The sequence below is a fragment of the Stenella coeruleoalba genome (genome assembly GCF_951394435.1).
Source record: "Stenella coeruleoalba genome assembly, chromosome: 10".
Classification (NCBI taxonomy): Eukaryota; Metazoa; Chordata; class Mammalia; order Artiodactyla; family Delphinidae; genus Stenella; species Stenella coeruleoalba.
Window position 1 is genome coordinate 33,511,205 of NC_137156.1, and position 217,393 is coordinate 33,728,597.

A 217,393-nucleotide genomic window follows, 5' to 3' on the forward strand; every position below is an offset into this window, starting at 1 on the left:
AATAAGATATCCACATCCTTTGCAGTCACATCCTACTAGTGCTGATGTTGGGTTTTGACATGTGACTTGCTTTGGCTGATAAAATGTTAATAGACCGACGCTTTTAAATGTGCTGGCATGATCTGGCGGGACTTCTTGTGCTCCTGCTACTGCATGGGAGCATGCTCTGGGGGCAGAGTAGACCCAAACCAGACCTACCACCTGGTGCCAAGCCCGCCTGAACTCAGCTAAGTCCAGCCAAGATCAGCCAAACCTCACCAACTTGCAGATCTGTGAGAAAAATAAATTGTTGTTGTGAGATTTGGGGTTTTTATGCCGCAGCACCACCCCCATAGTTGACATAAGCTAACATACCCAAACACATATCAAATATAATAAACAAAATTTTGTAAAACAATACTTACCCATGAGGTATACAATGTACTCAGATAGTTTTTTATTGTTTCATATTTTTAAAATGATGGTTACAACCCACAATTTGAAAAGCACTGCTCTAGAGATATTGTTCTTATGGGTTTTTCTTGTTTTTGTTTTTGTTTTTTTACACTCCAACACACCTGAGGGATGTACCACACTGTATATCTACAACAGTGGCTCACTTACCATTTAACCTTAGGGAAACTACCTGACCTCCCTGAGCCTTGGTTTCCTAATCTGTGAAATGGGAACAATAATATCTGGCTAACAGAGTGGTCACAGAAGTTCAATAAGATAATGCATGCTAAGTGCTTAGCAAAGTGACTGGTACAGAGCAAGTATTTAATAAAAGCTGTTCTTTTCATTACTGAGAAATTTGGTGAGGAAAAGAAGGAACTAGGGCAATTCCAGAGGTCAGGACTTATCTCTTTAGGATGGGGAACCATGCTGAAGTTACGATACGGTAGAGTGTAACTGATGACACAAGGTCTAGGTAATGAAGAGGCAGGAATCAAACCAGCTGAGGGCTGAAAGCCCTGGAGCAGTGAGGCATTAAGCGCATCTCTGCTCAGCCTTATCTCCTCCATCACCTTCCTAGAGTCTTAAAAGGGATTCAGAGACCTGAATCTGTCACTAACTCCTTCTCCAATCCCACTCTAACTAGTTCCCTCCTCACACTTCTACGCTCAATACCTGAGTGTGAGTACCAGGCCAGCCAGCAGAGAATAATTAGTTGGCATCAAAGAGCAACACAGGGTCACATGAACAAGAGGTGGCTTCACCTCCTCTGAGCCCACATTCTCAACTTCCCCAGGAGGAAACTCCCTGTCAGTCCAGTGGTTAGGACTCCATGTTTTCACTGCTGTGGCCCGGATTCAATCCCTGGTTGGGGAACTAAGACCCCGCAAGCCACGCAGTGTGGCCAAAAAAAAAAAAAAGTATTCAACTGCTCCACAAACCAGAGAGAAGGACCAGTGTCTGCCAGTTATCCCTGCCCAAGCACCCCCCAAGACTCCGGGAAGGCACATGGCTCCTTCCGATAAGCGAGGGAAGAAGGCACATCATTTATGGGCAAAAAGTAGGGAATGAGCATCAGAAGCAGGTTGTAAAAAAGGCTTCTTTATTGAGAGCAGCGAGTGTAAAAAAAAAACCAAAACAAACAAACAAACAACAACAACAACAATAAAGGTGTGAGGCAGGGGTGGCCCACTGTCCCATCTCCTCCAGGACCCACCCCTACGTCCCATGCCCTCCCACCCCACACTGCAATTACATACAAAAGCCGCCCACGGTGCATACAAAAAGGGCGGGTTATATAGTGTCAAAAGCTCCTGAAAACTCCTTCATCTGCCAGGCACTTAGGATGAGAAAAGGAGAGAAGGGTGGGTAGGAGGCGCAGGTCTGGGTCAGCGTGCACATGTCCATGGCGGGGGTGGGGGTGGGGGGGGACTCGCTGGCTGGGTCCTCCATGATCCTAGTGCAGACCCCACAGTGGTCCCCAGAGGCCAGAACAATCCAGGACTTGAGTATATTAAGGAAATCCCCTTGAAGCCAGCTCACCTCCAGCCTAGCCCTCCCCCGATGAAGTTGGCAGGTGAGTGGCAGAACTGGACCTGGTGGAAGGGAGGAGACCCAGGCCAGAAATTGGGTTTACCTGAGGCACCCACACTGCCCCTGATGGGGGAAGGGGTGGTAGAGAAAGCTGCCCAGCCCAAAGCCCCAGTCACCCAGTCTGGGTCCAAATCAGCCTCCCCAAGGGCTGAGAGTGAGGAAGAGGAAGAAAGCCCAGGCCCTGCCTGACCTCAGCAGTGCCTGTGGTGCCCGGGCGGGGCCCCTAGGGCCCGAGAGGACCAGGATCTTGCCCATCATGCTGTGGGCACCCCTCAGGAGGTCCTCCCCTGCCCACGCCATCCTGAGGCACAGCCTGCCTGGGCTCCCTCCTCACGGCTTGTTATCCGCGGGGTTGTCTCCCAGGGTGTTGGCGATCTCGCTGAAGGAGGGCCGGTCCTTGGGGCTGAGGGCCCAGCAGCGCTGCATCAGCCGGTAGAGTTTGGAAGGGCAGCCCTCAGGCTGCGGGAGTCTGGCCTTCCCAGCCTGCAAGTCTGCAGAAAGACGGTGGGAAGAGGGTTAGTCAAAATATTTAACCACCTGTCCAATACTCTGTGGAGCCTGCAGTTCCCACAGGCAGCCACGTGAGGGAGACTCTGAGGGACGCTGGCCAGTGTGGATGAGCAAGGATTCAGGGAGTTTATAGAAAGCATCTTGCAAGCAAAGGGGAGGACTCCCCTGATCCCAGCTCTCTCTGGCTGGCGGGGGCAGGGTCCAAGCAGCACAAGAAGCAGCCAATACACAGGGGCTGAAGTGGGGTCAATAGGCAGGCACCAGAGTAGCTGGAGTGAACACTGGGGACAAGGGCTATTTACCAACCAGTATGAAGGTATTTCGGTAATCTAACAAGTGGAGTGGCCATATCCACGTACGTGCTGATACCAGCCCTGAGAGAGGAGGGCGGGGGCTGAACTGGCCCCGGGACCCTGAGCAAGCTCTCCACCTAGAGAACATCTGGAACTGTCTCTCGGAAACAGAGCTGCCTACCTGCCAGCACTTCGTCGTCTGCCTGCCCTCCGTGGGGCATTTCCCCGTGAGTGAACACTTCCCACATCAGCACACCGAAGGCCCAGACATCAGACTTGGTGGAGAAGTCGCCCTCCAGGATGGCCTCAGGGGACATCCAGCGCAGCGGCACCCAGGCCTGGCGGAAGTGGTAGTACTCACTGTGGGACAAGAGGACACACAGGCATGGGGGTAGGGGGGTGAGGGGCACAGCCTGGGATCCCCACCTCATCCCAGGTCTGGGTCTCATACCCAAGCTACAGCCCAGATTTTCTGTATCAAGGCATTCAGGGAAATTGGAAACGTTTTTGCTTAGCAAGGGGTGGGGTGGGGGGGTTGTATACTGGATGAAACCTGGAGGCATCCACATGGGGTCTGACGGTTAAAAAATTCCCTTAAGAATCAGACTTCGCCTAATGTCAATATTTAAAAGCTAATAATCGTACATACTTTCTATATTAGTTTAAAAGTGTGAAAAATCAACACGTTAAATGGAAAGAAATCTTAAAGAGCTTTAGTAGTGATAACCCAATCATGACTAAAGCAACGGTCAGACAAACCAGGGTGAGTCAAAACTGGGATGACTCGAGGGGAAGCTCCCGGAGGCACCAGGTAATGCATATTCCAGCGCGATCTCTGGCTACGGGTGCTGAGCTTTAAGTCTTAGCCTTAAAAATAACTACTGAGTTCAGGAAGTTACAGAGAGAACCATATGAATAGTTAAATTCTATAGAAAACCACATAAAGTGTGACTAGTTACTTTTGAAAAAGGTTTATAATTGTTTTATCACTAGAGAAAATGTGTAAGATGAGGGAGCTGTGGTCCACTGGCTGGGATGCCTTTGGACTAAGCCCTTTCCCACCCCCCCACCAGCTGTGTCTGCCCTCTGCCCCTCGCCCACTCCACCTGTGCCCCCTACCTGTTGTACACGTCCTTGCTGAGCCCCAGGGCCGACACCTTCACCTGTCTCTGAGCGCTGACCAGGCAGTTTCGAGCGGCCAGGTCCTTGTGCACAAAGCGGTTGTTGGACAGGTGCTCCATTCCCAGGGCCACTTGGGTACACAGAGCCACCTGGAACGAGAAAGGGGGCTGTGAGAGCACATCAGGACTGGGGTACTGGCGGACCGCCCTTGACACAGCTCTTGGTGGGGTCTCAGCACCATTAATGTGATGCTGAAGGAAGCCCCAAAACAAAGGCACAACAGCCTGTTCCCTTCTCTGTAAAATGGGAATAACAGGACCTGCGCCTCCTGGGTTGTTGGAGAACTGAATTGAATGAAATAAAGTTTTCGGCCCCACGCCCATGCACAGCAGGTGCTAGATTGAGTGAGTGGCAGGTGGGGTGGGGAGACCACATAGTGACCATCTGCTGAGTGAAAAATAACTGGGCAGTAAGTATAGCTCACATCTTTATGGGCTGCTCCTTTTTTTTTTTACTTCAAAGCTACATATTTTCTACTAGTTGCATTTCATAAAAAACAAAATAAACAATCATATATATCTATATATAAAATATATGTGTGAGCGAAGGTAGATAGAGACACACACACACACACACACACACACACACACACACAGGTTGCCTCTGAGAAGGGTAGCTGGAGGCCAGAGAGAAAAGGTAGGGAAACTTTTGGTTTACATTTTGGTGTGAACTACATATAGAAAAGTTCATAAAATATGTCTACTTTCACGAATAACTATAACGCCCACACCCAGGTAACAGTCACCAAGTTAAAAAAAGAAACCAATGATAGGCCCCCAGAAGCTCCTCACTGGCTCCTTCCCCATCACAAATTCTCCTCTCTCCTCAAGAGGTAATCACTATCCTGACTTGTATGAAAATAATGTCTTGTCTGTTCTTTACAGTTTTACCGCTGATGCGTATGTTCCTAAACAAACAATACAATTCCATTTTGCCTGTTTTAGAGCCAGATAAGGCTGCAATCATACAAATACGTATATTCCTTTGTGCCTTGATTCTGTCACTTAACATTGCAAGGTTCATCCTTTTTTTGGGATATCATTGTACTGAGTTCTTTCTCATCATAAACACATCATAATTTATTCCTTCTAATGTCAGTGGAAATTTGTTTCCCCCCACCCCCTGCCAGATTTTCACTATTAAGAACAGTGCTGGGCAACTACTGAGCCCACGTGCCACAACTACTGAAGCGCCTAGAGCCCGTGCTCCACAACAAGAGAACCCACCACAATGAGAAACCCACGCACCGCAACGAAGAGTAGCCCCCGCTCACCACAACCAGAGAAAAGCCCGCGTGCAGCAACGAAGACCCAACGCAGCCAAAAATAAAATTAAAAAAAAAAAAAAAGAACAGTACTGGGTACTTCCCTGGTGGCACAGTGGTTAGACTCCGAGCTCCCAATGCAGGGGGCCCAGGTTCGATCCCTGGTCAGGGAACTAGATCCTACATGCATGCCACAACTAAGGAGCCCACGTGCCACAACTAAGGAGCTGGCAAGCCTCAACTAAGGAGCTGGCAAGCCTCAACTAAGGAGCCCACCAGCCACAATTAAGGAGCCCACCGGCCACAACTAAGACCCGGCACAACTAAATAAATAAATAAATAAGTAAATAAGAGCATGACCTCTCTCTTCCTCCCTCCCTTCCTCCCTCCCTCCCTCTTTAAAAAAAAAAACAGTGCTGTTATGAATGTTCTTATGAGTGTATATATGCATGAGTTTCTCTAAGATACCTTGTGGGGGGTCATGGACTGTGAGTAGCTCTAGCATTACAAAACAATGCAATACTATTTTCCAAAGTTTAAGACAGTTGGGGAGATTTTTCACTGACACCTTTTAAAAGTTTTTGAGCCATGTGAATGTATTACATATAATACATTATATAACATATTAAGTGTAATTATAATTAAGAAATATTAACATTTAAAAAATATACACCAATGCACTGAACGAATATCAACTGAGCATCTACTATACACCACATACAATTGGGTGCTGATGGAATATGACAGGGATGGCAAGACTGGGCTCCTGGTGAGAGGGCAGTCTAGAAGGGAGGTAAGAATTGTACCTGCAGAAGGGTGTCACCAATTGGGGGAAGGTGAGCCATGCCAAACAGAGGTAAAATCGGAGCACCAGGAGAGTGCCTGTAAAGACCAATGGTCCCTATGCCTCTGTCACCTTATCCAATCCTTGGGAGCAACACCAAGGGACACAGGACATGTAGCATTTCCTTGTGTATAAAAACAAGGCAAACAGAAATGCAAAGAGGTCCGCGTGGAAGGTTATTTAACAAGTTACTGGCCAGCTGTGTATTTCTTCCAGCACACAGACTCACTTTCAGGATCCATAAGGGAGAAGCCACCCACCACATACTAAATCACGGAGAGACAAACGTGGCTAAGGACCAGTATCATGGGTGACCAAGAAAATACTAATCAAGACCTGACAAGGTATCATTTGCCACACATCTGATTGCAAAAGGTCAGAAGTCGGCCTCTAACCTCCAATGGTTCAGAAAAATGCATAATAATAATAATATACAGACACAGAGAACAATAAAGCAAATGGGGCAAAACGTAAACAACTGAATCTGGCTAAAGGGTTTGTAGGAGCTCCTTGAACCATTCTTACAGTCTTTTAAGTTTGAAATATCAAAGTGAAACAAACATACACACATACATACACAAGTCAATAAAAAGATTAAAAAAATAACAATAAGTAAGTAAAAGCAGCCTATGTGTGGACCAATGACAGTATGTCACCGATTAACCAAGATTACGGTTTATCTGATTCTATGTCCCTGAAGTTCAAAAAGGAACAAAGGTGAATGTGAGTGGTAGAAGGGCTGCTCCCACATTACCCAGGGCAAGGAGGAGACCAAGCAGTCAGAGAGAAGGGGGTGGGAACACTTGTTGTGCACCTACTGTGTGCCCGGGCCCTGAGCCAAGCTAGCCGCTCCCCTTCTTGCTCTCTGTGAGGTGGGCTCCTCCTCAGCTTTGCCCACAGTCCCAGCCGAATGCCAAAGCCTGGCTCTTTCCTCAACACTGCAGCCGCCTTTCCTCGGTCACCTCACTGTGGATGGGGGCACAGGAAGGGCTGTCTGCCATCAGTGACCCCAGGGGTGGGGTGCTGGCTGTGGACTGGCCCTTCGGCATCCCTGGCTGGCTCCAAGCAGCTTCACCGGCCTGGCTCCCAGGGTCACGGAAAGGCCAGGAGAGGAGCTGAGTCCAAACACTGGGAGAGGGGTCACTCCAAAAACAGATCTTCTCAGTCTGTGTGCTCTGACCAGTGAGATCCCTGCAGGCCCCACTGCCTCCACTGGAGAGTTGCTAATTGTGGTCACAACCTACTAGTATGGCATAAAACCCATTTAGTGAATCTTAACCAGCATTTTTTTTTTAAAGGAATAGAAAATATCAGAGTGTATCACACGTGGTAAGGATAACTATCATTCATGGAACTTTTTTCATTTTTTAAATATACACGTCTGGGACTTCCCTGGTGGCGCAGTGGTTAAGAATCCACCTGCTAATGCAGGGGACAACGGCTCAAGCCCTGCTCCGGGAAGATCCCACATGCCGAGGAGCAACTAAGTCCGTGTGCCACAACTACTGAGCCTGCGCTCTAGAGCCCGCGAGCCACAACTACTGAGCCCACGTGCCACAACTACTGGAGCCCGTGCGCCTAGAGCCTGTGCTCTGCAACTAGAGAAGCCACCGCAATGAGAAGCCCGTGCACCGCAATGAAGAACAGCCACCACTCGTCACAACTAGAGAAAAGCCCGCACGCAGCAACAAAGACCCAACGCAACCAAAAATAAATAAATTAATTTTAAAAAAGTGATACTTTAGAATATTTAAAATAAATAAATAAATATGCACGTCTGTGTTGCATTGTGATGTAAAATGTGCTCTCTTTTCTTTTTCTTTTTTTTGCTACTGTGGGTCTCAGTCAAAAAAAGTTTAAAAACAATGGTCTACACCTGCGCTGTCCAAAACAGTAGCCCCCTAGACCCGTGTGGCTATTTCAGTTAATTAAAACTTAATAAAATAAAAAACTCAGCTCCTCCGTCTCTCTAGCCACATGCTAAGTGCTCAGTAGCCACGTGGGGCTGGTGACCACTGCACTGGACAGCACAGGTATGGAATGTTTCCACCACCTATTCTATTCAGTTCTATTAGGCAGCACTGATCCCAACCACAACCAGTCTGGACCCATTACATATCCAACATATCGACTGACACTGCATATGCAGACGGGCTGAACGCGGGCCACTACCAAGAGTTAGGGGAAATCTCATCTTTTTGGTGCATTTTCTTTATCAAAAGTGAAGCCACGGGCTTCCCTGGTGGCGCAGTGGTTGGGAGTCCGCCTGCCGATGCAGGGGACGTGGGTTCGTGCCCCAGTCTGGGAAGATCCCACGTGCCGCGGAGCGGCTGGGCCCGTGAGCCATGGCCGCTGAGCCTGCGCGTCCGGAGCCTGTGCTCCACAACGGGCGAGGCCACAACAGTGAGAGGTCCGCCTACCGCAAAAAAAAAAAAAAACGAAACACCAGGGCATTGTCCAGCCTTGCCCCGTTGTCCGTAAGGGGCAGACAAAGGATTTTGTAACAAGCCCTCATCAGACTTGGCTTTCCCCTCAGCCTGCCCTCTCTGCTCTGGCTCACAAGCTAAACAATCTGCTGCTAGTCATGGGAACAGAAGACAGAGGTCTTGGCCCAGTGACTAACTTGCTATCTTTCCAGAGAAGCAGTGCTTCTGGAAATACTGGCTAAGCGAGGACAGTAAAAGGGAATTCTGTTAACCCAAGCCAGTTAAGTGTTTCCTTACTGCTGGGCAAGCCGCCATCAGATGGCCACGGGATTAATTTTCAAATGCTGTTATAAACACCTGCAGTTTGGTAAAGACCAGATCCACCCCTCCTTTCCAACTTTAACACCCTGGGGGCTCGCCCAAGTTCTGGCTAAGCCACCGTGATGCTTCCCTGCTCTTCCCAAACAGGCTGCTGCTTCCTATCCGGCATCTGACTGCTTAAAGCAAAGCGTTGTCCACCAGGTGTGCTAAGCGGCCCCTGCTCCTGGTCCCATCATTAGCTTGCAGGTGATCCATGGAGAAATCACAGGTTACAGTGCTCCAACTTCAACATCTCCATTATCTTATCAGCTACTCTAACAAGCATCACCTACAATTATGCCACCACCCAGGGCCTGTGTCTTTGATTGCTATCACGATCCCACAGCTACCCTGGAATCCTCCTGAGGCTCCTCCCCGTCCAGGCACAGCACCCTCATTCCAGCTCTAGCTGGCCAGGGAGCACCCTGCTTACCACTCCACCTCCCTTTAAAAACTGAACGTTGGGCTTCCCTGGTGGCGCAGTGGTTGAGAGACCGCCTGCCAATACAGGGGACAAGGGTTTGTGCCCCAGTCCGGGAAGATCCCACATGCCGCGGAGTGGCTGGGCCCATGAGCCATGGCCGCTGAGCCTGCGCGTCCGGAGCCTGTGCTCCGCAACGGGAGAGGCCACGCCAGTGAGAGGCCCGCGTACCGCAAAAAAAAAAAAAAAAAAAAAAAAAAAAAACCTGAACGTTTTCTCCTTCTATTCCCCCAGAACCCTAGGAATATAAAGTGGCACAGCAGCTCACTAAATTATTAGCGCCAGAAAGCATCTACAAATTTTAATATAGCTTTCCTAAGAATTTTCATTTTCATGGAATCCCCCAAAAGAAGTGTTTTTCAAACTACTGATCGAGACCCATATGGGTCTGAAAACCAATTTAGTGGGTTAAAAAAAAAAAAGGATAGGATAGGAAATATTAAGTGCATCAAATACAGGGTTGTGAAAGATTAATTTTAGTTGTGTGTGTGTGTATGTGTGTGTTTGCTGGGCCATGATGTAAAATGCATTTTTTAAAATAAATTTATTTATTATTTTTGGCTGCGTTGGAGTCTTCGTTGCTGTGTGCGGGCTTTCTCTAGTTGCGGCGAGCAGGGGCCACTCTTTGTTGCGGTGTGCGGGCTTCTCATTGTGGTGGCTTCTCTGGTTGCGGAGCACAGGCTCTAGGCACAAGGGCTTTAGTAGTTGTGGCTTGCGGGCTCTAGAGCACAGGCTCGGTAGTTGTGGTATACGGGCTTAGTTGCTCTGTGGCATGTAGGATCTTCCTGGACCAGGGCACAAACCCATGTCCCCTGCATTGGCAGGAGGATTCTTAACCACTGCGACACCAGGGAAGCCCTAAAATGCATTTCTTACAGGGGACTTTAACCAAAACCATTACAAAGCCACTATGCTACTCCTGGGCTCCTTAAACCTTAATGAGCTTAAGAATCAGCTGGAGAGCTTGTTTAAAAAATACGGATCCGGGCTGCCCTGGTGGCGCAGTGGTTGAGAGTCTGCCTGCCGATACAGGGGACACGGGTTCGTGCCCCGGTCCGGGAAGAGCCCACATGCCGTGGAGCGGCTGGGCCCGTGAGCCATGGCCGCTGAGCCTGCGCATCTGGAGCCTCTGCTCCCCAATGGGAGAGGCCACAACAGTAAGAGGCCCGCATACCGCAAAAAAAAAAAAAAAAAAAAATGCAGATCCTCAGACCCCACTCTCACAGATTCCGCAAGTCTGAGGTACGGTCCATAAACCTCCAATTTTTTTTTAAAGCAATGCCCTTCCCCCACCATCCAATGCAGAATATTGTCCTTGGAGAGTATGAAACCCAACTTACTGCATTTTCCCCATCAAGTTCAAGACACTTGGGCAAAAAAGTGTGGAGAGATCTTCAGCAACAGTGGTGACGGCTCTCAGCCAAAGAGAGTCCCTCGGATCACGTGATGGAAATAACTTCCCGTCACCTGCCTACGCCCCTGTCCCAGCCAAAGCAACATACCTAAACTCCTCTTCTTCCCACCATTCACCTACTTCTTGTCCTTGAGACTTGAACTCGAATGCCTTTCTCTACCAGGAGACCTTCTTTGTTAACCACACTCTCTGTCCACCTAAAGGACGTGGATGTCTTCAACGTCTCTTATTTTATGTCTCTCACTTGCTTTCTGTGTCTTACCTGAAGTCTGTAAGGCACGCGCCATACTCACTTACCCAAGCTCTCCCACTAGATCCTAAGTGCCCCAAGGACAGGCACAGTCTCAATTTGGATCCCCAAGGGCCCATCATGCCAGATTCACTGGCTCCACGCGTGCCCTGATTTGTGAGCTCTGGGGTCCTGACATCCCACCCAGCTGGAGAAGCACGTCCTGTCCTGTGGCTTTCCACATACAGCCATAGCAGACAATCGTGTGGATTCTCGGAGATGGAGGCAGGGGCACCATGTCAGGAGGCCAGTTCACACGCGGAGGATGAAGCAACACGCTCAGGGCCACGCCCAGCCCCGAAGGCCCCTAGACGCCCAGGCTGCCTGCTGCTCCTCCAGCTCAGCGTCCAAGGCAGGCGACAGAAGTCCTGCTCCAGCGGCCAAGGTGAAGGGCAGCTCTTCTCTCCGAAAGCAACATGGCCACACAAAGGCACTCACAGGCTCCATGACTGGGACAAGTCACCTAATCTCTCTAAACCTTGGCGTCTTCACCCACAACTCGGACAGCGACATGTATCGCAGAGGATCACCGTGATCGCTGAGGTAAGTACTTACACGGGGCCTGGCCCACAGGATGCCTTCAACCAGTGCACTGCTGTTAGGTAACCGCCCCAGGTCCTGGCCCACCTTGGGGGCCTCGACCCGCCCCCGTCCTCACCTTCTGCTTCGTGCTGAGGGGCTGCGACTTCAACTTTTCATCCTTGCTCTTGGAAATCCTCAGGAACTGTTTGAGGTCTCCCTGAGGAAAAGCCAAGCGTCCCTGTCAAGTCAGAGTCCAGCCGGTATCTCCAAAGCATCCAACCCAGCAGGTGCTCACAAGGTACCCGCCCCCGGGGGGATGGTGGGTGGGTGGGGGGGTTGAGGAGCTCTGACCTGAACGCCCAATCCCCAGCCCAGACCCCTCCCATGGGGAGTGTCCAGTGGGAATTAAAAACTATAGGAAGTGCCTCCTAGAAGCTCTCACGTCGGAAAGGGAGGAGGACGGTCATTGCGGCCCTCAGGGGAGGCCCCAGATGGGCAGGTGAGGAAGCCCCTGCCCTGAGGGAGCCAGGAGAGGAAAACCCCACAGCCCCCAACCCTCCGTCCTCACGGGGTCTTCACGGACCCCAGACAGGAAGGCTGTGTCCTCCAGACATAACGAAGAGGGGACACCAGCGGCAAAAACATGCACAAAGTGCTCACGAGCACTCGCTAACAGAAAGACGAGGGTCACTCTGCCCCCTTCCTGCCCCGAGCTGGGGAGTTTGACAAGCAGCAGCTCGAAGACCAAGGGGATTAGGCCTAGATGGGCGAGGGAATGAAGGGTGAGGGGTGGAGCTGGGCATGCCAAGCAGGGTGGAAAGAGAAGGCTAGTGGCTGGGTTAACACTGTCCCTCAAGTGGTGCGGGCTGCAGGGAAAGAAGGAAAGCCAGTTTCTGAGCAGCGGGCAGAGGGAGAAGCCGGAAGAACCTGGGTCTCACCCCCAGACCTGGGGCTGGCAGACGGGGTGCGGGTCAACGAAAGGTGGGTGTCGGAGAGCTGGGGGGACAGGAGGCTGAGCATCTCAAGGTGGTGACAGCAGGTTCCCACGGTGCCCCCCACCCCCCAGGTCAGAGCACTGCCCAGCCCGAGACAAGCAGGGCCCCGGCCAGCAGCATACCAGGTCCACATACTCCAGCACCATGTAGTGGGGCTCGGCCTCCCGGCACAGTCCCAGCAGCCTCACCACGTTGGCGTGGTTCAGCTTCCCAAACATCTCGAACTCCCTCCGGAAGTCCAGCTGCTGCTGCTCGTCCCGGCTCTGCAGGCTCTTCACAAGCACCAGGGTCTCTGGCACCCCCTCTTCCAAGCCCTGCGCCTTTGCCAGGAACACCTCCCCAAACTCGCTCTTCCCTGCGGGCACACGTCTGAGTCGGCCAGCAGCCTTCCCCCGAGCAGAGAAAGCCCCTGACTTGGGAGGCACCTGGCCTGTGTCACACAGCAGGGAGTCTCTCTGCTCCACCCACCTGGACCGGGCGGTGGCCCCAGCTGTGTGGGTGACCCTGAGCAAACCACTTCCCCTTCTGCCCTGGGCCTGGCAGTTGCTAACAGTGAAATAAAGGGGTCAGATTAATGGTACTTTCTAGAGGGTGGTCTGTATGAGAATTTTAGGTCATTCACCATAAATAGATCTTAGTTCTACATTCTAATCTATGCTCAGAAAACATTTAACTAGCACAGATCCGTAACTTTCAGAGTCATTCCTAAAACAAAGCTAACTTTAGTTGATTTCCTTTTAAAGGTGAGGGAGAGTCAATCTAAATAAAACATCAAGTGAATAATACACAGGAATGACAAAATCTGTGGAGGTGGGGTGTGGACAACAGGTGGGGGACACACTGGACCGGGCCTCTCCAAAGCTCCCTCCATTTCTGATGTTCTGGGCCTCAGGGACTCCAGAGCCACCAGCCCTGGCGCAGCCCCAAGACAGACCAGAGCCTGTAGTTAAGCAGGGGTGATGATGGCCAAGGCAACACACCCAGTGTGGTGATGGGCTGCAGGCTGGCCCGAGGGAAGTGCATCTTGTCACTTGTGCTGTGGCGTTTGTTGGTGGCCGCGGAGCTGGAGCCCAAGCTGGTCAAGGCCACTTCCTCTTGGATCTCTGCTGAGGGCTGTCCGTTCTGCAGAGGGCCACCTGGGAAGAAGGGGCAGGGAGGGTGTCAGGATAAGACCTGACACTCTGGCCACCATGGCGGGGACTGCAGTTCTTTTCCACAATCTCCCACTTCCACCAAAGGGGTCCAATCCTGGGGTCCCACACAAAATCCACACACAATCCAACCGATGAACTGATGGGGCTGGGGCGAGGGAGACAGGCATCCCTTAGGGTATGGCCACTTATTGACACAGCCGATTACAACTTTTGAAATGGAAAAAACTGCACAAGTCTTATCTGAGTCAATGGTCCCTGGACAGCATGGTGACATAAGGGTTTTTGCTTTCATAGGGTCTCCTGCAGGCACAAAGGGAAAATCACAACAAGGGAAACCCAGGCCCTGCTCCTGAACTCCTAAACTGAGAGGGGAGACCCAGCAATGTCCCCAGGGGGCTCCCAGTCGGAGGAGAGAATGGCAGGAGGAGGGAAACAGGCAGACAGATCGCCCCTGGGGAATCTCAAAGACTAATGGGGGGAGACAAGGTGTGCAAAGAAACATGAACACACATACTTAAATTATGTCTGTGGTTTCGAACTGCAGGGAGAAGGCAGGGAAACGTAGGAGGCTGGCCCAAGAGGCTCCAACGAGCAAGATGTAAGCCAGGTTGCGCAGAAGTCAAGGCCCAGGGAATCGGCCAACTCCAGGCTTCCAGCTGGGATTGGGGCAGGGGGGCGGCGGGGGAAGGGGAGGGGGGCGGTGCAGAGCGGCTCTGCTCTGGCTCCAGCAGTTCCCTCCAGCGCCACAGCGCTGTCCTCCGTGGCCACGGGAGGGCGCTCAGCACCTGCGCACAGCACCGCCTCCCTCTTCCTGGGCCTCCCTCCTCCAGGGCCCCTCACCGTTGAGGCACTCCATCTCTGGCTCCTCGCCCTCCGGCTGCTTCTGAAGCCGCTTGGCCTTGCAGCGCTTCTTGCAGTAGAACATGAGGCCCAGCACGGCAATGATGTAGGCCACGGCGGCGCCCACCGACAGCCCAATAGTCTGGATCATCTTGTAAGGTGGAGGGCTGCCCAGGCCCTCCGACTCCTCCAGCACCGGCTTGTCTGAGAGACATACAGATAGGTGTGAGCAGGGGCCGCTGAAGCAAGCCCAGCCCTACTTCTCTACTGGCTGCTCCCTACTGCACACATAAGACAACCTCCCAGACACTTGGCCTGACCAAGCCAGAGCGACCCAGGGAGGGTTACCACCAGCAATGGCATCAACAAGGGCCAGGTCCTCAGGGCCCCACCAAGGCCAGAGGGAGCTCTGCAGGAGTTGAGGCCAGTGATTCCCAAGCTGGCTCTGCATCTGGACACGAGGCCGGGGACACATCTAAGAGGCACATCTGTCGGCCCCACCACAAACCCACACTGTTTGCTAACAAGCTTCCTTAATGACTTAACATCATGAGTCAGGCTCTGAAGAGCTGCATCTGGGAACTTTTGGTTTAGAATCCCAGTCATCGCCCAGCACAGAGTGGTTCTTCAAGAAAAGTATTGGTAGGGACTTCCCTGGCAGTCCAGTGGTTAGGGCTCTGCACTTCCACTGCAGGGGGCATGGGTTCAATCCCTGGTCAGGGAACTAAGACCTTTCATGTGCGGCATGGCCAAAAAAAAAAAAAAAAAAAAAAAATTAAAAAAAGAGAAACGTATTTGCAGAAGGGATCTTCTAGTCTAGGGGCTTTCAGTGGCCTCGGGTCCCATGGAGAAAGAGGTGCCTGGAGGGAGAGAGGCCCAAGGGGGAGGCCATGCAGGATTCCCCAACTCTCACACACACCCAGTGGCTTCAACCAAGGAGGCTGTCACTTCACCTTACTCATTTAAAGTTCCACATAAAACTTCGTCTAGAAAACCAGTTCTGCTGCTAAACCAAAAAAAGTTTGAAACCTCTCATTTAAACCACGCCCACCTTACAGACAGAGAAAAAAGCCCCTGGGGAGGAAATAACACCTGCAAGGGCACAGAGGTGGTTAACAAGAGAGGCCAGACCCAAACCCCAAGTCCCTGACCCTAGTCAGGGTGTTTCACCTGACACACCATCCTCTCTGGGCCTCCAGGGTAAAGGAAACTTGTGCTGCTGCTTCCTGGCCTGATCCCCTCCCTGCCCACCCAGGGACCTGTAGGGAGACCTGGGAAGAAGCATTTTAGGACAAGGGCACCATCCCCTGACTTCCCCGGAACAGGCACACACCCACTAGCTGTGGAATGTTTAAGGGAGAGCCCAGGTCCAGGCAAGGAACCTGAGACTGATGGTGAGGTGGCCTGGTGGAGGGGACACAGCTGAATGCCCGCGCCCACCGCAAAAATGGTTTCGTGCCTTCTGTGTACAGGGGCCGATGAGCACAAGGATGAGAAAGAAGTGAGGTGCCCCCACTTCCTGTGCAGGACACCCCTCCGGGTCCCATACCCACGACATAAAGGGGGGCCTCCGTGTGCTTGATGTTGCAGCTGTTGCCCGCGATGCAGGTGTAGCGGCCCGAGTCCTCGGGGGCAACATCGTGGATCACCAGGGAGCCGTTCTGGAAGATGTGCATCCTGCCAGGAGAGAAGTCACAGCGTTGCCCACCAGGCCAGCTCCAGGGAGACTGGGCTGCAGGAGAGGCAGGGTGGGTGTGGGAAGGAGACAGCCTACCTGGGTCCCAGCTTGGTGGGGTCCAGGATACGGTCTTTGCCCTTCCACTGAATGAGTGGCTTGGGGTCCCCCTGGGCCTCGCACCGCAGCAGGGCCGTGTGGCCCTGGTACACGGTCGTGCGCTCCGGCTCCACCTTGAAGGTGATGAACACTGGATGGGAAGAGCCCGGTGAGGGGCAGGGAGCACTGAGCAAAGGGGCTGGCGGGGTGCAGGCAGCTGCCCCACAGGGCCCGCCAGCCCCAGCCCCAGCCCCCTGCACGGTCGCACCTGCCACGGTGAGCTGGACGTGGGCACGGATCTGGCCCTGCAGCCCATTGGAGGCGATGCAAGTGTAGTTGCCGGCATCATTGCGGGTCACCCTGGCGAAGTGCAAGGTCCCAGCGTTGTCCGTCACCCACTCTGGAAGGCTGCTCCCATCTACAGGGGCAACATTGGGGAATGATGGGATGGACCAGAGTCCCATGAGTGGCCAGCAAAGCCCTCAGTCACTCGCCTCTACTGAAAAACACGGCATCGCTCCTGGCTATTCACAGACAAGATCCAAACGCCTGAGCCAGGCATTGGGAGTCCCTATTACTTACTCCTTTTCTAATTTTTCAGTCTCACGTCCTTCTACTGCCCTGTATAACGTTCCACTTCCACCAAACCGGACTTCTGGTTGGGCTTGGAATGTGCCTTGCTCTCACCCTCACTGCCTGTCACTCTCCACTCCTAGAACCCATTCCTGCTCTTTGCCATCGTCCCACCCATTCTGAGTTCCACCCCCCACAGACAGCTCCCCCAGACACCTGAGCAGAGACAGCCCACTTGCTGCTCAGAATCTACAACCCCCCTCTCTCTCACTGTTAATGGGAATGTAAAAACCTTTTAAAAAACAATTTGGCCATTCGCATCAAGGGTTGTAATAATGTGCATACCCTTTTATACATAATTATTCCATTTCTGGGAATCTTTCCCAAACGAAATAAACCCAAGTCCAGAAAAAACTCTGCCTCAAGATGTTTATTGCAGCAATAAAAAGACAGAGAGAGAGAGAGAGAGAGAAAGAGGCAGAGAAAGGGAGGGAGGAAGGGAGGGTGGTTAACAACCCAAATGTCCAACATTTAGGGGATATTTAAGTAAATTACAGTGAATCCAATCATTGGAATATTATTGCAATCATCAAAACCAATGTTTATGTACAAAACCACGGGGAAATGCTTGATAATGTTAAGTAAAAAAAGATAAAATTACATACAGTTATCTGCATCTTCTATTTCTATAGTAAGCATGACTCAACTCATGGAAGTATAATAAGTGAAAATTATATGTACAGTAAAACTGCTATGTAAAAACAAAAAGATGTACACACAAAAAGGTACACACCCAGAGATGACTGATGGTGGGATTATGCATTATTTTCTGCCAAAATTTTCTAAAGGATTACTTTTACATTGGAAAGGATGACTATTTTGAAAAGAGGGAAAGGACTTTACGGCCCTGTCTGGACCAATCCAATCATTTGTTGCCTTGAGTCGTCTTATATGTTGTTTAATGCTGTAACCTGACCTCTTTTGTGTCTGGCTTTTTTTTTTCTAACTGGACCATAAATCGGCCCCTACATTTCTTGTCTATCCCAAAGTTTTGGGCACTCAGCTCGTCCTCAGACAGGCATACATCTGACCAGTGGACTGCCTGCTGCCCCCACCCCATGCTCACACAGTACCCACCTGCCCGGACCCACTTAATAGTGGGCTTCTCTCGGCCTGTGGCTGAGCAGGGAACCGTGGCCTCCTTGTCAAACTCCATGCACTGCTGCGGCCGGGGCGGTGGTGTGAACTTGAGCTTTTCTGTTTCAGTAGCAGAAAAGGGGAGGAATTGAGGCGGCAGGCCTGAAGATTCTGGACGCTGCTGCTCCCTCCCTGGTCCTCTCCTGCCCAGGAGGCCAGGCGCCAGCTCACCCAGCACTTGGACGCGGGCCTGGGCCTCGATGCTGCCAGCGGGGGTGCTGCTCACGCAGCGGTACCACGTCCCGTCGTACACCTCCACGCTGTTGATGCGCAAGGTCCCGTTCTTGAAGACCTCGAACCGCGAGTCCTGCAGCACAGAAGATGTGCCTGAGAGCAGGTCTCGGCCTACCCCCCACCATCATCTCCCTGGGGGACAGCCTCGGGGTGGGGGGAAGCGAGCCTTGGAGGTGAGCACAGAGGACTCCGTGTCCCCGCCCCACCCCCCCAGCAGTAATCCCCGTTCTCACCTCCGAGATGAGCATCTGGTTTCTGTACCAGGAGACTGTGGGTTTGGGTGTGGCCTGGGTCAGGCAATGCAAGTAGCCTGGCTTGCCCTCCTCCAGCTGGCTGTCTTGGGGCTTCTCCAGCCATGTGGGCACAGCTTAGAGGGACAGGGAGGAAACAGAAGGTTGACCAACCCATCTACAAAACCAACAGATCCAATCCCAAGAAATTCTAATACCCTCCCCCCCAACCCCGGCCCTGAGTTTAGAAACCCTTGTCTGCTCCGGCAATAACTGCAGCCATGACCCCTTAGTGAAGGCCCATGTGCCGGTACCTTTTGAACATTATCCTAGCTAATGATCACAATATACCCCCCAGGTATTTATTTTTATACCCATTTTATAGGTAAGACAACAGAGGTTCAAAGAAGTAATGGTGATTTATTAATCCATGATAGAGAGAGGATTGAAAACTCTGGTCTGCATGACTCCAAAATCCTTGCTTTCTTTATTACACCATAACGTTCCGAGGCTCGGTCCCTGAATCTCTGTTCCGTTTTAGCCATGCTCATCCCCTGAATGATCTCATCCAGTCCACGGCCTTCAGTACCATCCAAGTGGATGAGTCCCAAATACACAGCCTGGCTCCTGGCCTCCCCCCAATGAACTTCAGACCTGCAAATCCTACCAGCGTTTCCAACTGGATATCTAATAGGCACTTCAGGCTTTATACGTGCAAAAGAGAATGCTCAATTTCTCCCCAAACCTGCTCATCACAGTTTTCTCTATCTCAGTAAATAGCACCACTACCCAGCCAACTGTATAAGCCAAAAACTTAGTTGACTTCTCTCTCTACGGCTCCCCCCGCCATCACATTCATTCTATACAAACCTCATCTACCTCAGCTCTAAAATGTATCCTAACTTTCACCACCTCCCACCTCCACCGCTACCACCTCTGTTCAAGCCCCTTAAACACCTCCCCTAGACGATTACAGTCATCTATTAACTGGTTTCCTGTTTAGACTCTTGCCCCTAACAGTCTAGTCTTCTCAGAATAGCCAGAGTCACCTTTTGAAAATGTCACTCTCACACTCAGTCCCTGCAAGGACTTCTCATCCTCTGACTTGGTGGGGCAGACTTTGCAAAGGTGGCTTTAAACAGTCCTCCCATCTCTTGCTTCTCTTTGTAATGTGGCGTTGCCACTTTCCCATCAAGAGGCAGGGTCTATTTCTCTACTGCCTGGAATCTGGGTGGCCTGAGACTTGCCCGGTCCAATAGAATATAGTGGACAATGTCTAAGCTAATGCCTTGAGAAGGCTTGCAGCATCCAGTTTTGCACTCTTGGAACCCAGCCTCCACGTGAGAAGCCTGAGCTAGTCTGTTGGAGTGGCTGTGTGGAAGGGAACCAAGGCACCCTGGTCGATATCCTCCCTCAACTGCCAGACTGAGCGAGGCACCTGAGGGAGGACATCAGGGAACAGCCAGCCACCAGCTGACGTACCAGCTGCCGCCAACAGCACATGGAGCTGAACCATACCCACAGAATCAATCATGAGCAAATCGGTGGCTATTGTTTCATGTTTTGGACTGGTTTGTTACACAGCAGTAGCTAACTGGTACACTTGTATTACAAACCAAAGTCCTTACCATGTTCTTACAAAGCTTCATATGATCTAATCTCTGCCTCTCAGACAACCTCAACCACACTCACCATCACTTATTCAACACAAGCCACACAGGCTACTGCTGTCCCTTCAATTTACAAGCCCAGTTCTTGCTCAGGGCCCGTCCACGTGGTTCCCTCTTTAATTTAAGCATCAGCTCAAATACCACCTTCTAAAGAAGCCTTCTCTAAACTCCCCCTGGCCCTCATGCCATCTCTCTGTCACTTACCCTATTTGATTTTTCTTCATGGCTCTGCTGCCACCTAAAATCATATATTTGTTCATTCAATTGTTTTCCTTGCTTGCTTTGTTGCTATTAGACTACGAGCTCCACAAGGGGAAGGATTTTTGTCTGCTTTGTTCATTGCTGCATTCCCAGTACTGGGAGCAGTGCCCAGCACAAAGAAGGCACTCGATAAAGCTGTTGATGGAATGCAGGGATGGAGTCCTTCCTCCTCCGAACTGTACCCACTACCCCTTCGCACCAGTCCAGCCCTGCGTGCGTCACGCACTCTCTCTAATTCCACAGGTCTTCTCAGGGAGCAGTGCAGGCACAGGGCACTGTTGGTGCCTGTCAAAAGGCTGATCAAAGCCAGCACTCCCACCTCCAGCACGCATATGCCTCACTTGGAGCATATGCTGAACACTCTTTGTCTGGGCCCACCCCCAGAGAGGCCGGGGGCAGGAGATGTGGAGTGTGGTCCCAGATTCTGTATTTTTAAAAGCATCCCCGGGACTTCCCTGGTGGCGCAGTGCTTAAGAATCCGCCTGCCAATGCAGGGGACATGGGTTCGATCCTGGTCCAGGAAGATGCCACATGCCGCGGAACAACTAAGCCCATGAGCCACAACTACTGAGCCCACGTGCCACACTACTGAAGCCCGCATGCCTAGAGCCCGTGCTCTGCAACAAGAGAAGTCACCACAATGAGAAGCCTGCACACCACAATGAAGAGTAGCCCCTGCTCACTGCAACTAGAGAAAGCCCGCAAACAGTAACGAAGTAACAAAGATCCAACGCAGCCAAAAATAATTAAAAATAAATAAATAAATAAAATGCAAAATTAAAAAATAATAAAAAAATAAAAGCGTCCCCAATGAAACAGGTGAACAACAGACCCCGACTGGAGAAAGGCTGATCGTGGCTGCTTGCATTTGTCTGCACGTCGCTGTGGAAGTGTCCTGAGCGCATGTTACCTGGATGCTGCAGCTTCCCACCCAAACCAGGTACCTGAGCACGAAAGTGCATGTCTCCTAGGTTTTAATATCTTAATGGGAATAATACCATCACAACTTCCAAGTGTACAAAGCTCTTTTCATGTTTGAAATCTTTTTGAATTTTTGCAATTTACCTACTTGGAAAGATGTAGAGGTAAATGGAAGAAGCAGGTTGCAAAATGGTATGTGTGTGTGTATGAATTTGTCTCGGATATCCTTTTAAATTATCATAAACGTTTGACACAGGCATGGTATAAATAAATAAATCTCTATGCCTGTAGCAAGGGTATATAGGTCTTTATCATTTATTTCACAAGTCATATGTTCACTGTAGAAATTTGGAAAGTATAACAACAAATAAAATAATTACTACCTATAACTCTGACACATCACCTTCCCCAAAAAGAAAAGGAAAGATCTTTTTTATCTACTTCACTGATCTTTCTGGCCATCTAGTAGGGAAGGTAGTGAGTTATTAAGCCCTATTTTATGGATGAGGAAACTGACGCCTGGCAAGGCAGGTGACTTTCTACCCGTGGTCATTCCATGCACTGGGGACGGAGTGGGACCTGGGTCTCAAGACTCCCACTCTGTTGCTTTGTCCTCTGCAGCCAGAGGACCACTTTTCTGGCACCACAACCTCTGTGCCTGACTCGCCACTGTCCACTCCAATATCACCTCCCAACGGCTGACTGGTTCCCAAGCCGGCAGGGCTCAGAGCTGAGGCAGGGCCTCAGGTGAGCACCAGGGAAGCCTCTATCCATCACACCCAGAGCCCAAGACCTCCTGGGACCTGGGCTCCCCTCCTCGCCTCGCCCTTCAGGGCAAAGGTGCTCACTGGCCACGGTGATGTTGACATCCTGTCTCCGCCAACCAGCCAGGTTGGCTGCATGGCAGGTATAGACACCAGCATCGCTCTCGGCAGTGCTGGCAAATACCAGCTCATGGCCCTGCTGGTAGACTCTGCCGTGGGCAGGCAGACGGGCTCCCGCGTGCTCCCACCACACACTGGGCTCCGGCAGACCCTGGGGGGGCGGGCAGGCCACACGCTCCTCGCTGCCAGCCGTGAACACCCGTGGCTCAAATGGTGGCATATCTTCAATCTCTGCAGGGATGGGAGCAGACAGCCTGGTTACTGTGGGGCCCAGGGTACCTGACGTTCTCCCGCAGCAAGCCTTGCCCTTTCCAGCACGAGCCCTCCCCGTGACCTTCAGCATTTCCTCTTCCAAGCCCAGCATCCTCTTCCTCCCTCTGCCCTCCAAGCTGCTCTGAGTGGAAACAGGAGCCTAAATCTCTACGTGCCCACAACGTTGAAGGCGGCTCCCACCTCGGCACCCCAGACCCAGGGACCCACCTGCCAGGTGGAGAGTGGCCTCCAGGATGACAGGAGGGCCCCTCTGGCCCTGGCCTACGCAGCGGTAGACCCCTGCATTGCGCGGCCGGACCTGGGTCAGCAGCAGGGACCCGTTGGCAAACACCGTGGCTCTGCGGACGTGCGGGGGGCTGTGGAGGGGAGAGAGTGCTCTTTGAAAGGAGTGGCCCACAGGCCTTCTTCTGGAGGGCGGCCAGTGGAACCCCATCCTGCACAGGTCAGATATGCAGGAAGGAATCAACCAGGAACAGGGCAGAGAGAAGGAAGCCAACACGCCACTCTGGTGTGTGCGTGTGTGCCTGTGTGTGCACGTGTGTGCGTGCGCTTGTCCGCGTGTATGTGGAGGTGTGTATTCTAATTACAAGAGACGCAGCTTTGGGGCAGCCAGGCGAGCAGCAGTGCAAGTGGGAGGCAGCAAGCAATCAATGTGGAGACAGTGTCAAGATACGCCTGCTGGTAAAGCAGCAACTCCAGCACCAGAAGTCCCTCAGACGCACCAGACGGACTACTGATGATGTCCTCAGGGCTGCAGCCAGGCGGGATCCCAGCCCACAGCCTAGGGAGCCACACCTCCAAAGGACCATGGCCACACCTGACACCACACAGGTGGTGTGGTCTCTGCTCTCATAGGGCCTGGATGAGGACAGAAGTCCCTATAGAGGGCCTGACACCTCCCGGCACCTTCTAGTAATGTCTGCTTCTTCCAAAAAATGTGCGTGTGCGTGCATGTGTGTGAGTAAGGTATCCTTGCCCTGCAGGACCTTCCTGTGCAGACTGTGATCCCCCAGGTCCCCTGTGTCCCTCCACCCTTGGGTCTCTACCCCCCATCCCAGAGGACCCATGTGGGCAGAAGGGGAGGAGAGAAAGTAGCAGAGCCATCGCTGGCTCACACAGTGTGTCTGCGGGAACTGGAAAAAGATGCCCTTCCTGGAGACCCTTCCCTTTGTTGGAATCATTTTGTAACAGGAAGACATTCTACTGCCATCTGCTGGAAAGTCAAAGTAATACACGTATAGATCTATGATGTCTGCGATAAGAACTTCATTCCCTTTTAGAGAACCATACACAACTTCTATCACCATACTGGAAAGCTGCTGCCAGATGCCTTACCGGCTGCGGTTAGTGATGGGAGTCTCATCCTCAAAGACCCACTGCAGGCTCGGGGGCGGGTGGGCTGAGAACTGACAGTGGAACATGGCCTCCTCATTCCTTGCCACTACCACGTCCTGGGGGGCCAGTACCACCCTGGCAAAGCTCTCATCTGGGGTGAGGGAGGCACAGACACATGAGCAGGCAAGGTGGGGAGGCCCCTCCCCCATCCCCAACTCACCTTCTCCATCCCTGCCCCAGGCTCACCAGCAATGCTCAAGGTGAAGTTCTGACTGCTGCAGGCCTGGCCAAAGGCATTGTGGGCACAGCAGGAGTAGATGCCACTGTGCTCAGGGCCGGCTGGCCGGAGGGTCAGGTTCTTCTCCTTACTGCTGACCGTGTGGTTGCTCTGACCATCAGACAGGGCGCTCCCATCTTGGAACCACTGATAGGTGGGCCTGAGGGGCCGAGGGGGTCAGTAGCAGGGGGGCAGGGGGGTCTCAGGTGGCCGGCAGGGAGGGCCAGAATCAGAGGGTCAGGGCTAGACCCCTCAGTTTACAAATGGGGAAACTGAGGCCTGGAGAGGGACCGTGACTTGCACAGAGGCACACAATTCAGGGGCAGAATCTGGCTGAGATTCTAGATTTCACAGCTCCCAGAATCCAGGATCACTCCACAGCACAAGGCTGCCCCTTCTCTGGTGACCAGGGCCCAGTGTGGAGCAGCATGGGGCAGGGGCGGTGGCAGAGTCCACAGTTTGGGGAGACAGCTCTTGACATCAGTCCAGAATAACCCTTTCCCTCCCCACCCTCAGTGTCTCCTTACCGAGGGTGCCCGTCAATGTGACAACGCAACATGACCTGGGTCTGTGGCTGGATCTCGGCTTCCGAGGCTGGATGCTTCAGGACCACGGGACCGGACTCAATCCCTGGAGCAGAGGCCATGGTTGCAGAGTGAGGGGCGGGGCAGAGCAAGGGTGAGAGAGCAGAGGAGGAGGACAAGCAGGAAACGATGGAACCTGGAGGCTCTGGAGCCGAGGGACACTGGGGCACACTGCCTCACTGCTCCTGCCATTTGCAAAAGTATCTGGCAGATCAATGGGTTCAAGACTTGAAGGGGAAAAAAAATAAGTTCTAGAAAAATTAAAACTTTTTAACTTCCTCTTATCCACACAAGCAGAGAGCTGACCCCAACTGCATTCTCCCTGCCCCATTCAACTGGAAATGGGAGAAGCTGAGGCAAAGGAGGAGTCCCGCAGGGCTCGGGAGTTGAGGGTCTAGAGGGAGGGGGCGGGCACAGCTCCCGGCTCTCACATTTGATGTTGAAGGAGGCGTTGGCACTGCGGGCCTCCTCTCCGGTGGCATCATCCCGCGCCACGCACTGGAAGGCTCCCGAGTCCTGCAGCCGGTCCACAGCTGCGAAGCTCAGGCTGCTGCCCTGGGCGAAGCGCCGTTCGGTGTCCTGGACTGGGGCCCCATCCAGCAGCCAGTACACGTGCACTGGGCCTGGGGCCTCGACCTCACAGCGGAGCAGCGCCCGGCGCCCCTGCAGCGCATCCTGGGAGGATGGCTCCTTGATGAAGACAATGGTTGCCTGGGCACCTGCAGATGGGGAACACAGGAGAGGCAGGGTCAGGGGGAGCTGCAGCCACTGTTCTAACACAGGTCACCCACTGTCCTGTGCACAGGAGACGTCCAGTAAGTGCAAGTGAGAAGGATCATTAGACCACAATTGCCAAGTGTCCACTGAGGAACGTTTACACTGTGCTGGGTGCTCCGCAGGATACAAAGATGCGGTACCCTCCAGGACGCTAGTCTGGAGGCGGACCCAGGATAAGGCAAAGCTCGTGCCAAATGAATGCTGTGGGCAGTCGGTGCCTCTAGAACACCGAAGAGGGAGGGAGCCCCAAGGGCTAGGGGAAGGAGGGGATTAATGCCACATGGGACACTCCCTAGAGGAAGAGGGCCTTGGAGCTACGGGACCAGATCACAGGAAATGCCAGACCAAGGAGCGGGGAACATCAGCAAGCAACCCTCCCACCATCTTCAGAATGCAGGACACTGAGCAAAGTTAAATCATGATCCAAAGAGCTTCTTGGAAGGATTACTGGCACTCACATACCCGCTGAGGGTCCAGCATCAGAGCTGGCCACAGGTCAGGGAGGCGGCTCTGAATCGCATCCACAGACCACTCTGCAGCCCAGCATTCCCCAGGGGCGTCTTTGGGAGAACCCATCCCATCACAGGAGAAGCCAATATTCTCTTGAACTGGCATTATTCCCAAAGACATGCCAGGGCCACCCCCACGTCCTTCTCTCCATCCTTAAGGATCCGTCTGTGGCCAAGGCTGGCTCTTCTGTGCTAGGTGAGAGGTGAGCTAAGTGGTCCCAGGTTTTCACCTGAATCCACTCCTCCTCCTGCATGGCTACAGTTCAGCTCTGGCAGGGGTCAGGGGGGCACCCTCGGAGGAAGGGGCCCTGCAATCAAAGGTGGAACTGTAGCCAAACAAAGGGGAGAGTGAAGAGCCTGTGCAGAGTGGCAGATGGGCTGGGGAGGCGGAGGGCAGGGCCACGCAGGTGGCATAGTAACCAAGCCAGGAATAATACACCGGGCTTTGTTCCTGGTCCGTGTGGGCGCCCTGCAGAGGCCCAGAGCTGCAGAGCCCGGGACACCAGCCGCCTGGGGAGTTTGGCAGGTGGGGGGGGGGGGGGCGGTGATGGCACAGAGGAGGATGTGTTACCCCTCCAGGAAGAAGGAACAGGCCACCTGGGGCTGCTACGTGAAGAAGCAGGCTCTGCCTCTGGCCAAACTGGTCCCAGTAAGGGCCGGAAGGAAGAGGCTAATGGGGTTCTGCCCATCCCATCCCAAACCACTGGAGACTGATCTTGGCCCAAAGAGCACCCTTCCCAGTCCCTGGGCAGAGCCGGGGGAGGGGGGTGTTGGTTCTTTAGGGCACAAGAACCTGTCTCCTCATAAAGTCAGTTTCAAGACAAGTTCAGGATCCCCCAGGGCTGGGGCCAGAGGAGGGGCTGACCCGATGTTGGTCTGCTTCCCAGCGTTCCAGAGGGGCCGGCCCGCAAGACACACAGAGCTGAAAGGGGCTGGGAGCTCCCGCATTACTTCTCATTGGGTTCCTGCTGGCTCTCTGGATGGGACAATTCTCCACCACGCTGGGCTACCCCACCCACTGTGCAAGTTAGCAAATCTGCACCCAGTCACCCTAACAGCCCAAACAACCCCGCTCAGTTCCAATATCTGCACAGGAGTGCGGTCCTGCCCCCGCTGAGCAACATGGTACAACCCTGTGTAGTACGGATGGGTGGGTCAACTGAGGTCCAGAGAGATCAAACAGCTAATTGGTGGCAGAGCCAGGACCATGATCCAAGGAGGCCAACTCCATACCCCACGCTCTTCCCAGCCCCGTCCAGGAACTCAAAACCAATCCTGGAAGTATCTGATCTCAGAATGGGTCTCACTCCCCGCAGCCAGGTAGAAAGCTAGACACACCTCCTGCAGACAACGCCAGGCTCACAGAGGCACTCAGCGAACACTAGCTGAACTGGGGTGACCTCAGAGGAAGCGTGGGGCAAGAGCTGGCGGACACAGGGGCATCCGAAACACTTCCCGACCCCCACTCCTGACACAGATGGGCAGCCTCGCACCGAGGCCTCAGCAGGCCTCTGCAAACGTGACTCACCCAAATCTTGGGGCCCTCGACCCAGAACTAAAGATGCTCATCAAAGACCAGAGAGAGATCATCTGCCTCAAAGTGTAGGTGACTCCCCACTTCCCAGCTCAGCTTCTCCAGACACAGTGGGGGCCAGGAGTCTCGTCCATACACAGGAGCGTTAGTTAAGCGTTTGCAGTCAGGTCCGACTCGATCCTGACCATCACACTCGGTCTGCCTGACCTTGGGTAAGGAACACAGACCGTGCCCCAGCTTCCTCTGCCTCTCCCATGAGGCCGTCGTGACTCAAAAACGCAGTAACACGTGTGAAGTGTCTTGGATGAGCTCACTCGGCGGGCGGCTACCGTGATCCTTACCACTGTCACCCATCCTGCCCAAGGACTCGAGTTTTAGGGATATTGGGAAGCTCCCCCCAGGCAAGGCCCAGCACCATCTCAGACCCCAGATGGGAAAGGGATAATCAGGTGGGGGGTAGGATGGAGGGAAAGGGGCTGTGGGGTTGCAGGAACCACAGACCACTTGCCACAGAAACCTGAGCTGGGAGAAGAGATGGCATGACTCAGAGGGACCCCAGCTCAGCCTCCAGCATCCCGTCCTGTCCCGGGGCTGGAGCTGCAGGAGCTGTGGTGAGACGCTGCATTCCCAGACTGCCACTCAGAGCCCCCGCCGCACCCCCAAGACAGGGCCTGGGAAACATCAAAGCCGGCCCCGCGGGGCCCTCTGTCCTGACGTCAGCTCACAGCAGGTCCTGGTTAGTGCTTGGCTGGGGCAGACTTTAGATGTAACAAAAGGCAGGGAGGGCAGCCACCAGGCCTCCTCTAAGACCCCTGGCCACCAGGCTTCTCACGCAGGAGCCTGGCCCAGTGCTGTGGCACCCACGTTTACTGCGCCCAGTCTGGCCATCTGCACGGTCTGCAGGAGAGGCTGGTCTGTTGTTTTGTTTGAGGGGAAACGGGCAGGCCGAGGAGCCCCTGGCAGATATGCCAGACTCCAGACAGGGAGGGGCTGGGAAGCGAGGGACTCTTCAGAAGCTTCGGCTGAATGACAGAGAAGGAGGAAGGCTCTGGGGATCGAGGTGGTACCTGCCTCGAGGTGGCACAGTCCCCAGCACATCCCTGTCCCTGCACCACCTGACTTGAGGATGCCCCCAGGGCTGTGGTCCAGGGAAGGCCCGCTCTGGAAGCACACCGGTCCTGGGCTTCCCAAAGCCTCCCCCCTTTCAGAGTCCGGTCCTCCGTGCATGACACCTTCTGCACCCTCACGGAACACCTGGCCCACGTGCTCCTCAAGGAAGCCGCTCAGCATAGCAGCAGTCAGTGGCCCTGCCGCTCCCTAGCAATGCCACCTCCGCTGGCCTCTCCCTTGACATGAAATGAGGACCCCAAGCCTACCACTCAGGGGCTGTGTGAGGCTAAGTGGGTTCATAAACGCAAAGCCCGAAGCACAGAGAGGGCATGGTGGGCTCAGGAAGCACTGGCACCGTGACCGGCAGGCAGAGTCATCTGCCCACATCAGGCACGACCCCAACAGAGCTGGCGCTGCGAATACCCAATAAGGACATTTTCCAAGCCATTTCCTTGGCTCCTCGACAGCCATCTACATGCAGACACTCACTCTGCCTGCGCCCTGGCCCCAGCCCCCTGAGAAAGGCCTGTGTGGGCAGCAGCCCAACTCCCGTCCCCCACTCACCAGCAAGCGGCTGGTCTGGTGCCCACCTTCCTTGATGCTCTCTGGGCTCCAGGCCCAGTCGACTCACGTGTATATACGTGTGCATCTGCGCACACACATGTGTAAACATGATTTTGTGGAGAGCAGAGAGCAGCAGGAAGTTTTTCTGCTCTGATAATTTCAGCTACTTCGGTCCAAGTAACCATCTGGGCCACTCAACTACCTGTCTCCCAGAGACCAGTCCTCTTGGTCTTGGCAAGACAACCCCTGAATCTGTACAGGTCCCAGAACCTGCCAAACCTGACCAGTTGATTCCATCTACCTTCTCTCCCTCCTACTAAAGAAATTCCATCCTTCAGACAGCTGCCTTGGCACCAGGCAGAGGTACCAAGATGACCCTGGGTGGCCCGGGCATGGGCATTCTGCACGGATGTGTGTAATCACGAGTGACTGTGACCTTTCTCACGCACGAGGCCAACGAGCCACAGGCAGGAAGCTGACTCCTCCATCCCCGAGACTCAGTCCTTGGTTCCAGGGCCCACGTCCCTATGGGGACATCCTGCCTCCCGGATGACCTCGAGAGCACAGGCCAAGACAGCTCCTATTGGGCATATGGTCCCCTGAGGGAGAGGTTTGCCAACTTCCTGTGTCCCATGTGGGGTGACAGCATCAGGACACAGGCCAGGAGAGACAGCCCTCAACCCAAGAGGCACAAATGCTCTGTTCCAGGAAAGAGAGCAGCCCCAGGCCTCCTCACCCACACGAGGATGGCCCTGTTCACAGGTCCCCTCCATGTGGAAACTCTAAGGACACCAAATGAGAGGCCCCAGGGGTACCAGGGTCCCTGCCCCACCTCTCCTCCCCAAGGGGCCAATGCACCACTGGACTTTGGCCTTCAGGGTCTAACTGGTGCACTTTCAGCTGCTCTGGGACACTCCAGGGGTCCACGGCTCATAGGCGTGCATCATTTTTTTGAGGGACAAATCTCAGTCTCTGTAAGAACAAGTCGTTTGCATGAACAGCAAGCCCTCCCCAGTGCACCTGGGCCGGCAGGAACACAAAATGCTGCAGTGGGGTTTGTGAATCTGGGGATCTGGAATGTCCCCCTCCACCGCCACCAGTCCACCACCAATATACCACAGGTGGGTTTAGCACCAACAACCCTGTATGATGATAAGCCCCAGAAAATCAGGGTTCAGAGGGTCGCTGAAAATCCACCACCGCTGACTCAGAGACCCAGAGGCAGAGCACAAAGTTCTAGCTGCCCCCCCACCTCGGCCCCCTCTCCCGAGTGTCTACAGAAGGCCCCAGGTTCGCCGACAGCAGCCCCGCAGCCCTCCACAAGCCATCACAGCCCTCGCTTGGAGACATGCGGGAGGGAGCAGAGCCAGGGACCGGGCTGAGTTTTCCTGTCCTGGGATTTAACTGTAAATATCTGGAGAGGCTCCCACGTCCGGATTAGAGAAACAGAACAAAATCACCAGGGATTAGCACAGAAACAACCTAGCGGGCCAGCTCTTCTACCTTAGATGAAAACCACAGCTCAGCCTTGCCCTGCCCACTCCTGGGAGGCCCTGGAGGGGGAAGATCAACCTCTGACGGCAGAAGCGGGTCCTCGTGTCCAGTATCACGCGGCATCCGAGCCCAGAGGGGCAGGTACACCGGCTGGGAGATGTGCTTTAAGAAGCTCCTCAGCCAGCAGCCACACCACCTGATCCTCGAACCAGCCTGTCTTCTGCTGGGGCTCAGAGGGCCACACCTAGGACACATCTCTCGCCCTTAGTAACCCTCAGATGGCTGCAATGTCTCCAAGGAAGCGGCAATAAATTAAAAGCTCAGCCAGAGTGACGTGGTGTGATCAGGCAGAAGGAACATGGGGTAGAGAGACCTGGGTTCTAGTCTCGATACAATCCCTCACAAGTAGGGTGACCCTGACAACCACCACCCGCCACCAGGTAGTTTTATGATCTGTAAAATTAGAGAACTGAAAGGATGTGACTGGACAGTCACCAAGACCTAGTCCTGGATTCGCTGGCACTGAGCCTGAAACGCAGTTACAGAAACAAAGGGCTCACTCCCCAGAGTCCCCTTCCTGCCCCCCAGCCTCCAGCTGCACAGCCGGCCCCTAAAGCCCACACACCACATGTAGGGCCAGCCCCGGGAGGGATTAAAAGTGATGCTATAAATGGCAGGTGTGCAGTTAGAGGCAGCTGGGAGTCGCAAACTGGGACCCAGCATCACTGCTGATGAGCTACTCCCATTCCTGCGGCTCAGCTTGCATCCTGCCTCCCCAGGAGATCCCGCCTCTGCCTCGGCCACACACTTGCACTGCCAGCTCACTGCCCGTGACACCCCTGATACGCCCGCCTGTGCTGTGACCAAGAGCCATATCTTCCAAGCTAGACTGCAAGCTCAAGGTGAGCTTGAATGGGCACCTTCTATGCCCATTCTCGGCTCCAAGGAGAGAGAGAGACAGCAGCCAGCTGTCTCCTGAAGACGCCAGTGAGCGGCCTGCAGAAATAATCTACGTTGCGGGAAGGCAACGGGGCTGCTGGACCACGAGACTGGGAAATGATCCAGGAGCTCAGGCCCAGGAAGACTTTTGGGATGCTCAGATGGTGTGCTCAAAGAGTCCGCCCTCATCATCCAAAGATGGAAAGGGACTCGCTGCAGGTTCCACAGCCATTCATTAGGTGGGCCCAGACCCAGGCCCCAACCAGGTCTTCCTCCCAGGTGCAGTGGGGAGGGGCCCAGGGACACCACAGCAAGAACAGTGCCAGGGTGAGCTTCCCACGGTCCTTCTTGTGCAAGCAGAGGGCAAACTAAATGACAGTCTGGGGACTGGTTGGACCTGACTTCATCTATTCATTTTCAAGACAGGCTCAGAAAACTCTGGGAGACTCTGTTTTCTGAGCTCTTTCTACTCATCTCTGAGGCACACGCCCTAAACTCCCTATGCAGGGAGAACATGATTCCCTGCCCTTTAGGTGGAGTGGCCTCAACTGCACTCAATGAGGGAAAATCCTCCCTGGCTCCTAAAGACAGTAAAACATCCCTTCGGCCTGTTCTGTCCAATATGGCAGCCACTAGCCACATGGAGCTATTCAAATGTAACTTAATCAAAATGAAACAAAACTGAAAACTCATTGCTTCTGTTCCACTAGCCATATTTTTAGTGCTCGGGAGCTGCACGTGGCTAGTGGCCACCGTACTGAACAGCGCCGATGCAGAACAGTTCTGTCCCCACAAAAAGTCCCATCAGTCAGCGCTGCCTTAGCTACTCTGACCGTCTGCTTCTTGCCGGCCCTTATTACATGGACGCATTACTTCTCATCCAAAGAACCCTCCACACGGACCAGCCTCATTTCACAGAGGAGGAAACTGGGGTCAAGGCCATCCCAGTAATGGCAGGGTCGGGAACTGCCCCTGGATCTGTCTGGCTCCCACGTCTGTGTTCTTTCCACGCTGCCACGCTAGCTGCTCTTCATTTCTTTCACTTTACTCCCTTTTATCCAGGTCCCCCCAACAACCATTCTGTCCTGTTTCAGGTAGGTCCTCTCTTTGTATGTGCTCTGGTCAAATGTGATGTTGTTTCGTGCGCAGCTATTCTTAACCCATATAAATGATCTTGCATTATCTCTCATTCTGCCTCTCACTTTATTCCATTCGGCACTATGTTTTGAAGCGCCTTCCCTGGGGCCATCACCTACATCCTGCTGTTTTTCCCAGTAGAAGAACATACTGTTGGGTCTGGAGAAGCAAGAAGCAAATGAAATTTTTGAAAACAAGTTAAGTGGCTGAACATAGCTGCCCAAAGTTTGAAAATCAGTCTTTGAGCCTTCACCCTCCTCTCTGCCCGGGCCTCCAGCACTGCACCTAGCCTCACGCCGTGCCCCGGCACGCATACGGGTATCAGCAGAGCCTGGGGAAACACGCATGCAGGCGCACCCCCCCAGCTTCTCCTGTGCCCCTTCCTCCTCCCACCAAACCCCAAAAGTGACTAAAGAGGTTGGTCCTCAGCTGGTTCCAAAGGGATAAGAGAAAGAGGCAGTCTCATACTTTTATATTTAGAAGTGCTCTGCAAACCACTTCCTGGAGCAGACAAGAGTGGGGAATGTGAGGACATCGCTTTGCTATGTGTGATGTGGAAAGCACGAGCCACCCAGGGCCTGCAGCAATGGGCTGCGTGTACCACACACCCGATGACATGCGGCGATGCCGAACACATGTGCAGGAGATGAACGTGGCCCTCGGCAGCCTGGCCATCCCCTCGGGGCCAGGGCACAAGGCAGGGCCCAGGAGTCGGAGCCGGACACAGTCCTCCAAGTGCCCCTCTCCCAGCCTTCCTTTCTTTCCTTCTCCACCTGTCTGACCAACAGCTGCTTCTGGAAACCAACCCTTCTCTCCAGGGAAAGGGTTGCTCCAGGCTTTAAGCCTCAATCTGAAACACAAAGAGAAGAATCCCGACTGAAGGAGGCGGTTTGGAAGAGCCAGTGTCTTCAAGAAGCAAGGGTGCCCTCCTCGCCTCTAGGCTGCTGGGGGGGGGGTGGGGGGCAGGATTTTGCACAGTGTCCACTGCCTTCTTCTGAAGGTAGACCTGCTGCTGCCATCAAAGGCCCTCCCCTCAGCCACCTCTGCTACCACGTGTGGCTGGAAAAATGTCGGAGGGGGAAGCTATCTGGAGGTGGGGATCGACTACTGTGGCCGTGGTCACTGCTCCGACATCACTCAGATGTAACTGATGCTTGCCCAGTTGGGGGAGGGCGTGGTCAGGGGACAGAGGGGGGAGGGGAAGGCAGGCCAGCTGCTTAATTAGAGTCAAAGCATCAGACTCCTTATAAACTTCACTTTACAGCTTAAAATATAAACTCTCTAGTAAGACAAAATCAATTTTATTCTTTTATTTCTTAACTGCATCACTGATGATTTGCTCCTTTATTGTTTAAAAGAACATAACCAAAAAAGAGTCGTTTTTGAAAAATCAGCTGTTCTGAAAAAGCATTCTGGCTAAAGATGGCAAAATATGTATTTCAATCTCCAAATCAGTAACAACAGATGAAAAAAATACAATCTGATGAATAACAGACAGAAACAATTCCTTGTAAGTTATTTTTAAAAGCACCAAAAACTTGCAACACATTACCAGATGCTTAAAGCCTAGGGATAACTGACTTTTGGGGGCCGGGGGGCGGGGTGGTGTTATAAAACATAAAGCACACACAAATAGCTAAAGAAAAAAACAGCCCCTAGGAGTGGCTGATGCAATAACTGAATAGCCAAAAAAATGACAAAGACCTAAAGTTTATTTTATGCCTACTCTGTCGATCTTGAAGTCAGGGTCTGGAAGGTACCAAGATCTGGCTTCACTTAAGTCTGGAACCGGCTGCCCCTCCATCCCAGGAGGTGCCTCTTACAGGCCTCTAAAGTCACGCAGAGAGAGAGAGAGAGAGAGAGAAGCAGACACTGATGGAGAAAGACAGAGGGAGACAGGAAGATGAGAAAAAGGGGGCTGGAGGGAGATTGATGGTGTGGGCGGGGGAAGGGAGGGAGGAGCAGAGGAAGGGAGGGAGGGGGGAGGAACGGGGACAGAGAGACACAGAGAGACCCAGATCAACAGAGAGACGGACAAACTGAGAGACAGAGAGTAACATACAGTCCTAGAGAGACCCAGAGAAAGGGACAAAAAAAACAAAGGCCCAGAGCACACACATGTGCACACACACACGTAAGCACACAAAAGGCTCCCCATGCCTGTAGAGCAGCCCCCAGCCCCACATTGACCTCAGCCTCCCCCCCACCCCCGGCCAAGTAAACCCCCCACAGGGCTTTCCCTGCATCTCTAGTAGGGAGGGTCCTCCCCACTCCCTCCTGCCACCCAACCCAGTGGCCACAGGGACTCCAAACTCAAGAGAGTTTGGCAGCCACGGGGCTGCCCAGTGTAACACTAGACACGGAAGGTTACAGCAAACCTGTAGCTGGGAGACCGGGGGAGTGAGAGGAGTCAGGAGGGACTCTAGATACACCCGATTCAGACCACTCCTAGTGGAGAGCCTCAAATTAGAGGCTCCTGGTAAATAATTCACCAGGAAAAATACAGCACCTTCCCTGCGCTCATCCATTATTCACCAAGATAAATGTACCATATTGTTACACTTCCTGACATCTAAAAATGGTCTGAGCCATTAGGCCAGGAGCAAGAAGACAGCAGGGCACTTTCTACCCAACTCTTCCAGAACCCCTGACCCAGCAGTCCTGGCGCTCTTGGAACACACTCTGTTGCTCCTCACACAAAGGCAAAGACGTCAACTTCCAGAAACGGCCACAGCCTGGGCTCAGACCATGAGATCCCGAGAGCAGGCCCGCCTCCACAGCCCTCAGGAGCCCAGCAAAGTCCTAAGTAAGACGCCCCCTGTTCACCAGACCCCGGAGGGGTCAGCCCTCTCAAAGGGAAAAGGCAACCACTGTCTGTACCTGTCTAAGAGCAATTCTGTTCCTAGGAGGTTCAAAGAGTTTGACTCTGATGCCAAACGAGTGTCACCTACAGAAAGACCTGCATCTGACTTGCACAGACGGCTCTGAGCAAATCACTCTCTCCTTCAGGCCTCAGTTTCCCCATCTGTAAAGCCAGCTGCTCCTTATCCTGCAGGGACGAAATGCCCCCTGGGAAGTCTGAAGAGCTGCACCACTTTAAGGCCCTGGCTCACCGTGTACAGGCAGGACCGAGGTGCGACAAGAGCTCAGAGTCTGGAGTCAGACTGTCTGCACTTCAATTCTCCTCTCCCACTTACCGAGCATATGACCTTGGGCAAGCTGTTTATCCTCTCGGTGTCTCCGTTTCTGTAGCTATAAAATGGTGCTAATAACAGTATCTACCTCCTAGGCTTGCGAAAAGTAAATTCACATGTTAACCAATGTAGCGTGTTTGGAACAGTGCCTGGCACGTATTAAGTATCATATGAGTTTGGGCTCTTAGCCATTCTTGCTCGTCATTATTATGTTCAAGATTTTTTTTTTTTAATCTTTTAAGGGCCTCCGTCCCATGACAACCACCTCTCACCCAGTGCAGGCCTTGGTCGGCACCCCTCTCACGCAGACCGTCTGCAGCTGCCGGCTGCCCTGTTTGACTCGCCACCCACTCGATCTCTGCCATGTGGGTGTATAGGTTCTGAACAGACCCTGGGGTCCAAAACTTTGTCCCGCAGCTGCCCCATGGAGCCTTGGAGCTGGCGGGTCACTTCAGCGGGTCTCCACAGGGAAACAGCTGACTGCTGGGACCTCTGCGCTCTCTGGCCCACTGCCCCGGGAACCTCCAGGCAGTGCCCAGATTAGCAGTTGCTCATCGTTTCAGTCACTCCCCCACCTTCACTATGAAGAAGAGTCAGAGCGAGTCTGTCTGGGTGAAAATATGGATCCAGACCATGTTGGAAGGAGGCAGGACTCTGGCCTCAAGGGACCCAACGGTAGTTAGGTGAGGACAGCACAGTGAATGTTTGTGTGCCAACTAATGCCTGGAGATAACTCTTAGGGTTCAGCTTTCTGATCCCGGAAGTCCCCAATGAGAGAGGACTGGAAAATGCTTTATAAAGGAAAATATCTGACTACATAAAATAGAAGTTGTAATCAACTCTCAATGGCAAATGACCGATTAGGAAAATGGTTTCTAGCAATCGACAGAAAAGGGGCTGCTGGCCTTGATACACAGTTACAAATCAATCATAATAACTACTAAAATTCTAATAGTAACATGGTCAAAACAGCATGTCTTCTCAAAACAAATATAAATGATTAATAAAGATAAGAAAACATTCCGATGCACCAGTAACCTAATGAATGCAAATTGGAACATAAATGCAAATGAGAAATGCAAATCATTCTGCCCTATCAAATGAATGCCAAGTTTTTAAAATAACACTCAACACTGGTTGAGTATATGGAGAAAATGGTCCTCATGCCTTGAAGATGGGAGTGTAAATGATAATAATGTCCTTCTGGAACGTGGTTTGGTAATATTGTACCAGTATCCTAAAAAATACATGCCCTCTTCCTTGGAGAAGTACCTGATTCCAGGTCTGGGCAGGAAATGCGCCAAATGAACCTGGAACATCTTATCATACGAGGAAATGAGCAAAGACAAGCAGGGCCGCATCAAAAGGCTCAGGGCCAGCTTGAAGAGGCTCCCGCGAGGCCAAGAAGGGACCTTTTAAGCTTCATAAGGGTAAGAACTACATGGCCTTAACACACTGGTAAGTTTAAAATCTGTGAGTTCATAATGATATTTTTAAAACAAGAGCCCAGGGCTTCCCTGGTGGTGCAGTAGTTGAGAGTCCACCTGCCGATGCAGGGGACACGGGTTCGTGCCCCAGTCCGGGAAGATCCTACATGCCACGGAGCGGCTGGGCCCATGAGCCATGGCCGCTGAGCCTGCGCGTCCAGAGCCTGTGCTCCGCAATGGGAGAGGCCACAATGGTGAGAGGCCCGCGTACCGCCAAAAAACAAGAGCCCAGAGGGGAGGGATAAATTGGGAGACTGGTATTGACATATACACACTACTATATATAAAATAGATAACTAATGAGAACCTACTGTATAGCACAGAGAAGTCTACTCAGTACTGTGTAATAGCCTACATGGGCAAAGAATCTAAGAAAAGAGTGGATATATGTATAACTGATTCACTTTGCTGTACTCCTAAAACTAACACAACATTGTAAATCAACTATACTCCAATAAAAATTTTTTAAAAAGACACCGGTAATGCCAAATCATAAGATTTTAAAAATTAAAAAAGTTTTTAAAATTAAAAAAAAAGAGCCCAAAGTCCTCCATTGGTCACCTTTGAAGGATGCTAGAAAACCAACTCATTATTTTATTTTATTTTATTTTTTGGTAAGAGACGTAAGCGTTTATTTCCTTGTTTCACAAATAAAGCCGGCTGAGTTGGCTGCTTTTTGGCGACTAGTCAAAGAGACCAAATCCCATATACTCGTCCGACTCCTCCGACTCTTCCTTTGCTTCAACCTTGGCTGGGGCTGCAGCAGCAGCAGCAGGAGCAACAGTGGTGGCAGCAGCCACAAATGCAGACGGATCAGCCAAGAAGGCCTTGACCTTTTCAGCAAGTGGGAAGGTGTAATCAGTCTCCACAGACAAAGCCAGGACCCACCTGTACCCACTGATGATAGAAGGGGGTACAGATGCAACAGCTGGGTAACCAATCTGCAGACATACACTGGCAACATTGCGGACACCCTCCAGGAAGCGAGAATGCAGAGTTTCCTCTGTGATGTCGAGCCCTTCAAGGTTACAGATGCTGCCATTGTCAAACACCTGCTGGATGACCGGCCCAAAGGAGAAGGGGGAGATGTTCAGCAACGGGGCTTCACTGGCTCCCAATGTGTCTCCAATCTTAATCAGCTGCACATCACTCAGGATTTCGATGGTGCCCCTGGAGATTTTAGTGTATTGCCTAAAGCCTGGAAGAAGGAGGTCTTCTCAGGGCCCAGACCAGTGTTCTGGACCAGCACAGTGACTTTGCAGGGCGGCAGGCGGCACGTCATTGGCCAGCAGCATGTCCCTGATCTCAGTGAGGTCCTCCTTGGTGAACACAAAGCCCACGTTCCCCTGGATGTGAGACAACGGTTTCTCCAAAGCTGGGTTGTTTCCCAGATGCCCTCGCATCACCTTGTCCATCATCGTGTTCTTGCCCATCAGCAGCACAGCCTTCCTGCGGAGGGACACGCGGATCTGCTGCATCTGCCTGGAGCCCACATTGTCTGCTCCCACAGTGAAGCATTTCGGATAATCATTCAGAAGTTGGATGATCTTAAGGAAGTAGTTGGACTTCCAGGTTGCCCTGTCTTCCCTGGGCATCACGGCGGTGCGTCAGGGATTGCCACGCAGGGTTTAAAGACGATGTCACTCACTCGAGGACACCTGGCAAGAGGCTCATTATTTTAAAAACTGGTCAAGAAGCATTTACTCTCCCTTTCATGAACAGCTATACCTCAGGGTAACCAAACAGTTAATAAGGGGCGGTTTATCTTTATAGAAGTCTCCAGCTGATAAACAGAATATCACCATTTTATAGTCCCTAATGAAATACTGGATCTAGCAAAGATTATTGACGGCTGCTAATTCCAGAGAGACAACCAGATGTTATGTGCCTACTGAGAAAGTATATCTGGAAAAAAAAAAATCAAATCTGACCCTGACGAAGCCTCCAGATCTATGTTTCATTATTAAAAAGAAGCTCTCTATGGGACTTCCCTGGTGGCGCAGTGGTTAAGAATCTGCCTGCTAATGCAGGGGACAAGGGTTCAAGCCCTGCTCCGGGAAGATCCCACATGTCACGGAGCAACTAAGCCCGTGCACCACAACTACCGAGCCTGCGCTCTAGAGTCCGTGAGCCACAACTACTGAGCCCGTGTGTCACAACTACTGAAGCCCGCGCGGCTAGAGCCCACGCTCCGCAACAAGGGACGCCACCGCAATGAGAAGCCCACGCACCACGACGAAGAGTAGCCCCCGCTCGCCCCAACTGGAGAAAGCCCACACACAGCAACGAAGACCCAAAGTAGCCAAAAATAAATAAATAAATTTATTTTAAAAAAAGAAGCTCTCTAGAAAGAATTTGGAAAACAAGGGCTGAAATAGTTAACTGTGAATGCACATTCTTCTGTTGCTCCCACAAACGGTTAAGACCTAATATTGTTGTTGTTAATGTTTCGTGCGCTTCCACCATCTTCTCCACCAGATTCTCAGCTCCCTGAGGTCAGGGGCTGGACGTCCACTCTTCCATCCCCTCCACTGTGGACGCCTTGCCCATTGGAGGAGCTTGGGAAATACCAGCTGATCTGTGGTGGGTTCACTGGCCCCTGCATGATGTGAATCCAAACAGAGTTGAGCCCAATATGGGATCCTGGTCGGCAATTACATTAATTATCATTATTAATTCAACAAACATTTATTTAATGCCTACCATGTGCCAAGTACTCTGCAAGACACTGGGGATGGAGAGAGAAAAATACAATTACTGCCTTTAAGTATCTCTGTTTAGTGGGGGAGTCAGACAAGTAAACATATAATTACAACAGCGAAGGCTTACTGACCGCTTATTACGTGCCAGCCACTATTGCGAGAGCTTTAACCCCATTGTTAATGCTTAAAACCACCCAGTGAGGTCGGTACTACGACCCCCGTTATGCAGATGAGGAAACTGAGGCACAGAAAGGTGAAGCCACTTGCTCAAGGTAACATAGCTGGTAAGTGACAAATGCAGGATTCAAATCTCCGGTCATCTGGCTCCAAAGGAAAACCTATCATAATCACTAGGCTTTACCACATTATCACACAGCATGATGGGTGGGTGCACGATGGGTGGGTGCACAAGGCAGGCTTTTAACTCAGAGTGAGGGTATAAGGGGGCAGAGAAGCATCCTGGAAGAAGGCTCTTCAAAACAAGATTTTAAGAAGGAACGGGGCTTGGGGACTTCCCTGGCGGTCCAGTGGTTAAGATTCTGCAATTACAATGCAGGGGGCATGGGTTCAATCCCTTGCCAAGGAACTAATATCCCACATGCCACACAGAGTGGCCAAAAAATAAAAAAATTAAAAACACAAAAAAAGAAGGAACAGGGCTTGGCAAATAGAACAAGAAGCACAAAAACAAAACACGAACTCAGGGTAATTCCAGATGCTCAGAGTTTAAGGGATGATGAGGGGGAACACAGCAAAAGGCCACTAGGACACTGGTTTGTGAGGGGTAGAGAAGGCAAAGGAGGTGAAATCCAAGTTTACCCTGCTTAGGCTGTCCCCAGACAAAAAAAAATCACCAATACAGTGAGTCCCCGTTTCCAAGGAGGTGGCTGTTAGGTTAGAAGATGGACTGAAGAAGCTCTTTGTCACGGTACATTCACAGAAGGCAAGATCATGGGATAACGTCATACCTGGTCTATTAGTTTCCTAGGGCTGCTGTAACAAATGACCACAGCTGGGTGGCTTAAAAAAACAGAAGCTTATTCTCTCACAGTTCTGGAGGCCAGAGGTGCCAAATCAAGGTGTCGGCAGGGCTGGTTCCCTCTGGAGGCTCTAGGAAGAGTCTGTTCCATGCCCCTCTCCCAGCTTCTGGAGGTTGCAGGCAATCCCTGGCGCTCCTTGGCTTGTGGCTGCATCACTCCAAGCTCTGCCTCCGTCATCATGTGACCTTCTTCCCTCTGTGCGCGTCTGTGTCTCTTCTCTTCTTGTAAGGACATCACCAGTCACATAGGATTAGAGCCCACCTTAATGACATCTCTTTACTTGATTACATCTACAAAGGCCCTATTTCCAAATAAAGTCATGGTCACAGGTCACAGGGCTTAGGACTTGAACATACCCTTTTAGGAGACACCATTCAACCTATGAACACCTGCTCTTCTGCAAACTGCTTTTTTTGCCCTACAGCTAGCCACAGGTATTTTTCCGTGTCTGTTCACATGGTTCTGGCCCATTCATTTCAACCACCGTATGTTATTTCACTGTATCGGTGACCCAAAATCTATTTGTCTAACACCCTAATCATGGACATTCAGATGGTTTTCAATTTTTTGCCATTACAAACAATGCCCCAGCTGAATCTCTCTGTACAGGCACCTATGCACATTGGTAATGGGAATGTTTCTTGTAGTATGACTTCCTAGAAACAGGACTCCCCCTGGACCAAAGAGAACACAATTTCAGGGCTTTGATAAATGACAAATTGCTCTTTAAAAAGGCTGTACCAATTTATGCTTCCTTACCAACACTGATACTTATTAATCTTTGCCAATTTGAGAGACGTAAAATAATACTTCGTTTTATTCTGCAACTCATTTAAGACATTTAGTCTGTTCTTAACAACATAAAGCCATCTTTTGTATGTTCACTGGTTAGCTGAATTTTCTATTCAACTTCCTTGTCTACTTTTTTCCTTGTTTATTTTTACTGTTATCTTTTTCTTATTAATTTATAATCAATAAGATCACTAATATAAGGCCTTTTCTGCATTTCATGTTACACTTTTCCCCCCGAGAATGGTCATTAAGTTACTGAATGCCTACTAAGTGCCAGGCATTGTTCTAAGTGTTGGGAATACAGCAGTGAACAGGGCAGTGAGGCTTCCTGTTCTCAAATGTTACTTAACTACTCAGAAGAAAATGTGTTTGCATATAATTTGGGCTTGGAAATAGATAGGAAGTGAATTTTCACCCTTGGGTGCAAAGCTGCCTTGGAATTCATTTAAATACTGTCCTGTTTTGCTTCGAGAGCCTTTTAGGGGGAAATCTACTCTGTTCTCCAGGTGTTCTGGAAGCACCCACAAAGGAGCAGTGTGGTTAGTGAAGGTGGAAGCAGGAACAGCTGACAGCTGTGCCCTTTCCTTGAAAGAGCCACACCCCAGGCACCCACACCTCCTAGAAGTCCAGGGCCTTCAACAGTTAAGCCCTGGTGAGCTCAGAGAGCAAAGGAAGTTTTAAGGAGGAATAACTCTTCCCCATTTCAGTGGAGGGGGTACCACTGGCGTCTCACTCCACCTCCTCCCAGAAGTTCCAGGGAGGCGTGATGTCTCCCCGAGTATGTTTGGCTCTGATCCTTCCTCTCCTGCCCACTTGGGGGAGGGGGAATATACCCCCTGCAGACACACACACACACACACCCTAATTCAGGGATGAATCAGACAAGCTTATCCTGTTCAGATTACAGCCTTGTTCCTCAACCTAGCCTTTATCTGTAATAAAGGTGATACATTAATTTCCATCTGTCTGATTCCTGTCTGTCTTTCTTTCCTCCCTACATCCACTGGTTTAAAATTCAGAGGAAAGAAGTGTGTTATTTACTGACTCCTTCAACATACAGTTTCCATTCTATTGCTGTACGCCTGCGTATTTTATGGGTTTTCTTATTGTTGTTGATTTTGTGAATGGGATAAACGTTTCCATTGTATTTTCGAAAAGGTTACTTGCTGATAACTAGTGAAACTTCTGGGTTTTGTGTAGTTTTGTATTTGGCCAAGTGACTCAACTCTCTTACTGATTCTAATGGTTTTCAGTGGATACTTGGGTTTCACATGTAAAAATAATGGCACCACCTGCAAAGAGCATTAACTTTGACTTTCGTTTTCTTACAGTATTATCTCAGCTACAATTTCCAGAATAATGTTCAACAGTAGAGACTTTATTATTTTAATGTAGTGACTTCTTTAAAGAGAATAGCATTAAAATTTCATTTTTTAAAATTTATTTATTATTTTTTGGCTGCGTTGGGTCTTTGCTGCTGCACGCGGGCTTTCCCTAGTTGCGGCGAGCGGGGGCTACTCTTCGTTTCGGTGCGCGGGCTTCTCATCGCCGTGACTTCTCTCGTTTCGGAGTACAGGCTCTAGGCGCATGGGCGTCAGTAGTTGCGGCACGCGGGATCAGTAGTTGTGGCTTGCGGGCTCTTGAGCGCAGGCTCAACAGCTGTGGCGCACGGGCTTAGTCGCTCCGCCGCATGTGGGATCTTCCCGGACCAGGGCTCAAACCCGTGTCCCCTGCATTGGCAGGCGGATTCTTAACCACTGTGCCATCAGGGAAGTCCCTATAATTTCATTTTAAAATACGTTAGCTGTTGTTTAAGATTAAAAAAGAAACAGGAATGGATGTTAATTTGTATCTAATGTCATTGTCACATCTACTGAGATAACTGTGTGACTCCTCTGACTTCTTATTTTGATGAATTACATTAAAATAAACCATCCATGCCATTTTTGGAGTAAATCCTAATTATTTATGGTACATTATCTTTAACGTAGTATTTGCCAATATTTTCTTTAGACTTTCATACCAATATTTCTAAGTAGTGTATTCTCCTCTTCCGCACTGTCAGTCAGCATTTGGGATCAAGGTCATATCAACTTTGTGACATGCACGGGGTGGCCATCCATCTGTTCCTTGGCTCTGTGACTGCCTATACAGCACTACAAGGCTCAATTTTCTACATTTTTCAAAATTTCCCCTCAAGGCCCTCTGATACAACAGTTTGGTGGGGGGTGTTTTGTTTATTTTCTCACTATCTTTCAATTGCTTTTAATAGTTACTGGTCTAGTTAGTCATCCTAATGGCTCATTACATTTCAATAATTTATACTCTCCTAGCATCGACTTCTCAGCACAGCATTGAACATGGTAACCCTTTGTAACTTAAAAAATCTTCTCCATGGCAATTACCACAACTGTAATTATTAGTACACTTTTTCATAAGCCCTCCCCACTAAATGGTAAGTTCTATCTCATTCCCTGCTCTAAGTCCCCAGAATCTACCAGGTACCTAGTATGTTGAAATTGGCCTCAAGAAATTGTTGTGAGGCCAGGATGAGGTTAAAGCTTCTTTTTCCTTTCTTGCTTTGCTTATTGACCATGTCTCTCCTTTTCTTGACTGCATTGGCCAAAGTTTTGTTTCTTTTGTTTTTTCTGAAGCAATGGAACTTACCAATTCTATATTTTTTCATTTCAAATTTATTAATTTCCAAGCTGTACTCAGAAGAAAATTAACAACCTTAAAATTCTTTCCTAAATAATAAGTGAAATAAATTAAGCTATTGGTCTAAAGTTAAAAAAAAGAATAAAATGAACTCTGTCTGTATTTTAGGTTTGTCTCATGTAAAGAACATGAAACTTTTCTAACTCAACCTTAATTTTGTCTTACCTCTGTGGGAGACATATTCCACTGAAGTTTATCATACTAACTGCTATATTTACCTCTGCTTTTATCTGGTTTATGTTTTAATACTACAATTCTTCCTTTGTTATATGTATTGTGTTTTATTTGCCTCTTAGGATTTGCTTTTTAATTCTACTTGTATATCCTTTGTTTATTCCTTTTTAAAATCTTGAATCTATTTCTCTAATTATCACATTTTTTTCATCGTTTTCATCTCACTGTACATTTTCCTCTGGAATCTGAGAGCTCCTCAACTGCATGACATTGATTAGATTAACTGCAGTGCTGATTCAGCTCCTTAAAGTGAATACTGGAAACTGAATTCTGCTATTGCATTTTTTGTCTCCTCATACTCCTTCATTATCTCGGCCAGTCCTCTTATTACTTCTTCATCCTTCTCGGTCAGCTTCCTTTTTATCTCAGTCTGTTGAGACTCACCGGATGTTTTTATCTTAGGTTTCATGAAGTGCATGACTTCTTGACATTTTTGAGAGGGAAAAAAAGATGCTGCCTTCGAAAACTCACTTCTTTTTTCCAGCAGTATTCCAAGGGAGAAATGGCAAAGCCACAGACAATAGGATAAAAGGGGAGGGAATAGATACGAGAGCAATTAAAGGGATGGTAATAACTGGAGAAGTGGAAAACACAAATCTACAGCCAGCAATGCTCAAGGGCTCCCAAGTCTATGTCAATAAGGAGTGACAACACATGTCAATATGTGTGTCCCTGAAGCCTGCCTCCCACAAACAAAGGCCACGCTGCAACACCCCTGCACAAACGTTCCTTCATTAGACCCTCACCATAGCTCTATGAGGTGGATATTATCATTGTCATCCTGCAGATTAAGAAATGGAATTCAGGGACTTCCCTGGTGGCACAGTGGCTAAGACTCCACGCTCCCAATGCAGGTGCCCTGGGTTCGATCCCTGGTCAGGGAACTAGATCCCACATGCATGCCACAACTAAGGAGCCTGCCTGCTGCAACTAAGACCCGGTGCAACCAAATAAATAAATAAATATTTTTTAAAAAAAGAAAAGAAGAGAAATGGAATTCAGAAGTTACAGTGCTTCCAGGACTCAAATTCTGGCCTTGGGAATCCAAGAACAACTTGAACAACCACTGAGCATCTGGGAAAACAAAGGTCAGGAACTGGACCCACCCTACTAAGCTCATCATCAAGTTGGGAGCAACAAAAAGACCACAGCTGCTAGAATGGAAAAGAAAATGGAGCAGGTAATTCAGAGCTCCATGGTGTAGAAGAGAGAACATATATGGTCCCAGAGATCAGGGGAAGAGATCTTGGTGGGCACTGGGCTACCATCCTCCCAAGTTACCTGGAACAACCCTGGCTTATGCAGGTTGTCTTCGCATAATTATTAACAATGCCCCAGGTTGGATGATAAATTCTCCAGTCACCCCAGCAATGTCTCACATCTGAACCATGCTTACTAGTTTTCACACTTTAACCCGTGCAATTTTCACAGGCCCACTGTACAGCAGGGATTCAGAAATTTGATGAAAGCTATAAACACCCTCCCCAGAAAAATAACATAAATACAGAATGCTGTACCCAGTTGTGATATATTCCTATTCTTTGACAGAGCAGCTCCACTTCTGGGAATTTACCCTTCAGGTACACAAGCACAAGGGTACAGATAGATACAAGGATATTTGTGGTGGCACTGTTTACAAGAGCAAACCCTCAGAGACAGCCTGAAGTCCATCAGTAGGGAACAGGGGGTGGGTGGGGTGAATGGAGACAGCACTTGCTTTCGGCTAAGCTTCCCCTTAAAATACGTAGGAGCCTTCCTGCCCCCGCTTGTGCCCCCAACTCAGCAAGGTCCCAGGGGAGGAAGAGACACGAGCAAACTCGCAGGAGGAGGCTAAATAATGAATTGTAAGTGTATGTTTTCTTTGGCCAGGGCAGTCTGGCCAAGCTCTGGGGGCTTCTGGGCAGACATTTTTCATATTTTAGCAGCTGGCCTATGCCCAAGGCAGTCAGAAGTTAAGTAAGCTCTGAATGAGCTACGCCCATCCACTCCTCGGCCCCAAGAATTCTTAATGAGGCTCTAAGGCAGCAGCCTCCACTATCACTCACCCTTTGCTACTTTTTTTTTTTTTTTTTTTTTGGTGGTACGCGGGCCTCTCACTGTTGTGGCCTCTCCCGTTGTGGAGCACAGGCTCCGGACGCGCAGGCTCAGCGGCCATGGCTCACGGGCCCAGCCGCTCCGCGGCATGTGGGATCTTCCCGGACCGGGGCACGAACCTGCGTCCCCTGCATCGGCAGGCAGACTCTCAACCACTACGCCACCAGGAAAGCCCACCCTTCGCTACTTTTAATGAATGCAAATGATTCAGCAACAAAACACTTAGCCTGCAGTGAAATCCATCTCTGTGCGCCTGGTTTCTCCAGCTTATAGCCCAGCTCAGGTGGGGCCCTACCGGGAGGGCAGCCCAGCACAGCCCGGGGTGCCCAGGCTAGCCCAGGCAGACCCCTGCACACCAGGACAGTGGGAGCAGGATGCAGGAAGCGCACAGCGGGAGGGAAGACACCCCCCCCCACCGCCCCGCCTCCACCTACCACCCCAACTACCAGATGCAGACCCTCACAACTCCACCTCTTTACGACTCTGGCTCCAGGGCAGAGGAAAGTGTGAGCAGAAAAACAAAAGGTATTTCTTTGATCTAATGAAAGAGGCTGGTCCCAGGCACCTCAAAGGCCTGTCCAGTCACCACACTTCCTGCATTCAAGGGCACTTCACCCCACATGCCCACCCCCTCCTCCTCTTCACCTGATGTCAGGTACCAGAGGAACCTGAAAAGCTCCCTTGGACTGGCGCCCTCCTCCACCAACCTCATGGAAGCAACAAAAACAGAGACAGTGTCAATAACCCATACACCGCGTTTTCTGCCGAGTTCTCTTTTGGCAGCAAAAACTGAAAACAATTTGTCAGGAGTCTGAGAGCAACGTTTAACTAATGTACTTCCAACCTGGGGCTCAGGGGGATTTGTTGCCCCATCAGCCTCATCAACACCTCTCCCCAAGGCTGAGGCAGCGGCCTGGCCCAGAACGGGCGGCTGTTAACGCAGCTGCCACAGCCGTCACCCTCAAGGCCAGCAGCTGGCAGGAGCCCCAGAGAGGTCCAGACAAGTCCTCTCAAGGCTTCTCAAACTGGACAACTAGTTACACTTAGGACAATGGAGGGCCCCCCGGGTAGTGCTCTGGGTGCTTGAGATACAAAAAGGGCTTCAAAGAATTTGTTGACCTGGTTTAAAAAGAACCCCTGCCTCCCAGGACAGACGCTGGGAAGATCAGCTTCCCCAGAAGTTTCAGAGTTTTGTCAAAATACATTTTTATATCATCAAAAATGCCCTGAAAAGAGCACTGGAATTTTCTTAACCTCAATGCTCTTCTTCCTGATTGTTCAAGGCACATCATCTGCAACACTTTATTCTCCTTCAAAACATTCCCAAAGGAAGTAAAGAAGAGCACTGACTCCATGGAGGGGCTGAGTCTCTAGACCCTGGGACTTCTGCGTTCTTGCCCTCCAGGCGAGCCCTTCATCAGCCCCTTTCCTAGCTGGGCACACCTACCAAGGGTGAAAGTTTTGGGCAACCACACAGAAAGAATGCATTCTGAAACTCCTGTAAGGTGAGGTGCCTAAAACACATATCTACACAGCAATCTACTAAAAAAGAAAAGCAGCTTTGCTCTCGATATCCACTAACATACAAAAGGGACATATTTTTGTCTTTTCATGTGCCATCCAAACCCCAACCTGACAGCCAATCCATCCCACCATCAGATGAAGCAAAACTCAAGCAAAGGAAGAACTCCCCAGCCTTTGGGCCACTTGTGTCCTGAGGGGGAACGGCACCACCCAGCCAATGCTCGGGTAGCACCAAGCAGAATGATTAGCACCAGCTGTCTCCACAAAGCTTCTATCAACCCCATGCAACTGTGCGGCTGTGAGCGGAAGCCCATGCTACCACCCCCTGTGCGTCTCCCGCATGCCCCCCTCAGGTCTTCATCCTCTGAGCACCTGGCATTTACTGTGTCCCCCCCCCTTTGGTGCTTCTCTGTGTCCTTGCCTTGTTCATTACCCTCTTCTGGTTCTGTCTCAGTTTGCCTACCAGACAATCCATTCCTGGAGTGAGTCTCCAGTCTCCCCCACGGAATAGCTCAGCCTTTTTATGTCTTTTTTTTTTTTTTTTTTTTGGCCGCATGGCTTGTGGGATCTTAGTTCCCTGACCAGGGATCAAACCCTGGCGCCAGCAGTAAAAGCGGCAAGTCCTAACCACTGGACCGCCAGGGAATTCCCCGCTCAGCCTTTTTAATTTTTTTTAATATTTCATTTATTTGGCTGTGCTGGGTCTTAGCTGCAGCATGCGGGATTTTTTTTTTTTTTTTTTTTTTTAGTTGCAGCATGCATGCGGGATCTATTCCTCGACCAGGGATGGAACCCGGGCCCCCTGCACTGGGAGCATGGAGTCTTACCCACTGGACCACCAGGGAAGTCCCCCAACTTAGCCTTTTTAAATGGAGACTCTAGGGGAATTCCCCGCCCAGGCCCAGGTTCAATCCCTGGTTGGGGAAACGGGATCTCCTATGCCAGGTGGTGTGGCTAAATAAATAAATAAATAACTAGAGACTCTACCATAAGAGAGGTATTTTCTTTCCACAAGAGACTGTTTGCCCTCTTAGGGACAGCTACCTCATCTTCTGGGTATAGCTTGCTTTTTAAGGATTTAGAAGTTCCCCGACCTCCCCTCCCACATTACCTAGCATGAGGCCTTCTGTCTTAAACATCCTTTGTTATTTATGTGCCAGACTAAAAGGAAGACAGCTTCAATTGGAAGTTACTAATAGGCAGGAAGCAAAAACAGGTCTGTAATGAAATCACATTCTAACTACCTTCTATCAAGTATTCACAATAGGACAGACAAGTCCTTTGCATACACTGAATTTCAAAGATGTCACTGATTTTAAGATGCACCATTATTTATGTTCCAGCAAAAGGAAATGGTACCAGTTAAACTAAGACACATTACATAATTATCTCACAACCAAAGAAGTGAAACTGGGGAGGGGGAGAGAGAGCATCTTAGAGTTCGTGAAATACAGTACTAGCTCATTTAATTCTCACAAGACCTCTAAAGGGATGGGTATTACCACCACCATCTTACAAAAGAAGAAACTGAGGCTCAGAGAGGCGAAGTGAACTAAGGTCTCTCGGGGAGCAAGCTGCAAAGCCAGAACTCAGTTCCTGAACAGATTTCTGAATTTCCGGGGTCGGGGCGGGGGGCATGGGGGTTGGCGCGGGGCAGCCAGGCCTCAGACAGACCAGCCTTGGTTAAGCTGCCCCGCCCCTTCAAGGGCAAACAACACTTGCTTGCCGATTCCTGAAATTAGGGTCTTTTTGCAATTGCACCTTCACAGATCCTACCTCCAAAAACAACAAAAGGAAAACAGGTTTTCCTAGCTCCTTCCTCACAAAACTGGCTGGAAATGAAGGGGGGAAGCTCTCAGCCAACTTGTTATACATAAAGCACATTTAATGAGCCTTTCAAGCTCTGGGAGTGGGAGAAGGAAGGGTTCATTGGAAATCTGATACTTTGGCAGCCAAGTGAGAGGGGCAAGGCCCTGAGCATCAACCCTGGGGATTAAACACCATCCCAAACCCCTTTGTCTGCCAGAAGGAGATACTTCCTGGGGGGCAGGAGGCAGCAATGCTTTTTATGGCAAAGCCCACCTAACAACAACCCTCCACCGGAGACCTGGCTGGGGCCTCTGTACAACCCACCTAACCATAAACCCTCTGTCCTCTCCCAAACTTGCTGGGGTTCCTCTTCCCACAAATACCTGTGACCGTCATAAACGCCCTTAAACAGCCCCCGTTTACTGCCCAGCCTGCCTGCTGCTAAATGAGGGCATTTGTTTCAAATTTGCAAATACCAAGAGCGCTGGAAACCTAAGTCCACTCCTAAAATGAAATGTTCTGCATTCCTCTGGGCCGAAGCTCCGCGCTTCAAAAGCTGCAAGAGGCCCTGGCTGTTTACTCACTGGTGGGGCTATTGGGAGAGGCATTTCCCTGCTCCCTGAGGAGGCTGCTTTGATCCCGGCCGGGTGGGAAGGGGACCGAGGGAGGTGCCACCCAAGCCCAGGCCCGGCTGGGCCCAGGCTCTCCTGCCCCCTTTCTGGGTCGCCAGTGGCAACTTTGGGGGGCCTGGGGAAGTGAGTCTCATGGGGAGGCTCAAGTGGAGACTCACCGGAGACAGAGCAGGCCAGCTCAGCGGACCTCTCGGACCATCTTCAAAAGGCCCTCGAAACAAAGGCAAAGAGAGTAAGGGAAGGCACGGAGGCTGAGAAGCAGCTGACGCCACCCCAACCTCTTACACAGAAATAAAGAGGCAAACTCCCCACCCATCCCCCTTGCAGCACCAAGCAACTCAGGACACTGCATTGGGCTGGGTGCCAAGTGGGTGTTTACTAAATAAAAGCCTTTTGTTTTAAGGAGGGTTTTTTTTTTGGTGGGGGGGGGTAAAGAAAAGACAGAGATCCTCCTCCAGGCCCCCAGGGCTGTTCCAAGGCACAGCATTCCCCCCTCCCCTCCAAGCTCCTCCTGCAAGAGGCCCGAACCCCTACCGTAGAGGAGGAGCCCAGATCACAGGCTACAAAACTGCTGGCAAGTTGGGCATTTTTTAAATTGGTCAGTTTAACAATTGGTTTAATCTGCTAAATTAACCAAACAGAATGATTTGCTCTTTGTAGCTGCAGCTCCAAGACCAACAGCATTTCCTTTCCCCGCCCCCCGCAAGACTGTAAGACAACCGTTTTCTTTGTCTGTGATTTGTTTTGTTATTCAGGTGGCTGGAAGTGAACTTGGGATCACAAATGCCATCCTAGCACACCACCTCTCAATGGAACTGCCAGCCTGAAGGAGCCTACTCTTTCTTCTCCCAGCTGGGAAACAGCTCATCTTTGTGGGTTTTTTTAATAGAGGAGCTACAAAAGAATCAGAACACTGAAGTGTCGCTTTGCACCCTCCATGATAGAGCGTAAGTTCCCGTGTTGCAACCTGAGAACTTCAGAAGCGGAAGAACAAACAGCGGGATTGCCAAGCACGGTCAACGGCTGAGCCAAAGGGAGATACACCTGGCACCAAAGAACCTACGTCTCTCAGGATGTCGAGGTCATTGTTCAACCTCTTCCGAAACCTCTTGAGAATTAAGACTCGCCTCCAAAGTCAGAAATGGAAGGAAACCTACATCCATCAAGCCCCTACTATGTGCCAGGGCACGGGCACATCTCTCTATACAAAAGACGTTAGAGGCAGTAAACTGAGAGCAGAGATGATTCTGTTACCACCTACGTAGTCTCCAGCGCAGCATAACCCAGTATGCAACTCTCAGCAGGCACATCAGTCTGGAATGTGGCAGCACACCTGCAAGCCCGGGCCTGTAACTGCCCATGACCTTCCAGAAGCACCAGGCGGAAGAGACTCAGGACTTGTGGGTTCATGAGAAAAGCTCAAATCTTGGGGATGCAGGCATAGAGTTCTGGACTTCTAGATTACATATAGTCTGATCATAACACTAAAAACTTTAAGACGTATACACACCTCTGAATGGGCCATCGAAAACTTTAACCTGACTGTTGTAACCAAAAAGGCGGGGGTGGGGGGGGAGAAAGATGAGCAATCCTGAATGCTGTGTCCCAAAAGATCTCTCCAGGTTTAAGTTATGGACACACTCCCTCTGACTCTAGCAGGGTTGCCTCTAAGCCCACCCAGAGAGTCATCTCGGCTGCAAAATCCACTCCCCGATATTTACCTGGTTCCAAGGCGTATGTGCAACATTTCATAGCCTCTAGTGATGACATACATACAAGGACATATGAGAGCACGGAAACAGCTCTATTACTTACCATCTCTGCAGTCCTGAGCGGACCGTATTTTGTGCCTCAGCTTCTTTACCTCTCAAATGCCTCCCACCCCCACTCCTCCGGAAACAAACAAACAAACAAAACCCAACCACCCTCATCCTGCCTCTGGGGCTTGATAGGATGGAAAGTCAGTGCGAGTGAAAGCATTCTGTAAACTGCAAAGCTGAGTACAGCTGTCGGTTATCACGGACGAGGCTCTCCCAAAGCACACCCAACCCCTCTTCCCAACTCCAAGCCTCCCTCCAGTTGTCCTCCCTTCTGTGCAAAAGAAGAAAAGGGGTTCCCCACCCGGACACTGGTTCCTCAAATACTGAGACTGAAACGAACCAGGTAAAGATTGCTGCATTCCCATACTCAGATAAAAACTCTCGTGTTTTTTTTTTCTGGTAAGAACTCCCTCCCCAAACTCTCCAAACCTTTCATTCCCTTTGGCACCCAGGGAATGACACCCTAATTCCAGCTGATCGAGTCCAGACGCATCTGTGCCCATGCACTAGACACTCCAGGATAAAACGCAGTCCTCAGACGCAAATGCTCTCCCAGCACTGAGAGCGAGGAGGACAACCTTACAAGGTGTGGCAGAAGCACAGCTGGGGGTTGTGGATGGTAAGGCTGCGCTTGGCCTCAACGGTCACCACAGGCAAGGTCCTCCAAGGGCTTCTCAAGTTGAGGCCCGAGAGGTAGGTGGGATTTGCCCAAGGTCACACAAGCAGTCTGGGGCAAATGTGGAAGCAGGGTCCACATCTCCCAAGTCCCAACCCGGTGCTCCTCACAATGTCTCCTCAGGCTAAGAGGGAGGAACACCCGTAGGGTACCCAGAACTAAAGTCCAGCAAGACCTAGGACCCATCCTTTCCACTGAAGTGACACCACTTCTACTGCAGGAATTCCTCTGAATCAGGAATGCCCACACACTTTACCTGGGGCTGTGGGAGGCCCCGGGGTCCCAAGAGAGAGAGGACACAGGAGAGAGGTAAGCATGAAGCTCCTTAATGAAATGGGAAATAAACTGTGAGCAGCATTTCTTCCCTGAAGACAGCCAGTCTTCTACATCAGTGATCACATCAGGCTAGATGCCTGAATCTGCAAGGCAGCAAATCCTCTGGCGGGGAAAAGAGCCCAGAAACAGGCCAAGACCTCAGCAGCCACAGACATATACTATGGAATGGGTACAGCACTGGGGGCCCAGACTCCCAGGCTTCTCCTAGCGTATGTTATGAGCAGTAGTGCCCCACGCCCCCACCACAGGAGACAGGAGAACAGTAGTGAAAAGGGCTCCTATGAAACATATTATTAGAATAGAGGTCGCCAAAATCATCTTGGCCTACCAACTGGGAAGCAAAGAGCAACTAGTTGCAAGGCTCTCATTCCAATGGCACAGCCACGTACGACCGTACAGGTTGTGCACTGCTCAAATGCCCGGCCAAGGGAGTAATACTGAAATACTGCCTGTGCTCCACTAGCCAAAGCCCTGTGTCCTGGTGCAGGGCTGCAGTCACTTGGAGGAAGGGTGCCTATTTCTAATTTGCACAAAGGCACCTTATGAGCTAGCTGCTAGGACATCCCAGAAGTCCCAAGAGCAGACAAGCATTCTCCTCGTTGCCCCACCACCACCACCACCACCACCACCACCAATCCAAGAAGGGGACAAAAGAGTCAGTGTCTCCTGGAGGAGAAGCGGTGCATGCCAGCGCCCACTCTGGCCACCTTAACCCCCTCATAGGGAGACCACACCGCACCTCGGGAACCTCCCCATGGTTCTCATAGGAGGAGTTCCTGCAAGTTATACAGAGTAACTGACGGGGGAGACCCCACAGCCATCCTGTGATGATAAACACCCTCCCTTGGGTATTATAAAAGTCCGCCTCGGCTGCAAGAAGCACACTTTCCTACTCACTCCCTGGAAGAACCTCAGCAGGCCGAGGGAGGTGGCCCTGAACCAGCATTCATCACCCTGGGGAGAATCTGCCACCGGGATAGAGGGAGGAAGAGTTCCTACCAGGAAACGCGAAGTGGCTGTGCCCACATTTCCGAGCTGCTGTTGGAATACTGAGACCCGTTTAGAAAATCTGTGCTTTCGAATGAGAAAACCTTTTCTAAAGCTATCGGTCAAGAGTGACCAGGTTGAGCCCTCGCAAACCATTCTAGACAGACGGGAGTGGAACGAAAGGCTGACACCTTAAAGGGAGACGGAAGGTCAGGACCGTCTCTGGGAAGAGACAGCAGGGCTGGCCAGAGGGGCTGCTTCCCCGGGTCAACCACCTTCACAGCTGTGACTGCTACACCCTAACTTCCCGGAGGCGGGCAAGGCAGGGGTCAGCATCATTTGCATTTTGCAGAGGAGAAAACTGAGGCTCGGAAAGGTTAACTAAACAGTTCAGGGTCGTGTGACCAGCAGCAGTGAGCCAATAGGTGTCACTTCTCTTCCTTTATCGTGTGTGGTATCAGCAGAGAGCCACCCAAGTTTTCAGAGTCTTGATCCAATGCCTTTCCGTCATTCTGATCAGTCACCACAGACTACAGCTACTAGCAAAGTGAATCCTTTCTCCTCTCTGAAGCCCTCCCACTGCCCCCAGTTGCTCCTGCATCGTGGACTCACCTTCCTACACATTCTGGAATGTTATTCCATCTATTTAGCACCTTACCAAGTGTTGCCTCCCATTATATTTCATCTGATTCTCATCATTTTGTCTCCTTCCTGCCTCCTGCGCCACCTGAAACAGCTTCACCCAAAGAAGACACCCAAAAGCTTTGAATTGAGCCCATCCTCAACCCCTCTCAGCATCAATACCTCTTTCTCATCACCACACCGCCACTTTAGACAAATTCTCCTTATGACTACACAGTGGTTCTCAAACTTGAGAGTAGATAGGAATCTGCTGGGAAGCTCTTTTAAAATGCAGTTTCCTTTTGAGACTTGAACTATGTGAGAGGACTGGCTATTCAAACAATACAATGTAATCTAACAAATGGGAAAATAAACTACACGTTCTGGCTCCTCCCCCGACGACTCTGATGGGCAGACCTGCAGTTAAGGTTCAGGCGACTCAAATTTTAACCAGTACCTCTGGCTACCTGCCCTCCCACTATATTCCCCAATGGTCTCTGGACCACGTATCTGAGAAACACAAACCCGCGTCTTCTTAATGTGCGACTCACAAACCCTACCCCAAAGACTCAGGACCCAGTTATCAGAAGTTACATACACACCAGAGCCAGCCAGTTCATGTCCTGCACATCAGGGTCTAAGTTTCTGGCAGGGAACGTAGGATCTGCAGGACAGCCGGTAGATTGCATTCCACTCACCTGTGCGTTCGCTCAGTTAATGCACCCAGGGACACAAGAGCTCCGGGACCCCAAACCAAGCTGCGAGAGGGGGAAGGCGCCCGCATAGGTCAGCCCTTCCAGCACAGCTTCCTCCCTGCCCCACTGCCGCTGTGTAGCATTACTGGGAGGGAAGTGGCCTGAACTCAGAGAAGAAAAGAGGATGGAAAAAGTGACAGACTACAGAGGGCTTCCTCAAACCACTGATTAGCTGTAGCAGCTCCTGCGCCAGCTCCACCAAAGCGCCAGGGGGCTCGGCGGGGCTGAACGTGCACTGAGCAGTGAACGCCGAGAACCCCAAGGCGGGACTCTACCTCAGCCACACGGCAGAACCCCCATACCCTCGGGACAAAGGACCAGACAGCTGCGGGGTGGGGGGCAGCGCAGGACTCAAGGAGAGAGGCAGGCTGGCAGCCCAGAGCCCGCGCCAGCAACCGTGGTCCCACCACGTGGCTCTGCCGGGCAACAGAGCAGAGAGGCATGTACTGAGGTTAGGGAGAGCCGAGGGAGGCTAAGGGATGCAGGCCAAGGATACCCAGCCGGGTTTAATGACCCTTTCCTCCATCAGGAACACACCAAAGACTGAATCCCTGGTCCCACACTGCTCTTGGCTCAAATATTAGAGTCTGAACTGGCCACCCTCCCTCCCAGATGAGTCTCACAGAAGCTCTACTGGCTTAAAAACACACAACTCACCCAAACCCGCCCCACTCCAAAATATGAAATCCTCCAAAACTTTAACAACTACAACTGTTGCAGCCCAGTGGAGACATTGCCTCCCTTTATGAACCAAACGTATTCCTGAAAAGTCGTCCACAGACCAAACTTCTTCCTAACAAATCCAATTTCTCCACTGGCTCTCTTTATAAATTGAGACACAAGCTCCTCTAGGAAAAGCTCCCAGAGGAACAGAGCTCCACCCTTAGTGTTGCAAATCCTCTGGAGTCACACCTTTAATGGACAAGTTTCCTGACAAAATCCAATTCAAATTCAACCCAAAGTGAGGTCATTTTTAAGTGTATAATATCACACCGGAGAGTTCACATGAACTAAAGGTTATTTAAGCTAAGTCTTCAAATACTGTGCAAGAGCTAGGGCTCCTGATTCGTACTGTTGCAACGGGAAAGCTCTGTACCTCGAGTTTCTATATAAGGAAGGATGCTTAGAGCAGGACTTCTGGAACCTTGGGTGCAGTCACCTGGGGAGCTTGTTAAAATGCAGTCTGGAACTCCGATTCATGCTCTCAGGGAATGCTGATGATGCTGGTCTTTGGCCCTTGGTTTTTTTTTTAATAATTTTATTTATTTATTTTATATTTATTTTTGGCTGCGTTGGGTCTTCATTGCTGCGCGGGCTTTTCTCTCGTTGCAGTGAGCGGGGGCTACTCTTCGTTGCGGTGCACGGGCTTCTCATTGCAGTGGCTTCTCTTGTTGCCGAGCACGGGCTCTAAGCACGCGGGTTCAGTAGTTGTGGCTGCGGGCTCTAGAGCACAGGCTCAGTAGTTGTGGCGCACGGGCTTAGTTGCTCCGCGGCATGTGGGATCTTCCCGGAGCAGGGCTCAAACTTGTGTCCCCTGCATTGGCAGGCGGATTCTTAACCACTGCGCCACCAGGGAAGTCCCTGGCCCTCGTTCTGAGTGGCAAAGTTGTAGATAATCTAGGCCCCTATATAGCTCATGGTGGTTAAGCTGTGGCCTTTCCAGGCAGGTCAGCTCCATATGCAGAGGTGGATGCCCATGCCTAGCACTCTTAGAGAAAGCCAGAAGCCCTGCCACATCAAAACTCAGAAAACCGCCGCAGAGGACAGACAGCCCAGAGACAGGGAAGGAAGATCTGGTCCCTTGACTGGGTCACAGTAGAACAGGCACAAGGAGAGGGGACAGGCAACCCCAACCCAGAGAAGTGGGAAAGGGCACAAAAGACCCCCCCACTGCCTAGCAGGCAAAGGGGCTGTTTACCTTTGCCATTGGTCACTCTGCCCTGTACCCAAATGCTTCATTCACTTTTTAATAAACCTAGATAAGGATCTACTATAAATAAGATACCACCATAATAAATTCTACAGTAAGTTAAATCCCTTTAGCAAGTTAAAATCCAAGTGGGGCAAAAATATGGAAGATGGCCTAAGAGTCCAGAGGTTCTCCAGGCATCCACCTTCTGGTAGGAGAGATGGGACAGCTTCAGGAAGGAAGTGGAGGTGGGGCTGGGCAAAAGAGATGGGGAAGGCGGCATATACCAGGAGACCGGCCAGAGAGAAAAGAAAGGTCTGCGAAACCCCGTATGTTTTAGGGGATGGGAAAGAGACTAGTTGGGCTGGAATGGAGGGTTCCAGTGAGTGGAACATGTTTATTGTTGGGGGTGACTGTCAAGCTGGAAAGGTATGCTGGCAGACACCACCAGAGAGGGAAGAACAAGAAAGGGGCCCTTTATATACTTCATTACATTTGATCCTGAGCACAACTCCAGGAAGTAAGTCCCTTTACAGAGGAGGCAAACTGTGAGGTGAAGAAATCTGCCAGGGCCTGTCAAAGAACCTCGAGTTGCTGTTTTGGCAAACACTTCGTCCCGATGGCCTGGGCTCTCTCCACCACTCAGCCCTGCTCTGAACGCCAGGAGTCTGACTAGATCCTTTGGCAAGGGATGAGCAGAAATTACTGTAGCCCTCCCGCCATACTTCCCAACATCTGAGAAAGCCCATCACTGATAAAAGGGCTGAATTACAGGCTGCGGAAGCCATCTCAGGACGTGACAATTCCATTTCCCCAAAGAAACAAGATCCTGGAGGAAAGAACCCAGTGTCGGGGGTGGGAAGAGGGATGGGTGGTGACCCCAACCAACCACTCCAGCGGCGAGGCGAAGAATCCCAGGTTTCAAACGTCAAGCCCTCTCCGCCTCCTCCACCATGTTTATCACAACGGGGACCTCAAAGTTCGGAAAGTTCCTCAGCCGTTTACAGCATAATTACCCAAACTTCAAAATGGCCTAATCCACAAACCTAGCCGGCCTAGGTCCCCTACTCCTGCCTCATTAGCAGCGGGGTCTCACTACAAATCCAGCTAATTACACAATGAGATGGAAAAATCTACCGTTTTCTATTGAAAAATCATAGCCCGCTGAAGTCATGCCATCCAGGGGCGGGTTGAGCCCCCGGATTTCACCAGAAGACAGACAGCAAGCGCCTCAGCCTCGATTGAAACTGTTTACAGCGCATGGGCAGGTTCCACACTAAGACACATCTGATGGGACTGATTTAAGGCTCTCATTAAAATGTTCCTTTGTTGAGCACAAGACATCTCCCCACCCCCAGAGGAGATTCCAGACCTCCAGTCCCCAGCCCTCAGCCTGCCCTAACTCCCCCCACCAGAACCCACCCCTTCGCTAAACGCCAGTCACCGGATTAACATCGCTTAACATCAGAGTCGTCTTCTCACGGAAGGAATTTAGGAATTTAGCATTTGTTGAACAAGAGCCCCGTCTCCACCAGAATCTTCCCCAGAACTCTAAACATCAGCAGCGAGGGCAGCCATATCTGGCACCCCACACACCAAAACCCAAACAGCCTGCAGACCTAGGAAGCCTGTGAGCTGGCCCATATGGCTGGGCCCCCTATGCTGGCTGTGCAAAAAACTTCCATACTTCCTCCCGGAGCAGATGTGGGTTCTGCCGTGAGCATTACCACCCCACACATCAGAAGGAACACGGGGCAGCTCCAGAAACACCTCCTCCGAATCCCAGGAACTTGTTCTTACCTCTGGGTCCTGGGTTACAATTACCTCCCCTTTTACAACTAGGGGTGTGGGAGATGTTCCATTCCATCAGCACCAAACCCCTCAACAGCTGGCAGGCCAGGGAGATGTCAGAAAAGGCATTTCTCTACCCCCACCCTCCCCATGGCCACTCTTCAAAAGAGGAGGAAAGTGATAAGCTTGGACCAGGTCTCTTGGGCAGAGTTGCCCCAGAGAGGGCTGCTGCCAGGATCATCACCAAAGATCGTGGGTTTTGGAAGGGGACACGGGGTGCGAGGGGCATACTTCCAGTCCAGAGTGTTTGGGGTGTGCGGGTAGCTTGGGGCTTTCCTCTAAAGCACTTCAACACCTCGGTGGTGACTCGCAGGTGTGACCAAGCCAGGAAATAAAGCGAGGGGAGGGTTCGGGTCCAGTCTGCCCTAGAGATAGGGGCCACACCCTCATCAAAATGCTGAGGCCCTCCAAGAAGACGGAATGAACTCTTTTTGCCTTTCTGCCCGTAGAAAGAGAGATTTTCTTTCCTTGCTGGGGAGAGAGAGGATGGAAATCCAGGAAGGAGCAGAACCAACCCCGTCCGCACCTTTGCAGGCCGGCCATGCCCGATTTTGGCAGCGGCCTTCACACATGAGTCACCGAGACAGCCTGGGACTCTCAGCTCCCAGATCCGACCCTGGGAGGGAGTGGGCTCAGGGCTGGGGCCGGGAGCTGGAGGAGATGGGACGGACCCTCACTCTTCTTTCCCTTCTTCCGCCCTCACCAGCACGGCCGTCTGGGTCCCAGCCTGGCCCAGGAACTTGGAGGAGGGAAGCCGGGAGCGTCGGGCCGGCATAGGTAACAAAGCTCCGCGCTCCGCGCGCCGGTCGGTCCCGCATCCGGCCACAGGCCGGCCTCCCTCACCTAGGCTGAGCCTGCCGGGGGGACTCCATCTCCCCCACCCTCAGCCACCGCGCTGCACCCCCTAAGTGGGGGGGCGGCGCCGTTTCTCCCCCGCAAAGAAACGCCCCACTGGAGCCCGGGAGCCGGCAACTCCCGGCAGTTCCCGAGCAAACTCTCGGCTCGGGCAGGGAAAACTCCGGGGAGGCTGGAAACGCGTCCTCGCGGGCGCGGGGACGAGAGGGGCCCGGCCGAGTAAGCGGGGGCTTCGCCATCTCCCGGCCGCCGGGACCTCGTCCCCCGCCCAGCGAGCCCCTGCCCTACGCCCGTGTGTCTCCCCTGCTCCAGTTGTCCAAGCCCACCTCCACGGCGCCCCCTTTGGCCCTAGGGGCTCCCGCGCTCCCCCAGCTCGCCGGGACTCACCGCCCAGCAGCGGCAGCAGCAGGACACTGAGCAGAGGCAGCCGGCGAGGGCTGCTCGGGGTTCCGCGCGCGGCTCCCATCCCGGCGGGCCCGGGAAAGGGGGCGGGCGGGCGCACGGCGGGCTAGCGGTCAGCGCTCCCCGGCGGGCCCAGGAGGCCGAGCGCACCGGAGCGCGGGTACCGCTGCAGCAGCCGCAACCAGAGTCAGAGCCCGAGGCGTCCCGAGCTGGAGCCGCGCGCGCCCGGTACCTCCGTCCGAGCCGTCGCGCGCCGCCGCCGTCGCCGCCGCCGCCGCCGCCAAGCCCCGCCCCGCGACGCCCCCTCGACGCCCCCCTCCCCGCCGTTGTGGGGAGGAGCTCCTACTTGGGGGAGGGGTCTGGAGACGGATGGGGGACAGAGAGAAGGAGGCCCCGGGGGAGTGTGGGGACCTGAGAGAGATAGGGGAGCGGATGCTGTGCCTACCACCTAGTGTGCAGGGACTCAGGGGACCTAAAGTGACTTTTGTGATTCCGTGGCTCCTGGGGAAGATCGTGGTTTCTGGGCTTTCCTGAGGGCTGTGACCAACAGTTCCCCCAAATTCTCCGGGTGGGAGGTGAAAGGGTGGGTTCTGGCTCACTTCTCAGCAACCTGAAATCCGGAGGGAGATCCAGAACAGAAGGGTGTCCTTGGTGTCCCCAAGCAAGGTAAACTGGAGATACTGTGGCGCCCCAGGAGAGAAGTAGCCTGGAGAAGAGGAGGACCAGTGCATGGCTAGGGTCTGGTTTGGCTCTGGACCAATCTGAACCCAAAGGTAGAGAGAGACTGGGCTCTCTGAACACCAGGCTGAAGGCTGTTAAACTGACAGATTCATCCCAAGTCCATCTCCAGGCAGTCTGGGCTGTGTCAGGGCATGGCCAAGTCTCCAGCTGTGGGGAGGCCCAGTACAGCCCTTGTTCCAGGCGCCCCCCACCCCCAGCGCCACCACCCCCACATTCTTTCTTTGTTGTGAAAGCAGCAAGGGGTGTAGGAGGCGGGTCAGGAGGAGTCAAGCTTTGGAAGATGGGCCCCAGCTGCTGCTGGGCCTCCAGGATATGCCGAGAGGGTATGGATAGTAAGTGCCTCATCCCCCTCTGGCTCCAGAGGGCCCCCCAGGCCTGCTTAGACCTCCCTTCCCCCAAGCAGCTGGGAGGAGGAGGGGCCACCACAGAGGGCCTCACAGGCCAGGAGCAGTGGCGCCAGGACTCCAGGGTCCTGCCACATGGCCGCCACATGTCCCTGACAACGCAGTCCACAGCACCTTCTCCTTGGGTTGTGGGCCTCCCCCCATCCCCCAGACGCCTGCCTGCAGGCCCTGCTGGAGAGGATACAAACAGGGGAAGGAAGAGAGGAGAGATCCAAGAAGCAACATTCCTCCTATTGCCCCATCCATCACTGCCCCTCACCCTTCTGTGAGGGGCCCCAACACCACCCTTGCTTCCTACCCTCTTCAGTTAGGACTCAAGTGGCTGAATGGTTACCTGATTCTTTTATTTAGGTAAAGTGAAATACACGGACCTGAAGTGAGGCAGCAGAGGGAACAAGAGAGGCCAGGGCAAGGCAGGTTGGCTGGCCAGCCCCAAACCCTCTGACAGAAAAGCCAGCTGCAGGCTGCATCTCTGAGGTGCAGACCCGCTCCTTACCCACTCTGGGGCCCCTAGTAGCAGAGCTAGCTACTCTAGAGTACCACAGGGTGGGGAGAGGATGTCCTGAGGGTCCTTCCTGAGGGGGATTCCTGAGGAGGGAGCTGAGACCCTAAGGGCAGCAGCAATCTTCTGGTTAACTGCTCCCCCTTCACTGTCCCACCTTGGGGCTGGAAGAGCCAGGAGCAATAGGGAATGCTGTGAGGACTGTGTGGGGGACCCAGCAGACCTGGGGGGGTGGGATGAATGTCAGCTGCTTGAAGAGAGGTCCATACTGCTGGCACTGAGGCCTCGGGAGACCTGAAATAGACAATAGCATGCCATCAGCCCAGGGACCTCAGCCTCCCAAAGACTGTCCCCTGGAGTCTTATCCATCTCACGGCTGCAGTCTCTCTCTGGACCTAGGATGGAGCCCGTAACCTCAACCCCAAGCTCTGGGCTTTGTTTAGTCTTTGCTACGATTTCCCAGAAGGCCACAATCTGGTGGAGAAAATACCTGGAAGAACCACATGAATATTGGCATATACTTTGAATGTGTTGATACAGGTGGTCGTTTCCCATTAAAATGTCATTGCTACTTCTTTAACAGAGACTCATTTCTTTTTATATAACTTGTACAGTCTTTATACGATCTCTACAATATCATGATGTAAAAGTGCTTCGGGGTAACCTTATAGAGACTAATTCTCATCAATACATCCTTTGCATAATTTCTCACTGACGTCGCTAATGAGATAAAGCAGAGAACTCTTCTCCAAAAAAAAAAAAAAAAAAAAAGTCATTGCTGTTTTCTCAAATGGAGATGAGTTAATGCTTTTTTTTTCTTTTTCCCTTCTCATCTACTGCTGAGTCCCCAAGGTGAGGAGTATGGTGGCTATAGGAGGAGACCAATTAGTATCCCCAAATCATTCCTGAATTATTCATAATTCCAAAGTACCCATTTAGAGAACATTCATTCCTGTTCCCCTCCTGATTAATTTATCTGCTACTATCTCTGGCCCGAAACTGTCCCTTGGCGGTCACCACCCCCAACAAGCTGCTTGATTCCTGTCTGCCCACCTCCAATTCCCTGGCAAAGCCTTCATCCCAGATGATTCTCGACTCTCCCCTCTCCCCACTGGGCTTATCCTTTCTTTCTCACCCACCAACACACTCACGAGCACTGCTCTCACCTGGAGGGGTGCTGCACTTGGTTGGTTCAGATAGTTCAAGGAGGCTGCCCGCTTCATGTTGCCGCTACAATGGAAAAGAAAGAATCGAGGCCTCTTCTCTTCCCATGGGTGGCCCTAACGCTTGGGACTCTTGGGCACCACCATACACACTCAGATCATTGCCTCCCCACCATCTGACCCCCCGCCCCCGCACACATACACGCACTCTCTTGTCTTCATCAGTCACCAGCATCTTCTCAGGTACTGTTGTCCCCGCACTGGGGCACCCATTTTTCCCACACTCTCTCTCCACAGCCACCCCAGTGACCTCCTCCATGTTTCTCTCCAAGATTCTTCTCCTCCAGAGGTGAGGGGCCAAGCGGAGTTGGAGGCCAGGGCTCACCTGCCCACTCTGCCATATCTCAGTCTCAGTGTGTACCTGGAGGGCCGGGGCTCGGTCCCCTGGAGCTTCCTCACCAGGAGTTCGCTGCTTCTACGAAGCACATCTCGGATCTTGCCCAGAGAGCCGCTCCTCTGCAGGGCCCCACTGCCATCCTGCCAGAGAGGGATGGGGAACAGAAGCTAAAGGGATCCCAGGCAGACTGGCCTCTGAGTCCACTCCTGCCATTTATTCTGCACACCTCCCCCTCCCCCCAAAAGCCCAGCGACTGAAAACAAGAGCCTGGTCAACAGCTGGCTTGCAGAGAGACCCCTGAGAGGGATGGGCTAACTGAACTGGGACGGGGACAACATCCCCTCCGACACGCACATCCTACACGCATCCTACAGGCTCAGAGCCTCTCACCACCACCAGCAGGAGAGGCAGGAGAGATCAAGGGGCGACGATCAGACTTACCCCTGACCACTCCACAGCCACTGAGGCATCTTCACCTCCCTCGAATTTCACACTGCCACCAAGGCCCTCCTGGGAGGTCCTTCCACTGTCACCCTCCCCAAGCAGCTCAGCCACCTTGGTCTGGCTGATAGGGTCAGTGCCCTGGAAGGAAAAGGAAGGAGCTGGGACTTCCCACTTCTGAACTCCTCAGGATGGGGCTTCCAAACTTTTTCTCACCATCAGCCGCAACAAAGAATACATTTTTCTTTGAGACTTCCCAGTACACACATACTGGAAAGGAGACACTCACCTTTTCTATTTGCAATGCGTTCCTACATAAAGATACATCCATCTTTAGCCGAGGCCCACACTGAACTGATTTCAGGACCCACTGAGTCAAGACCCTCAACTTGAGAAACTCTGATTCAGGGCTCCCCTCAATCACAACCCTCTCACCCACACTGCCCGTGCCCCGCCTCAGAAGATTCTTCACATTATCAAAAGGCAGGGCTTTCCATAATAGTCCCATTTAGTGGGACTATTGAAATAGTCCCATTTAGTGGGACTATTGAAACTATAGTGAAATGAACCTTGGAGTCCTGACCACAAAGGGCAGGTAGGGGGTAAGAACACACTTAAAAAACAACCACGGTCACAAAAGAGTCTCACCTGCCTGTCCTGTCTTCCTCCTCAGCCTCTCCTCTTACCCTTCAGAGAGTCACAAGCAGCCTCAGTGGTCCTCCATCCTGTTCCCAGGGCCCTACCTTGCAGACCTCCTTCCCCTCTTGGTCTCTGACCTGTTTCCGGGAACGCAGGGCACATTCCTCCAGGGTCTCAGCTGCCTCCAGCTTTCCCTGGCGCCTGTACAGAGCTCCGAGGTTTCTCAGGGTCGTGTTTACTGTGGGGCTGTGACAGGGGAGACCAGGGAAGGAAAAGAAGATGGACTCAGAAAACAAGCAGGAGAGAGAGGGAGCAGAGCTAAGGCCGAGGGAAGGTCCAAGGGAAGAAGGGGAAGGTCCAGGAAGCCGGAAGCCAGGCTTGGATGGAGGGCATCGGAGGCCAAGCCGGCTGCTCACCCGCAGCTCACCTGCTCACTTTGCAGGCCTTGTACCAGCCTCCATACTCGGCGTAGGGCGTACTGCCCTCACGGTGCCGGCTCTGCAGGAGGACAGAGGGGGAGGTGAAGCCAGAGATGAGAGTACCGAGACGCTTGGGTACAAGCTGGCACAGGGCCGGGGTGCAAGCTGGGCTGGGGAAGGCACCATGCACCTGGGGCTGGTGCTTGGATGGGAAATGAGGAGCTGGGCTGGGTCAGGAGTAAGTCAGAGGCCCTGGTAGCCTCGGGCTCCCCAGGCTGGGCCCCCCACTCACTTTGCTCATTTCCTCCCGCTCCTCTGCATGCATCCAGATGGGCTTGTGGTCGTCTGGGGGTGATACATGGGATGGGATGGCACGGTTAGAGAACGGAGCTGGACAGTACGGGGGAGCCAGGACCCAGAGGCCGACAGGGCTGGACTAAAGGGGTCTGGTTCCCCCTTGGGAACCACTGTGGTCAACCCCCCAACCTTTGGTCTGCATTTCCTTTCCTCCCTGCAGCTCCCTGCCCAGGCCCTCACCACTCACCATCCACAGACCCAAACTCCTGCACATGGGCACGGGTCAGGATCTCTTTGTAGAGTGTCTCAGCCTCAGCATACTTCCCTTGTTTCAGGTAACAGGAAGCCTGGGGGCAGGAAGGCAAAAACACAGGAGCAAGAGGTAGAGATAAGGTCTCGGCCAGGCCTGGGATTTCCACTTCTTGGTCTCTTTATGACTTTCCCCAGAGATCCACCTCACACCTCTTTGTCTAGCTGCAGGGTCCAGGGTGTTCCCACTCCACTCCACTCCCAAGAGGCTACGGAACTTCTGCCTTCCCATGGGAAGGAAGCAGACCCCTCAGCCCCAAAGGCAGCCCCAGAGCTGGGCACAAAGGCGATGAGGTCAGTGTACCAGACTGTGATGCTCCCCCTTCCCTCCTCCCACCACCTTTGCCCTCACCAGGTTGTTCTTGGTCCGGGCTACATTAGGGTTGTCCGGCCCCAGCTGCCCCTCGTAGATGGCCAGTGCCCGCCGGTAATAGCGCTCCACAGCCTCATACTTGCCCTGGTTTTGGCACAACAGGGCCAGGTTGTTCAGCTGCTTTGCCACATCTGGGTGGTTGGTGCCCAGGACCTGGAGGAGTACAAAGGACAGACAGCTGGCTGTGACTATGTGTGTGCTTGTGTGTGTGTGCGTGTGCATGTGTGTGTGTGTGCATGTTCCCATGCAGGGAGCAGGGGGAAGGGAATGATGGAACAGGGAATAAGGCAGAGATGGGGGGTGAGACGAAAAGAAGTGAGGGGCAAGGGTAGATCAGAAGAGAGATGGTGGACGAGGGGTCACCGCAACAGGGAAGAACAGGCAGAGGGCACAGGCACCTTTTCTCGAATCTCCAGGGCCCGCTGGCACAGCGGCTCCGCCTCCTTGTATTTGCCCCTCTTGCCATAGAGCACAGCCAGATTGTTGAGTGTGGCAGCCACCTAGGAAGACAGGCCTGCCCCCATCAGAAACTGGATGCAAAGGACCTTGAACAGCAGGGCCCCACACTGCACAACGCCCAGACAAGTGGACTCTGCCACCCGAACCAGAGGCGGCGGAGGGGAAAGTACTGACCCCCGTGGCTCTGAGGTTCTCCATGGGGGTGGTATCACCCTCTAAATAGACTTTTAGACATTTCTGGAGGCAGGGTATTTTTGGTTGCCATAAATATTGGGGGCCTTTGGGGAGGCAAGGATGCTACAGATGTACTGCCTGTGTGGGACAGCTCAGGCAACTTTTGAATGTCCTGCCAGGCTTTCAAACACTGAATATAAGCTTTGAAGCTTGGTGGGATATCAAGACAGGAGTTATGTTTTCTGAGATACATCATCCCTGCCTATCATGCGTCATAACACAGGGAATTCTTTTTCCACAGTCAGCTCATTTTCAAAAATATCTTATTTCTCATTGTCTCCACTTTGACAAATCTAGCATTTGTCTTGGCATGCTATCCCTACTTAAGGTTATTTCTCTCTCTCTCTTATCACAGACAAAGAAATCTGGTCCATTATTACTTATTCTAACACTGGATTTTAATCTTGCATGCGCCAATTCTTCTGCTCTGTCATTTTTCTAATATGTACTTTTATGTAGAATGACTTACTGGTTTTACTTCTTCTAAATCTAAAGTTATTCAGTCATTATATATCAGACTACTATATTATGTCTTCTAGCATTGTTGTACTCAACACAACTGTTATTGTTTTGCATTTTCATCTTACTGTAATGTATTATACATATTATTTTATTATAAACTACCTTCCTTGTTTCTTTTTTATATTAATAGGGTATCATTCAACTTTTGAGGAAATTATACGGGTAGGTTGGTTACATTATCTACGAGTTAAGTTTTAAGAAAATATTCATTATAAGGAGTCATTGGGTCTCAGAGTTGAGACCACTGGGATCAGCAGACAGTGCCTAGGAGAAATGAGTCTTCATGCCTCCCTCCTGAGAAGCCCCAGGGAGTGGGCTGAGGGAAGCAGATGAACAAGCTGAGAGAGCACAGGGGAAGGAGGGCAAGGAATACTGACAGCAGGGTGGTCCCGGCCCAAGGTGCTCTCCCGGATGCTGAGGGCATCATTCAGCAGGAGGGCAGCTTCCTTATACTTATTCTGGTCCCTGTAAGAGGACAAAAGTGGCAAGGGGTTAGCCCGAACTGTGGCCCTAAGCCATCTCCTTACTTCCTTCCCTTTGGGACAATTGAGGTACATTTAGGGATTGGGGCCCCCCCCATGAGGAGACAGGAAGCCTGGTGGGAGCAGTGAGAGGGGTTCACTGACGCACACTGAGAGTTGCCATGCCCAGAGAAGGCCATAAGGCATAAGATGCAAGAGACAGAAACAGAGAAGGAGACCCTCCCCAGAGGAGAGATGAGAGAAGCAAAAAACCTGAGGGATGAGCATTCTCTGAGGTCAAGGGCTCAGGTATGAAAGAATAAGAGTCTGGTATAGAAGAAAGCCCCCAGGTGGGAGGGAGAAGAGGTTCCCTGTGGAGAGGAGGAATGAGAGCCAAAGGCGGATCAAGGCGGGAACGTGGAGGCAGGTTCGTGCGAGGAGGACCCCGTACTCACCGATACACCAGAGCCAGGATGTTGAGCATAGTGGCCACGTCGGGGTGGCCGCGGCCGGACGTGCGCTCCAGGTCCTCCAGTGCCTGCTTGCAGAGTGGCACAGCTACCTCATAGCGACCCTGGGCTGCATACTGGATCACCAAGTTGTGCAGTGTCCGCAACCTTGCCGGGATCTCATAGCCACTGTGCTGGGCACCCGGGCCACGGGCCACTACACCGTCGCAGAAAAAGACAGGAGACTTCCTCAGATGACGCTGCCTCTCCCTTTGCTGTCTGCCCTCCCCACCCCACTCCAAGACTTGTTCCGTGCCTGTGCCTACCCCCCACCAGGCTCCCTGCATAGACCTGCCTCAGCTGCTACTCTTTTGACCATTCCCTTGCCCCGTGCCCATCACAATCCCATTTGTTCACCCATTCATTCAACAAACTACTCAATAAGCATGAGGCATGGGCTGCCAGGGATACAAAGTTAAGAAAGACCTGGTCGTTTCCCTTGAGGAGCTCATACTCTTCCCCTCCAGGGTCACTCTTCCACTTGACTGTGAGCTCCTTACTGGCAAGACCTGTGTCATGCTCATCTTCGTCTCCCTGGTGCCCAGCACAGTGCCTGACACAGCCTACGTGCTTAATACATGTTGATGAATAAGGGGGAAGCTGAGGAAATCAAAGTACTAGTCCCTGGCCCATCTCCAGAGGAAGTGGAAAGCCTATTCCTGGATGGTGAGCATCCTGTGTTCAGGGTAGGCCACAGCTGCGACCAGCCTCCTGACGCCCCTCCTTCACCCTCCAACTCACAGCCATTGCTGGGGTCCTCTTCCTCCTCATTGGGGAAGAGGTCATCCAGGGAATCCTTGGAGGCATCACCTTCCTTCTCCTCCTGGAAGGGAGGAAGCAGCATGTCTGGGCCAAGATAGCCTCAGCAGCCTCTTCACGCCCCCTCTAAACCATGAAATCATTGACAGGTGGGGCCTAGTCCCTTGTTCATGTCCCTGCCCCTGGGAAGGCCAGCATCTGTCCCGCCAAGCTTAGGCCTCTCTTGTTCATAAAAAATGAGAGATGGGGACTTCCCTGGCGGTCCAGTGTTTAAGACGCCGTGCTTCCACTGCAGGGGGCACGGGTACGATCCCTGGTCCAGGAACTAAGATGCCGCATGCCGCACGGCACAGCCCAAAAAACAAAAAATAACAACGAAACAAAAACAAGAGATGCTTCGGCCAAAATGTCATGACTTTCCCTTCCTTCACATCCAGAGAGCTTCCTTCCTTCCTAAGCACCCTCACCCTCCACCTCTCTCCCCCTCAACTCTTGTAATTATAGTCCCGTGTTGATCCCTGTGTGTTTACACTGATTACATGTCTGTCCTGTCTCTCCTGAGGGCAGGAGTGTGTCCTATCTTATTGACACGTACCCAAAGTGTCTAGCTCAGCCTGACACCCTTATCTGCCACCACTAACTCTGTATGTAGTGCCCAATCCTCACTGAATAACCTTTCACACCAGGCAAAAATGCTTCACCCCACCAGGCACTGCAGCCTTGTACAAACACTTGCAACTCTCCTGCCCAGATTCACCAGTGTGTCCCATACAAATCATCCCACTTTCCCTGGGTCAGACCACCTTTCCAGCCCTGGCGCCTTATCTATGAATCTATCTCACACACACACACAGACACACAGACACACACATACACAGACACACACACACAGGTCTAGAAAACTCCTCCCTCTCCCTCATAGACGACCAACATCCATCCCAATTCCTAAACCAAATAAATAAAATAAAATTTAAAAAATCCAACCTAAATCTTGCCCATCCCTGTTCCCCGCCTCTTCTGTGAATCTTTCAGACCATTCCAGCCCCCAGGAACCTACCTCCTTGGGACCCTCCCACACTGACTGAACCACTCCTCCAGCACTGGGCACTTCCTGTTTGTGTTGTCACATACGTGTTCTCACACGTAAGCCTTGTTCCTACAGCTACACTATAAGCTCAAGAAGGCAGAAACTCTCTTTTGTAGTTCCTTACATCTACCTGCCACACATCTTCTTGCATTGCCTAAGGCACAGAGATATACAAATGCCTGTTGAGTGAGGGTTAAATTCCACACATTTTGAGAGCAAATTTTAGGACTTGCTCAACTGGGCTGTGCTTTCCCTAATTGCAGAGCTCAGGATTCTGAACTGGAATTGTCCAAATGCCTATCTGTCCCCCTCAAAAAAACCTATTACTGTCAGAGCAGGAACCCTGCCTTGTTTACTTTGCATCCCCAACAGAGTGCACTGCGCCTGACATATAGTAGTCATTTGATCAAATGTTGACTGAATGAGTGACTCTTGTTTCTCCCTTGCTGTCATCTGGAGTTGGTGTCAGGACCTGAATTCTGCCAGGTGGGGGCAGGCTGGGCAGGGCTGCTGGCCCTTATGGATGATGGAGCAATTGCCCACGTTTGTGGTGACTCCCAGCTGTCCGCCCCCCAGCCAGCCTCGCCTGCACGTGCTCACCGCGGTGTGCCCATCCTCGTCATACTGACGCAGCTGTCCCAGGAACTCTAGGTGCTTCTTTTCCTCCTCCAGCTGAGCCACGGCCTGTTCGCTGCGCTGCAGCCGCTGCTGGGTGCCCGCCAGCTCGTCCCGGAGCCACTGGTTCTCCTGGCACAGCCGCCGGACCTGAGCCCGCAGCTTCTGTTTCTCCGACTCCACTGTGCTCAGGTGGTTGGCCAAAGCCAGCATCACCTAGGTGGGCAATCCTGTGAGCGCCGGGCTCTGGATAGGAGTGTTGAGGGATAGGCGGGAGAGAAGCCGGCAAGACTGGCAGGGGCCAGGAGGAAGGGGTGGGTAGTGATGACTCTACCTTCAAAACATACCCTGAATCCAGTTTCTCACCACCTCCAGAGCTACCGCCCTGGGCCAAGCCACCATCAAGTCCCACCTGGATTATGAGAATTGCCTCCTCACTGGCCTCCCTGTTTCTGCCCTTGTTCCCCTAGAGTCTGGTCTCAACCCTGCAGCCAAATGATCCTTTTAAAATGTTAAACCACATCACTTCTCCACTCAAAACATTCCAATAGCTTCCGTCTCACTCAAAGTGGAAGCCAAGTCCTTACAATGGCCTACAGTTCTACAGGATCTGTCCCCTGCCTCCACCACCTCTCCAACTTCATTTTCTATTTTGCTTGCCCTCGTTCACTGTCCTGCAGCCACATTGGCCTCTCAGTGAACTCATCGGGAAGGCTCCAGGTCGGGGCCTTTGCACTTGCTGTCCACTCTGTTTAGGATGCTCTTCCCCCATTTACTGTATGACTCATTCTCTCATCTTCAAATCTTTGCTCAAATGGTGCCTTTTCAATGAGACTTTTATTGACCACCCTATCTCAAACTGTATCCTCTCCCCATACGCCCCAGTCCCCTTCCTTGCTTTATTTTTATCCTTTTACTCTTAACAGTTATCATTGTGGCATACTGAATCACTTATTTATTCATGTATTGTCTGCCTCCCCCAGCTACAATGTAAGCTCCAAGATGGCAAAGGTTTATGGCTGTTCTTGTTCAGTGATGTGTCTCTAGTGTCCAGGAGAGTAGTGCCTAGCACATGGTAGAAGCTTAATACATATTTACTGGGTGAATGAACGCAAGCAATTACTAGGACAAGGGGATCCCGAGTGACCTCAAAGCCCTAATCAGACAACTGCTCCTCCATCTACCCTGGGCCACGTGGCACCACCTCCACCCCCTCACCTGGGCCTCACTCAGCCCCAGCTCGATGTTTTCCATGGAACGGCGCAGCTGCCGGGCCTTCTCATGCACCAGCCCTTCTTCATGGCCACCCTGCTGCAGACACTCGATGGTTTGGGAGAGGCTTTGCAGCACAGCCTGGTGTTCACTGTGGAGGGCCTCCAGCCCTTGGCTCACCAGACGAGTGCTCCCCAGGATCTCCTCCTGGCTGAGCCGGTGCCCTGCAGGCTCATCCCGCTGTCCCAATACCAGGCCCGACATCCTGGCTGGGGGACCTTGCCTGGGCTACAGAGAAACAACAGAGCTCAGGCGGGGTAAAGATTGGAAAGAGTGGCTGAGCGCCTTGGGTGGGAGGGATCCAAATGAAGGGATGAGAACCAGTAGGGGGGGACCCTGTGGTTTAATTGGAGAGGGAGAGTGACCAGTGGGGAGGCAGTCTGTGATGACACTAGACACAAACTAAGGTCGTGGGAAAGAGAGAGGGAGACAAATTGACTTGAACGAAAAACTGTAGAAAGAACAAAGGTGCTGAGAAGTAGCAGAGGGATTTAGAACTAAGGAACACAATAGAAGAGGAGCTGGAGAGAGAGCTTGGGTTAGGAAAAGGAATCAAGAGAGGAGAGACAGCACTATAGGGAACACAGAGGGTGTCTGAGAGAGCTGCAAAGGGAATGGAGTTAAAGCAGACCAGAGGTATGCAGAAAATAGTGCAGAGTTTTCAAAAAAGGGGAAGGAATAGTTTTCAAAGTTAAACCAAGAAAGAGAGGGAGAAGAAAAGGAGAGGAGCCTTCATCACAAGACCCAGATGAGAGGGGCCTAGAGGCTCAAAGTCTTCAGGTTGCATCACCCACGGGGCTAAGCCCAGCATCTCCAAACCTGGTCAGCTCTGCCTCTTTCCCCACTAGCCTGAAACCCCAGGTCTCAGGCAGTCTTCCTACTTCCTCAAAAGGGCCTTGTTTCTCATCTTTGAAGTTTTCTTACCTGTATATAGCCCTTGGTTGTGGTGTTCAGGCAGGAGCTCAGAGGAAACTCTGTTCAAACAGCCAGGAACTCAGAAGGATCTGCCCTGCCCAAAGTCCAGAAGCCCAGAGTTCCCACCCCTTCTCTCACCACTTCACAGCCACCCAGAGGACCTGGCATGGAGCCCCACCCAGGACAAACGCCCTCCCTCCCCTGCCTACAGGTCTTCAAAGACTACCAATGTCCCTCCTCCTTCCCCAAGCCAACCTCCCATCCCAAGCCTGGGGAGCTATTTTCTCCCAAGAAGGGAGTGAGATTTGATCTGAGACCTGCGGCAAGGGGCGTGTCTGGGAAAGGGTGAGGAGGAAGACCTGGTCACTCCTAGCCCAGTCATTTCTATGGTTTTGTGTCTATCATGATCACATACTAACAGGCTCTGAGAGGAGTCACCTTAGGGTACCTCCCAGACGCCCGATGATGCAGGGAAGAACGGCAAGTCTGCTGAGCGGCTGCGGGATCACAGGGAAACGCGGCGCTGGGAGCTGGTCTCCCGGGCCTGGGAATGCGGTGGAGAAGTGTCCCAGGCTGTCGACCTGCCCTGAGGCCCAGGGTGGGGATAGAGTGAGATGGGCAGAGGTGACGGGAGGTGGTGCGGATGGACGGCCGAGGTCCGCGTCACGGACGAGGACACGGGACTGTCAATCCCGAGGTCACTGAGTCAGTCTGTAGCGCAGGGGGCGGGGCAGGCCGTCTGTCCCTCTGTCTAGACGCCGAGGGGCGGGAAGAATCGCGGGGGGGGGGCGGAGTTTTTAAGGCTGACTGGAGTTGTGTAAGTTCGGTCGGAGGGCTTATTTGTTCATTTGTCTGGGAGTGCAGGAAAGAGGTAGCGGGACGTCAACTCTCAGCCCCAGAGGTACCCTCAAAGACTCACCCGCAGTCCGTCGGTCTGGCTGCCGCTCTTGCCGGTACTGCGCCTTTAAATCCATCATGGCTGCCGCTCGAGGCAATTGTTTTGACGGCTCCAAGGGGCGGGGCCTGTTCCACAGTCACGCGACCTAAGAGCCACCCGGGGATTGGCTCTACCGCGAGCAGGGAGCGTAAGAGGTGTGTGTCCAGCTTTGTCTCGGGTTCTCTGACTGCCTCTTTTTACGTCATTAAGGAGCGACAGAACGGGCACCTGTTAGAGTCATCCAGTAGCACCAGACGGCCTGGCTACAGGTAATGGTGGCGTGCTGAGCCCAGCCGAGCCTGGCCCAACTCATGGCCCTGCGGGCACTGACCCGCGCTCTTGGCTCTCTGAGCCTGACGCCCCGGATTGCCGCCGTCCCCGGCCCAAGCCTGCTCCTGGCCACCCAGGTAATCCACCTTACCCGGGAATGTGGCTGTTTCCGTTCGGGCAGCCGGAGAGGGGGCTCCAGGAGAAGCGAGGTGGGGGATGCGAGTCTGGTTAGGAGTCACGCCGGCCTGTGACCTTGGATAAGTCACTCTCAACCTCAGCTTTCTCCTCTGTAAGTGTTGCTATCTCACAGGGTCCCTGGATTCCTCAGACAAGATACTGGAGGTGAAAGTGCTTTACAGACAAATGTACAGGTTTCAATAATAATTAACATTTATTGTCTCTCATAAGCCAAGCATAAGTAATAGACGTTTTAAATAAATGAATTCCTTTCAATCACTTTACAAATTAGTTATTATATTCCCATTTTACATATGAGAAAACATAAGTAGTCGAAGGTCATACACCAACCATTGGAGCTAGGTAATCTGGCTTCAAAGCCTAGGCTCCTTAACCATTATTATAACCATTAAGGATGAGTTACTACTGAGATTAGAGAATTCAGGGCAAGATACCAAGAATAGGAGCCTAACATGAAGATATCTCAAGGTTCCTAGCGGGCGACTGGTGAGTTACAGAAAAGAGAAGTTAAGTCTTACCTCCCCGGACCTTTCAGACTTATGGTAGAGTTTGGCAGATGCATACTTAAAATTCAAAACCAAACCAGCCTGGGAATTCAGCAGGGAACAAGACATAAATGATCTCTCCCCTCCATTCATATCTGAAAAACTCTCAGAAACATGCAGCAAAATGGGCAGAAGGTATTGATGCCAATGGTGGTACATGGGTGTATGGAAGTTACCAGCCCTGGAGAAGGGAGTTGTTTAGGGAAGGAAAAGTTTCTTAGAGAAGAAGAGTTTTGAGCCAAATTTGGAAGAAGATGCACCAAGGGGAGAACATTCCATTGAAGAAATACTTGAGAGGTGAGAGGATCAGATGAAGAGAGGTAATCAACACACATACACCTAGATGAACATTCCGAACTGGTATTTGTGCAAGCTGTGATGGGTGGAGTTTTTGGATAGCTGGTCTGGGACTTCCAGGAGGAAGGAGGCTACAAGCTAAACTTTGTGCCCTCTCCCTTGGTTCTCTGAAGCTTTTCCTTCAATTAGCTTTCAAGTGAAAGAGATTTCTGTTTATCTCTAGGTGACAAACAATGTCCTCCTTCCGCTGCCCTCTCCCTCGATGTTGCTTCCCTGCCGCCCAGTCCTTACCTCTGTGGCCCTTAGTGCTAAGTTTGTGTCCTGGAAGAGTCGTACCAAGTATACCGTTATGCCAGTGAAGATGAGGAAGTCTGGGGGCCGAAACCACACAGGTGGGAGCAAGGACACGAAGATTTCAGCAGTAAAGGGCAAAAACATGGCAGGATCCTAGGCCTGTATTTTGATACAGGCAGAGGAATGTAATTAAAAAGCATTTATTGGACTCCTTCTGCATGTAGTATGTGTGTAAGAGTGAGAGAGTAGAATACAAAGCAATAAACAAGTGGTCTGTGCTTCTAAAGATAATGTAGGTAGTTGAAGAAAACTGGACATACTCAGGAAGTTATATGACATTTCTCTTCACACCCTTCAAAAATTGACAATAGTTGAAATTGAACACGAGTTACATGGCTCTCAGTAAACTTACTGAATTCAGTAATTTGTAGAGATTTTATCTGGATGTTTTATACAATTTCAATATCATAATTATGTTTTTACCAAGCTCCATGTAGGTGTTCACCCTGACCCCATTGTGCTGTGCAAATTTTTATCATTTTCTGCTTGTGTCATAATGTTGGGGAGCGCTGCTCTCTGCCTAGGATGGGTCTGTTCCCAATGCTGGGAACTGACTCGTCTGACTGGGGTCATGTCCCTGCACTGTCCTGACCACAGGCCGAATCCAAGTGCACGGTATTGGTGGGGGCCACAAGCAACGTTATCGAATGATTGACTTTCTGCGGTTCCGGCCTGAGCAGCAATCCAAGCCAGGACCCTTTGAGGAGAAGGTCATCACTGTCCGCTATGATCCCTGTAGGCAAGTTTGGGATGTGAGGTGGTGGTATGGCTGAATGACTGCTCTGTGGCTTTTCAGGAGATGTGAGGCTGCCTAGATGGTCTGCTTACCTGTGCCTCACTCTGAACAGGTCATCAGACATAGCTCTGGTTGCTGGGGGCAACCGGAAACGCTGGATCATTGCCACAGAAAACATGCAAGCTGGAGATACAATCCTGAACTCTGACCACATAGGCCGAATGGCAGGTGAGAGATGGCTGCCAGATGTGTGTGGCCTGGGAGGCTGCAAGGGTTCTGGTGCTGATGAAATTCTGTCTTTTAGTTGCTGCTCGGGAAGGGGATGCACACCCTCTTGGGGCCTTGCCAGTGGGGACCCTCATCAACAATGTGGAGAGTGAGCCAGGCCGGGGGGCCCAGTATATCCGAGCCGCAGGTATGAAGAAAGGAGCTGCTTGGGATCTTACAGTTTGGAAGGCCAAGGGGTACCTGCGGTTGCAACTCTCTGAACCCATGGGCCCACATCTGGTCCAATGGCAGAGAAAAAGAAGGAAAAACAAGGCTGAAGAGGTGCTTGTGTTTTGACCTAAAACCTTACATGCATCCTGCTTCAGTGTTTCTCCTCCTCAGAGTGTGTGGGGTGTGGCCCCTTGGAAATCTGCCCCCCACCTCCTGCTCTGTGGAGGGTTGCAAAGCTGTTTCTCCCTTTCCCAGGGACCTGTGGTGTGCTGCTACGGAAGGTGAATGGGACAGCCATCATCCAGCTGCCCTCTAAGAGGCAGATGCAGGTGTGTGTGGGGTGCAGGTGGGAGGGATCAGCGAGGGAGGAATTTTTGGAATGTACCTAACCTGTCCAGGATAGCTCCCAGGTGTTTTATGTTGAGAACTGCCTCGAGCTGGGTCTGTCCTTTTCTGCCATGTGACTAGGCGTGCCTTGTCAGGCTGGCACCATGATAGAGTAGGGAACAGTGCCTTCTGTTTTCAACTACTGTAGGACTTGCACTCAGGTTCAATTATGTTGTGCTTTTCCCCTCTCCTCTCCTTTCTCTCCTTAAGTGTAAGAAGCCTCCCAAGAGTCCATGCCCTCAACAATGTCAGGCTCTTTGCCCCAAGGTGCATTCCCCTCCATCTGCTTTCTCTGTCAGGTGCTGGAAACGTGCATAGCAACAGTGGGCCGAGTATCCAACGTTGATCATAACAAACGGGTCATCGGCAAAGCTGGGCGGAACCGCTGGCTGGGAAAGAGGCCCAACAGTGGGCGATGGCACCGCAAGGGGGGCTGGGCTGGCCGAAAGATCCGGCCACTGCCCCCCATGAAGAGTTACGTGAAGCTGCCCTCAGCTGCTGCCCAAAGCTGATATCCCTGGACTCTAATAAAATGGCCCCCATTTTTATCTGTTTCTGGTTTTTGTGGGAGGGAGGAGGTACATACTGGATGGGGGGGGCCGCGGGGACAGAAGCAAACAACCGTTGGCGGAAGGAGAAAGGAAAGCAAAGTATGGGGCAAAAACGGGCCGTTCCCCTCTCATTTCCAGTGCCCCCGCCCCACCTTGCTCCGTGCCTTTATATGTAATGGAGGAGGGGGGAATAAATCACCTCCAAAGTCTTTCCCAATTCTGACTTTGGGAAGCGGGGAAGGCGCTTCCGGTGCCAGGAGGAGGGAGACGGAAAGGGCGGAGGAGGAGGTGCCGCGCGTCGCCGAGGTGGCACCGGCGGCTCCGCCCCGGCGCTCTCCCAGGGCCCCTAGCTTTCCGCTGGGCCTGGCGGAAATGAGCGGCGGCTCCGGGCGGGCGGGCGACGGGCCCCCAGAGCTAGGCGGGCGGCGCCGCTGGTTGGGGACACGCCCCGCCCTGCCAGGCCCCGGAGGCCGCAGACCTGCGCGGAGGCCGGGAGCTGACGGCGCCACGCCCCCAGGGCGTTCGATCCCGCGCGCCACGCCCCCTGCGGCCGCCTGGCCTGCGGAAACACGCCCCCTCCCGCCTCTACGCCTCGACCCCTTCGGGGGGCCCAGGCGGGGCCCAAATCTCCGCCAGCGCTGCCGCCATAGTCTGCGCCGCGTCCTTAGCTCGGCGAAGGACAGGCCTCACGCCGGGACCCCCATCGACTTCTGAGGTGGCCACAGCCCCGCCGCGGCCCCCCGCCCCGAGTCCGGGTTTTCCTCCGCCCACTTGCCCACCGGGCCTCGCGCCCCCGATTCCTCCGCGCCTCGGGATTCTTGTTTATCTGGCCTAGCCCCCTCCCCCGCACCTTGCCGCGCGCCCCTGGCTTCTCCTGTCTTCGACCCGGTCCTACAAGCCTCGCGCTCCTCACCCATCGGGTCTCCTGTGCACCCTGTTCGGGGCCTCACGTCGCCCCCACTGGCCTTGCTGCTTAAGCGCCTCCAATCTTGGGCGCCTCCAGCCTACCAGCAGCCCCTTCTCCCAGCCCGTCGCGCCCTGCACCCTCACTCCACCACCAGGTCTCTGGGTCTTTTGCCCCTGCAGACTCACTCTCCGATGCTTCAGTCACTGGAGCTAGCACCCCTTCCCATAGTCACTCGGGGTCTCGATCCCCAACTCCCCAAAACACACCCACCCCTCTGGGCTTCGCATACCCCCTTCTCAGGTCTGCTGGCGCCTGTCCCAGGGCCCTGGGATTCACTTTAATTCTAAGGCTGCCCTGCCTCCACTGTCCCCTTTCCTCTGCTCCAAACCAACTCGCTCCATGCTGCATGCAGGGCCTTGGAGCCTCCTTTTAGCCCCCAAATTTTGAGTTCTTTCAGAACAAACACCCCAGTGTTCCTCTGCGTAGGCCTGGCCCCACCCAGCATGCAGCAGGCAACTCCTGGGCCCTACTTTACCCCACCCAGCCCGACAGCTGTTGCCACATTTGCTGTCCCAACTTCTGGGTGTCCTTGATTTTCTGACCTCCCCTCTCACTCTAGCTTGCCTATTCTCTTTTCCTTGTGTTGCCAGGTGCCAGGATGGTGGGGGAACTCCGCTACAGGGAATTCAGGGTGCCCTTGGGGCCCGGCTTGCATGCCTATCCTGATGAGCTGATACGCCAGCGAGTGGGCCATGATGGGCATCCTGAGTACCAGATCCGCTGGCTCATCCTCCGGCGTGGGGATGACGGGGAAGGGGGTTCTAACCAAGTGGACTGCAAGGCTGAGCACATCCTGCTATGGATGTCCAATGACGAGATCTATGCCAACTGCCACAAGATGCTGGGCGAAGATGGCCAGGTCATCGGGCCCTCCCAGGAGACAGCAGGGGAGGCTGGAGCCCTGGACAAATCTGTGCTGGGGGAGATGGAAACCGATGTGAAGTCTCTGATTCAGAGGGCCCTTCGGCAGCTGGAGGAATGTGAGGGCACCATTCCTCCCGCCCCTCTGCTTCACACTGTCCATGTGCTCAGCGCCTACGCCAGCATTGAGCCCCTCACGGGCGTCTTCAAAGACCCAAGGGTCCTGGACTTGCTCATGCACATGCTCAGTAGTCCCGATTATCAAATTCGCTGGAGCGCAGGCCGGATGATACAAGCCCTGGCTTCCCATGATGCTGGTGAGGGGCAGTGTGGGGAGGAAAGGGGAGCAGGACAGGGACTGGGTCAGCTTAGCGTCTCACAGGTCCCTGTGACAGAAGCCTCTGATCTCATCAGTACGTAAATGATTCTGTTGCCCTTGTCTTAGGATTGGAAGAAAAGGAGGTGGGATGGTGAGTGTGGGCATCTCGGCAGAAAGGGGAGACTGAATCCTCAAGAACTTCCTATTAACTGTCTTTCTATGCAGAGGAAGAGTTCAGACTATTAGATTATTGCATATGAGACAGTAATAGGATAGGATAAGATAGTAAGTTTTGGCTTTTGAAGCAAATCAGCAAATCATGTCATTCTTAGTGTGTGGCAGCAGAAGGAGTGAGAGAGTAGAGCGTCTAAGAGAGATGCCTGGGAAGGGCAAGGTTAGGGAGCTGTTACTGATTGGGTTGTGGGTTACAGGGACCCGGACCCAGATCCTTCTGTCACTGAGCCAGCAGGAGGCCATTGAGAAACACCTGGATTTTGACAGCCGCTGTGCTCTGCTGGCACTGTTTGCACAGGCCACGCTCTCTGAACATCCCATGTCTTTCGAGGGCATTCAGCTGCCACAGGTATTCTGTGCGGAGTGTTGGGAGGTGGCTGTGGACAAAATCTAGGGATCAGGCCTTTGCACCTGTCCACAGAGGACAGTGTGGAAAGAGGCACTAAAGCTGGAGCAAGGGGGACATAGGCCAAAGATTGTGTCCTACAGGTCCCAGGAAGGCTGCTCTTCTCCCTGGTGAAGCGCTATTTGCACGTCACCTCCCTCCTGGATCAGTTGAATGACAGTGCTGTGGAACCAGGAGCCCAGAGCTCCACTCCCGAGGAGTTGAGTGGGGAGAGGGGTCGGCTGGAGCTGGAGTTCAGCATGGCCATGGGCACCCTGATCTCGGAGCTGGTACAGGCCATGCGCTGGGACTGGGCCTCGAGCAGACAGGGGCCCTCGGCACGGCCCTCCTGTTCCATCTTCCAGCCCCAGCTGGCAGATGCAGGCCCGGGGCACCCACCTGCCCAGGCCCTGCCCTCCCTTAGGAGGTCAAGGCGGTTTCGCCCTCGCTCTGAGTTCGCAAGTGGCAATACCTATGCCTTGTACGTGCGGGACGCGCTGCAGCCGGGCATGCGAGTGCGGATGCTGGACGATTACGAGGAGATCAGTGCTGGGGACGAGGGCGAGTTCCGGCAGAGCAACAGTGGCGTGCCCCCTGTGCAGGTGAGCAGAGCGTGGTGGCGGGCCACCATTGGGGGTCTGTCTTGGGTGGGGCATAGCTGGGGCTTCAAGCTGGGGCCTCTGGCGGGCCACTCAAAGCGAAAACCCTCAGTAAGCTGGGTATGGTAAAAGGGGGTCAGCAATTGAGAGGGGAGCCGTTTGGAGGGCTGAGAAAATCTGCCTTTAGGAGACTCTGAGGTCAGGAGGACTCACTCCCAGGAAGAAGACTGATACAGCAAGACCATCCCAAAGGTCAAGTTCAGGAAGACAGTGTGGTTAAGGCCAGGAGGAAGTGTGGGGCATAAGCCACCAAGGATAGGTGAGGGGAGAGAGCCTGTTCCCGTTTGGGGAAGGCATCCTTTGCGTGCGTGTACGTGTTCTCCATATACCACAGGTTTTGCTCTTTAGAGGTTTTTCCACACTTGGCCAGGTGGTCACCCTGAGGGCTGTGAGGGCTGTGTGTCCCCATCATCGGGCCACAGCCGGTCATTAGGTGAGCTCTCTTCCCCTTCCCTCTCTTTTTTCCCATATCCCCCAGGTGTTGTGGGAGTCAACAGGCCGCACCTATTGGGTACACTGGCACATGCTGGAGATTCTGGGCTTTGAAGAAGACATCGAAGACGTGGTTGAGGCTGATGAGTACCAGGGGGCAGCGGTCAGTGGAGCTGTGGGTGTAGGTGAGCCCAGAGGGGAAGCAGGGATCAACTCTATGCAGAGGAGCGGCGGTCTGGCTGGGCGGGCAGTGACGTCCCTGTGCCCCTCTCATTTCCACAGCCCTGCCCTCCTGGCGGTGGAAGCCCATGGCAGAGCTCTACGCCGTGCCCTGCGTGCTGCCTGAGGATGAGGACGCTGAGGAGAGTGAACACCTGAGCCAGGCCGAGTGGTGGGAGCTCCTCTTCTTCATCAAGAAGCTGGACGGACCCGACCATCAGGAGGTTCTCCAGATCCTCCAGGAGAACCTTGATGGGGAGGTAGAGCTGCCCAGAGACACACAGAGGTTGGAGGGCTGGACTGTGACAGAGCATTTGGAAGACTCGGGATGGGAAGTGGAGGGTGATAGCATAAGGGCTGCAGGGGAAGGGTCTAGGATGTTCGGAGATGTTGGCGAGCTGTTCGGGAGGCGCCCCCATGAGAGACTGGGGATGGAGAAGGTGTATGCAGAACTCCTTTCCCCTGGCAAGTGCCTCTGGAGCCTCTGCGCCGGCAGAGCCACCTGCAGTGAGAGCTTCTCCCCGATGACAGATTCTGGATGACGAGATCCTGGCCGAGCTGGCAGTGCCCATGGAGTTGGCCCAGGACCTGCTGCTGGCTCTGCCACAGCGACTCGATGACAGCGCTCTCAGGGACCTGCTCAACTGCCATGTCTACAGGAAATACGGGCTCGAGGCCCTGGCAGGGCAGCTGGCCTACCCATCCCTGCTGGAAGCCCAGGCCCAGCCTCAGGAATCAGCAGATGCAGCCAGAGTGGAAGGTGGGGTGCCAAACAGACAGCAGCTCTGCACACTGGCCTCTGGGAGGGCATTAGCCTGGGAGAGACGTCTGTGCTGGTTTTTGTGCAAATCCTGTCTGGAAGAGATGGCACTTTAGGAAGAATCTGAAATTTCGAGATAAGCAGTGCATGGAGAAGCAGACATTGTCCTCCCTCCAAAGTATGAAGGAGAGTGTCAAGTTAGAACATTGCAAGAAATTTGAAGCCTTGAAAGCCCTCACATTGAATTTTTTCTATTGTAGAGAAAAACAGATTATTGCATGCTTCCAGATATAGGGAAATGTTCTGCTATTTGCAGATAGGAAGCTCCTTTGCTATTTTGAGAATACAAAATCAAAAGTTTGTCATGAAGCTGTCTTAAAAGTACATTAAGAGGGCTTCCCTGGTGGCGCACTGGTTGAGAGTCCGCCTGCTGATGCAGGGGACACGGGTTCGTGCCCCGGTCCGGGAAGATCCCACATGCCGTGAAGTGGCTAGGCCCGTGAGCCATGGCCACTGAGCTTGCGCGTCCGGAGCCTGTGCTCCGCGACGGGAGAGGCCACAACAGTGAGAGGCCTGCGTACTGCAAAAAAAAAAAAAAAAAGTACATTAAGAGATGCTATGAGATCCCCAAAACCTGGTGTTTAGGGGGAAGAAATGTAAAATATTTTTGGGAGAAATGAGGAAACAAGAGTTGAGAGTTATGAATGTCTCTGCTTTTATGATCTTTCACGTCACTAACAATGGCCAACTCTTGTGACTTCTCCTTTCCTGTAGCAAAAGAAGCCCCGACTCAGTGCCCCAACACTCCCCTGCAGCATCTGGTGGAGGGTTACGGTCTGGCTGGGAAAATCTTCCTGGATCTGGAGCAAGCTCTCAGCTCAGAGGGGCCCCGGGAGAGCGAGGTCAAGCCACTCCTGCTGCAACTGCAGCGGCAGCCCCAGCCCTTCCTCGCGCTGATGCGGAGCCTTGACACTCCCGTGGCCAACAAGGCCCTGCACCTGGCCGTTCTGAGGTGAGGGGGTGGTGAGGGGCGCTGCTGGGCAGAGGGGTCTCTGAGGCAGGCTGCACATCTCTCTCCTACTGCCCCCTGCTCCCCAGAATCCTGATGCGGCTGGTGGACTTTCCCGAGGCATTGCTGCTCCCCTGGCATGAGGCCATGGACGCCTGCATGGCCTGCCTGCGGTCCCCAGACACTGACCGAGAGGTACCCCTGCCCTGCCCTGAGGAGATGCTGAGAGGGGGAGGATACCAGGCAGCTTCTGGCAAGGCAGACCCCCGGGCAGGGCTCGAGAGGGCACCATGGAGCCTTTGTGCTCTTGGTTTGGGTTTCATTTTTAAAATTGAATTGTAGTTTTAAAAATAGGTCGTACGTTCACACAGTTCACAAATCAAAACAATATAACAAGGTAGAAACAAAATTCTCACTCCCACCTGAGTCCCTGTCCTCCCAATGCCACCCACATGCCCCTTACAAATGGTAACCATTTGTGTTAATTTATGTATCTTTCCTGTATTTTATTTTGCAGATATAACCCAAATGGGGGATCTTATTTGCCATATTTTTTGTTACATAAAGGATGATATCTATATTACATTAAGAGCCTCAGTGGCTCCTGTTTGGCTGGGCCTGTGAAGGCAAGGGGGGTGAAGGAGGCAGAGGGGACCATCACATCCCAGAGTCCCCTGCCACAGAGCGCTCCTGAGCACAGAAGGCTTGGGAAGCGGTCAGAGAACTAGGGTCATGGAGGCAGCGGGTGTCTGCAGCACACACCTTTGGCGGCTACCCAGATTTTAGCTCTGTGGTGGGCTTACTGAGTGTCCACACATACATCTGGTCCCTCTCGGCCCCCTCTTTGCTGTCACGTGTCTGTGCTTGGGGGCTGAGCATCTCATAACACAGCCCCACAGCTGGTTCTTGTGACAGCTGGGCCTGAAAAGAAACAACCGGGGATGCCCCCTGCACCTATTGCCAGCGTAATCAGTAGTCAAGACCCCCAGGGTCCAGGGCACCTCTTGGCTTTTCCATTGCAGTTTGTTTGGTTCTCTAATTCCACCGAGCCCTCATGTCTCCTCATCCTTGTCTTTACTTCCTCACTCTGTGAACTGCAGTAGCCCTGGCACCCAGCACACAGTAGGTGTGTAGTCAGTACTACTGAAGACGCTTGTGGTCTGTCCCCTTTATCCACCTCCCCCTGCCTCCTTCCCAGGTGCTCCAGGAGCTGATCCTCTTCCTGCACCACCTGGCCTCGGTGAGCAGGGACTATGCCGTGGTGCTGAATCAGCTGGGAGCCCGAGATGCCATCTCCAAAGCCCTGGAAAAGCACCTGGGAAAGCTGGAGCTGGCTCAGGAGCTGCGAGACATGGTGTTCAAGTGTGAGAAGCATGCGCACCTGTACCGGAAACTCACCACCAACATCCTGGGAGGCTGTATCCAGGTCAGGAGGGAGGGCAGGGGGAAGCCTTTGGGTTCACAGCTGGGTAAGAGTATGACACCCAAGCAGTGGCAGGGGAAGGGGCTGTGTTCCTGAAGTTGGAAGGCAGGTGAATCTAGTGAACCTGGGGGCGTTTGTTCCTGGCCCCGCTTTCCCAGCTGCTCCTGGTCTGCCAGTGTTACGGAGTTAGTCCCGCTGCTGCTGGGGTTTTTCCTCCACGTGCGTTTCCATGTTCCTGCCCCCTCCCCGCACCCCTTCTCTCCGATGTCCGGGCTGCAGATGGTGCTGGGCCAGATCGAAGACCACAGACGAACGCACCGCCCCATCAACATCCCCTTCTTTGACGTGTTCCTCAGATACCTGTGCCAGGGTTCGTGCCTGTCCCCCCGTCACCCCGCGTCCCCACACCTCCGTGTGTTTTCCCTCCACACCTGCCAGGGCTGTGACCGCCACCCCTTCCCGCCTGCCCGCAGGCTCCAGCGTGGAGGTGAAGGAGGACAAGTGCTGGGAGAAGGTGGAGGTGTCCTCCAACCCGCACCGGGCCAGCAAGCTGACGGACCGCAACCCCAAGACCTACTGGGAGTCCAGCGGCAGCACCGGCTCCCACTACATCACCCTACACATGCAACAGGGCGTCCTCGTCAGGTAACGTGCTCCACGCCTGTGCCTAGACACACACCCACGCTGTCCTGTGACTTCCCTGCCGTTTGTCTTGGGGAAGCACCCACACCCCCCTGAAGGTGACCAGAGTCCCCTCGGCTGTGTCTGTGAGAACACGACTGGATCCGGTTCCGATTGGTCCCTCTGCCCTGCTCCCAGGCAGCTGGCTCTGCTGGTGGCTGGCGAAGACTCAAGCTACATGCCGGCCAGGGTGGTGGTGTTCGGGGGCGACAGCGCCACCTCCCTTAACACGGAACTCAACTCGGTAGGGACCCCTGTGCCATTAGGCCACCCCTCAAGGGATCCACCCTCCTGCCCAGACCCCAAAATGCCTATATTCCTCCCTGCTTTGAGCCCCATAGTAGATGAAGTCCATCCCTGTGCCCATGTGGCAGCATCAGGCCCTGAGAAGTGAGGGTGGCATTAGGAGCCCTCGGTCAGGACCCCCCAGGGCTGGGGGAGGGAGGGACACAGCAGGCAACAGGAGCAGACTAGGGTTCTTTCAGCACTCCCATCCACACGTGTGACGGCGCTCTCTGCCTGCCACCCCCTTGCCACCAGGTGAACGTGATGCCCTCCGCCAGCCGGGTGGTCCTCCTGGAGAACCTGAACCGCTTCTGGCCTGTCATCCAGATCCGCATAAAGCGCTGCCAGCAGGTGGGGCCGCGGGAGGGGGGCAGCCGTGGGCAGGAGGCTCTGCGGCCTGTAACGGTTGCAGATCTTGGGCCACCTCTCCAGCCCCTCCTGAGGAGAGTATGGGGCCGGCGGAAATGGGCCTTTGCACATTGCAGGGCGGCATCGACACGCGCATTCGGGGATTAGAGGTCCTGGGCCCCAAGCCCACGTTCTGGCCGGTGTTCCGGGAGCAGCTGTGTCGCCACACACGCCTCTTCTACATGGTCAGGGCGCAGGCTTGGAGCCAGGACATCGCGGAGGACCGCAGGAGCCTCCTGCACCTGAGCTCTAGGTGTGTGTGAGTGCGTGTGTACCTGTGTGTGTGAGAGGGGTAGCTGGCGATCTTAGGCTGGTGGACTCTTAGGCCTAAGGAGTCACTTAGGCCTCCAGCCCCCAACACCTTCCTCCCCACTCTTCTCCCCAGACTCAACGGGGCTCTACGTCAGGAGCAGAATTTTGCCGATCGCTTCCTCCCAGACAGTGAAGCTGCCCGAGCACTGGGCAAGACCTGCTGGGAGGCCCTGGTCAGCCCCCTGGTGCAGAACATCACCTCCCCCGGTAACTGTCCCTGCCCCTGGCCCCTTTACTATCCCGTTGCTCGGCCCTGCTCATCAGCCCCTTCTTGCTCTGGCCTAGAGCCACCTGGGTTATGCTCTTGGCCCTATGGATACCTGCGTTCATTCAGTACCCCCAAGCCCCCTCTTCACAGCCCAGGGGCCGCCTCCTTTCCCGTGCCTCCCGGCTGCCAGCTGACACCACATGGTCAGGAGGGACCTCGCTACCTCCCTTGCCATATCGCTCTGTCCTGCTGCTCTTTCTTGGCACTGCTGTCCAGCCCAGCTTCCCCACTGCCCTGGAGACATGCCCTGCCTTGGCTTGTTTTTCCCCCGCCTCCAGATGAGGATGGTGTCAGCCCCCTGGGCTGGTTGCTGGACCAGTACCTGGAGTGTCGGGAGGCTGCCCACAACCCGCAGAGCCGCGCAGCAGCTTTCTCCTCACGAGTGCGCCGCCTCACCCACCTGCTGGTGCATGTGGAGCCCTGCGAGGCAGCCCCTCCAGTGGTGGCCGCTCCTCGGCCCAGTGAGTGCTGGGGGCTCAGGCGGGAGCTCGGTTGGGGGCCTTCCCTCCCCCAACTCACATACTACAGGTGTCTGTCCCTCCTCACCCCCCGCTCCCTGCATGCTCAAGCTGTTCATCTTCTGGTTTGTGTCACCCCCACCTGGGAGCATCATTTTGGGTGGCAGAATGTCAGGAAAGAACCCTAGGCTCACCCTCGAATAGGGACCCGGGGGCTGAGGGCTGCCACCTCCTTGCCTCTGCCCCTTCCCCTGTCTCCACAGAGGGCAGAAACAGAAGCCATGACTGGAGCTCCCTGGCCACCCGGGGGCTTCCTGGCAGCATCATGAGAAACCTGACCCGCTGCTGGCGGGCAGTGGTGGAGGAGCAGGTGGGCAGGAACGGTGGAGGGGGGGCGGGGAGGGAGGGTGGAACCGTGCCGTTGGTTTGTTGGGTTGCCCTACACTGCCGCCCCTTCCCACCCTCCAGGTCAGCAGTTTTCTGACCTCACACTGGCGGGATGATGACTTTGTGCCCCGCTACTGCGAACACTTCAGTAATCTGCAGAAGTCAAGCTCCGAGCTGTTTGGGCCACGGGCAGCCTTCTTGCTGGCGCTGCAGAATGGCTGTGCTGGTGCCCTGCTGAAGCTCCCTTTCCTCAGAGCTGCCCACGTAAGCCTCCCATCCGCCCCTCCCCTGGGGCCTCTCCCCCAAAACTCTCCCTTCCCCTTCTCAGAATGGCCCACCCTTCCATTCCCACGCAACAAGGAGCATGTACAATACTAATGTAGAACCATGTTATCAAAAACTCAAAAAAACAGGAATACCCTGGTGGTCCAGTGGTTAGGACTCTGCACTTTCACTGCTGTGGGCCCAGGTTCCATCCCTGGTCGGGGAACTAAGTTCCCATAAGCCATGCCCACAGCGCCCCCCTCCACCCCGCAAAAAAAAAAGGAAGGTAAAAGAAAGAAATGACCCGCTTTGTACCATCCTAATACATCTCGGCATACTTTCTTCTACTTGTGTGCTTGATTTCACATAGTTTATTCACAAGTAGCTAAAATGCTTTATCCTGTTTTCTTTTGACCCTTACATGAAAAGCCATTTTCAGTGTTGCTGCTTGTCTTCAAATTTTGGTATAAATTCCATCCAATAGATGTATCAATACTATAATTTACTCCACCATTCCTGTCATTCCACAAATATTTAATAGGCACTTACAATGTGTCAGGCACTGAGATAAGACCTGAAGATAGATGAAATCCCTTCCCTCAAAGTTTACAGTCTCCTAGAGAAGATGCACAGTTAAGCAGAGTGCCTTGGTAAGCAGAGAACAGCGAAGTGGGAGCCAGAAGCATGGCTGTAACAACGTGGTGTGACCATCTTTGTGCACATAACTTACAGGAATACCTCCTTTTATTGCTCTTCGCTTTATTGTGCTTTGCAAATAATGCATTTTTTGGCAAATTGAAGGTTTGTGGCAACCCTGTGTTGTCAGGTGATGGTCAGCATTTCTTAGCAATAAAGTATTGTTTAAGGTATGTACGCTGTTTTTTAGGCATAATGCTATTGCACACTTAATACACTATGGTATAATGTAAACATCCTTTTGTATGCGCTGGGAAACCAGAAAATTTGCGTGACTTGCTTTATTGCGGTGGCAAACCCGCCATATCTCTGAGGTGTGCTTGTGTCTCCTTGCATTGAGTTACTATTGTTAGTTTGATTTTAGACATGCTAAATGTGAAAAAAACAGTTTTCAGGGCTTCCCTGGTGGCACAGTGGTTGAGAATCTGCCTGCTAATGCAGGGGACACGGGTTCGAGCCCTGGTCTGGGAGGATCCCACATGCCGCAGAGCAACTAGGCCCGTGAGCCACAACTATTGAGCCTGCGCGTCTGGAGCCTGTGCTCCGCAACAAGAGAGGCCACGATAGTGAGAGGCCTGCGCACCGCGATGAAGAGTGGCCCCCACTTGCCACAACTAGAGAAAGCCCTCGCACAGAAACGAAGACCCAACACAGGAAAAATAAATAAATTAATTAATAAACTCCTACCCCCAACATCTTCTTTAAAAAACAAACAAAAAACAGTTTTCATCATTTTAGTATTGTTAATGTACGCAGTTGTTAATGATTTTATAAGAGTTTTATAAAATCGCTGACCAGTTGATGAACCTGCTGGCCATTCATATCTCCTTCCTCAGACCCTCCCCCTGTTCCCACTCACCTCCTCCGTTCTCTCCTTCATAGTTCTCCTGTGCTCTCCCCACTGCCCAGGTAAGCGAGCAGTTTGCGCGGCACATCGACCAGCGGATCCAGGGCAGCCGGATCGGTGGGGCCCGGGGGATGGAGATGCTGGCCCAACTGCAGCGATGCCTGGAAACGGTCCTGATCTTCTCTGGCCTGGAGATAGCCACCACTTTCGAGCATTACTACCAGTGAGTGTGGACCAAGGGAGTGGGAGGTGGGGGGACGCAGGATGACGGGCAGGGCCAGCCCTTGGGGCTGGGAGGCCGGGTTCCCGGCAGGCTGGAGTCCCGGAGCCGGGGGGCCATGCCGAGCCCCCACACTGAGGCTCGGCCTGGGCTGTGTGTGCTGCAGGCACTACATGGCGGACCGTCTCCTGAGCGTGGGCTCGAGCTGGCTGGAGGGGGCCGTGCTGGAGCAGATCGGCCCCTGCTTCCCCAACCGCCTCCCCCAGCAGATGTTGCGGAGCCTGAGCACCTCGGAGGAGCTGCAGCGCCAGTTCCACGTGTACCAGCTCCAGCGGCTTGATCAGGAACTCCTGAAGCTGGAGGACACAGAGAAGAAAATACAGGTGGGCGCTGGGGAAGGGAATTAGCAAGTGGGAGGGTGGGAGGCACAGAGAGAGGCAGGGGGCAGACCAGAGGAGCCGCTGGCTTTGGGGCGCCCTGTGTTCCGTCGTCTTCAGGTGAGCCACGAGGCCAGCGGCAGGGGGCACGAGAGAGGGACCGGAGAGGAAGCTGAGCTGGAAGCTGGGGCAGCATCGGCGGCCGGCGGGGCGGGAGAGGAGGCGGCGGAGGAGGAGGATGAGAACGAGGACCTTTACTATGAAGGGGCGATGCCAGAAGTGTCTGTGCTCGTCCTGTCACCACGCTGCTGGCCCACTGCCTCCATCTGCCACACGCTCAACCCCAGAACCTGCCTGCCTGCCTACCTGAGGGGCACCTTGAACCGATACTCCAACTTCTACAACAAGAGTGAGCAGTGGGCCAAGAGAACTGGGGGCTGGGACACCGGGAAAGAACCTGGGCTTGGGGGTGACCCCTGGGGCTGGCAGCCTTCACGGGGTAGATTTGAGGAAAAGGGCAGGAGCTTAGGTTCGGGGTGGGGCTACAGGCAGCAGATCCCCAGCCTGTTGTCTTTTCTGTCTTTAAAACGAGAGCCAGGACTCCCTTTGTGGGTGGTGGGGAGGATGGAGGCAGGAGGCACCTGAGACCACCAGAGAGTGGTGGGTGTCTCGTTCCTGGTCAGTCATCGTAACCTAAGCTCCCCAGTGGGGGCTGATCCTGGGCTGGGCAGCGACAAAGGAAAGGGGGTTAGACTTAGACCCTGCCCTCAGGGAGCTCCTACACTCCTGGGGGAGACGTTTCCAGTTTGATGAGAGCCCCAGTCCTTCCTCACTTCATGGTTTTGTCTCCCTTAAAAATTGGGGAACTCCTCGAAGGCACTGATCACAGCCTGCCTGGCACAGGGTGGGCTCCCCTTACTCAGGAGGCAGACACAGAGAGGGCTGAGCTCTGGAAGCTCAGACCAGGAACCACAGTGTCCAGAAACACTGGGCCCCAGACTCTGCAGAGATTAACGGGGACAAAGCTCCACCGATGGTGCGTCCTCACCAGCCCCCCTGACTCCCTCCTCCTCCCTGACACTCAGGTCAGAGCTACCCTGCCCTAGAGCAGGCCCCGCAGAGGCGACTGCAGTGGACATGGCTGGGCCGGGCTGAACTGCAGTTTGGGGACCAGACGCTGCATGTGTCCACCGTGCAGATGTGGCTGCTGCTGCATCTCAATGAGCTGAAGGTGGCCCAGCCCCTCACGCCTCCCTGCTCTCTCCCACCTGTCCTTCCTTTCTTTCCCTCCACCCTCTCTGCTCCACCTCCTGGGGAGGCCCTGACGCTTCCCTTCTCTTCCTAAGGCCGTCTCCGTGGAGAGTCTGCTGGCGCTCTCGGGGCTGTCTCCAGACATGCTGAATCAGGCAGTTGGGCCTCTTACCTCTTCAAGGGGCCCCCTGGACCTTCACGAGACAAAAGATGCCCCAGGAGGTCTGTACTTAGGGCCCCGGGGCCTCTGCCCTGAGCTGGGGCCAGCGTCCTCGAGGCCCCCCCCCCACCAAGTGACCAGCGCTTATTTCAGGGGTGCTCAAGATTCGAGATGGTAGCGAGGAACCCAGGCCTCGGAGGGGCAACGTGTGGCTCATCCCAGCTCAGACATACCTGAAAGCTGAGGACGAAGAGGGCCGGAACTTGGAGAAGAGACGGAACCTTCTCAACTGCCTCATTGTCCGAATCCTCAAGGCCCATGGGGACGAGGGCCTGCACGTTGACCAGCTTGTCTGCCGGGTAGGCGGGGGTGGGTGTTGGGTGAGGAGGCTTTGCCGGGGGCAGGGGGCAGTCCACAGGAGGAGATGGATCCACATTTGAAGTCCCTGGCTCACTGTAGAGCCTCTAGTGGGTGAGGAGTGGGGCTGGGGTGCCCCTCATGGCCTCGCTGTCCCAGGGCTGGGAGCTAGAGGTACGGTAAGCTGGGCGGCTGACGTATCGTTTCTCCTCCCCGCTCCATACCAGGTGCTGGAAGCTTGGCAGAAGGGCCCGTGTCCTCCCAGGGGCTTGGTTAGCAGCCTTGGCAGGGGGTCCACCTGCAGCAGTGCTGATGTCCTCTCCTGTGTCTTGCACCTCCTGGGCAAGGGCACAGTGAGACGCCAGGATGACCGGCCCCAGATGCTGTCCTACGCAGTCCCCGTGACTGTGATGGAGCCGCACACCGAGTCCCTGAACCCCGGCTCCTCGGGCCCAAACCCACCCCTCACCTTCCACACCCTGCAGATTCGCTCCCGGGGCGTGCCCTATGCCTCCTGCACAAGCACCCAGAGCTTCTCCACCTTCCGGTAGCCCTGGAGACGGGCTCAGGGTTATGTAGGGCGGCGCTTTCTACAGAATAAAATGCAGCAGTTTGATTACTTGGCCTGTGTGGTGACTGCGAGGGAGCTGACAGGGACAGGGGCTTTCCTGGCTGGAAGGGGAGAAGAGCCCTCCGCTCTGAGGCAGTCTCATGAGGAGAGACTCATGAGGAGTCTCTCTTCGGGTGAGGATGGCAGGCTGGGGAGGAGGGTAGAGGGAGCCGGGTGTGACTGAGCATCCCCCTCCTGGCCGGGGGATAAAGTGGACTCCGGGGATGGGTCTTCTCGGAGGGTATGTGGTCAGTAGTGCTTTCACCTTGGCAGGGTGGCGATTCAAGCCCACCTTGCCACGCGCTGGATGGCTTGCAACTTCGGCAGATCATCCAGCAGGGCTCCATTTCACTTGTTTGTGGAATTGGACAGTCACTATGGGACTCACGTGTGGGAGCCTTTGACATGGTGAAGGCTTTGCCACCAAGTCCCTCTTCTGGCCACCACGCTCAGCAGTGTGGTGCACGGCGCCGTCCCGAGGTAAGGCTGACAAGGGGACGGTGAGGTAAAGGACCCTTGTGGCCACTACAAGCACCCAGGACCCTAACGTGTTCCCCACGGACGCTCTAGGGTCTGGGTTAGAAGCTGACCTAGAAGGATCTGCAGCTCCCACGGGCTCCTCCTCTTTGCCCCTCTCTACTCCCCTGCCTCTGCCCGCCTCTGACTGTGCAGAGCTGCACCCCAGCTAGCTCCAGAGGCAGGCCTGTTGCTCTGTGCTGCCAATTGGCCCCCCAGCCCCACCCACACTGAGGCAGGGTAGGTCGGGCTAGGGGACCCAGTGCCAGGGGTGGAGCTCTGTGTCTGGGCAGGGCCCTTAGCGCAGGAGGGAAGGAGTGACCCAGGCGTCCTGAATCCATGACTAGGTGACTAGGAGAAAGCTACAGAAGAGTCAGGTGGTGGGAGAGGGCACATCGGCCGGAGGGAACTGGGTGCCACCCAGGACTGACATTTGGAATAAAATCTGTAAGGGAAAACACAGCCAGGGCTTGGGAGTCAGGATGCCCAGGATGAGGCAACAAAGCAAAGTGTGGACACAGAGGGCCCCTGCTTGCTTTGCAGTGTGGTGGCCCTGTGGTGCCACTGGTGGTTCTCACATCGGTGGTGGTTCTCACAGCAGAGCCGCCCTGTTGGTCCGTGCTATTCTGAGGCAGCAGACAGGCAGCAGCAGGCTGGGGCAGCAGTGGACACACTGGAGTTGCTGCACTTTGTCACTTGGTTGCTCCTCCACCTTTGTGCCAGAGATCATGGCCTGTCTCTCTTTCACTGGCCCAGGCCATGTCCTCCTTTTTGAGCCAGCTCTGTGGGGCCAGCGCCTTTTGCTTCTCTGGGTTCTCATGCTCTTTATGAGCCTATCCTTTCCCACAGAAACCCAGAGAGCCCCCGGGCTCTAGTAGCCAGGCCAGCATGCGGCACATGCGGGGACCAGGTGGGACTTTCTCCCACTGCCACCTCCTGTACTGCTGCTGTCCCACGGGCTCTGGTGTGGGCTGAGCTCCAGGCCACTAGTCTCATCCACGGCGTTTGCTCAACCCCTTGTTCGTCCCACTCAGTCACAAAGTCTCCCACAGGGTACCCACCTGCTCATCTGCAATGGACAAACCTCCAACAGTCCTTAAAGGAAGAGCCCACCAGCCATGATGCCAAAACCCTGCACATTCCTGTCCTCAGTCCTGCTCCTACATTGCCCACTGTCCTCCACACAGTCTAACCCCACTTTGACTCTGATCTGCCTGATCTGGTACCCAAATCCAGCCACCCAGGTGAGCAGTCCTGATTGCCCTTCTCTCACCTGCACCAGTAAAGATCTGAGCCTCCTTCCCTGCCCTCAGGGCTTTCCATCTCTACAGGGCAAACACTTCCTGGCTGACTCGGGATGAAAGTTTGCTTCCCTGATCCCCTTGTGAGACCATCCTCACAGCCTCAATTCCTTATATCCCTTTAGCTGGTTTGCACACCAAGGACCACATAATGATCCCATTTATGTGAAATGTCCCCAAATCGGCAAATCTAGAGACGGAATGTGGTTTAGTGGTTGCCTAGAGTTGGGGGGATTGGGAAGAACTGAGGAGTGACTGCTAGAAGGTACGGGGTTTCTTTTTGGGGTGTCACAAATGTTACAAAATTGTGGTGATGGTCACACAATTCTGTGAATATACTAAAAATCACTGAATTGTACACTTTAAATGGATACACTGTATGGTATGTGAATGATATCTCAACAAAGCTGTTAACAATAAAAACCAGAACCAACCAGACCAACCCACAGCTGCAGCTCAGGGCTCTCCATCTCCTCTGGCTCCTCGTTGAAGGGGAAAAGTAGCAGTTTGGAGGCTTGGGGACCAATACAGCCGTGTGGTGGACATACATTACGGTTTCTTGACTGCCCTTCACCTGAACCCCCTTCTTGTGCTTAGAAACTCCCTACCGCAAACCTAGGGAGAAGGTAGAGCCCACCTCCCACCATATGAAAGACCAGACACTTGGCTTTCCCAGCATCGCCTTTGCAGCCAGGTGACTCGATGCCTCTGCCAGGAATGCCTCAGTCTAGCGCAGAGCAGGGGGAAGTGGGGCACCTCTGGTGTCGGCACTGACATCTTCACGTCGCACTGGTTCCCGCACCGGTAGGGCTTACAGTGCTTTTAACTGCTCTGACTTTATCCCCCACTCCTTTTTTGGAGCTTCTCTCCAGCCTTCTTAGTGTTTCTGTGAGCCCAGTAGTTCAATAGTCTATTTCTGCTTTTATCAGCCAGAATCGGTCTTTTGGCTTTAAACTAGGATTGACACATGTGACACTGGGGACCCTGTAGCACTGGCTCCCTCACTCCCTCTGGGACAGGCGAACTATCCTGGTAGCCAGAGCCCTCATCTAACAATCACTGGGAGAAGCGCACTTTATGCATTTCTGTCATCCGAACTACATCTTTTCCCCCATCCCAGAAGCATCAAGCAGTAACAGATGTCTTAGCTTCTAATTCTACCTCTTCCTTTCCCTTACAGCTGCTTTTTATTTTTTAAATTATTATTTTTTTGGCTGCGCCACACAGCACACAGAATTTTAGTTCCCTGACCAGGGGGCCCCCTGCAGTGGAAGCTGGGTCCTAAACATTGGACTGGCAGGGAATTCCCTATAGCTGCTTTTTAGATGTTAATCTTTCTAATGTTCTGTAGTTTTTGTGATTTATCTAGGTCCCCAACCCCACCGTCTGTGATTAACTGGTGTTCCTGATTCTTAGGGTTTATAAATTATCAATTATAATTCTCATCCCCTTTAACATACTCTCTGCTTCTGGAACTCTGATTTGTCTCACATCTCCTCACTCTATCCTCCGTGTTGTTTAACCTCTTTTCCTCAGTTTCCATTTCTCTCTATCCCTGGGCTCCATCTGTGTAACTTCACATCTACTTCCAGTTCATTCTCCTTCTAGGTGTGTCTAATCTGCAGCTTAACCATAAAGTTTCTAACTTCAAATAATATATTTTTCATTAAAAAAATTTTTTTTATCAATCTGGTCCTTTTTGATATTTTTTTCATCAGTCATAGCTTTTCTTTAAATGTAAGTAAAATATTTTGTATTTTATACTTCTAACATCTCAGTCTTTGCTGGTCTGATTCTCTTGCCTGTTGTTCCTAATGACTCTTGCTTATGGGGTTTTTTTTTCCTTGTTTGCTTTGTTTTCACTGTAAGCTTAGATTCCTTGAAATTTTATCTGAAGGAATTCCTTGAGGCCTGGGTTTAAAGTACAATCCTCAAGAGAGGAATGCATTTGCTTCTGCCAGGTGCCTGAAGGCACTATCAACCTGAGATCACTTTAAACTGAATTGTCAGCTCCAGGATTTTCCAGTCCACACAGGCCATATGAATTCTCCACCCAAACAGTACTGAGAGCCAGCTGTGCTTACATATTATCATATTTTTGTCCCCACCTTCTACCTCCCCTGCATCCAAGACCAAAGCTAAGTAGATGAGTTGTGGGATTGGTTCCGTCTTTGAATGATCGTGTCATCTGTTCAGTTTAAATAGGAAGGGTCTCTGATCTGACTTCCCACTTTGTAGGAGCATTAGATTTATTGCCCACCCAACACGTGGCCCCTGAAATGGTAATTCTAGGTCACCCACAAAAGAAGCAGAATAAAAAGATGAGTGACACGAGTGTTTATGAACTGGCTCCTACATATAAAGTCCCAGTCCCGGGAGCCACTCACAGACTCTATGGCCTTCAACTGGCCTCAATGTCACTCACCAGTCCTTTTCCTTCTATACCAGAATCATTATTTTAAGGCAAGAATGGGAGGACTTGAGGACATGATGACCCAGATCCAAGCAGAAGAAGTGTGGAATGGCAGAAGGTTGAGCTGCTCTTCTTGTCCAGCCCTCAGGCAGTCCAAGAGCCTTCCAGTCATCTCTGAGCCAGTTGGGCTCCCAGGCAGCTGTCACCCTTGCCCTTGAATGGGAAAGAGTAGAAGGGGCCAAGCCCAAATGTGTCCCCACAGATGCATTTCTCACTGGGACAGTGGCAGAGCTGAGGACAGCTCCTTACTACTCTTTGCTCAAAGGGAGATGTCTTCTGTCCTTGCCTGCATTTCGGCGCCTCTTTCGACTCAAGAAGCTCTCTAGCTTCTTGCTTCGTTTCAGCTCCTTGAACTTCTCAGCTAGGACCAACTGGCGCTGCTCAGCTAGAGGACAAGGAGAAAGAAAGCCGGTAAGCAAAGGAGGAAGTTCGCTTCTTTCCCTTTCCCCAGGTCAGTAATTCTCAACCACTATGCAGTGATATGTGACTCATCTGGAGTTCACCGGTGTGTGTAAGCAAGCTGACTTCTATGAATCTGCTCCTTCTCAATTCAACCAACTACGAGCTCCTTCTCTGCGCCCTACCCACATATGTGGGGGTGGGACAGAGATAAAAACAATACTCCCTGCCCATGGTCATTAGGGATACAAGAATGGTTACAAACAACAACTCCCTACTATTTCTACTTTCCTCCAACTTACCATGGGATCCAGCCTTCATGCCTCCCTTAGGGAGCTCATGGACCCCTAACGCAGTATCCTGCCTCTATGGCCACCCAACCCCTGTTCCTGTAACTAGCCTGTCATAGCTGTGTACCACTCACATTTCTTCAGGAAGTATGGCCGATGGCCCTGCTGGGCCTGAGCCCGCCGCTCCTGCTTCAGAGCCAGGTGCAGCTCCTGCTGCCGCTTCCGTTCCTGCTGTGCCATTTCTTGCTGCTCCTGAGGAGCAAAGATGAGATCGGTGAGACAGGTGAATAGCGGGGACTGTGAATCACCTCCTGCCTTGACCTGCTCTCACCTTCCTCCCCCGTATTCTGACTTACTCACCATTTGCTGAAGCAGCTGCTGCAGTTTCTCACGCTCCTCCCCTGAACGGCGCTTCTTCAGCTGCTTTTTCACAAGCTCCACGTTGGAAAATGAGTATGACAGTTAGCATTCTGTAAATGTTAGGTGAAACTCTGTGCCAAGCATTATTCTAAGAGGTTCGCATATGTTGTTAACTCACATAAACACTACGAGATAGGAATTATCTGTGATAAGGAAACTGAAGCTAAAAGAGGTTAACTAACTTGTCAATGATCACACAGCTAGTAAATTGACACGCCCTGCTCCCCTCTGCCCGACTCTCTGACCTATGCTCTAGTCTCACCACTTGGAATCCCCACAGACCAATCTCACGTTACTCACATCTTTCTCTCTGGCTCGGATGTCATTTAGGAATTGATACGTTTTATCAAACACCTCAGGATTATATTCCCCTGACAGATCGTCAAAGCGGGGGTCCCGGGCTACCTTTGGAGCGAACAGAGAGAATATAAAAGAACTGTTCAGTCTCCTTTCACTGAGAAAGAGCTTACTGGCTCCTCCTCACCTTCTTACTGACGGGAACAACTTGACGCAAAAATGGCACCCGGACCTTGGCTGACATTTCCAGAGGCCTATGGAGAAATTAAACAGGTCAAGGGAACTCCAGTCTTGTCAAAGGCCTCCCACCTGCCACCCAAGAAAGCAGACACCTACTCAAGGTCCCAGCTATCCTCCAACTCCTGGGGCAGGCCTTGCTCCTCACCTGTGTTTATCTGCAACACATGCTTTTTGGACAGGTGGTCTGGAACTTTGCTTCTTAGTGCTGTTTCCAGTTACCAATTGTTTGTACGTCTTAGTGCCCACTTGGCTCTGCAATTCTAACAGCTCCTCAAATGACATGTGAGATGTGCCTGTGAAAGGTAGGTGGGGGTGGGAGGGAACCGCAACTCAGCTCAGCATCTGCCACTGCTGCAAAGGTGCCACCCCATCTTCATTCTTCATAGGTAACTGATCCTTTCCAACATCCCCTTCAGACCAACCACTGCAGGTCCTGGGCAGCACAGCTTATAACGGCGCTACACTGACACCTAACTCCCCATCGGTTCCAGGTACCTGGGGCCTCATGTTGCTAAAGAAGGTGTATATGTAAGGCTCTTTTAAATCACTCCTTCACAGGTTTCCCCATAAGGACCTCTGTCTCCCTTGCTCAGCTACCATCGCCATTATTCTGGTTCAGGATACGCTCAGCACCTCTCACCTCAATCAGTACTCTAGCCTCCTCACTGCTCTCCCAACCTCCAGTCTCACTCCTCTCAAAGCTATGCTCCCCACTTCAGCCTGGGAGAGGCATCTGAAAAGCAAAACCTGGGGAGGGGGTAAATTGGGAGATTGGGATTGACATATACACACTACTATTGATATATATAAAACAGACAACTAATAAGGACCTACTGTAGCACAGGGAACTCTACTCAATACTCTATAATGACCTATATGGGAAAAGAATCTAAAAAAGTGGATAGGACTTCCCTGGTGGCACAGTGGTTAAGAATCCGCCTGCCAATGCAGGGAACACGGGTTTGATCCTGGTCTGGGAAGATCCCACATGCTGCGGAGCAACTAAGTCCGTGTGCCATAACTACTGAAGCCCGCGCCTGGAGCCCATGCTCCGCGACAACAGAAGCCACCGCAATGAGAAGCCCGCGCACCACAACGAAGAGTAGCCCCCACTCACCGCAACTAGAGAAAAGCCCACGTACAGCAACGAAGACCCAACACAGCCAAAAATAATATAAAATAAAAAAATAAGAGTGGATATATGCATAACTGATTCACTTTGCTGTACACCTGAAACTAACACATTGTAAATCAACCATACTCCAATAAAAATTTTTTTAAAAAAGGAAACTGGCCTTCCCTGGTGGCACAGTGGTTGAGAGTCCGCCTGCCGATGCAGGGGACACGGGTTCGTGCCCCGGTCCGGGAGGATCCCACATGCCGCGGAGCGGCTGGGCCCGTGAGCCATGGCCGCTGAGCCTGCGCGTCCGGAGCCTGTGCTCTGCAATGGGAGAGGCCGCAGCAGTGAGAGGCCCGCGTACCGCAAAAAAAAAAAAAAAGGAAACTACTTCAGACCTGAAGTTTTCACTTTAAGTTCTTTAATAAAATAACTTTCTCTTTCCAAAAAAAAAAAGAAAAAGGCAAATCTGATCTTATCACTCCCACCTCATTTCCACATACATATCCTACACGTTATGTCACTCCAGAACTCAAAACTCCCCAATGGCTTCCATCTTGCTCAGAAGAAAAGCTCTAGGCTTTGTAATAGCCTGAAGACCCCATGTGACCTAGCCCGGGTTTTGGCTCTAATCTCATCTCCTACCATCTCCTCCTTCCTACTCCTCTCCAGTCAACTGGCCTCCAAGCAGTTCCTAAGCAGGAAGGTATGCTCCCACCTCAGTTCCTTTGCACCGGACTTTGCTTGGAACACTTCCTCCAGTTGTACTGCTTGCTCCCTCACCTCCTTCAAACGGTTTCTCAAATGTCACCTACCCAGTGAGGCCTTCTGTGATTACATAAAACTGTAACCCCTCCCCTGCGTTCTCTTCAAAGCTCTTATCACCTTTTTCAAAAAATTTACCCTTTAAAAATCTGCAATTCCGTGTTTTATTGTCTTTTATTAATTTGCTTGGTTTTTTTAACCCCTAAAAGGTAACCTTCATGAGGACAGTGTTCTGCTGCTTTATCTACTACTGTATCTCCAGCATCTAGAACTGTGCCTGCACACAACAGATGCTCAACAATGTTGGCAAAATTTGTTGAATCCTCACCTACTAAGCCTTCTCCAACAATCCATCCCCCTTCCTGACTCTGCTTTTGAACAGAACGTTTCCTCCCCTGCGAAAAACCCTCTTCGCCCTTTAAAAAACTGCTCAGGATGGTCTAATCCAGGAAGCATTCTCTCTCACTCCCCACTTTCCAGTGCGTTGGGGGGGAGCTCCCGGTGTTCGCATCTTTCAGAGAACTTAGTCTCACGGTCACGGCGTCTCCAGGCTCCGAGCCCGCCCCACACGCGGTGCCACTGGCCCCTCACCCCGCCTCCGCGGCTGCCCCTCGGCCCGGCGCCGTCCCCTCACCCTTCTGCAGGTCCCCGGGCCCCAGGCCCCCGCCGTCCCGAGACCCGCGAGGAGTTCCGGAGGCCGCCCATTCCCGGGAGTTTGCAGTCAGCATCCGCTCGCGCAGCGCGCCGAAGACTAATGGCGCTACTTCCGCTCCGGCGGCGGCCGCTCCGCCCCACTCCTTCCGGCATCTCCGGCAGGCCGAGTCCGCGAGGTTTGGTGACAATAGAGCAGATCCCGTCCAGCGCCGGGCGGGCCGCTGGTGGGCGGCCGGGGAGCCCTCTCTGGGCGGAAAAGGGCGCCCACCGTAAATAACGTTGCCCCCTCCCTTTTGTCGCTTGGCGCTGCACTCCGCGCCGAAGAGAAACTCCGGCCAGTCCGTGGCGGTATTTGGTTTCCTAATGCTCTTGGCTGAGAAGCCAGAACCTCAGCACCCTGGCCCCACTGCAAACTCCTGCCGTCCCTTGCCTATTCCACACAAAAGAGAGCACACGTTTGGAGACTTTCAATTCATTTTTATAAAATGTGAGCTGGCTGAGAGCGTCAGGGTACAGCAACAGCTCAAGGAACGGTAGGATTATCTGCTGGTCCTCCCCTCCCCAGGTCAGGGAGAAGGAGATTTCATGCCAACAACTGCAACTCCTCTCAGCTCCCAATCAATGCTCAGGGCTCAAGCAGCGGGAAGAGGTGGAAAGAGGGGTGGGGAGGGGAAGCTCCTGAGGCTGACACTGCTTGCTTCTCCCTCCTCCCCATTCCCTTCGCTTCCCAGCAGAGCATGGCTGACCTGGGGCAGAGCAGAGGCCCAGGAGCAGTTGGAGGGAGGTGAATGGGACAGAGCACCAAGGGGAAGGGGCCCTCGGCCCAAGGAGGAAGGGACCTAGCCCTCCCCCCTGCAGCTCCCCACTAAGTTCACAGCACAGAAAACACCTCTAGTCCAACAACTCCATGTGGAGGTATACCAAGTCCAGGGTCCAAAGGGGCAGGCGGGGGAGAGATGGGCAAGGGCAGTGAAGACACCAGCAGGCTCAGGAAGGGAGGCGGCAGAAACTTCCTCCTACCCATGGGAGGAGACAATGGGGCGACTGATATTGCTGTTGGTGGTCATGGCATTCAGCTCCCACCTGGAAGGCCAAAAATGACAGGCAGAAAGGACAGAAGGGGAAGCCTCCACCCCCAAGTCCAGAATTGCTCAAACAAAGCAATGAACACACCAGTGCCTTCAACTTCCTAAAGCTCAACCACCCACGGCCACCTCTTCCTTACAGCCCTATGAGGGTTAACAATCAGGTCTCCACCCACCACCAAATCCACTACCACCCACTAGTCCCCCTGCAAGCTCATGTGGACTTCCTGTTTATGTTTACATATTGATATTCTTGTGCCCAACACCTGGAGAAAAACGTTTGTGTATACATCTCAATAAACTTCCCAACCTACCTTTCCTCCTCTGCTGAGATCCAACCAGGATGCCCCTCCCCCCCACCAGGAATGTCGGTTTTTGCTCTCAACTCTCATCCTTTTAAGGCCCTGATTCAGCTCTCCTATCCTCCCTGAGGCCTTCCCCAGCCATCCCACCATATTAAAATTAAATTCCTCTCTTTTTGACAACTGTCATTCTACGAAGTACCTCCTTATGCCAAGGCTCTACTCTACTTGGTACTAGGCACTTGCACATGTGTTCATCTTGGGCCAGCCTGGGATCCATCTGTTCAGCCTTGTATACTCTATCACCAAATACTGAACACACAGACCCTCAGCAAGTAAGTATTAAGCTGAACTGAATCAAGGAGAGGAAAGTGTCGCAGAATGACCCAGAAGGGCACAATTATACACAAGATAACTTTCAGTGCTTGATTTAGACCTAAGAATGGAATTCATAAGGGAAGGAGCTAGGAAGGACCTCCCTTAATTCTGGAATTAATGTGATCCAGAGGCTCCTAAACTTGTTTTTTTCTCCACAGCTAGGTTCTAAGATTTAATCAAACTTTCTCAGCATATTAACAAAAATAACTGTATAAGCTCAGGAATTAGGAAGTGATGCCTGAGAGCTTGGTTTGAAAACTGGACATTTTTTCCATAAAACTTACCCAGCTGACAGTTTTATATTTCCTTCTAGCTCCCTCTCCACAAGTATACTACAGAACAAAATCTTCTCTCTCCTGCACACTGAGACCAAGCCAATCAGGTCACGCGCCTGTGCTGCCCACTCACCCTCAACCAGCCCCTCCTTTCCAACCATTCACTGTACCTGATGTCATGGGGCAAACAGGACTGGTCCAGGTTATACTGAATCACAGCCAGTTTGCACAGGGTCTTCAGACTAGGGCCTTTAAAGGAGGAGTGGGGGAGAGGGAGATGGTCAAAGCCGAGGAAAGGGTCCAGTCCTGGATATCACCACCCAAAGACAGGGACCCTGAGGGCAAATGCATTTAGGGAATAAGTGTACTTACTAAAGTCCAAAATGTGTAAGTCAGAATGATCTATGAGGTCAAATTCATCTCCCAGGCCTTCCTCAGGAGACGGACTGTAGGGATCAAAAGAGAGATGAAGGAAGGAGCGAAGACTACCCACGAGACCCTCTTGCTCAAATGTCTCCCATGTTAGTCACAGGCTTAGGCCCTTCCTGGAGCCCTCCCCTCTCTCCTCCTAACCTGGTACCCCCAAAGAGGACAATCTTGTCACCAACAATACAGCAGCACTGGCGCCGGCGGGGACATGGCCCCTTCCCCTTCGGTTCAATCTTTTTCCAGGTAAACGACACTAAGGAGAAGTTTAAATGGAGGTTCAACACCTGCTAGCCCAGATATCCTCTCCACTCCCGCCCCTCACCCACTCAGGATTATTCTTTTCTTTTCCACGCCCCCTCAATTGCTCCCTGTTCCTCCCTTAAAGGCAGTGCTCTTTACCAGGGTTAAACTTCCAGAGGTCATGGAAGTGCCGGTTCAGCCTTGCATTATAGCCACCAAAAATGTACAGCTCCCCATTGTAGCCAACTGGAAGGAGAGAGGAATGTCAAGAATGTAGGGGCAATGGGGGGACGGGGACTCGGCAGGGACCTAACAGACACTCACAGGCTGAGTGGCTCCGGCGCCCCTCAGGCAGCACTGGGGTGGGTGGACAGTCCAGCCAGGCCTCAGTCCTCGTGTCAAAGACACGGATGCGGTTGCAGTAAATCTCATTGTTGGAATGGAATGGCCCAAAACGGTCTGCACGGCCCCCAAAGACATACATGTGACTGCCCAGCATTGTGGCCGAGTGGAAGTCCCTCCAGCGTGCAGGGTTGCCCTGGGCAGGAGCAGAGATGGGAGGGGGAGGGGTCAGCTTTCACTGTTTGAGCTCCCTATGGTTCCTTAAATTGAGGGTGGGGATCTGGGAGAGAGCAAGAAGGGCCAACCTTTGTACAGATCAGGGTCCATGTCATGGTGCTGGTATCCAGCTTGTGAATGTCATTGGAAAAGCAGTCCGCCTGACAAGGAAGAGAAAGGAAGTGAAGGAAGGAATAAAAGAGAGGAGCAGGGGTCACTCTCCGACCCTCCGTCCCTCCCACCTCAGAACCTGCAAGCAAACCAAAGCTTCCCATTCCACTACTTTCAATTCCCCTTCCTCCTTCTCATTCCCACCCTAGGGAAACCTCTAGTTTCTTCCCAGACCTACCAGCTGCTCGTAGCCCCCGAAAATGTACATGGTCTTGCCCAGGACACAAGCCGAATGTCCATCCCGGGCCCCAGGAACTGTTCCTGCCACTCGGGGTGTGGACCATTTGTGAGTATCTGAAGGAGGGGAGAGGGTGGGCCCAGTAAGCAAGCTGGTGCTCCCTCCTCGACTCTGGGGCACCTTATTCCCAGCCCCCCTCAGCCCACACCTCCCCCAGCCCCGCGAGGCACCATTTGGCAGAACACAGCCTCCAGAGACTCATACTCACTGACGTCAAAGGCATAGAGCACATTGCAGGCCCCTTCGGTGTCATTCCGCCCACCCCAAAGGAAGACTGTGTCGTCGATGAGGACGGTGGAGTGTCCATACCGCATGTAGGGTACCACGGGAGCCTGCCCGCGGGTGGCGGGCCTCACTGGGGGCAGCTTTGTCCAACGCAAGGACACTGTGGGCACAGCTCTGCTCAGCCCTGGGAACCTCTCTTCAGGTCGTCCACATTTTCCCAAACCACATGTTAGTTTCCCCCACCCCCTCTGGCCGTGGGGGCCACCATCAAACCTCACTCAGCCACCCACTGTCCTCCCCGATGTGAGCACCCAGGGATGATCCCTGAGTTAGCTTACCTGCATTGAAAATGTGCACATCAATCTGACGCAGCGTCTCATAGTCTTCACCAGAGCAGTAACCCCCGAAGGAGTACACCCGGTGTCCGACAGCCACTGCAGCATGGTTCACCCTGCGGGGCCCGCCCTCCAGGTGCACCGTCCACCGTAACATCCCCTGGGCCACTGGTTACAGCAACATGCCCCCCCGGCACGGCCTGCTGCCTCTGCTACCTGCACACAAGTTAGGTCCAGGGGCTCCTCAGGCAAAGCCTTTGCCTGGTTCACCGAGACTCTGCCCAGGACTAGCCTTGCCTCTAAGTGTCACCCTGGTGGCCCTCCCACACCACCCCTCCACAGCTCAGGTGGCTGGCTCTGCTCCAGGGGAGCTGCTGAGGTCAGGAAGCTAGCCCTGGCCCTGTGTTCTCCAACAGCAAAGGGTGGGGCCACTCTGACCTGACTGCCAGCTCAGACTGCTGATCAAGGGCTCAACGTGGTCGTCCCCTACTCATGGCGGCTGCACCCTGTCACTGGCTTGGCCCAAGCTCCAAGCCCCCTTCAAAGGTCAGTGAGCTCTCTTGTCTTTCTGACTCTGCTCTGCTTACTGCCACCTCTCTAAGAATCTCTGTGCTCTTTGAGGTGGGGAGAGGGATCTCAAAATACTCAGAGCTATTAATAGCCCAGCCAACCCCAGACAGTCCACTGAAAGCTGGCATGAGTGCCTCCAAGCAGAAAAGCTTTTAGGCTTTTAGAGTGGAACAGTTCCTCTATCCAGGATGGGGTGGGACTGATCCCTGACAGGGACCTTCATGGATGATTAGCCCCTCATAGGGGGCTCTTGTCAAACAGAGCTGTTGTCATCGGGGTCACCCAGGGCCCCTCACAGGCAGGAGGAGTTCCTTTGACAGCTGTGCCTGGCATGCTGCCAAGAACTTAAGCCAGAAAGGTATGTGTGTGCTGGGGATTGAGGGGGTAGGGTTTTCTCCTCTTGCCACTTGCCCAACCTAGCCATTGTGGTAGAGAACGAGCTATTTCCAGCAGCTCTTCTCCCACTTGGGTCTCTGAAAGGGGACAGGGGTGGGGGTGTGCACTGGAAAGGGAAAGGAAAGCAAAATGCCCTTGGGCAGGACAAGAAAAAGACCCAGGGATGAGAGATCATGGTCTCTTAAAGACAACCCGCTAACCTAGTGATAATGGGTACATCTGAAGGCTCTGTCAGGCAAATCCTGCAGCTGGCACTGCCTGCTCTGGCAGGCACCTGCTGGGTTTGGGTAGATCATCTGCTCCCTGTTCAAGAAGCCCTGGCAGAAGGGAAAAAAAAAAAAAAAAAGAAGCCCTGGCAGAAGGAAGAGCCAGGCAGAATCTCAGGTAAAGAAAAAGCTCAAGTAAGGGAGGCCCCTCGCAAGAAAGACACACTGGTTTCAGCTGGCTTTTGCCAGCCCTCCTGCCCCTGCCCAGCCTCCCTCAACCCCCAACCCCATGCTTTAAATAGCCACTCTGCCAAACCTGAAATAGCCCCTCAGGAAACCACTCTCACTTCATTACTCCTGTCCTCAATCCAAAAGCTCTTGGATCTGGGCTTGTAAGGACAGATAGGAAGGAGGTTGAAGAGCTTAAGAACCGGAGTCCATCTTCCCTCATAGCTTCCACTCCCCACTTCAGCTATATCAAGGTAAAGCAAAGAATTCAGAGGACAAGAGAGAAGCAATTCTATCCAAAGGTGGAGAAAAAAACCTTAGCTTCTCCTCCAAAAAAAAAAAAACAACTCAAGCTCGTGAAGAACAAGCCCCCAGGGTCTCAGGGGCTCCTCTTATCCCTGGGTCTCTCCCATCCTCCATCACTGCCGCATCCTCAAGCTTCTTCAATTCCCTTCATGTACCTATCCCCCTTGCTATTCTCTTGCAATTTTCATTCCCCGTTTCTGGCCCTTTTTGATCTCCTGAGAGCTTTGCCGTTTTCTCCTTCTTCCTTCTCCCACAACTCCAAGCTCCACCCCGACAGCCCTCCATTTTCCCTCTTCCACTAAGGGGAAAAAAGCTAATATCCATTGACCCCTTTCCGCCAGAGATATTCCTCCCTGTATATGACGCTATCCCTTTCGTCTCTCAGTCATCCCAACCTCCCCTCACGCACAACTCCAGACACCCCCGCCCTTTTCTTCCATTATCCTCAGCTTCCCTGTTCTCCTCATAACCCGATCTTCTTTCCAGTTTCCTTTAGTGCCTCCTCCGGCTACCAGGCCTCTCCCACTGGTTTCCTCACCATCCTCCCGGAGCCCTTCTTTCCCCATTAACACTTTCCTTTCCCATCATCCCCCTAGCTCCCTCCCCACCCCCACCTCTTCACTCTCAGGCCCGTCCCCCACGACTCCAGCGCTAACCATGGGCATCCCCAGCCCCTATAGTTCTCCTTGTCCCTCAACCCAACCCGGACTACCTGCCAGGCCGGGCCGGGGCGGGGCCGCGGGTCCTCGCGCTGCCTGCAGCCTAGAACCCGTTGCACGCCAACCGACGACTCGATCCCCAACGAGATAAACACAACCAGGCTCTATGCTTCCGGCGGGCAGCTGTCTGCGAACATGCAGTCAGAGCTAAGTGCCCGAAGCCTACCGGGACTTGTAGTTCATGGGGTTCCGGAGGGACGTCAGGGGCTGAAGAGTGGGCAGGAGCCTGAGGAGATTCTGGGCATGTGCAGATACGTGTCAAAAATCGCGGGGTTGGGCTTCCCTGGTGGCGCAGTGGTTGAGAGTCCGCCTGCCGATGCGGGGCACACGGGTTCGTGCCCCGGTCTGGGAAGATCCCACATGCCGCGGAGCGGCTGGGACCGTGAGCCATGGCTGCTGGGCCTGCGCGTCCGGAGCCTGTGCTCCGCAACGGGAGAGGCCACAACAGTGAGAGGCCCGCGTACCGCAAAAAAAATTAAAAAAATTAAAATTAAAATTAAAATTAAAAAATTTTAAAAAATCGCGGGGTTTACTGGGTAATGTAGTCCTTGGTTGTCCGGGAAGAAGACGGTGGAGGCGGGGCAAGGGGCGGACTCTTCGTCCTCGCTCGCGTCAATCATGAGCGCGCGGCAGGGTTGGAGGACTAGGCACCCCGGCACGTCCTGCCGCGCCGGAAGTGAAGGTGCGAGTTTGGCAGCGGGCTCTGAGCGGGTAAGGCGCGCGGAAACGCCGGCGCCGAGAATCGGTGGGGCGGCTGGGGCCGCCGCAGGTGCGGCCGTTTGAAGGAAGCCTCTGGGACCCGAAGGGCGTTCGTCAGGCGGTACAGAGGGGAACCCCTTGGAGAGGAGAGAAGGGGGCGGGTACGCCTTGTCTAGGGGAGCTTATTTGGCGACCCGGAGTTCCTAAGTGGACTGGGGGGGAGGGGCGTCCTCGAAGGGATGTCTTTTGGGAGGTGGCATGGCCTCTGGCTGGGCTGTTAAGAATTGGCGGAGTAAGGCGGGTGGGCCTCCGTTGAAGATAAGTCGGCTTAAGAGGTGAAGGGCCCAGGAGAGGCTTGGATGGTGGGGAGGGGGGCAGGAAACTTGGGGCGTTTAAATGTTTCGTGACGTAGGAGACCACAAGGAGCTGGATGAGAGGCTGAAGGTGGACTTAATTTCATCTGATCACTATTCTCCTGCCGCCCTGTTCTTGCAGCCCCTGCCCGATGGCAGCAGTAGTTCTAGGGGGAGACACCATGGGTCCTGAACGTATCTTCCCCAATCAGACTGAGGAACTCGGGCCACACCAGGGCCCTACAGAAGGCACTGGGGATTGGAGCAGTGAGGAACCAGAGGAAGAGCAAGAGGAAACGGGGGCAGGACCAGCTGGCTACTCCTACCAGCCCCTGAATCAAGATCCTGAACAAGAGGAGGTGGAGCTGGCACCAGTGGGGGATGGAGAAGATGTAGTTGCTGATATCCAGGATCGGATCCAGGTATGGTGGAGGAGGCATTGTTCCTGAGCAGGTGAAGCTGGAGTCCTTGGACTGGCCCTGAACTGTCGTCTCTGGCTCTGCAGGCCCTGGGGCTTCATTTGCCAGACCCACCATTAGAAAGCGAGGATGAAGATGAGGAGGGAGCTATAGCATCGAGCAACCACAGCTCTATTCCTATGGACCCAGGTAAAAGAGCTCATTCTTTTATTCTGGAATAATAATGGAGGAAGGGAACTGGTTAGTGCCAGTAGAGGGAAGTCACAGGAACACCCTGTTCCTAAAACAAGTTTGTAATCTAAGGTTTTGCAGACTTCAGAATCCAGGTGAAATGCTATTCTTCTAGGCTGGGGGAGGATGGGCAGGCTTGCCTAGGAATAACAGGACAGATTCAGTGACCTCACTAGCCCAAAAGCTCTGGGTTAATTCAACGAACGGGGAGAGGAGCTGGTCTTACTGTTTCTACCCCCTAACTGGTCTGCCTGTGATTTCAGAACACGTGGAGCTGGTGAAAAGGACGATGGCTGGTGTAAGCCTACCTGCGCCAGGGGTTCCTGCCTGGGCTCGGGAGATATCAGATGCCCAGTGGGAAGATGTGGTACAGAAGGCCCTCCAAGCCCGGCAGGCTGCCCCTTCCTGGAAGTGATCACCCTGAGAGGTGCCTTATCTCCCTGCATTCCAGGCCAGAACCAGCACAGGACTGAACACATCCTGGTTGTAATGTCCATCTCCATCCTCCCCATCTCCCTTCCACGTCAAGGCAAATCAGACTTCTTCTCAGAGACCCACTTTATTCAGTTCTGTACATATGGGGACAACGGTCCAAGCCCAACCCACCTTAGCATGTATCACTCTGTGGGGAATAAAGCACCCTATGTACACAGCCAAAAGCTGCACTGCCTGTGCCCCTGGAACCCGGGTCCGGCCCCCCTCCCAGCCCCTCGCCCCTCCAAGGTTCCTGAAAGGGACAAGTGAGAGCCTGCCCAGCATCAGCACAAACAGGGAAATAAATAGGTGTTGGGGGGAGCCATGCTTAGGGCACTGCCCCCTGCTTCCTTCTTCCTAGCTTTGGGGACCAACAGCACAGGAAAGCAGTCAGCCCCAGGATGGTCCCTTCCGTGTCAGTGATCCCAGGGCTGCTGCTCACCAAAGAGGGGGTACAGGGTAGGGTGTTTGTTCATCCCCTTCTCTTGGTCCATCTGGGCCCTATATTCATCACCTACTGTCCAAAGCCTATGCTTTTCTCCTTTTGCTCTCCTATGTTGTCTTGATCAGGCAGGGGTAAGAGGAAGTAATGCAGCCCCATCAGCCTGCACACTGCTGGGGCTGGGGGCCTATTTGTGCTGTTGGGGGTTGGCTCCCCTCCAGCTAATTCACTCCAGGGGCCAATGGGGTTTGATATAACTTTGGTGAGAATCATCTCCTGCTGCTCCCTATATGCCTGCAGGGGAGGGAGACAAGGAGGAGACACCTGGAGTTCAACTGGGGCTGCAGGGGAGAGGAGAGGAGCACGTTATTCCCGTGTGTATTTCTCAGAGCAGCCGCAGGCAGCTGTGGGATAAGGAGCAGGAGGGGGCCAGGCATCCCCAAGTTGTGTGAGCGCTGAGCATTGCCGCACTCAGCCTGTCTGTACTAGCCGCGGGGAGGCATGAACACATTTCAGGGGAGAAGAGGGACCACTCTGCGGGTGTCCCCGCTTCAAGTGCCTCATCCCCCTCCCTAGAGCAGAGAGGCCCTGCCTTGCCCCAAGTCAGCCAGTGGGGAGCAGAAGGTGGAGGGCTGGGGCAGTGTCCCAGGGCTGAGTGGGCTGTGGCCCTGTGGTGGGAGGGTGAGGAGGTCAGAGCGCCTCCTGGCTGGCAGTTAGAAACTCTTCCGCCCGCTTGTGCGCCTCCAGTGCCTTGATGGTGTACACGTCCTGAGGCAGCTCTGACTTCCGCCGAAGCAGCACTTTCTCCTTCTTGATGTCCTTTAGCATCTGTGTGGGGATGTGCAGGAGGTGAGGAATGGTGACCAAGTCCCGAGAAATCCCACTGTTCCCTGCCCTGATTCCTTGGCTCTGCGGCTCTCGTCTCCTCTCCCTCCCCGGGCTGTCTTGTCTTTCTGCTCCCCGTGCCCTCCCACCTGCACGGCCTCTGTCTCCACCGTTCTCTTCAGAAGCTGGATGTCCTCTGCCGTGGGGGTCTCCGTCTCCATCGAGTACACAGGAGGCAGTGGTGGAGGCGCTCGGAACATGGGATACTGAGAGGAAAGGAGGCAGACAAGTGGCGAGAGCCACTTGGGAAGTATGGGGACCCTGTTTGCTTCCTGCCCCTCCTCAGACAAACCCTCCCCCAACCCAGGCTGGACCCCTCAGTTCAGGGCAAGGGCAGAAGCACCTCACCTGGGGGTTAAGGCGAGCCAGCTCCTCAATCCTTTGCCACATCTCTTCTCTCTCCTTCATTCGGAACCGGCCCCTGAGGGAACAAAGACAGGATTGGGGTGGGCTTGAGAGAGAAGCACAGGAGGCTGGTGTGGAAGAGGAACACCCCCAAGGAGAGAGAGACTCACTTCTGCTTCTCTGCCTTGTACTGTTGTGTACAGTCATCAAACAGCTTCTGATTCATCTCCATAAACAGCTTCAGGGCATTGTAGATCAGGCCATGGATTGTCCTGCCGCCAGGAAGAAAGACGACGTGTAAGAGGCCAGAGCCTGCCCTCAGTGCCCGGACCTCAGTTTGCTCTCTCCCACGAGGTGTCTGTGCTAAGAGCTTTCTCATGTACTACTCCCATCCCACCAGCCTCTGTACAGTGTAAGCTCATCGCTCTGGCCAAATCATGTGACTTGAGATTGGCAGTTCAGGCCCTTTACAAATATGAGTCTGCCTGCCCATCCTTCCTGCACCCCGTGCTCCAAGAGCTCCCTTTTCCCCACTACCTCCTACTCTTCTAGCCCACACGAATGGCCTCCCAGCACACAGCTTTAAACAGGAAAGCCTTTTAACAATACTGGGATTTAATACATACTAAGAGGATCACATCAGCTTCTCACAACATGGAATTACATCTCCAAAGCTGCAGAATATCTGACCTCAAGAAGAGATGCGACAGAGGCCACTGCTCTGCTGCTGGGCAGCACAGATCTCTCACGTGGGTATCTTTTCTCCCTGGTCAGTCCCTCAAGGCCCTATTAATATGCAGTGGGCACCAGCCCCGCTTGCTGAGGGACCAGATGAGACCACTGGCTCTTGAGTCCATCCACACCCTCCCACATCCCAAAACCAGATCCTCAGTGCCCAGTGCCACCCCAGTTCCCTACTTGTTCCAGTGGCTCTTGGAGTTCCTGTAGAGTGCAGGGAACATGATGGGAAGGACTCGGGCAGCATTGTCACTTATCAGGCTCATGATGTACTCATTGTTCCAGTAATAGAGGGCACGCTCTGCCACCTGGTGGGGACAGGCGAGACTCAGTGGGGACATGGCTCGCTATGCTGAAGACCCTCCTCAGTTTTCTGGGAGGCAGGGGCTGGGATGTTCTGGGTCTGGGTCTCACCTGGAAATGGGGGCTGGAGACACACTTGGCAAGCTGGCGGAAGAGTGGTTCCATCACTTTGCTGAACTCTGAAGGTTCAATGACATCCAGAATCTCCTCTAGCTCATTCAGGAACATCACCTCCTTGGGGCTGTGGGTCTTGGGCCAGAACTTGAGAAGGCCCACGATCACCTGCGAGAAGAGGAGGACACGGGAATAAAATTCTCACTCAACACCTGTCTGGGTCTCCAGGAAGCCACCCTGCCCTCTCCCCCCAACCCCGGTGGGCACAGCTTGGGTGGCCTCAGCTAAGTGCTCGTGTTTCTCCGGCTTGGATGCTTCCTAGGTGCACAAAGGTTTTACTTCTCCTTTAGAGAGGAAACCATGCCACCTGTCGGGTTACATCGCCCGTGAGTGCTTGCGGCACCGCTCGATAGCTGCTGCTGGCAAGTGCTGCTGACAGGGAGAGGTGGACCCTGGGGCCCAGCAGGGGAGTTACCGGCTCAGTGAGGCTGCTTTCCTTCTCCAGGAACTGTACCACGCAGTACGCCAGCTGCAGAAGGTTGAGACAGAAAGGAGGTGAGGTGCAGGGCTCAGAAGGTCACAGAGAGGTCGGTGACAGAAACCAGACCCCGGAACAGAAGGGGAGGCGTGGAGAGGAATTCTGCCCCCTGCTCCCTCTGCCACCCCATCACGGCTGGAATGCTTCCCCTTCCCTCTTTTCTCTGCAGCCAGGGCCGGGGATCAGCAGGAGGAAGGCCGCTCACCTGAGGGTGGTAGACACTCAGAGACTTGACCTTGTGAAGGGGAAGCAGGACACGGATGAGGAACATCTTGTGCTCTTCTTTCAGGGGCAAGGCAAAGCCATTGATGATGCTGGGAGTTAAGGGAGGGTTGTCAGGACCAAAGGGCCAGGTCCAAGCTCAATGCATCAATCCTCCCGACCTCTTCTAGGCATGTGTGCCCCCGCCCCACCTCTCACCTGCCCAGGATCTCCAGGAGCTCGGCAATCCCATTGTGATGCTCCGTCTCATAGATGAACCTGAGGGAAGAACAAAGACTCTCTTGATAACCCCTGGTGCCCCTCCAGCATTCTGTGGAGTCCCACCTACCACCCTTCTCCCACCCCATCTTAGTGAGGGGCTTGCTTTGCTCCTGAGCCCAGGCTCCTGGCCTCACCTGTAGAAGATGTGGTTGATCTGCCTACGGATATAAGCCCGGAGCCCCAAAAACTTGCCATAGATGCGATGCAAGATGGTCTTGAGGAAGTCCCGCTCTCGAGGGTCCTCACTGTCAAACAGGTCCAGGAGCTGGGAGCAAGCGGGAGGAGAGGCGGCAGTGAGGCAGGAGCTGGGGAAAGCCAGGGCTGGGGTGACTTGGGTCCTGGCCAGAGGAAGCCCTCTGAAGAGGGTGCGTGGAGACAAGTCTCTGGGAAGAGCGATTCTATTGCCCTGCTCTACCCCAGGTGATGTCTGGGAATACGTGCTGCATTCCCCATTGGGTGGGGCGGGGGGTAACAGTGTTGCTTTTTTGTTTCCTTCCATTATGCTGGAAGCTTCTTATGGACAGAGTAGGTTTGTTTAACCCCCATGGTCAATTTGCACCAGACACAGCTGAAACCCAATAGAGTACCTATATTCAGCAGAAGCAAAAAGAGCAGCTTGGACTGGAGTCAGGGGACGTGGGGCTAGAGTTCATGGACTGGAAGGAGGGGAAGGCAGGAACTTCAGGGACTCACAGCAAGGACAAACTTCTGGTCAATGTACTTCTTGGCTATGTTTGGCTGGAAATCGGGAGACTCAAGGAAACGTAAGAAAAACTCGTACACGAGCTGCGGGGGGAAAGGAGCATCACTTAGGGGCATTCCCCAAGGACTGGGAGAGCCCCCTTGCTGCAGGGCTCAGAGTGCCCCACTGCCCACAGCCAGGCCCCTGCCCTCTTTGCTCTGGTACCTGGAGATGCGGCCAGGCGGCCTCCAGGGTGGGCTCATCTTCCTCAGGGTCAAACTCGGCCCCGGTGGGATTTGAGGAAGGTGGCAGCGTCCGGAAGAGGTTCACTGAAAACTGAGGGGTAGGGAGGGCCCAGGTGAGAGCTCTCTGGGCAGGTCTGGGCTTTTCCGGGGCCCCCGTCCCTGCCCGCTTTCCCCTTTCCCTGTGCCTACCATAGTGACGGCCTCAGGGTAAATGGCCTCGGTGACAACATCGCGGCTGTGGGTGATGTACTCCACCATTTCGTTGAGCCCCGCCCGCTTCACCTCCTTGAATTTGAGGTCACTGAGTGGGTCTGACACAAAGTCAAAGAGGACGCAGCACTGGCGTAGCTTCTGGATAAACAGCTCCTCCCGCTCCTGGGTTGGTGAGTCTAGGGGCGGATGGGCCATGGTCAGGTCTCCTCTGTGGTCCTTCACTGCTATGCCCTGCTCACCTCGCAGGGCGTTCCCCGATCCCTTCCTGCCACCATCCTGCTCCCCTGACGCCCACCCCCAGCCCCAGCGCAACTCCCCCTCACATTCTCTAGAGCTTCCACCCTCCCCCAAACACCCCCAAACCTCCATTCTGCCAACACCCACTGTCCCCTAGGTCTGATGCCACAGCCCTCTTGACCTTTCCCAAGTACCTTTCAGGGCAGGAAGCTTCTGCAGCTCCCGGTTCTTGCTGAGGTTGAAGCGGGAGGAGCTTTGCCGTCGCTCCTTCTTGACAATCTGGGGCCCCCCTGAGTACTTGATTTTGCTGAGCTGTGTGGGGGGCGGCGTGCTGTTGCTAGGACGCTTGTTGGATGATGGCGGCTGCGGTGGTGGCTGCGGTGGCGGCTGCGGCTGGGGCTGGGCCTGGTCAAACGAGCGAGTCACTGGAGTGCACTCGCCAAGCTGCGCTTCCCACCCCAGGCCTGGCCCACCGCCCAGCCCCGGGTCCGTTTATGCCTCTATGGGCCTGGGCAGCAAGCAGCTGCCTCCCGCCCCGAAGGAGCCAAGACCAGGGTCAGACATAAGTGCGGGACGTGGCCCTGGAAGGGGGCGGTCTAGAAGGCGTGTCTCCCAAAGTGACGCCCGCTGCCTGTGCATCAAGAGCCTTCAAAACGCTCACTCCCGTTCCTGAACAGGCAAAGCTGATTGATGGACTGACAGTGACAGAAGTCAGACAAGTGGCTCTCCTGCCGGGGAGGGGGTGGCAGCGGTGTGGGTTGGGGAGATGCGGGTGGTGACCGAGAAGGGGCACGAGGACCTTTCTGACTAACGGAAACATTCCGTATCTTGAGTGAGTCTGGGAGGTGGTTCATAGCATAAACATATGTAAAAATGCATCGAGCAGTACAGCGAAGATTACTCTATTTTATCATTTACTGAACGTGTGATAGTCTTCAGTTAAAGAAACTCCTCCCCATATCTCAGCAGTTTAACTACTAGAAATATAGATTAAGCAAAATCCTAAATATAAAAAAGGCTTTGTGCAAAAACACTTTTTATGGTCTTATTTATAATGGCCAGTATATAAATACATGGAAATCATGGAGTTAAAATTATGTTTATGAAAACTATGTACTAAATGTAATGATACGTGATTCAGCTGTGAAAAATGTTTACACAGTCAGAGTAATTTACCCAAAACGGGTGATAAGTATTCTGAGAAGAGGGGAAAAGTCTGCATGGAGGTATAAGACACTCGGGCCTTAATTTTCCACGTTAGGAAGTCAAGAGATATCTAAAGCTCACAAAATAAAGGGAAAAAAAAAATCAGTAAAAGGATCTTGTTTGGAGGTATAAAAGTCAACCTGCAAGGAAAGAGTTAGGAGGTGAATGTGGTTGCCACGAAACAACAGGAGAAGAGGGGCCGGCGACAGGGGCTGCCCTGCTCATTACAAGCCTGAGAGTATTATCTGACCTTCTGAACAATGCACCTATCACCACGCTGATAAAAATTAAAAACAAAACAAAAAGAGTAAAACTATGGAATGAGAGAAAATTGCTTCCTATATGCTAAGTTAAATAAGGATAATACAAACCTGTATATCAAAATGAGCTCACCCATATTAAAACATGCACAGAACCCAAAATCCAGTTAAGAAAAAGAAAGAACAAGTGCATGTGTTCATGACTATCTCCTGTAATGACAGAATGAGACATGACTTTTTCCTATTTCCCTAAATTTTTTACAAGCTGACACTGCTTTTATAATGGAGAAATAGGGAATGCCCTGGCAGTCCAGTGGTTAGGACTCTATGCTTCCACTGCATGGGGCCTGGGTTCGATCCCTGGTCAGGGAACTAAGATCCTGCAAGCCACACAGCACGGCCAAAAAAAAAAAAAAAAAAAAAAGGCAATATAATGGGAGAAATACAGCTAATTTCCAAAAGTTACTTCTTTACTTCCTCCCAGACACGGGTGTCAGAGCCCCACGAAGCCCATTTTCAGAAGCATACAAACAGGTGTTTGCAGGGCTGTCCACTCATAGGTACTGTCCAGGTAACCCCCTGCTGGGAGAGGGGAGAGGCTGAGCCACAGGACAGCCCTTCCCCCCAACCAGAGAAGAGACTGCAACAGGACCAGAGGAGTGAGGTCACGTCCAGCCGGGTCCCTACACCACAGGAAAACTGCCCTCCTGTGCTCACACCTGCCATCCCCGCCTCCTCTCCAGCCCGCTCCGTAAACTCTTACTTCATAAAATAAGAATGGGAGAATATGAAACTCTCTGGGATAAGGGGCAAGGAGGAAGACAAATGTTATGCTTTGTACGCTCTTGAATTTTTTATAGAAACAATTACGTCAAGCTTGTGACCTATCTGGGGGTCAGAGGCAGGAGAGGAGCGCTGGATCCAGCCCAGGGCAGGCCTTGGGTCCAGTGTAGCTCATTACCGCTTTGGCCATCTGGCCTTCTCCTCCTCCTGAAATGAGCCCCAGACACCAATTTGACTAGGGGAATGCAAAGAAGTGGGACAAGAGCAGTCATCACACACCTCCCTTGCTATGACTACACTCAACCAGTGTGATTTTTCTGGTTAGACAGTGCAAGGCACCCTGAAGTCTGGGGTCTCTCTTCCTGTATACGGAGGATGGATCACACCTTGGTAGAGGACGAAGGAGAGGGGCAAAAGGCCAGGGGGCCAGAGCCTGGTGTGCATCAGACTCTCCCCATTTCCCTGTCGCAGGAACAACCCAATCCTTACCAGTGGAGCTCAGCAGTCAAGGGCACAGACTTGAGCCTGACTGCCTGGGTTTGACTACTGGCTCTGCCATTTATTAGCTGAGTGACCTCCAGGAGGCCATATAGCCTCTCTGTGCCTCATCTGTAAAGTGGGGGTGGCAATAGTGCTACCTCACAGGGTTGTACTAAGGATTTAAATGAACAGTATATGGCACACAGAAGTGTCTTATAAGCAGTATCTTCTACTATTGTTGTTGTTATTATTATTATTTCCCATCCCTGGATTTTAGAAATACAGCCTGGAAATTCCTGAAAGTAGCACACCTCAAATGTTCCTTAGAGTTCATTATCCTTCTTGTTTTAAAATGGGGGAACCCAGGGAATTCCCTGGCAGTCCAGTGGTTAGGACTCCGTGCTTTCACTGCTGTGGGCCTGGGTTCAATCCCTGGGTGGGGAACTAAGATCTCACAAGCCACATAGCGTGGCCAAAAACATAATAAAATAAAATGGGAGAACCCAAGAAGGCATTGCATCTTTCAAGACCCACCTTCTTCCAAAAAGCCTTCTCCAATCACTCCAGGACTTGCATGTCCACCCTCCACCCTCAACCTTCTGACACTGCTTATCTGTTCCATTGGCTCTGGGATCATCCCCAGTGACACCTCTTGATCACTTTGCTCATGTGTCATCTCCCCACTAGAAAGCAAGTCCCTTTAAAGCCAGGACCCTGGTTTGTGCCCCTCTGGGTCTCCTCAGCACTGGCACTGACACCTAACAGGCATTCAGTGAATGACTGGTTATTTGATTGATGGGGGGACAGGGCGGGCGGGGGACACCAAGCCCAGGCCCATCTCCATAGGTCCCTCCTGTCCTGACCGGGGACCTTCAGAACAAAGCCCTGCACAGTGGTGGGAGCAGAGTGGGAAGGAGAAACATCAGAGATACTAGGCTGAGGGGCTCAGTGGCAACTGAGGAACAAGACTCGGGAAAAATATGTCTCTCTCCATCCTCCCAGATAAGATGCAGAAACCCTGCATCTCCATGAATCTCGCACTTAGGGGACATCCAGAGAAAGGAGGCCTTCTTCCCAAAAAGGGAAAAGCAAGACCTCAATTTTCTCTGCTAACGAGCAGAGGGTTGGACTAGATCAGTAGTCCAAACACTCTCCAAGTAAGGTGTTTTTGTTTTTGTTTTTGTTTTTTGCAGTACGCGGGCTTCTCACCGTTGTGGCCTCTCCCGTTGTGGAGCACAGGCTCCGGACGCGCAGCGGCCATGGCTCACGGGCCCAGCCGCTCTGTGGCATGTGGGATCTTCCTGGACCGAGGCACGAACCCGTGTCCCCTGCACCGGCAGGCGGACTCTCAACCACTGCGCCACCAGGGAAGCCCCCAAGTAAGGTTTTAAGAAAACAGAGATTGCATGGCTGAAAATCATAGTTTAAAAAGCCACCCAATGAGTTGATGCCTAAGGTCCCTTCCCCTTCAGGATGGCATTATTGAAGGCTGGGGTGGCCGGAGAGCAGCTGAGCCGGCTTAGTCTGCCCCGCCCCCAGCCCACTGGGCCACCCTGGTTTTATAAGGACCATTGGCTCCCAGGCCCCAGATACACGGAGCAGCTGAGAGACAGCTGGGCCGGCCAGCAAAGCCCTGGAAACATACTTGTCAGAAGGGAGTATAGGTGTGTGCCAGCAACTCACTTCACGTTCAACCCTTTCTCCTAAAAGCTCTAGCTTCCAACTTCTCCTTTGTTGACCTGGGCTGGAGATGAGAGGCAGCTGCATCCCCAGGAGAACTTCTGCAGCCATCAGAGCATGGGTGGACACGGCCCAAAGGCAAGCTGGTGACCTGCCTGCTCCCACTTCTGAGACTCCACAGTGGCTGTCTCCTCTGCCTGAACAACCGTCTCCTCCCACTTCTAAACTTGCAACAGGATCCAAACGCCAAGAAGCCTTCCTAGATTCAGGCCTCCTGCAATCCAGTGGGGCTTTTTTTAAAAATATAAATTTATTTATTTATTTTTGGCTGCATTGGGTCTTAGCTGCTGCACGCAGGCTTTTCTCTAGTTGCGGTGAGTGGGGGCTGCTCTTCGTTGTGGCTCGTGGGCTCTAGAGCGCAAGCTCTGTAATTGTGGCGCACGGGCTTAGTTGCTCCGCCACATGTGGGATCTTCCCGGACCAGGGCTCGAACCCGTGTCCCCTGCACTGGCGGGCGGATTCTCAACCACTGCGCCACCAGGGAAGCCCCTCCAGTGGGGCTTTGAATTTATACACCACCCTCACACTCAGGAGACTGCAACTATACTTGCCCACTCTGAACCAATTCCATTCCAACCTGACCCTAACACAGACACCTGTAATCATTAAACCCATATATTTAAACATAAAGTAGGACATAGAAATATAAGTTAGGCACTATAGAAGGTACTGTAGCAGAAAGACGAAAGATAAAATTATCAGTGAAAAACGCAAAGATTAATGTTATAGCTTTTGCATAATGAATTAACTAGCTGAGTGAAGATCATTTTAGTTTCAAACCCTGAAAATCAGAGAGGCATTCTCTCCTATATTGACACCTAGAGCACTGTTGGGTTGGCCAAAGAGTTCGTTTGGGTTTTTCGTAACAGCTTACAAAAAAACCAAATGAACTTTTTGGCCAACCCCATACCCATTCTTTTTTTGTTGTTTGTTTGTTTGTTTGTTTTGTTTTTTTCAGTACACGGGTCTCTCACTGTTGTGGCCTCTCCCGTTGCGGAGCACAGGCTCCGGACGCGCTGGCTCAGCGGCCATGGCTCACGGGCCCAGCCGCTCTGCGGCATGTGGGATCTTCCCGGACCGGGGCACGAACCCGTGTCCCCTGCATCGGCAGGCGGACTCTCAACCACTGCGCCACCAGGGAAGCCCCCCATACCCATTCTTAATTCATTTATTCAATAAACATCATGCTACGCATTAGAGATTAAAAAGGGAATAAGACATGGCCCTTGCCCTCGAAGAGCTCAAAGTCCAGTGGGCAAGACACGAAAGCAGCCATTAGTACAGGGCAACGCAAAACCAGAGCGCCGCAAGAGATTCAGGAACTCAGAGGGCTGAGTGACAAACTCTGCCTGAAGAATCAGGGAAGCCCTCCCTGAAGAGGTGACTTTTGATTTGTCTCTTAAAGGATAAACACGGGTTTAGGCAAAGAATGAAAAGAGAGAGATAAAGCAGTCCAGGCCAATGGGATGACACCAATAAGAGCCCTGAGCCACAAAAGGCTTGTCGGGTTGGAAGATGGAAAGTCCAGAGGGGCTGGAAGAACAGGGCAGGGCCAGCCCAGGAGGCCTGAGGCTGCATATTTGAATTTGTGAGCAATGAGATGCCAAGAGGGGCTTTTAAGTAAAGGACTGATAGGACCAAAAATGTTTTTAGGGTAACAACTCTGGCTACAGTGATGTCAGGCTGAAGTGGGGGAGACCAGGATCGTTTCTTCCTCCCTCTGTCCCCGTTCCCAGAACTCAGGACAGGGCACAGCACACAGAAAAGTCCACAGCACTGAAATGCTTTTTCCAAAGACAGGCCAGGAAAGACCCTTGCCTTGTAGCAGAGTCTGACCTAATCTCTCAAGGCTCCTTTCCATTCTAAGACTCTTCTAGAATCTTAGAAACAGTCTATTAGGTCATTAAGAACACGGGAGGACTGGCCACAGACCTGCGCTGAATTCCAGCTCTGCTGTTTTACTGCTGAGTAAAAGCTACTTAACATCACTAAGCCTCAGTTTCCTCTGTAAAATGGGGCTGATGATGATAACAGATGACCTCAGGGACTGCTGTAGAGATTAAATGAGAAGATTATAAGATTAAATGCATGCGTACTTAGCACAGTGCCTGGGACAGACTGTACTGGGTTGAACAGTGTCCCCCCAAAATTCACATCAACCCAACATCTATGAATGTGATCGTATCTGGAAACAGGGTCTTTGCAGATGTAATCAAATTAAAATGAGGTCATACTGGATTAGGGTGGGCCCTAAATACAACATGACTGGTGTTCTTATAAGAAGAGGGAAATTTGGACACAGAGACAGAGGCACAGGGGAGAACGCTGAGCGAAGACGGAGGCAGAGATTGGAGAGGCAGAGATTGGAACGATGGTTCTACAAGCCAAGGAGCAGATCGCAGAAAGCCACCGAAGCTGGGAGAGAGGCGTGGAAGAGATTCTTCCCTAGAACCTCAGAGGAACATGGCCTGCTGACACCTTGATTTCAGACTTCTGACCTCCACAGCTATGAGAGAATAAATTTCTGGTATTTTAAGCCACCCAATTCATGGTAATTGCTTATGGCTGTCCTAGGAAACTAATACACAAGTAACTGCTCAATAAAATAAATGTTGGCTGCTATAAATTATTAAGATCAGTTGGAAAGACTGGCAAATGCTTGACACGGGGTAAGTTTGGCTGTAAGAACCCAAAATTCTTGACTAGAAAAAGGGCAAGGGAGGGATTTCCTTGGCGGTCCAGTGGTTAAGACTTTGCCTTCCAATGCAGGGGGTGCAAGTTCGATCCCTGGTCGGGAGCTAAGATCCCACATGCTTCGCAGCAAAAAAAAAAAACAGAACATAAAACAGAAGCAATATTGTAACAAATTCAATAAAGACTTTAAAAATGGTCCACATCAAAAAAAAAAAAAAAAGGAAAAGAAAGAAAAAGGGCAAGAGAAGGACTGTGACAAACAGCTTTTGATGACCTGGGCCTCACAGCCTGGCCCCCAACTATTCCATGTCCCACTGCCTGGGGCCACCTGGGTGCATTTCTGCAAAATCATGGAGAATTCCTGCAGCTGCCTCAGACAGGTGAGCCCTGAGCGGCATTTCATAAAACAGAGCCCAAGGTGAACACGACACTCTCCTCTTCCAGAGGGCGGTGGAGAAATCACAGCAGCTGGTCTCAGCTTATTTCTTAAGCTGCTTGAGCCTTCGTTTTCCTACCTATGAAAAGAGAGGTTCCTTCCAGGTCTAATTTGAAGTTGGTTTGTTTGCTCATCCATTCACTAATGCATTCAAATGCAGGTGCTTCCGGTGGGCCAGGCCCTTCGGTGTGAGCGAGAGCCTCTCAGGAGCTAAGTGTTAACACAGGAGACAACTGACACACAATGAATTCCCACGGAATTGTTTCATTACAGCTGTGGTTAAGCACTGCCATGGAGTGATGCTGGGTACCAGGGGCCCTGACCGCGTCCTGGGCATGGGGATGGGGGCAGGTGGCCAAGGAGGGCTACTTCCAGGAAATGACAGCCAATCTGTCTAGTAACTGAATGAGCAGGAGGGAGTCAGGCAGAAGGCAGGAGTGGCCCCCCAAGCTATTCCTTTCTGTGCCTTTAAATCCTGTTTCCAAGTCTCTTGCTTTGAGTATCAGTTGCCGGCTCCCGCCACCTTCCCTGTGGGTCCCACACATGTCATGGCTCCTGAAGGGGAGACTGAGCCCAGAGGGTGTGCCCTCCAGAAGCATCTCCTGGTGATCTCCTGTGAACCAAGGGCGTCAGCACACAGGTGTGGGGAAGAAGCAAGCGCCTTCCCTCAGAGTTCACAGCCTGGGGGAGAGAAACACATCCGGGAACCAACAGTGCCGGGACTGAGTGACAAGGACTGGCCTAGAGACATGTTCAGATGCCAGTGTATGTGCAGAGGAAGGAGGAATTTCTCTTCTGTGGTCCTCAACTCTCACGTCTGTAAGATGGAGAAAACCTACCCTGCTTCCTCCCATCACTCAAGTGAGGGTAAAATGATGGTCGCAGGTGTGAAAAGTGCTTGGCTCTCTTTGGAGGTGACAGGGACCAGAAGTATCCAGAAAAATCCAAATCCAGAGTTAACCCCAACCAAACACTTTTCAATCGATCTCCTCTCCATGACCTGCCCCCAATCCACAAGACCTGCTCAGAATTAGACAGCTCCATTTCCTGTTCACCTCCATCCCTCTGAACAGTTTAGCACAGGAGGGAGGAAGCGCAGAAAGCAAGGATCACCAGCTTCCGGGTAACACAGGCGCTCGCTCAGTGTGCTCCCAGGACCCTTCAGCATCCAAGCATCCCACTGAGCACACGCCCAAGCTTCCATGGACACACTCTGGACTTCCTTAAGTCCCTCCACCCCCGTGTGCTCTCTGCTTGCCATTTATTGCTTTACAGCCCTAGACTGCCAAGCTGCGCTGACCTCTGCTCATGCCTGTCCTTCAGCAGCTCCCGTCTGATCGGGACCAAGAGAGGTGCGCCCAGCCCTGCCCGACTCAAGGGCATCAGCCACTCCCCACCCCTGCCCCACCCAGAGCTACACTGAAGTCACCCCACTGAGCACCCATGTGCACCCGTGTACTTTTCCCTCCTCCCCAGGACTCAATGCCCCTAGCTTCTTGCCCTAAGAGAAAAGGAATTCTCAACACTTTAGTAGACAGAGAATTGACTTTCACAGAAATCCCTGCGGAATCGGAAAAACTGGAGGGCTTATTTGGTTCATAGCCGCCAAAGGGAAAGCCTGCCTGAGGGCAGCCTGGATGGGCTGTCCAGGCCCCTCCCTGGCTATGAAAGTATCCTTCCCTTCTGTCCCAATAATCTCCGGGCCCCTGAGATCCCCCACCCCACTGGCCATCAAGCAGGTGGAACTGGCGCCTGCACCGTAACTAGGGCTATGCCCACGTTCATTACCTCCTCAGCGCTCTCGCCGCCACCATCCTTGCTCGAGCTGCTGGGCTTCGCCGCGCCTTTGGCAAGCTTGGGGGGCTCCTGAAGGGAGAAGACGGAGGTAGAGTTAACAGATGCCAAGGAAGGGAGAGGCCTCATCCTCATCCCTCAGGTCTCTGTTGTAATTCTCCTCCGTCCAATTGAATCAATCAGTCAATCAGCACCACTGAGCACCTACCTTAAACCTGGGGCGGTGGGGTGGCAGGTTGGGGTACACAAAGGGAGATTCAGTCCCTCAAAGGCACCAACGAGTTCAGAATCTGGTTAGGAAGACAACTCTAACACACAATAATCCAGCATGACCATGCTCCTTCACCTCACAAGGCTGTTGTATGCGTTAGGGCCTCGGTCAAGTAAGAACCAGGGTGACGAGGCTCAAGGGAGAAGCAGCATGGAAGAAGCTGCTCAGACTGGCTTCTGGCTAAAGCGGGCAGAGAGGGCCTGAGGCTCTCATGCTGGAGGGAAGGGAGTCACCACTCTACCCTCGAGGCCATCTGGAAAGACCTGGAAGCCTTTTTAGGATATCACAAACAGCACCCAGACTAGAAACTGCTACTGGCATAATCAGTGGGGCCCAGGGATGCTAACAGGTATAGGAATCGTCCCAAGAACGCCTCGGTAGACAAGCACAAGGACAGGGATGGCGACAAGGCCCAGAATTGCTATAAAGAATGAGCACTAGTCCAAAGTCTCCCTTGGGAACCTAGCTGCTGGCTCAGAGCCCTGGCCTGCCCAGCATCTCTTCCTATGCTTTGGGCCAAAAAAAAGCAACTGCCCAGGGACAGGATGAGGAAAATGTGAAAAAGACTTGGGGATTTAGGTCTGACTGCAAGCTCAACACAAATCATCCATGTGCTGTGGCTGCCACGGCAGCTCATGTGACCTGCCATCCAGTTAACAGACCTGTGCAGAGTGCCTGGCACCAGGGGACGTGGAAGCGCCCCGTCCTTGGCACTGATGGGGCCATTCTGGAGGATCTGGTTCAGTCGAGAGCATCACACTTTGGGAGGGACAAAGACAAATGCTAGGTTTTCTTCGGGGAATATATAACCCATAGAGGGAGTAGATTCAAAAGCAGGTCCTGAGAGCCACAGCTGCAGGAACTGGGATAGTTAACAATGGAAGGGAGGAGTCATGGCGGGTGGGGGAGCAAGAGGGATCTTTACGAATAAATGAAGGGCTGCCATGTGGACTAAAGACGCAACTTGTTCTATGTGGATCCAGAGGCCCAAGAGCCACGGGCAGAAGTGGCAGGAAGACAGGCTGAGGCTCCAAAGAAGGAAGACTTTTCTCCTGGAGCAGCTGCACAGAAACCAGCTGCCTAGTGAGGCTGTAAGCTCCCCAACCCAAGAGCATTCAAGCAGAGGTGCATTCATGCCTCCTCCAAGGCATGATGCAAAAGGGTCCCGAGCCTTAAATGCAGATCGGATCGGAGGACCTTGGAAATCACTTCTAGCTCTGAGATTCTGCCACTTGATAGCACCTGAGCCCCTTCAGTGAGAAGTGTTAAATCCAGTGATTATACCCATGGGGGCAAAAGGATTTCAGGGAGAAGAGAGCTCTGCGTAGGCTGGAGCAGGGGGAAGGCTTCGTGGGGGTGGGGAGGCAGGAAGCCGTTCCCAGGTGTGGAGCAGCTCCAGGCAGTCATAGCAGTGGGAAGGAGCCCTGTGCTCTGGGTGGCTAGGCACTCTCCCAGGGCCCACTGACCAGGCGGGGCACACTCACCCCTTGCCGAGGGGCCAGCGAGTGGTGCAGAGTGTGGGGTGGAGAGGAAAAGGATGAGGGGGGGTGCAGGCAGGACGCAACACTGAGGTGACCGTCTGCACATACCCCAGACGTGGGCCTCTCGGACAAAGCTGGCCCATCTGCACCCACGTCTCACCTCTCTCCTTGATCGTGAGCTCCTTGTTCCTTTTTGTACCCCTCCACCCACCCTGCAGCACTCAGACATATCTCCCAGGCAATGTGCAGAAGAAAGATCCCGGCTGCCTGGGGGGTGATGTTGGGGGGTGGGCATGGGAACCAGGCCACCACCCTTGCTCCCTGGCTCCCGCAGAGCAGGTGAAATGCACACACTTCAGCCCAGCCCAGCTGTCCAGTGTTGCATGGCAATGTGGTTTAGAGCCAGCCCTGTGTTCCTGGCCCAGCTCTTACTGGCTATACAATCATGGGCAAGTTAACTAGCCTCGCTGAGCCTGTTTCCTCACCTATTAAGTGCTGACAATCAAAGTACCTAATTCCCTTTATTTTTTTTAAATTTTTAAATTTTAAATTTTTTTCTTTTTTGTCTGTGCCGCACAGCATGCAGGATCTTAGTTCCCCGACCAGGGATCGAACCTGTGCCCCCTGCAGTGGAAGCACGGGACGACTGGACCGCCAGGGAAGTACCCCTAATTCCCTTTAGCACAGTGTCTGGCACATGAAAAATGAAATGTTAATCAATGTTATTACTATTATTATGAACAAGAAGAGTGTGGGAGGGCGCAGAGGCACGCCACCATCCAGAACCTAAAAGAGAGAAGTCTTAGATCAGAACATGAGGGAAGAGGAAGGATGAAAATCTCCCCAAGGATTGACTCAGCACTCATCCATTGAGCACCTACTGTGTACAAGGAGATGCCAAACCAAAATGGAACTTAGTTATTATCTCAAGGGGGAAGAAAAGACTTGTCTACAATTAATTCCAGTCCAAGGGAACACAAAAGGGCCATAAGTGACCTACCGAGTACTCTGCAAATCCAGGGGAGGAGGGAGAGCTCACGCCCAACTAAGGGTTCAGGATGGGCTTCAGGGAGGAGGCCATGAGGTTAGGCCAGGCATGGGACCAGCAGAGATGAAGGAGAAAGGGGAGAGGTGATGGATGAGCAATACAGACCCTCCATCCCCACCTCCTCTCTGCCCCCACCCCTTTTAGGCAAACCCCAGTGACATCGTCAGGACTTGTCCACCACTGAAGGAGGCCAAATGCAACTAGAAATCAAAAGTGGAAAGTTAAACCTTAAAGGGGATCAGAGATGCCTGGCCCCATGCAAACCAATCCTTCTCATACTCTTTCCCAACCAAACACTTAACACCTGTGGTCCTAGCAAGTCTTAAGAATTTTTCTTCTTCTTCTCAGTCCTCTAGTAGATTAAGGCTTTCTGTGGATGGGACAGTATCTGTTCCATCAGACTAACAACTACAGATCAGTGAGGACCTCACCAGCTTCCCCTGAACTGCCTTGCTCTCCACACTCTTTGTAGGAGCCCTTCAGCCCCTGGTGTGGCTGACTTTTGTGTGCATCACCTACCGCTAAGCTGCCCAAACCACCTCAGCATGCCTGCTCCCCAAAGACACAGGGCCTGGGTGGGGCACCCAAACCTGCCCAGCTCAGCACCCAAGGAGGTTCAGTGCCTGCTATACCACCACCAACTCAACACTCAGAATCTCAGGCCCTGAGAGGTTATGGGGACAATCCAGAATCAGAGCTGCCTGGCAAATCTCCAACAGCCCCAGGATAGGGAGTTTAACTGATAAGGTCAGAGATGGCAGCCCAGCAACCCAGCCAATCAGAGGGCAAATGAAAGCAAGACACCTCTGGGGTCATAAAGTGGGTGAGCAGAACACCAGGCCAGAGCTAGCGCCCATCATGAAGGACCAGCCCCAGGAAAGAAGAAGCTGGGGGAGGCTGGAACTGGTATCCTAGCATCCTCTGTGTGAGTCTGTACCTCAAAGGAACCACACCTCTGAGTCAGACATCAGCAACAGCAGGAAACAGAGGGTAGGGAAAGACAGGGATGAAGAAGAGGAGAAGGCAGTTCGGAGGTAGAAGAGGAAGGCAAAAGAAGGCAGCATCAAGAAACAGTCTGTGTCAAGACAACAAGACAAAGGCAAGGGTGTCCAGGGGTGGCTGCCCTGTGGAGTAAGAAGGATAGCTAATCTGATAGTGAGGGCAGATTCCCAATTTGAGGACAGTGTGGCCCAGGAAAAGCAGAAACCCAGCACTGGTACAAAAAAGGAAAAATGCAAAGGTTATCTTCAATTAGGAATAAGGGGAGTAGCCTGTCCAGATTAGGAAAGGTGACTGGTTGAGGATGAACCTGGGACTGGGTTGATGCCTGTTAGAGGGGCTTTGGAACAGAGGAGGCCTTTAAGTCAGGAGACCTGATATTACAGCTGGGCCTCCAGCAGGCTGTGTGACCTTGGCCAAGTCCCTTTCCCTGTCCCCCTGTCGGGGCTTCAGTCTCCTCATCTGTATCACTAGGGATTGCACTGAATGCGCTCAGACACCCTGACGTTCCGAGGTTCCATCGGCAGAAGGAAGGGCTCAGTCCTGGTTTACAAGTTTGTGTGTGAAGGAAGAACTAGAGGGAGGGGCCTAGGCCAGATTCGGTGGAGGAGAGAGAAAGCAGAGCCGTTCTAGGTCAAGGAGCCTGGCAAGGAGGGAGAAGGGGCTGTAGGGGACGGTGGAGAAGGCAGGCCCAGGCCCAAGCCCAGGCGGGTGGGAAGCGGAGGGAAGAGAAGGGGCTGCGCGAGGTTGGAGAGGGGGCTTAGTTCTGGAGGGAGGTGCAATCTCAGATAAGCGGCTGTCCCAAACGGCAAACGGGTGGGGGATGGGGAGGTGATGGGGAGGGGATGGGGGCAGAAAAGGCAAGGGAGTAACCTGGGAGTGGGGCAGGATCTGGAGGGAGGAGGTTACCCTGGGCCGGGGGTCGGTGGAGGGAGGTGCATGTCGGGGGACTCTACCCCGGACAAGGGAGGGAGCTTTCTCAGCTGCGGCACAGGCTGGGGGTGCGACCAGCAGCCGGGGCGGAGGGCCGGCCCCGGGAGTCCTGCGGGGGCCGGACGGGAGGGTCAGTCCGGGGCTGTCCCGGGCCTGGCTCGGGCCCCTCCCAGAGCTCCGCACAGGCCCCGAGGCGGAGGCGCGGGGAAAAGGGCCACGCTTACCTTCTCCTTCTTCAGTTTATAGGGCATCTCGGCCCGTCCGGACCCGGTCCGGCTCTTGCGGCCCCGCTCCGGCTCCGGCTTTGCTCGGCCGCGCTCGGCCCGCTCGGCTTCTCTTCGCCACCGCCTGCGCGCTGCGCCCCGGGTCGAGCGGTGTCTGTGTCTCCAATTGGCCCGAACTCTTACAAACCTGCCTGACAACCAGGCACCGCCTTCTCCGATTGGTCATTGGAACCAAGCGGCTTCCTTTTTTTCTCATTGGAAAGGAAGAGTACAAACCGCCAGGGTTCGGCTCCCAGAATTGGCTGAAGTGGGAGGTCCCGCCCTAAAGGGGGTCGAGCTTAGCGTGAGAGGCGCGGGTCAGGGGATGCCCGGGCTTTGCACCCAGTGCTGCACTTCGGCATCTGGTGTGCCTCAGCTTCGGCCGTCCTTCGCGGCCCGTTCAATTCTAAAGTGGTTCTCACTCTTTCCCCACTGCGATTCCGCCCAGTCCGAATTGAAGGAAAGAAGCCCTAAAATGAAGGGTGCCTTTCTTCGTCAGGGTAACGTAACACTAATTGCCTACGCAAAATCGGTGGAGAGAGCTACCAGGAGCCCTCGAGGGCATCCTTTCCAAGACAAGGCTTGAGGAGGATCAAAGGGGAAGCCTGGCAGGCCGGAACCGGGGTGAAATGAGATGAGAATCTAGGGTTTGTTGCAACTTTGGGAAGAGGATCCCCGTTCCTACTGCATATGCTCTAGGGTTGGGGAACCGGCTAGACCTGAGCACTTGGGAACGCAGTGGAAATGCTACCTCATTGTTGAGTGTCTTGGAAATACATCCCTTACTCCCCACCCTGCCAAAGCCAGTGTCCTAATGCATAAGATCAGTTCCTGCCCTCAAGGAGTTAAGAGTCTGGTGAAGTTAACAGCCGTGTATAAATAGATGATTAAGAAACAATGTAGTAGGGCTTCCCTGGTGGCGCAGTGGTTAAGAATCCACCTGCCAATGCAGGGGACACGGGTTAGAGCTCTGGTCCAGGAAGATTTCACGTGCTGTGGAGCAGCTAAGCCCATGGGCCACAACTACTGAGGCTGCGCTCTAGAGCCCATGCTCTGCAGCAAGAGAAGCCACGGCAATGAGAAGCCCGCGCACTGCAACGAAGAGTAGCCCCCCTTCTCCGAAAGCCCGCCAGCAGCAACAAAGACCCAACGCAAACAAAAATAAATAAAATAAAGTTATTTTTAAAAAGATACAATGTACTAAATTACACAAACCTAGAAGTGGCTGGAGGAATATGTTTCAGAAAGTCAACTCCAGTAGCAGGTTGACTACTGGAGAAGGCTTAAGAATAAGCCTGTGGTTGCTCAGGATTTGTTGATTCACAGGATTGTGGGGAGGATGGTAAGGGAAAGGGAGGAGTTGAGGATGAATTCTGGAAGCCATCAGAGATGTAGGAGGTAAACTGGTGTCATAATGGCAAAGGAAGTATAAGAGGATTGGTCAATAGTGTCAGATCCCAGAGAAAGGTTGAGTAAGATCAAGATCAAACAGCATCTCAAGAGCCTGAAATTCTCAAGGGTCCTGAGGGAGAAGTTTCCACTAAGAGTGGATACAGAAGAGGTTCTCCGAGGAGTCTAAGATGTTTCAAATGGAAACAGGCCAACAGTCCCACTTCCCAAGAAGTGCGTCAGGAAGAAGCCACGTCTTTGGACAAAGGAGAATTCTCAGGACAACTTGGGTCCCATTCTGTTGGTACACCTAGCGCAGTGGGACCAACCAGTCTTCCTGAGGGAAAAGAAGCCTGGGGATGGGCACCCTATGAATATGGTATGCAAGAAGAGATTTCCTTATCCATCTCAGCTTACCCTTCACCAGAGGACACACATGGGAGAGACACCCTTTAAATGAAATATCTGTTCCAAAGGGTTTATGCAGCCTTCGGACCTGCAGGTTCACCAGCGAATCCACACAGGAGAGAAGCCATACTGCTGTGATCTCTGCCCCAAGAAGTTCACCCACGACTCCACGCTGGACGCTCACAAGAGGATCCACACCAAGGAGAAGCCTTTCCGATGTGAGCACTGTGACAAAGTCTTTAGCCACAGCGAGAACCTCAACATTCACTGACACACTCACTCTGTGTCCCGAGTGTCACAGTGCCTTCCGTCAGCTGGGGACTTTCAAATGCCACCAGAAAACACATTCCAAATGACTTTCCCAGGACCCCGCACGCAGGTCCAAGTCCCTTCTGCTCCAAGAAGGGAATTCAGGATGATTTGTCACCTCCGTGATACAAAGGATGGATGACATGTGAAGAACTTAGGAGGATACTGGAACCCAATGGGGTTCCATCCACGTGTATTAAAAGGATCTTTGAGGGCTTCCCTGGTGGCGCAGTGGTTGAGAGTCCACCTGCCGTTGCAGGGGACACGGGTTCGTGCCCCGGTCTGGGAAGATCCCACGTGCCGCGGAGCGGCTAGGCCCGTGAGCCATGGCCGCTGAGCCTGTGCGTCTGGAGCCTGTGCTCCGCAACGGGAGAGGCCACAACAGTGAGAGGCCCGCGTACCGCAAGAAAAAAAAAAAAAAGGATCTTTGAGTGATGACTTATCTTTCCCTTTGGATTTTGTTTTCTACTTTAGTATAGCCTATGTTTTTTAAAATAAGGTTTTGTTTGTGTTCTTCTTTCAACAATGCATGTCGTAGTGGTTTTAAATACTTCATCATGAAACTTAGGCTGCTGCTGATTGTCTTCCTTTTAGGCATGATTTCATTGTAAAATAGGATGCTCCTGGCATGGCAGCCAGATAAAATATAGGAAAACCAGTGAAATTTAAATTTCAAATAAACAAATGCATTTTTTGTCAAAAAAAACAAACGATCAAACAAACTCACCTATATTCTGCAGTTAAGAGGTTACAGATGATCTTTGCAGGAAAGTTCCAGAAGAATGGAAGGAACGTTATAGCAGGTTGAAGACCAAGAGGTATGGAAGTAAAGGCAACAAAATCTAGGCTCCTGGCTGTCTTACAGAAGTAATATTTGGCATTCAATGACAAATGACGATTTCAAGGTAATGCAGAGTGGAAGGCATGCCATCCATTATTTGCTGGGGGAAAAGCCTAGAAGGAAAGCACGTTTATTTGTGGATGGATATTTGTGTCTGTATGGATGCTGACCCAGGCAGGATACCAGATGTATTTACCCATTCCCGAGACCTCAAGGAGCACGATAGCCATGAGGCCTGGAGCTTGCCTGCTACTGTGTAAAGGAGGCATATCCTGTTTGGACTCACCCCACCATCCTCCCAGTCCTTGGTTCCTCTGAGAGGCGGGGGACAGAGCCACATAATAATTTAGAACTATCAAATGGGAACTTCCATCCTTGTGAATTCAGGTACCTAGTACATTCTTTTTTTTTTTTTTTTTTTTTTTGGCTGTGTTGGGTCTTCACTGCTGCACACAGGCGTTCTCTAGTTGCAGCGAGTGGGGGACTACCTTCATTGCGGTGCTCGGACTTCTCATTGCGGTGGCTTCTCTTGCTGCAGAGCAGGGGTTCTAGAGCGCAGTCTCAGGAGTTATGGTGCACTACTGAGCCTGCGCTCTAGAGCCTGTGAGCCACAACAAGTGAGCCCACGTGCCACAACTACTGAAACCCGCATGCCTAGAGCCCGTTCTCTGAAACAAGAGAAGCCACCACAATGAGAAGCCCGCACACCGCAACGAAGAGTAGCCTCCGCTCGCCACAGCTAAAGAAAGCCTGTGCACGGCAACGAAGACCCAACGCAGTCAAACATAAATAAATAAATTAATTAATTTAAAAACAATGGTCCACATCAAAAAAATACCTTATAACATGTAAATCTAATATTCACCTCTCAGATTTTCAGGAAAGTAGAATGTACAAAGTAGAAGACTGCCTCAAGATGAAGGAAAGGAGAAAGTTAGGCAGGGAATGCAAGGAAGAGAATGCAAGGTCCGGAAAGAGGAGATTACCACCAACCAATTCACTGATTCTTTTCTTTTTTCTTTTTTCTTTTTTTCTTTTTGGCCACACCACACGGCATGTGGGATCTTAGTTCCCCAACCAGGGATCAAACCTGTGCCCCCTGCAGTGGAAGCACGGAGTCCTAACCACTGGACCACCAGGGAATTCCCCAATCCATTGATTCTAAATGCAAGAATATTGTTAATAACTGAAAGTGCGGCAAGCCAGTGTCCAAGTGTTTTATACAGAGCAGTGGAGGTGGAGACAAGGATGAACTCTAAGTAACAGCACAGATGGGAAGCAAGCAAGCTGTTGGTTTGGTACTCGTGACTGAAACCTTGAACCTCTCTCTTCTGTCTGCTCTGCTGCCCACTCCTCTGTAGGGTGAAAGTTAGGAATGGATCTCCACTCTGCAAGAATTGGTGGGGGGAGAGCATCTGGTTTTGGAGAGATGAAAAAGTGAGGCTACTTTGTTGTTGCCTCAAGCTTGGTGGGAGTAGAACAAACAGGACAAAAAACACTGGAACGTGGGTTTTGTGTAGGATGTGTTGGAACAGGTGTGGCAGCACCAAACACTCCAGGGCTACATGAATCACATGTAGTAATTCAGCCAGCAGCCACTACATATCCCCATAAGCCCGTCTGAGCCAGTTTTATAATCCTATCACTCCCTCCTGCAACCTTCCCCACAACCCTCAAACCTCAGTGCCTACAGTTCCACAGAGTGGACTCCTTCCTAAACACTCCACCCACAGCTCCCAGCAGTGGGCCGAGTTTAGTGCAGAACATAATGACCGTTCATTGATCATTCAGTAAACTGTTAAGTACATGTTATGGGGAGGGTAGTTGACAGGACGTTACTCCCCAAGCAGGCGCGGAAGGTAAATCCCTGTAAACACTTCTCAAAGGGTGCTTGCGTAGACTACCCGACCACAGTGACTGTGTTACTGCCACCATGGCACCACCCGGATCGATACAAGGCTCAGCTCACCTTCCTGGAGCAAGCTCTTGCACCCGACGCCCCGCCCACTTCCTTCGCACCTCCCCTGACGGAAGCGGAAGCGGCGTGTGAGCCGCTTGGACGTCTGGCTCCCCGGCTCCCGAAGGCGGTTTCCTTTGCTGTGCTCTGTGCTTGTTGGTTTCCTGTCACCATGGCGCTGGCAGTCTTGCGGGTCCTGGAGCCCTTCCCGACGGAGACACCCCCGTTGGCGGTGCTGCTGCCACCTGGGGGCCCGTGGCCTGCGGCGGGGCTGGGCCTGGTGCTGGCGCTGCGGCCTGCCGGGGAGAGCCCGGCAGGGCCGGCGCTGCTAGTGGCCGCCCTGGAGGGACCGGGCGCGGGCACCGAAGAGCAGGGGCCGGGGCCTCCGCAGCTGCTGGTGAGCCGCGCGCTGTTGCGGCTCCTGGCCCTGGGCTCCGGGGCATGGGTGCGGGCGCGGCCGGTGCGGCGGCCCCCGGCGCTGGGCTGGGCGCTGCTCGGCACCTCGTCTGGGCCCGGGCTCGGACCGAGAGTCGGGCCGTTGCTGGTGAGGCGCGGAGAGACCCTGCCAGTACCCGGACCGCGGGTGCTGGAGACGCGGCCGGCGTTACAAGGGCTACTGGGCCCAGGGACGCGACTAGCTGTGACTGAGCTCCGTGGGCGGGCCAAACTGGGTCCGGAGACTGAGGACAGCAGCCGGCCCCCACCCCCGCCGGTGGTGTCCTCCTTCGCGGCCTCTGGCACAGTCCGGCGACTCCGGGGAGTTCTGGGAGGGACTGGAGATGCATTGGGGGTGAGCCGGAGCTGTCTCCGTAGCCTCAGCCTCTTCCAGGGTGAATGGGTGTGGGTGACCCGGGCTGGAGAGTCATCGAACACTTCCCAGCCACACTTGGCCACGGTGCAGGTCCTAGAGCCTCGCTGGGACCTCTGTGAAAGGCTGGGACCCAGCTCTGGGCAGCTGGGAGAGCCCCTCGCTGACGGACTGGCCCTCGTGCCTGCTACTCTGGCTTTTAATCTCGGCTGTGATCCCCTGGAGGTGGGAGAGCTTAAAATTCAGGTAGGATACCAGACTGAGGTCAGGAATGCTTCCTCGTCTTTATCCCCTCTTCTTTGTCTTAACTGATTTAGAAGATCAGAGCTGTAGAATTTAGGTCCCTTACTCCTTTAGATCTTGGACTTTTCACTTAATGCCTCTTAGCCTTGTTTACCCATTCTCTACAATTAAAAACATGGTGGTGGTGCATGGGAAGGGCTTTCACGATTTGGGTGAAAGGTGAAAATTACGGTCAAATTACCACTTGTATATATTAATCTACTAAATCTAATCAGTTGTTTGTTGAATTGCTGCAGTGTATCCAGTATTGTACTGGGTGGTATGGAGGATGATACCTCCAGCTTTTGCTCATGCTATCCTTGACTTCAAGTTCCTTCCTATTCTTTTAGCCTCCTCGGTTAAAATCCTACCATGCTTTCCTTGAAGGCCCATCTAAAGGTGGCACTGTCTTCTCAAAGCCTTATATAGTCTCACCACCACAAATTTAACATTACTTCTTCTTACTGTAGCATTTTGTATTGTACCTTTCAGAGAGCATTTATTTTATTGTGTTGTTATGCTCATGTCATCTGTCTAATGCTCAACTGTACATTGTAAATTCCTTGAAGGGAAGGGCTCTTGATTATCTTTAGGGCTTGGTGTTTAAGTTTAATATTTTATTAACTATATCCAGGAGGAGTTTTTGGTTTCTGCCTTTAAGAAGCTTACTTCAAGAAGGTAATTATTTTGGGGGTACAAATATAGTCTACCGTTTAATTAAGCACCTGGATGTGTGGTTTAGACCTGCGCTGTCCAGTGTGGAAGCCACTAGCCCCTTGGTGGCGCTTTAAATCAACTGAAAGTAATGCAGTAAAAAATTCAGTTCGTTAATTGCTTTAGGCATATGTTGAGTGTTCAACATCCACACGTTAATATAGCACATTTCTATCACTGTAGAAAGTTATATTAGGTAATGCTGGCATAGCCAGTTAGTGCTATGGGTTGTCAAAAAGAGATATAAGATACGCACGAATGGGAGTTAGGTGTGGATTTCCTTCTGAATGGAGGGAAAATACTGGATTACTGACTGGAGCTCATTCAGCTAACGCAGCCCTTTCAGCTTCATTGTGATCATATCCTTTAACTACAGCCTGAATTCAGAGTGTCCCCACTAATGTCCAATTAATATTCCCAGTGGCTGCCTGGTGTCACTCAAATGACTTGTGGGCATTAAATGTCTTTACTGTTTCACTGGCTCTGGGCCAGTATAAAGGTATTACGGAATGGTTATCTTTCCTGGTGAACTTTTTGGAGGGAGAGTCAGAAAAGTCAGAGTCAGAAATCTCTTCCTGGTGCCCATTAGAAGGAGAGGTTTCTGTTTTCTCAGGAAGATATAGGTATTCAGCTCTGCTACCTTAGGTCTCCTCTCCCACAAGCCTTATGGTTATGGAAAGGATAAAGGATGGAAGCAGAAATATTGATTGCTAAGGGATTGGGTAGAGCCTGACTCCTTGGGAGAACGTTATAAGGTGGTGGTTATTTCTCTAATAGAGATACTTGGAGGGCTCCAGCACCCCTGAAGACAAAGGAAGCTGCTCAGTGCTGCCTGGGCCTCCGTTTGCCAAAGAGTTACACATCGAAATTGTGTCCTCTCCTCACTACAGCACTAATGGAACTTATGACCATGTTCTTTACCGGCACTTTCAGACACCCAGGTTAGCTGCGTCCCCCTTTCAGGAGGATAGCATCTTACCCTCATCTTACCCTCCCATCCCATGCCTTAGATTCAGGTACCACAGAGCATCTGATTTTAAAAAGCCACAGTTTAAGGCAATATTGTGGCTAGAAGCCTCTTGCTGTGTCAGGCGGACAATAGAAGAGTAATCTGGACCAGGAGGTGAATCCAGCCATCCTAAACTGAGAAACCACTTTGATTTGGGAAGACCCCAAAGCAGCCGGGATCCTGCTTTGCCTCCCTCTGGTCTCTGATCCCCTTTCTAGCCTCTCTGCCATTTCCTGCAGCTCTTTCTAGGTCAGACTTGTTCTCTGTACAACTGCGTGGGATCTCTGGGTGGGCAGGAGGCCCCTAAGAAATAGTCTGCATGTTGGGGTTGGCTGTGCGGGCACGTGTCAGGCCCATGCTCTTGACTCCCATTGTGAGCTGACCAGGGCCACTGCTGTGTTACAGGGCAGTCCAGGAAGGGGATGTTCTGTGTGTGCCAACAGTCGGACAAGTAGAGATCCTGGAAGGAAGCCCAGAGAAACTGCCCAGGTACGCAGCTGCCTCCTTTCCCACAGCTGGGATTCTTAACCTGGGTGCAGGAGTCCTCAAGTTGAATGGAATAATTTTGTGCATAAGAACATTTTGTTGTTGTCACACATATTTCTGGACAGAAGGCACATACCTTCTTCAGGTTCTCAAATAGGCGTGTGACTGAAAAATTAAGAACCACAGCCTGCTAGCTTTTGGGGGTGTTTATCCTCAAATCGATTGGTGGTCCCAGACAAAGTAAAGCATTTAGAACAGTTTAATGGCCTAGACCAAGGTGAGATTCCTTGCTTTCCATTCTTAACCAGTGTTGTTTAGCCCACACCTCCCATACACTCAGCAGGAGGAGACCCAGGCCCTGATTTCTACCCTAATGGATGGAATGTGCACATGCTGCTTTCAATCCTGTCTCCCAAGGCAGGGGAGGGAGGGATTTCTGCTGTCCTTGGGATGCCTCCCCTCTTTCCTTATCCTCAAAAGAATGAGAAATAGAGCATAACTGAGCTAGGGACCCAAAACAAGGAGTCCAACCTTTCTCCTCCTCCTGTTGACTCTGACTACAGAAGTTGCATGTAAAATGGTGAGGCGAAGAATTCAGAGACCACTTGGCCTTATGTGAAGGGGGAAGAATGTGTAGCTCCACACCCCAGGACTGATTTCCTGTAGGGATTTACTAGAAGGAGAGGACAGCTGGTAGGTACACTAACCCAACCTTCCAGGAAATCTCATTGAGGTGGTGGGACCCGCCTGCAGGAACTTGGGCATAAGAGCCATAGTGCCCAAGGTTCCGGGCCGAGCCAGCCTGGGCCCTCTGCCAAGAGAGGGACGCCTTGTCTGGAGCGCCTGATTCGTCCTTGGTCGGTATTCAGAGCTGGGTTCTGGCCAGCACTCTGTCTCCCCAGTCTCAGGGCTATGGTACCCAGAGGAAGGGGCTGGTAGTGCCCCATGTAATCCCATTTGGCGCTGCAGGTTCAAATCTACAACTGGGGATTTGAGCTTTCCCAGTTCAAATCTACAACTGGGGCCTGGTGGAGAATGCCAGGCTGCTATCCGTCACTTCCTACTCTGTATCCCATCTTAAATATAGCAAATGTCTATGAGCTAGCTTTCTGTAGGAAAACTGCAGAATGCCCACCCTTTGTACTTTGAAAGGAAAACAGGCACTAGGCCCTCCTGAGGCAGACTGGGAAGCCCATCCTTTTCCTGGACCTCTGCCATTCCAGCCCCCTGGAGACCTGTCTCCCTCCTCTGGGTGCTGAGCACATGGTTCTTCCCCCCTGAGCAGGTCCTGGAAAGCAGGGTTGGGGTGGACAGGTGGGTCCAAGGACAGAGATGAGTGCTTTAGCCCCACTTCTTGGACTTGGTAAGGGAAGCCCTGCAGGGAGGCTTCTGTGATCCCTGGCAAGGAAGTCCAGTAAAGCCCCTTCAGACTCCCCAGCGTTCCGCTTTCCCACGCCAGGCCTATGGGTTCCAGCTCCACTGTTTCCCGTCTGGCTCTCGGGAACGCAACCCGGTGTTCCTCAGCAGTGTCCAGATATGTTCCAGAGGTCTGGCCCGTGTGCTCACTGAGGTGGTCCCTCCACTCTCCGTGGAAGGGGGTGGGCATGTCTCCCTCCCCCTCCCCGCCCCAGTGCTGTTCCTCCTTGGATTCCACTGCCTGCCATATGCACTCTGACTCAGGATGTTCAGCCTGACTGACTGTCTAGGTTATGGACCCACCCATCATTTATTTATTTATTTATTTCCATCATTTATTTATAATGAATAACAGTAGGACAGTTTTCCTTATGTTCTAGTTTTTACCACAGTCACTGCCTATGGTTACGTGAGTTTCATAATACTAACCTGGTGTGCTTCCCCCTCCACCTGAAAGCATTCCCACCCCCACCCTCCCATGCTGCCAGAGGGAGCAGTTCTGTGACTGTGAGACGCTGAGCAAAGGAATTTGCACCCTGATTGGACCTTAAAGAGGCCCAGGTTCTGTCATTGCTGTTCTGCCTGAGGATTAAAGATGGGAGTAGTTCATTTCTTTATCTGGAAAATTGGACTAGCGACTGCTATCTGCTACCCACCCCCTTAGTAGGCTGAGTAACCCTAACTCACTCTGACACTAGCCAGTGACTGCACAGCCCTGGTTACGGCCGGGAGCTTTCGAAAAATACAAATGTGTGAGTCCCACCCCACACCTATTGGAGCAGCAGGGTGAGGCTGGGACCTGTGCAGTCTTTATTTTTTTTCCAAAGGAAGGAAAATGTTAATTTTTAAATTGAGATATAATTCACATACCATAAAATTCATGCTTTTAAAGTGTACAATTCGGTGGCTTTTAGTATATTCTCAAGGTTGTGCCATCAGCGTCACTAATTCCAGAACATGTTCATCACCCCAGGAGAGCCCTCCCCGTTAGCAGTCACTCCCTGTTCCCTCCTCCCCTCAGCTCCTGGCAGCCACTAATCTACTGCATGGAGTCATACAGTATTTGAGAGATGTTGATTTTTTTTTTTTAAGTTTCACAGATAATTCTAATGTGCAGCCAAAATAGAGAATCATTAATCATTAAATGTCATTATGAAGGAATCTGCCTGCAATTAGATTTTGTGGATGCTTGAATAAGAGCCAAGGGACTCTTTCCTCTGAGGTTTTGGGTGGCCTTGGTGGGTACGTATTTGAGGGTGGGACTGTTCTGAAGCCAGTGAAAACAGTCAGATGGTCACTGCTTGGTGCAGGGGTGGCTTCTCCCATTGGAGTGGGTGGGCAGGCCATTTACCTGAAGAAACACACCCTCAGGTGATGTTGTCATGAGGGATGCAGAGGACAGGCACAGTTCCTGCACTCAAAATGCATGTGATCCAGTCAGGGAGATAAGAAAGACCATCTGCTTTCCTTTTCCTCCACGTCCCCCACTTCCTCCCCACCTCCGCCATGTCTAGGGACATGTATTTATGCTGCTCTTGAGTTTGTCCCTGCAGTGGACCTCTGACTGAGACAGCCACCTTGCCCTTGGGGAGGGGTGTGTGTGCTCTGGATCTGGGGTTCATTGGGCCTCTTTCCTGCAGGTGGCGGGAGATGTTCTTTAAAGTGAAGAAAACAGTTGGGGAAGCTCCGGATGGGCCAACCAGGGCCTACGTAGCTGACACCACCCACACCTCCTTGTACTTGGTGAGGCCCTAGTGGTGGGGGTAGACTTGGGGAAAGGAGCAGAAAGAACTTCTAGAGAACAGACTTGTGGTTGCCAAGGGGGAAGGAGGGTGGGGGAGGGATGGACTGGGAGTTTGGGATTAGTAGATGCAAACTATTATATATAGAATGAATAAACAACAAAGTCCTACTATATAGCATAGGGAACTATATTCAGTGTCCTGGGATAAACCATAATGGAAAAGAATATGAAAAATAATGTGTATGTTTATATAACTGAATCACTTTGCTGTACAGTAGAAATTAACACAACATTGTAAATTAACCATAAAATAAATTAAAAAAAAAAAACTTCTAGAAACTAAAGCTTCCTCCCACCTTTCACAGGTGGGTTCTACCCTGAGCCTTGTTCCAAGGCTCCCTTCAGGTGAATCCACTCCCTGGAGCAGCTTGTCTCCTCCAGGCCTGGAGGGCTTGGTGACTGAGCTCTGTGCTGCCCTGAAGCCTCGCCTCCAGCCAGGGTGAGTGAGGCCCCTGTGTGAGAAAAACCTGCTGAGAACGTCCCTGGAGGAGCGGCAGGCCAGACAAGTAGTTCCTAATGCCCTGTTCAGAGTGGAAGATTAGGTGGACCCCCCTCCAACTGTTAGGCCTACGCCACTAGCCCGTGTCCTTTCTGTAAGCAAATTCCCAGGCTCCTTTCCTGGGATAACCACGGTCCTCCAGGGTCAGCTATGGAGGAAGAATCTCCACTGGGGACAACTGTCTCTGAGACTGCCATTCCCCTTGGGGAGCCCACTAGCCATCCTGACCTTCACCATCCTGTACCTGAAAGACACAGGTCCTCATACCACTGGCCTAAGTGTAGCCACACACGCCTCCCTAATTCCGCCCAGTACAATCCAAACCAGACAGAATAGCCAAGACTTTCTTGATGACAAAAGAGAATTAGTCTCAGCTGCTGGATATGCTCCATGCCCCTGCCAGAGTACCAAGGTGGTGTGGGAAATACGGCCTCACCGTGTGGCGACAGCCCCGAGGGTTGGGGAGGGGGTTTGCTTCAAGGATGGTGTCTGCTTTCTGGATCCAAGGGGCCCTGTGTCACTGGGGACTCTCACATTTGGGCAGAATGGAGGAAACAAACGTCTCTTCTCTGGTTGCAGGGGTGCCCTGCTGACAGGAACAGGCAGTGTCCTTCTACGGGGCCCCCCGGGCAGTGGGAAGACCACTGCAGTCGCTGCCGCCTGCAGCTGCCTCGGGCTCCACTTACTGAAGGTGAGGGTCCCTGGAGAGTAGATCCCAACCACGTCTCCTCCCCAGCCCAGATTCTCCCTCTCCCCCTGGCTACAAGCCTGACCCTGCCACCTCAGCCTAGTGGGCCAGTGGGTCAGGCATAGTCCCATGATGCTGAGCTACTGAGAGATGCTTTCAAGAGGGAGGATGCTCCAAGGTTTTGGTGGACAGTCCAGGAAGTGAGGTTAGGGTAAAGAAGAGTTAGGGCTCGGCCAGTGTTACCTTCCTCCCCCATCCCTGCCCTCCAAAAAGAGATGGCCTGTACCTTCTAGTGACTCCTCCCTCCATTCTCCTGCCCCAGTCACCCCTGCCCCCTTGCTCACAGGCCCATCGGGACCCCCTCCCCAGGTGCCCTGTTCCAGCCTCTGTGCAGACAGTAGCGGGGCTGTGGAGACAAAACTGCAGGCCACTTTCTCCCGGGCTGGGCGCTGCCGGCCTGTGGTTCTGTTGCTGACAGCTGTGGACCTGCTGGGCCGGGACCGTGATGGGCTAGGCGAGGATGCCCGTGTGGTGGCCACACTGCGTCGCCTCCTCCTGGATGAAGACCCCCTCACCAGGTATCATCCAGCGCTGGGTCTGGAAGGGGGTAGGGTCCAGCCCTCTCTTCACCACCCCCTCAGTGGCTTCTTAGACGTCTGCTGCCCATCTGGCTGCTCTCCAGGCAGCCCTGAGCTGAGGGGCATGGGGGTACCCAGAGGGAGGAGGACGCAGTCCCTGGTATTTCTTGGGGGACACTAAAGCACAGCCTCTGCCCTCACTGAGCGCCCTGTGTAGGGGGATGCACCATCCAGGAAGCTTTGGGGCGCCCATCTCCCTGTCCCATCCCAGCCCTACCCTCCTCCCTGCCCTCCTGCACCAGCCTCAGGACGAGGCAGTGCTCAGGGACTGCCGGCCACCTTCTTGCCCTGAGTGCTGCCCACTCCCTGTCTGCAGCTGCCCTCCCCTGATGGTCGTGGCCACCACAAGCCGGGCCCAGGACCTGCCTGTGGATGTGCAGACAGCGTTTCCTCACGAGCTGGAGGTGCCTGTGCTGTCAGAGGGGCAGCGGCTCAGCATCCTGCGGGCCCTCACTGCCCACCTCCCACTGGGCCAAGAGGTGAACCTGGCGCAGCTGGCACGGCGGTGTGCAGTGAGTACCCAGGCAGGATACGGGCCGCCCTGCACTCTTTGCCGGGGGTACTCAGTCCTGCTGCCATGCAAGTGTACAAGTGAGGGTAGAAAACCCGAGGCATCAGTGATGGGCCTCTGCTGCAGCCAGGGGTCCAGCCCCGCATGGGTTCCTGCCTACTGTGACCTGCTCACGTGTCCTCTCCTGTGGTTCCCCAGGGCTTTGTGGTAGGGGATCTCTATGCCCTTTTGACCCACAGCAGCCGGGCAGCCTGCACCAGGATCAAGAACTCGGGGTAAAGAAATTGGGCACAGGAGGGGCAAGGCGGCAAGAGGCCGTATGGGTGGGTAGGGGCTGGTGAGGAAGGGAGGAGGGTGAGGGCCCTTATGGGGAGGAGACCTCAGGTTAGGTCCTCCAGAGGCCTCCCTGGATTTTCCTTTGCAGCTGGGCAGGTGGCTTGAGTGCGGAGGATGAGGGGGAGCTGTGTGCTGCTGGCTTTCCTCTCCTGGCTGAGGACTTTGGGCAGGCGCTGGAGCAGCTGCAGTCAGCTCACTCCCAGGCCGTCGGAGCCCCCAAGGTAGACACTCCAGGTCCTTGGAGGTGGGACCGGAGCTCCCTCCACCAGCAGGTGTCCAACTGTGCCCTTTCCATCTCCTAGATCCCCCTGGTGTCCTGGCACGATGTGGGTGGGCTGCAGGAGGTGAAGAAGGAGATTCTGGAGACTATTCAGCTCCCTCTAGAGCACCCTGAGCTGCTGAGCCTGGGCCTGAGGCGCTCCGGCCTTCTGCTCCACGGGCCCCCTGGCACGGGCAAGACCCTCCTGGCCAAGGCAGTAGCCACTGAGTGCAGCCTTACCTTCCTCAGGTGGCGAGGGGGCCTGGCAGGGAGGGTGGGTGGATTGGGGGCAGCGGCAGGGGGCAGGAGGTGTGTTGTGTGTTTTCTGCGTCTGAGGAGTCTCACCCTCTCCCATCCCCTCCCTCAGCGTGAAGGGGCCCGAGCTGATCAACATGTACGTGGGCCAAAGCGAGGAGAATGTACGGCATGGTGAGTGGGGGGTGGGGGCAGGGCTTCTGGCCCCCGAGCCGCCCCTACCCTCAGGCTGCTCTCGGTCACTGCTAGTCTTCCTCTCCCCAGGTCAGGTTCCTGCTGGGTGGGGCCTCTTACCTGAAGTGCTAGTGATGAGTTGTCAACATGGGTTTCCCTCCCCATCTCCTGACTTCAAACCCCCCTGGGCTTCCCTGTCCTGTGGGCCCTTCTCTCTCCTAAGTGTTTGCCAGGGCCAGGGCCGCAGCTCCATGCATCATCTTCTTTGATGAACTGGACTCCTTGGCCCCAAGCCGGGGGCGAAGTGGAGACTCTGGAGGTGTGATGGACAGGTGGGGGTCTGAGCCAGAATGGAATCTGGGGTCCAGGACAGAGGGATGTGAGACAGGCTGCACTAGTCTTTGGAGCCCAGAGAGTTCCTGCCCTACTGGTTCTGCGATAGTATAACAGAAGCTAAAAGGGGCCGTGGAATTGGGTGTGGGGCATTGAGGAGATGGGGGCCTGTGTGGAGGGGTGCACAGGGCACAACCGGGCAGGGGGCCCTGTGGAGACAGCCTGCAAGGCACACCGCAAGCATGGCAGAGGCTGGGGATGCACCAGGCACTCTCTCACCTTCACTTCCTCCCTCACAGGGTGGTGTCTCAGCTCCTGGCCGAGCTGGACGGGCTTCACAGCACTCAGGATGTGTTTGTGATTGGAGCCACCAACAGACCAGACCTCCTGGACCCTGCCCTTCTGAGGCCCGGCAGGTGTGCACCCCGTACCTTTCACCTCCGCCAGGCCCATTTGGGCCTGTCCCTTGACCCCCATCCGGTGCCTCTCCACCCTCATGCCAGGCACCCTGGCACTCACGCCCAGCTGTCTCCCTAAAGGTTTGACAAGTTGGTGTTTGTGGGAGTGAGCGAGGACCGCGCCTCCCAGCTGCGTGTTCTGAGCGCCATCACGCGCAAGTATGCCCTGTTAGAGGGAGACCCCCACAGGGCTTGGGCCTTGGGATGGTTAGGGGATAAGTGCAGAGTGCACAGTAAGCTGGTCAGGGATGCCTTCTGACAGAGTAGGGGGTGCCAGGTAAGTCTCTTTGTTTCCTGTATCCCCACAACAGATTCAGGCTCGAGCCCTCTGTGAGCCTGGTGGACGTGCTGGACCACTGCCCACCCCAGCTGACGGGCGCAGACCTCTACTCCCTGTGCTCCGATGCCATGACAGCTGCCCTCAAACGCAGGGTTCGGGACCTGGAGGAAGGTGAGCCACTCACCAGCCCCAGAGGTCAGCCAAGGACCTAATGGGCACCAGGCCTGGTTCTGGATTTCAGAGGAGGGACTGTTGACCCCTGGGGGACTCTGGGCAAGAAGGTGCCTACCAGGGTGCTCTCCTGCTTGGGCAGAGACCACAGCCTCCGTGCCCCAGCTGGCCTCACCTCCCCTTGTCACCCCCAGGCCTGGAGCCCGGGAGCTCGGCACTGCTGCTCACCACGGAGGACCTGCTGCAGGCTGCAGCCCGGCTACAGCCCTCGGTCAGTGAGCACGAGCTGCTCCGGTACAAGAGCATCCAGCGCAAGTTTGCTGCCTGCTAGGAGCCTCCTGCAGCCCGGGACCCTGCCCGCAGGGGCTAAAGGTATCTCCACAGAGACCTGAGAGAGCAAAGGCTCTTTCTCAGGCCAGTGCCACCGGCCCACCCGAACGCTGCCTACCTCCAGGCACTCCCTTGAGTGCCGAGTGGCATCAGGAGCCCCGAGAGAGCTCAGGAGGCATCCTCTTCCCACCTGTCCGCCCTCCAGGCCAGCTCCAAGACTAAGGCCCCTCTGCTCAGGAGGAAGGATCAGGTCCTGAGGGAGCCCCATCTGTGGCTGAAAATAAAGCATATGCCGCCCCCTGCTGGTGTCGTGGTCGAAAAGGTTGGCGTGGAGAAGCCGGTGGCGGAGTAAACTCAGGGGAGGGCAGGGTGGGCACCGCAGGAGCCTGATCCTTCTGATACAAACACAAGGTATACAGGACCTGAAAAAGGCATAAACTATATTGTTCAGCCTTCCATCTGCCTGAACCCAAATCCCTGTCCCCCAGCTGCAGTCTGCCCCTCCCCACACCCCCAAGATCTGCACTGGAGGGGGCTGGGCTTGGTGTGGGACTACTGGTCCCTCCTCCCCAGAGCCTGGCAGCGCCTGGGCAGAGGGCTGTGGGAGCTGAGGGCTTGTTCAGTCTGTCTTCTTGAGCACGTGGATGAAGTAGCAGGGGACGTAGGCCTGGCCCGTCTTGTAAGGCTTGAAGTCACCCAGGACGCTGTGCTGGCACTTGCCCCCGAAGGCTGTTTGAAGCAGCTCCGTAAAGGATGCCAAACAGTGAGGGTAGTAGGAGAGCCGGAACTTACTGCAACAGAGCCCCCGACCAACCATGAGGACTGGTGGTCTCAGCACCCTCACCCCGCCCCCCCCACCCCCCTGCCTTGCCAGGTGGGTACCTCAGGTCAGGAGAACCGCTCTGGCCAGTCCCTGGCACCTGCACCGTGTAATCCAGGGTCACCATGTGGGCCTTGTTGTTCACCGTCAGTACTGATGTTGTGATGTCCTTGGTCAGGTCACTCTGCAGGTGGTGGTTAGCTGCGTTAGCCTCTGCAACTACCAATGGGACCTGGACCCCAGTACCACACCTCCCTCTCTGGGCGGCTCCTCCCCCAGGGGCCCCACCTTATAGTAGATGTTCTTTCCTGGCGGTGCACAGCCTGTGCTGAGGATGTGGTCGTAGTTGCGATGATCGATGACCAGCACACCCCCTGACCTCACCATGCTCGCGATGTTCTTCAGGGCCAGCCGGTGCTCACTCTGGTCCCCTGAAGTCCGCCAGCCAGGGACAGAGAGGCTGCGTCTGCTCAGGGCCCCCAGCACCAGTCTCCCTCCCATCTTTCTCCTCCCCAGGGGCATGGAAAGGATATAGTTCAAAGCAGTGTCCATGCCCAAGGCCACATCCTCTCTCACCTTTGCAGTCTGGCAAGTGGGCAAAACTGTTTCCAAGGCAGATGACAGCATCGAAGCCACCCCGTGGTGGGTGGGGCACATCTTTGTCCAGAGTCATCCAGTTGGCTTCTTCAATGACTGAGGGCCGGGAAGGGGAAGAGGGATCAGGGTGGCACCATGGTACCAGCAGTACCCACCTCCACCAAGTGGAGTCCTGCCTCAGTTTCCCCTTTAAGGCACACACAGGGACTCCCCATCCAGTCAGGGGGAGGGGATCATTATGGACATGGAGGGTGAAGGGGAAGAGGGGCCCAGGGAGGAGGAAGCCATGGTTGGGAAGGAAGGCTCTGTGCTTACGGGTTTTTATTTGGGGGAAAGACAAGACACTATAAACATAATTAAAACTAGCCCCTCGTACTCAATACCTCATTCTGGTGCCTAAGCCTCCCTTTTCAGGGAAATGACAGTGGTTTTACTGTCTCCCTTGAGGAAAACAAAACACCCACCACAGGAGCTAAAGGAGCCCAGGGCAGAGAGAACTGTGTCCTTGGTGGCTGGGCTGAGGGCGCCTGGCTGGACCCACGTACCCCACTTGTCAAAGGCAGGCTCGTGCCGCCGGTTCCAGCGCTCTTTAAGCGCATACTTCAGCATCTTGTCACTGGCATCCACGCTTGTCACACTGAAGCCCTCTTCCACCAGCATGATGGAGTCCACCCTGGGCAGGACCAGGGATGACAGGCAGAGAGGGGCAGTCAGGGGGGCCTGGGAACGCAAGGAGGAGACCCTGTGCTGGACACTTCCGTCTCCTCTATATCCTGTCCCCAGCCTCTCTCCACTGACCTCAATTGAGCTGGCAAATCTGTTACTGAGAACCCGGTAGCAACTTTTCTTTTTTGTTTTAGCACCGAGTCAGGTATTCTACAAATGTGCATTAATCCTTATGGCAATCCAGTAAGGTAGATGGTGTCATCCCCATTTGAGAGATGGGGCAAACTGAGGCTCCTGGAAGTTAGGTAACTTGAGCACAGGAGGTAGTATAGCATGATTTTTTTTGTTTTTGCTTTTGGCTGCGCCACAAGGCTCGTGAGATCTCAGTTCCCCCAACAGGGGTTGAACCCCGGGCCCTCGGCAGTGAAAGTGCGAAATCCTAACCACTAGGCCACCAGGGAACTCCCAGCATGGTGGTTCAGAGCACAGGTCAGACCCTAAACAACCTGGGTCCGCATCTTCTCTCCACCTTTACCTCTCTGAGGCCAAATTTCTACAGCTGTAAATGGATATCACTTCTTACCTCATGGGGTTTTGTGAGGATTTTAAAAACTGATGTATCAAAAGCACCTGGCACAGTCCTTTGGCCGAGGCACATGTCGAACAAGTGTGAACGCTGCAGCGCTGGAGCCCGAACAGAGCTTCCGTCGGTGTGGCCCCAAAGCCTGGCCTTTGCGCCGCCCTCCTGAACCCGCCTTCCCCACCCGATGTGCTCACACCCTCGCTCTCACCCTGGGTCTCCTGGGCCCCGTCCTGCCATCGTCGGCCTCACCCTGCCTGTTCTGCCTGGGCAAACACTCATTCCTGGCCCTGGCGTCGCGCCCCCGCCCGGCTCAGGGTCGGCGGAGGAGGCTGCCCTGACGTGCCCGGCCATGGTCCTGCGATCAAGCTGCCCGGGCCGAGCCAACTCCGTCGCCCCAATGCCCCGGGTCCCCACTCACCCCGGTCCCCCACCACCCGCTCCCCGCTCCCCGCTTCCCGCTCCCGCTCACTCCGGTCCCCTGGCCCCTGCCCGGGCTCACCCAGTGCCACAGGCCACGTCGAGCACCCGCTGGCAGCCGTGCTGGCGCAGCAGCCCGAGCAGCCAGGCCTTGTACTCGTCGGTGCGGCTGCGGGTGTCCCCGATGTAGAGCTGCCACACGCGCGCCGCCTCTCCGTCCGCGTACTGGTCCGGGAGCCCTTCAGCCGCCACCCCTAGGGAGCGGGTCCGGTACACGCTGTCCACCATTCTGCGACGTCCCTTGCTCCGCTGCCACCGGCTCCGCATTTATAATACGGCCCCTGCCAAAGCTCCGGCTGCCCCACCTGCCCAATGGCAGGTGAGCACGGGGACACGCCCCTGCTGGGCTCCGGGCCCGGGGCCGCGGCTGCTCAGGCCGCGGGGAGGGCGCTGCCTGGCAATCCTGGACAAGCCCTTCTCGCCCGCCTGAAGATCCGGCCCTCTGGCCGATCCCTCGGCGGGAAGGGACCCTCCCAGACCCCTGCCCACTTAACCCAGGTCGCAGGAGGGCCCAGGAAGGGCCAGGAGAAAGGGGAGAAGTGAGAGTGCCCGCTCCACCCCCGCCCCAAGCTGGAAAGAAACTTTAAGTCCACAGAGATGGGCGCCCAGGGCTGGACCCTCCCTAGCAGGGAAAAAAAGGTATTCGAGTATCTAAAGAAGGACTGTCCAGGGACTTCCCTGGTGGCCCAGTGGTACAGAATCCCCCTTACAATTCAGGGGACGCGGGTTCGATCCCTGGTCAGGGAAATAAGATCCCACATGCTGCAGGGCAACTAAGCCCACCACTACTGAGCTCGCAGGCCTACTAGAGACCGCTTGCTGCAAACTACAGAGCCCACACGTTCTGGAATCCGCACGCCACAACTAGAGAAGAGAAAACCCGCACGCCACAACCAGAGAGAAGCCTGCACGCCACAATGAAAGACCCCGCATGCCTCAACAAAGATCCTGCGTGCTGCAACTAAGACCAGAAGCAGACAAAAAAATAAATAAAATAAATAAATCTTAAAAAAAAACCTGTCCAGCTGAAGGAGGGCCTGGTCAGCCAGGGAAGGAAGGAATGGGGAGTATCTGGGTAAATGGCCTGGCTTGGCCATTCAAGTCCCTGAGCAGTCCTGGCCCAAGGAATCATTCCACCCACCTGGGGGCAGGTGTTCCTCTGTCCTGTAGGTGAGGCATCAAGCTTTTTTTTGAGCTGCCTAAGGTGAAGTCTGGTTCCAATTCCTCTCCAACCAAGCGCCCTTCTAAAGACCAACTGCTTTTCATGGAGGTGCCCACAGAGTGTGAAGTCCAGGGTCAGGGCTGGGAGTGTTTGGTGCTCTTGCTATCATATTGCTCACTGTCACTTCATAAATTGGTCGTTTTGTTTGGTTACTGTACATCCATCCTTCCTCCCCAAAGCAGAAGGTCTCTTCCTGGGACAAGACCCTGGACTGAGGTGGATTCAGGAAAATGATGCCACCCAGGGAAGCCCAAGACAGCAAGAACAGCCTTCCCCACCTGTCTTTGTTCTTCTGGCTTCAGAAAAAGCGGAGGTATGGAATTTAGAACAAAGGAGCCTCCCCATCCCCTCCCCCTTTTACCATCTATAGGATCCGGGAGCTGGAGGAACCCCAAAGATATGTAATCATTCTTACCTTTCTATTTTTAACACACAGACGACCTCAAATGGGCCTGCCCATGCCCAAGCAGTGGAGTCTGTGCTCACACTGACCCTACAGACAGGTCTTTGGCTACAGGCTTAGAAAGACACTGTGCTAGGGAGTCTATAATATGATTTTTTTTAATAATATGAATGCTGGTGGTAAATTTAGCTTTTTAAAAAAATATATAGGTTGTGAATAGCTTCTAAACGTGCTTTTCATTTCAAAGACAAGATTTTTGTCCTGAAGTTAGTAATTATTTGATTTCTTTCTCATCCAGAGGCATTGAAATAAAAAGTCGAGATCACAGTTCACATGGAATTGCATGGGCCTTTTTTCTTTTTTTTTTTTGTTTTTGCTTTTAACTATCAAAAGCATATTTTCTTCTCTTGACCATAAACTACTTGGCCTTAAGCATTTCTTGGCTACACTGAGAGGATGTGCTGCAACCTGTTTACTCACTCCCCAAGCTCTGAACATTTAAAATGCTCCCACAGTTTTTCAAAAGAGTGAACATGTGGATGGTTATGATGAAATTATTTTCCAAATGAAATTTTTCTATTAATTGATGCTGTCACCCAAAACAAATGTTTGTTTCAACCTTCTCTACATGAAGATATTATTCATTGGTATTTCATTGGGTAGAAAATTGTATTTAATTGTTGTAATCGTCTTTAATTACCACCAAAATGTACCAAGTAATGGCAGTCCTTCATTGCTAAATTGTTTGTCCATGTCTTCTACCCACTGAAATATATCAAAACCGCCTTTTGTTTTACTTGGTTACTCTATGTGAATTTTAGATAACCCAAACCCAAATTTAGATAACCCTGGGCCATGGAAGACAAGGTCACAGAATATAAATCAATTTACAGTTTGACTTAGCTGAAAATAAGGTGCTATTTTTAATATGCAATGCTTATTATTTGCAACTGGCTGAAAAGACTAAATTCTTCATCCCCAAATGTATAATATGTTTGCAAAGAGATTTTAGGTTGGGAACATGGCTGCAACTGGACAAACTCCAAGGCTATACCTATTTGAGGACACATGAAAATCTTAGAATTGTGAATTATGTATACACAGTAACTACAAATGGAAGACATTCTGGCTGGTTTTGTTTTGATTCAGAACAGGTAGAAATACATTGCTCAGAGGAGGGATGCCAATTTCCAAACTCTAGTCCAAGCCGCTGGAAAAAACTCTTCTCTGCTGACTATCTGTCCAGATTGACCATTGGGATGCCATCCACCCACATGAACTCTGCTAGCAGATTTATTACAATGGATCCTTTTTTAGCCTTTTCAATATATGATATGACTCACTCTGCTTTAATAAAGCCCCGTCAAATGAGTATAAAATTGGTCCCTACATTGGTGGGTTATAACACTAATTAATGGTGGCTACATTACTTTCTTTCTTTTTTTTTTTTTTTTTACATTTTTGGCCACGTGGCATGTGGGATCTTAGTTCCTGGACCAGGGATGGAACCCGTGCCCCCTGTGGTGGAAGCGCAGAGTCTTAACCACTGGACCGCCAGGGAATTCCCACACCTGGCTTTTTGAGTGTCCTGTTTTGTTTTGTTTTTTGGACAGAGAACCTTTTCTATTTTAGAAAAGTAATGATGGTAGGAGACGTTGCCACCCCTGGAGCTGGTTGGCCCACTTCTCCCGTCTCAATGTGCAGCTACGTCTCCTGTAGAGAATCACACCCATTTTAGCGGAAGTTTAAGCTCTGTTGGCCTGGATAAACTTGATAGATGGAGAGTACACTTTTAAAGAAAGAATGAGTAAAATTGGATTCCTCTTAAAGACACTGTAGAGAAGCCAGGTCGTGAGGGCAGCGTTAAAGGTCAAGCTTCCTTTAAGCTATACAAAACTGTAAACTTTGAAAAGGGAGAAAAACTTGGTTAATTCACTCCTAACTGCATGTCCAACCTTAAACTCTGAAGACATAAATAGACTAGTGGACAGCAGCTGGTCTGCTTTCTAGAAGAGAGAGCCATGTCTAAGGGGAGGATGGTGGACGAGCCAACCAGCTATGGCTGCAAGATTCTATGGCATGGAGGCTATGCCCCGGGGCACTGAAGCCATTCCATCTGGGTTCAAAACCTGGCTGGGCCACTTCCTAAATGTGTGGCCTGGACAAGTTTTGTAAACTTTCTGTGCTCCGTTCATTCAACAGATATTTATTAAGCAGCTACTCTTGGAATTCCCTGGCAGCCCAGGGGTTAGGACTCTGAGCTTTCACTGCCGAGGGCCCGGGTTCAATCCCTGGTCTGGGAACTAAGATCCCACAAGCCCTGTGGTATGGCCGGCGGTGGGGGGGAAAGCAGCTACTCTGTGCCGGGCACCGCTCTACTAAGCACTGGGAATATAGCAGTGAACAAAGTAGACAAAAATCCCTGTTCTTTTTGTAGGGTGTGTGTGGGATGTTTCTGGAGTGATGGTAATAATGTTTCACAATCTGCATGCTGGTGACTTTGGTGTTCAGTGTGTAAAACTTCATTGAGCTTACACTTATGTGTACTTTTCTGTAGGTGTATTTTACTTCGATAACGTGTTTAAAAATCCATGGCCTTGTGTGGATCACAGCTGTATTAAATGAGTTAATTAAAGCATGTAGAGCTGTGCTTGCCACATAGTAACATGCACTCAAAAAACAGTGGCTACTATTATTATTCCAGTGAAATTTCTTAATAGTGCAAACCAGGCCATCAGTGGATGTTCAAGAGGGATTCAGCTGGCTCTGCTGCTAGGATTAGTACACAGAGTCCTTCCACAAACCAGTTAGGCATGGACCATGCATCTGTCACGAAAAAAATGTGTTTTTCTTTCAAGATCAAAGATATGAAGAATTTTGTTCATACTTGTGAACTAAAGTGATTTAGGGCTGCTGTGCACATGTGGACAAGTTGTGAACTGCACAAGGTGTCCTTATTTAAAGGGCTTCCATTCAAACTGCAAACCTCATGGGCTTGTATATTTATTATCATTTTCTGGCAGGAATTCTGGCAGTCAAGTGTCTTATTCTAACAAAACTTTTATTAAAACAACTTTCTGACAGATGGGGAGTCAAAGGTGTGAAAAGCACCACTTTCTAACTTGCGAAAAGATGTTGCATGAAAATACCACCCAGGAACTTGGAAATAAAGAGAGGAGCCTGCCTCCTAGGAGCTGTTCCTTAAAACGAATACACAGAGGCCCCGATGCAGCCACTTCTGAGACTACAGAACCCCAACCCCTGAGACTTGACTGTCATTGAACTGGAACAAACTGGCCTTGTGCTTTGTCCATCAGCCTTTGTGGTTCTGGATGACAAAAGTCTCCAACAGAGAGACAGATCCTCTCTGGGGTTCTGATAATTCCTGTTTCTGAGGACAAGACTTCCTTCCAGTGTGGCTTCATTGAGGTCTTGGCCCCTCTTAGCACAACACCCGAATTTCTCCTGGTGGAGTGGGTTGCAGCTGGCCTCATCTTAGGACCCGCACAGACTCCCCAACCCAGCAAGTATGAGCGGGGGCCCATCTGTATGTTTAACAAGCATCCAAGTGACTCTCATGTCCAGGTGAGGGTAGGAGACCCCGTTCTAATTGGGTTTCTAACAAAGGGACTGAAATCAGGTTCACTCGAGCTCAGCCAGACCCCTCACCTTATGGGAAAGTGGGAGGCAGTATCCAGTTCAGAAAGGCTTGTGTGTGTGGTGGGGAGAGGAAAAGAAAAACCTGGGAAGCCAGATCCTGCCTTCTTTCTTTTCTAGGCTGGGCCAGGGAGAAGCTGCCTGCTGGGGTGGGTGCGTGGAGAGCCAGTGAGTGTGCAACACGCCTGGCCTTGTGGGGAATGGGGGGCAAGTGAGGGCACTCATCCTGCAGCAGCCACAGGTCAAAGAGCAAAGCAGTCGCAGCGCTGCCCTCCCTCTGGTCTGGGCCTAGGCCTGGGATTGGGCCCCTGGGCCAACACCCCAGTAAGGGGATAGGTCTTTGTCTCATCCTATTCTAAGGACAATGAAGCTCTGGGGACAGACCTAAGCCAAGTACTGAAGTGCTGTGGGTTAGTGACAGGATGGGGGTGGTCAGAGACTGTCCACCAAATACTAGACAGTCCAGGGGCCTGCAAATGGTTCCCCAGACCTGGGTTCCAATCCCAGACCCCCGCAGTCACCTCCTATGCTCAGACCAGAGTCCAGGATGGGACCACAGTCTAGGCTGGAATCTCTGCCCACAGCCCCTTCAACAGGCACCAGTATCAGCGCTGGAGATGGGGAGGGGGGTGCTAGACCAAAAAGTATCATCCTCCAAGGGCCTGTTCTAAGCCTCATGGGCCAGAGAAGCAGCTTCCAATTTGCTCCACTCTCTATGGCCTTGGTGCTCCCAGCCCTGGGGAGCGGGGAGGGGCTGAGCCCGAGTTGGGGGGACCCCAGAGCCTTTTTGCCAGAAGCTGGGAAAATCCTCCTGGGGCACCTCAGCAGTGACCCCTCCTACCTGCTGGGCCCAGCCTGGAGCGTGAGGGAGCCTGGGTGCAGGTGCTCAGGGGATGTGGTGTGGGCGCAGTGCTGGCGGGACCTTCCACTCTTCTCTCCTTTCTAGAAGCAGGGGCTGCGTCCTATTTTCCTTCTAAAAGAGACTTGTTGGTGGGCATGGGTTACGGGCAAGAAACCAAACCAGTTCAATGCGAATCACATGGCCAGTGCCAGGTGTTGGGAGAGGGGCCCTGGGGCTGCAGGAATACAGTGGGCTGGGGTCTCAAAGCCAGGGTCCGCGTGCAGCTGTGCCACTGCCAACAGGACTTTGGGCGCGTCCTGTGACTTGAGCCTCAGTTCCCTCTTCTACAAAATGGAGCTAACAGCGCCCACCCGAGTGCACTGCAGGGTTATAGCACTGACTACTCGCAGCTGTCACCACTATTGCTTCTGACCCACCACAGATCTCTGCCTTCAGGACAGACAAGGAGGTGCCGGAGCCTCCCATCCCTTCTCCCCAGAGGCCAGCCTTCCTGTTTCTCCCTTACTCCCAGAGAACATGGTGCAACCAGCTGTTTTGGGGGGACTGGGGTGTCCTCCCTCCCCTGCGGGCTCCGGGCACAACAGCTAGGAGGCATGGAGTGGTCAGGTGTGGTCATCAGGGAACAAGGTTCAAGACCAACAGGCAGGGCCAGGCGGAGGTGGAGACGAGGGGCGGGAGCTGGTGGGGTCACTGGCGTACACTTTACACAACCAACGGGAAGGCCTTGGTGGCGGGGAGAGGAGAGGCGGGAGGGAGGGAAGGAATGAGGGCAGCCAGGTACCAGGGCACAAGTGAGGCCCCTCCCAGCCTGGGGGGCTCGGGGAGACCAAGAGCAGCTGAGGGGCCCCACCGCATACCCAAGGCCCACCCCTCGCCCCAGCGCCCCCGGGCCCTCCCTGCACTTGCTTTCCCCACAGTCAGCAGGTTCGGCCTCAGGGATGGGAGGATGGGAAGAGCCTCCCATCCTCAGCCCCCAAGGCTGGAAGGTGAGGGACAGGAAAGAGCCACAGGGGGCTCCAGGCCCCTCTGAGGGGCTGAAAAGGACTCAGAAATCCAAACGAAAAAGGCCGAAAGGTTTTTACTCTGTGAGCCCTGGGGAGGGCTGGGCAGAGTGCAAGGTGTCCACAGGAGGGGTGGGTGCAGAGAGGAGGAGCTGGGGCCTCAGTCTTGCTTCCCGGTGTCAGTGCCGGAGAAGCGAGGGGGTGCGGGGCTCTGGAGCCCCAGTCCTGGGGCCCAGCTCGACACCTGCCTGTCCGAGTTCACACTGGAGTCCTGGGCAGTCCTCAGAGCGCAGAGCCCGCCTGAAGTCTGGGTCAGGAGAGGAACGCTGGGCAGAGGGAAAAGGCCGGCCTGGGCTGCCCGCAGCTGATCTGAGTTCTTCCAGGGCTGGAGTCTGTCTGCGGCAGAAGAGGCGCAGCCCAGGCAGGCACAGCTGAAGCCTGGTGCCGCTGTCTGCCAGAGCCGGGGCCCAGATCCTCCAGCTCCCAGGTCAGGGCTCTGGGTCAGCAGGAGAGCGGAGTTAGGCTCAGAGCTCCTCGGGGGCGCCGCGGGTGAGGGGGGAAGCCTTCTGGATGCCCTCGTCCTCCTCGGGGCTGGGGTCTCCCTCGAGGCCACCCAGCTCCTTCCTCTGTTTGCTGCCACCGCTGCTGCCACCCGAGGCCTTGGTCCTGCCACTCTTCTTCTTGGATTTCTTCCCCCCCAGGGCGGCTGTGTCCCCCTTCTTGCCAGACCACCGCTCTGCCAGGCAGCCTGGGGCAAGGAGGAGAGACACCGTCAACAGACTGCTTTGCTGGGTGAGGAGCACTGGCTGCGGAGCCACTGGGGGCGGCGACTAGAACACGTCCCAGCTCTGCCTCGTTGTGGCCCCAGGCCCGTTTTGGGGCATCTGAGGCATCCACACGTTACTCTGCACCGGGCGCGTCAGGCCTTGACCCCACCCTGTCCCATCCAGCTCCCTGAGGACAGATGCTACGATGCCCCCATTTCTTATTTCTTTTCTGTCCTCCCCCTACCCACCTCCCCTGAGGGGGAGGCAAACAACACAATCGAGGGCTGACGTGCCCTCAGACTCACTGGTATCCTTGCCCTTCAGCACGTGATTGGCACAGAGGAACTGAGTCAGGTCCTCTTCCTGGTGGTTCCTGTACCAGTCCTCGATCACCTCCTCAAACTCCTCCACCAGCACGTCGCACTGTTAACCACAACGCCTCGCGTTGGCAAAGCCCGGCGCCGACTTCTCCCAGAGGAGCCCAGCTGAGCCCCGCCGCCCACCAGGCTGGTGGCTGATTCCCGAGGAGGCTGCAGCCAGAGGGGTGAAACGACTTGACCACGGTCCCCCAGCTCCTGGTGGCCTTCCTCAGCTGAGGTCCCCCCACCACCCAGCTCTGTGCGGCACAGCTGGCCTCTGAGGGCCGAGGGGTCCGTACCTGCTTCTTGAGGTCAGCCACCTCTGCAGAGGTCTCGTTCCACAGCTCGTAGGGGATGTCCATCACTACCTTGACCCCTTTGTGCACCAGGTTGTGTAGCGTCTCAAAGGTCTCCGACATGCCCTGGAAGAGGCGACCAGACATGAGAGGCAGAGACCCTTCCTCTCCCTGCCTCCTCCTCTCCCAGTGGAGCTGGAGGCCCAAGGACCCAGCTGGAAGTCAAGACCCCCTAGAGCTTCTCACACTTGTCCTGACCTTCCCCTCCCCTCTTTGAGACCTGCATCCCACAACCCCTCCACACACACGCCCTGTCCTGCCTCCCCTCACTCCTTCTTTCCAAAAGGTCTGCTGGGGCTTCCCTGGTGGCGCAGTGGTTGGGAATCTGCCTGCCAATGCAGGGGACACGGGTTCGAGCCCTGGTCTGGGAAGATCCCACATGCCATGGAGCAACTAAGCCCATGTGCCACAACTACTGAGCCTGCGCTCTAGAGCCCGTGCTCCCCAACAAGAGAAGCCACTGCAATGAGAAGCCGGCGCACTGCAATGAAGAGGAGCCCCTGCTCGCTGTAACTAGAGAAAGGCTGTGCGCATCAATGAAGACCCAACACAGACAAAAATAAATAAATTTATTCAAAAACCCAAAAACCAAAAAAGCCTGCTGTTGCCCTCAGGCCCTTTGGACAAATACTCCTTTTCCGGGAAATAAGTTGGTCTTGGCTCTTTCCCCTCACTGTGACCTCCCCCATATCCAGGCCCACTCCCTGCTTCGGGTTCTTCCTATGGCTTGTGTCTTTCCTTGAGGGGAAGAGGCACAGGCGAAGCAGGGAGGACTCTTGGTTGCATAAAAAATATTCTTCTCCACGGAGACAACACACTATTTCTCCTCTATCTTTCCAGAGATCATGCACGCGACTAGAAGCAAATATACACACAAATATGTCCTCTCTTCCACCCCCACATTTTACACAAGCAGCAGTATGTATCATACACACCATTCGGCACCTTGCCTTTTTCACTTAATAATATACTTTGGGGCTTCCCCGGTGGCGCAGTGGTTGAGAGTTCGCCTGCCGATGCAGGGGACACGGGTTTGTGCCCCGGTCCGGGAAGATCCCACATGCCATGGAGTGGCTGGGCCCGTGAGCCATGGCCGCTGAGCCTGCGCGTCCGGAGCCTGTGCTCCGCAGCGGGAGAGGCCACAACAGTGAGAGGCCCGCGTACCGCAATAATATACTTTGGAGATGATCTTAGTTCAGTTCATAAAAAGCTATCTCATTCTTCGTTTTACACTTTGCAAAATGGTCTACTGAATGGCCACACTGATTTATTTAACCACTCCCCTACTGGTGAATGGTTAGGTTGGTTCTAATTTTTTTGCTATGGAAAATAATGTTAAACATTTTTAAATTAAACATGGATTTATTACCAAGTACAACATTAACACCCATTATAAAGATAAAACCTAAGACTTCTGGCGTTTGATACTATTCACCTAGGTTTCCCAGGGGTTTCTGATGGATCTCCTTTGCTATAAGGGTACTTAGGTGGAGAAATGTGGGAGACAACTCTCCTACCAAACATGGAAGATGCAGAGACAAAGAAACATGGGCCTTGTTGCAAGAAAGCTCATTCTCCAGGGAGAGAAGCATTCGTGTACACAGTAAGCACAATAAATGCCACAAAGGCACCATGATGGAGGTCCAGGTAGGGGCCCTGTGGGCCCAGAGGAGGGACGTGGCAGTCACCGCCCCCCAAGAGTCTTCTGACATCTCCTCTAAACCCTCACAATTCGACACAGCCTGAGTTCTCCTTGCACGAGTGCTTAGGCCTCCGAGGGGGCTGCCACCCGGGAGCATTTCTATCTGGGGCTGAGGCAGGACCCCAGTGGGCAGGCCCAGACCATCAGGGATGTGCCCACTGCCACTGAAAAGTCAGGCCGCTCAGGAGGGGAGGGGTGCCAACAGCAATGGATGAAGAACGGGGAGAGACCGAGGAGGGATGCTCCCAGGGCACGATCTTCCAGTGGCACCCAGACCAGCAGACACACTTAAACATGCAGCCTGGCCCCAGTGGGGATGAAGGGCCAGCACAAACCCAACCTTGGCAAATCGGTTGCTGCCGGTCCTCTCCTTGTGTAGGCTGTAGTCCAGGAGCCGCTTGCAAATGGTCTCAGTGACTTCGATTAACCGTAAGTCCCTGCCGAGACAGCAGCACGAGAGGGCCTGAGTTCCCCTCCTCACCCCCGTGGATTAGTGGTCCGTCCCTCCAGCCCTGCTACCCCAACACCTGCACATCTCACCAACGGGAAGGCAGAGCTGGAAGGAAGATAGGTCATCTGGGGGGGCTCTGAAATGCTGGAACACAGACCAGAGAGACACAATTTTAACAGCTCTATGGGAAGGAAGTTTTGTTTTTGTTTTTTTTAATAAAGCTAAATGATTCAGTAGATTTTTTAAAAATAAAGTAAAATGTATTAAAGTTTGATGTTAAGATATCACTTCATTTTGAAAGGATGATCGTAGTTGATGGAAGTGTTTTTTGGTTTGTTTTTAATATTTGTACCTGGCAAAGTTAGAAGTTGGTAATCTTTTCTTTTTTTCTTAGGCCACGCTGCGAGGCTTGCGGGATCTTAGTTCCCTGACCAGGGATTGAACCCGGGCCACGGCAGTGAATGCGCCCAGTCCTAACTACTGGACCACCAGGGAATTCCCCAGTAATCCTATATTTAAAAAAATTAATCCATAAAATCCAAGAGCCTGGGAATCACTGATAAGGTCCAACAGTCTTGCTTTTACAGATGAGGAATGTGAAGCCCAGAGGCATTCAGGGATTTATGAAGGCCACACAATTAGTTGGGGATAGAACCAGTGGGCAAACTTAGGTCTCAGTTAGAGCTGCCTCCCTTTGGTGGGTCTGCCTAGCCAGAAGGGACAAGGGAACTTCGAGCTGCTGATGCCTCGAGGGACAAAGCAGACCAGGCCAGTGCCCCCCCTTCCTACCACTTCACTTACGACTTGGTGTATTTGACTCCTGAGGTCTTCCGGTCCAGGATGCCATAGCCCATGTCAATCACTTCCTTGGTCTTGCCAGTTTCCTCAAAGGCTGACTTCAGCTCCACTGCAACGTACTTACACACTGGGGGAAGGAGACACAGCACAGCCTACTGAGTGCATCTGAGCCTTTGACGGGAGCTGGCTCCCAGCAAAACAGACCCGAGTGGACGCCTCTCCGGGACTGGGTTGAGTCAATGCTTGGGGCAGAGAAAGGAGTTAGCACTAGACCACCAAATGGAGCTCAGTAGGTGAAAGCGGGCTCCAAGATCCCACTGCCCCCTGTCCACTCCTGGCCCTTATTCCTACTGGCTTCATTCCTCCCGGCGCCTTCCTGCTCCCCACCCCCACAATCATTTATTTTACTTAAAAATTTTTCAAACATATAGAAAAGCTGAAATGCTGAAAGAGTACAAGGAATAACTATATACCTTCCACTCACAGTCAACAATTGTTAGTAAAAACAAACAAACAAAAAAACAGTCGTTAGCGATTTATCACACTCTCTCCCCAATATATGATATAAAGCAATGTGATAATAATAGATGTCAACAATGTACACATTGTTTTTGCTAAACCATTTTGGAAGTAAGTAGACTTACATCACTCCTAAACAAGTCATTACGCATCTCTTGAGAACAAGGACCTTCTCTTACCTAACCATAAAAATCACCATACTCGGAAGATTAACAACAATTCCAATATCATCTAATACTCAGTCCATATTCAAATTTCCCCAGTTGTTCCCCAAATGTCTTTTTAAAATTTTTTATTTATTTAAAAAAATTTTAAATTAATTAATTTATTTTTGGCTGTGTTGGGTCTTCTTTGCTTCGCGCCGGTTTTCTCTAGTTGTGGTGAGCGGGGGCTACTCTTCATTGCGGTGCGCGGGCTTCTCATTGCCGCGGCTTCTCTTGTTGCAGAGCACGGGCTCGAGGCTCACAGGCTTCAGTAGTTGTGGCATGCGGGCTCAGTAGTTGTGGCTTGCAGGCTCTAGAGCACAGGCTCAGTAGTTGCGGTGCACAGGTTTAGGTGCTCCATGGCATGGGGGATCTTCCTGGGCCAGGGCTCGAACCCGTGTCTCCTGCATTGGCAGGCGGATTCTTAACCACTGCGCCACCAGGGAAGCCCCCCGAAATGTCTTTCATGGCTGTTTTATTTCTTGATTTCATATGTTGTTCCAACACCAGCTCTCTGTTCCTACCAAATTAATTTGCTCTATTCCCCCCACAGGCCTGTTTCTACTGTTTTTGTTCATTTATTTTCTCATTTCCTCTTACGCTTCCTTGAACAGTTATTAAGCAACTCCTGTGTCAGGCACTGCCTGGGGATACACAGACAGAAAGAAGGTCCCTCCCTTCTAGATACTCAGTCTAATGGAGCAGAGAGAAGTGTAAACAAATAATTACCATTGCATAAGGAGTGCTACCACTGAAAGTGGGCAGTGCCTGGGGCTTCAGGAAAGTGCATGATGTCCCCCTTCAGGGGTTGTCTGTCCATTCTCCTAACCTCACCTTAAAAACCCCCTCCCCCAGGAAGCCCTTCTGGATGAATCCCACCTGCTCTTGATTTCATTCTGAGACTCTGCAGGATCCATGCTCTCACTAAGGGCATCCGTCACCTCATGTGTCTCTCTGATTCGACTACAAGGGCACTCAAAATGAGGATCACGTACTGGATTTTTTTCTTTATTCCTCTAGTCTTGGACTTTATCAGTTGGATCCTTGATAAATATTGCTCAGAGAGACTGTGCTGGTGCTCGAGCAGCTTCTGACGTCTCCGAGTGGAACGTGGTCTGCAGGCTAAATGCCATCAGCGTTGTTATAACACCAACAGCAGAGTTGGGTAGAAAACCAACTTACTACTGAAACAAATAAATCCCCTGCAGGCTTGTTTGGTGAAATTTTATAACATAGGCATTAATAGATGGCTTGGAGAACTTGGAACACATGAAAATTCCAAAATGTAAGCCAGTGACCTCAGAGTCTGCAATGAATTGTGGGTGTCTCACCTCCCTGGCTCTCCATCCAGGACCATCTGGGCTCCCTCCCCTCTTCTGTCCTGTACTGTGTACAAGCTCATCATTTTTCTGGCTCCTGTGCCCCCCGCCTTCCACACCCTCAACATGCAGTATGCCAGGCCCCGGAGGTTGGAACCCATCAACTCATCTCTCTTATACCCATCAACCAGAACCTTGCTGCCCAACTCTTCCAAACCTTACCTCTTCAAGACCCCCTCTGGGGGTCCCACCCAGAGCCAGACTTGGAGGAGACTCATGGCACAGACCCCAGATCCTCATGCACATCCACCCACTTTTTTCTGGGCAGGTTCTCCTTCCTCTGTGCCAAGGCCGCTTCCACTCAGGCTACTGAGCCAGGAGGCAGGATTTGTTGGCCAGATAGTCAGCATTTAATACCAAAGATGTCACAGTGATAAGTAAAAGTAAATATACATGATTAAGAGGAGCCTAAGGGTTGGAGTTTGCCAAGCCTTCCTATGACTGAAAATCCCTTTAAAATTATTTTTATTAATTACCTACAAAATCAGGTTGGACTAGAATGATCTAAAGATCTTTGCCAGCTCTGTGCTATTATGAGTCTAAGGAAAAGAAATGTGAACTTCTTAGGCTATGAGAATAATAAGAGAAACAGTAAGGGCTCTTTGGTATTAGAATAAGATAGGAAATGAGAAGGGGAACTGAAACCCCCAAAAGATGTTGGCTATGACTAAAAGAAGAGTGAAAGAAAGGAAGGCATCATAACCCTCTGACTGTCTATTCAAGACAGTGGGGGAGAAAGTAGAGGCTAGAATCCACATTGGGAAGCCGACCAGTGAGGTCAGCTCATCTCTGAAGCATCTCACCTTTAATCTCTCAAACAAAAAGATTATGCTTTCCAAACTACCCCCACTTCCCAGTGCTTGGGGAACCTCTGGCCGACTGTACACTTTGTGTTAGGATGCAACAAATTTATAGCCAACTTTCGTGGGGGGCTGGGGTTAGGGAGGGGAGAAGGAAGGAGTGGGTGTAAAGGCCTGAGGAGGAAACTGAGAAATGGAGGGGAGGAAATAAAAGGTAGGCCCTTCCCAGTCCTGAATCGCTGGTTTGCGTGCTGGCGCTCTTTTCTCTTTCCCACTCCCTCTCCTTCTCTCTCTCTCCAGTGCCACACCTTGGGAGGTCTTTGGGATTCACTCTTTTCCCATATTCCTAAAATCTCCCTCTCTCAGGAAGTTCCCCCAGGCTCTCTTCTTCTCCTAGAGTGACCCCTTCGGCCTCAGACCCTCCTCCCCCCTCCACACACACCCACAGCGCCCCCACCCCCTTCACTCATACTTATTCCAAATACAACTACTGGCTGCTTACTAGGCACTGTGTGAATCGCTATCTGAGTCAAGGTCGCTGCCCGCAGCTCACAGCTAGTGGGGGAGACTTCCAATGACACAAAGTAGGTTGCCGTGAGGGCACAAACGGAGCGTCTCAAGCTCTTCTTCCCCCAAGACCAGTCATGTGGATCTTTTCAGTTCCTCAAACTTGTCCTTTGCTTGTAGGCCTCTCCATCTGTGGCTTCACTTCTCTTCACCCGGCTAACTCCTAATCGTTCAGGGCTTCCTGGACGAAGCCTTTCCCCCCATCTCTGGGCTAGATTTAGATGCTCCTCACCCAGCCCCCAAAGTTCTGTGCCTCCCCTACCACGGCATCTACTACCCCGATTATAAGTGCTTGTTTTCACCGATTTCTGAGCTCCAAGTGCACTGAGACCTGAACTCTCGCCCGCCCCTGTGTCCCCAACATCCAGCACAGGGCCAGGCACATAGCAGGTTCAGGGAGTGGAGACCCGCTGGAGAGCCCAGGGCCTTCGATCCCCCGACGCTCCTCCTCAAGCCCCGCCCCCTCACCTTCGCATTTGCTGGGCAGTCGAACCCAGTCGGTCTCCTCTGCTCGGGCCTGCCTCGGGCCCAGTTCCGGGGCCGCCAGAAGTAGCAGCAGCAGCAGTAGCAAGGGGAGAAGCAGAAGACAGCGGGCCCTGGGCCCGGGCCGGGGCCGGGACGCGGGCTCAGGTAACGGCTCCATGGCCCAGCCGGACCCGACCCGAGCGGACCCGGCTGCGCTTCCTCCGGCTGCGCGAGCTAGGCAGCTTCCCGGAGCCGCTTCCGGGACTGCACACGTGCCTCAGCGTAACCAGGGCAACGAGGAGCCCCTCCTGCCTACTCCCGCTTTAGGCCGCCTCGTCCGGCCCCCAGAGCCGACGAAGGCCCGCGGACTAGGCAGCCAATGGGCTTTTCGGGGTTTGCCTTCTAGCGAAACGGAGAACGATCTTTTTTCGGCCTCGGCCAATGAGAGAGCGGATGGTGCCCTCAGTGACCTATGGCAACATCTTTGCCCATCCCATAACGGAGGCTCTGGGTGGGGCTGGAGGACCAGGGCTAGGGAAGAGGAAGCAGCGCCCTGGTCCTGAAAGGTATAGGAAAGAGAGTCTTCACTGCCTTCTCCGCCTCCTTGCACGTCGCTTCTCCCCTGGGGTCATTATGAAGCTAGTACTAACTGAGCACCAGTTTTTAAATTTTATTATTATTATTGCTGCTGTTGTTATTGTTCTAATTGCCGGTCACTCTAGTAGGCGCTGTGGGTGAGACTTGGACGATTCCAAGAGTTCCCAGCCTTCAAACAGGGCCCAGTAACCCTAGATTTGTCCCAGTGAGAACTAGAACAAATCATTTCCTCTCTGAGCCTCAGTTTTAATCTGTATGATGACAAAGTGATCCTCCTAGCTGCTGTTCAAGACTTGCCTGTTCCTGCGACGCTCAAACGGGTTAATAGAATTAAGGCTTACTGAGCAGATTGTAAAAAGTTCATGCAATAATTTTCTTTTTAGTGTGTAATCTGGCTCCCTTTTCTGGCCTATTGTTTTTTTCTTTGGATTCTGAGCTCCCACAAGGCAGGGACTTGGCTAATGAATGATTGATTTCCCTTCCGCTTCCCCAGCAACAGGGTGCCTAGCACAAGGAGTTGCTCAGTGAAACCCCCTTGTGCTGTGTCATCAAGAGGAGGACTCTCTGGGTCTTTGGGGCTGCTTCAGGCTGGCCCTGAGCTCAGTGTTCTATGGACACGCACAGACCAAGGCTGCTTCTCTGGGAGGTTGTCTGCAAATTCCATTTTTGTCCATAAATCCGTGTTTTCCAGTGTCTCTTGTTTCCTTTCTAGAGGTTGGATATTTATGCTATTTTATAAAGACTTTCAAGGACTGATGCTCAGGCCATTGACTTGTCATTTCCTGATCTTAGTTTCTTTTTTTTAAATTAATTAATTAATTTATTTATTTTTGGTTGCGTGTGGGCTTTCTCTAGTTGCGGCGAGTGGGGGCTACTCTTTTTTGTGGTGCACGGGCTTCTCATTGCGGTGGCTTCTCTTGTTGCAGAGCACAGGCTCTCGGCGAGCGGGCTTCAGTAGTTGTGGCACACGGGCTTAGTTGCTTCCAGGCATGTGGGATCTTCCCGGACCAGGGCTCGAACCCCTGTGCCCTGCATTGGCAGGCGGATTCTTAACCACTGTGCCACCAGGGAAGCCCCTGATCTCAGTTTCTTAGCTTAAAAGAGTTGTGTGGGTGACAAGGCACTTTGGATAGGCAGGAGCTGTGGTATGTAGAATTCCACAGTGTAGAGGGTCAGGACATTGTCCTGAGGTCCTCCATGCTCTCTAGGCTTTAAACGACTTGAGGAGGCTCAAGAGTCTGGCCAGGAACCCTCTTGGGAAATAACATTAATGCAGCCACAGTGGGGATTCAGAGTCTGGGGCAGGGCAGGATTGGGGGAAGGGGGGCAAGATGGGTAGGAGCGCTGAAGCTAAGGGAAGCCTGCTTCCAGGATAAACAAAAGGGCCTCTGAGAGGACATTTACGGAGACACAGATTAGTTTGGCAGGAGCCCTGGGCTCAACATCTGGGCTGAGAGCTGGGAAGGGACAGTGGCTGGAGAAATTCTGAGATTATGGCTGGATACGCCCCCACCCCCACCCAGCCTACCCCTCCCTCATTCTGTGTGTTAGGGAAGGAGCCGGCTCTGTGGGGATGGTGGACAGGTTGATTCCCCAGAAGTTGTGCCCTGTCCCTCCTTGAAGGATCCAGAAAAGAGCTGGGAGAGTCTCCTTACAGGCTGGTGAGAGATGAACAATGGAGGAGAGGTGAGGGTTTTCGTGGAAGAGTAGCTAAAAGGGCAAAGGGGCTCTGGCAAGCTGGGAGTCACTGACGCCATGTGTGTGGGGAGTGTTAAGAGTACAGTTCCTCCCCGCCATGTTGGGGGAAGGAAGACTGAAGTAGGGCCATTGATCCAGGGAACTGTCCTGCACTGCCCCAGGGGACATCTGGATTCACATGAATGCACCCAGAGATTCTTGGGGTGATTACTGGAGAGGAAACTCTGGAAAAGGCAGGGTTTCCTGCAAGAGCTGGACTAACGGAGGACACACAGGTTACACCCCACTGTGGGAGCCTCATATTCTATCAGTGCAAGAACCCTCTTTAGGAAACAAAACAAAACGAAACTAAAACCTCTTTAGTGCCTGGCTCAGAGTCGAAGCTCAGTGAATATTTGTCAAATGAATAATGACCCTTAATTGATTAATAATGTATAAGTTTGGAATCTGTGCTCTTGGCAGTGGTTATGATCCTATTACTCTGGAATCCTGGCCCTATTTTTTTTTTTTTTTTTTTTGTGGTACGCGGGCCTCTCACTGTTGTGGCCTCTCCTGTTGCGGAGCACAGGCTCCGGATGTGCAGGCTCAGCGGCCATGGCTCACGGGCCCAGCCACTCCACGGCATGTGGGATCTTCCCGGACCGGGGCACGAACCCGTGTCCTCTGCATCGGCAGGCGGACTCTCAACCACTGCGCCACCAGGGAAGCTCCTGGCCCTATTCTTTTCTGTCAAGTCTGTACAAGACTTCACATCAGGACCAGTGCCCCATCTTCCTGGGTTCATGGGCTCCTCACCCTGACCTCTCAGAGGGGTCAGGGCGAGGGTGAGGAGACAGAGAGGGGGAGGGGGCCTTGCCCCATGCCTGGTGATGAGGAAAGGAGACAGAGTTGGGACCACATCCACCCCAACCCCCAGCCCCACTCTGCAGTTTCCAGGCTCTCACCCTCAGGAAGCCTTCCCAGATTTCTGCCTCCTGTAAATCTGCCAAATTCCCTCCTCCCAGAGCAGACAGGAGCTAAAATATTTTTCATTTGCTTGTGTCATATAAGTTCTCCTTTAATTGTTCTCAGTTATCAGCACCTCAAATGTCCCAGTGTCTGGGTCAATCACCACCCTCAAGGGACTTCCAATCTGATGGGAGAGACAAAGCCTTTTCCCTCAGAAAGCCGTCAGTCTGAGGCGGGGAGACGGAGCCTAGCCCCCGGGGAAGCTCGGGTCAGCTGGAGGAGGCAGATCGCAGAGAAATGCTCCAAGGCTGGAGGCAGGAATACTGAGGGCGGGTCCCGATCGCCACGCCCTGAGCACCGGCGGCCCCCTCCTCCCAGACAGGGCTCCTGGGATCCCGACCCGGAGGGCGGGTGTGAACCCAGCAGCCGTCCCGGGGCTGCAGCGCCGGCGGGGTGGACAGGCTGAGCCGTCGGCCTGTGGTCCACCCATCATTGCGGCGAATCCAGTCGGTGGGGTCTGCGGACGATCCTCCCGGTGGCGGAGGCTGCGGGAAGAGAAGATGGTCCGCCCACGGGGCGGCGGGGAGCCCGGGGTCCCCAGGGCGAGGCGCCCGGGCCGGGCACCCCCGCGCGGCGGGCGGGGCGCGGAAGCGGCTGCAGGTCAGAAGCACATCCAACAGCAGCAGCTTGAAGAGCAGCAGCCGCAGCGCCTCGAGCCGCAGCACCTGGCCCCGGGTCCCTGCGGGAGAAGAGGAGCCGGTGAGCGGCCTAGAGGCTGGCGCTCAGCCCCACGCACGCGAGAAGGTTCACCAGAGGAGAGAGAACCCAGGGGACGTCCTTCCTGGTGTCTACCCTCAGCTCTGACTGGTGATAACACACACCTTCCTAGCCTTCATTTAATTTGATTCCCCAGCAACCAAGGCGATGCAAGCCAGGCAGGAATTAGCATCTGGTTGCAGAGGAGAGACACCAGCTCAGATTTCTGTCTGGTAGGGAAGTAGAACCTGGCTCATGACTGCATCCAGCGGGGGGTGGGACTTTCCTCCGCTCTGTCTTCCGAGGCTCCCTAGACTCCTAAGAGTCTCCCAAGGCTCGGATGCTGAGGCCATCCCTCTGAGCCGCCCAAGGAGAGCTTCAAGGACCCTTCTGCTAGCTCTCACCTGTGCTTCTCAACTGGCGTCCAGGAATTATGCTGGGGTCAGAGGATCTATCCCCACCTGACCCAGGGGTAGACAGAGGCCCAGGCTAGCCAGTGCCCCAACCTGGCAAGGCAGCCTCTTGAGGGGACCCATCAGGCCCAGAGCCCAACAGGGCCTGAGGTCCTGGTTCCTGGTACTCACCCCTGAGAGGCTCCCAGAGGCAGGTCCTGGCTGAGGAAGCCTCTCCTGCGAGTCAAGGAGAAAGGAGTAAGTCATTGGGATGGGCTGTGCCCTCCACCCCAGTGCTATGCCCTGGCCCTGCTCAGGGCAGCTCTTCTTGGAGCACTGGATAAATGGACAAATGAACCCGTAGTGGGAATCCTGAGCCCATCTGCAGCAAGTCCTCTGAGGGGCCCAGATCTCCCTCTCTCCTGGCTGTCCTCCTGCCCCTAGAGATGCCTCAGCACTTTTAGACAAGGAATCAATTTTCTTAGCAGCCTTCTTTGGAAGGCAGTACATTTACTCAACAAACATTCCTATTTGGAGGTTGAGAAAACAAACATAATTCAAAAAGAGAAAGTAAGTCATCTGGTCAATAATAATAACAGCTGGCTTTGGACATGTTACTTAACCTTTCTTTGCCTATAAAATGAGAATAATATGACCTTCTTCATAAGTGTAAAGTGTTTACAACAGTGCCTGGCACAGAATAAACAATAAGTAAGTGATAGCAACTTAATATTTAATTATTGTTTGATTCTAACAGGGTGTCATATTTAGAGTGATATAGATATAGATATTAACCCTGGGTATACATAGAAAGATATTAACCTAGGAGGGAGGAGACATTATTACCTCTTGCAAGTCATGCATCAGAGCCTGGATTTGAATGAGATATCACTGTTTCAAATCCCAGAACTCAGGGCCCTGAAGCCACCCTCCTTTGACCCCAGACATCACATCACCTAGATGGTTGGCACTTAGATGCCCTTCATGCCCCCATGGCCTGGATTCTGCCCTCCCTGCCACCATATCCTGGTTTCAGGGTGTGTGAAAGGGGCAGGGAGCAACCACAGGGGCCCAGGCTCTGTCCCCACCTGACAGCTGTAGAGGCTGTGTGCTCTGGCTGTGGTCCCCAGTCCCAGGTCCAGTGTGACAGACCAAGGTCTCCCAGGCTGCCAGGTCCTCAGAGGGCAGGGAAAGCTGAGCCAAGCTAGTCCAGGTGCCATCAGCTGCTGGGGAAGGGCCGTAGGTGAAGGCATCTAGTGAGCTGCCATTCCCAGCTGAGAACCAGATGGGACTCTCAAGGCCAGGGGGTGCAACGTCGAAGACCAGGCAAACCACCAGAGTCTGCTGCTTCCCATCCACCAGCAGTGTGATTGGTGGGGCCAGAGAGGGGAAGGGTGTGCTGCCCACACCTGCAAGAGAGCACGCACTTGTAGGGGGCTAGGTCTGTCCTTGCCCTCCCAGGTCAGGATCTCACATCCTTCCCTCTGGATTTCTCTCCTTCCATCTATCCTTCCACCAACCATCAATCTATCCTTCTACCCACTCATCCATCCCTCTCTTCTTGCATTTACCTATCTAACCACCTTCCTTCCCTCTATCCTTTCATTCTCCCATCTATTCATCCATCCTTTCTTTTTAAAAAAAAAAATTTATTTATTTATTTTTGTCTGCGTTGGGTCTTCGTTGCTGTGCGCGGGCTTTCTCTAGTTGCGGCGAGCAGGGGCTGCTCTTTGTTGCAGTGTGCGGGCTTCTCATTGCAGTGGCTTCTCTTTGTTGTGGAGCACAGGCTCTAGGCATGTGGGCTGCAGTAGTTGTGGCACACGGGCTCAGTAGCTGTGGCTCGCGGGCTCTAGAGCACACCATCAGTAGCTGTGGCACACGGACTTAGTACTTCCGCGGCACGTGGGATCTTCCCGGACCAGGGCTCGAACCTGTGTCCCCTGCATTGGCAGGTGGATTCTTAACCACTGCACCACCAGGGAAGTCCCTCATCCATCCTTTCTTCCATCATCCATCTCCTCTACATCTCTTCTTTCTACTTTCCATCTATATGTTTTTCCATCCATCCATCCATCCATCCATTTATCCATCTTTCCTTCCTTCCATCCATCCATCCATCCTTCCATCCTTCTGTCACCTATCTATCATACGTGAATCTCTCTGTGCCAGGCACTGGGGATACACGTTAATTAAAATATTGTCCCTGCTCTCAATGATCTCAGTCCCATGAGAAAGACAGCAGATGCAAACAAATACTTATAGTACCTTGTGCCAGCCTCAAGAGAGTGGTTACCTCTGAGGAGGAAGGGAAGGAAATAGAATCTGGAATGAGATCAAAAGGGGCCTCAAATGTATCTGTAACTTTTTGTTTCTTTTAAATAATATTTGATTCAAATATGGCAACATTTTAACTATTTGCTAATCTGAGTGGAGTATGCATGGTTGTTTCTTGTATTATTCCCCGTTCTTTTCTGTAAGTTTGTAGTATTTTTTAACAGCGTTGTTTAGATACAATTCAAGTACCATACAATTCACCCACTTAAAGTGTATGTCCGGGGCTTCCCTGGTGGCGCAGTGGTTGAGAGTCTGCCTGCCGATGCAGGGGACACGGGTTCGTGCCCCGGTCCGGGAGGATTCCACATGCTGCGGAGCGGCTGGGCCCGTGAGCCATGTGGGCCCGCCGAACCTGTGCTCCACAACGGGAGAGGCCACAACAGTGAGAGGCCCGCGTACCGCAAAAAAAAAAAATAAAATAAAATAAAAAAATAAAGTGTATGTCTGGGGACTTCCCTGGTGGTCCAGTGGCTAAGAGTCTGTGCTCCCAATGCAGGGGGCCTGGATTTGATCCCTGGTCAGGGAACTAGATCCCACATGCTGCAACTAAGAGTTCACATGCAGCAACTAAAGATCCCGCATGCCACAATGGAGATCCCGAGTGCCGCAACTAAGACCCGACACAGCCAAATAAATAAATAAATTAAATAAAGTGTACGTCTGTATTATTTTATAATTAAAAAAACAAAAATAAGTCATGTGGGTACTGCAAACATTTGTCTTATATCTTTCAGAATAGTCCTGATTTTCCAAAAACTTATTCTTTTTGGTAAAGATGACTCATTTAATATACGACAAAATCTTAGTTTTGAATAGTTGGACATCAGGAATTCCCTGGCGGGCTAGTGGTTAGGACTCAGTGCTTTCACTGACATGGCTTGGGTTCACTTCCTGGTAGGGGAACTAAGATACCACAAGCCACTTGGTGCAGCTGAAAAAAAAAGAACAGTTGGATACCTTTTCATATAAATAAAATCTCAAAGGTTAAAACCTACAAACAAGGGACTTCCCTGGTGGCACAGTGGTTAAGAATCCACCTGCCAATGCAGGGGACACAGGTTCGAGCCCTGGTCTGGGAAGATCCCACATGCCGCGGAGCAACTAAGCCCGTGCACCACAACTACTGAGCCTGTGCTCTAGAGCCCTCGAGCCACAACTACTGAGCCCGCGTGCCACAACTACTGAAGCCCGCGTGCCTAGAGCCCGTGCTCTGCAACAAGAGAAGCCACCCTAATGAAAAACCCGCGTGCCACAACGAAGACCCAACACAGCCAAAAATAAATAAAATAAATCAAACAAACAAACAAATAAAAAAACCTACAAACAAATTCACACCATGAGTTAGGTGCAGCCAGGCTAAAGAAATGCCCCAGGGTGCCGGGAAGGGAGGCCGTAGAATCTCGTGGGGACTTAGAGGTGGGGGCGGGGGGTTGTTCTCAAAATATTTCTTTTTTTTGGCTGCATCACGTGGCATGTGGGATCTTAGTTCCCCGACCAGGGATCAAAACTGTGCCCCCTGCAGAGGAATCCTAACCACTGGACTGCCAGGGAATTCCCTCACAAAAGATTTCTTGAAGGTCAAATAACTGACCTAGAAGCAGGAGTATGGTAAGTAGCCCGCTCAGGATTTGAATTCAGACCTCGGTGACTCCAAATCCCATAGACTACCCCACTTGGAAGGATGACTAAGATTTGCTACATGACACAGTGGACCAAGCCTGGGACATGTCCTCAGACAGAGTTGATTTGACTCTTGACTTGTCCACTTAATTTAGAGTCTTAATTGTCCCATTGATATAATGGGGTTAATAACACCAGCCCAGTAAAATTGCTGTGAAGAATAAAAATCATGAATATAAAACACCTTGGCAGATAAGTATCAATACTAATATTGATAAGGCATCACAAACAAAGGGAGGAGAGAAGGCTGGCAATGAGCTCCAGGACCCTCAACCTCCTGAGCCTTCTCAGCTGTACAGAGAGACACACTCCCCTAGCTGAGTTCAGCATCTCCCTCCTCCTTGAAACCTCCCAGGATTGCTCCTCCTCACCCTAGCTGCTTCTTTCCCAGAGCTCAGGCCTCCCGACACGGGCTCTCCCCGATCCACATGGGTGTGGTTTATCTCCCTAGCGAGGGCGAGGTGGTGACATACTGGGGGCCAGCTTTAGAACAAGGAGATGCCCCAACTCAAAGTCAAGGACCTATCCCCACCACACACATGCAAACATGCACAAGCTTCTAGATGAAGCTGGAATTCTCAGAATTTGACTCCTTTGTCTCCAGCCTTGATCTTTGGAGGACCGGGATCGGGGTCGGGGGTCAATACACTGGGAAGTCACTGAGGCCTTGAGACTTCTGAGAGCCCATTTTTAGGGGGAGCTGGGAGTGAACGTGAGACACCCTGAGCCCTGAGGGTAGGAGACTGGACAGTAAGGAGGGTGGGAGCTCACCATGTTGCCCGTGCCCCATCACCCCATATAACACAACACAGCCAGGCTACCCCCCCCATCATACACACCTGTCCAGCTTGCTCCGAGAGGTGAGTACCCTTCTTCCCAACACTGTGGGCTCCAGGGGAGCAGGACTTGGGGGCCCCAGAGCAAGATAGCTGGGAGGTATAATACAATGGGGAAGGGGATGATGGGCTTCTGGTGAGACCCTCCCCAGAGGACCCAGGTACCTCTGTCCTGCCTGCCTGCATCCCTCCCACACCTAGGGACGCCCAGAGTGAGGGAGTAGGCTTGGGCAGACTAACGGGGCACAGAGAGGGATGCAGGGAGGGCGCTCACCTGTGGGCAGGGCTGGACACCCGAGGGCCAGGAGAAGCAACAGCCAAGTCCCAGGCATGGCCCACCTGAGAGGAGGCAGGACCCAGCTGCAGACCTGGGCTGTGGGCTGGGGGAGGAGGCGGCCACAGGACTGCCTCGCAGGCCACAGGCCCAGCTGCATCTCAGCTGCTCCACCACGGAGCCGTTTCCCCAGGTGAAGGGCCCCTCCCACCTTCACCCTGGCCCCCAAACCCAGCATTCTCTCACTCTCTCACGGGTCCAGGGAACTCAGAGTGCCACTACCACACCAGGAGTCAGATGCCACACCCCCTCCCATCTGAAGAGCACTTCACAGTGTGCAAAGCCTTTTCCCAGTCACTGCCCCTGCCATCTACAGGATCCAGAGCACTTGACGGTAGGTCAGGGGCTTAACATACAGCACTTCATTCCATCCAGCCAACAACTGTGAGTTCCATTTCACAGGTGAGGCAACTGAGGCTCAGAGAGATTGAGTGACCTTCCCAAGGCCACACAGCTGGCAGGTGGCAGAGCCAGGGCTTGAACTGTTTTCTGATGGCTGGCCTTACTATAGCCAAAAAGCCCAATAAACTTACTTCCATGTAGTTACAACCCTTTTAAATAGAATTTATTTTTTAGCGCCATTTCAGGTTTATAGCAAAAGTGACCAGAAATTTCAGAGATTTCCCACATACTCCCTGCCCTGTCATATCAAACCTCTTCTTAAAAATAAACGTTTTAGGGAATTCCCTGGTGGTCCAGTGGTTAGGACTTGGCGCTTTCACTGCCATGGGCCTGGGTTTAGTCCCTGGTTGGGGAACTAAGTTCCCGTAGGGTATGGCCCCCTCCCCGCAAAAAACTTTATAAATTCTATTTTCAGTGACTCCACTAAACTTTATCTGTAGCTGTTATTTTGACCCTGAAACTTTACATCTAAGTATATACCCTAAGGGAATAATAAGAGATTCAGTCATTATAAGACAAAGATTTATGCACAAAAATATTCTTTGAAGTATTATATTAAAAAACCAAGAGAAATTGGAAACAACCTAATTGTTCAATGCTAGGAGACGGTTCAATGATGTTTGGTGTATTTATATTAGTGAATATTATGCAGCAGCTTTTTTTTAAATTAATTAATTTATTTATTTTGGGCTGTGTTGGTCTACCTTGCGGTACGCTGGCTTTCTTTTGTTGCGGTGAGTGGGGCCTACTCTTCGTTGCGGTGCGAATGCTTCTCATTGCAGTGGCTTCTCTTGTTGCAGAGCACTGGCTCTAGGTGTGTGGGCTTCAGTAGTTGTGGCACACAGGCTTAGTTGCTCCACGGCATGTGCGATCTTTTCGGACCAGGGCTCGAACCTGTGTCCCCTGCATTGGCAGGCGGATTCTTAACCCCTGCGCCACCAGGGAAGTCCCCATGCAGCAACTTTTAAAAAAAATATTTATTTGGCTGCGTGGGCTCTTAGTTGCGGCATGCGGGATCTAGCTCCTTGCCCAGGGATCAAACATGGGCCCTCTGTATTGGGAGCACAGTCTTAACCACTGGATCACCAGGGAAGTCCCTATGCAGCAGCTTTTAAAGACATGTTTTCAAAAGAATGTTTAATGACTTGGGATATAGAATAGAGTTTGGTTCAGAGTGTGGGCTGTGAAGCCAGAATACCTGGCTTTCAATCCTGACTATATCATTCAGCAGTTGTGTGACTTTCACCAAATTACTTACTTCCCTAATCGTCCATTTCCTCATCTGTACAATGGGAATGATAATACCTCAAAGGGGTTCTGTGATATTTAACAAGATCACCCTGAAGCAGCTCTAGCATTATTCTCTATACATAGTAAGAAGTCAATAAATGTTCTCCCTTTCTTTATATATGTGTATACATAATTACATACACAGAAAGTCTAAACAAACAGGATGCAAATTTAAATGGACAATATATACCCAATTTTGTATAAGAAATATATAACTGTTCCTAGAAGGATGCAGACCAGATGTTAACAATGGCTATCTCTGCATGTTAGGCTTTTGGATAGTTTTTATTTTCATCTTTATAATTGTTCATTTATTAAATTTTCTATGATGAATTTTCTATGATGAACCTGTATTATTTTTAAAATCAGGAAAATAAACATTATTAAAACATAGAACTACAGATGTACTATAGTTTATTTAGCTATTCCTTTACTTTCAGACATTTGGGTTTTCCAGTTTGGGGCAATAAATATCTTTGGTCATAAAGTATTTTCCAAATTCATACTTATTTCCTTAAAATTGGCTTAAAGGCCTCTGTGATTTGCGGGGGGGATTTGTTTAACTTAAAAAATTTTAAATTGTAGTAAAGCACATATAACAAAATTTACCATCTTAACCATTTCAAGTTCAGTGGCATTAAGTACATCCACATTCTTGTGCAACCACCACCACCATCCATCTCCAGAATTCTTGCAAAACTAAACACTCCATTTCTCCTCCCTTCAGCCCCAGGCAACCACAATTCTACTTTCTGTTTCCGTAATTTTGATTACATCATTAAAGTGGAATCATACAGGATTTGTCTTTTGCGCTTGGCTTATTTCATTTAGCACTATATCCTCAAAGTTCATCATCCATGTTGTAACTTGTGAGAACCTCCCTCCTTTTTAAAGGCTGAATAGGGACCTCCCTGATGGCAAAGTGGTTAAGAATTCCTCTGCCAATGCACGGCACACGGGTTTGAGCTCTGGTCCGGGAAGATCTCACATGCTGCGGAGCAATTAAGCCCATGCACCACAACTACTGCGCCCTGTCACCTAGAGCCGGTGCTCTACAACAAGAAAAGCCACCACAATGAGAAGCCTGCGCACCGCAGCGAAGACCCAACGCAGCCAAAAATAAAATAAAATAAAAATACATTAAAATAAAAAGGCTGGGGCTTGCCTGGTGGCACAGTGGTTAAGAATCCGCCTGCCAATGCAGGGGACACGGGTTTGAGCCCTGGTCCGAGAAGATCGCACGTGCCGCGGAGCAACTAAGGCCGTGCACCACAACTACTGAGCCTGTGCTCTAGAGCCCGTGCTCCACAAGAGAAGCCACCGCAATGAGAAGCCCGCGCACTGCAACGAAGGGTAGCCCCAGCTCACGGCAACTAAAGTCCGCGCACATCAACGAAGACCTAATGCAGCCAAAATTAAATAAATAAAATAAATTAAAAATTTTTTAAAAATTGTTTTTTTAAAGGCTGAATAATAGTCCACTGTATGTACATTCTACATTTTGCTTCTTATCCATTCATCTCTCAGTGGACATCCCTCAACGTTTGTTTCCGTTTTAACTGTTGTGAACATGGGCATACAAAACTCTCTTCAAGATCCTACTTTCAGGGCTTCCCTGGCGGCGCAGTGGTTGAGAGTCCGCCTGCCGATGCAGGGGACACGGGTTCGTGCCCTGGTCGGAGAAGATCCCTCATGCCGCGGAGCGGCTAGGTCCGTGAGCCATGGCTGCTGAGCCTGCGCGTCCGGAGCCTGTGCTCCGCAACGGGAGAGGCCACAACAGTGAGAGACCCGCCTACCGCAAAAAAGACCCTACTTTCAGGGAATTCACTGGCAGTGCAGTGGTTAGGACTCCGTGCTTTCACTCACTGGACCCAGGTTCAATCCGTGGTCAGGAAACTATGATCCCAGCAAGCCACGTGGCATGGACAAAAACAAAGAAATAAACAAAAAGATCGTACTTTCAGTTCTTTTGTGTGTATACCCAAAAGTGGAATTGCTGGATCATATGGTAATTTAATTTTAATTTTGATAGTGGCCATCATAATTGATAGTGTGAAGTGTTATCTCATGGTGGTTTCAATTTGCATTTCCCTAATGATTGAGCATCAGAGGCCTCTGTGTTTTAAGTCTCCCTGATACACCTGTTGTACTAATTTATGTTAGTATAAAACCACCACAGTGTATGAAAGGTCCACTTCATCCCCATCAGCATTTAACATTTCTTTAAAACATAAAATTAAAAATTAAAAATCTTAATTTCTTCACTTAAGATGGTATTCATTTCTCTGATAACATTATTTTCCCATCTTACTTGTTTCCTTCACTGTATTGTCTGTTGTCTGCTTGTAGTCTTAGTGTCTTACTAGTTTTTTTTTAAAATTTATTTATTTACTTATTTTTGGCTGTGTTGGGTCTTCGTTGCTGCGCATTGGCTTTCTCTAGTTGCAGCAAGGTGGGGAGGAGGGGGCTACTCTTCCTTGCAGTGCGCGGGCTTCTCATTGCGGTGGCTTCTCTTGTTGTGGAGCACGGCCTCTAGGTGCACGGGCTTCAGTAGTTGTGACACGCGGGCTCAGTAGTTGTGGCTCGCGGGCTCTAGAGCACAGGCTCAGTAGTTGTGGTGCACGGGCTTAGTTGCTCCACAGCATGTGGGATCTTCCCGGACCAGGGCTCGAACCCGTGTCCCCTGCATTGGCAGGCAGATTCTTAACCACTGCGCCACCAGGGAAGCCCCAGCCTTTTTTTTTTTTTAATGTATTTTTAAAAATTTAATTTGATTTTTGGCTGTGCTGGGTATTCGCTGTGGTGCCAGGCTTCTCATTGCGGTGGCTTCTCTTGTTGTGGAGCACCGGCTCTAGGCGACAGGGCTCAGTAGTTGTGGTGCATGGGCTTAGTTGCTCCGCAGCATGTTAAGGTCTTCCTGGACCAGGGCTTGAACCCGTCCCCTGCTTTGGCAGGCGAATTCTTAACCACTGCGCCACCAGGGAAGCTCCTCACTGACTACTTCTAATTTCACTTTTTTTTTAAGCCTACAGTTTTTTTGTTTTTGTTTTGTTTTGTATGAACCAACATGTCCATCTTCCCTATCGGGATTTATCTCATTCCTTCAAGCCTAGAAAGTCCTCTCTCCTCCAAAGGATGGATACATTCCTACTTCTATTGTCTTTTTGTGCACTTGTAGTTTAATCTCCCGCCCCCAATTTAACTCCATCAGGAATTGAATTAATTTTCGTGTATTATAGAAGATGTGCATCTAAATTTCTTTTTTTTCCCCAAAGAGCTAATCAGTTATCCCAGGATTATTCATAAATAATCCTTTCTGTCCCCACTATTTGCAAAACATTCTCTATTACGTGTTAATGTCTTTTACATTGGCGGATTTACTTCTTCCTGGCTCCCGGATTTCTTTATTTTGGTGCCAGCCTCACTCCGTTTCCTTCTGGATGGTTATTTTAATAATCATGTCAATAGCACTCTCCGGTGTCCTAAGGGACTCCCTGCAGCCAGGGCTGCGCTCCCGCCCCTTTTCCCGCGGGGTAGCCTGGCGGCCTCCGGCGCCAAGTGTTCCCAGGCGCAGCGGGTGCCCAGGTGCGCGCAGTCTCGGTGGGTTCCCGCCGGGCGGGGGAGGGAGAGAGGCAGGTGTCCCTAACGACTCTCCCGCCTTCCAGCCTGGGGAGGTGCTAGCTCGGGCTCAGTTACCACAATACAGATGGGGAAGAGCCCTCCGGCTTGCTTCGTTTTTTTGAGTTTCAAGATCTTCCCAGGACGAGAAAGCCGAAGACCCCCACACCGCGCAGCCAGCCGCCTGCCTCGCCGGCTGCCCGCTTGGGCCCCCTCGCGCTGAGACAGCTACCCTTCCCCTGGCCCACTCCCAGCTCCCTAGACACAGGTCGGCCTGGAAGCTTTCTTTGCCCTCTCTTACAACGATTCCCTCCTTCCAGGAGCCCCAGGAATCTCCCCCTACCCCACAGTCTTGCTGGTCCTAAAGATGCCCTCCCCCAGGGCGGTGAGGATGCCCCGACATGCTGGCTTTAGATCCCCGAGCTGAAACCCTGCTCTGAGCTCCTCACTCGGGACGGAACCTGTCACTTGCAGACCCGCTACCTAGAGCCAGGCCATGTTCACAGACATCTCATTTAATCCTCACAACCACACATCAGGTATTTTCATCCCGGTTTTGCAGTCGAGGAAACAGAGGCTCTGCAAAACGAAGTTACTTCGAGGAAGATTCTCTAGCAGGCAAGTGGTGGAACTGTGCGTTCATTACAGGGTTGTGTTTACAGGTCTGTCTCTCCAAAACTCTTCACAAGCTTTTGGGGAGAATTCAATTAAATATGAGGGCACACCTGAGTACCTGGTACACAGCAGATTATCCCTCTTCTCTCTTTTTTCACATGCACAGGTAGAAAACCAGGGCTGTGGTTAAACTGAGATGAGCCACATAGAATGTGAAAGAGAAAATTAAGGAAAAGTAGCAGGGCTTCTTAGAGAAGATTGCTGATATTACCAGATAATTACTGAGTGTAAATCTGACCTATCTGATTAGACTGTAGCCAGAGGGGCAAACGGGGTCAGCATGCCTGTGTCTGATGAAATAGCAAGTATAAGTCTCTTCCAGGGGCACCTATTCCATTGATCAAATGAAAATCCTACAATAATATTTAAAATGAAAAACTAAAATCCCCTAAATGTTCAATGTTAAAGTAATAAAGGAACAATCTAGGGTGAGTCTACATGATGAAATATTTTGTAGGCCTTAAAATGTCCTTTCATTCAGACCCATTTATTGGTCTCTGTTTTATGCCACAGATTGGGGTTGGAGATAATAAGACAAAAAGAGAAGCTCCCTTCAGTCAAAGAAGGAGACAGACTCATAAACAGATAAGGGACTCTAGTGTGACAGATGCCGTGACTGAAGTGCGTGCGTGCGTGGGTGCGTGCGTGCGTGCGTGTGTGTGTTTAGGGGTAGAAACTGGGGTTCTGAGAGAGGGAGATTATTCTTCTAGAGCTGGAATGAGCATCAGGACAAGTGCTTTAGAAGATGGTACTTGAGCCAAGTCTTGATTCTTTCTAAAGAGTTTGTAATGCTATTGGAAAGCTTTTGTTATGATGTTAATTTTTAAAGGATACAAAAAATAGTATGATCTGATCTTCATGGAGCTACCATACCAGCTTTGGGTTGCTTAACACCAAGTTTAATTTATATAAGAAAGACAAACTTATCTTGCGTACACTATTGTTATTTTAGGTTTTCTGTTGCTCATTGCCAAAACTAATCCTAATTAAAATACATGCTCTATGTGCCAGGGTCCTAGCAGGAACACTGATGGGTAATTTTGAAGAGAGTTTAATAAAGTGATTGTTTATAAAGGTGTGGGTGGGGTATGGAGAAATCGCTGGGGCTGCTGCAGTATCTCATGGTTAGTAATAGTGGGGTGTCAGCACCTGAGGTCTGACGACGGGAGGGAGCAGATGACAGGAACCCCGAGCCAGAGAGAGCTGTGTGGAGAGGGTGCCTGACAATAGCTGTGACCTTCAATCATCGTAGGTAGTGTTGATTCTGCAGGGAAGGAAGCCGCGAATAAATTCCCTGTCTTCACTATCCTCCCATCTTCAGACCCCCGACTGGTCCCTCACTGGCTGAATCCAAGTGGCGGGGTGTGGGAGTCCTCTGATGCCGCTCAGCTTTCCGGGGCACAGGGCTGTGGGGGGAGGTGGGGAGGGGGAATCTGGAGCATCCGCAGGAAGCTCCTCTTAGCCTTTTCCAGAAGAAAAACCCATGTCCCCAGCACAGAGGACACACTGGGTCACATTGGCTACTATATCATCGGGAGGTGATGTCATATGTCCACTGAGACCTAAAATATTAGCTCCCATAAGTTAGCAGGGGACAGTGGGGGTTATGAGGCCTAAGTTCATATTCAGAGCTGCCCACTTTTTCCTCCAATGATGTATTCTTCTTATCCTTTACCAGCACCTTGGCTGGGCAGTTTTTTTTTTTTTAATCGATCAATTAATTAATTAATTAAATTTTTGGCTGCGTTGGGTCTTTGTTGCTGCATGCGAGCTTTCTCTAGTTGCAGTGAGTGGGTGCGAGGGCTTCTCATTGTGGTGGCTTCTCTTGTTGCAGAGCACGGGCTCTAGGCGTGCGGGCTTCAGTAGTTGTGGCTCGCGCACTCTAGAGCGCAGGCTCAGTAGTTGTGGCCCACGGGCTTAGTTGCTCCGCAGCACGTGGGATCTTCCCAGAAGAGGGCTCAAACCTGTGTCCCCTGCATTGGTGAGTGGATTCTCAACCATTGCACCACCAGGGACTGGGTTCTTTACCTGGTGGTGACTCAAACCTTTATTCCTGTGGGGTCTGAGTCCTTGGTAGTCTTGACACTGTGGGTTGCTGAAGTTTTCTGCTAACCAGGACAACCGAGCAGAGGATTATTAAGAGGCACTTTGTGAATCCCCTGGGTTCCAGTTCTAGTGCCTACCTCTGTTACGTGGTAGCAAGCTTATTTTCTCTGGTAATTGGGATTAGTCAACCCAGGCATTACAGTAACCCCTTTCTCTGCCTGTTGATTCAGTAGCATGAGAAACCAAAATGGCCAGGGCCATCTCAGCTTCCAAGTCATCAATACTGTGATCATTCCACAGTGCAAATGTTTCTCCCTCGAATGCTAAGGATCGCCAGACTCCCTGAGGACAAGGTTCTGGGGATGGGTAGCAAAAGTTCTTCCAGTAGTTTACAGACTTTAGCTATAATAGCGAAAAGGCTGCTGCTACCCCCACCTCTCAGTTACATATAATACGATTCTGGTTTTGGTTTAAAGAATACACCACATCCTGTAGGATAGCGCTTCCACCTTGTAGGGTGTAGTTTCTTAGCTCTGCTCTAACTGCCTTCAGCTGGCCAATCCTCCATTCTGTCAAGCCAGCTGCTCCTGGGTCATGGGGCACATGGTAAGACCAGTGGATGCCTTGGGTGTGAGCTCATTTGTACATTTCCTTGGCTATAAAATGTGTGCCCACATTGGAGGCCATGTTATGTGGCATGCCATGGTGACGGATAAGGTATTCTGTACGTCCATAAATGGTGGCACTGACAGAAGTACTGTAGGCAGCAGTGAATTCATACCTAGAATATGTGTCTATTCTCTCTTTTTTTATATACGTTATTTTATATATGTATGTATGTATTTATTTATTTATTTATTGGCTGCACCTAGCGGCATGTGGGATCTTAGTTCCCTGACCAGGAACCAGTCCCATGCCCTGTGCATTGGAAGCGTGGAGTCTTAACCACTGGACCACCAGGGAAGTCCCCTGTGTCTGTTCTCTTGAGGATAAAGCACAGTCCATCCACACTGGGGGTGGGGCAGTCAAATCAGTCTACACCAGGTGAGAATGGTACCCAATCAGGCTGTAAGGAGGATGGTCAATCAGCACTGGCTACCGCCAGATTAGCCTCAGAGAGGGGAAGACCATGTTATTAAGCCAAAGCACAGCTTCCATCCCTGCCATCATGGGTCCACTGAACAAGCCCTGGAGTGCCTGGGGGAAACGGCTGACTGCGGTCCAGCGCCTGTCACTTTGTCCACCTGATGAGCATTCTTTCCCACGCTTTATTCTGGGTCATTGTAGTTACCTTGCCTTTGGCTGTTAAGTACTACCATCTGCTCTTTACCGCACCAGGATACCCTTATTCTCATCAAGATCGAGGAATTAAGTTTCAGTATCCAGTCCCCCATTAGCATCTCCAGCCTACAGAGGACAGCCGTCAGAGCTAGCCAAGGATTCTGGTGGCCCTTACCAATGCATTTCTTAATGCGTTGGTGAAGGGAGTGTTTTCCAGACTCCCTTAAAATACATGGCTAGGGGTGGCTAAGCAGATTGCACATAATAAATCCAACCCAGCATTCCCATCTCTCTGAGATTTTGGATTCCTTCCTCTATAGTATGCCAGGGAAATTCTGGCATTTCAAGTTTATGAACTCTAGGTTACCATTAAGTCCAGGCTTCAGTTAAGCAAGCTAGCAGGCTATGAATTCCTCTCCCAGGTGCTCAAGCCAATACGTGAAGTCCCAAATCCTGGATGAGCATCCGTGGCCATGAGTTTGGCCAAACTGGATCTTCCATTCCACGCTCCTGGGTGTGTTTCCCTTCGAACCCTCTTCCACACATGCTCCTGGGGCTCCTGCCAAGGCAGTTTGCTAGGGCCTGTGACTCTTTCCGTCTGGGGGCATTCTCCTCTTAGCGTGGGTCTTGTGCTTCTCCACCCAGGCTGTACTGGGATCTAACTCATGAAGGGCCTGGGGCCAGGAGGGATGGAGGCAGGAAGGGTTCTGAGGCTGATGTCCCAGGAGACAGGATCACGACAAGAGGAGATTGTCTCTACAGACAAGACACTTCAAAATAATTTAGGAGTTCAGAATTAGCCTTATCCATGTCTGTACAAATGTCCCCATCTCAGGGTCCCACCCCTTCCCCATCAATGCCTTCGCCTTAACATAGGAGACCTAGAGGGCTGAGGTTTTTTTGTTTTACTTTGTTCTGTTTGGCCAGGCTCTGTGGCTTGTGGGGTCTTAGTTCCCTGATTGACAGAGAAGGCTCGGAGTCCCAACCACTGGACCACCAGGAATTCCCTAGAGGGCTGAGTATTGAGTCAGCCATATGAACCCTCTCTGTAGGAGGTGAGGGACTCCTTCAGGGTCCCATCAAGGAGTCCTAATTGCTCACTCACGTTCCTCATCAGGCACTGGTAACTCCCAGTTCTCCATTCCCCTGCACATGTTCCCGGAGGCCTCAGAAGTCAAATGACTCCCCACCGTAGTGAAGAAGGGCCACAGCCATTCCATCTCCCATCTCCCCACCCCAGCAATGCAGTACCCTACACTTCATCCCATGCCACCCCCAATGATAATTTTTGTTTTTCTTTTTTTTTCCAATGAAAATTTAAGTAATAGTGATACCTCTGCATGCAGTGCATTACCTGGGTGCATTTCCCCCACTGCAAGGAGGTTTCCTTTACTCCCTGAATTTTTTTAAAAAATTTACTTATTTATTATTTTTGGCTGCATTGGGTCTTCGTTGCTGTGTACAGGCTTTCTTTAGTTGTGGCGAGCGGGGGCTACTCTTCGTTGCAGTGCGCAGGCTTCTCATTGCAGTAGCTTCTCTTGTTGCGGAGCACAGGCTCTAGGCGTGCGGGCTTCAGTAGTTCTGGCTTGTGGACTCCAGAGCGCAGGCTCAGTAGTTGTGGCGCACGGGCTTAGTTGCTCCGCAGCATGTGGGATCTTCCCAGACCAGGGCTCGAACCCGTGTCCCCTGCAATGGTAGGCGGATTCTTAACCACTGCGCCACCAGGGAAGTCCTGGACTGCTTATTTCAGTTGGCACATGACATTGTTACCACACCAGGCACCATACTGCATTACTTATATAATAAATTCTGTGATACATGTATATCATAATTATCATAATAATTTACTTCTGTGACTTTTCAGTAGGCTGTGAGCCCCTTGATGACAGGGGTCTGTATACTAAGCACTTGGCACTGTGCACAGCACATGGCAGGCTCTCAGCCAATGCTTGCATTGAGTTGAATTCAGTCTTTTCTCCTTGAGTTTATAATAATAGATTCAGTCAGGCAGGCATTTAGTTAACATTTTCTTTCTTTTTTTTTTCCAGCCCCATCCCAGTAATACTAATATAAAACTTTAACATACTATTGTACATTAATTTATAATTGTAGCAGTGTACATTCCTTGAGGGTAGTCAAATTTTTTAAAAAATAAATTTATTTATTTGTTTATTTATTTTTGGAGGTTTTGGGTCTTCGTTGCTGCGCTTGGGCTTTCTCTAGTTGCAGCAAGAGGGGGCTACTCTTCGTTGCGGTGCGCAGGCTTCTCTTGTTGCAGAGCACTGGCTCTAGGCACGTGGGCTTCGGTAGTTGTGGCTCGTGGGCTCCAGAGTGCAGGCTCAGTAGTTGTGGCGCACGGGTCTAGTTGCTCCACGGCACGTGGGATCTTCCCGGACCCGTGTCCCCTGAGTTGGCAGGCAGACTCTTAACCACTGCGCCACCAGGGAAGTCCCTAGTTAACATTTTCTGAGCACTAGGTCTCTGCAGGTGCTGGTCTGGGCACATAGGGATACTAGATGTGTAGGACTCATGGCCTAAGAGTCTGTGGATGAGCAAGGGACTGTGGGAGCGTAGAATAAGGATCGGTTCATTCTGATGGCAACGATGGGAGGGGTGGGCCCACTGAGAAGCCTTTGAAGGATGAATTGGGCTCCAATAAATGAGGGGGGTGTGTTTCCTGTTGAGATGCAATGTTGAAAATCATGGGTGAAAGATGTCTAATGGGTTATAAGTGAGCTCAGGGGTGTTTGGGGCCTGTCTCTACACCTAGAGGTTGACATCTGGCCTTGCCACCCCCTGCCGACGTGACCTCTTGGCTTCTGAGGTCCTCGCTGATGACGGCTGTGGACGGGCCTGGATGGGAAGTGTCTTCCCCGGCCTGTGGGCTTACTCGATTTTCCTTCTTTTGCCTCCCTGCCTTCTGCATGCACATCTGTGGCAGGGCACAGACTCAGAATGGCTCCCCACAGGGGCAGGGGCCTCTGTGCCCCATCAAGGGGAGGCAGCCTGGGTTACGAGTCAGCGGGCTCAGGTTCCCACCCCAGCCCTGTTACTCCTTTTCACAGGCTCGGTTTACCTCTCTGTATATAAGAGGGTTATGCTCAGTGATGTGTGAGGTCCCTCCTGACAGCCCCTGATTCCTAGACTTGTCCTGTCCATACGACAGACTTGTGCTCAGGAGATGAAAGAATGCGAGGGAAGAAAAAAGATGACACTGAGACAACTCCCCACTTCCCAAACACATACATATATTTTTTTTGTTGTTTGTTTTTTTTTTTTGCGGTACGTGGGCCTCTCACTGTTGTGGCCTCTCCCGTTGTGGAGCACAGGCTCCGGACGCGCAGGCTCAGCGGCCGTGGCTCACGGGCCCAGCCGCTCCGCGGCATGTGGGATCTTCCCGGACCGAGGCACGAACCCGTGTCCCCTGCATCGGCAGGCGGACTCTCAACCACTGCATCACCAGGGAAGCCCTCCCAAACACATACATATTACTGTCCCTAATTCTGAGGAAATTTGGTCCTTACTGAGCCTGGGAGGACACCCAAGGTTGGTCTTAATCTCATAAAGATGTCTTCATCTTGCCCTTGGCTGGTCGGAATGGTGGAGCAGAAAGCCAGAGTCCCCCAGGTAGGATGTTGGGAGTGGAACTGGGGCCAAGGACATCTGAGAATGGGAACCTGGTGATTAAGGAGGAAGTCCAGAAACTGATGCAGGCTACAGAGAGGAAGGTGAGTTCTTCCTTCATTCAGCGTTCGGTTAAAAACCCCAAATGGAGTGCTGCCATTCAGCTCTAGTGCTAAGCACCCGTAGTTAGCGCAGATCCCACAAGTTCAAGAGCACAGTCCCCAACAAGACTGCTCTTAGTTCAGGTGCCAGCTGCAAGTTCAGAGGGGTCCCAGGCCACAGGCACTTCTGATTCACTGGGTACAGTTTGGGGGATCCCACAACCCCCTTCAGTTTCAACAATTCACTAGAACTACTCACAGAACACACAGCTCAGGAAAGTGCTATTCTTAGGATTACAGTTTTATAGAGAAGATACAAATCAGCAGGACCAGCCAAATGAAGAGGCACATAGGGCAAGGTCTGAGAAGGGCCGGCATGCAGGGCTTCTGTGTTATCTCCTCGTGGAACCATGGTACATCACCCTCCTGACACATTGATGAGTTCACCAACCAGGAAGCTCCATTGAGCTTTGTGTCCTTGAGCTTTGTGTCCAGAGTTGTTATAGGGGTTTCATTATGTCGGCATGGGTGATTAAATCATTGGCTGGAGGCTGAACTCAATCTCCAGGCCCCCTTCCTGGACCTCCCTCCCCATGGCTCAAAGCCCCAACCCTCTTCCCATAACTGGCCAGCCCCAGTCCTGAAACCATTTAGGGGCCACCATGAGTCACCTCCTTGGCATAAATTATCAAGGCCCACCATGAATATCACTTCTAATACTTGGGAAATTCCAAGGATTTAGTCTCCCCATAAGGAACCAGGGACAAAGGCCAGTCAAATTCTTTGTTATGTACAACACTTAGTTTGGTCAGTTTCCTCCAGACTGGCTTCTCAAGCTCACCCCTTCCAACTTTTCATCTTGACAAATTTTTTTAAGTTATTTTTTATTTTTCTTTTATATTGGAGTATAGTTGATTTACAATGTTGTGTTAGTTTCAGGTGTACAGCTAAGTGATTCAGTTATACATATATCCATTCTTTTTCAGGTTCTTTTCCCATATAGGTTATTACAGAATATTGACTATAGTTCCCTGCGCTATACAGTAGGTCCTGTTGATTATTTTATATATAGTAGTGTGTATATGTTAATCCCAAACTCCTAATTTATCTCTCCCCCCCCCACCCTTTGGTAACCATACGTTTGTTTTTGAAGTATCTTGAGAAATTTCAAACCATTTAGATTCACCAGCTCTTAGCAATTTTGCCACATTTGCTTGCTCGCTCTCTCTTCCTCTCTCTCTCATGACATTTCACCCATAAATACTTCAGCATGTCTCTCCTATGAACAAGGTCATTCTCCCACATAACCAAAGCACAGTTACTGCACCTAATTTAACATTGATGTAACACTGTCATCTAATATACAGAGTATATGCAAAATTTCCCAAGGGTAAAATGTCCTTTGTAACTGATTTTCCCCTCATTTTGCTCCAATACAGGATCACAGTTTGGATTTTTCACATCTCCTTTAGTCTGACATAGTTCCTCAATCTTGTCTTTTTCTTTCTGTCTTTGTCTTTTATGGTATCAACATCTATAAAGCATCCAGGCCAGTCATTTTGCAGAATGTCTCTAACTTTGGTTTGTCTGCTCATTTCCTCCAGTTTAGATTCCGAGTGAACACTTTTGGCAGGAACACTACAGAGGAGATGCAGTGTCCCTGCACCTGTAGTGTCCCTGCAGTGCATCACTTCAGGAGGCAGATGCTGCCAGTTTGTCCGATTAGTCGTAATTAAGCTTTGCTTACTTGATTAAGGCGGCCTGTGCCAGATCAGGCTAGCTTTCGATAAACTTAGAAACCTGGGTTTTATTGGCATTGGCTTCCCAAGCAGCTGGAGGGAATGTAGCACTCCCGACCCGCCTTCATCTTCTCTTCTCCCCTCTGGGAAAGTCTGGAATAGTCCTGACGGCAGGAAATGGGGAGAGAGTGGCGAGGCTCTGCAGTGGTGTCCTTTGTTCCAGTTTTCCTGAGACCACTGGAGACATTTCCTCCATTATTTTCTGTCTGGTGCTCTGGAGCCTGGGATGGAGGTTATCTCCCCCACCCTCCCCCCACGACGTGGCTATGCAGTAGTCTCAGCGCATGCATGAACGCAGGTGTGTGCGCGGTGCCCGGGCGAGTGTGCAAACTCAGGTCTTTTTGCCTGCATCGGCGTGTCGGCAGGCACGTTCCATTCTGTGCAAACCTTCCCGTGTTCTAAAGCATTACATGTTGGAGGCTCTGGGGCGGGTTAAGTGGTGTATGTGTAGGTGAAGCGTTTCCGCGCAGAGCATGTTTTCCAGTGCTCCCCGCTCTCTGGGCCGCTTGGTACGGTCTACGCCCCCCTTCACTTCCTCCGACGGTGGTTGCACCCATCCCTCCCGGAAGCGCTCAGGCTCCACGTCAGCCATGGAGCGGTCCGGCAGTCAGAGCGGGAGTGGCGCGGCTCCTGAACCCGCGGACTCAGCCTCAGCTTCCGTGACCCTGGCGCAGCTCCTGCAGCTGGTCCAGCAGGGCCGGGGACTCCCCGGCCTGGAGAGACGCCACGTCGTGGCGACCCTCGGCGAACCCACGGCGTCCCGGCTCCCGCGGAGGCCCAAGCCCTGGGAGGCCTCGGGCTCCGCCGACGCCCTCGCGCCGCCCTTCCAGACCCGGGGCCACAGGCCCGACGACCCTCCCTATGGGCAGAGGACCCTCCTGGAAGAGCCTGGCTCCGGGGAGACTGCGACAGCGCCTTCCTAGATGGCACATAGTGGGTTCCTGAGGCTCGAGGTCCTTTGCAGCTGTGAATGAAAAATGTTGCTGCCCTATCCGCAAAGGACGCTGCAGCCATCTAGCCGTCAGCCAGTGCTGCGGCCCCGTCGGCGAGCCCTAGGGAACCGAGGATGGAGACAGATGGGCCGCCGGCTGCCAAGCCCTCAGCCACTGCAGACACTACCAACGGCGCACCCTGAGGGGGCTCAAGATGGGAAAGAACAGGATACTGGCCTTGGATAGCTAAGGCGCATATCAAAGGCAAGGTGTCAGTGAGCCCAGACTCTTGCATCTACCTGTTCACAGAAAAAAGCTCAATTCACTAACGTGAGACGTCGGGTTTTCTTTAATTAACAGTAATCTGTTGATGTTCTGACTACCTGATTTTGTCGCAGAACTCCTATCTATCCTTCAGAGCAGTCCCTCAGAGCTATCTGAGAGGCTGCCTCCTGGGCTTGCGTCCTCAGAAAGTCTGCCAAATAAAATAATTCTCAACTTTGAGGTTTTGCTTTTTTTTTTTTTTCTTTTTCAGTCTACAGTTTTGGTGACCATGGAGGGAACCAGAGCAGACTTCTCTTCGCCTGAACTCTACGAGGAACCGGACCCTTGGTACTGGCAGAGGCCTCTTGTGCCCATCCGCCTCCTTGGAGAGTTCATACGAACTTGGGTGAGTCTCTCCTGGTTCTTGGATCTCCTGATTATTGGTTGATTATCCTGAGTTTTATTTGGCAGTGTCTAGCAGATGCCTGGCTCCCCAGTTGAAAGACATTGGGGAGTGACCTCCCTAGTTGAAAGATACTAGGGGAGCTCAGTTGTGAAAGACACTGGAAGAAAATGCCCCCCAGCTGAAAGATACTGGGGGAACCTGGTTGAAAGACACTTGGATTTGCTCAGTTGAAAAGATATTTGGGGACTTCCCTGGTGGTCCGGTGGTTAAGCCTCTGCGTTTCCGCTGCAGGGGGCACGGGTTCCATCCCTGGTCAGGGAACTAAGATGCCACACTGCGCGGCCAAATAAAAAAAAAAAGTACTGAGCAGTCTGGGCTGAATGTTTAGATAAGAGGGTGACCCGATGTTTTCCTCAAATTGGCTACCTTAATAAGAATTTGTCACGATAAAAGTGCAATAGTAAATTTTATCCCCGACGAATTCAGCTTTAAAACGGGAAATAGATTCTCTCAAACAAAAACGAAGGGCATCAGAAAACCAACCTCCGATTAACACTCCAGCCAGATTCATGAATGTACTGAGCTCATACTTGCAAGTACCTACTTAATTGGGAGTCAGAGGAAATCTCACCCTGAAAATGACTCAGATTGGGCTCATTTATTGAATACGCAGTTAAGTTAGAAAAAGCCGGCTTGATAAAAACATCTTTTCAAAATTCTGACCTTAAAAAAACAAAAACAAAAACAAATAAAAGCCCTTCCGGGGGAAGTTTCATTTCTCTTCCTGTGTCTTTGAGATGTAAATGTTCTACTTGATCTTCTTCCAGCCTTTTGCGTGTGTGGCTTTTGAGAACTTGGTCTCTGTCATCCAAAAGGTGCACATATGGTGTACATTTGGCAGCCAATCAAATAGACTGGGATTCTGAGCAGTCTTTTGTCTAGCTGTACCAACTCTCGGGGATTTTTTGCCATCTTAACCTTCATTGCGTCAGCCTGTACAACAAAGGCCTTTACTTTCTTAGACTATTTTTGGGAATAAACTTTCTGGATCTTGTTTAGGCAGCAGCCTTCACACTCTCTTGTGGGGAATGCCTCTTGCATCTTATTGGTTTGAGTCACTATTAAGATACATCTTATTAATGGCCAGATGATGGAGCCTTTAAATTGGGAAAACTCTGAATTGGTAAAGTTTTAGGGAGCTCTCATTATAACTAGCTGTTTTATTACTACCTATGAGGAAAAAAAAAAAGGTGGGAAAAATATATGTAATGGTTAACCTAAGAACTCCCTTAGTTTAAAACAACCCCCCACCCCCAAAAAAGTGGTTTGGGAAGCCTTATTGTGGTCTCTCCTTCCCCTCAATGGGTCTTACGGATAACAATAAAAACAGAATAATTAATTTAAATTAGGTTGATTAACAGGAAAACAAGAAAAAGGTGAAGGGAAAGTCTAGGGACTTTTTCCCAACAAGTTGGAAATTTTCAGGTGGTTACTTAAAAATGGAATAAATAAAACAGATGTTAATGGAATTAAATTAAAGGTTTGATACAAAACTACCTAAGGTTGGATGGGCCAAAGGGACGCACTATTTGTTCCCAACATTAAAGGGCCCCAAACAAGTCTGCTCTACTTAGCCCAGTTTAAAAATATATATTTAAAGGGCTGGAAAGAATTACACTGAGATACTTGACCAACAATTACTTGGGGCAACAGGCCAATTAATCAGCTTAAAAGATTGACAAAAACGCTTGAATTCCTTGGAGCCCACTGGACCACCAGGGGAGTCCCTGTCTTGCAAATCTTGACAACAGAAATGTAAATACAGCCCACAGAAACCTGAGACTGAGCCTAATTAACTCAATCAGAAAGAACCTGAAACTAAGGAAGAAAAAAAGGAAAAAGTGGCCTTTTTAAACTCGAACAGGTGGAAAGTCTCCCTCAGCCAAAATCTAATTCATAGCCTCCTTAAAGGTTTATCAAGGACAAATACAAATCTTAAGTCTTTTCCATAAATAGTAAAGGCTTAGTAATCTGAGCAAGCAAATTTAATTCATTCCAAGTGTTATTTATAAACTAGTAAGTTTCTATTGTAATAACTGATTCATAACTAAGGTTTTTTTTTTTGGCTGTCGCACACAGCATGTGGGATCTTAATTCCGCAACCAGGGATCAAACCCGCGTCCCTTGCAGTGGAAGCTTGGAGTCTTAAACCACTGGACCAACAGGGAACTCCCAATAACTAAATTTTTTTTTTAACAAATACTATTTTATTCTTTACAAAATACATAGTGGTCTTAAGGGTACAGGTCACAAATTACAAACGGGAAAAGCACAGGGAAAAGTTGAGAAAAATGCGTTAAATGACAACAAGGTTGTGTTCACCTAGAGGGGTGGGATAGGGAGAGTGGGAGGGAGATGCAAGAGGGAGGAGATATGGGGATGTATGTGTATGTATAGCTGATTCACTTCGTTATACAGCAGCAACTAACACACCATTGTAAAGCAAATATACTCCAATAAAGATGTTTAAAAAATGACAACAAGGTACCCATTAATACGGAATTCATTTAGAATAAAACAGTTCTTTGTCAGACAAGGCCAAGAGGAGGTACCTTGCTGAGTAGAAAATGCCAGTTACCTAGAAATATACTTCTATCAAAAAGTAGAAAAGTGTTAGTAGTGTACCTATATTAAATCATAGCATATACAGGTCCAGTGTTCCACAGTACAACCATTGGTTTTAGGCAGGAATCTGTGAGAAACTTGACTGCATATCTTGCTGGAAGAGGAAAGCCCCAGGACTGATTAACTTCCCTACCTTCCATAAAGCTTTGTTCAGGTGACTTTGGAATGTGGTGTCAAACACCCTATTCATTTCTGCCGCAAGTTCCCGCAGAACAGACACTGTGGACTCATCCCTGGCATTCAGAATCCGCACAAAGAATTTATTCCACAGTTCACCACCTTTTAGCTCAGAAATATTTTGGCTAAGTTTCCAGAGGGACCCATCCCGGAAGACCTGCAGGTGTTCCTTGAATAATAGTAAATGTGCTAAATCTGCTATACCAAACAGATAGGGAGAAGAACAGTTAGCCAGGATCTTTTGTCCTTCCAGGATCTGTACAGTCTGAAAGGCGCTGAGGTTAAAAACGTCTAGCTGTGCCCTAAGGTCAACACTGTAGGAAAAGTCCACTATCTTCAGAGCTTGATTGTTCTTATTACAATCATAGGGATCGTGGATTCTGTTTCTAAGAATCAGACTCCTTGGACTCAAGTCACCATGGACTATTTCTGCTTTGTGTAGTTTCTCCACCATTGTCAAGAGGTTATAAATAATCAACACTGTCATTTCATGGGTCATAAAGTCACTGTATTGAAGAAGATCCTGAAGGGTGAAGCAGTTTATATATTGGTGCCAAACGATACAGCCATCTTGGTATTGATACCAGCGACACAAATTATCACACTCCTTATTTAAACGTTCCTTTAACTTGAAGTTGATATAAAAGTCCCATGGGACAGGTTGAGAAGATACCTTTATTATGGTGAACTCTGCAGAGTTTCGTGGCGTCACCCAGAATAATTTATGGTCTTCGCATAACGGGTATGCTTGTTTAATGCAGTAATCCTCATTGTCTAATTCAGTTTCCTTCTCTATTTCCAAATTAGGCATTGGTCTATCTTCTACGAAAAACTCTGCAGAGGTACTCAGCTCTGGTTGGGATTTTAGCAGTTGTCTGTGGTACTGTGAACACCAGGGTGACTGAGTAGGGCTGTCTGTAGTCTCGCTAGTGAGCTCCAGTTTCTCAGGAATTTGAAGACATTTGATGGAGGAGGTGCTTGCAACTGAGGCAGAAGATCCGGAGAACCCAGAGGAGTGTGTGGCTTCACAGCTGTCTTCAATAATTGGGCCCCAAACTGCTGAACTCCACACTCCAGAGGCCCTCCTTTCCACATGCTGCCTCTCCCCTTCTGCGCAGTTCCTCCCAATAACTAAGTTTTAAAGTGAAGCTATGAGATCTCTAGTTTTGTCTGTTTATGTGTCTGTGTGTACATTATTATGAGATATTATTATGAGAAGTATGTACTTCTAGAAATATCAAAATTGAAATTTAAAAAGCTCTATATAATTAACTTAAAAGTAAGGTGTTACAAACTAAATATTTCTAAACATAGAAGAAAGTGGTCAGAATGAATTTCAGGTTTATGTGATCTAAGAAATATTCAATATTAAATTAACATTTCATTTTTAAAAATATGTTTTTATTGATGTATAGTTGATTTACAATGTATTAGTGTCAGGTGTATAGCAAAGTGGTTCAGTTTTATATATATACTTTTTTTCTTTTTCAGATTTTTTTCCTATAAAGGAAAAGAAAGTATTGAGTATAGTTCTCTGTGCCATACGTAGGTCCTTGTTGGTTAACTGTTTTATATATAGTATAACATCTGGTATTAAAGCTAGCTTAAGCTCACTGACTTAATTTAATATAGACATGTCTTACTGTATTGTACCTAGGTTTACTAAAGGTTAATACATTCATGTCTTTTTTTTTTTTTTTTTTTTGGCTGTGTTGGGTCTTCGTTGCTGTGTGCGGGCCTTCTCTAGTTGCGGTGAGTGGGGGCTACTCTTCTTGGTGGTGTGCGGGCTTCTCATTGTGGTGGCTTCTCTTGTTGTGGAGCACGGGCTCTAGGCGCACGGTGTTTGGTAGTTGTGGCTCGTGGGCTCTAGAGCACAGGCTTAGTTGTGGCTCGTGGGCTCTAGAGTGCAGGCTCAGTAGTTGTGGCGCACGGGCTTAGTTGCTCCACGGCATGTGGGATCTTCCCGGACCAGGACTTGAACCCGTGTCCTCTGCATTGGCAGGTGGATTCTTAACCACTGTGCCACCAGGGAAGCCCAGCATTCATGTTATTTCTGTTACAGACTTTGTCAACAGCAACAACAGCAACAAATTAATGTGGTAGGATAATATTTTCATAAGTTATAAAATGAAGGTAAATGAGATAGGAGTTTTCAGGTGAACTCTTTTAGAAATAATTATATCTTGGGTATGTCTGTCTAAAATAGTTTCTCTAGATTTTTGGTAACTTGAGTTTTGCTAAGTTAAGTTAAATGATGGGAATTTATTGAATGTCCAGGTCGTTTCAAATGAGATAAAATGCTGAAACATTAATTGCTAAACAGGTCTAAAGTTAATCACTTTATTCGTCTTAGGAAAGGAAAAACTAAAGATGTCTGGGTTTATTACAAACATACCTTGTACCACATTGAGGAAAGAAATTATTTTATATGTTTCTAGAGGTTATGGGATACTCCAATCAGGGAATGCTGGTATGACAAACAGCTTATAATTACTTGCTGCTTGTTGGTTTGTGCTAGAGATTAAGTTTTTTTATGTTTCTTTTTTTTGCGGTATGCGGGCCTCTCACTGTTGTGGCCTCTCCCGTTGCGGAGCACAGGCTCCGGACGCTCAGGCTCAGCGGCCATGGCTTACAGGCCCAGCCACTCTGTGGCATGTGGGATCTTCCTGGACTGGGGCACGAACCCGTGTCCCCTGCATCGGCAGGCGGACTCTCAACCACTGTGCCACCAGGGAAGCCCAGAGATTAAGGTTTTTAACAGTTAAAATTGTAGTATGTAATTAGAACTACTAAAGATAATAAGGGAAATATTTCAGTATGCAAGGAAAGTAGGATGTGTGTTTTCAGCAAAAGAAGGTATGAGGAACGGAAGTACGTTTTGTTAAGGGGAAAGAATGATTTTGTCCTAGAGCTGGTTATTTCTGTATTAAAAAAATAAGGGACAAATTAATATGAATACAGAAACTTGTAGAAGATTTGTAAAAAGGGAGCCCTGAAAAAGGAGTTTTATACATGGTCAGGCTCATATTAGATTCAATTTAATTTCGTAAATGGATTTTGTTATTAAAAGTAGACTGGGGCTTCCCTGGTGGCGCAGCGGTTGAGAGTCCGCCTGCCGATGCAGGGGACACGGGTTCGTGCCCCGGTCCGGGAGGATCCCACATGCCGTGGAGCGGCTGGACCCCCCGTGAGCCATGGCCGCTGAGCCTGCGCGTCCGGAGCCTGTGCTCCGCAACAGGAGAGGTCACAACAATGAGAGGCCTGCGCACTGCAAAAAAAAAAAAAAAGAAAGAAAGAAAAAAAAAAAGTAGACTGGTGCAAGACTGGATTTGGTTCTCTCTTTTAAGAGAATAAAGTTTTCTTGAAATACTGCTTTTGGTAACAGATTTTGTGAGCTTTTTTACCTTTAAGTGATCTTTTTTTTTTTTTTGAAATTTTTTGTCACTTTGGTTAAGTGAGTGTTGTTTCACAGTGACCTGTGATCCTATTTGACCAAGTGTTAATATTTCTGACAAATATCCCAAATATCAAATTCTAACAAAAGTTCTTTTGACCTCTGGTTACCTCTGGGATGCTTCAAAGGGACCCTAAGACATCTCAGAGAGGATTATTAAACTAATTAGGCCTATTTGGTATGTTAAATTACTTGAGAAACATTGTCAAATGATTGGAGATGAGCCTTAGTTATATGGCATGGATAAATGTTATAGATATTCCAAAATTTATGTGAAATTCCTAAAATTCTGATATGCTCTGGTATAGTGTTATCAGTCATAATTCTAGTTATTATCTTAAAATGTTACATGTCATAGAAATATCCAAGTTTCTTGCCAGTTGCCTTGTAATCAGATCTTTAACCATGCCATTTAAGTCTTGTCATTTATAGACAATCATTGTTTTACTCTGAAGCTTTTATAAAATGGAAATCTTCAAGAAAATTCATAAAAAGGATTTCTGACAAATATAAGTTTCTGATAACTTTTGGATCATACCACTGAACTAGGTAACAAATTGCAAAACTAATGGAAAACCTGAACGCTTCATCCAGATCATCAGAAATTAATTACATGGGACTGAATGAACTGATAAACGTGATTTATAATTTTATGACTTTTTCTGTAATATCCTGGCTTTTAATCTTTGTTTTCTAGAAAAACCTTTCCTCTTATGCTATGACCTACAAAAAGTTGATAAAGTATACCTTTATAAACAAAGATGAATCATTTATCTTCTTCCCTCTACCTAGTCCTTACAGAATTTGGCTTCTCCAGCTGGGTCTCCTGTGGACTTGATGGTTTATTACAACCAAATTACAACTAGTTATACTAATCATTGTTTTAATTTGTTCTCTTTGTTTCCAGATTGTTTATGCTTTGTGTTTCTCTCTGCTATACTATGACCTTATTAATGTTACTAGCTTTATTACGTATCCCATCTAGTTTATAAGATTGTCTCTTGCATTACCCAATGTGTAACCAGGTCTCCAACAAAGTTAATGATGGCTAAACATCTTGAGGAAATAGATCAATAATTGTAACAGTGTGATTCTAGATATGAGAAGAAGCAACAAGGGAAAACATTTCCTGGATCATAATAGACTAGTAAGACAGGTGATCCAGAGGATTTTACATTATCGACAGGGCCTAATCCAAAAAGAGTTAACACATCGAGTAGGCTATCAACAGAATCTTTGCCTGATCTAGGAATGAGCCTTCCTAGCACCATGGGACAAAATTGGTCATGAAATGTCTCCCAAATGTTGGTCAAATTTTATTACTAAGGGGAAGCACTGTGGGTGAAAAATGTTGCCTGCCATATCAACAAAGGATGCTGCAGCCATCACGCCATCAGCCACTACAAGCGCCCCTGACGGTGAGCCCTGAGGGAACTCGAGGAGAGACAAGCGGGCTGCCGCTGCCAAGCCCTCAGCCACTGCAGCCACCCAAAGGGCGCACCCTGAGGGGACTCAGGAAGGGAAAGAGCAGGATACTGGCCCTGGACAGCTAAGGTACATAGCAAAGAAATGATTTCAATAAGCTCAGACTCTTGCATCTTCTCATACATAGAAAAGTGTTAAATTCGTTAACTTGAGATGTTTGGTTTTCTTTAGTTAACAGTCATCTTTTGATGTTCTGACTACCTGGTTTTTGCTGCAGAACTCCTGTATATCCTGTAAAGGCTGCTCCCTTACTTCTTTGGAGCGGCCTCTCAGAACTGTCTTGAGAAGCTGCCTCCCAGGCTTGAGTGCTCAGAAAGTCCACCAAATAAAACATAATTCTCAGCTTTTAGGTTGTGCATCTTTCAGTCGATGTAACTCTGAGATCTGGAGGGTGTGACTGTGTCCTGCTTAGACTAGGACCCTGGATACTGGCCACTGCTGTTTCTCTTTTGTGCATTCACCACCACCTGTCAGCTGGACTTAAGCCTCCTTGGAGCATCACTGTGGTGGTGGTGGTGGTTTTTTAATTTATTTATTATTTTTGGCTGCATTGGGTCTTCATTGCTGCGCGTGGGCTTTCTCTAGTTGCGGTGAGCGGGGGCTACTCTTTGTTGCCGTGCGCGGGCTTCTCATTGCAGTGGCTTCTTGTTGTAGAGCACGGGCTCTAGGCACGAGGGCTTCAGTAGGTGTGGCTCGCGGGCTCTAGAGCACAGGCTCAGTAGTCGTGGCACACGGGCTTAGTTGCTCCGCGGTATGTGGGATCTTCCCAGGCAAGGGCTCGAACCTGTTTCCTCTGCATTGGCAGGTGGATTCTTAGCCACTGCGCCATCAGGGAAGCCCCGCTGTGGTTGTTTTGTATTTGTATCTCTAGACAGTGAGCCTCAATTAAAAAAAAGAAAAAAAAATGTAATCCTGTTTCAGTCCTTATATGTAATTGAAACAAATCTCATACTTTACTACTTGCAGTGCATAGATGTGTTTTTATTTTTAAAATGCTACTTAGGACACACTAAACGGTTCTGACCAACTGGGAACGATTTCTTAGGAGTGTAGAAATTAGTGTTTATCTCCTGATTCAGCTTATTTTGGTGGTTGTGGAAGTGAATTTGGGATCCAAGTGGCATTTTTATTTCAGACAGCCATTCTCCAGATAGGCAGTGAAAAACAAGGCTTGATGAAAAAACTTGGCCCCAGAATGACAACGAATGAAATCTCAAAGCATAAAAAAGAGCCAGTCAACAACAACCCCTAGAACCTCAGGCTCTAAGAACCAGCTGGGTCAGGCAAGGGGCTAGAGGCTCTAGAGCCAAGGAGAAGCTTTAACTACCTTGTAAAGTCAGTCTCTTTAAATCAGCCGCATGACTCACTGCACCTACTATTGTTTCCTGAAACTAGGTCTTTTGTTCTCCCTACACCTAGAACATATCAGGTATTTATGCTGACTGTCGTGATCCCACATTAGCACACACTAATAGTACTAATTTTCCCCAGAAAAAAGGATAGTCCCATAACTTGTTCAGGGAATGGTATATAACATGGTACACAATACAGAAGAGCATAATTTTTAAAACTTCCTTTACATAGATTTCTAAGTTAAAAACTGTTGTTTTGCTTAATACTCTTAACCATGGGAGGCAGACAGGCTAGGCTATATTAGCCTCATTTTATAGGCAAGAGTGGAAACATTTCCATATTTAGTATACAACAGATCTGGGATATAAACCCTGGGGCTTCCACACTCAACTGCTCTTTTCCCGTGACTTTTTTTTTTTTTTTGCGGTTCGCGGGCCTCGCACTGCTGTGGCCTCTCCCGTTGCGGAGCACAGGCTCCGGACGCGCAGGCTCAGCGGCCATGGCTCACGGGCCCAGCCGCTCCGCGGCATGTGGGATCTTCCCGGACCGGGGCACAAACCCGTGTCCCCTGCATCGGCAGGCGGACTCTCAACCACTGCACCACCAGGGAAGCCCTCCCGTGACTTTTTGATACATCATTTTAAAGTAATCTGACTTCACAGTGCTTTACAGTATAAGAGTAACATCTATAACATCTCATCCTGGCAGGTTCACTCTTGAGCCAGTTAACTGTGAAATAAAATTCATATTTTATGGAAAGAGAAGAAAAATTTAAACAAAAAATCTTCTCTGCCTTTTGGCCTCCTCTCTCCCACCACTGTGCATTGTGTATCTTGTATTATGCATTGACCAAACCTTTACCATCGGCGGAAATTTCTACTCAACCATAAAGAGCAACATTCTCCTAAGACAGTTCCTTAAAGGTAACATTCCTTCTTGATAAGGGGTCACATGGTGCTCAGATGTGGATTATGTGAATTGTCAATAATATGTCATTTGATGTACAGCCCTCCTCTGTCTCAAAAAGCATATATAACTGTATCTTGACTTCTAATGGGTGGAACAATTCTCAGGGCTTTGTGAGATGCTCTTCCTGGGTTATAATCCTCAAATTTGGCTCGAATAAAATTTTCCATTTCTTTTTTAGATCGACTGATTAAAATTTTTCATCGACATATGCTTGGTGTAGTCAGCAGGATATCAGAGACTCCTGCCAGAGGCCACCGGGAGTCTATGCAGAACAAGTGCTTGGTGCCAGCATGGGCCCATTGAGCCCCACCTGCTTCTCAGCACTCCCCAGGTGTTTTTGGTGGGTTCTCCTGATATTTGGATCTCATTGTTTGGGTGTTGATCCTAAAAGTTTTATTTGAGCTGGTTTTCACTTAAGACTTAGAGTCTTAAGGGGCACCGGTGCATTTCCTAGGCACCTAGGGCGTCTGGGCAAGAGGCCCAGGGAAACATGTGGCTGGGGTTTTGTTAAATTTGGCTTAAAAAAAAAAAGAGTTGATATATGGTCTGAACAAAACTTTTGCTAGTGAAATCAGAGACTGAATTATTCAGCGCCAAAGAATAAAGGGACATTTTGCTCCTTCCAGCCACAAGCCATCCTCAGATGACTGAGGATCTCTGGGAAGTGTCTGAGGATCAATTTTCATGATGTGTAGCGGTCCCATAGGGAAACCCCATTACAGTCATTAAGTAAGTACTGCTCATCCAGGCGGCGTGACAGAGGCTGATCACCTAGTGTTCCGAGCACCCAAGATGGTTTTAGGCTGTCATTGGGAGAAACTGAGCCACCTAAAAGAAGTCGAACCAGGGAATTCCCTGGTGGTCCAGTGGTTAGGACTCTGTGCTCTCACTGCCAGAGGCCCAGGTTCAATCCCTGCTCAGGGAACTAAGATCCAGCAAGCCACATGGTGCAGCCAGAAAAAAAAGGTTAGTATCTGCAGATTTTGGTAACTTGAAACTAAACCAAGGTAAATTATGAGAATTCATTCACTATCTGGGTCATTTCAAGCAGGATAAAATTCTGGAACATTAATTGCTGGGGAGGTCTACGTTCTTAGAAGAGGAAAACTAAACCATAAGCATAAGTTTGTCAATCAGGAAATGCTGATATGACAAACACCATTTTTATTTATTTATTTTGGCTGCGCCATGTGCGGCATGCAGGATCTAGTTCCCTGACCAGGATCGAACTCGTGCCCCCTGCAGTGGAAGCTTGGAGTCCTAACCACTGGACCACCAGGGAATTCCAGAGAAAAATTAAGGTTTTAAGGTTAAGAATTATAAGGGAAACATTTCCGTATGCAAGGAAGTAGGATGTGTGTTTTCAGCAAAGAAGGTATGAGGATTGAAAATGCATTTTGTTAAAGGAAAAAAGGTTTTAAAAATAAAAAAAGGTTTTGTCTTAGAGCTGGTTGTTTCTGAATAGATACAGAAAGTTGTGGAAAGTTTGTGGAAAAGGAACACTGAGAGTTTTGTGCATGGTCAAAATTGGCTGAGATAAGATTGAACTTAATTAAGGAAATTTTTTTTTTTTTGCGGTACGCGGGCCTCTCACTGTTGTGGCCTCTCCCGTTGCGGAGCACAGGCTCAGCGGCCATGGCTCACGGGCCCAGCCGCTCCGCGGCACGTGGGATCTTCCCGGACCAGGGCACGAACCTGTGTCCCCTGCATCGGCAGGCGGACTCTCAACCACTGCGCCACCAGGGAAGCCCAAGGAAATGTTTTAAAGGTAAAGTAGTATAAAACCTGAATTTGGTCCTCTAAGAGGACAAAGTTTTCTTAAAATATTGAACTGCTTTTGGTAATACATTGTGAGTTTCTTTGTGTTTAAGTGATCTGTATTTGCCATTGAGATATTTTAAGTTTTTTATTTTTTTGGCCATGCTTTTGGCTCATGGGATTTTAGTTCCCCGACCAGGGATCGAACCTGGGGCCCTGGCAGTGAGTCTGAGTCTTAATCACTGAGTCTTAATCACTGAACCACCAGGAAATTCCCTGCTATTGAGAACTTTTATCGTCACGCTGGTTAAGTGAATTGGTATTGTTTCACAGTGACCTGTGATTCTATTTGACCAAGTGTTTTAAAACTTTTTTTTTTTCGGTACGCGGGCCTCTCACTGTTGTGGCCTCTCCCGTTGCAGAGCACAGGCTCCGGACGCGCAGGCTCAGCAGCCATGGCTCACGGGCCCAGCGGCTCCGCGGCATGTGGGATCCTCCCAGACCGGGGCACGAACCCGTGTCCCCAGCATCGGCAGGCGGACTCTCAACCACTGCGCCACCAGGGAAGCCCATAACTTTTTGATATTTTTGACAAACTTTCCTAAGATCAAATACTAAATGAAGGTCATTTGACCTCTAACTTTGAGGTTTTCCAAAGGGTCCCTGGAGCACCTCAAAATATTTGTTTTCTCTCCATCTCAGAGAGAGGAATATTTGGTATGTTAAATGGGGAGCAGTTAAATAGATGGTGATAAAACTTTAGTTTATGTCATATGTGTAAACATTATTAATATATACATTCTAGAAATTAAGTGGAACTCCCAAAATTCTGGTATGTCCTGGTAAGTGATATCAGTCATAATTTTAGTGTATGTCACAGCAGTAACCAAGTTTCTTTTCAATTGCATTGTAATCAAGTTCTTTAACCTTGACTCTTAAAGTCTTTTGTCATTTATAGCTAGCTATATGGTCAGTTAACCAGATATTTGGTAGAAATGAGGTTAACTTTAGAAAGAAAAAGATTATGTTTCAGTGAATATTCTAGTTTTGTTAATTCAGGCATTTACTGGCTAAGACTCACTTCTCAGATAGCTCCTTGCAAAGTTTAATTAAAAGGACACTTTCTGAAGGCTATCACAGTACTCTAACTTTGGATGAAGATCAGATCCACCGTGACCTGCAACCAGGACATTATTCATATTGGAAAAGACATCAGGTAAAGGACTCCTTGGGCTTCCCTGGTGGCGCAGTGGTTGAGAGTCCGCCTGCCAATGCAGGGGACACGGGTTCGTGCCCCGGTCTGGGAAGATCCCACATGCCGCGGAGCGGCTGGGCCCGTGAACCGTGGCCGCTGAGCCTGCTTGTTGGGAGCCTGTGCTCCGCAACGGGAGAGGCCACAACAGTGAGGCCCGCGTACCGCAAAAAAAAAAAAAAAAGACTCCTTGCAGCCGTGTTGGAAGGGACCATATCAGGCCTCTCCTGAATGAACTGAAACTCGCTTTTGTTCTTTTTAATACATTTACTTATTTATTTTTGGCTGCGTTGGGTCTTCGTTGCTACATGCGGGCGTTCTCTAGCTGTGGCGAGTGCCACAGCTAGAGCGGTGCGCCGGCTTCTCATTGCGATGGCTTCTCTTGTTGCAGAGCACGGGCTCTAGAGCACAGGCTCAGTAGTTGTGATGCATGGGCTTAGTTGCTCCATGGCATGTGGGATCTTCCTGGACCAGGGCTCGAGCCCGAGTCCCCAGTATTGGCAGGCGGATTCTTAACCACTGCACCACCAGAGAAGCCCTGGCAGGTAGATTATTAACCATTGCATCACCAGGAAGCCCAGTGAGACCCCCTTTGGCCAGCTAATTAATGCTGCCTGTTCTGGCCATAAATAATCCTTTATATTAGATGTTGAGTATCAGGTAGCTCCTAATGGGAACCAGTGGATTTATGGAACAAGTTTATGACCTTGGCTGTCCCCAGTAGGGAGATTCACAATTGGTTTCCCTTGGTCACTTACTTACAGGCAGCCTTGGAAATAGTTCCTGCCAAGCTGTCAGTCTGCCTTTAGTGCGGGCACACTGGTTTCTATCAGTTTTCCAATGGTACTACCATTTGGCCGTGATATTTAATTCACCTCATGACCCATGAGGAGTCAAACTTTTGCTCTGAACAACCCTCTCTCCCAGTTTAGAGGAAGTATTGATACTACGAAAATGGTTTGGTCCAGAATTTTGGCTTGAACTTTTGCTAATAACATTGTTCCTCCTCCTACCAATTTAAATGAGTTTGTGGAACTTACAAGGTGATAGTTTCTTGCCTTTCACACTGTGTCATTTGCTCCTACTAAGATAATGATGTTTGAATGACTTGGAACTATAGGTCACATCTATAGTTTTCTATAAAATTATGGACATACACAATGTACATGCAAGGAAAACTGGCTTAAGTACCTTTTTGGACAACTTGGAATTGGCTGTCAATCCTTGACAAATATTCTGCCAGTATAACCCTCTAAAAGAGAGAACCGGGCTACTAGGAGCCGGCATCAAGGGACATGATAGACACTGAGGCGGGCAAGCAGCCCCCTAGCTTTGAGGGACCAAACATTTGGTCACCTAATGCTTTCTGTCAAAAGATTAATGATCAACAGGGGCAAACTGTAAGATACACATTTTATGGCAAGACAAGAAAAATTTAAACAAAAAATCTGTGCCCTTTGGCCTCCTCTCGCCCACCACTGTGTGCTGTGTTATCTGCGTTATGCATTGACCAAACCTTCCCCATCAGCAGAAATTTCCACTCAACCATAAAGAGAAACGTTCTCCTAAGACAACAATTCCTTAAGGGTAAAATTCCTTCTTGATAAGGGGTCACATGGTGCTCAAGTCTGGATTATGTAAATTGTCAATTATATGTCATTTGATGTACAACCCTCCTCTGTCTCAAAAAGCTTATACAACTGTGTCTTGACTTCTAATGGGCAGAACAGTTCTCAGGGCTTTGTGAGATGCTCCTCGTGGGTTATAATCCTCAAATTTGGCTCGAATAAAATTTTCTGTTTCTTTTTAGATCAACTGATTAAAGGCACAGGGGCTCAGCAATCTACCATGTTCTTAATAGGAAACACCCACTGGCTTGAAGGGAAAAAAGCCACCTTGGTAAGCCTTGGTCTTCCACAGGGCACAGAACCAGAGGACACTAGCAAGGTCAGAGCCCACGTGACCAATCCTGGTAGAGCAGGACTTCTTCACATAAGATGCCTGGGTCCCTGAGAAAGATCTACCAACACCCTACACTTCCAAGAAAAAAACTGGAGTGTATGCATGTTTGTTTTCCTGGGGAAAGGGTCCTTCCCTTCGCATAGATCCAAGAGTCGGTTAAAATCCTGAGCTTGAGAAAAGCACTAAGCCAGCTGCAAAGATGATAATAAGGAAGCTACCAGATACACCCAGAGCCAGCCAGTCGGAGAGCTCACTAAGCCGTCACGGAAGTTAGAACACAGACTCACAGCAGACAACAGGGCATTGTTTTTGTGCGCTTCTTTCTAATTGTATTTCAAGTTCTTTCTAAAACAAGGCCCTTGGATACCCCAGGTTCAATATGCCCCTGGGCCTGGTCCACTGCTGTCTTGTATTCATATGTGGGTATTTGTTCGTTCACCAACATTAAATCCCAGGATAGGTGTGATAAAACAGGACTCCCTCCTCCATGGCACAAGTCCTTTGCTGGTTTGAGGTGGACGGCGGTCTTCGCAGAAAACACACAGGAACTTTTTCTTGGAACTGAAGTGGGATGAAAAGTGCCTGCCCTGAACATCACCATCTTTTCCCTGACCCTTCCCCTCCAGTTTCTGAAGATACAGCAGAAAATAATCTTGCTTGAAGATACTGGGTAACAATTCCATAAAACAAAAACACATGCTTCCAATGCACTGTGCTTTCAGATGTGCTGAGGAAGAAAAACACAATTTCATTAATTCAAATGCAACTTGGCACCTAAGAGTAATCACAATAAAGAGCAATTTCAAAGAATTAACATTCCTTCAACAAGTGATGATTTAGATCTTCAGGTCCTTTTTGAAATTAGTTTTCAATATTATTCTCTCTCCACCTCCAGCTAAATGACCACAGCAACACAGAAGGTTTTCTGGTTAGTCAGTGTTTTCTATCCTGTAACTCTTGGGGTACACAAAACCCCATGCCCTAGCCAGGCATTCACTGTTCCAAGTATCTCCATCCATTAGACTTGGGAATACCAGACCCCCTACCCCGAGTTATTCTCATACATTCGTAAATGCAAAAAGATCTTTTAAGAGGCAAGGCATAGCCCATCCAAAGTCAGCCCAAGGGCAGTTTTCAGCCCTGCCTTACCTGGGTTTAGTTCAGCTGCCGGATGAGCTGATTGATGCGTTCACCTCGATAGCCAGGTGAGCCCACTTCCTTGAGGAAGCCCACTCTATTCTTGGTAGCGTGACGGGCTACTGAGAGTTGGAAAGGGCGCAAGAATCCTGAGATCACCTGAAAATTCTTCCCCGGAAAGGCAATTTCGTGAATGAGGTCTTCCAAGCAAATGACACCAAACTTCCCTAAGAAACATAAAGTTCAGATTCCTTTATTCATTTTCCCAGCACACACAGTGAGGCGCTTATATGCCAGAGCTCGGCACTCTGGCAGGTTCTTGGGACTCTTTCTGCTCCGACTCCTAAGGTGTTCACTTACCCAGGTGCTCCTCAATCACCGTGTTGTCTGTCAAAGGGATGATTTTATTCTTGACCTTGGCTTGTCCACGTTTCAAGATGAGTTCCCGAACTGACTTCAAATTTGGAAATCTATGTGTGGCAGAGTAAAATACAACCTCAGCCACCTCCCCACGGCCACCAGGCGCACTGTATTAACTGGCCACACAGTCCAGCAGCCTGGCTAAGGATTCTACCAACCCCCCTCCCCAACGTGTCCTGCAACATTGCTGCAGCTGGGATGCCTGGAAATTCACCTGAAGGAGGTGAAAAACCCAAGCGGCCCTATGTAATTAGAAATTAAAATTTATGCATACAAACGCTCACCAAATAAAGATTTAGTTTCCAGGCAAAAATACGTCCTGGCTTATCGTCTAGGACTTTGGCCTTAAGTGACCCTATTCAAGAGTTTGAAATGAAATCCAAGGCTTTTTTGGGTTTTACTGTTTGAAGGAATACTACCTAGCTCTGCTTCAAGATTCCAAGAATTAATCTGTCCTCTACTCGTCTTACTCAGCCTTAGCCTACAGCTGACCAAGCCCTGCCACAGCCCTGTTCAGACCATTGTTAGCCGCTCTGGGAACCCCCGCTCTACCCGCCCCGTGTTCTGAGACTCTCAAGGCTGGCAGCTGATTCCTGGTGACTGTGGTCGCAGCAAAACGTCCCCTGGACACGGCAACATGAGCACTGGAGGACAGTACCCTGTGCCTCCCAATGTTCTCAACCTTCTCAAACATGTGAAGTCACACAAAAATCCATACTCACCCCCAGGTCACATAAGGTTCCACTATACGAAGCGTTTTTATGGTCCGAGGAGTTACTTGCATAAAGACACCACTGAAAATCTTACTCAGGCGAAGTCTTGCGATGGTCCTCTGCACCAGTAAACTCACCCCATTAATCCTGAAATGAACACCAGAGCAAGTCAGGCTCTGTCCAGCAAGCACCCATGAAATGTCTGCCACTACTGGGCACCCAGAGGGTAGGACACAGACTGTGACTTAACAAAGTGCAACTGAATGGGAAGCAGCTATGTAAACAGGTCATTTCCATGCTATGTGGAGCAATACCCGAGGTGCTAAGGGAACAGAAATGATCCCTGAATTTGTGTGTGTGGGGGGTTGAACACATCAAGCTAAGGAAGCCAGGCTTGCTTCTGTGAGCATTAAAAGCTATGGAAGATTTTAAGGACTTCCCTGGTGGTCCAGTGGTTAGGACTCCAAGCTCTCACTGCCGAGGGTCTGGGTTCAGTCCTGGTCAGGGAACTAAGATCCTACAAACCACACAGGAGGGCCAAAAAAAAAAAAACCCCAGAAAAAACCAAACTATGGAAGATTTTAAATAAAGGAGACATGATCAGATTTGTTTGGCCATCACTGAGGGAGCATATAAAACAAAATAGTGCTTGACACCAGAGTCCGGGAAACCCAGCTAGAAAGCTGATGTGATAGTCCAGGAAAGAGATTATGGCAGTGGTAGGAGACTCATACATATTTAAAACCCACGGGTGACTGAGTAGGGAAACAGAGGCAGAGCTGTATGTGCTGATAGGAATAAGTAAGGTATCACTAAACGTGGAAAAAGCTTTCTGTACTCTCCCCAGCACTGAACATGCTCCATCCACTCGACCCTGGTTCAGTTCCTAGAAGATGCCTTGATCCCCCACTTCAGGACTTTTTCCGTCTGTGCCTGGAAAGCCTTCTCCCAACCCTTTCATGTTTGTAGGTCTCACCTTCAAGTTCCTGCTTCCCAGTGTCCCAAACCATGACACACCACACCGAGGGCCCCTTGTCCCCACATCCAGCACTTTACCCTCAAAGCAGTCAGTGTATTCTCATGTCTGTTTGCTTAAGCTCAGTCTCCCTAATCTTGAAGACAAAATCTATGTTTTGCTCAACCCTGAATTCCTAGCATAACTTGCATTAATGGCTTAAGGCCTACTATCTCATGTCTCTAAAAAGGGCCTAAAGCTGAACCAATAGTTTGCCCCAGCCTCATGAAATCCAGCAAGTTCCCTACCTTTCGATGCGTAAAACAAAGGCCAAGGAATGTTTATCTGGCACTTCCAAGCCATGAGGTTTCACTTCTAGTCGTCTGAGTCGCACCTTGTCACGTAGTTGCCGCCAGGAATCATGTAGGAACCATTCTAGTCGCTTAAACTTGATCTCTTTTCCTTTCCTCTGCTACAGAGAAGGCAAACCATCACCGTTTTATGCCTCTGGTCATCTTTACTTCCACAACAGTAATTCATTAGTCACTACTGATAAAGCTTATTTCCCCCTATGTTCTGGAAAGGGGCGCAGACAAACATTCTCTATTCCTATATAGTGGGAAAACCAAAATACCCGAGTGAAGGTGATGTTGAGAAAACTTGGGAACTTATTGGGAAAAGTCCCTGCTAAATAAACAAAAACCCAATTAATTTACGTGCTGTCAGCCAATGTTTACCAGCAAGTGTTTATGGAACCTAACACTATGTTAGGCATCATAAAGCTCACACTTCTTTTGTTACCTGCCTCCAAAATACGTATTTCTCCAAAAACATTTAGCAAATAGCAAAAATCGTTTGGTATATTAAAAAAGTTTTCTTTCAGGCACACAAGCATGTTTGGTCTCTCAAGTCACTTGCTATGAACCTGGAACTCTCCATTCACTTTTTCCTTAACAACTTTATGCCAGTATTTTGTTCGCTGAAAGTGATACATATTTGCTAAGCAAAGACAAGAACCCTATACCTTGCATAATCCAACCGATGGGAGAAGAGACTGTCAGTACCAAATCTAGTTCAACACATGCTGGATAAAACTCATCAAATACAAATTCTAATTCCCTCCACCTGGTTCTCCACCATTACCTCCTTCCTTTGCAAAAGCGCCTGCTTTGCCTGGGTGGCTTTCAGGGCCTGATAAGCCTTCCTCTTTTTCAGGAGATTTTCTGGAACCAAAGGGATCTTTTTTCTTGGCCTGACACAGAAAATGGAGACAAACGATAGTATTAAGTAAACAAATCTTCAGTGGATTTCCGAAACATATCCTGGGCTTCGGGAAACATTACTGTCTTCAAATTACTAAGGACTGAGGCGCCTCTGAAATCTGTGGTTTCTGGCTCCAGTCTTCAAAATAGACCTCTCACATTCCCTCGTCTCCAAAACCTTTTAAAAAGTCATGAACCCCTTAACCACTGGTCCTCATATACGTCAACAGAGCTTCTAGTGCCACAGCTTTACAGACACCATCAGCGATGAGATTCGGCCCCGTGGGGCTGGGACGGGTGCAGACCCATCTGTAGGGGTAACACTTAAGCCAGGCTGGAGTAACCCACTCTCCAGCCCCGCTGCCCAGAAGTCAATCCTCTCCCCTTGAGGTAACCCGAACTCGACTGCAGCCCCCTCCGCCCGCCCACCCACCCACCCAACCCCTACGGCTCCTTACTCCTCCCTCTGTAATCTGGAACCTTTCCTATTCTCTCCCTTCAGTCCACAATTATCCTTATTTTCCGCCACCGAGAAATAAACACTGTGGATGGCACCGGATGCTCGAGACGCCAAGCCAGCGGCTCACAGCCCCCAAAACTTACTCTTCCTCCGCCATCTTTCCAACTCTGCGGCTATTGCTCATGCGCAGCCCCACCGCGTGGGGAAGAGAGAAACTTCTCTGTTTACTCGACCATAGAGACGTCTACTCTAGCCCATGGAGGGGCGGTCCGGGCCGTTTTAGCGGCAGTGAACAGCTGAGGTTTTGCTAATCCCGATTCCCGCCAAAAGTTGCACAAAGCTTCCTTCGCACCGCTTCGAAGCTTTTTAGAGCCGTGTTATCTTCAAAACACAGCCTTTTTTATTCCAGCTGTACTCTCATAATGCTGGAGGCCACAGTGTAAACAAACAACGAAACGCTTCCCACAATGCACCGACTTCCGGTGGGGGGTGGGAGCTGCTCCTCCAATTTCCGCTCGCTGGGCTGCACGTTTCCTTTTCTGGGTGGGGAGAGCTGGGATATGGTTTTGCCTCTCACGTGTGGGTGGAGCTGTGTATGGACTACCTAGGACGGTGAAAAAAGGCAACTCTGATTCTGTCGGCCTGGCTCCGTCAGTGGGTCCCTGAGCAAGTTCTTTAATCCCTCTGTCCCTTAGTTTCCTTTACCCATTAAATTGACATAATGATGGATCTTGCTATAGCCTTAGGCGAGTTATATGAGCTACTCCATATAAAGCGTTTAGCACAAAGTCTGGCAGTAAGCAGTTAACACTTTGTTAATTATTATTGAACCGAAAACTAGAAATTCCAACTTACCAAGTCAGGACCTTCCCTCATATAGTTCTTAACCACCTGCCATATGCTTCCTTCTTTCCCGGTCTTCATAAAACAATGAAAAGTCCCCTCCTGTGTTTTTCTGAAACCTGTAGAGCAGGCGCGTCTCAAGCATTAATGTGCATAGGAGTAACCTGAGGATCTTGTTAAAACGCACATTTTTTATTCAGGAGGGGGCGGGGGTCGCTATTCTGCACTTTAAACATGCTTCAAAGTGATGGGGATACTTCACGTCTGTGACCAGCAGAGTTCTTGAGTAGGCTCTATCCTTCTGAATTCCTTCAGCAAGTTGTTATATTTTTAACATTTCTTCGCCATGATACTAGGAGAGCAGAGATCATGCCTGCCTTGCTCATCACTGATCCTAAGAGTCTAGCACAGGTTTTTCAGTCTCGGCACTATTGGCATTTGGGGCGAGACAATTCTTTGTAACGGAGGCTGTCCTGTGCATTGTAGGATGTTTAGCAGCATCCCAAGCTTCTACCCACTGCATGCCAGTAGCATCCCCACCCCAGTGGTGACAACAAAACTGTTTCCAGGCATTGCCAAATGTCTAGCACAGTATGTATATTTCTCTTAAGGTCTAAGGCAATGTCATATTTTGACAGTGCTTACAGGCATATCCACAGACTTTATCCTGTATTGTTTGGCTTGTTTTTCCTGATTAGACTGGCTTCTCTGGAGGCTGAGAAGTTGTCACATACTTCTCTGAATCTTCTACAGCACCTCTGACAACAATGGGCACCTGCAGGGGCTTGTTAACCATCTTAAGCGCAAGGCATCGTATTGGTATGTGCTATGTAATTAGTTCAACCAGAAAGACAGTACCTTGCGCAGAGCGCAGTAGCTGATGAATAAACGTCAAAGGTCTACATAGTCTTCAGAGTCACAGGCTATGGCGTGAGCCTCATTTTTACTCGCTCTTTCAGCACCTCACCATGTGTCTTACTTTGTGGAAAGGCAAAAACAGAAAGGTTGGCAAACTGTAAAGTGTCCATTAAATAGTAAACAAGAAACCAAAAAAGTAAACATTTTGTAACTTCCCTGTCTACAGATAAAAGGTAGGTTCTGTGCTACTGAAGGTATTTCAGAGGTATTAACAATACAATACTCCTGGCTGAAAGACTCGGAGGCGGGGATTCAGGAAAGGCTTTCCAGTGCCAGCAGATGGTGCTAGAAGAGCACTTATTCTCAGTGTGGACGCCATCGTTCCACCAGACTGATCCAAAGAAAAAAGAGACAGAGTCCTCCTGAACCCAAACATGTTCACTAACTGAAAACATGCTTACTGATCATTGAGCATATGCCCTGGGCCCTGGGCAAGACATGAGATTTTTAACTGACATTCCTGAATGAGGATGGGGCAGGGCCATTTACAGCCTCAAGAATCTTATTCTTTTTAGCCTGTCCTCATAGGCCTCTGTTCTCTTTTTTCTTGACCATTTCAGTTGTCCATCATTAGGGAATAGTTAAAAAATGTATGGAAGACCATGCAATTATACGGAGTGAGGTAGGTCTTTGTGTCCCGAAATCTCGATGGGGAGTATTTTTTATTTTTTTGCCCACCGACATCCATCCATTTCTCTTTTGGACTGATCGCTCCCTCATTGAATAGTCTTTGGAGGGTGGGGTATCTAATCCAAACACACTTGCCCTCCCAGTACATAAACTGAAGGGGTCTTTGGAAAATCTTTTCAACTCCTCCCACTTCTCCATAAGACCCTCTCTTCCAGGTTTTGAATCTTCAGCAGAGTGATGTTGGAAGAAGAGGAGGAGACTTCGGTTTTGTTTTTTGTTTTGCGGTACGCGGGCCTCTCACTGTTGTGGCCTCTCCCGTTGCGGAGCACAGGCTCCGGACGCGCAGGCTCAGCGGCCATGTCTCACGGGCCCAGCAGCTCCGTGGCACGTGGGATCTTCCCGGACTGGGGCACGAACCCGTGTCCCCTGCATCGGCAGGCGGACCCTCAACTACTGCGCCACCAGGGAAGCCCAAAGGAGGAGACTTTTAAGGATTTCCACCTACTAAGACCTCTTGGAGTTTTCTTATTCCTATCTTTCTCAAGCCCTTTTTTTTTTTTTTAATATTTATTTATTTAGGCTGTGCTGGGTCTTAGATGTGGCACGCAGGATCTTTGTTGTGGCATGTGGGATCTTTAGTTGCAGCATGCATGCAGGATCTAGTTCCCCAACCAGGGATCAAACCCGGGTACCCTGCATTGGGAGCTTGGACTCTTACCCACTGGACCACCAGGGAAGTCCCTCTCAAGCCTTTAAGTTCTTCAATCTTCCCTTTAATTTTTATCCTTCCTATAAAACTCCTTTATGCTGGTTAACCAAGCAGACTGGTCTCTGATGCTTAAAACCAAAGAATCCTGACTATAAAACTGCAGATATTTGGTTACATTTGAAAACGCAAGATACAGAAGAGAATAGGGTGTTAAGAGAGTGGTTCCCAGTTGTTTTGTTGTTTTTGTTTCTTGGCTATAGATGTACTTGTATATAACAGTTTTGGAAGGACGTACAAGAAAGAGTTGATGGGGGTTATTTTTGGGAAATGGGAGTGGGTCCTGGAATGGGAGGAAGACTTACAGTTGTGCTTTGCCTTTGTTTATCACTTACGTATTAGTTTAAGAAAGTGTTCTCTGGGTAATTAGGTTCTTGTGATTTGCCTGTTTTAGAAACCACTTGACTATACTTTTTTTTTTAAAGACTCCTTTCAGGACCAACATTTTGTGGTTCTTTGAATTGACTCCAGGATCCCTTTCCTAACATATCCCACAATAAGTTATTTCAGTATTGTCTGCATTTGGGGATTATTTGGAATCCATGCCTTCTCGGTAAGGCAAAACCACCACACCCCACACACCGAAAAGGGGGCTCAATTTGCAATTTCCCATCTGCCCCAAACCTCTTTCTTGGATTATGACCCTTCTTGCAGTTGACTTCGTTTTGCTTCAAGTTTTCCTTGTTGCTTCCTCAGAGAGTGATGTGGGTTACCAGGAGGCAAGTGGGAAGAGCAGCCAGATGAGCCTGGAGTCAGGGAAGCCAACATGGACAACAGCTTTTGATCCTGATGCAAAACGAGCAAAGGGAGCAAAAGTGAGAAGGAAAAGGAGAGAACAGCTGAAGGGCAGCAGCCTTCTGAGGGTCGAGGGTAGACACAGGAGAGCTAGGGTAGTTAGGAGACAGTGTGCAGTAGGTAAGAATAAATGCAAAATGGAAAAAACCCAAACCTCTTCTCAATTATTTCGGGGATAATGGAACATTAGCTTTTCCTACCTTCCACACTTCTTCAGTAAGACTTCATTTTACACCCTAAGAAGTAGAGGGTCGGGACAAGTCTTCCTAGTTTATCTGCAAGGAAGCTGAGGCTGAGAGTAACTTGCACAAAGGTGTCTGATGATGGGTTAGGTGAAGTCCTGGGACCTGTTTCCAGATTCTGCTGCCAAAGGCACCTTCTGCACCCGCCCGCCTCCCACCCCCCATTGTACTGCTTTCCTTGACCTTCACAGACACGATTTTTCCCTAAGGATCTCACCTTTGAAAGTGTTTTCAAAGGCCAGGCTCCAGCACATGCCTAAAAGGAATATAGATGAGGGACTCATACAGGCCTTTTACCTGCAGCGGTGTACATACAGGCTGTTTACAATACAGAATCCACTTTATACTGCAAATGTGCTTCTACAATTTGTGTGTCCGCTGAACCAGTTTTCTCCACGTAGTTAACACTATAAAATTCCTCTATCTTCATTCCTGTGAAAAGTGTCATACTTTTTTTCTCAAACATACCTCAGGAAGTTTCACTAAGAACCATGGAACTAAGCGGGGCACAGGAATAGAGGTCACAGCTCTCTACCAACTGGCAATCTGGAAGAATTTTAGCCCCAGTTTCTTCTCTCTTGAAATGTAGTTAGTTATGTGCTTGTTTCCTCTCTAGACTGAGCTGAGAGTAGAAATCATACCTGAATGATCTGTAGACTCCTCGTGTCTAGCACAGCGCCTGTAAACTGCTCAATAGTTCAGTGCTTAATGCCAGACACCCAGGAATCCTCCGCCTCAGAGCACAAAGGCTGAAGCAGAGCCAGAGCCCAGATCCAGGGCTCAGCCCTCCTGAGGACAGCAGAGCTCGAGTCCTGCCTGAGCAATGCTGTTTCAGTGCCCCCAGACACTGGAGTTTCTTTCTTTTCCCATTCCTTTCCCCCCAGTAAAACCCTGGCTACTCTCTCCACACCAGGCAGTGCTAGGGCCCCTCTCCCGGGACATGGCCTCCTGTACACAGGCCTGAGGGCTTTAACCATCCTAGGAGAAGGTGCCTGGCCTTTCCTCTGGGCGTGCCTCTGCGGAACACACAGACTCTGATCCCGATCGAGCGGTCAGATGATCCTTCTAACTCTTTGTTCATGGGGCACACCCACTGCAAATGGCCTGAAGAGGGGCGAGACAAATGTGTGTCATGTTGGACACACATCTGTCCTTAGCAAGGAGAGAAGCTTGACAGCAGGACACCACTGTAAAAGACATTAAGGGATCCATCCACTGATGTAATTATTCTAGCCATAATTATTCTAACTTCTGTTAGTTGTATGAGGACAACTTCCACTTTATGTATCGATTACTGAAGAATCTTGATATCCTGACTGCTACTACCTTATTGGTGGTAGTGGAGAGCAATTAAACCATAAAGTAGGGAGTCTAAAAAAATAAAAAATAAAAAAATAAAAAATAAAAATAAAATAAAATAAAGTAGGGAGTCTAAGTATAAATTCTAGGCCCCGAAGGAAAATTTAAGGAGTCTTATACCCTTACCCCAGGAAGTTACCCCTCTGTTAGTTTCCCTAACAATTTGCGTAGAGTCACACTTGTGAGGGCAGGAACTCAAACGGGCTCAGTGGGGCTGATTTTACAGATAAGGTTCCAATTTGGTCAAACGTGTGAATCCAAAGAGAAACATGTTAATTCTGGAATAAGTTTTATGTAAAATAGGTTTTTATTTTTTTCATTTCTTACCTATCCCTTAGCCTTCTCGTTCCTGCAGAAACAAAAGAAATGTAACGATTAAAGAAAAATTCCTGCAGATTGAGGCACATTTATCTAACTTTTAAATGACCTCATTTTTCCTTCCTCAGTTAAGGGCCCA

At 51.3% G+C, this 217,393-nt stretch overlaps 15 protein-coding genes and 1 pseudogene across 34 annotated transcripts; 5 read left to right on the plus strand and 11 right to left on the minus strand.

Moving 5' to 3' along the window:
* Positions 1-1,110: 1,110 nt before the first annotated feature.
* PTK7 (protein tyrosine kinase 7 (inactive)) lies at positions 1,111-61,588 on the minus strand. Its single transcript, XM_079934379.1, has 20 exons — positions 61,303-61,588; positions 25,247-25,534; positions 24,759-24,861; positions 24,201-24,391; positions 23,955-24,105; positions 22,827-22,975; positions 22,311-22,577; positions 18,614-18,747; positions 18,318-18,453; positions 18,087-18,206; positions 16,645-16,794; positions 16,377-16,527; positions 16,152-16,279; positions 14,603-14,806; positions 13,589-13,744; positions 12,731-12,963; positions 11,750-11,830; positions 3,951-4,102; positions 3,013-3,191; positions 1,111-2,519 (listed from the first exon to the last, which is right to left on the minus strand). The coding sequence occupies exons 1-20, from the start codon at positions 61,379-61,381 to the stop codon at positions 2,359-2,361; spliced, it is 3,213 nt and encodes a 1,070-aa protein (XP_079790505.1). The 5' UTR covers positions 61,382-61,588; the 3' UTR covers positions 1,111-2,358.
* Positions 38,183-39,407, minus strand: LOC307192201 (large ribosomal subunit protein uL10-like; annotated as a pseudogene). Its single transcript has one exon. The product of its transcript is annotated as a large ribosomal subunit protein uL10-like (transcript).
* A 292-nt stretch (positions 61,589-61,880) lies between the features above and the next one.
* Positions 61,881-74,786, minus strand: KLC4 (kinesin light chain 4). Of its 8 annotated transcripts, XM_079933259.1 has the most exons (18): positions 74,755-74,780; positions 74,274-74,332; positions 73,845-73,929; positions 72,867-73,148; positions 71,634-71,864; positions 69,929-70,010; positions 69,134-69,344; positions 68,595-68,682; positions 67,401-67,502; positions 66,982-67,155; positions 66,568-66,667; positions 66,316-66,368; positions 66,032-66,102; positions 65,742-65,850; positions 64,966-65,106; positions 64,549-64,664; positions 64,131-64,194; positions 61,882-63,258 (listed from the first exon to the last, which is right to left on the minus strand). In XM_079933259.1, exons 4-18 carry the CDS (start codon positions 73,122-73,124, stop codon positions 63,208-63,210), a joined length of 1,851 nt encoding a protein of 616 aa, XP_079789385.1. In that variant the 5' UTR covers positions 73,125-73,148; positions 73,845-73,929; positions 74,274-74,332; positions 74,755-74,780; the 3' UTR covers positions 61,882-63,207. The 8 variants fall into 8 exon arrangements, with proteins under 8 accessions (XP_079789388.1, XP_079789385.1, XP_079789389.1 ...); XM_079933263.1 differs by lacking the exon at positions 73,845-73,929 and having other exon boundaries at positions 74,274-74,421; positions 74,755-74,778; XM_079933260.1 differs by lacking the exon at positions 74,274-74,332 and having other exon boundaries at positions 73,845-73,924; positions 74,755-74,768.
* A 203-nt stretch (positions 74,787-74,989) lies between these two features.
* On the plus strand, positions 74,990-78,647 carry MRPL2 (mitochondrial ribosomal protein L2). Its single transcript, XM_079934867.1, has 7 exons — positions 74,990-75,179; positions 76,306-76,474; positions 77,034-77,175; positions 77,285-77,400; positions 77,477-77,587; positions 77,866-77,939; positions 78,297-78,647. The coding sequence occupies exons 1-7, from the start codon at positions 75,084-75,086 to the stop codon at positions 78,507-78,509; spliced, it is 921 nt and encodes a 306-aa protein (XP_079790993.1). The 5' UTR covers positions 74,990-75,083; the 3' UTR covers positions 78,510-78,647.
* Positions 78,648-78,846: 199 nt separating this feature from the next.
* On the plus strand, positions 78,847-97,297 carry CUL7 (cullin 7). The gene is made up of 26 exons (XM_079933739.1): positions 78,847-79,263; positions 80,106-80,693; positions 81,127-81,278; positions 81,419-81,916; positions 82,452-82,590; positions 82,688-82,884; positions 83,156-83,384; positions 84,159-84,396; positions 84,483-84,588; positions 85,592-85,819; positions 86,096-86,186; positions 86,290-86,461; positions 86,636-86,741; positions 87,038-87,133; positions 87,268-87,443; positions 87,576-87,709; positions 88,049-88,231; positions 88,492-88,598; positions 88,697-88,879; positions 90,485-90,645; positions 90,809-91,025; positions 91,140-91,428; positions 92,105-92,250; positions 92,366-92,492; positions 92,584-92,789; positions 93,015-97,297. Exons 2-26 carry the CDS (start codon positions 80,114-80,116, stop codon positions 93,336-93,338), a joined length of 5,085 nt encoding a protein of 1,694 aa, XP_079789865.1. The 5' UTR covers positions 78,847-79,263; positions 80,106-80,113; the 3' UTR covers positions 93,339-97,297.
* A 148-nt stretch (positions 97,298-97,445) lies between these two features.
* RRP36 (ribosomal RNA processing 36) lies at positions 97,446-101,972 on the minus strand. Of its 2 annotated transcripts, XM_079933741.1 has the most exons (8): positions 101,850-101,934; positions 99,974-100,080; positions 99,479-99,626; positions 99,281-99,347; positions 99,097-99,201; positions 98,737-98,811; positions 98,511-98,628; positions 97,446-98,072 (listed from the first exon to the last, which is right to left on the minus strand). In XM_079933741.1, exons 3-8 carry the CDS (start codon positions 99,613-99,615, stop codon positions 97,936-97,938), a joined length of 639 nt encoding a protein of 212 aa, XP_079789867.1. In that variant the 5' UTR covers positions 99,616-99,626; positions 99,974-100,080; positions 101,850-101,934; the 3' UTR covers positions 97,446-97,935. The 2 variants fall into 2 exon arrangements, with proteins under 2 accessions (XP_079789867.1, XP_079789866.1); XM_079933740.1 differs by lacking the exon at positions 99,974-100,080 and having other exon boundaries at positions 101,850-101,972.
* Positions 101,973-102,309: 337 nt separating this feature from the next.
* On the minus strand, positions 102,310-108,723 carry KLHDC3 (kelch domain containing 3). 3 transcript variants are annotated; one of them, XM_079934441.1, is made up of 12 exons: positions 108,524-108,723; positions 107,272-107,388; positions 106,109-106,321; positions 105,754-105,930; positions 105,486-105,601; positions 105,226-105,297; positions 104,903-105,116; positions 104,738-104,824; positions 104,483-104,591; positions 104,282-104,355; positions 104,080-104,158; positions 102,310-102,952 (listed from the first exon to the last, which is right to left on the minus strand). In XM_079934441.1, exons 3-12 carry the CDS (start codon positions 106,260-106,262, stop codon positions 102,886-102,888), a joined length of 1,149 nt encoding a protein of 382 aa, XP_079790567.1. In that variant the 5' UTR covers positions 106,263-106,321; positions 107,272-107,388; positions 108,524-108,723; the 3' UTR covers positions 102,310-102,885. The 3 variants fall into 3 exon arrangements, with proteins under 3 accessions (XP_079790567.1, XP_079790568.1, XP_079790566.1); XM_079934442.1 differs by lacking the exon at positions 108,524-108,723 and adding an exon at positions 107,594-108,137; XM_079934440.1 differs by lacking the exon at positions 107,272-107,388.
* A 417-nt stretch (positions 108,724-109,140) lies between these two features.
* Positions 109,141-110,833, plus strand: MEA1 (male-enhanced antigen 1). 3 transcript variants are annotated; one of them, XM_079934444.1, is made up of 4 exons: positions 109,141-109,241; positions 109,725-110,004; positions 110,088-110,190; positions 110,496-110,833. In XM_079934444.1, the coding sequence occupies exons 2-4, from the start codon at positions 109,735-109,737 to the stop codon at positions 110,645-110,647; spliced, it is 525 nt and encodes a 174-aa protein (XP_079790570.1). In that variant the 5' UTR covers positions 109,141-109,241; positions 109,725-109,734; the 3' UTR covers positions 110,648-110,833. The 3 variants fall into 3 exon arrangements, with proteins under 3 accessions (XP_079790570.1, XP_079790571.1, XP_079790569.1); XM_079934445.1 differs by having other exon boundaries at positions 109,189-109,212; XM_079934443.1 differs by having other exon boundaries at positions 109,213-109,350.
* Positions 110,834-110,982: 149 nt separating this feature from the next.
* PPP2R5D (protein phosphatase 2 regulatory subunit B'delta) lies at positions 110,983-130,433 on the minus strand. Its single transcript, XM_079934439.1, has 16 exons — positions 130,281-130,433; positions 125,319-125,396; positions 116,126-116,336; positions 115,671-115,870; positions 115,462-115,572; positions 115,248-115,340; positions 114,689-114,819; positions 114,492-114,551; positions 114,277-114,385; positions 114,009-114,062; positions 113,531-113,701; positions 113,297-113,424; positions 112,549-112,650; positions 112,382-112,454; positions 112,123-112,239; positions 110,983-111,976 (listed from the first exon to the last, which is right to left on the minus strand). Exons 1-16 carry the CDS (start codon positions 130,305-130,307, stop codon positions 111,839-111,841), a joined length of 1,803 nt encoding a protein of 600 aa, XP_079790565.1. The 5' UTR covers positions 130,308-130,433; the 3' UTR covers positions 110,983-111,838.
* A 4,900-nt stretch (positions 130,434-135,333) lies between these two features.
* PEX6 (peroxisomal biogenesis factor 6) lies at positions 135,334-146,974 on the plus strand. Of its 4 annotated transcripts, XM_079933403.1 has the most exons (18): positions 135,334-136,277; positions 137,805-137,968; positions 138,442-138,525; positions 141,579-141,681; positions 142,048-142,181; positions 142,821-142,932; positions 143,299-143,507; positions 143,884-144,079; positions 144,277-144,353; positions 144,503-144,635; positions 144,717-144,922; positions 145,041-145,102; positions 145,326-145,434; positions 145,735-145,851; positions 145,975-146,052; positions 146,205-146,344; positions 146,539-146,716; positions 146,880-146,974. In XM_079933403.1, the coding sequence occupies exons 1-17, from the start codon at positions 135,396-135,398 to the stop codon at positions 146,673-146,675; spliced, it is 2,943 nt and encodes a 980-aa protein (XP_079789529.1). In that variant the 5' UTR covers positions 135,334-135,395; the 3' UTR covers positions 146,676-146,716; positions 146,880-146,974. The 4 variants fall into 4 exon arrangements, with proteins under 4 accessions (XP_079789529.1, XP_079789528.1, XP_079789530.1 ...); XM_079933402.1 differs by having other exon boundaries at positions 146,539-146,968; XM_079933404.1 differs by having other exon boundaries at positions 143,884-144,046; positions 146,539-146,968.
* Positions 146,975-147,088: 114 nt separating this feature from the next.
* Positions 147,089-150,085, minus strand: GNMT (glycine N-methyltransferase). Its single transcript, XM_079934271.1, has 6 exons — positions 149,840-150,085; positions 148,637-148,764; positions 148,071-148,187; positions 147,783-147,925; positions 147,557-147,678; positions 147,089-147,465 (listed from the first exon to the last, which is right to left on the minus strand). The coding sequence occupies exons 1-6, from the start codon at positions 150,082-150,084 to the stop codon at positions 147,294-147,296; spliced, it is 927 nt and encodes a 308-aa protein (XP_079790397.1). The 5' UTR covers position 150,085; the 3' UTR covers positions 147,089-147,293.
* A 6,837-nt stretch (positions 150,086-156,922) lies between these two features.
* Positions 156,923-165,663, minus strand: CNPY3 (canopy FGF signaling regulator 3). Of its 4 annotated transcripts, XM_079934269.1 has the most exons (7): positions 165,332-165,658; positions 161,399-161,522; positions 160,687-160,741; positions 160,487-160,609; positions 158,388-158,510; positions 158,035-158,152; positions 156,923-157,710 (listed from the first exon to the last, which is right to left on the minus strand). In XM_079934269.1, exons 1-7 carry the CDS (start codon positions 165,504-165,506, stop codon positions 157,487-157,489), a joined length of 942 nt encoding a protein of 313 aa, XP_079790395.1. In that variant the 5' UTR covers positions 165,507-165,658; the 3' UTR covers positions 156,923-157,486. The 4 variants fall into 4 exon arrangements, 2 of the variants coding, with proteins under 2 accessions (XP_079790395.1, XP_079790396.1); XM_079934270.1 differs by lacking the exon at positions 160,687-160,741 and having other exon boundaries at positions 156,929-157,710; positions 160,487-160,583; positions 165,332-165,649; XR_013830195.1 differs by lacking the exon at positions 160,687-160,741 and having other exon boundaries at positions 157,570-157,710; positions 158,035-158,259; positions 160,487-160,583; positions 165,332-165,663.
* Positions 165,664-168,840: 3,177 nt separating this feature from the next.
* Positions 168,841-174,901, minus strand: PTCRA (pre T cell antigen receptor alpha; the record flags this gene model as incomplete). The annotated part of the gene is made up of 5 exons (XM_079934868.1): positions 168,841-169,310; positions 169,912-169,956; positions 170,808-171,128; positions 171,985-172,014; positions 174,844-174,901. 5 exons carry the CDS (start codon positions 174,899-174,901, stop codon positions 168,841-168,843), a joined length of 924 nt encoding a protein of 307 aa, XP_079790994.1.
* Positions 174,902-190,316: 15,415 nt separating this feature from the next.
* PEX39 (peroxisomal biogenesis factor 39) lies at positions 190,317-195,130 on the plus strand. Its single transcript, XM_079935168.1, has 3 exons — positions 190,317-190,935; positions 191,207-191,341; positions 195,011-195,130. Exon 1 carries the CDS (start codon positions 190,330-190,332, stop codon positions 190,660-190,662), a length of 333 nt encoding a protein of 110 aa, XP_079791294.1. The 5' UTR covers positions 190,317-190,329; the 3' UTR covers positions 190,663-190,935; positions 191,207-191,341; positions 195,011-195,130.
* Positions 193,778-195,885, minus strand: LOC307192923 (mitotic checkpoint serine/threonine-protein kinase BUB1 beta-like; the record flags this gene model as incomplete). Its single annotated transcript, XM_079934310.1, has 2 exons — positions 193,778-195,334; positions 195,867-195,885. The coding sequence occupies 2 exons, from the start codon at positions 195,883-195,885 to the stop codon at positions 194,082-194,084; spliced, it is 1,272 nt and encodes a 423-aa protein (XP_079790436.1). The 3' UTR covers positions 193,778-194,081.
* Positions 195,886-206,722: 10,837 nt separating this feature from the next.
* On the minus strand, positions 206,723-211,855 carry RPL7L1 (ribosomal protein L7 like 1). Its single transcript, XM_079935141.1, has 7 exons — positions 211,527-211,855; positions 210,805-210,913; positions 209,970-210,133; positions 208,716-208,853; positions 207,934-208,043; positions 207,586-207,800; positions 206,723-207,163 (listed from the first exon to the last, which is right to left on the minus strand). The coding sequence occupies exons 1-6, from the start codon at positions 211,565-211,567 to the stop codon at positions 207,592-207,594; spliced, it is 771 nt and encodes a 256-aa protein (XP_079791267.1). The 5' UTR covers positions 211,568-211,855; the 3' UTR covers positions 206,723-207,163; positions 207,586-207,591.
* Between the last annotated feature and the right edge of the window lie 5,538 nt (positions 211,856-217,393).

Excerpts from the sequence above, each read along its gene's own strand:
- PTK7 (XM_079934379.1), bottom strand. The coding sequence starts at position 61,381 with ATGGGAGCCGCGCGCGGAACCCCGAGCAGCCCTCGCCGGCTGCCTCTG. Across the intron at positions 18,454-18,613 it reads ACCAGATGCTCATCTCGGAG|GACTCGCGGTTCGAGGTCTT; the intron begins GTGAGAACGGGG and ends TCTGTGCTGCAG. Across the intron at positions 4,103-11,749 it reads CCCTCAGCACGAAGCAGAAG|GTGGCTCTGTGTACCCAAGT; the intron begins GTGAGGACGGGG and ends TTCTCGTTCCAG.
- KLC4 (XM_079933259.1), bottom strand. The coding sequence starts at position 73,124 with ATGTCGGGCCTGGTATTGGGACAGCGGGATGAGCCTGCAGGGCACCGG. Across the intron at positions 71,865-72,866 it reads TGGGGCTGAGTGAGGCCCAG|GTGATGCTGGCTTTGGCCAA; the intron begins GTGAGGGGGTGG and ends TTGCCCACCTAG. Across the intron at positions 66,369-66,567 it reads GGAGTTTGGGTCTGTGGATG|ACGACCACAAGCCCATCTGG; the intron begins GTGAGTGGTGAG and ends TATCACCCCCAG.
- MRPL2 (XM_079934867.1), top strand. The coding sequence starts at position 75,084 with ATGGCCCTGCGGGCACTGACCCGCGCTCTTGGCTCTCTGAGCCTGACG. Across the intron at positions 77,401-77,476 it reads CCACATAGGCCGAATGGCAG|TTGCTGCTCGGGAAGGGGAT; the intron begins GTGAGAGATGGC and ends TCTGTCTTTTAG. Across the intron at positions 77,588-77,865 it reads CCAGTATATCCGAGCCGCAG|GGACCTGTGGTGTGCTGCTA; the intron begins GTATGAAGAAAG and ends TCCCTTTCCCAG.
- CUL7 (XM_079933739.1), top strand. The coding sequence starts at position 80,114 with ATGGTGGGGGAACTCCGCTACAGGGAATTCAGGGTGCCCTTGGGGCCC. Across the intron at positions 84,589-85,591 it reads CCCCAGACACTGACCGAGAG|GTGCTCCAGGAGCTGATCCT; the intron begins GTACCCCTGCCC and ends CCTCCTTCCCAG. Across the intron at positions 88,599-88,696 it reads GGGCAGTGGTGGAGGAGCAG|GTCAGCAGTTTTCTGACCTC; the intron begins GTGGGCAGGAAC and ends CCCACCCTCCAG.
- RRP36 (XM_079933740.1), bottom strand. The coding sequence starts at position 101,943 with ATGCTGACTGCAAACTCCCGGGAATGGGCGGCCTCCGGAACTCCTCGC. Across the intron at positions 99,202-99,280 it reads TTGTTCCCGTCAGTAAGAAG|GTAGCCCGGGACCCCCGCTT; the intron begins GTGAGGAGGAGC and ends TTCGCTCCAAAG. Across the intron at positions 98,073-98,510 it reads GCCATACTTCCTGAAGAAAT|CTGAGCAGCGCCAGTTGGTC; the intron begins GTGAGTGGTACA and ends CTTGTCCTCTAG.
- KLHDC3 (XM_079934440.1), bottom strand. The coding sequence starts at position 106,262 with ATGTTACGGTGGACGGTGCACCTGGAGGGCGGGCCCCGCAGGGTGAAC. Across the intron at positions 105,931-106,108 it reads TGTGCACATTTTCAATGCAG|TGTCCTTGCGTTGGACAAAG; the intron begins GTAAGCTAACTC and ends CTGTGCCCACAG. Across the intron at positions 105,298-105,485 it reads TCGGGGGCTACGAGCAGCTG|GCGGACTGCTTTTCCAATGA; the intron begins GTAGGTCTGGGA and ends CTTCCTTGTCAG.
- MEA1 (XM_079934444.1), top strand. The coding sequence starts at position 109,735 with ATGGCAGCAGTAGTTCTAGGGGGAGACACCATGGGTCCTGAACGTATC. Across the intron at positions 110,005-110,087 it reads ATATCCAGGATCGGATCCAG|GCCCTGGGGCTTCATTTGCC; the intron begins GTATGGTGGAGG and ends CTGGCTCTGCAG. Across the intron at positions 110,191-110,495 it reads CTCTATTCCTATGGACCCAG|AACACGTGGAGCTGGTGAAA; the intron begins GTAAAAGAGCTC and ends CTGTGATTTCAG.
- PPP2R5D (XM_079934439.1), bottom strand. The coding sequence starts at position 130,307 with ATGCCCTATAAACTGAAGAAGGAGAAG. Across the intron at positions 115,871-116,125 it reads GAAGCTTCCTGCCCTGAAAG|ACTCACCAACCCAGGAGCGG; the intron begins GTACTTGGGAAA and ends ATCCGCCCCTAG. Across the intron at positions 113,702-114,008 it reads AAAGCAGCCTCACTGAGCCG|GTGATCGTGGGCCTTCTCAA; the intron begins GTAACTCCCCTG and ends CTCTTCTCGCAG.
- PEX6 (XM_079933403.1), top strand. The coding sequence starts at position 135,396 with ATGGCGCTGGCAGTCTTGCGGGTCCTGGAGCCCTTCCCGACGGAGACA. Across the intron at positions 144,080-144,276 it reads AGCTGGCACGGCGGTGTGCA|GGCTTTGTGGTAGGGGATCT; the intron begins GTGAGTACCCAG and ends GTGGTTCCCCAG. Across the intron at positions 146,053-146,204 it reads CTGAGCGCCATCACGCGCAA|ATTCAGGCTCGAGCCCTCTG; the intron begins GTATGCCCTGTT and ends TCCCCACAACAG.
- GNMT (XM_079934271.1), bottom strand. The coding sequence starts at position 150,084 with ATGCGGAGCCGGTGGCAGCGGAGCAAGGGACGTCGCAGAATGGTGGAC. Across the intron at positions 148,765-149,839 it reads GACGTGGCCTGTGGCACTGG|GGTGGACTCCATCATGCTGG; the intron begins GTGAGCCCGGGC and ends GGTCCTGCCCAG. Across the intron at positions 148,188-148,636 it reads GCCTGCCTTTGACAAGTGGG|TCATTGAAGAAGCCAACTGG; the intron begins GTACGTGGGTCC and ends CCCGGCCCTCAG.
- CNPY3 (XM_079934269.1), bottom strand. The coding sequence starts at position 165,506 with ATGGAGCCGTTACCTGAGCCCGCGTCCCGGCCCCGGCCCGGGCCCAGG. Across the intron at positions 158,511-160,486 it reads GCAGCAACCGATTTGCCAAG|GGCATGTCGGAGACCTTTGA; the intron begins GTTGGGTTTGTG and ends CGCCTCTTCCAG. Across the intron at positions 158,153-158,387 it reads TGGCTGACCTCAAGAAGCAG|TGCGACGTGCTGGTGGAGGA; the intron begins GTACGGACCCCT and ends TGTGGTTAACAG.
- PEX39 (XM_079935168.1), top strand. The coding sequence starts at position 190,330 with ATGGAGCGGTCCGGCAGTCAGAGCGGGAGTGGCGCGGCTCCTGAACCC.
- RPL7L1 (XM_079935141.1), bottom strand. The coding sequence starts at position 211,567 with ATGAGCAATAGCCGCAGAGTTGGAAAGATGGCGGAGGAAGA. Across the intron at positions 210,134-210,804 it reads CGCTTTTGCAAAGGAAGGAG|CAGAGGAAAGGAAAAGAGAT; the intron begins GTAATGGTGGAG and ends CCTTCTCTGTAG. Across the intron at positions 208,044-208,715 it reads GAACCTTATGTGACCTGGGG|ATTTCCAAATTTGAAGTCAG; the intron begins GTGAGTATGGAT and ends TGCCACACATAG.